At 41.3% G+C, this 235522-nt stretch overlaps 1 protein-coding gene and 6 pseudogenes across 4 annotated transcripts; 4 read left to right on the top strand and 3 right to left on the bottom strand.

Moving 5' to 3' along the window:
* Positions 1-1371: 1371 nt before the first annotated feature.
* On the bottom strand, positions 1372-229358 carry ZFYVE9 (zinc finger FYVE-type containing 9). Of its 4 annotated transcripts, none has more exons than XR_012512411.1 (20): positions 229044-229358; positions 142334-142439; positions 131940-132045; positions 123428-125532; positions 95680-95779; positions 93061-93237; positions 91271-91440; positions 84742-84862; positions 80306-80428; positions 77134-77289; positions 65064-65288; positions 62161-62243; positions 50610-50714; positions 19286-19436; positions 15738-15818; positions 11502-11664; positions 8773-8878; positions 5209-5385; positions 2366-3836; positions 1372-1568 (listed from the first exon to the last, which is right to left on the bottom strand). XR_012512411.1 is itself a non-coding variant. In XM_039473682.2 (19 exons), exons 3-19 carry the CDS (start codon positions 132007-132009, stop codon positions 3675-3677), a joined length of 4275 nt encoding a protein of 1424 aa, XP_039329616.1. In that variant the 5' UTR covers positions 132010-132045; positions 142334-142439; positions 229044-229358; the 3' UTR covers positions 1372-3674. The 4 variants fall into 4 exon arrangements, 2 of the variants coding, with proteins under 2 accessions (XP_039329616.1, XP_039329617.1); XR_012512412.1 differs by having other exon boundaries at positions 3006-3836; XM_039473682.2 differs by having other exon boundaries at positions 1372-3836.
* Positions 98618-123421, bottom strand: LOC141580255 (anaphase-promoting complex subunit 10 pseudogene; annotated as a pseudogene).
* Positions 112181-112503, top strand: LOC101038800 (mitochondrial import inner membrane translocase subunit TIM14 pseudogene; annotated as a pseudogene).
* Positions 143388-143441, top strand: LOC120366207 (U7 small nuclear RNA; annotated as a pseudogene).
* LOC101038589 (phosducin-like protein 3 pseudogene) lies at positions 163146-192085 on the bottom strand (annotated as a pseudogene).
* On the top strand, positions 188319-188374 carry LOC120366189 (U6 spliceosomal RNA; annotated as a pseudogene).
* LOC101039104 (transformer-2 protein homolog alpha pseudogene) lies at positions 206776-207270 on the top strand (annotated as a pseudogene).
* Positions 229359-235522: the final 6164 nt, after the last annotated feature.

The raw sequence follows: 235522 nt of genomic DNA, 5'->3' as shown, positions 1-235522 counted from the left end.
TGTAGCCCAAGAGTCCAGTAGTTCCTCAGAAGATGTTGATAAAAAGGCTGGGAACAGTGGCTCATGCCTGTAATCCCAGCACTTTGGGAGGCGGAGACGGGCAGATGACCTGAGGTCGAGAGTTCATGACCAGCCTGACCAACAGGGAGAAAGCCCATCTCTACTAAACCCCATCTCTACTAAAAATACAAAAAAAATTAGCCAGGTGTAGTGGTGCATGCCTATAATCCCAGCTACTCGGAAGGCTGAGACAAGAGAATTGCTTGAACCCAGGAGGCAAAGGTTGTGAGCTGAGACTGTGCCATTGCACTCCAGCATGGGCAACAAGAGCAAAACTCTGTCTCAAAAAAATAATAAGATGTTGATAAACATACATTGCCTAGCATTTGGTAAGCATTTAATAATTTTTTAAAATTTAATAAATTACCAGAATGGCAATTCTATTCCTCTTCAGTATAGAAGAATCGCTGTACTGTATCTCAGTCCTTAAGTTTAAAATCCAGAAAATTTGCCTGTTTCAAAATGTGATGGTTCCGCCTCTTGCTTTATATAATAATTCCTACAATATACACTGTAGAAAAGCAAACATAAACAAGGAAGACAGTTAACTAGTATTGGCTGGCTTATGCCCAATTTCACAAATGATTTTACGCAACAGAGGACATTTGATGCAGGAGAGAAAGGATTTGAGGGCCAGAGTTTGTCCTTAGTCGGAGAATTCAAAAGCTTGCACTGATCCAGAAGAAATAAGTACAATGGCAAGCAGGAAGAAAGGTAAACCACAGGAAAACAGGACCAGTCCCTGTAGAAGTTCCAAACTTCTGAGATATGTTCAGACAAAGCCTGCTATTAGGCCAAAAATCACCTGCCCCTGTTAACAAGAGCTTCTTGTTCTTGTCAGGTTTGGAGGTAGCAGTCCCAGGGCTTGGTCCTGACAAGCTGCTGCTCTGTAGGCTAAGCTTTCCCTTAGAAGCTCTGAGTACCTCTGAACCTATGGGAAAGGTCGCAATCAGAGTTCTGTGCAGCCATCATCGGTAAAATCTTTGGAGAGGCAGATGTCAAGTATAAGCTCCCACCTCAGAGCAGGATGAACCTACCCAGACATTTCCCAGGCCAGAGCTGTTTTCTCTAGAAAACAGCTGCTGCCAAAAACAGCTCCACAGCCTGCAGTCGCCTCCTGCTAAACCCACCTCTAGCCACTAGGGAGCAGCCTGTCACTGTCCCAGAGGCCTGTGCTAGTTTCCGGGGAATTCTTGGAGTTGTACTAATACTGCAGAAAAACTCGTTATTTTAGCCTTGGCTTTCAGAAGGTGCCAGTGACAATGGAGTATGTTGCCCTGGAGCAGTATTTTCAAGACATGCGCTGTGGAATTCATTTGGTCTAAGACCAAAATAAATATTTAATAAAGCAGAAAAAGGTCAGAGTACATCACACATATCATGGATAAACCAGATTTTGGTTTCTAATACCACTCCCATTAAAAGAAAGCCAGGGTTCCTTGCAGAAATGGCTGATTCCGGGGCTAGAGCAGGCTAAGCACAAGATAAGCCTGAAGCATCTTGTTAGGCTAGAAAAAAAAAAAAAGAAGTGCTCAGAAAAATAATAATAGCATGTCACCAGGATAGAGGAGCCAGCTTAACGGGTTTCTTGCCTGACTAAAGCTAAGACAATTTGTGCACCAAAATAATCAACTGGAACCACTGAAAAAGGCCAGGCTTGGTGGCTCGTGCCTGTAATCCCAGCACTTTGGGAGGTCAAGGCAGGCAGACTGCTTGAGCCCACAAGTTTGAGGCTACAGTGAGCTCTGATTGTGCCACTGCACTCTAGCATGGGTGACAAAGACTGTCTGAAAAAAAAAAAATCCATGTATGTATAATGAAAATTAAATGAATATTGCTTATAGCCATTACTGGGGAAAAAAATAAATTGGGAAGGAGGGGGCTTTTGCTTATAGTATATTACCAAATGCAAACTGTAAAGCTGGAGAAAGCGCTAGAATTGCAAAATCATTTTGCAAACATCAGAGTTAAAGATCAGTGCAGGGACATTTTCATGGGCAAGATTATTTGCATGGTCTGAAAGTGTACCTATACTGGTTTTACATTCCAGGTGGGGAGAAATACAGAGACACTGGACAATACCTTGACCAAGTGATCAAAATTTACCACTGTCAATGAGGGGGCAAATGGATATCAAGTCATTCTGGCAAAAATGCATACACTAATTCTAAATATGAGGAAACATCAAACTCAAAATGAGTTTTCTGTTAAAAAACAGAGGGCGGAACACTTGAGGTCAGGAGTTTGAAACCAGCCTGGCCAACATGGTGAAATCCTGTCTCTATTTAAAATACAAGATAATTACCTGGGGGTGGGGGTAGCACCTGTAATCCCAGCTACTCAGGAGGCTGAGGCAGCAGAATCACCTGAACCTGGGAGCCGGAGGTTGCAGTGAGCAGAGATCACACCACTGCATTCCAGCCTGGGCGACAGAGCAAGACTCCACCTCAAAAAAAAAAAAAATTAATTACATAAAAGATCAAAATGAGTTATGACAGCCATAGCCATGTCTGATTCTATACTAGGTTTACTGGAGGGAAAAAATGCTACAAAGGACATCATTGGGCAGATGCCAGGTTAAAGTATCAAATGAATGTTTCGAGAAAGTAGAGAACCGTCCTGCAGTTATGTAAGAGAATGTCCTTATTTTTAGGAAATAAGCATTAAAGTATTTAGGAGTAAAGGCCTATGATATGTGCAATTTACTCTCAAAATGCCTCAATTTTTTCTGAAGAAAGAGAAAGGGAGAGAAACCCTGACAAACGGGGCAAAATGTTAAGTGAACAACAGAGGAATTTGGGTAAAGTGTGCATGGGTTTTTTTTGTACTTGCAACTTTCCTAGAAGTTTATTTCTCAATAAAATATATTTTAAAATTCCTCCCATATAACTAAAAATGTCCTGGGAGTATTCTGTCAGCATTCACAGAAATACCCAGTTGAATACCTGCCATCCACACGGGTAGATCTCCAGCAATCCTGAACTCAACTCTGCTCTCCAATCGACATTTACACTCACTGAGTTGCCCTTCCGAAACTAGAAGAGTAGATTAAGCCCTTGAGTCTTGGATTCACTTCAATGAATAATCTGGTAAAAACAAAAAATCTAAGTGTGACTTCTACTTGACAGACAGCTGTGATGTAACTGGGACAAGGTGTGTGGAATTCTTTTTATACCAATTCTGTACAGAGAGTGCAAGAAGTGATGCTTCATATTTTATTTCCCCTCTGCCCTCCCATCCCACCCTTGGTGATGGTTGTACCCATTTGAGCATTTCTGAGCACATGACCATAAGTAAATCTTGAGAGAGGAGTGGAATTCTTGTCTAAAGAGTAACAGAAGGGGATTAGCTGCAAGGATAGCATAACTGTTGTGCAGGAACAGAAGCTGCCCATATCTTCTTGGTGGACAATGCATAGAAGACTTAGAATTATGGAACATCTGTCCCCCTAACCACCCTTTCCCACCCGTCTCCCAAACCCTCACTCCCACCCTATACCCCACACCATTAATAGTGTTAACAAAAGCTTAATCTTCCAGTTTTAAAGTGCAAATGATTTGGGTATGACTGCTGTTGCAACAGGTCTGAACAGAAAAAAATGAAGTCTTCTCTGTTTATGCGATGTTTTCCAGAATATAAAAGATGAGTTCCATGACGACAGGGCCCTCACTGAGCTGGCAGGCCCCTCCATGGATCACCGGCACCAAGGCGCTGTCCAGATCATTCATATACTGCGAGGGAAGGGGCTGGCCATTGCTCCCTGCTTGATAGCCAACCTACACCACAGAGAGAAAAGGAAGAGAGGTTACTCAACAGAGAAGGCTCTCCGGGGCTGAGGGCAAGGAGGCTGAGCAGGAAAGGAGATATCTTTTAGCCACAGGCTAGACACATGATAGTGAATACAAATTTATCCTCTTTTCTGGATTGTCACTTACCCTGTTGTTTACTCTTCCTGACCACTTGACAGCCATGAGGCAACCTGTTATGGTCTTAGTTTTCTGGGGAAGGGGAGAGGTGCATAAAAAGGTATGGAGTATCAGAAATAACACCTTAACCTTTGGTTGTGAAAATTAAAATGAGAAATATATAATGTACAACTCCCTAACATACTAGGAACGGAATATTTGTTCATGCATCAGTCTGTTCATCCATGCACCATCTTCTGAGCACCTACAAACCCAGAGATCCAAAGATGAATGTAACAGGGCCCTGTCCTCAAGAGGTTCACATATTAAGCAGAAAAATGCCTGTTCTTTGTTTTACATGAGGTAATTCTCTCCAGCTGGATTATCAGTGTCATTTGAGATAGGACCACACAATACTTCATTAGTATAGCATTGGGCAAGCCATTAAATAGAAAATAAATATTTGTTGATTGATGACTAGTCAGGAACTGGGGGCAGACACAGAACCTTTCATCATTCCCTGATAATGGAACAACACTGTGCTCAGGAACCAGTTTCTCCCCATAAGCGCTCAGGCTGGGAGCGGCTTGCTGCGAAGAATTAACACTTGGTGGGGAAGGGTAATCAAGATGAGCCTACACCCAAGTTCTAAGTGCCTCAAAGCTAAAGCGTTGAGGGAACAGAGAGGTTTGGCAATTTATAAGCAACAAGGCAGGACGTGGAAGGTCCTACCACATGCTCCCCTCTTTGCCCTACACTAAGAAGGAAATCAACTCCTTGGCATACAGGCGAAGAAGCCATAGTTCAGAAAAATACAAAAATACAAAAAAAAAAAAAGCATAAAAAGGCCGGGTGCTGTGGCTCACACCTGTAATCCCAGCTCTTAGGGAGGCAGAGGTGGGAGGATAGCTTGAGTCCAGCAGTTCGAGACCTGCCTGGGCAATATAGTGAGACGCCGTTCTCCACAAAAAGGAAAAAAACAAAAAGACAAAAAAAAAAGCGTAGACGCCACAGTTCAAATGCTTCTGACCAAAGCATCACATGTGGGTATCTGACCAAGCATCACATATGAGATGGTATCTGAACAAGCATCACATGTGGGTATAGTACTATTAAAGGGAGGGCTAGAATACTACATCCGGTCAGGCCACAAAGTCTCTGGGTTGATGCAGGAAAACTCCCATGTCAAAAACACAGACACTGCCCAAGGCCAGCTTTAAAAGCTACGGAAGACACGTCGTACCTGATCTGAGTCAAGTGTCACACGTAGTCCCAGTTTGGTCATTCCATCTTCTTTCAGAAGCTTCAGGTGAGGACAGAGAGCAAGGCAAAAAGCCTTGGCAACGTGCTCAGTCAGTCGACTGTGATCTGCAGGATCACTGAGGCAATTGTGCTGGTCATCATTTTCTAGGAAAAACACCTGTTCCCCAAACAGAAGAGATTTTTAAATTTGTTCCTGTATTTTGGGAAAAATAAATAGACTAGCTCACTGTATATGAGCACCCTGATTCTCCAAGATGTGCAAGAAGACCTGACAGGAACAGGACACCATAAGGTCCCTTGGCCAGGAAAAGTCAGGCACTGATGTCTTCCACCTAAAAAAAAAGCCAATCCCTGTCTCTCTGTCTCTGCATCCACAAAATGGCAGCAGTGGCCTGCCTATCTCCCTGAAAGCCTCCATGGTTGCAATGGCACATTCTTCTCAGAACTAGAAAAGGTCTCCATTTGGCATTGTGTGCCACTAACAGGTAATCCCTATATGTGGACCATTTTCCTAGAAAATGATCTTAAGTCTAAGAGAATGACTCTTATAGATGATGTAACCCAGCAGCTTTATTTTACAGTTACTCTTAGAAGGGAATTGACTGGCTCAAGTGCACAGAAGAACTTAAGAGACAGAGGCTGAGCCGAGCTGAGCCTAGCATCTGAGCCTTTTATTGCAGAGCTTTTTCCACCACACAGCCCTGCCACTGCAGAGGTGGAAGCTGTGTCAGCATGCTCACAGAGTCATGCACTGCACTGTGCACAGGCAGAAGCAGAGCACACTTGGAACTGATGACCCAAGTCCTAGTGGCATAGAGGAAGGGTCACGAGCAAGTCCCTTAGTCAAAGGACTAAAGAAAGTCAAAGGACTTTTTTTTTTTGTTTTTTTGAAACGAAGTCTCGCTCTGTCACCCAGGCTGGAGCACAGTGCTGTGATCTGTTTCTCCCCATAAGCACTCAGGCCAGGAGCGGCTTGCTGGGAAGCTCACTGCAACCTCCGCTTCTTGGGTTCAAGTGATTCTCCTGCTTCCGTCTCCCAGGTAGCTGGGATTACAGGCACATGCCACCATGCCCGGCTAATTTTTGTATTTTTAGTAGAGATTGGGGTTCACCATGTTACCCAAGCTGATCTCGAACTCCTATCCTCAGGTGATCTGTCTGCCTCAGCCTCCCAAAGTGCTGGGATTACAGGCATGAACTACCACACCTGGCCCAAAAGACTTATTTTATTTTTAAGATGCAAATATACGATGTTTCTATATAGCGACCCCTAGCTTACTGCTCCATAAGGGGCTTACACTGAGAGGACTACCAAGGAGGCAGCTCTGAAGCTTTGTGCCTGGATGCACTCGAGAGTGGCGGCATGAAGTGAGAGTGGGAGTCAGAAGACCTGGGCTCTGGCCCCTGCTCTGCCATTAATGAGCCAATATCAATTACAACGTTAGTCACATAACCTCTCTGAGGCCTGTTTTCTCATTTGCATCATAGGATGGACAGCTTACCTACCTCACTGCTACTGGGGAGCAAAAAGGAAGGAACAGAGGACAAACTGCTTTATAAGCCATAAAGTGTCTTCACGTTCCAGACTGTGTATTGCTCAATATGTGTCAAAGGGACGAATCATTACATGGCAAGTAACTAAAATCTCTTGGCTGCATATGAAAACATGGAGTCTGTTATGCAGGATGAATCCTTTAGGACAACTGCTCAGAACTGGAGAATCAGGTGAAATCTCTGCTATCAGGAACTAGCAATATGAACTTGAATAAGAGATTTAACTGTTTCCTTTTGTGTAAAACGGAAAAGCTTGAAGTCACAGAATTTTTTTTAATTAAGACTCTCAAAGCTGAAAAGAATCCTAGAGATTTTATAATTTAATCCTTTATTTTACAAATAAGTATACATGAAGTTCAAAAGTAATTAAGGGATCTAATATCTACCTGTTTACTCACTGAGAATAAACTTAAAAAATTTTTTTTGGCCGGGCACGGTGGCTCAAGCCTGTAATCCCAGCACTTTGGGAGGCCGAGGCGGGTGGATCACGAGGTCAAGAGATCGAGACCATCCTGGTCAACATGGTGAAACCCTGTCTCTACTAAAAATACAAAAAATTAGCTGGGCATGGTAGCGCGTGCCTGTAATCCCAGCTACTCAGGGGGCTGAGGCAGGAGAATTGCCTTAACCCAGGAGGCGGAGGTTGCGGTGAGCCGAGATCGCGCCATTGCACTCCAGCCTGGGTAACAAGAGCGAAACTCCGTCTCAAAAAAAAAAAAAAAAAAAAAAATTTTAAATTTTATTTTTCCTCCAACCTCTTGGGGATGAAGAGAATAAACTTTCTCATCTATATGATACCTATATACCTTTTTATAAAAAGGGTCACTGCCCTGCTCCTCTCATTCCCAGGTAAGCCTCTAATACAGCTTTCAAGTTAAGGAGCAAATTAATACAGTGGGAAAGAGCTTAGGAGTTGGCCAGATCTGGGTTTGAATCAGGATTTTGTCATTATTTATTTGCTTTGTAATCTTGAGCAAGTTAATGAGTCTCTGAGCTTTAGTTTTGTTTTTTTTTTAGGTAGAGTCTCGTTCTGTTGCCCAGGCTGGAGTGCAATGGTGCGATCTCAGCTCACTGCAACCTCCACCTCCCAGGTTTAAGTAATTCTCTGCCTCAGCCTCCCAAGTAGCTGGGATGACAGGTGCGTGCCACTATACCCAGCTAATTTTTTGTATTTTTAGTAGAGACAGGGTTTCATCATCTTGGCCAGGCTGGTCTTGAACTCCTGACCTTGTGATCCACCCACCTTGGACTCCCAAGATCTGGGATTACAGACATGAGCCACAACACCCAGCTGTTTTTTTTGTTGTTGTGATGGAGTCTTGCTCTGTCTCCCAGGCTGCATGGAGTACAGTAGTGTGATCCTGACTCACTGTAACCTCTGCCTCCTGGATTCTAGTGATTCTTCTGCTTCACCCTCCCAAGTAGCTGGGACTACAGGTGTGCACCACCATGCCTCAGCTAATTTTTGTATTTTCAGTAGAGACGGGGTTTCACTATGTTGCCCAGGATAGTCTGGAATTCCTGACTTCAAATGATCTGCCCACCTCAGCCTCCCAAAGTGCTGGGATTACAAGCATGTAATCCCACTGTGCCTGGCCTAGTTTTCTTATTGGTGACATAAATCTATGTTTTAAAGACCATGTTATCTAAGAGAGTTTAAATACAGAGTAACTGACCCAGCTTTCTGAAGAATACTACAAAGATGGTATGTACGACTCAGAGATGTACTCTTCTTGAGTTCCAATGCAAATAAATCTCTAAAAGCTAGTTCACAGGAAGGAGGATACATCAGATGGGTACAGGCTGCAACTGGTACCATTTCTTCCTGGTGATCTCAGATAGACCCGGGGAATTAGAGTACAAAAGGGAAACATTTTTCTCAGAGATTTTTTTTTTCCTTATCCTCCAGAGTCAAGCCAGAATGTGGCTCCTGGCCTAGCAAAAAGTTGTGCTCAAAGTGGGTCAAAGATGCCAAGTTTCATTTCCTTACCTCTGTCCATCTGATGACTTTTCCATTTGCTTTATATTCTGATCCATGGAATATCTTCACATTTGTTATAGTCTCCATGGACTTCCCATCTATAGGACTTACGACACTAAAATAGAGGCAAAGAAAAGATAGAAGCAGCTCTTAAAGTTAGAAAAGCCATTTTTCCTATCACATTTTCCTGCAGAAGTGTTCCTACTAATTACACTGGGTACCTTGCTAAACACACCTTTGCAGTACATCATAGCAAGAAGCAGCCATTGTATAAAAATGTACATGAACTGAGCTCTTGGGAAAGGATCTGTGCACTGAAATAATTCAAAGAACACACATGTGAAAAAGGAATCATTTTTCCAGGAGCCAGTTCTCTTTAATGTTTTTTTTTGTTGTTGTTGTTGTTTTTTGTTTTAAGAGATGGAGTTTTGCTCTGTTGCCCAAGCTAAAGTGCAATGGTGCGATCTCAGCTGACTGCCACCTCTCCTTCCTGGGTTCTAGCAATTCTCCTGCCTCAGCCTCCCAAGTAGTTGGGATCATAGGCGCACGCTGCCATGCCCGGCTAATTTTTTGTATTTTTAGTAGAGACAGGGTTTCACTGTGTTGCCCATGCTGGTCTTGAACTCCTGAGTCCAGGCAATCTACCCGCCTCAGCCTCCCAGAGTGTTAGGATTACAGGTGTGAGCCACCACGACTGGCCTAGTTCTCTTTAATGTAAAAAAACTGATTAATTAAACCTGCTCTTCTTCCAGGATTCCTTTTCAGTGAATGCATGGTTACCCGCTCAATCTTGTTTTCACTCGGCTCCTGACTCTGTAATAACAGTCATCATGATATATTATTCATGTTTGCATACCTGACTTACAAATGAACTTTGGAAGGGGAGGAAATATATTTTCACCTCGATGTGCCTGCTATATTCCCATTACTGACCCACTGCTTGGAATTTAGGAGTCTAATAAATATTTATTAAAAATTATTTGCTGGGCACAGTGGCTCATGCCTGTAATACCAGCACTTTGGGAGGCCAAGGTGGGTGGACTGTCTGAGCTCATGAGTTCAAGACCAGCCTCGGCAACATGGCGAAACTCCACCTCTACTAAAAATACAAAAAGATTAGCCAGGCGCGGTGGCTCACATCTGTAATCCCAGCACTCTGGGAGGCTAAGGTGGGTGGATCACCTGAGGTCAGGAGTTTGAGACCACCCTGACCAACATGCAGAAACCCCATCTCTACTAAAAATACAAAAATCAACTGGCCGTGGTGGCACATGCCTGTAATCTCAGCTACTCGGGAGGCTGAGGCAGGAGATTCACTTGAACTTGGGAGGCGGAGGTTGCAGTGAGCCGAGATCACACCACTGCACTCCAGCTGTCTCCAAAATAAAAGGATTATTTGACCAAGTTGCTAATTATGACAGCGCGAGTGAAAACAAGTATCTATGTTTCTGTCATAACACATTCCCCTTAGTGCTAAATTATCACTACTAGATTCCTGAATTGAAAGGCCACCTCTGATAGGCATTTCCTCCCTGAAATACAAGAAGTGTAAACATGTGGAAATTCACATTCATTCTGATGAGAATTCAAAATGATTGGTACAAAGATTCTAAACTTTCCCCCAAGAATTTTCAAGCCTGTTTGTGTTCCTGAATCTCTATGTATTAAAAGTCAAATCTTAAACTTCAATATCAGGCATTCACGTCATTTACTCAAAATTAGTTGAATTAAGATTAATTTCCAACTCACGAAATAACAATGCTAAAAAAAAAAAAAAAGCACCTTGGTTGTTTAGAATCCTTAAAAAAGGATACAAAGTTGGTTTGTAGTGTATAAATGCAATGTTTTCCAGCCTGTCCCTCAATGTCTGCATATGAGAGAAAGAAAGGGATGTGGGGGAAAGGAAATTGTCAAAGATGTCTCCAAGGTTTTGGCTTGAACCATTATTAGATCAGAGTTGCCAAAACACTGAGGAAAAATATAGGATTTGAAACCCAAGAAGGTGGTTTCAAGAGCTAGTCTTATCACTTCCTAGCTTTGTAGACGTGACAAGTTATTTAGCCTTTTGGTACTTGTTTACTCATTTAGAGAATGGAAATGTCAACACCTGTTATTATATCAAACAAAACAATGTTGGCAAAAAAGTATTGGTAAATCATAAAAGGCTCAGGTATTGTTATCTCAATAACTAAAGAGGGATTTTTTTTTTTTTTTTTTGAGACGGAGTTTCACTCTTGTTACCCAGGCTGGAGTGCAATGGCACAATCTCGGCTCACCGCAACCTCCGCCTCCTGGGTTCAGGCAATTCTCCTGCCTCAGCCTCCTGAGTAGCTGGGATTACAGGCACGCGCCACCATGCCCAGCTACTTTTTTGTATTTTTAGTAGAGACGGGGTTTCACCATGTTGACCAGGATGGTCTCGATCTCTTGACCTCGTGATCCACCCGCCTCCACCTCCCAAAGTGCTGGGATTACAGGCTTGAGCCACCGTGCCCGGCCCTAAAGACGGATTTTTTTGTTTCATCAACACTGCTACTCATACTCCTCTCAAAAATATGTATAGAAACTCCAGAAACTTACAAAACCAGGAATTTAAAATTCTATGTTAAGCATTTAAAGCAGTCTTTCTCTTAGGCAGGGCTTTCAGTAAAACTATAAAATACCAGTGTAGACAGCAGACAAAACCCAGAGCTTAGCCTACAATTAAAAGCCACAACAGGGACATGTGCTGCATTTACCCCTTGCTAACGTTCTTGTCATCATCCACCCACTGGATGTGGATGTGCTCCTGGGGATCCTCCGCATCCACCTTCCCACAGGTGATGGTGAAGTCTTTCATCTCTCTCAGTGCCTGCCTCAAGGAATCCATGTTCTCTGCAGTGATCTGGACCATAACGCCATCTAAGAATCAGTACAAAGCCAAAGGAGAGGCATATGAAACACAGCACCTGGCATCTAGCAAATCCCTCTGAGTTAAATGTAAACCTTTTCTCTGCTTTCCAAAGCTGACACAGAGGTTTTGCTTTTTGAGCTGAACCTCTTACTGAAAGTGTTTTGAGAAGCAATGCCAAGATGGGTTCTGCTTAAAACACTTGTTGATTTCACTTCAGACATGACTAAGAATTTCTCCTGAGACTACTTAAGGGGAAAACTTAAACACAGTCAAATTCTTCTATTGGACACACGAAACATCGTGTTCCTATTTTTGCTCCTGAATTTATCATCCTCTGATCATACTTATTTGTTTGCATCTCCAACTCTCTCGCCTTACTATGACTGCCTGGCTTAGAGTGAACACCTAGTAAATGTTTGCTAAATAAATCACTGAATAAATTATAGTAGTGGGCTTGGAGATATATCCATTTATTGACTAGCAGTAAGGCAAACCTACCACAGAGTTTCATATGGGCTACAATATAGCCAACAGATGGCAACTGTTTTTCAGCTGCTACCTGCCTGAGTTGAAGGCAAACACTCAAATTGAGAGTAAAAGTTGTCACATGCTGAAAAATTACTCTGCTTCATTGACACACAATGAAATAATTTCTAAACAGTCTCAATAAAAATTTCATAAATAGGCAGCCAGCTGCTGCACTGAAACACACAAGCGAAATGCAAGACCCAAGAAATTCCCAACCCAGACAATAAACACATAATTTTGAAACAGACTGCTTTGAATTGGTAAGGATCTATGTCTATCTTGTCTGTCTGTCTGTCTGTCTGTCTGTCTGTATCTATCTATCCATCTATCTATAGACGGTTGTCCAGATTGGAACGTAGTACTATTCACAGGAATGATCATGCACTCTCCCGGCCTCACAGGGTCCTCCCACATCAGTCTCTGAAGTAGCTGGTACTATAGGTGCATGCCACCATACCTGGCTCATTTTATCACTTTTTTTTTTTGGAGATGGAGTTTCGCTCTTGTTACCCAGGCTGGAGTGCAATGGCGCGATCTCGGCTCACCGCAACCTCCGCCTCCTGGGTTCAGGCAATTCTCTTGCCTCAGCCTCCTTAGTAGCTGGGATTACAGGCACACGCCACCATGCCCAGCTAATTTTTTTGTATTTTTAGTAGAGACTGGGTTTCACCATGTTGACCAGGATGGTCTCGATCTCTTGACCTCGTGATCCACCCGCCTCGGCCTCCCAAAGTGCTGGGATTACAGGCATGAGCCATCGTGCCTGGCTCATTTTATCACTTTAACAGCATTTAAGGGGTGTTTTAAAATCACTTTGTGAAGTCACAATTTCAACTATAGTCAACACTTGATCATACAGGCTTTAATTAGTTGCTTTTGACCAAATGACAGTTCAACTCCTAGATTTTCTGGGTGTGGTGGTTCACACCTGAAATCCCAGCACTTTGGGAGGCCAAGGCTGGTGGAACATTTGAGGTCAGGCATTTGAGACCAGCCTGACCAACATGGTAAACCCTATCCCTATTAAAAATACCAAAAAAGGCCAGACGAGGTGGCTCGCCCTGTAATCTCAGCACTTTGGGAGACTGAGACAGGCAGATCACAAGGTCAGGAATTCAACACCAGCCAGGCCAACATGGAGAAACCCCATCTCTACTAAAAAAAAATACAAAAATTAGCCAGGCTTGGTAGCATGCACCTATAATCCCAGCTATTCGGGAGGCTGAGGCAGAATTGCCTGAACCTGAGGGGTGGAGGTTGCAGTGAGCTGAGGTGGTGCCACTGCACTCCAGCCAGGGAGACAGAGCAAAAGACTCAGTCTCAAAAAAAAAAAAAAAAATTAGCTGGATGTATTGGCACACAACTGTAATCTCAGCTACTCAGGAGGCTGAGGCAGGAGAATCGCTTGAGGTGGAGGTTGCAGTGAGCTAAGATAGTGCCACTGTACTCCAGCCTGGGCTACGCAGTGAGACTCCATCTCAAAAACAAAAACAAAAACAAAAACCCTTTTAGATTTCCTAACAATTTCTTAATGGCATGTTTCTGTTATATAGTCAGAGTTGTAAATTTTAGTTGTAAAATATTAGTGCACTCTATGTTTCACTCACTGTTTGATTAAATTTACCAAAAGAAGACCAAAGCCAGTATCTATAAATATATGTAAGAATATCTGGGCCGGGCGCGGTGGCTCAAGCCTATAATCCCAGCACTTTGGGAGGCCGAGGCGAGTGGATCACAAGGTCAAGAGATTGAGACCATCCTGATCAACATGGTGAAACCCCGTCTCTACTGAAAATACAAAAAAATCAGCTGGGCATGGTGGTGTGCGCCTGTAATCCCAGCTACTCAGGAGGCTGAGGCAGGAGAATTGCCTGAACCCAGGAGGCGGAGGCTGCCGTGAGCCGATATCGCGCCATTGCACTCCAGCCTGGGTAACAAGAGTGAAACTCTGTCTCAAAAAAAAAAAAAAAAGATTATCTATGTATTTCTTTCTTTTTTGGTTTTTTTTTAGACAGAGTCTTGCTCTGTCACCCAGGTTGGAGTGGAATGGCGCTATCTCGGCTCACTGCAACCTCCACCTCCCGGGTTTAAGCAACTCTCCTGCCTCAGCCTCCTAAGTAGCTAGGATTACAGGCGCGTTCCACCATGCCCGGCTAATTTTTTGTATATTTAGTAGAGACAGGGTCTCACCATGTTGGTCAGGGTAGTCTCAAACTCCTGACCTTGTAATCTGCCCACCACAGCCTCTCAAAGTGCTGGGACTACAGGCATGAGCCACCACGCCCAGCATTATCTATGTATTTCTTCTTTTTTTTTTAAGATGGGGTTTCACCATGTTGGTCAGGCTGGTCTTGAACTCCCAACCTCAGGTGATCCACCCGCCTGGGCCTCCAAAGTGCTTGGATTACAGGCCTGAGCCACCACGCCCGGCCCTATCTATGTATTTCAATTAGCACACTGGAATCCAGCCCTAAGAAAGAACTGTTTTTACACAGGGCTTTGGAGTGAGCTACTGTAAAAATGAAAACCTGTCGTCATGTGAGGTAGAGTATATTTTCCATAGATGGCCATATCTCCCATCTCATTTTTCTACAATGCTGTCTTCCCATTTTCTCATGCAGAAGTGAAGTCTAATTCCTCTCCCTTTTCTAACACCAAAGTATGATGGAAATGACACAATATGACTTTTAAGGATGGGTCACAAAAGGCAATGCAGCTTCTACCTTGTTGCTGAACATTCATGTTTGGAGTCTTGAACCGCCACGTCAGAAGTCCGGCTATCCCAATACTACCAAGCTATGTTAAGGATTCCCCATGTAAGTACTCCAGTCACCACTCCTAGTCTTTAAATCATCCCAAGCCAGGCCTCAGTTGTGTGTGTGAACAAACCTTCATATAATTCTAGCTCCCAGTCATCAAATAACTTCAAGTCATCCCAACTAAGACTCCAAATATCATGAAACAGGGTTCAGCCATCCCTGCATTGCCCTATCAATATTCCTGATCCAGAGGATTAGTAAGCATGATAAAATGGTTGTTTTAAGCCATCTGTTATGAAATAAGAGTAACCAGATCAAAACACAATGAATAATCAACAAAGAAAATAAACAGTGTGCCAATTAGCCTTTAGTTTAATTAACTTTTGTCAACATATGTATCATGTGTAATTATAGCAAATTAGCAGCAAGCACATCCCATTTTGTACCCTAAATGATGACCACAACATTCTTGTGGACAGGAGAGACTGACTTTCATATATACACTTACATATTAATATTTGCATCCAATGATATATTTGAACTTAGTCTACATGCCCTCAGGTACCTTATCCTAGAGCTCTGAAAGGCCATCTCCTAGTGTTAATGTCACTTGTCACATGGTATCCCTACCACTTACTCCTTTCTTTAGAGAACTAAGCATTCCCATGGTAGTTTTAATTTGCTGAAGAGATGCTACTGAATAAATAGTAGGAGTCAGACATCTACAGCAGAAATGTCAAGGATTCCCTTTATGTTCAGTCGTTATTATGAGGACTGAATACTTCATTCTTTACCTTCCACAATACTGGACTTGGCAAGGTATCCAGAAGAGGATTTCAGAGCGCCACTGAACACAAAGAAACTGGCACCAGTCACTAAAACAGCAATAGAAACAGTTTAGTGAAGACAGACCCTCTACTGGAGGGACTGAAAACAATAGCAAAGTATTCAGAAGTTGAGAATTCCAACCATCATCATATAGAAAATTTAAAAAATCAAATCTATATTCCACAATAAACATGTAGCCAATAATTCTGATGCTTACAATAGCTTTGGGAATAAGGTTTTAAGATATGCTCCTCCATTTTGTTTTGTTCTTCCTCTAATTAAGAATCCAAGTGGCCAGGCCCGGTGGCTCACGCCTGTAATACCAGCATTTTGGGAGGCCGAGGCGAGTGGATCACAAGGTCAGGAGTTCAAGACCAGCCTAACCAGCATGGTGAAAAACGCATCTCCACTAAAAATACAAAAATTAGCTGAACATGGTGGCGTGTGCTTGTAATCCCAGCTACTTGGGAAGCTGAGGCAGGAGAATCACTTGAATCTAGGAGGCAGAGGTTGCAATGAGCTGAGATTGCGCCACTGCATTCCAGCCTGGGCAACAGAGCAAGACTCCGTCTCAAAAAAAAAAAAAAAAAGAAAAAAAAAAAGAATCCAAGTATCTCACAAGAAAAGGAATCTTAATGGTTGAGGCCAGGGGTTGGCAAGCTATAGCCTGCTTGGCCTCCAGCCTATTTTTATAAATAAAATTTTATTGGAACATAGCCATGTCCATTTATTTACTTATTATCTATGGTAGTTTTTGCACTAAAATGCTAAAGTTGAATAGTTGTTGACAAAAACCACAGGCTTGCAAAACCTAAAATATTTATCACCTGGCCCTTTGCAAAAAAAGTTTGCCACCCTCAATCTATCCATTGATTTTCAGATTTTTTTAAGATCAAATATATTCTGAAGATAGAAATATGGTTGCCAACTATTTTATCTGCCAAGTAGAGTTTTTTTTAAGTATCCATTTAAAAGACAAACTCTTTTACCACTCTCTCTTCATAAAAGAAAAAAAAAAGTTACATTTAGCTTTATAGAAACTTCACTGCACTACTGTCCTTATTTTTCCACATCTTACTTAAACTGAACTGGACTAATCCAACTTCCTACTCACTGGCCCTGCAATACTTTTAAGATGTGGTCATCCAGACTTTGTTAGACTCCTAGTGACAGGAGCCAACAATCCACAAGGCAACCCATACTACCTCTGGATAACTTCCAGGTTATACACTGTGCTCTCAAATTGAGCTCAAATCTGGCTCCCTGTAACTTTCACCCACTGGTGCTGGTTCTGGCACCAGTTTTGAACCTATAGAGAAAAAATTCAGCCTTATTTCCACATAATCAAACACTGTAAGAATAGATATGGCTATTTTTCCATCCTCTTCTAATATCTACCTTTCCAGGTTAAACATTCATACTTTATTCAAGAAGGCTTCCTTTAAACTAGGTTCCAGATTTCTCACAGGTCTTGAATCATCCTCTGGAGACCCTCTAAGTTTTATGACTATACTTAATGATATATAGAACTTATTTGAATATTCTAGATACAATATGACTAATAGGGAGCATTGTATCCTTAACACCTTATTTTGGATGCTGCATTTGAATATACATTTGCTAAATACCTTTTATACCTTTACTAAACAATTGATTTAAAAATACATTGGCCAGTTACGGTGGCTAACACATATAATACCAGCATTGACGCCAAGGCAGGTGGATTCACTTGAGGCCAAGAGCTCGAGACCAGCCGGGCCAACATGGTAAAACCCTGTCTCTACTAAAAATCTAAAAATTAGCCAGGCGTGGTGGTGTACGCCTGTAATCCCAGTCGAGGCAGGAGAATTGCTTCAACCTAGGAGGCAGAGGTTTCAGTGAGTTGAGATCATACTACTGCACTGCAGCCTGGGCAACAGAGCAAGACTTTCTCAAAATATCTATCTATCTACCTACCTACCTACCTACCTACCTTGAATAGTGACCTACTGTATGCCTACTAGACAAATGTTTCACAAAACATATGAAGGAATGCTAGTTTTGGAGAAACTCTGAGGAAAAAAAAGACTTGTGGTCAAATAAATTTGGGAATAGCTAGATGCTATCTTCCTTTTGAAAAATTAAATTACATATCACCTTGTTGGGTCTAAAAAGTCCCACAGTACAGGAGCCTGTTTAAACTTGTTTAGTACATTTTTTTTTTTTCTTTGAGACGGAGTTTTGCTCTTGTTGCCCAAGCTGAAGTGCAATGGTGTGAGCTTGGCTCACTGCGACCTCCACCTCCCAAGTTCAAGTGATTCTCCTGCCTCAGCCTCCCAAGTCGCTGGGATTAGAGGCATGTGCCACCAAACCCAGCTTATTTTTTTTTGTATTTTTGGTAGAGATGGGGTTTCATTGGTCAGGCTGGTCTCGAACTCCTGATCTCAGGTGATCTGCTTCGGCCTTCGAAAATGGTGAGATCACAGGTGTGAGCCACCATGCCTGGCTCTTTTTTTTTTTTTTTTTTTTAAGAGACAGGATCTTGCTGTGTTTCCCAGGCTTGTCTTGAACTCCTTAGCTCAAATGATGCTCCTGCCTCAGCCTCCCAAAGTTCTGGGATTACAGGCGTGAGCCACAGAGGCTGGCCAAACACGGGGTTTCTTTGATTAAATGTATTAAACAAGACTTATTTTTTCATGTGAATGGTTTTTTTTTTTTTTTTTTTTTTTTTTTTTTTAGACGGAGTTTCGCTCTTGTTACCCAGGCTGGAGTGCAATGGCGCAATCTCGGCTCACCGCAACCTCCGCCTCCTGGGTTCAGGCAATTCTCCTGCCTCAGCCTCCTGAGGAGCTGGGATTACAGGCGTGTGCCACCATGCCCAGCTAATGTTTTATATTTTTAGTAGAGACGGGGTTTCACCGTGTTGACCGGGATGGTCTCAATCTCCTGACCTCGTGATCCACCCGCCTCAGCCTCCCAAAGTGCTGGGATTACAGGCTTGAGCCACCGCGCCAATGTGAACAGTTTTTAACAGCATAGAGCCTGAGAAAACACTTTGGGTAATGCCCCTTAAGCAATGCAAAGTCGAATGTGCATTTGAATCACACAGACATCTTGTTAAAATGCAAATATTGATTAGCAAATCTGGGGTGTGGAGACCACATTCTGAATAGCACTGAACCTTCCTTCAGAATCCTATCAACATATTAATTAGCATTCTGTGGAAATACCATCCAACAAGCTTCAAATTTACCTAAACATACTCTCATTATGGGGCCTATTCTTACCTTCAAATGCCAGTGCTGGCCCTGTCAATATCCTAAGGGCATATTTTCAAAATATTTCCCTCAATAACAGATATCCCATTTGCAATTCTGAGTCTGGCCACTTGGGGAGTCAACACAATCCTGAAGAATATGGTTGGAAAGGTTAATTAATTTGTTTGTGGTCACCTATCTAGAAAGTGAGTGTTACAGGACTGAGGTATCTAACTGTCCAAGTCCAATATAATCTTCCATTATCCTCAAATGCTCACCTTTTCTGGGCTGATTGTGAATACTGATAGCCTGGGTCTGATAGTTTCCGTCATCATTCTGCACGCACACAAGATGAGAATCTGCCTTTTCATTGAAGCAGGCACCTCCTGCCAGAACATGCTCATTGGACTTGTTCATGGCTTTCATCATCTGCAATTGAAGAGGGACAACCTTACTCTAACAAGAATGAGCATTCTTCTGTCTGACATGGTGCAACTCCATCTTCTCAAAAACAAAACTAACAGAATAATATTACATATTAAAGTGACAAAGGGGCTACCAAATAATGAAAACAAAGTAAAAAATCAGTCACCATTAACAAATCAACATATATAAAAATTCTCTGTATATTTTATAACTGATTTGTACTATGACCTAATAAGCACATGACACATTTTGCATTCATTTTTTTGTCCTTTTATTGCTGCACTGAACTCAAGTAACTAAAATTAGTTTAGCTAATTGTAGTTTCTCCTATATACTGGATTCTCTGAGGATAATCTGAAATTCTAAGTTCAAAAGAATGTCCCATATTTAAGTGCATCTGCTCTCTTTATCAACTTCCAAAGGAGTGAACCTTCCTATATTTCATATATTCTAAAAATATATGAAATTCATTGTTTCTTAATTTTAATATTTATGTTTGAGATCTTCAATGAAATTAGTTACTAATATTTTGATTTATTCTTCTCAAAAGATTTAACATAATAATTCTGAACCTAATAAAAAAAAAATACATAGGCCACTTCTTTGCATGTAATAAGAACTCACCTTTGATGTTAAACTCCAGCCCCTGGCTGAAACAGACTAATGCTAATTTTTTGTCATTGTTATTTTATTTCCATAAAGAGTTTGACACCATTTTTTTTTTTAAGAGATGGGAGTCTCACTATGTTGTCCAGGCTGGATTCAAGCTCCTGGGCTCAGGTGATCCTCCCACTTCAGCCTCTTGAGTAGCTGGGATTACAGGTACATGCCACCTAGCCCAGCTCTGGGTTAATGATAATTTGTTTTTATTTCCCTTTTTTTCCTTCATGTCATCCCATTTGTCCAACTTTCTGATCTAATCCTTTAAATCGAGGCTTTAAAAATCTAATTGGAAACTTATTTTGTTTTACTCCCCTCTTCCTCCTATAAGTTGTAGTGCTGCGGTCCAGGCGCAGTAGCTCACATCTGTAATCCCAGCACTTTAGGAGGCTGAGGTGGGTGGATCACTTTAGGTCAGGACTTTAAGACCAGCCTGGCCAACATGGTGAAAACCCATCTCTACTAAAAGTACAAAAAAATCGGCCGGGCGCGGTGGCTCAAGCCTGTAATCCCAGCACTTTGGGAGGCCGAAGCGGGTGGATCACGAGGTCAAGATATCGAGACCAACCTGGTCAACATGGTGAAACCCCGTCTCTACTAAAAATACAAAAAATTAGCTGGGCATAGTGGCGCGTGCCTGTAATCCCAGCTACTCAGGAGGCTGAGGCAGGAGAATTGCCTGAACCCAGGAGGCGGAGGTTGCGGTGAGCCGAGATCGCGCCATTGCACTCCAGCCTGGGTAACAAGAGCGAAACTCCGTCTCAAAAAAAAAAAAAAAGTACAAAAAAATCACCAGGGCATGATGGCAAGCACCTATAATTCCAGCTACTCGGGAGGCTGAGGCAGGACAATTACTTGAACCCAAGAGGTGTAGGTTGCAGTGAGCCAAGATTGAGCTTCTGCACTCTAGCCTGGGAAACACAAAGAGCCTCCATCTTGGAAAAAAAAAAAGTTGTGGTGCTGTCAGAGTTGTTCGACTCCATCTTCAACAGGGGTTGGGTAAAATGAGGCTGAGACCTGCTAGGCTACATCCAAGGAGGTTGGACATTCTTAGTTGGGATGAGATAGGTCAGCACAAGATACAGGTCACAAAGACCCCACTGATAAAAACAGAGTGCCATAAAGAAGCTGGCCAAAACCCGTCAAAACCAAGATGGTGATGAAAATGACCACCGGTGGTCCTCACTGCTCATTACCTGCTAATTATAATATATTAGCATGCTAAAAAACACTCCCACTCACACATGACAGTTTACAAATGCCATGAAAATGTCAGGAAGTTACCCTACATGGTCTAAAAAGGGGAGGAACCCTCAGTTCCAGGAATTCCCCATCCCTTTCCCAGAAAACCCTTTGTTCGGCATATAATCAAGAAATACCAGGCTGGGCACTGTAGCTTACACCTGTAATCCCAGCACTTTGGGAGGCCGAGGCAGGTAGATCACCTGAGGTCAGGAGTTTGAGACCAGCCTAACCAACATGGAGAAACCCTATCTCTACTAAAAATACAAAATTAGCTGGGGGTGGTGGTTTATGCCTGTAATCCCAGCTACTCGGGAGGGTGAGGCAGGAGAATTGGTTGAACTCAGAAGGCGGAAGTTGCAGCAGAAGAATCGCTTGAACCTGGGAGGCGGAGGTTGCAGTGAACCAAGATGGTGCCATTGCACTCCAGCCTAGGCAACAAGAGTGAAACTCCATCTCAAAAAAAAAAAAAAAGAAAGAAAGACTGCAATACCTTAAATATACTCAGACAAGCAGCCCATGACATTGCTTTGCCTTAGGAGCAGTCATTCTTTTATTCCTTTACTTTTTTGTGTGCAGGTGGAACTTCACTCTTGTTGCCCAGGCTGGAGTGCAATGGTGTGATCTCGGCTCACTACCTTTGCCTCCTAGGTTCAATCGACTCTCCTGCCTCAGCTTCCCAAGTAGCTGGAATTACAGGGGGCCACAACCACAACCAGTTAATTTTTTTTGTATTTTTAGTAAAGATGGGGTTTCATCATGCTGGCCAGGCTGGTTTCAAACTCCTGACCTCCAGTGATCCGCCCACCTCAGCCTCTCAAAGTAGTAGGATTACAAGCATGAGCCACTGTACTCAGCCTATTCCTCTACTTTCTTAATAAACTTGCTTTCCCTTTATGGACTCAGCTGCGTGAGATCCAAGAATCCTCTCTTGGGGTCTAAACCTGAATACCTTTCCAGTAACAGTACCAAAGTGCTCCATTTGCCCGCTACCACCATCTGCATTGTCTCTATATATTTATCTGTTCTGAATATTTCATATAAATAGAACTATATTACATGTGACAATTGTGTCTGGCTTCTTTCACTTGGCATAAAGTTTTAAAAGCTCACCCACAATGTAGCACTTATTAATACTTGATTCTGTTTTATGGTGGAAAAACATTCCATTGTATGTATAGACCTCAATTTGTTTATCCATTCATCCACTGATAGACATTGGAGCTGTTTCCACCTTTCACCTATTTTTAATAGTACTATTATGAACATGTGTATACATGTACTTGTTGGAGTACCTTGTTTTCGATTCTTTTGGGCATATACTTGGGGGCAGAATTGTAGGGTCATATGGTAATCTATGTTGAACTTTTGGAGAAGGTGCCAAACTGGTTTCTTTTTTATAGTGGCAGAAACATTTTACATTTCTAACCAGCCATGTACAAGGGTTCCAATTTTTCTACATCCTCACCAACACTCATTATTTTCCTTTAAAAAAAAATTCTAGTTGGTATAAAGTGGTATCTCATTGTGGTTTTGATTTGCATTCCCATAATGACTAATGATGTTGAGCATCTTTTCATGTGATTCTTTTGTGAAATGTCTATTCAAGTCCTTTACCCATTTTTTAAAAACTGCCTGTCTTTTCTTGTTTTTAGAGACAGGGTTTTACTACGTTACCCAGACCGGCCTTGATCCTCCCACCGTAACCTCCGGAGTAGCTGGAACTACAGGTGCATACCCACTTTGCCTCACTGTCTTTGCTGTTGACATGTACGAGCTCTTTATATATTCTGGATACTAGACCCTTATCAGAGATATGATCTGAAAATATTTTCTCCCATTTTGTAGGTTGTCTTTTCATTTTGATAATGTCCTTGGATGCACAAAAGTTGTTAATTTTTATTAAATCCAATTCACCTATTTTTTTATTTTGTTGCTTATGCTTTTGGTGTCAGATATGACACCAAATCCAATACCAAATCCAACATCATGAAGAATTACTCGTTTTTGTCTAATAGCTTTATGGTTTTAGCTCTTATATTTAGTTTGTTGGTTGTTCTAACTTAGTTTTTATATATAGTGTGAGGTAAGCGTAAGTTTTAAAATTGAGAAGTATAAATCCTCCAATTTTGTTCTTTTTCAAGAACATCCATAAGGGGCTATTCAGGGCCCCTTGCAATTCCAGATGAATTTGAATACTGACTTTTCCATTTCTGCAAAAACGTCATTGAAATTTTGATAAGGCTTGCAATGAATTCGTAGATCACTTTTAGGATTGGCATCTTAACAATATTAAGTCTTCCAATCCATGAAATGTCTTTCCATTTATATAGGTCTTTAATTACTTTCAGCAATGTTTGTAGTTTTCAGGGTACAAGTCTTTTACTTCTTTGGATAAATTTATTCCTAGGTATTCTATCAATGCAACTCCAAGGCATCATCATCTCTTGGCTTTACTTTATTATAACTCTTGCAAAGCACCAGGGGTATCCAAACTATAATTGAATACTACTCTTACACTGACATTTATCAATCTCACTAATCCAAACCACTTCTACCAGGGTTTTCCAAAGGTTACTTTGAAATAATTCTTCTGCAAACAGGATGAGTCAGCTAGAAGATTTCTGCTTAGCAAAGCCAACTGACAGACACATTTAGGTTCTCATTTGCAATTTACATTTGTATCACATGAAAGAAACTAAGATGATCACAGTTTTAAAGAAATCATTTCTTCCGAATCATTAGGCTAAAGTGGTTTCTAATTTTGTCTACACTAAGCAGACTAAGAAACATTTTCAATCCAGACATTCTGAATAAATTAGCTGGCCTCAAAGGAAATAATCTCCTTGGATGTAAATTACAAGTCCAATGAAAGAAATTTCTTATTTCTTTAGAGATAAATGAATATATTTTATTTATCTTAAAATAATGCTCAGTTATGACAAGAGCAGAGTTTCCAAGATAATCAAAGGACCTTACTGACCATAAAATAAATTTACACTTGTCATATAATGATATAAACACTTGTCTATCCATTTTGGTTGTGCTATTCCACTGTCAATTCAAATTCTCAAATGTTTCTTGTATCTATACCTATCTTCACCACAGTTCATGGCTTAATTGCCTCTTTTCTGGACATAATGATCTTATAACTGGTTTTCCTACAGTCAATCCCTATCAGTTCTGATTCATCACATACAATGTTTCCATATTTATCAAAGCACAGCTCTACATCACATTTTCTCCAGCTTGTCCTCCATTCAGAATCTCAAGTTCCTATGCTCTAACCCCAAATCAGCTGTCCTGTCTTGCCTCCCTCCTACAGTAAACTTACATGCTGCTTACATGCAGGACTACTTCCTGAGGGACTACCATTTCCCATCCCTGAGGCTTTACATTACTATTTTCTTTTTGTTGTTGTTGTTTGGTTTTTCTTTTTTTTCTTTTCTTTTGTTTTTTTGAGACAGAGTCTTGCTCTGTTGCCCAGGCTGGGGTGCAGTGGTGTGGTCCTGGCTCACTGCTATCTCTGCCTCCCACGTTGACGTGATTCTCCTCAGCCTCCCAAGTAGCTGGACTACAGGCACCCACCATCACACCCATCTAATTCTTTGTATTTTCAGTAGAGATGGAGTTTGACCATGTTGGCCAGGCTGGTCTCAAACTCCTGATCTCAAGTGGTCTCTGTTGCCCAGGTTGGAGTACAGAGGCTCGATCTCGACTCACTGTAACCTCTGCCTCCCGGGTTCAAGCACTTCTTCTGCCTCAGCCTCCTGAGTAGCTGAGACTACAGGTATGCGCCACCACGCCCAGCTTATTTTTGTATTTTTAGTAGAGATGGGGTTTTACCATATTGGCCAGGCTGGTCTCGAACTCCTAACCTTGTGATCCACCTGCCTTGGCCTCCCAAAGTGCTGGGATTATAGGCATGAGCCACTGCGCCTGGCCAGTATGAAGACTTCTTTAACCCTTCAGTGAGACATTAATGTGATCATTCCCTTCTTTGAAATGCCATAGCACACTCTCTGTATTTTTCATATGCCATTATCCACATTCAATCTTGAATAATGCTTAATTGCAAGACTAACAATATTTTTGTTTTGTTTTGTTTTGAGATGGAGTTTCACTCTTGTTGCCCAGGCTGGAGTGCAATGGCACAATCTTGGCTCACTGCAACCTCTGCCTCCTGGGTTCAAGCGATTCTCCTGCCTTAGCCTCCCAAGTAGCTGGGGTTACAAGCATGTGCCACCACACCTGGCTAATTTTTTTAATTATTATTATTTAGTAGAGAAGGGGTTTCACCATGTTGGTCAGGGGGGTCTTGAACTCCTGACCTCAAGTGATCTACCCACCTTGGCCTCCCAAAGTGCTGGGATTACAGGCATAAGCCACCACGCCTGACCTTCGACCGACAGTATTTGAATACTGGCTTTGCTAGTAACTATCCACGTGCCTTCAGTAAACTTACTCCCAGGAACCTCTTCTATAAAATGGGATAATAAAAGTAACTATTTCACAGAGTTATGAGAGTTAGATAAATTAATGTTTACAAAGTGCTTAGGACAGCACCAAACATATAATAAGTACTGATTGTTAACTGAAATTTGTATGCTCATCTTCCCTACCCTGCCTACTGAACCTTAAAGCAACCTTAAAATCAGCAGCAAATAATTCAACCAAGTACCTCTTATACCTCTTATAAGACAATGAAATTAAGAACCTTTCCTAAAAGTTTACAAATTGCTGAGAATGACATACCAGTAAAAGGCAGAGAAACAACTGCTGTAACAACAGGATGTGCAAAGTAGGTAACATCTGTAGAGCACCAACCATGAGCCAGGCACTGAGCAGGCTGAGCTAAATGCCACAGGAGTACTATCTCAAAAGAACCATTTTAACACATCAAGCGCAACAGCATGAGCTTTACCTTCCTGTGTTTCCCACCCTTGGAGTCACTGAAAATCACAGGAGCCAATTAAAAGAATATAGTTCTATGAATGATTGTGCTGCAGAAATGGGTGAGGAGGTGTAATATCTAATCCATCTTCGAGTTAACACACCACGTACTTCAACTTCCTGAGATCTCATGTTTAAAAAATGACAGTTTTTTTAGTCTTTCTATTTGAAATGGAAAGGATTTCTACAGGAATTTAAGCAGGGCCTTGAGGAACAGCTACAATTTGTGTATGTGTTAGGCTTAGCATAGGGCCTTTGTCATGGTAGGCACTCCATAAATACTTGCCGAATATACTGATTAGTAAACTAAATAAGTAAGAATACATTTGGATGGTTTGTAATAGTCATAAAACTATATTAAGAGTTAATGTGGTTAGCATGATATTTTTAACAAGATCTTGGTTCACTTGTAATTAGTGTCATATGGATTGGGTATTTAATAAAATAAGTTTCTGTTTTTGTTTTCATTTCTGAGACAGAGTCTTGCTTTCTCGCCCAGGCTGAAGTGCAGTGATATGATCACCGCTCACTGCAGCCTTGACCTCTGGGGCTCAGGTGATCCTCCCACCTCAGCCTCCCAAATAGTCAGTACTATAGCTATGTGCCACCACACCTGGCTAATTCTTTCATTTTAAATTTTGTATGGATGGGGTCTTTCTTACTATGTTGCCAAGGCTGGTCTCAAATCTTGGGGCTAAAGTGATCCTTCCTCTTGGCTTCCCAAAGTGCTGGAATGATAGGCATGAGCCACTGGACTCAGCCAAATAAAGTAAGTTTTAGTGATTCAATTCTATAAACATATCAGGTGATTAAGAGAGGCTTTAGGTAGGAAGATCCAGTGCAAAGGTGTGGAAAATCTATGAAAGTGAACAACTACAACAAGGATACAGGAAAGCATGAAAGATACTCTCTGCCTTCAAGGGGCTCACAATTCAGAGGAGGACAGGATTCATATCCATCACTCTGTGCATGTTAGAGAAATAAAAAACAGCAAGAAAATGGAGGAGAAAAACCGTGACACCGTCTGGGGGATGGATAATTCCAGGGAGGTTTCCTAAAGGCTATCAGGTATACAAAAAGAATATTCTGGATAAAGGAAACAGCATGAGTGAAGGAACAGAACTGAGAAAGAAACACCAAGCTGAAGAATGATGGAAAAGGTGGAAGAATATCCTTTCTTGGAGTAATTTCAGGAAAAAAATGTAAATATGTACTCTTCCAGTTAGCTGAAATTCACTGGTGTCCAGAGGACAGACCCCATCTTCAAGTCCTATGAGTCTATATATTGACAACTATGAGCCTTCATTCATTCTGTTTTGGTTGGTTTTTTTTTTTTTTTTTTTGAGACAGGGTCTTGATCTGTTGCCCAGACTGGAGTACAGAGGCATAATTATAGCTCACTGCAGCCTCCAACTCTTTGGCTCAAGTGATCTCCCCATCTCAGCCTCCCAGGTACATGGACTATAGGTATGTACCACTACGCCCAGCTATTTTTTTTTTTTTTTTTTTTTTTTTTTGAGAGGGAGTCTTGCTCTGTCACCCAGGCTGGGGTTGGAATGCAGTGGCACAATCTTGGCTCATTGCAACCTCTGCCTTCTGGGTTCAAGCCATTCTCCTGCCTCAGCCTCCTGAGCAGCTGGGATTACAGGTACCCACCACCATGCCTGGCTAATTTTTGTATTTTTTTTTTTTTAAGACCGACTCTTGCTCTGTCGTCTAGGCTGGAGTGCAATGGCATGATCCTGGCTCAGTGTAACCTCTACCTCCCAGGTTCAAGTGATTCTCCTGCCTCAGCCTCCCAAGTAGCTGGGATTATAGGTGACCGCCAATAGGCCCAGTTAAGTTTTTCTATTTTCAGTAGAGTCGGTGTTTTACCCAGTTGGCCTGGCTGATCTCGAACTCCTGATCTCAGGTGATCCACCTGCTTTGGCCTCCCAATATGCTAGAATTACAGGTGTGAACCACTGTGCCCGGCCCTGATTTTTGTATTTTAGTAGAGACAGGGTTTCACTTTGTACGTCAAGCTGGTCTTGAACTCCTGACCTCAAATGATCTGCCCACCTTGATTTCCCAAAGTGCTGGGACTACAGACATGGCCCACCCAGCTATTTTTATTTATTTACTTTGGAGACAGAGTCTCATTCTGTTGCCCAGGCTGGAGTGCAGTGGCAGGATTTCAGCTCACTGCAACCTCTGCCTCCTAGGTTTAAGGGAGTCTTGTGCCTCAGCCTCCCAAACAGCTGGGACTATAGGCATGCACTACCATGCCCCACAAATTTTTGTATTTTCAATAGAGACAGGGTTTTGCCATGTTATCCAGGCTGATTTCAAACTCCTGGCCTCAACTGATCCACCAACCTCCCACTTCAGCCTCTCAAAGTGCTGGGATTACAGGTGTGAGCCACCACACCGGGTCTATTTTTTTTTTTTTTTTTTTTTTTTTTTTTGAGACAGGGTCTCACTCTGTTGCCCAGGCTGAAGTGTAGTGGCGCAGCCTTGGCTCATTGCAACCTCTGCCTCCTGGGTTAAAGCGATTCTCCTGCCTCAGCCTCCCAAGTAACTGGGATTACAGGCATGTGCCACCACGCCTGCCTAATTTTTTATTTTTTGGTAGAGACAGGGTTTCGCCATGTTGGTCAGGCTGCTCTCAAACTCCTGACCTCAAGTGACCCTCCCTCCTGGGCCTCCCAAAGTGCTGGGATTATAGGCGTGAGTCACCACACCTGGCCCTCTGGCCTATTTTCTATTTTGTAGAGCTGAGGTCTCACGCTATGCTGCCCAGGCTGCCTTCACTCATTCACTTAGCAAATACTTATTCATTTAGCCAATGGGCACTGACTTTCTAATATGTGCTAGGCACTGTTTTAGTGCTTGGTTTATTCAGCAGTAGACAAGCAAACAAATTCCTGCCCTCACAGAGCTTATATTCTTGTGTGTATAGGAGGAGGAGGAGAGAAAAACAATAAACAAGTAAAACACAGAAAACCATTATACAATGAAAAGTGCTATAGAGAAAAATTAGACATGGAAGGAGGACTGGGAGTTTTGGTGGGTACAATTTTAAATAAGAGAATCAGAGGATGTCTTACTAAAACAAGTGAGGGAAAAGCCACAGGCTCTTATCCCACTGCACAGGGATATGTGCAGTGCCCTGGAGGGTAGTATGTTAGCATGCCCTGTAATTTCAAGAAATATCAAGAACAGTGTGAACAGAGCTGAGTGACAGAAAAGGAAGAGGTATAAAAAATGAGGTCACAGAGATAATGAGTCAAGAAATACAAATGGTGTAGAGGACTTGTGTTTTTTCTGACTGGGATCAAAAATCTGTGGAAGGTTTTAAGCAGGGGAGTGACATGATATGACTTAGTTTTTAAAGGACCACTTAGGCTACTACATTGAGAACAGACTGAGGTAAGAGTACTAACAAGAGGACCAGTTAAGAGGCCACTGCAGATATCCAGATCGGAGACCAGATTGGTCCCAGGATTGAGAGGCAGCTGGATTATATTTACATTTAGAAGGTAGAGGCAGCAGAATTTCCTGATAGATTTGTCTTAATCAGGGAATGAGGGAAAGAAGGTTCGTAGATGACTCTAAAGTTTTGGGCCTGGGTAACTGAAAAGATGACAGCAATGTCATTAATTTAGATAGAGGAGACTGTAAGACCACCTCAAAGTTGAACTTACTAAGCTTGAAATGTGTATGCAAGTAGAGATGTCAAGTAGGGAACAGGACACTCAAGTCTACAAAACAGTAGAGAGATTCATTCAGGCTAAAAACAAACATTTGGAAGATGTCAGCATAGAAATAGTATTTAAGTCCATAGAACTGGATAAGATTACCAAGGAAATGGATAGAGGCAAATAAGACTTACAAGAACTAATCCCTTGGGTTCTCCAAAATGAATAAGAAATAGGGTCAGAAAGGAGGGTGTACAGAGATAGAGATTAAACTGTGATAAACAAGGGATGCCCTAGGTGTCCAGGACTTCTTGTGGTGCTGCACATAAACACAATGAGATTAGAGCTGATGGTCTCAAGGCCAAATATGGCAGCAAGGTTCTGAGTTCTGGGAGGTATGGAAAGCCAGGAATTTGACTGGCAGTCCAGTGTAGTAGAGTCACTCCTATCAATGGGCATGCATATAAGAGAGAAGACAGTACTATCCTGGGCATGCAGAGTTCAGCAGTAGTCTCCTCTTGCAATCAGTGGAGGTACAGCATCATGGGCTCCTTCTTGAGGATTCTTTTATTTGAACATATCTACTGTTAAATACTGTCTTTTATGTAAACACTAGGAAAAGCTATACCAATAATCAATGGAACACCATCTCTCTCCTCTGCACTATTCTCCAGAGGACCTTTGACCAACTCCTTTCATTCCTTTGATAAGAGAACTATCAGCTCTTAATTCACTAAAAGAAATGTATTCCTTGAAGGCCAGAGAATCAAACATTCCTCAAACAGATTTTAGCGCCATCTGTTCTCGCTAGTGCTACAAAGAACCTATGAAATTATGCTTTTGTAATTTCACACTTCTCTGAAGAATATGTGTAGTTTCAAATTAAAATAACCCAAATCTCCTATTTTAGAAGCTTAGAGTGGGAAAGAATCTCAAGAGGCCATTCAGCCTATTTTTCAGCCTGCCTTATACAAGATGTAGAATTATACAAATAAACGATTTCACAGATTCTTGTATCACAACCAACATAAACTTCTCTATTCCTGTCTTTATGGTGTTGAGTAAAGAGTTAATAAAACTTTGTTCCTTTTTGTGAAAGACTTCAACAGGTTAACTCTTAATGTCCACTACATTAGTAGGAAAAAACTTTTTTTACAGTTATATTTAAAATAATTGACAAATTACACATAAAGTGTATAATTTGATGAATTCTCTCATGTACATACACCCATAAAAAGGCACTTGCAATCACCCCCCCAAAATTTCATAGAGCCCTTTTGTAATATATTGTTTCCTCACACTCCTTCAAGCCAAAAACTTTTTTTTTTTTGAGACAGAGTTTTGCTTTTGTGCCCAGGCTAGAGTGTAATGGCCTGATCTCGGCTCACTGCAACCTCCACTTCCCAGGCTCAAGCAATTCTCCTGCTTCAGCCTTCCAAGTAGCTGGAATACAAGCATGCACCACCATGCCTGGCTAATTTTGTATGTTTAGTAGAGATGGGCTTTCTCCATGTTGGTCAGGCTGGTCTCAAACTCCCGACCTCAGGTGATCCACCTGTCTCAGCCTCCCAAAGTGCTATTACAGGCATGAGCCACCACTGCGCCTGGCCACTAAGATTTTTATATAATGTTTTCTTTCAGAAGCTTTAGTTTTCTCTCTGAATAAGTCTATGAATCATTTCAAATTAATTTTTGTACATGGTATGTAAAGGTTGAGGTTCATCTTCTTTTTCGAACAGCTGGCTAGCTATACAATTATAAATACCATTTTTGTTCAAAAGATTATCCTTTTCCAAATGAAGTGCTTGGCATCTTTAGGGAAAAGCAATTGACCATCTGTGAGCATCTATTTTTTGCCTCTCTATTCTATTCCATTGGTTTATTCATATATATTTACACCCAAACAGTACTGCTTTGATCACTCTATTTCCCGCCTCCCCCCCCCCAACCCCGATATGGAGTCTCACTCTGTTGCCCAGGCTGGAGTGCAGTGGCATGGTCTCAGCATACTGCAACCTCCATCTCCCAGGCTCAAGCGATTCTCCTGCATCATCCTCCTGAGTAGCTGGAATCACAGGCACCCGCAACCGCGCCCAGCTAATTTTTGTATTTTTCTTAGAGACAGGGCCAGGAGCAGTGGCTTATGCCTGAAATCCCAGCACTTTGGGAGGCTGAGGCGGGCGGATCACGAGGTCAAGAGATCAAGAGGCCAACATGGTGAAACCGACTCTCTAATAAAAAATACAAAAATTAGCTGGGTGTGGTGGCACACGCCTGTAATCCCAGCTACTTGGGAGGCCGAGGAGGCAGAATTGCTTGAACCCAGGAGGCGGAGGTTGCAGTGAGCCGAGATTGCACCACTGCACTCTAGCCTGGCGCCTGGCAACAGAGCAAGACTCTGTCTCAAAAAAAAAAAAAAAAAAAAAAAGATTAGAGGTTCTTCCAATAGGGAGCCAAAAAAAAAAAAAAAAAAAAAAAAAAAGGGAGAGACAGACAGGGCTTCACCTATGTTGGCCAGACTGGTCTTGACTCCTGATCTCAGGTGATCTGCCTGCTGCAGCCTCCCAAAGTGCTGGGATGCAGGTGTGAGCCACTGCACCGAGCCGATCACTCTACTTTTAAAATACGTCTTAACATCAGGTAATCTAAGTCCTGGAATTATGTTCTTTTTCAAATTCATTGTGGCTTTTCTAAGTTCCTTGCATCCTCTCACAAATTTCAGGATCAGCACCTCAATTTTTATTTTTTAAAAAGCCTACAAGTATTTTGATTGGGACTGTGTTGAAGTTACAACTGACATCTTAACAGTAGAGTCTATCAATCCATGAATATTATATATGTCTATTTATTTAGGTCTTTAAATTCTCATAACAATATTTTGTAGTTTTCAGTGTTATGTACTACAAATCATTTATCAAATTTATCCCAAATTATGTCATATTTGTGATTTTTTTTTCATTTTTTGAGATTACAGGTGTGAGCCACCATGCCCAGCCTTTTTTTCTAATATAAGGGTTTAGTGCTATAAATTTATCTCTAATCATTATTTTAGCTGTATCCCCCAAATTTTTATGTCTCATGTTTTCATTTTCAAGCAGTTCAAAATATTTTATAATTTTCCTTTTGGTTTCTTCTTTGACCCATGGATTATTAAGAAAGATATACTTTATTTCCAGATATTTGGGAATTTTCTAGAGATCTTTCTGGTATTGGTTTCTTATTTAATGCTGTGTGGTCACAGACCACACTCTGTAGGATTTGAATCATTTTGAGACTTCTTTTATACCACAGAAAATGGTCTATTTTGTAAACGTTCCATGTGCAAAGGAAAAGAATGTGCATTCTGATGCTGTTGGGTGGAGTATTCTATAAAAGTCAATTAAGTCAAATTGGCTGTGTTTTTCAAGTTTTCCATAGTCCTGCTGATTTTCTATTCAGTACTTCCCTCAATTAGTGAGATAGGGTTACTGAAATCTCCAAATATTATTGTGGATTTCTCCAATTAACCTTGTAGTTTTACCAGTTCTTGCATTGTGCATTTTGAAGCTCTGCTCTTAGATACATGTTTTGAAACTGTTGTACCATTTTGAAAAAATGATCCCTTTATAAATATGGTACGTATTTCTTTAATCCCTGGTAATATGTTCTGAAATAATCCGGATGTTAATATAGCCATTTCTGCTTTCTTTGAATATTACTATGGTATCTTCTCTACCCATTTACTTTATTTTTATTTTGAGCCAGAGTCTTGCTCTGTTGCCCAGGCTGGAGTGCAGTGGTGTGATCTCTGCTAGTGCAACCTCCCCCTCCTGGGTTCAAGCAATTCTCCTGCCTCACCCTCCCGAGTAGAATTACAGGTGTGCACCACCATGCCAAGCTAGTTTTTGTATTTTAGTAAAGATGGGGTTTCACCATGGTGGCCAGACTGGTCTAGAACACCTGACCTCAGATGATCTGCCCACCTTGACTTCCCAAAGTGCTGGGATTACAGGCATGAGCCACCATGCCTGGCCTCTACCCAATTACTTTAAAACTATTTGTGTGCCTATATTTCTTTTTCTTTTTCTATTGAGACAGAGTCTCGCTCTGTTGCCCAGACTGGAGTGCAGGGGCACAATCTTGACTCACTGCAACCTCTGCTTCCCAGGTTCAAGCAATTCTCCTGCCTAAGCCTCCTGAGTAGCTGGGATTACTGGTGCCCACCACCATGCACCAGTAATCAAAATACAAAAATACCCTAATTTTTGAATTTTTAGGGTTTCACCATGTTGGCCAGGATGATCTCGATTTCTCGATCTTGTAATCCACCCTCCTCAACCTCCCAAAGTGCTGGAATTAGGTATGAGACACTGTGCCCGGCCACAAGTGGTTTTCTTACATGTTTCTTACATAATATTTCTTACACAAACATATCTTGCCTATCCAATCTGACAATCTCTGCCTTTTACTTGAAGGTATTTAGATCATTTATATTTGAGTGATTTTTTAAAATATGGCTGGATTTAAATTTTCTATCTTGCTATTTATTTTGTTTTCCAGTCTCTTCGTTTTTTCAGCCTTCTTTTATGATTGCATTTTATCATTTTTTTGGATTATTAGCTATACCTACTCACTTTGATTTTTGTAGTTGTTGCTTTTGGGTTTATATTATGTATCTTTAACTTACCAATAAACTTTTAAGTAATATTATACCACAGCATATGTCATATACTTCCATATCCCCTTCCCTGGCCTTTGTGCTACTGTGCTACATTTTGTCTCTACATATGGTATAAATTCCACAATACATTACTATTCAATATATGTTATTTTATTTTAGAGACAGGGACTCATTCTGCTGCCCAAGCTGGAATGCAATGGTGTGATCATAGCTCACTGCAACCTCAAATTCCTGGGCTCAAGCAATCCTCCTGCCTCAGCCTGGCAAGTAGCTAGGGCTACTGGCATGTGCCACTATGCCCAGCTAAATTTTGTATTTTTTGTAAAGATGGTGTTTCACTTTGCTGACTAGGCTGGTCTTGAACTCCTGGCTTCAAGCAATCCTTCCACCTCGGCCTCTTAAAGTGCAGGGATTATAGGCATGAGCCACTGTACCCAGCAAAACATTTAATTTGAAACAGTTAATTGTCTTTTAAAGATATGTTACCTTTACCTATAAATTTATCATTTCTGTCACTTTTCATTTCTTTGCGTAGATTCAGATTTCCAACATTTGGTATTCTCCTTGATGGACTTTAACATTTCTTGTGGAACAGGTCTGTTGGTGACAAATTCCATGTATTTGAGAAAATGCTTTGCCGCTTTTTTTTTTTTTTTTTTTGAGGCAGAATCCCCCTCTGTCTCCCAGGCTGGAGTGCAGTGGCACAATCTCAGCTCACTGCAAACTCTGCCTCCCAGATTCAAGTGATTCTCATGCCTCAGCCTCCTGAGTAGCTGGGACTACAGGCACCCACCACCACGCCTGGCTAGTTTTTAGATTTTTAGTAGAGATGGGGTTTCACCATGTTGGCCAGGTTGGTCTTGAACTCTTGGCCTCAAATGATCTACCCACCTTGGCCTCCCAAAGGGCTAGAATTACAGGCGTGAGCCACTGCGCCTGGCCTGCCTTCATTTTTGAAACATATTTTCACTGGGTATAAAATATAGCCTTATTTTTTCAGTGCTTTAAAGATTTTGCTGCGCTGTCTTGCAACTTGCATTGTTTTCATGAGAAATATGCTGTCATTCTCATATTTGTATAATACCTAAGTATATAAAGTAGATTTCTTCTCTTAAGTTGCTTTTAAGGTTCTTCTCTTTATGTGAAGTTTTATACAATTTGATTATAACATTTCTTCTTTTTTTTTTTTTTTGAGAAAGAAAAAAGAGTAAGAAAAAGAATAAAAAAAGAGGAAGAAAGAGAAAGAGGAAGAGGGAGAGAATGGGGGTATTGCTTTATTGCCCAGGCTAGAATGCAGTCTAAATATGGGTATGCCTATAACTGTCCTTAATAATGGAGACATAAAAGAAAATGAGGGAAGAGAATAATAAACAAGGAGCCAACCAACATTTCGTTTAAACTTCTAAGTTGATATGATGCGGTACTGATAAGAGCGTATATTTTGTGTATTTAAAGTGGAGAGTTCTATAAATGTTAATTACGTTTACTTGTTCCAGATCTGAGTTCAAGTCCTGGATATCGTTGTTAATTTTCTGTCTCATTGATCTAATATTAATATTAAAGTCTCCCACTATTATTGTGTGGGAGTCTAAGTCTCTTTATTAGTCTTGTATGTCTGGGTATTCCTGTATTGGGTGCGTATATATTTAGGATCTTTAGCTCTTCTTGTTGTTGCATTGATCCTTTTATTATTATATAATGTCCTTCTTTGCTTCTTTTAATCTTTGTTGCTTTAATGACTATTTTATCAGAGGCAAAAATTGTAACTTCTGCTTTTTATTTATTTATTTTAGCTCTGTTTGGTTGGTTCTTTCTCCATCCCTTGTGTGTATCCTTGAATGTGAGATGGGTCTGGATGCAGCATACTGATGGGTTTTAGTTTTTTATCCAAATTGCCTGTCTGTCTTTGGATTGGGGGATTTAGTCAATTTAAATTTAGAATTAATAATGATATATGTGAGTTTAATACTGCCATTTAATATTAGCTGGCTATTTTGCCCATTAATTGATGTAAATTCTTCATTATATTGATGCTCTTTACTTTTTGGTATTTTTTAGAAAGGCTGATACTGTTTGTTCCTTTCTATGTGTAGTGGTTCTTTCAGAAGCTCTTGTAAAGCAGGCCTGGTGGTGATGAAATCTCTGAGTGCTTGCTTGTTCACAAAAAACTTTATTTTTCCTTCACTTATGAAGCTTAGTTTGGCTGGATGTGAAATTCTTGGTTGAAAGTTCTTTTCTTTAAGGATGTTGAATATTGGCCCCCACTCTCTTCTGGCTTGTAGGGTTTCTGCTAAGAGATCTGCTGTAAGTCTGATAGGCTTCCCTTTGTGGGTAACCTGACCTTTCTCTCTGGCTGCTCTTAGTATTTTCTCCTTCATTTCAACCCTGGTGAATCTGACGATTATGTGCCTTGGAGTTGTTCTTCTTGAGGAATATCTTTGTGGTGGTCTCTGTATTACCTGGAGTTGAATATTATCCTGCCTTACTAGGTTGGGAAAATTTTCCTGAATAATATTCTGAAGCATATTTTCCAGCTTGGATTCATTCTCTTCGTCACATTCAGTGCACCTATCAAGCGTAGATTAGGTCTTTTCACATAGTCTCATATTTCTTGAAGACTTTGTTTGTTCCTTTTTATCCTTTTTTCTCTAATCTTGTCTTCTTGTTTTATTTCATTGAGTTGGTCTCCGACCTCTGATATCCTTTCTTCTGCTTGATCAATTCGGCTGTTAAAACTTGTGCATACTTCACGTAGTTCTCGTATTGTGTTTTTCAGGTCCACCGATTCACTTTTTTTCCTCTCTAAATTGTGTATTCTTGTTAACATTTTGTCAAACCTTTTTTCAAAGTTCTTAGTTTCTTTGGATTGGGTTAGAACAAGTTCTTTTAATTCACAGAAGTTTCTTATTATCCACATTTTGAAGCCTGCTTCTGTAATTGGAACACACTCGTTCTCCATCAAGCCTTGTTTCGTTGCTGATGAGGGACTGTGATCCCCTGCTGAGGGAGAGGCGTTCTGATCTCGGGTATTCTCAGCCTTTTTTGGCTGTTTTCTTCACTTCGTTGTAGATTTATACATCTGTGGTCTTTATAATTACTGTCTTTGTAATTGGGTTTCTGAGTGGACGACCAACTTATTGATTCTCAGCGCCGAAATCTGAGCAACCCACTGCGCTAAATCAGCGCTGTTAAGATTGATGGTGCTTTTCTGACTCTGCACCAAGAACCGACGCTCCGAGGCGCTGGCAAAACCGCCTCGCCGGTCACAAGAGTCGCGCTGGTGACCCATGGTGCTCCTCCACTGAGAATCTCCTGGTGCGTGAGCAACAAGAATTCACGTGAAGGTGTGGCGTCCTCTCGTTCTTTGCACTTTTCACTGAGAGCTACAATCCCAAGCTGCTAGCGATCAGCCATCTTGGATCTCTCTCTATAACATTTCTTAATGTAGTTTTCACCATGTTTCTTGCAATTGGGGTTTTTTGATCTATAAGTTTATAATTTTCATTAAATTTGGAAACTTTTTGATCATTCTTTCTTCAAATATTTTTTAGGTCCACCTTCTCTCTCCTTTGGGTACTTCAACTACAGAATTTGGCTGCCTGACATTTCCCACAACTGGATGATGTGCTGTTCATTTAATTTAGTCTTTTCTCTTTGTGCTTCATTTTGGATCATTTCTGTTATGTTTTTATGATCATGAATTTTTTTTTCAGCATTGTCTAATCTGCATTTAATTTCACCCAACATACTTTTCATCCCATTGTCACCTTCATTTCTTAAAGTTTGATTTGGGCCTTTTTTATATCTTCCACAGCTCTCCTTAACATGCTCATTCTTTCAACCTTTTCAAGCTTTCTTTAAAGTTTATTAGGTAGGATTTGAGCAGCCTGAATCTATAAATAATATGAGTCATTACAGATAATGTGCCCCATGTAGTACAAGAACCTTTGTCACTCTGGCTGGTAGAATACAAACTATTCCTGGTCCTATGAAAATTGTTCTACCCATTTATTTCCAGTGATTTCTTTGTATAGACACACCGACTAGTATGTAATCAGCTAAGACTCCAGAAATCCTTACAGATCTCCTGAATTTAAAAAAAATTTCTGGCAACCGGTCCTGCAAATTCTAACAATCATGGGCTGTCTATACTGTCAACTTTGTCTCAAGTCAGGGAGCTAAGTCAGTTTGGGTTTCCCCTGCCTGCACCATGGCCTGAAAACTGTAGGCAGTGAGACAGGGTAAGCAGAAGACTCACCTTCTCTGCCCCATTATCTTTTGTTTTTCATATACTTTGTCTTGAAATTCAGTTGTTTAAGGTGGACTGGTGTGTTAGCATGCTTGCACAACTATATCAAAGTACCACAAGCTGGATGGCTTAAATAACAGAAATGCATTGTCTTAGAGTTCTGGAGGCTACAAGTCCAAAATCAACATCAGCAGAGATAGTTTCTTCTGAGAGCTGTGAGGGAAGGATCTATTTCCAGGCCTCTACCCTTGGCTTGTAGCTGGACATCTTCTCCTTATGTCTCTTTATATAATCTTCCCTATATGTGTGCCTGTTTCCATATTTCCCCTTCTTAAAAGGATACCAGTCATACTGGATTTGGGCCTCCTCTAATGACCTCATTTAAACTTGATTAACTTGGTAAAGACCCTCTCTCCAAATAAAGCCATATTCTGAGATACTGGGGGGTTAAAATTTCAATATATGAACTTTAGAGGAACACAATTCAATCCATAAAAGTCAATCCCTACTAGTCCAACATGGGCAAAAGTGAAAGATGATAAATTATATTTGAAAAGGGAGAACCATAAACTCCTGATAGCCATAACTTTGGTCTTACTTCAACAGTCACTCTTGTAACACAGCGTGTCCCCTAGAGACACCCAAGAATCTATGCTTATAAAGTTTTTACAAGAGATAATTGGCTGCCATCAGGAATAAGACTTCTAAGCCAGGATAGCTCCTACACCTGTCTGATGTGAATCCTGACATTTGAGCAGTTATCTAGGGCTGGAGGAAGGTCCAAAGAGATGCTCCCAATTAGCTATGTCAAATGCTACATGGGCTGTTGCAAAGACTGATGCCGGCTGGGCACGGTGGCTCACTCTTTTAATCCCAGCACTTTGGGAGGCTGAGGCGGGCAGATCACCTGAGGTCAGGAGTTTGAGACCAGACTGGCCAACATGGTGAAACCACGTCTTTACTAAAAATAAAAAATTAGCTGGGTATGGTGGTACACACCTGTAGTCCCAGCTACTTGGAAGGCTGAGGTAGGAGAATCACTTGAAGACGGGAGGTGGAGGTTGCAATGAGCTGAGATCACGCCACTGCACTTTAGCTTGGGTGACAAGAGTGAGACTCTGTTTAAAAAAAAAAAAAAAAGATGACAAATGCCTAACACTGTACTACTATCAAGCTATGATTCATATTCTACATCCTTACGGGAACCCTAGGGTTAAGCAGATCCTATAACCAAATAAATTCATGAGTCTCAAGGTGTAACAGAGTCTATGCATATTCATGAAAGATGCTGTGCTGTTTCTTTATAGTCTTCCCTATATTAAATACCTACAGTTAGCTTTAACATTTTAAAAATCATTTCTTGAGTCTTCACCACTCTAGTTACCTTCTTGTAGGTTTACTCAGATGCCCTGTACTTCCTAAGGAAATTTAGCTATATTGGAAAGTTAGATATATGCTACAACCACTTGAAACTGAGAAATTTGTAACACAAGTTCAATCAAAATTAACCAAATGAAGCTGGGCGCAATGGCTCATGCCTGTATTCCCAGCTCTTTGGGAAGCTGACGCAGATGGATCACCTAAGGTCAGGAGTTTGGGACCAGCCTGGCCAACATGTCAAAACTCTGTCTCTACTAAAAATACAAAAATTAGCTAGGAATGGTGGTGTGCACCTGTAACTCCAGCTACTCAGGAGGCTGAGGCAGGAGAATTGCTTGAATCCAGGAGGCCAAGGCTGAAATGAGCCAAAATCGCACCACTGCACTCCAGCCTGGGCAATAGAGTGAGATTTCATCTCAAAAAACAAACAAATAAAAATAAAAATTACCCAAATGAACAATCTGAATGGTAAAAATGAAAACAATAGCCTAAAATTTATGTACAATTATAGTATACCAGACTAATATACTACACTAGCTATTTGACACATGATTGAAATGTCACAAAACTTCATAATATGAGCATACTCAGATTCCAGAAGATAGATTAACTCACTAAGGTAATATAGCTAGTAATTAAAAAATCAATCCAGCTGGGTGCAGTGGCTCACACCTATAATCCCAGCACTTTGGGAGGCTAAGGCAGGCATATCACCTAAGGTCAGGAGTTCGAGACCAGCCTGGCCAACATGGTAAAACCTGTCTCTACTAAAAATACAAAAACTAGCTGGGCATGGTGGTACATACTTGTAATCCCAGCTACTCAGGAGGCTGAGAGAGGGGAATTGCTTGAACCTGGGAGGCAGAGGTTGCAGTGAGCTGAGATCAGGCCATTGCACTCTAGCCTGGGCAACAGGGCAAGACTCCATCTCAAAAAAAAAAACAACAACAAAAAAAAACAAAATTAGCCAGGCATGGTGGTGCATGCATGTAATCCCAGCTACCCAGAAGGTTGAGGCAAAAGAATCGCTTGAACCTGGGAGGCAGATGTTGTAGTGAGCCAGTATCACGCCACTGCACTCCAGGGTGAGTGACAAGGGTGAAACTCCATCTCAAAAAAAGAAAAATCAATCCAAGGTCTATTTGATTCCAGCATCTCTTTTTCTTTCACTATGGCTCATCATTTTTCTGATCTTAAACAAACCCATGGCTGGGCAGTGACTCAGGCTTGTAATATCAGCACTCTAAGGAGGCCAAAGCAGGAGGACTGCTTTAGCTCAGGAGTTCGAGACCAACCTGGGCAACATACTGAGACCTCATCTCCACAAAAAATTTCAAAATTAGCTGGGTGTAGTGGTGTGCACCTGTAGTCCCAGCTACTTCAGGGGCTGAAGTGGGAGAATCCCTTGATCCCAGGAGGTGGAGGCCACCATTGAGCTAGCTACAACTGCATCACTGCACTCCAGCCTGGGCAAGACAGCGAGACTGTATCTCAAAAAAGAAACAATGACAACAACAACAAAAAACTAGTCACATATTAGGAAATGCCACGGAGATAATTTTAGTTTTACTGTTCCATGAGACTTCAGTATTTAAGTACATGTACCAGCTATGCCAGTGATCTGGTTACATACACAATGTAAACAGAAACACATACAATTACTTTAACTCATCAGCCATAAAACAAATTAGCAACTGTTAAAGTCTACAGAGCAGTGGTTAAGAGTAGGGACACCAGAATCAGACCACCTGGGTTTGATGGCAGCTCCACCACTTGCTAGCTGTGTGATCATGGGCAAGTTACTTAAGTTCTCTGTGTCTGTGTCTGTTTTTGTTTTTAAGAGATAGGGTCTTGCTATGTTGCCTAGGCTGGCCTCAAACTCCTGGGTTTAAGTAATCCTCTCACCTCAGCCTGTAGCTAGGACTACAGACATACACTATGGCACCCGGCTAAGTTCTCTGTATCTTAATTTCCTCATCTGTAAAAAGATACTTAGCATACTCATGTCATAGAGTTAGTGTAAAGATACATATATGCTTAGAATAGTGCCTGGTACATACTAAATAATATTTGTTTATATAAGCTAATACAAAGGGGAAAATAATCTCATTATAAGAACATTAGGCCCGGCACACTGGTGCATGCCTATAATATGAGCACTTTGGGATACTGAGGCGAGCAGATCACTTGAACCCAGGAGTTCAACACCAGCCTGGACAACATGGGGAAATCCCATCTCTTTTTATTTATTTTTAATTTTTTTTTCCATTGATAAAGCTTATAATATCCCATCTCTACTAATAGAAAACTTGGCTTGGCATGGTGGTGTGTGCCTGCCTGTAATCCCAGCTATTCAGGAGGCTGGGAAGATCACCTGAGCCTGAGTTGCAAAGGTTGCAGCAAGCTTAGATCCCGCCACCACTACACTCCAGCCTGGGCACAGAGCGAGAGCAAGACTCTGCCTCAAAGAAATTACATATATATATATATATATATATGTATATATATATATATATACACACACACACATACACACACACATAATATATATATAAAGATATAAAATATATATGAAAATTAAAAAAAAAAATATATATATATATATAAATATATATATATATTTGAGTCAGGAGACCTTAACCAACAAGGATCTTTAATGGCCTTGACAACAGATTAGAAATTTTATATACAATGCCTATTTCATTTATTGAAATTTCCATGCTGTCAGAAGTACTATCTTCTAGCTTTCTAAGCTTAAAGTCTTTCCTTAGTCCCTCCTTCATTTTCCATATAGCCACCAAACTCAGTTTTCTGAAATTCTGTTTCCATTAAGTCACTTTTTCTGCTTACAAACCTATAAAAGCTCTTTACAAATTATCATACTAAAATCTAAATTCCTCTAAGTAGATTTGAAAGCCAGCAGTCTTAGTATAACCTCACATCCCACAAAGCCATCAGTCTGCTTTAATCTCCTCTTTGCTAGGCCGTTTGTTGTCTCCCATTTCCCTACGAGATATGCTCCTTCCCTTCCTTTGTGTCAGGCTGGTATCTATCCCCCTTTTCACTTAAGGTCTTTTCTGCCTTTTTTTTTTTTTTTTTTTTTTTTAAGACGGAGTTTCGCTCTTGTTACCCAGGCTGGAGTGCAATGGCGCGATCTCGGCTCACCGCAACCTCCGCCTCCTGGGCTCAGGCAATTCTCCTGCCTCAGCCTCCTGAGTAGCTGGGATTACAGGCACGTGCCACCATGCCCAGCTAATTTTTTGTATCTTTAGTAGAGACGGGGTTTCACCATGTTGACCAGGATGGTCTCGATCTCTCGACCTCGTGATCCACCCGCCTCAGCCTCCCAAAGTGCTGGGATTACAGGCTTGAGCCACCGCGCCCGGCTTTTTTTTTTTTTTGAGACAGGGTCTCACTCTGTCACCCAGACTGGAGTGCAGTGGAGAAATCTCGGCTCATTGCAGTCTCTACCTCCTGGGCTCAGGTGATCCTCCCACCTTAGCCTCCCAACTAGCTGGGACTACAGGTGTATACCAGGATTCCAGGCTAGTTTTTTTTTATTTTTTCTAGAGATGGGGTCTTGCCATGTGCTTATCTCAAACTCCTAGGCTCAAGCAATCTGCCCACCGTGACCTCCCAAAGTGCTGGGATTAGAAGCGTGAGCCACCACACCCAGTATGCCCTTATCTTTCTAATGCCTATGATAATGAATAATCAGTCATTATCCATTTCAAATCTTTCATTTACCTAGTTATTTGGTGAATATTTACAAATATTTCTACATACAACATGTTGCTCTGTTAGGGATTCAGGGTCAATAAGAAATTAAGAAACATTCTTGTCTATTCTATTCATCAGAGATCTACTTTCTCTATACCTTTACTATATGTACAATAAATTCACCATTTGTTTTCATATTGTTTTATCTATATTAGTTCTGTTTCATGTCTTCATTCAACAGATATTTCTTGCTCACTCATACCGTACTAGGGTGGTTGCTAATGATACCTGTGGTATAAAAGACAGACATAGTCCCTCATGGAACTCACAGTACAGTAGAGAAAATAGACAGTCAACAAGGAATTACAAATGTCCTGATTATTAAAAATAGTATGCATAGAATTCTAGGAATCCATATAATAGAGACTGTTACCCCATTTGAGAGTTAAATGAAAGTACATTTGAAAAAACTGTCATTTAATGACATCTGAAAAAGGAGTGTGTCAGGTGGGGGTTAGGCAGGTTAAGTTTAGGGGAAATATGCATCAGTAAGGAACTAGCTCTGCAAAACCCATGAAGCAAAAGAGCACACAATATGGGCAATAATAAGAAAGACTATCAGTATAAATATAAAAAATGAATGACAGGAAAAGAATAATATTGTGATTAAATAAAATGTATAAGAAAATTATGGCTGGGTGTAGTGACGCCTGTAATTCCAGCACTTAGGGAAGCCAAGGTGGGAGTATCACTTGAGCCCAGGAGTTCAGGATCAGCCTAGGCAACATGAAGAAATCCTGTCTCTACAAAACAAAAATATACAAAAATTAGCTGGGTGTGGTGGTGCATGCCTGTAGTCCCAGGTACTTGGGAGGCTGAAGCGGGAAGATCACTTGAGCCCAGGAGGTTGAGACTACAGTAATCCATGATTGTGCCACTGCACTCCAGCAGCCTGGGCAACAGAGTGAGATCTGTTTAAAAAAAAAAACAAAAAGAAGAAAGAAAGAAAAAATAAATTACTTTTTTAACTATAAGGTGGAGTTATTAGACACAACACAATTTAGCTGTATGAGACTGTGAGAGAGAAAATTATGTGGAGGTAAAATAAAAATTTAACTAGAAAGAAAATTCAGTTTGCTAAATCAGGTAAGAAAAATAATTGAGCTGGGCGCGGTGGCTCAAGCCTGTAATCCCAGCACTTTGGGAGGCCGAGGCGGGTGGATCATGAGGTCGAGAGATCGAGACCATCCTGGTCAACATGGTGAAACCCCGTCTCTACTAAAAACACAAAAAATTAGCTGGGCATGGTGGCGTGTGCCTGTAATCCCAGCTACTCAGGAGGCTGAGGCAGGAGAATTGCCTGAACCCAGGAGGCGGAGGTTGCGGTGAGCCGAGATCGCGCCATTGCACTCCAGCCTGGGTAACGAGCGAAACTCCGCCTCAAAAAAAAAAAAAAAAAAAGAAAAAAAAAGAAAAATAATTGATACATAATCCATAAAACAAAATCTAAGGCCGGGCACGGTGGCTCAAGCCTGTAATCCCAGCACTTTGGGAGGCTGAGGCGGGTGGATCACGAGGTCAAGAGATCGAGACCATCCTGGTCAACATGGTGAAACCCCGTCTCTACTAAAAATACAAAAAGTTAGCTGGGCATGGTGGTGCGTGCCTGTAATCCCAGCTACTCAGTAGGCTGATGCAGGAGAATTGCCTGAACCCACGAGGCGGAGGTTGCGGTCAGCTGAGATCGTGCCATTGCACTCTAGCCTGGGTAACAAAAGTGAAACTCCGTCTCAAAAACAAACAAACAAAAAAAAAACCCAAAATCTAATAAATGACAAGAAACACAGTTATTCTTTTAGAACAAAGGATTCTGAACCTGTACACCATAAATGGAGGCAGCAGAGTTCAGATAAAAACAGGTAATATGAATAAGACCTGTTGTTGTAAAAGTGTCCAGTCAGTACTGAAATAACTATGGGGACTAGGCGCAGTGGCTCATGCCTGTAATTCCAGCACTTTGGGAGGCCAAGGTAGGTAGATGACCTGTGGTTAGGAGTTTGAGACCAGCCTGTCCAACATGGTGAAATCCCACCTCTATTAAAAATACAAATATGCCGGGCGCGGTGGCTCAAGCCTGTAATCCCAGCACTTTGGGAGGCCGAGGCGGGTGGATCACGAGGTTGAGAGATTGAGACCATCCTGGTCAACATGGTGAAACCCCGTCTCTACTAAAAGTGCAAAAAATTAGCTGGGCATGGTGGTACGTGCCTGTAATCCCAGCTACTCAGGAGGCTGAGGCAGGAGAATTGCCTGAGCCCAGGAGGCGGAGGTTGTGGTGAGCCGAGATCGCGCCATTGCACTCCAGCCTGGGTAACAAGGGCGAAACTCCGTCTCAAAAAAAAAAACAAAAACAAATATTAGCTGGGTGTGGTGGTGTGTGCCTGTAGCCCCAGCTACTCAGGAGGCTGAGGTGGGAGAATTACTTGAACCCTGGAGGCGCAGGCTGCAGTGAGCCAAGATTGTGCCACTGCACTCCAGCCTGGGTGACAGAGCAGGACTCTGTCCCCTCAAAAAAAAAAAAAAAAAAAAAAAAAAGGGCCGGGCACGGTGGCTCAAGCCTGTAATCCCAGCACTTTGGGAGGCCGAGGTGGGTGGATCACAAGATCGAGACCATCCTGGTCAACATGGTGAAACCCCGTCTCTACTAAAAATACAAAAAATTAGCTGGGCATGGTGGCGCGTGCCTGTAATCCCAGCTACTCAGGAGGCTGAGGCAGGAGAATTGCCTTTACCCAGGAGGCGGAGGTTGCGGTGAGCCGAGATCACGCCATTGCACTCCAGCCTGGGTAACAAGAGTGAAACTCCGCCTCAAAAAAAAAAAGAAAAAAAGAAGAAGAAGAAGTAAATAACAGGGCCTCATAGCTTTTACAGATATACTTGTACAAACAAAATTTCTAAACACATAGCACCACCTCGCAAACATCAAGAACAGCAACATATGTTATTTGCTTGGGAATGACATCTGATCATCTAACTGTTGCAGGATCCTTGGAGTGTTGCTTTTCTGGCTACAAAGCTCTGTGGCCAGTGATGCCTTTGCCCGAGTTTTGCTCAGGCCTGCTGGCTTCTTCTGTCCACTCAACCTGGCAGGCTGCACTAGGCTTACACTACCAGCCTGGATCCCATGCCTGCCAATGGTGAACCGGGAGTGCAGCAGCAAGGAGCGTGTGAGCAAGCAACCATGGAGTCCAGCCACTGCACACAGTCAGACATGCTGGCTGCTGCAGTGGGGCAGGTAGCTCCAGGTGCTAGCACAGGCACTGGCTCTCTGCAAGGCTGCAGCTGAACCAGGTACACGGCAAGCAGCTTCCACAGCTGCCACCAGGAAATGTGGTGGCATCTGGATGCTTGGAGACTCCAGGAACTGCAGGGCCCCAAACAGGGAATCACAGCCCTGGCTTGGGGAGCTCCCAAGTCTGGACTCCCCAAAGGGCTGCAGCTTTTCTCTCCTTCTCTTCACTTCCAATGTGGCAAGCAAGGGGCATGTTTCAGCCTTGTTTGTGTCACAGCTCTTTCAGTTCTGCCATTTAGCAGGTCCCGAGTTCTTGTCCTGCATCCAGGAATAATGAGGTATGCAGACAGGTGGAGGGTAAGCAAAGTGAAGAGGAGCTTTATGAGTGACAGGCTAGCTCAGAGGAGGCTCTGGGGTGGGTGGCCCCTCTCTACAGGCAGGTCGTCACATTGAGTGTTCAGTGCTCAGCAGAGAGGAGGCCCTGGAATGGGAAGCTTCTCTCTACAGCTGGTTGTCCCAACATTTACAGGTCTCAGCAGATAGGAGGCCCTGGAGTGGGTAGCTCCTCTCTGCAGCTGGTCATCCCGACATCTGCTCAGCTCTGGCTAACCCCGAGGCTTTTATAGTCCTCAGAGGAGAGGAAGTGTGCACTAATTGTCCATGGGTGGCCATGGGCAGACCCAGAAAAGGCACAACATGTTCCCGCTACCGACCATGGGACTGGCAGCCTGGTCCCCCAGCCTTCAGGCCCTTCCATTGGTGTGTCAGCATTGCCCCAACTTTGCTCTGAGACTGGAGTGAGTGCTGATGGCAGGAAAAGGCCAGGCAGCAGGAGTAGGCATTTCCGAGCCTGTGAGGGAAGGGGGCCTTCCTAAGCCCCCAAGAATGCAAGGATGCCTGGGCCCACAGCCACAACTTGGGTAGCTATGGCTGAGCCTGGGAGGGTGGGACTCCTGCCTGCTCCATGGAGGAGAAGGCCCAGGTCTGCAGCCACAACTTGGGTGGCTGCACCTAGGGAGCTCCCACCCCACCGACTTGGAAGGGGTGGGGTCCCACCTGTCCCCAGCTCCTGTGGGATCCAGACTGTGCAGCCCTGGCAGCACCTCCCTGCTGCAGCCACCATGATGGCAGAAGCTGCTCCAGATGGGCTACTGATGCCATAATTTTACTAGACAGCAAATTCTCAGAAAGCAGGCATAATTTTTTTTTTATTTTTTTTTAGACAGGGTTTCGCTCTTTTCGCCTAGGCTAGAGAGAAATGGCAAGATCTCGGCTCACTGAACCTCCGCCTCCTACATTCAAGCAGTTCTCCTGCCTCAGCCTCCTGAGTAGCTGGGATTGCAAGCACCCACCACTATGCCCAGCTCATTTTTGTGTTTTTAGTAGAGATGGGGTTTCACCATGTTGGCCAGGATGGCCTTCAACTCCTGACCTCAGGTGATCTGCCTGCCTCAGCTTCTCAAAGTGCTGGGATTACAGCCATGAGCCACCATGCCCAGCCAGCAGGCATAATGTTCTTACTCTCATCCTTTTATTTCAAGTCATAGAATATATTTAAAATTTGAGAAATAAAATAGGTTTTCAAAGCACAATCTCTAAGATTGCACTACTGCACTCCAGCCTGGGCAACAGACCAAGATCTGTGAATTATACATAGTTCACTTTAAGGATTTGGCTCTACCTACTCTAATCTATTACTCCTTGCTTGATACTCCAAGGCAGGATTATCTAAATGCTGAAGACTGCTAATTGTATCCCAGAAAAAAGTAAGCACACATTCTAGCTACCATTTTCTAATATCCTAAAAGAAAAAAAACATATAGGTAAAAGCTTTGATGCGGGTCATTCTCATAATAATGCTGAGAACTGAACTCAAAAATCCAATAAAACATCTGTGTGATTCTAAGTGCATACCAAGTATATAATGTTTATTCAATGCATGAATTATTTAGTGGCTGAATGAAGAAAAAAGAAAAGTAAAAAGAAAGAAAAGGAAGGAAAAATTATTTTATACATAGAAATCTGGCTGGACGCAGTGGCTCATGCCTGTAATCCCAGTACTTTGGGAGGCCAAGATGGGTGGATCACCCGAGGTCAGGAGTTCAAGAACAGCCTGGCCAACATGGTGAAACCTCATCTCTACTAAAAACACAAAAAACAGCAAGAGCTTGGTGGTGGGTGCCTGCAATCCCAGCTACTCAGGAGGCCAAGGCAGGAGAATCACTTAAACCCAGGAGGTGGAGGTTTAGGTGAGCCAAAACTCCGCCACTGCATTCCAACTTGGACAACAGAGTGAGATTCCAAAGAAAGAGAAAAGAAAGAAAGAAATCTAAGAAATAGTGGAAGAAGTAGAATTCTCACCCTAGTAAAACAACAAATTTTAATCATTATTATATCAAACTAAGTTTCAAAATAAAATCTCTTTAAAAGCCCAATAATTATCATGAGATATTTTAGAACAGATTTCTTAAATATTTAAATTCAAAAAAGACTTCACATGCAAATAAGCAAAGAATATTTATGTAATTCTGTTAATATGTGTATAGTATGTACAATTTAACTTTAGTTACAAAATACATCTTAATTCAAAATGAATCATTCACTTTTGGAACCTTATTTAAAGCCATTTTGAGACTTATGCTAAACTGTGCTGAAATATTAAGAACAGTTAAAAATAATAAATATTTGGCCAGGTGCGGTGGCTTATGCCTGTAATCCTAGCACTTTGGGAGGCCGAGGTGGGGGAGATCACTTAAGGTCTGGAGTTCAAGACTAGCCTCACAAACATGGTGAAATCCCATCTCTACTAAAAATACAAAAAATGAGCCAGGCGTGGTGGCAGGTGCCTATAATCCCAGCTACTCAGGAGGCTGAGGCAGGAGAATTGCTTGAACCCAGGAGGCAAGATTGCAGTGAGCCATGATCGCACCACTGTACTCCAGCCTGGGTGACAGACTGATACTCTATCTCAATTAAAAAAAAATTTTTTTAATAAAAAATAAGTAAATAAATAAATATTTATAGAAGGGGGGACATTTTTAAAATCTCACCACTAATATTACAGATACAAGAGTAATTTCATGCCCTAATCAAAATGTAAATCTAACACTAATTATCATAACATCAAAAGGTAAAATAACACAACTGATGACCAAATAAGTTAAAATTTGACATCTTGTCTTTCTGTAATGAAATACCCCATAACTGAACTAAGCCATATAATATTATGAACTGATTTCATTGTTAATTAATTATAAATAAAATTTATACATAACCATGCAGTTTTCACCTTCACTCATGTTTTCAACTATGAAAAATACACCTTCATGGTATATCTTACCTCATTGTATCTGTTGCTGGGAATTTTGATGCTGGTTTTCCGAACTTCCATATCAATCACCAAACCTTGAACTACTGGCAAGGTATACTGGTAATTTCTAAAGTCCTGGAACAAAGCAGATTGAAGCAGAATAAATTAATTCATCAATGGTAGGGTTTTATTTATAGTAATAAAATTAACACAAATGGAAGGAAAAAAAGAAAGATCCTATTTATTTAAATAATAAGAGAAAGTATAATGAAAGCCCCACTGTATGTATTTTAGCTCTTTAATTACTCTTTAAATTCTTTTTTTTTTTTTTTTTTTTTTGAGACGGAGTTTCGCTCTCGTTACCCAGGCTGGAGTGCAATGGCGCGATCTCGGCTCACCGCAACCTCCGCCTCCTGGGCTCAGGCAATTCTCCTGCCTCAGCCTCCTAAGTAGCTGGGATTACAGGCACGCGCCACCACGCCCAGCTAGTTTTTTGTATTTTTAGTAGAGACGGGGTTTCACCATGTTGACCAGGATGGTCTCGATCTCTCGACCTCGTGATCCACCCACCTCGGCCTCCCAAAGTGCTGGGATTACAGGCTTGAGCCACTGCGCCCGGCTTTTTAAATTCTTATAAGTAAATCAAACATTATCATATACCTCTTACATACAACATTAAAAAATATTTTTGAATGTTTATCCTGCTTTACCAGCACTTAATATTTTCTACATTTATTTGTTAACTATCTGTCTCCTCTCTCTAAGAGGAAGCTCCAAGAGAGTATAAACTCTCAGATGTTTTGTTCTTGCTATATCCTTAAAGCCTGGAACATCTTAGGCACTCAATGAATATTTGTAAGGAAACACATAAACCCTAACACACCATCTATCCAGTATGAGTGAAACAAAATGAGCAAGAGTGATGGAGTCAAGGTCAAAGTAATGGCAAATGGCTAGATTTCATAGGTTCTTTTTATTTTTTTTTAGAAACGGGGTCTCGCTATGTTGCCCAGGCTGGAGTGCAGTGGCTATTCACAGGCGTGATCTCACTACTGATCAGCACGGGAGTTTTGACCTGCTCTATTTCCAACCTGGGCCAGTTCACCCCTCCTTAGGCAACCTGGTGGTCCCCCTCTCCCAGGAGGTCACCATATTGATGTCGAACTTAGTGTGGACACCCGATCGACATAGTGCACTGCAGCCCAGAATTCCTGGGCTCAAGCGATCCTCCCACCTCAGCCTCCCGAGTAGCTGGGACTACAGGCACGTGCCACCATGCCCAGTGATTTCATAGGTTCTTATAGGTCACCATGAGTACTTTTGTCTTTAGGAGGCTTTTGACCTGTTTTAACAGATCTGACTTCTTGGTAATGAATAGGTGGTAAGGAAGGAAGAATAGAAGAAAAGAGATCAGATTAATACAATAAAAGCAATCCAGGTAGGAGATAATGAGAGCTTGGACCAGGATGTTAACAGTTTATTTATTTATTTATTTATTATAAAAATTTATTTATTTATTATAAAAATTTATTTATTTATTATAAAAATTTTATTTTTTTCTAAAAAAAAGATGGGGTTTCACCATGTTGGTCAGGCTGGTCTTGAACTCCTGACCTGAGGTGATCCGCCCATCTTGGCCTCCAAAGTGCTTGGATTACAGGCATGAGCCACCACACCCAGCCTATTTATTTATTTTGAGACGGACTCTCCCTCTATCTCCCAGGCTAGAGGGCAATGGTACAATCTTGGCTCATTACAACCTCCCTCCAGGATTCAAGTTTTTCTCATGCCTCAGCCTCCCAAGTAGCTGGGATTACAGATGTGTGCCACCACGCCAGGCCAATTTTTGTAATTTTAGTAGAGACAGGGTTTCACCGTGTTGGCCAGGCTGGTCTTGAACTTCCGACCTCAGGTGTCCACCTGTCTCAGCCTCTCAAAGTGTTCGGATTACAGGTGTGAGCCACTATATCTAGCCAGGATGTTAAGTTTAAAAAGTGATGAGTTGTCAGTTTCTAGATGTATGTATATATAAATATGCACACACACACACACACACACACACACACACACACACACACACACTTTTCTGAGATGGAGTCTCTCTCTGTTACCCCACTGTAGTACAGTGGTACAATCTTGGCTCACTGCATCCTCCGCCTCCCGGGTTCAAGTGATTCTCCTGCCTCAGCCTCCCAAGTAGCTGGAATTACAGGCATGTACCACCAGACCCAGCTAATTTTTGTATTTTTAGTAGAGATGGGGTTTTGCCATATTGGCCAGGCTGGTCTCCAACTCCTGATCTCAGGTGATCCGCCCACTTCAGCCTCCCAAAGTGCTAGGATTACAGCATGAGATACTGCACTCGGCCTGTTTCTAGATATATTTTAAAGGAAAAACAGATAATATTTGCCACCATGGATATGGAATGTGAACAAACGGTAAGAATTAAAAGTGATTCTAAATTTTATAGCCAAGGCTACTAGAAGACTGGAACTGCCATTTACTGAAATGTAGGATATGATGTGAGATGGAGGGTACTTCTAAGTAACTTGACTTCATTACTTGCAGAAAAACCTCAAGAATATTGATATCCAGCACCCAACAGGTAAAATCACAATGTCTGGCAACCAATAAAAAAGAAGCATGAAAACACAACTCAAAATAAGGGGGGAAAAAAAATCAACCCACGAAAACTGAGCCAGAACTTATACACGATGTTAGAATTACCAAAACAATAGCATTATAATAGTTATTATAAATAATTTGTCTTCTACATGTACAAAATGTTAAGCAGAGACATAAAAGATCTTAAAAGAGGCCGGGTGCGGTGGCTCAAGCCTGTAATCCCAGCACTTTGGGAGGCCGAGGCGGGTGGATCACAAGGTCAAGAGATCGAGACCTTCCTGGTCAACATGGTGAAACCCCGTCTCTACTAAAAATACAAAAAAAAATTAGCTGGGCATGGTGGCACGTGCCTGTAATCCCAGCTACTCGGGAGGCTGAGGCAGGAGAATTGCCTGAACCCAGGAGGTGGAGGTTGCGGTGAGCCGAGATCGCGCCATTGCACTCCAGCCTGGGTAACAAGAGCGAAACTCCATCTCAAAAAAATAAATAAATATATAAAAAAGATCTTAAAAGATCCAAGTATAACTTCTAGAGATGAAAATTACAGGGCCGGGCGTGGTGGCTCAAGCCTGTAATCCCAGCACTTTGGGAGGCCGAGGTGGGTGGATCACGAGGTCAAGAGATCAAGACCATCCTGGTCAACATGGTAAAACCCCGTCTCTACTAAAAATACAAAACATTAGCTGGGCATGGTGGCGCGTGCCTGTAATCTCAGCTGCTCAGGAGGCTGAGGCAGGAGAATTGCCTGAAACCAGGAGGCAGAGGTTGCGGTGAGCCGAGATCGCGCCATTGCACTCCAGCCAGGGTAACAAGAGCGAAACTCCGTCTCAAAAAAAAAAAAAAAAGAATATTACAGCATTTAAGATTTTTTAAAAGATTGATAAGGCCGGGCGTGGTGGCTCATGCCTATAACCCCAGCACTTCGGGAGGCCTAGGAGGGCAGATCACCTGAGGTCAGGAGTTCAAGACCGGCCTGGCCAACATGGTGAAACCCCATCCCTACTAAAAATACAAAAAATCAGCCAGGTGTGGTGATGTGTGCCTGTAATCCCAGCTACTCGGGAGGCTGAGGCAGGAGAATCACTTCAACCTGGGAGGCAGAGATTGCGATGAGCCAAGACTGTGCCATTGCACTCCAGCCTGAATGACAAAAGCAAGACTCTGTTTCAAGAAGAAGAAAAAAAAAAGATAGCAGCTTAAACATTGCAAAATAAAAGATTAGTGAAATTGAGAACACAGCAATAAAACCTATCCTAAATAAAATAGAGAAAAAAGATTGAAAAAGAAATAAAAGGAACATTAGAGAGCTGTGAAACAATTTCAAGCAGCCTGATACATACAGAATTGGAGTAATCTTCAGGGAGAGAAGGGGATGAACAGAAAAAATATCAGATGAAAACTATAAACCCACTGATCTAAAAAAAAAACTCTCAATGAACCCCAAGTATGGGAAACATGAAAACTAGACTACAGCACATTATAATCAATTTGCTCCAAACCTGTGATTTCAAAAAGCTTTTGAAACCAACCAGAGAAAATCAGGTACAGTGGCTCATGCAAACAATCCCAATACTTCGGGAGGCTGAGGTGGAAGGATGGCTTGATCCCAGGAATTGGAGACCAGCCTGGGAAACATAATGAGACCCCGTGTGCATAAAAAATAAACAAAATTAGCTGGTTGTGGTGGCATGCACCTATAGTCCCAGCTACCTGGTAGGCCAAGGTGGGGAGATCACTTGAGCTCTGCAGGTCAAGGGTGCAGTGAGCCGTAATTGTGCCACTGCACTCCAGCCTGAGCAACATAGTGTGACACTACTTTTTTTTTCTTTTGATATGGAGTCTTGCTCTGTAGCCTAGGCTGGAGTGCAGTGGCACAATCTCGGCTCACTGCAACCTCCGCCTCCCAGGTCCTGGTTCAAGCAATTCTTCTGTCTCAGCCTCCTGAGTAGCTGGGATTACAGGCATGTGCCACCATGCCCAGCTAATTTTTGTATTTTTTTAGTAGAGACAGGGTTTCACCATGTTGGCCAGGCTGGTCTTGAACTCCTGACGTCATGATCTGCCTGCCTTGGCCTCCCAAAGTGCTGGGATTACAGGTGTGAGCCACCAGGCCCAGCCGAGACCCTATTTCAAAAAAATAAGAAAAGACAACAACAAGAAAAGAAAAAATTTTTATGCAGAGAGGAACAAAGATGAGAGGGAAAACAATGCAAATCAGAAGACACTGGAGCAATATCTTAAAAATACTCAAAGAACAAAACTTGGGCTGGGCACGGTGGCTCACGCCTGTAATCCCAACACTTTGGGAGGTCGAGGCAGGTGGATCCCTTGAGGTCAGGAGTTCATGACCAGCCTGGGCAACATAGTGAAACCCTGTCTCTACTAAAAATACAAAAACTAGCTGCGCGTGGTGGTGCACACCTGTAGTCCCAGCTACTCGGGAGGCTGAGGTGGGAGAATCACTTGAGCCCAGGAGGTGGAGGTTGCAGTGAGCCATGATCGTGCCACTGCACTCCAATCTGGGTGAAAGAGTGAAAACTCTGTCTCAAAATAAACAAACAACTCAACCTAGACTTCTCCATTCAGCAAAACTATCTTTCAAATATGAAGATCAAATAAAGATGTTAGAAATACAAAAGCTAAAAGAATTCAGCAGCAGCAAAACTAAATTGTAAGAAATACTACAGGCAATCATTTTGGCAGAGGAAAATGACACCAGATGAAAATACAGTTAGACAAAGGAATGAAAAACACTGGAAATGGCAACTAGATGGGTAAATCTACAAGATTTTTTTTCTTATTGTTTTCTCTCTAAAAGACAGTTTCATCACTAAATGTCATATCTAGTGACATCAGCAAGATGGTTGACTGGAGTTGCCTGGCTCTTGCTCCCCACTAGTCAACAAAAGGGACCAAAACAACTAATAAACAACAATATTTCAACTGGAGTGGCTGTGGAAGTATGCTGCAGGGAACCAGGGGAGTGCTGAAATCCCTGTGGAGGAGCAGATGCCCTAGACAGCACTATAGAGAAGGGGAGTGAAGCACTCTGCCTCTGCCGCACTGTCTCCCTGCAAGAAGTGGCCTGGAGTCAGGAAGGACTACTTCTAATGCGGAAAGGGTAATCTGGGGGCCCATGGTCCCCATGACCACTGCAGCCGCCTGCATTCCTTGCTATAGGAGAGTCCCGCAGTCCTCACAAGCCCTGAATCCAGTTTGTAGTTGCCTGCAGTTCACAGTACTACACTGCCCCAGAGTTGGAGCCCATGTCATACACCTCCCAGTCCCCATTCCCAGTCACAGCATGGTACTATCTTGAAACTGGATCCACTGCTAGAGTTCATCCTACCTGAGGGGCCACTCCATCTCTCCATCTCTGAAGCCTCACTGTCAGTCCACCACACACACCTATCTATAGCACCACCATCTATCTGCTGAGAGCTCAGGCCCAACAGAATGAGGGCATTGAACTCACATGGGACCTCCCTGCCCCAGGGAACAGGCAGACCTGCAAAGTGGAGAAACCAACACATAGCTGACTGGCCTGCTGTGCCAAGCCAGACAAGCAGCCCCAGCACAATAAAGGCCGTATGTGACAAATCCACAGCTAACATCATACTGACTGGGAACAGTGGAAAGCTTTTCCTCCAAGATCAGAAACAAGACATGGATACCCATTTTAATCACTTCTATTCAACATAGTCCTAGCAGGAGCAATTAGACAAGAGAAAGAAATAAAAGGCATCCAAATTGGAAAGGAGAAAGTCAAATTGTGCTTGTTTGCAAATGACATGACCTTATACATAGAAAACCCTAAAGATACCACCAAAAATCTGTTAGAGCTAATAAATTCAGTAAAGATGTAGGATACAAAATCAGTATGTAGAAATCAGTAGTGTTTTTATATGCTAATAAAAAAAAACAATTTCATTTACAGTAGCTACAAAAAAAGGATACCTAGGAATATACTTAATTAAGAGGTAAATGATCTTTACAATGAAACCTATAAAACACTGACAAAGGAAACTAAAGACAATATAACTAATGGAAAGATATTCTATGTTCATGGTTTAGAAGAATTAATACTGTGAAAATGGCCATACTACCCAAAGCAATCTACAGATTTAATGCAATCTCTATCAAAATGCCAATGACATTCTTCACAGAGACAAAAAAAAAACCCTAAAATTTTTATAAAACCACAAAAGGCCTCAAATGGCCAAAACAGTCCTGAGCAAAAAGAACAAAGCTAGAGATATCATACTACCTGACCAAATATAGTACAAAACTGTAGTAGCCAAAACAGCATAGCAGTGACCAAAATAAACACATAGACCAAGAGTACAGAATAGAAGGTCTACAAATGAATTTGCACACTTACGGCCAACTGATTTTCGACAAATGTGCCAAGAACACACACTGGGGAAAGGACTCTCTTTAATAAATAATCCTTGGAAAAGTGGATATCCACATGCAGAAGAATGAAACTAGACTCCTTCCTCTCCCCATATACAAAAATCAACTAAAAATGGATTGAAGACTTATATATAAAACCAAAAACTATGAAACTATTAGAACGGGGGAAATGCTTCATAATATTGGTGTAGGCAAGGAATTTTTAGATAAGATCTCAAAAGCACAGGCAGTAAAAGCAAAACTAGACAAATGGAATTACATTAAACTAAAAAGATTTTGCACAGAAAGGAAACTATTAGCAGAGTGAAGAGAGAACCTACGGGAGAAAATATCTGCAAACCATACATCTGAAAAGGAGTTAAAATCCAGAACAAACTTAACCTAACAGCAAAAAGACAATTAACCAAATTTAAAAATAGGCAAGGCTGGGCATGGTGGCTCCTGTAATCCTAGCACTTTGGGAGGCCAAGGCGGGTGGATCACCCAAGGTCAGACCAGCCTGGCCAATGTGGCGAAACCCCATCTCTACTAAAAATACAAAAATTAGCAGCCATGTTGGTGCATGCCTGTAATCCCAGCTACTCAGGAAATAAAGGGAGAATAATCACTTAAACCTGGGGTGGCTGGGGGACAGAGGTGGCAGTGAGCTGAGATCGCACCATTGTACTCTAGCCTGGGCAACAAGAGTAAAACTCTGTATCAAAAAAAAAAAAAAAAAAAAAAAAGGCCAGGCGCGGTGGCTCAAGCCTGTAATCCCAGCACTTTGGGAGGCCGAGGCGGGTGGATCACAAGGTCGAGAGATCGAGACCATCCTGGTCAACATGTGAAACCCCGTCTCTACTAAAAATACAAAAAAACTAGCTGGGCGTGGTGGCGCATGCCTGTAATCCCAGCTACTTAGGAGGCTGAGGCAGGAGAATTGCCTGAGCCCAGGAGGCGGAGGTTGCGGTGAGCCGAGATTGCGCCATTGCACTCCAGCCTGGGTAACAAGAGCGAAACTCCGTCTCAAAAAAAAAAAAAAAAAAAAAAAAAAAAAAGGCAAAAGGCACTTTGGGAGGCTGAGGTGAGCAGATCACTTGAGGCCATGAGTTTGAGACCAGCCTGGCTAACATGCATCTCTACTAAAAATACAAAAATTAGCTGGGCATAGTGTTGTATGCCTATAATCCCAGTGGCTGGGGACTGGGGAGGCTGAGGCACAAGAATCACTTGAATCCAAGAGACGGAGGTTACAGTGGGCCGAGATTGTGCCACTGCACTTCAGCCTCAGCAACAGAGCAAGACTCCATCTCAAAAAAATTCATAAAAATAGATCCAGCTCAGTGGCTCATGCTTGTAATCCCAGCACTTTGGGAAGCCAATGCGGGCAGATCACCTCAAGTCGGGAGTTCGAGACTGGCCTGACCAACATGGAGAAACCCCGTTTCCACTAAAAATACAAAATTAGCTGGGCATGGTGGCACATGCCTGTAATCCTAGCTACTCGGGAGACTGAGGCAGGAGAATCACTTGAACCCAGGAGCGGAGGTTGCGGTGAGCTGAGATGGCGCCATTGCACTACAGCCTGGGCAACAAAAATGACATCCTGTCTCAAAAAAGATATATAAATAAGCCGGGCGTGGTGGCTCAAGCCTGTAATCCCAGCACTTTGGGAAGCCGAAGTGGGTGGATCACGAGGTCAAGAGATCAAGACCATCCTGGTCAACATGGTGAAACTTCGTCTCTACTAAAAATACAAAAAATTAGCTGGGCATCGTGGCGCATGCCTGTAATCCCAGCTACTCAGGAGGCTGAGGCAGGAGAATTGCCTGAACCTAGGAGGCAGAGGTTGCGGTGAGCCGAGATCGTGCCATTGCACTCCAACCTGGGTAACAAGAGTGAAACTCCGTCTCAAAAAAATATATATATATAAATAAATTTAAAAAATAAAAATCAATAAATTAATTATTAGTAATTTCTGATTCCACAGTCAGGAGTTATCAGTAGCTCACCCATGAGGTTTTGGAGCCATCGCATGAAGAAAATTTTCCACGTTTACTCAGAATTCTTGCAGCCTATGTTAAATATCAGATACTCCCTCTCTAACCTGGAGGCATAAGTGCCTAAAGAAATCAAAACTAGGGGCCAGGTGCAGTGGTTCATCCCTATAATCCCAGCATTTTGGGAGCCTGAGGTGGGCGGAAATCTTGAGTCCAGGAGTTCAACACCAGCCTGGGCAACATGGCAAAACCCTGAAAATACAAATATTAGCAGGCTGTGGTGGCAGGCCTCTGTAGTCCCAGCTACTCAGGATGCTGAGGTGGGAGGATACACTATATTATAATGTGTCTATTGAAAAATAACAATTTTTGGCTAGGCGTGGTGGCTCATGACTGTAATCCCAGAAATATGGGAGGCTGGGGCAAACTAATCATGAGGTCAGGAGTTCAAGATCAGCCTGGCCAACTTGGTGAAACCCCATCTCTACAAAAAAAATACAAAAAATTAGCTGGGCATGCTGGCAGGTGCCTGTAATCCCAGCTACTGGGGAGGCTGAGGCAGGAGAATCACCTGAACCCGGGAGGCAGAGGTTGCAGTGAGCCAAGATCATGCTGTTGCACTCCAGGCTGGGCAACAAGAGTGAAACTCCGTCTCAAGGTCGGAGAGGGAAGCATTTGGCTGGGTGAGGTGGCTCACACCAGTAATCTCAGCACTCGGGGAGGCCAAGGTGGGCAGATCACCTGAGGTAAGAAGTCAAGACCAGTCTGGCCAACATGGTGAAGCCCTGTCTCTACGAAAAATACAAAAAATTAGCCAGGAGTGGTGGAAGACACTTGCAATTCCAGCTGTTTCAGAGGCTGAAACAGGAGAACTGCTTGAACCCAGGAGGCAGAGGTTGCAGTGATTAAAGATTGAGCCACTGTACTCCAGCCTGGGCGACAAAGTGAGACTCCATCTCAAAAAAAAAAGAGAAGTATTTTTTCATGAAAACTACTAACTTTGAACTGAGTCTGTGACCTTCTTGCCTAGGGATGCCCCCTAATCCCATTAGGTAGTTAGGCAGTTCAACCAGGGCAAGGTAGTTTACTAAAAACAATCAGCCAAGCCGGGCGCGGTGGCTCAATCCTGTAATCCCAGCACTTTGGGAGAAAGAGGTAGGTGGATCACAAGGTCAAGAGATCGAGACCGTCCTGGTCAACATGGTGAAACCCCGTCTCTACTAAAAATACAAAAAATTAGCTGGGCATGGTGGCGCATGCCTGTAATCCCAGCTACTCAGGAGGCTGAGACAGGAGAATTGCCTGAACCCAAGAGGCGGAGGTTGTGGTGAGCCGAGATCATGCCATTGCACTCCAGCCTGGGTAGCAAGAGCGAAACTCCATCTCAAAAAAAAAAAAAAAAAAAAAAAAACAATGAGCTTTGCGACCGGGTGCAGTGGCTCACACCTGTAATACTAGCACTTTGGGAGGCTGAGGCGGGTAACTCATTGAGGCCAGGGGTTTGAGGCTAGCCAACATGTCAAAACTCTCCCTACATAAAACACAAAAATTAGCTGGGTGTTTTAGTGCACTCCTATAGTCCCAACTACTCGGAGGCTGAGGCACAAGAATTGCTTGAGCTTAGGAGGTAGAGGTTGCAATGAACTGAAATCAAGCCACTGCATTCCAGCTTGGGTGATAGAGACTGTGTCTCAAACAAAATAAAACAAATAAACCAAAAAAATGAGCTTTGCTACATGAAGGAGTTTACTTACTATGGAATACTGTCAAAGTAGTAACCTGGTGATTATCAAAAAGGGAGGCCAAGTAGCTTGATTAGCTTGAGTTCACCAAACCTGTTTGGGGCAAGTTCTGGGAGGTTAGACAACCACAGGGAGCTTCATAAACTGTCCAGATATCCAGGATTGATCTTAGTCTGTGCACACATGCAGCAGAGGCCTTAGTGGACTCAAGCCAACCCATGTTCTTGGCCAACAGAGTCAGAACCTGTGCATGTGTGTAGGAGACATGAGAGAGCCCAGGAGAAAGAAAAACAATGAAGTTGAAATTCCAATCCAAATTCAGATCTATCAGCAGAGAGCAGTAGCCCTACTGGCTTAGGGTATCTAAGTACAATCTCTGACCAATCTTTGCTTGGACAGGAACCTATATAGACACAAGAGAAATTCATACAATGCCAGTCTTAAAATAAAAATAAGACAGAATGCTAGGTGATTTATTTATATATTACTTCTAGTCCTCACAATAATTCTGCAAGATCAGTTAGACAGTAAGTATATAATCAGGTGCTGGAATCCTGTACCATCTCACTTCCTGTTTGCAAAAGAGAGAGAGAGAGAGAGAGAGAGAGAGAGAGAGTGTGTATGTGTGTGTGTGTGTGTGTGTGTGTGTGTGTGTGTGTGTGTGTGTTTTCTATTCTTTTTCTTCAGCATAAATCTTAACCTGCCTAAAGTAGTAGCTTGGGCACAGCTATCAAGAAAATAATAAAATTGCTTTCTTCCTTCCTTCCTTCTCCCATATAAACTCCGGTAAGGAAAAAGGAAAAAAAAATCCCAACTTACTGCAAGAAGATTCATGATGGTATGCCCCGTCTCTCCAAACAATGGCTTCCGAAATCTGACACTGAACAGTGGGCATGGATAAACTATGGAAATTAGAAATGATCAAACTTAAGTTTGGAAACTTAAAACTTTGGTAAAAGAGATTTCATGACTAATACAATTTTCAAAATATAATTGTAATGGCTCACTAGAACACATCCAATGTAGGGCTCAAAAAGTATTTGGTATGGTAGCAGACAAATCCTGAGCCATATTAAGTCTTTTAATAACCAGAATAAGCCTCTTGATGTAAAAGTTTCAAAAATGACCCACAATAGCCAGGCACAGTGGCTCATGCTTGTAATCCCAGAACTTTGGGAGGCTGAGTCAGAAGGATCACCTGAGCCTAGGAGTTTGAGACCACCCTGTATAACACAGGGAGACCCTGTCTCTATTAAAAAAACAAACCAAAAAATTAGCTGGGTATGGTAGCACGCACCTGTAGTCCCACCTACTTGGGAGGCTGAGAGGTAGGAGGATGGCTTGAGCCCAGGAGGTCAAGGCTACAATGAGCCATGACTATGCCACTGCACTCCAGCCTTAGTGACAGAGTGAGACCCTGTCTCCAAAAAAAAAAAAAAAAGGAGCATTGTTCTTCTAACTGAATTGACATGATCCAGGAAACAGATATCTCCTGATTCCTCTGTGCTCAAGAAGTTTAGGTGTTCATGTTTTTTTTTTTTTTTTTCTCAAGAAGTTTAACAATTCACTCTTTTTTTTTTTTTTAAATACAGAGTCGCACTCTGTCATCCAGGCTGGAGTGCAGTGGTGTGATCTCCTGCCTCAGGAGAGTTCAAGTGATTCTCCTGCCTCAGCTTCCCCAGTAGCTGTGATTACAGACATGCATCACCATGCCCAGCTAATTTTTTTGTATTTTCAGTAGAGACAAGGTTCACCATGTTGGCCAGGCTGGTTTCGAACTCTTGACCTCAAATGATCCGCCTGCCTCAGCTGCTTTCCAAAAGTGCTAGGATTCGAGGCATGAGCCACCACACCCAGCCAAGAGTTCACTCTTCTATACCTCCTACCCAGGATCCTCCTAAGGAGAGGCAAATCACAGGAGATCCTAACAGGCTGGCTCATCTCTTAAACTTTATGGTGTGAAATGCCTGTATAAAATAGGAAGATACACATGTTGCTTCTAAGGCACATAATCCTTCCCTTCCCCTTATTCATTTAGCTGATTCATATGCATCCTTCAGAGTTAATCCAGAGGTACTTTGGTCCAAGAAAAACGGTCCAACTACTCCTTCGTTCCTGGTCAAGTTAGGGCCTGTCTTGGGGCTCCCAATAAACTTAACTTTGAGCACAGGGTTCTTTTTTTTTGTTTTTTAAGAAGGAGTTTTGCTCTGTCACCCAGGCTGAAGTGCAATGGCACATTCTTGGCTCACTGCAACCTCCGCCTCCCAGGTTCAAGGGATTCTCCTGCCTCAGTCTCCCGAGTAGCTGGGATTATAGGAGTGCGGCACCACACCTGGCTAATTGTTGTATTTTTAGTAAAGACGGGATTTCACTATATTGGTCAGGCTGGTCACGACCTCCTGACCTTGTGATCCACCTGCCTTGGCCTCCCAAGGTGCTGGGATTATAGATGTGAGCCACTGTGCCCGGCCTGAGCACATGTTTTAACAGAGTATACCACTATAATCATGATTTCTGTATGTATTCCTTATAAAAGTTCCCAAGAACATATAATCATGTCTTCACTATTTCAGAATTCCCAGGATTCAGGATATATGGGAGGCCTTCATTAAATTCTTACTGAATGAATAAACAATTGGTGAAAGAGTGAAGTTGACCTGCTGAGAACATATACTGTTTTATGGTTTATAAAATAATGTTTGTTTTTTTTTTGAGACGGAGTTTCGCTCTTGTTACCCAGGCTGGAGTGCAATGGCGCGATCTCGGCTCACCGCAACCTCCGCCTCCTGGGCTCAGGCAATTCTCCTGCCTCAGCCTCCTAAGTAGCTGGGATTACAGGCACGCGCCACCACGCCCAGCTAGTTTTTTTGTATTTTTAGTAGAGACGGGGTTTCACATGTTGACCAGGATGGTCTCGATCTCTTGACCTCATGATCCACCCGCCTCGGCCTCCCAAAGTGCTGGGATTACAGGCTTGAGCCACCGTGCCCGGCTAAAATAATGTTTTTATTTATTCTCTCATTTGATCCTGTTAACAATCCAATATAAAATAAAAGTCAAGCATTATTATTTCCAGTTTACAAAAGAAACACAATCAGAGAACTCGAGTGACTTGCCCAAAGTTACAGAGCTCACAAGTGGCAGAGCTGAGAACCTTACTCAAGTGATCTGATTCCTAGCACAGGGTACAGAAACATAAAGTTTAAAATAAAGCTTGCATTTAACTGTTAACGTCTATTTAAAAATCACATCTTAGTTGCACTGCTACAGCCATGGGCAAGGAAGCTCTACTTCTGTAGCCTACCTTACCAACTCAGAGTGGTCTCCATTCTACTAGTTTCCAGTATGTAAAGTAAAATATAATTTATCTTAACTGACTTCCAACCAAGTGACAAAGAATATGCTCATCATATACAGATACCATTAAAAAAAAAGTTATATCTTAAGTTCAGATTCACTTTTCTGAAGATGATCATGTTTTTTATCAATGAACTATAAAAGCAGTACATTTACAAGGTAATAATCAACTTCCTCATTCGTTATTTTCGGTCCTTCCCATTACGCCCAATATACACAGACACGGACCAAATTTAGCTTAGCTATTTCAAAGGACTGTTTATGCTGAATTATATCACCAAACAGAGGGCTTTGAATATTTCAGGTATTATTTAATCATCATGCCTTTGTCATGTGGCTTGGAAGAACATGTTTTTACTACTTACGTCGATATTCAGCTCCAAGTCTCAACATCAGACGAATAGGAAACACTTTGGCCCAAGGAGTTTCCCATTTCTGGATAAGAATCCCAAACAAGTATGGTGGGGTTGGGAGTACTAGGTCTTGCAGTGACTGGTAGGTAGATGTCACATATAAGAATCCACCATGTTCTTTACTGCCAAGGAAACTCTGACTGAAGAAGGAGTGTCCTAAGTTGCCCACCACATTCCCTAAAAACAAAAAAGTTCATTAGTTACTTTGTATTAGTAAATTAATATTTTTAATAAACATTTTTATGCAACACTGGGCTGGATGACAGTACCAAACAGTAATTCCCAATCTTTCACCATAAAAGACTTACATTTAAAAAGCTGATTTTAAAATAAATGGTATTTATTAAATGAAAATTTGGTTTCCAATTTTATCAGGGCTTCTAATGAGCATAAAGTAAATTATATTATCAACTGCTGAAGTTTGTCTAGGTAAAAGTAAAATATATTGACACCTTTCTTGCTTGTACAGCTTTACTGTATGAGTTGCTTTAGAGGTCTTAAGAACTATCGCCTAAAAGTTCATAAAGAAATATTCATATTAGGAAGCTGCTATACCAAGCTTATGATTTCACTGGGTGAACAAAAGTCAATTCATGAACATAATGAATTACAATAATAAGTACAGTTACAAGACATTAAGGAAAGATGAGGATTTATGGAGTTAGTACCACAGACAAGATTTTTTTTTTTTTTTTTTTTTTTTTTGAGATGGAGTTGCTCTGTCACCCAGGCTGGAGTGCACTGGTATGATCTCAGTTCAATGCAACCTCTGTCTCCCAGGTTCAAGGGATACTCTCACCTCAGCCTCCTGAATAGCTATGATTACAAACATGCACAACCACGCTCAGCTAATTTTTTTTTTCTATTTTTAGTATAAACAGAGTTTCACCAAGTTGGCCAGGCTGGTCTCAAATTCCTGACCTCAAATGATCCACTGCCTTGGCCTCCCAAAGTGCTGGGATTACAGGTGTGAGCCACTGCGCCTGACCTCAAATGATCCACTGCCTTGGCCTGTAATCCCTCCCAAAGTGCTGGGATTACAAGTGTGAGCCAGTGCATCTGGGCAGAAGTTTTGTTTTGAGAGACAGTCTCACTCTGTCACCCAGGCTGGAGTGCAGTAGCACCATGTTGGCTCACTGCAACCTCCGTCTCCTGGGTTCAAGCAATTCTCCTGCCTCAGCCTCCTAAGTAGCTGGGATTACAGGTGCCCACTACCACAATCGACTGATTTTTATATTTTTAGTAGAGATGGGGTTTTACCATGTTGACCAGGCTGGTCTCGAACTCCTGACCTCAGGTGATCTGCCCACCTCGGCCTCATAGAGTGCTGGGATTACAGGCGTAAGCCACTGCACTAAGCCAGGATTCACTGTATATAGTTTTTTGAGACAAATACGAAACATAGATCTATAATTTAGGGCTTATTTAAATTCACATTAGGCAGGTTTCTCTCTTTTAACTGAAGATGCATTTTACCAGGCTTTTTCTTTTTTCTTTTTCTTTTTCTTTGAGACAGTCTCGCTCTGTCACCTAGGCTGGAGTGCAGTCATGTGATCTCGGCTGCAAGCTCTGCCTCCTGGGCTCAAGTGATTCTCCCTCCTCAGCCTCCTGAGTAGCTGGGACTATAGGCGCTCACCACCATGCCTGGCTAATTTTTGTATTTTTAGTAGAGATGGGGTTTCACCATGTTGGCCAGGCTGGTCTCAAAACTCCTGACCTCAAGTAATCCACCCACCTTGGCCTCCCAAAGCCCATTACAGGCATGAGCCACCATGCCCAGCCAAAGCATTTTATGATTCAAAACACTTTTGTGAATGAAACAGTAACAAATATATCTAACCCTTCATTAAGGAGACATTTTCCTCAGTTTAGAATTGCAAAAGGACTTCCTGACAAGAGCTGCTCAATGATGGAACAACAGATGTTCACTAGCGATGTACAAGCTTCCTTTGACAGCTTTGAAAGCAATAACACCAAATGAAGCAATCTCCATCAGATAAATTAATGCTTATGTTCCCTGAAAACTAGAGTTTATTTTTATAATGGTTATGGGTCTTTGCATCCTTGATTTCAGAGGATAGGTATCCTGACAGTAGGATCCACAAGTGAAGGGAATACCTCTCCATTAAACTCAGAGAAGCTTTGTGGCTGAAAGCCATGTTCATCTAAACATTATCATCTACATTTTACCGTTAAGGTAGTACATTTAGTAATTTAGAGGTAGTACTCTTGCTCCAGGAATACCCAAGTCTGGCTGCACAATTAAGCTGCTGGGCCAGATCTATAAAAATGAGACAATCGTTCTATCAGTGTAGTCGTATGGCATTTTGGAAAAAAAAAAATTGCAGATTGTGGAGTCCCAGAGATATGGATTTAAATGCTAGTTTGATCATTCACTATTGTGGGATTTGGGGCAAGTTACTTCTGTGAGCCTCAACATCCATGCAAAATAGGAGGAGAAACTATATTAAATTCCAGAGGCATCATAAAGAGTAAATGATAGGAAATCTATAAAATGCCTAACAGGACCAGCAACAGCGTATTCTCAAAAAATTATAACTATTATTATTCTTTTTTTTTTTTTTTGAGACGGAGTTTCGCTCTCGTTACCCAGGCTGGAGTGCAACAGCGCGATCTCGGCTCACCGCAACCTCCGCCTCCTGGGTTCAGGCAATTCTCCTGCCTCAGCCTCCTAAGTATCTGGGATTACAGGCATGTGCCACCACGCCCAGCTAATTTTTTGTATTTTTAGTAGAGACAGGGTTTCACCATGTTGACCAGGGTGGTCTCGATCTCTTGACCTCGTGATCCACCCGCCTCGGCCTCCCAAAGTGCTGGGATTACAGGCTTGAGCCACCACGCCCGGCCAACTATTATTATTATTCTAATGCAAATATACATATATTGATCAGCCAAATATAAGATTTCAGAGATATTAGAGTAAGATTTAGATAAATTTAAAACTTTTTCTGGCAGCCACTGCAGAATCAGGCATAGAGTGTCAGGAACTTAAGGGAGATCAGATCCCCAAATTCACCACTACCACTTTACCACCCGCCTAGATCTTGGAATTCTAGAATACAATATAAAACACTTCATACAAAATTGAACACATAGTCTGTCAAAGAGAAAAACATTTTTTTCATCTTTTTATCTAGCTTTGCTGAAGAAGGAGGAGCATAGGGAATTAAAGAAAGAGATGCTTTCCCTCCACAATGTAGAATGCACGACAGCATTTCTCTAAAGCTCTAGCAATGGCATGTTATGGTTTGCATATGTCCCTCAAAAGCATATGTTGGAAACTTGGTGCTAGGAGGTAAGGCCTCATGAGAGGTGACTGGATTAATGCTGTTATCCTGGGAGTGGGTTTGTCATGAAAAGACAAGTTCAGCCTCCCTTGTGCACATGGCCTCATGCACATGCAATTCTTTCTCTCTCTCTTCCCCATCCCATTTGCCTTTCTGCCATGGGATGATGCAGCAAAAAAGTCCTCATCAGATGCCTAACCCTCAATCTTGGACTTGCCACCATGAGAACTGTAGGAAATACATTTTTGTTCATTATACATTATGCATTCTGTGGTATTCCACTATAGCAGCAAAAATAGACTAATAAATGTAAACAGTGCTACATTTATGTTTCAAAGATTGTCCTAGTAAATATAGCTTAGAGGTGAAAAATATGTTGACTTAGTACTCAACACATTCATTATTCTTTTGTGATTTCCCTATTAGAGCCTAGAATCTATTTCTAGTTGTTTTCCACAGATATTGATTTCCTTTCTGCCTCTTCCATTTAACACTCTCTTCATCCCAATCACACTCAGATTATTCCAAGTCCCCTCTCATTATAAAATATATCTTTTATCCTTTAAGTATTTATTTTCTTTAAAAAAAATGCAGATTACCAATACTGACTGATTTACCATCTCATCTACAAACAAGTAACACCGCACAAGGGGAGATACTGGAAAAAATAAAACAGTGGGTATAAGAACATGACAAAGAAAGAAAAGCTTTCATCTGAAGACCTAATCTGAGGCTATTGAACTCATAATGTCTGTTATGTACTAATTTATATAGGTACTTTTTGATGACTGCATTCAATGCAGTGAATCCACAGAACTAATTATATATATATCCCAAGACTAGTGAAGACTCGATATAACTAAAATAGACACCAAATCTTGCTTTTGAGTTTAAATAACCTGGCAAAGATGTTAAATGCTTTATATCAGTGGTTTAAAAAGTAATTTTACATGACATTTATCAGGTAATTATCAGCTCAGTGCTAGTAAGTAAGCAGGACAGGTACCATTTTCCTGAAATTTGGGGTTTTATTTGACAAATGAAGAAACTGAGGCTTAGAGGTAGGGATGAAGTGACTCTGAAAAGACATGAGATAAGTGGCAAAGCGAAACTTAGAAAACAGATCTTTCCATTTCCTAGTCTTTGTATGTCACATAGTTTTTCAAAAAATCAACAGGTACAGGCCAGGCATGGTGACTCATGCCTGTAATCCCAGCCCTTTGGGAGGCCAAGGTGGGCAGATCACCTAAAGTTGGGAGTTTGAGACCAACCTCACCAACATGGGGAAACCCCATCTCTACTAAAAATACAAAATCAGACAGGTGTGATGGCACATGCCTGTAATCCCAGATACTCGGGAGGCTGAAGCAGGAGAATCACTTGAACCCAGGAGACAGAGGTTGTGGTGAACTGAGATCACTCCATTGCACTCCAGCCTGGGCAACAAGAGCGAAACTCCATCTCAAAAAAAAAAAAAAATACACACACACACAGAGTAATTTACAACTTTCCACCTTTAATTTGGAATTTAAACTGCTTTTCAAATGCTTACAAGTAGCCAGCCATCTTTAAATTCAATTCAAATAGAACATAAATATCTATGTGACAGTAGCTTCTTTTTGTTTCAAAGCATATTTATTAATCCTCACATCAATTCAGATGGAACAATTTCCAAGCAAATGGTTCATTTATTTCAAGAAATACTAATATTTCTTTTTTTTTTTTTTTTGAGACAGAGTCTCACTCTGTGGCCCAGGCTGGAGTGCAGCGATGCAATCACAGCTCACTGAAACCTCTGCCTCCTTGGTTCAAGTGATTCTCCTTCCTGAGCTTCCCGAGTAGCTGGGACTATAGGCGCACACCATGCCACACGGATAATTTTTGTATTTTTAGCAGAGTCCGGGTTTAGCCATTGTTGGCCAGGCTGGTCTCGGACTCATGTGATCTGTCCGCCTCAGTTTACCAAAGTGTTGGGATTACAGGAGTGAGAGTCACTGCACCTGGCCAAGAAATACTAATATTTCTAAGTGCTAATATGGCTAAAACTCAAGCCATCAAAAGAACTTAGAAAGTTTCTTAGAGTTCTTTGTAATGCAATAAACTGCAGTTAAGTATGAGTACTTTGTAAAAGGTCGTGTCATCAGTTTAGCATATCTGTGAGACTGACCACGAAAGCTTAAGAGGAGCCAGGTCAGGTGGCTCAGGCCTATAATCCCAGCATCTTGGGAGGTTGAGGAGGAAGGATCACTTGGGCCCAGGAGATCAAGGCTGCAGTGAGTGAGCTATGATGACACCATTGCTACCCAGCCCTGATCACAGAGCAAGACCCTATCTCTTAAAAAAACAAACAAACAAACAAACAAAAAACAGCTCAAGAGACACTACAGTACTTCTTATGGTTCAAAACTTGAGATTTACAGAAGACACAGTTGAGTTTAAACCTGGATTCAGCCACTTGCCACCTAACTGTGTGATCTTAAGTTACTTAGGCTTTAGTGTCTTTCATTTTCCTCAGATGTCAATACAAACAGTAACAGTATGAATCTGAATTGTATTTAAGAATAAATAAAACAGTGTTCATAAGCAATAACACTGCTTAGCATATATTAAGTGCTCAAAAAAGTTAGATATTTGTCTTAAATCACTTCTTCATAAATAGTTCTATATAACTTTATCATCAGTTGAAAAATTACTTTGCAAAGCTACAATACCGTAATTCCAATAAATTTAATTTACCAAAAGGTTCAGAATTAATTTGAAAAATAAAATAAAAACATGAACTATGACATGACGTTATTATTATTATTTTTAAAGATAGGGTCTCACTGTGTTGCTCAAGCTGGAATGCAGTGGTGCAATCAGAGCTCACTATAGCCTCAAAATCCTCAGCTCAAGGACTCCTCCCACCTCAGTCTCCCAAGTAGCTGGGATTACAGGGATGTGCCATCAGGCCTAGTTAATTTTTTTTTTTTTTTTTTTTTTTGGTAGAGATGGGGTCTCATTATGTTGACCAGGCTAGTTGCAAAGTCCTGGCCTCAAGCAATCCTCCTGCCTCAGCTTTCTAAAGAGACCAAGAGGGGCATGAACCCCTCCTTTTATAACAGTACTAATCCCATCCATGAGGGTGAAGCCCTCATGGCCTAATCAGCTCTTAAAGGGCCCACCTACTAATACTGTTATAATGGCAATTAAATTTTAACATGAGTTTTAGAGTGGACAAACATTGAAACCATAACAATACCAAGTACTTTCTTAACAATGTAAGATTAGACCGAGCGCGGTGGCTCACACCTGTAATCTCAGCACCTTGGGAGGCTGAGGCGAGTGGATCACCTGATGCTGGGAGTTCAAGACCAGACTACCTGACATGGTGAAACCCTGTCTCTATTAAAATACAAAACTTAGCCAGGTATGGTGGCATGTGCCTGTAGTCCCAGCTACTTGGGAGGCTGAGGCAGGAGAATCACTTGAGCCTGGGAGGCAGAGGTTGCATGGAGCCAAGATCACACCACTGCACTCCAGCCTAGGCGATAGAGCAAGACTGTCTCAAAATACATAATTAATTAACTATTTAAAATAAAATATTAAGGGAGATCAGAAGAGATTACTTCCGTCTGGGAAGATCATCAAGGAAGAACTTACGAAGAAAGTGGTCTTTAAGGTTTAGAACAACTGATAGGATTGAGACAGTTGGGGTATTAGGAAATAGCATGGTTGGGAGTAGCATAATCATGGGTCATGAAGTGGGAAATCATCAGAATATATAAAAAATAAACCAAGAAATGTTCCATTTGGCTACAATGGAAGTATGGAGAGATGACTAGAGGGAAATGAGACTAAAAATATAGGAATGGATCATGCAGAATATTGAATGTTGCAGCACACAGTTTATTCTAAAGGCAACACAAAGCCAAAGTAGCTTTTGAGTAAGAGAGGGAAACAACCAGAGGTTAACTCCAGAAATAACAATCTGATAAATGCAAGTCCAATTTCATTCAAATCTATTATGTACTGAATAGACTGTTTACAAAAAACAGGTACAAAATATGGAAGAATGAATAGGAGCCAGGGAGAAATTATCTAGAACCTCCAATGGCACTGTCTTAACCAGAATGTCATAATTACATTCTGAAACTCTCAGAACGTAATTTCACACAAATTACTATGTCTCCCTTCACTGTAGAATGCAAAAACAACTGTGTATGACACATATATTGAATAACAATACATGTGTCATATATCTAGATATATCTATATTAAGTGCTCAAAAAAGTTAGATATTTGTCTTAAATCACTTCTTCATAGTTTTATATAACTTTATCATCAGTTGAAAAATTACTTTGCAAAGCTACAATACCATAATTCTAATAAATTTATCAAAAGGTTCAGAATTTGAAAAATAAATATATCTAGATATATCTAGATATATGACACACATATTGTTATTCAATACATGTAGTTTAGATTTTAAAATTCACAGGAAATTACAAAGAAAGTCCATTCAACAGCTCCTAAGGCTTTTCTAGTGATTTAGGGCAGACTAACCCTAAGCTAGTGATACAGTATTCAAGGTTTCACACTCAAGAGAAATTTAAGATACAATTTGTCAGTTTTACACAATGTGCTACACAGAAGAGAAAAATAATGAATTGGGATTTTTTTTTTTTTTTTTTTGAGACAGAGCCTCGCTCTTGTTGCCCAGAATGGAGTGCAATAGTGCGATCTGGGCTCACTGCAACCTCCACTTCCTGGGTTCAAGAGATTCTCCTGCCTTAGCCTCCTGGGTAGCTGGGATAACAGGTGCCCACCACCACACCCAGCTAATTTTTTGCATTTTTAGAAGAGGCAGGGTTTCACCATGTTGGCCAGGCTGGTCTTGAACTCTTGACCTCAGGTGATCCTGCCTCGGCCTCCCTAAGTGCTGGGATTACAGGCGTAAGCCACCGCACCCAGCCTGGGATCATTTTAGAACACCAGCCTCCAACCTTTTTGGCAGCAGGGACTGGTTTTATGGAAGACAATTTTTCCACAGACTAGGGGGTGAAGGGTGATGGTTTCTGGATGATTCAAGCACATTAAATTTATTGTGCACCTTATTTCTATTATTATTACATTGTAATATATAATGAAATAATTATACAACTCACCATAATGTAGAATCAGTGGGAGCCCTGAGCTTGTTTTCCTGCTACTAGACTGTCCCATCTGGGGGTGATGGGAGACAGTGACAGGTTACCAGGCATTAGATTCTCATAAGGAGCACACAACCTAGATCCCTCACATGCGCAGTTCACAACAGGGTTCACACTTCTATGAGAATCTAATACCACCGCTGATCTGACAGGAAGCAGAGCTCAGACTGGTAACAGGAGCGATGGGGAGCAACTATACATACAATGAAGCCTCATGTGCTTGTCTGCCACTCACCTCTTGCTGTGTGGCCTGATTCCTAACAGGCCACAGACCAATACCAGTCTATGGTCTGTGGGATGGGGACCCCTGTTTTAGAACACCCAAAATATGTTTTTACTTATTAAAAAATTTATAGTGAAATTTATTGAGCTACTACATTGATTATCTAAAAATAGGATTCTTAATATGTATAGTATACAGATAATATATCTGTGTTTTTAAGAATTGATATATTATTACACAGAGGCAACCGACATAATGTAAAGAATACTGATCTGGGAGCTACAGTCCTAATTCTGCCACCAACTTGGTCTGTAATTTGGGCAAGCCATTAACACCTCTAGGTCTGATTTTGCTTATCTAAAAAGTAAAGAGTTTATATTAAATTATCTAAAATAACCTTCTAGTCCCAGTATTGGATGAGCTGTGAAGTGATTCCTATTCAAGGAAAAACTCTTTCATCTCATTTATGCTTTTGAAATGTTATTTCCTTAGATATATAAATATATGTTCATGTCCCTATCCTACATTATAAAAAATATTTTTAACTTGGCTCAGATGTACTTTAGTCTGACCTTAGAGTATCATTATCTTGTAATCAGTTCCAAGTATTTTATTGTTTCAAAATTTTTGCAATTTAATAGTTCAAAATGGACTCAACTGACATATAAGTATCCTTTGAAAAAACATATAACCATTTATGCTAAACATATTTAGTAATTCATGCAATAATTCACATCCTCTCTTTGCGGAGAGAGGATGTCTATCTCCCAGGATTTCACCTACGGTCCTAGTCTCTTCACACTGGCCTATCCCATTTAAAACCATATTCTCAACTAGCATATAAAAGCTGTGTCTCCCAAATATGTATTTTAACTCAGACCTATCTTCTGGGATCCATACCCATATATTCATCTGCCATTTTCATGTTACATCTGACATCATTATTTCAAATTCAGCACACTGAACAAAGAACTCCCTTTCCTCTGCCAAATCTGTTCTTCGTCTATTCACCATCTCAATGAATAATACCAACACACACTCAGGTTGCTCAAATGAGAAATCTAAGGCCAACCTTGACTTGTCCCCTCTAACCCTTCATATCCATTTAGTTACCAAATCCTACTGAATTGAAGCACCACATCTTTCATATCTCTCCAATACTCTTTATTTCCACTGCAATTATTTAAGTTAAATCCCGATAATTTCTTAATTTCTGGCTGGATTCCTGCAATAGCTTTTTAAAAAATAAATTTTACTGAGGTATAAACTATATATTATGAAAGTGATAGATTTTAAGTGTACATTTCAATGAGTTTTGGTAAACACCCATGTAACCACTATCCTAATCCAGATATAGCTTTCATCCCAGAAAGTTTTCTGGGACTCCCTCTCCATAGTCAATTCCAGCACCTGCACCCCACCTCACTTAAGGTAAACACTGACCTAATTACTAGCACCACAGATTCATTTTGTCTGTTTCAGAGAATCATATAAAAGGAATCATCCAATATGTACTTTTTTGTGCCTGGCTTTTGCTCAGCATAACGTCTGTGAGATTCATGCATGCTGTTATTGCGTACATCAGCAGTTAGTTTATTTTTACTGTTGAACAATACTCTACTGTATGAATATACATTTCCTTATCCTGAAATTGCTTCTTAACTGCCACCAGACTCACGAACTTTGATCCATTTTTCACATTGCTTCCAGAGTCATCTTTCTAAAATGCAAATCTGATTATGTCACTCATCATCTCAAAATCTTTCAATGGTTCTTCATTGCCTACAGAATAAAGGATGGGCTCCTAAATAAGACATTCATGAACCTCCCATGCCCTAGTCTCTGACATCCTCTCAAAACCCACACAAACCTACAATTACTTGAACCTCCAATGCCATTTTTCTAGAATTTTTAAATGTGAATACATTCAGATTGACGAGAAAAGTAAAAGTTTCTGGTTATTTCCAGAACTAAATTCAGCTCCAGGGTATTATGTGGCCTGGAGGACCTGGATGATTTCAGATTAACCCTATTCATTTTGGAACAAATAGGGTAAACACTAAAAGGTACTTCACAGGTATTATGGGGTCAGTTTCCAGTGTATTACTTTGCCCTATGTAATGCTACACCTAAATTATTGTAGAGACTAATTAAGACATAAAGGCACAATCTTTTATACATAATCTGTATCACATAAAAAATATAATATACATCCTACTTCTGTACTTATTTAAAGAGCATTTTCCATATTATTACATTACTTTAATAAATAGTTTTAATGGCCAAAAAAAGTTCTCAAAAAGATGCACACATCTAATAAGTACCACATAAGTTAAACTTTTCACCTACAGCTAAGGCATTTAGGTTGCATCTGAATTTTTGTGTTAAATTTAGGTAATGTTGCAATAAACACTTTCATTCACAAAAGTGCATTTTATATTCTAGATACTGTCTTTCGCACAGCATCTCACAATGGAAATTACTGCATGAACAAAGTCTGAATAATTTATGGTTTTAATATATGTATGAAATATTATCAAATAATACATGAAAATAGTTTTAATACCCCAGCCATCCCCACACCCCCTCCAAGCTTTGTTCTTTAAAGATAATCCTTATTTATCAAGTACAGATATTATATAATGACTTCCTGTTACAATAAATGAGAATAGCTCAATTATACCATTTTTCACCTCATTTGTTAAATCAAAGGGAGGCTGACTTTGTAATGTCAAATAATACAATGTCATAATAAATAACTATAATGTCAAATAATGTTTCTTTTCTCTCAATCTTAGTTTCTTTTTATGTTAATATCCTTAGTCTTTCCAAAATTCTAACCTCTATGCCTTTACTTTTAAATTGCTACAGTTAATATTTACAATTTATTTTGAAGCCATAATAAAGTCACCTATGCTGTTTTTGAAATTTGAATATTTATTAGCATTTACACTATGATTAAACATTATTAACTGAAGAAACAAGAAAGGGTTACAAATATGCTTCCTTCTACCAGGTACCAATATCCTGACTCCTCCACTGAAAAGAAAATATTCTTACATTTAGGTCACCAGATTCTCTTACAGCTTTGATTCCAGCCTCTGTAAAATAATAATAACCACACCAGGTACAATACTAAAATTTATCATTTCCTTACACCATGGAAATTTCTAACTTGCCACTAATATCAAAGTCCCCTGCCATGCTTAAGTTCAAAGTTAAGACTATTATTTTGTATTTGAATTCAAAATTTTTTGTCATCGACAAAGGGAGCAGACTAAGTCACAAAGCATTCCCACCTGCCAGAGCATCCCGATAAAGCTGCACAAAGTGATTAAAGATATCCTTTGGCAAACACTTTTCATCCGGTAGACACTGTAGAAGAATGACTATCTCTGACTGACCCACTGCATGCATTCCCTTGGTTGTGAAACACCAGCACTTCCTGTTCACATCTACAGATGGAATAAAAATATAAAAATAAAGACATTCCTATCAATCCTATTCTTAAAAAAAGATGCATAGAAATCTATATTATAATACAGCAAAGATTAAAATAGATCATAGTCTGTATAATTCAACTGTGAACTGTCACTGGATTGAGCCAGAAAACTATTGTAGAAAATAAAACATGCTAGTGCCTCTGGCTCTTTTCTAAACACTTAGAAAAATTATTGAAAAGGAAGTAAAAGAAATAATAATAAAATGCACTTAAAACTTTTAACTCCTATTATTTAAAAAAAGCAACATTCTATTAATACTAAAATAAAACCAAACTATGTATTGTAAGTCATAGAGATTGAAGACCATAGTCCTCCATCTTATATTTTTAAAAATCACATCATGAAAGGAAGTAATTACCTATGTAAGGCTAGAAATAATCACAATAGAGCCAATAGTATAGCTTTGCCTTCAGGTTAGACCTAAAGAAAATACATTTTTATGTATATGGATTAAATTTAATATATTACCAAAAGATTCTATCTATTTTAACTATAGTCCTTTCTGGGATAAACTTCTAGATAATCGGCAACATGACTTTACTTGGCTTCTTGCTGTAAAAATTAGTGAAAAGGATGGGTTTTCTGAAATACTTAGTTCCACTCCTTCACTTTAAGGCTATATGGAGAATATGAACAGCATTAACCATATGTAGTCAAAAACAATGCTTAATGCTTGACACTTTTACTCTTCGTACCCCAACACAATGGGATCCCCAAAAGAACTGAAAAAGGATTCAAATATAACTATGAATACCACCAGGCACGGTGGTTCAAGCCTGTAATCCCAGCACTTTGGGAGGCCAAGGCAGGTAGATCACAAGGTCAAGAGATCGAGACCATCCTGGTCAACATGGCAAAACCCCGTCTCTACTAAAAATACAAAACATTAGCTGGGCATGGTGGTGCATGCCTGTAATCCCAGCTACTCAGGAGGTTGAGGCAAGAGAATTGCCTGAACCCAAGAGGCTGAGGTTTCAGTGAGCCGAGATCGCGCCATTGCACTCCAGCCTGGGTAACAAGAGTGAAACTCCGTCTAAAAAATAAATAAAATAAAATAAAATAAAAATAAAAAATAAAACTATGAATACCACCATGTAAACCAAAACAAATGTAAATCAAAAAAGAGAAAGACATCTTTATTTCACTTTGGGTACCTAAACAGGACATTCCTAATGATGGTCTAAACTTCAAGAATCTAGGTTAGATATTTTTTTCCTTTTCTTTTTTCTTTTTTGAGACAGGGTCTTGCTCTGTCATCCAGGTTGTAGTGCAGTGGCATGATCTTGGCTCACTGCAACCTCCGTCTCCTGGGCTCAAGAACTCCTCCCTCGAGAGTAGCTGGGACTACAAGAGCATGTAACCATGACCAGTTTTTTGTGGGTTTTTTTTTTTTAAGTAGAGATGGGGTTTCACCATGTTGCCCAGGCTGGTCTTGAACTCCTGGGCTCAAGTGATTCATTTGCCTTGGCCTCCTGAACTACTGGGACTATAGGTGTGTATCATGGTGCCTGGCCTTAGTTAGCTAATTTCTTTCTTTCTTTCTTTTTTTAAGAGACAGGGTCTCACTATGTTGCCCAGGCTGGAGTGCAGTGGCTATTCACAGGCGTGATCCCACTACTGATCAGCACGGGAGTTTTGACCTGCTCTGTTTCCAACCTGAGCTGGTGGTTGGAACCTGGTGGTCCCCTGCTCCGGGGAGGTCACCACATTGACGCCAAACTTAGTGTGGACACCCGATCGGCATAGCACACTACAGCCCAGAACTCCTGGGCTCGAGCGATCCTCCCACCTCAGCCACTCGAGTAGCTAGGACTACAGGCACGTGCCACCGTGCCCGGCAGGTTAGCTAATTTCTAAGCCTAATTTATAAACTGGATATGGCAAATTGAAATTTCAAGCAAATTAATTTTAAATCTGATCCTAAAGGTAACAAGTATTAGTAACTGGCCAAACATATAAAAGCGTGATTAGCAAGTAAGCCAGAAACCACATTTCATCAATATAGAACATCTAAGGAATTAGTATATGTTTCTGGTTTCCAAAATCAACTTAAGTACACATGGAGAGCTGGAGGACAATTCCCCAGAGGTTCCTTCCTTCAAAACTACCTATTAACACTCACTCAGGATAAATGCATTCTCTGAATAATTCTCAAAATTATTAGCCAGCACGGTAGCTCACATCTGCAATCCCAGCACTTTGGGAGACCAAGGCAGGTGGGTCACTTGAGCCCAGGAGTTCAAGAACAGCCTGGGCAACATGGTGAGACTCCCATCTCTACAAAAAATACAAAAAAGTTAGCCAGGTATGGTGGCACGCACCTATAGTCTCAGCTACTTGGGAGACTGATGTGGAAGGAATGCTTGAACTCAGGAGGTGGAGGCTGCAGTGAACAGAGAGTATGCCACTGCACTCCAGTCTGGGTAGCAAAATGACTCTGTCTCAAAAAATTCTGAGTTACTGTCATCTTTCTCATTTATGATGCTAGTACCAAGAATTCAGAAGTTTCTTCTGAATCTCAGTTTATGATGTATTGAAGCTTCACTACGTGTTAGTTAACACTTTTCCTAATAAAGTCTGATGCCATGATTGAGGTCTCTGGGATTAAAACCTAGCATGTAAATTATTTGAGTAGCCTGTATACTTTATCTACCACCAGTTCTGGTGATAAGTTGTGGTTTAACATACTCATCTCAAGAACTTAATTCAGTTAAGTTCAAGATTTGTTTGGCTTTCCTCCATGGAGAATTCACCTACCTCACCCCTTTAACTAAATGTGAAAGTTTCAGTTAGTACCACAGCTGTCCTCTGGGATATATTATTTAATACAAACCAAGTTTTTCAGAACTCAGTGTTCAAAGATGTGGCTATATTAAAAATACTTGTGTGTAATAAATCTGAAAGTTTTATTTACTATCTATGAGTCAGTAAAGCATCTGATTTTAATTTTTAGGAATTTATAACTTACAATTTACAATTTTAACCATTGACAACAAATTTGCATTTAAAACAAATACAAGTGGGTCAGGACCACCATCCTCCAACTGCTGCATTACTGAAATCTGTGATGGTTTCTCTTCCACAGCATAGTCTGTAAGGGGAAAAAAGAATGTAATAGATTGGTTAAAAGGACAAACCAAGAAAGAGATCAGATGGAGAAATGAGCTAATTATTCACAGAAAAGACACATGCATTTGATTTATCAATAGGTGCATATAGAGCATGGTTTGTACCTGCTGACCCAGTATCATGTTAATAGTGCCCCCTTTTACTCTCAAAAGTGACCCTTTGAGTGGTACCAAAGTCCACTTTGGACGATAATGTGGTTATCCTGTGTTTGTGCCCCAGTCTACCGTTCTTCCTTTTTTTTATTTTTAAGATGGAGTTTTGTTCTTCCTGCCCAGGCTGGAGTGTAATGGCACAATATTGGCTCACCGCAAACTCTGCTTCCTAAGTTCAAGCGATTGTCCTGCCTCAGCCTCCTGAATAGCTGGGATTACAGGCATATGCCACCACGCCTGGCTAATTTTGTATTTTTAGTAGAGACAGGGTTTCTCCATGTTGGTCAGGCTGATCTCAAACTCCTGACCTCAGGTGATCCACCCATCTCATCCTCCCAAAGTGCTGGGATTGCAAGCGTAAGCCACCATGCCTGGCCCTATCTTTCTATTTAGTAAAAATTTTCTGACTATTGTAACAAGAATTTCACATACTAGATGTTCAAGAACAGCATTTAAAATAACTCATGATATACAAGGAAGTAATAATATACTAGTTACCTCTGGAAAGGATATCAAAGAGTTAGGGTAGAAAGAGAGCCCTTCTACTGTATGACCTTTTTACTGCATGATCTTTTGTACTGTTTGAGACTTTTGACAATTAAAAACTTCAACTTTAAAAAATAAACCCACAAATGAAAGTATCATATGCGACTGGCTTCATAAAACAATTCCTTTAAGTATAATTCAAGAGTTTAGTACATATATCACTAAAATCTCCAGTAAATCACATGTAAGATTCTGAACATGACATGTTAATACTGAATGTAACTCTTCCCATTTAATCTCTGGAAGCACAGTATGTGCTTCAGCACCTCATTTTGAATGACAGTGATCCTTTGAGCTTGAAGTCAAATCATGTGTAATAATCACTGTAGAATGTAGAGATATGGGAAAGGAATTGAAAACCTAAAAGGTGAATGTTGCTTAGTTGGTCTTATACAACATGCATCTTTGAGGAACAGTCAGGTAGAACAAAGTAACATCATTTGCCATTTTCTAATGGAAATTTTTTGGCTGCAGTGGGAAATATCTACCCCATTAATAAAAGTATTTAGGCCGGGCATAGTGGCTCATGCCTGTAATCCCAGCACTTTGGGAGGCCAAGGTCGGCGGAAGGTCAGGAGTTTGAGACCAGCCTGGTCAACATGGTGAAACTCTGTCTCTACTAAAAATACAAAAATTAGCCGGGCATGGGCAGGCCTGTTATCCCAGCTACTTAAGAGGCTGAGGCAGGAAAATTCCTTGAACCCAGGAAGTGGAGGTTGCAGCCAGCCCAGATTGTGCCACTGCACTCCAGCCAGGTCAACAGAGCAAGACTCTGTCTCAAAAAAAAAAAAAAAAAAAAAAAATTATTGGAAAGAGAAATCCTGAGTTTAACATTTTTTAAATAAAGTCATCCCACTGGAATAAAAAACTGCAAAATTTTGGTGAAGAGACCGTAATACAGTTTAATTAAGTAATATAGATAATTAACCGTTCTTTCTTGGTAGAAGAAGTTTTGACAATTAGATTTAATGAACGTAACTTTTTATGAAAATAGAATCCTGCAATCTGACATTTTTTAACAACAGAATAGGCCAATTTATTTCCTTGTTAATCTAAGATTTATTAAAATAAAAATCGGAACCCAAAGCAGCAATTTTACTAACAATAGATATTTTTACAGGGTCCTGGTAAACGAGGAAAGGCATTATGCAATCAAAAGAATGCTTAACTGTATGTGAAAGTTCACTGCTAACTATCTGGGACATGGCTGCATCTGATAGTACAATATAGACAGTTAGCATTTGCTGAGAGCCTACTATGGGTCTAGCACCATGCAAGGAGCAGTATACACAGTATGAAATAAGATAAATAATTCAAAGTATAAGTGAAAGAATAACATCTGAAAATATAATATTGAAACTGCAATGAGAAAAGTGTTAATGCAGCCAACAGTCTATAGGAACTGCTATTAGAACAGAGATAAAGAAGCAAAACACTATTTTCTAAGCAGCCCAGGTAAGGATTCAGGGAAGACATAACCATTAAGCTGGATTTTAAAAGGCTGAGGAATTCTTCGGAAGTCTACAGTAGAGAGGGGTCTTCTAGGCAGAAGAAAGAAAGAAATGGAAAATATTAATTACATGCCTACTTTATGCTAAATACTTTCTTGGTATGTTCTTACAGGTATAATAACTAACTTAATACCCACGATGACTCTTAAGTAGGTGTAGTTATGTAATTAAAAAAAAAAAAAGACTAAGAAACAAATTCAGAGAGGATGAATGACTTGCCAATTGGATCACACTGCTAGAATAGAATGGTACTGGCATTAAAAATCAGGTTTGTTCAATTCTCAAGTCCATTCTTTCCCATTATTCCACAGCACAAGAAAATGTACAAAACAATGAAAAGTAAATATTCAAAAAATAGCAAATAATCTGCAGTATATATGTAAGGTGCTAGGGAATGGCTGGAAATAAAGTTGATAATAAATGGCTGGAAAGACAAGCTGAGATAAGGTTGTAAGAAACTGTCAGGCTGGGCGTGGTGGCTCACCTCTGTAATTCCAGCACTTTGTGAGGCCAAGTCCCGTGGATCACAAGGTCCAGAGTTCAAGATCAGCCTGCTCAACACAGTGAAACCTTTCTCTACTAAAAATACAAAAATTAGCCAGGCATGGTGGTGCAAAGTCCCAGCTACCTGGGAGGCTGAGGCAGGAGACTCCCTTGAACCCGAAAGGTGGGGGCTGCCATGAGACAAGATCGCATCATTGTACTCCAGCATGGGCAACAGAGTCTCAAAAAAATAAAAAGAAAAAACAAAAAGAAACAGTGTCTGCTAAGTAATTTACACTAAAGGCATTGGGAATCCATTAAATATTACTAAATAAAGGGAACATAAGATAATATCTATGTTTAAAAACATAACTAGCAACAGTGTGGAAGATAAAATGAAGGAGAGGAAGACTGAAGGCAAGGAGACCAGGTAAAAGCCTAGGATAAAGTTCAGGAGAGGTTATTAATAAGCCATCTACTGAAAATGTTGTAACTGTATACTGATCCATATATGTCAGCAATAAAATTTTACCCTAATCATCAGAGAAATGCAAATCAAAACCACAATGATATACCATCTCATATCACTCAGAACTGCTATTATTAAAAAGTCAAAAAACAATAGATGCTGGTGAGGCTGTGAAGAAAAGGGGACATGTATACACTGTAAGAAATGTAAGTTAGTTTAGCCACTGCAGAAAGCAGTTTGGAGATTTTTCAAATAACTTAAAAGAGAACTACCATTCGACCCAGCAATCCCATTACTGAGTATATATCCAAAAGAAGATAAATTGTTCTACCAAAAAGACACATGTTCACTGCAGCACTATTCAAAATAACAAAGACATGCAATCAACCTAAGTGCCCATCAGTGGCAGACTGAATAGAGACTGTCTAAAAAAACCAAACCAAACCAAACCAAAACAAAACAAAAAACTACCCATTGGGTACTATGCTCACTACCTGGGTGACAGGATCAATCACATATCCAAAACCTCAGCATCATGCAATATATCCATGTAAGAGACCTGCACATGTACCCTTTGAATCTAAAATAAAAGTTAAAAACATAAAAATCAATTTTCACATAGTATTAAGCATTATTTTGATTAGATAACAACTTTACTTCTTACCAGGATTCCCTACAAATATTTTCAACAGTAAAATTACCGTTTAAATTCAGTGCTCTTCACACTTACTCTATGTTCTTTCTGAATGTATATCTTACTTCAAAACAAAAAGCTAAAATAATGACTTTATCAGGGTGGGTTCATCCTGAATCACAAGCAATCCTTCAGAATATTATGTGCTTTGAAATAGTTTTTAAAAGTGCTAGTAAACTACATTTATATTATAACAATATTATAGCCATTCAAAAAATGAAAACAATATTATAATAGTAAAACATAAACATCTGTTCTAAAATAATAACAGCAACAACTGTTTTCATAGTATTGGGGTAGTTGTTTGTTTTGTTGGATAGGAGAAAGGTGAATGTTACTCAAATTCTGTCTCTTACCCTTAATTAGAAGGTAACATTTGGCAGATAGAACTATTCCTGTTTAAATATGTAGTCCACATACCTCCTTTTACACCAGTGGAGATGAGAATAGGAGGAAGGCCATCTTCAGGAATAAGGTTCATTGCACTTCCAACAGGACTTCCAACCTGAGTTATATTCCCAGAGAATAGAGAAATATCCATCTAGGAAAAGCAAAACAAAGTGTGTACTACAGAGAATTCAAGATTTTGGCAGAACATAATTAGAAATATAAATAGGAATGTAAGTGAAAATTTGAAATTCATACTTTTTGAAAGGCAGCACAAAATGTTCATTAACCTGCAGTTTAAAAAAACAAACAAACTAGGCCTATACTACAAAAATGTTTTCAAATGTACAGATTTCTCCTTTTAGTATCACCAAATCATGGTAATGAGAGAAGAGGTCTTATAAACTGCATTAAAGCTTCCTTTACCCAGGTTTCTTTTGCCATAAGAGAAAACTATTTTTAAAAACTGTAGTGGCAAAAGAAACAAAATTTCAGTATTACTTCATAATTTCTTAATATTCATTATCTTGGGATCTACTTAAAGTCTAATTTATACTGCTTTTAAAAATTAACTTTGGGCGAGGCGCGGTGGCTCACCCCTGTAATCCCAGTACTCTGGGAGGCCGAAGTGGGTGGATCATGAGGTCAGGAGATCAAGACCATCCTGGCTAACACAGTGAAACCCTGTCTCCACTAAAAATACAAAAACTTAGCAAGCATCTGTAGTCCCAGCTACTCAGGAGGCTGAGGCAGGAGAACCGCTTGAACCCAGGAAGCAGAGGTTGCAGTGAGCCAAGATCTCGCCACTGCACTCCAGCCTGGTGACAGAGCAAGACTTTGTCTCCAAAAAAAAAAAAAAAATTAACTTTGTAAATGGTGGTGATGGTTGCACAACAATGTAAATGTGCTTGATGCCAATGAATAGTTCACTTAAAAATTGTTAAAATTGTAAATTGTATGTTATATGTATTAATACTTTATCTTAATAAAAAGGGAAGGCCGGGCGCGGTGGCTCAAGCTCGTAATCCCAGCACTTTGGGAGGCCGAGGCGGGTGGATCACGAGGTCAAGAGATCGAGACCATCCTGGTCAACATGGTGAAACCCCGTCTCTACTAAAAATACAAAAAATTAGCTGGGCATGGTGGTGCGTGCCTGTAATCCCAGCTACTCAGGAGGCTGAGGCAGGAGAATTGCCTGAACCCAGGAGGCGGAGGTTGCGGTGAGCCGAGATCGTGCCATTGCACTCCAGCCTGGGTAACAAGAGTGAAACTCAGTCTCAAAAAAATAAATAAATAAATAAATAAAAATAAAATAAAAAGGGAAAAACATATAGATTAAAATATGTCATTTCCATTTACTATGTAATAAAATAAAAATTGAAGTTCATTTTTCTTTGCATTCATAGGCAAATCACATTAGTTACATTTAACGAAGTATACAGTTGTAAAACATGTTTGTTGGTGTTAAATACACTTAATTATTAAATAGAACATGTTCAAATATCTATTAAAACAGTGCTTTCCTTTTTATATTATCTGTAACTTTTTTTTTTTTTTTTTGAGACGGAGTTTCGCTCTTGTTACCCAGGCTGGAGTGCAATGGCATGATCTCGGCTCACCGCAACCTCCGCCTCCTGGGTTCAGGCAATTCTCCTGCCTCAGCCTCCTGAGTAGCTGGGATTACAGGCACGCGCCACCATGCCCAGCTAATTTTTTGTATTTTTTAGTAGAGACGGGGTTTCACCATGTTGACCAGGATGGTCTCGATCTCGACCTCATGATCCACCCGCCTCGGCCTCCCAAAGTGCTGGGATTACAGGCTTGAGCCACCGCGCCCGGCATTATCTGTAACTTTTTTTCTTTATTTCCCACACTACACAGATGTATATTATCTGTAACATGAACATGAAATAGAAGCTTTTAAAGAGCTAAAAGAGGCTGGGCATGGTGGCTCACACCTGTAATCCCAGCACTTTGAGAGATCAAGGCAGGTGGATCACTTCAGGTCAGGTGCTCAAGATCAGCCCGGCCACCATGGTGAAACCCCATCTCTACTAATAATACAAAAGTTAGTTGAATGTGGTGGTGTAAGCCCGTAATCTCAGCTACTTGGGAGGTTGAGGCAGGAGAATCATTTGAACCCAGGAGGTGGAGGTTGCAGTGAGCTAAGATTGCACCACGGCACTCCAGCCTGGGCAACAAGAGCAAAACTCCATCTCCAAAATAATAATAATAAGTTTAAAGAAAAATATTTAAAACTTGTTTTAAATATGTATAAGGGTATTCATACAGCCAGTTGCAGTGGCTCATGCCTGTAACCTCAGCTCTTTGAGAGGCCAAGGCAGGCAGATTACTTAAGGTCAGGAGTTTGAGATCAGCCTGGCCAACATAGTGAAACCCTGTCTCTACAAAAAAACATAAAAATTAGCTGGCATGAGTCTGTAACCCCAGCTACTTGGGAGGCTGAGGCAGGAGAACTGGTTGAACCTGGGTGGTGGACGTTGCAGTGAGCCGAGATCATGCCACTGCATTCCAGCCTGGGCAACAGAGTGAGACTCAAAAAAAAAAAAAAAAAAGAATATTCCTAACAGCTTCCTTCATAATAGTCAAAAACTGGAAACAATTCAAGTGACCACTAACAGGAGAACATAACATAAATTATGGCATATCTATACAATGGAATACTACTCAGCAATAAGAAATTAACTTTGGATGCATACGACAATATGCACAAATCCCATACATATTAGGTTGAGCCTAAAAAGCTAAACACAAAACATTACATATTATTGTTTCCATTTATGTGAATTCTAGAATAAGCAAAACTAATCTGTAGGGACAGAAGTGAGAACAATGGTTACCTTGAAGAAACAGGAAAGTACTGACAGAAAAAGTGCATAAGGAAATCTTATGGAGTGCTGGAGATGTTCTGTATCTTTACCTGGATGGTGGTTACATATTTTGTGTGTGTGTGTGTGTGTGTGTGTGTGTGTGTGTGTGTGTAAAATATATAAAAAACTGTTATAGATAACATGTATACATTCATCAAGTTGCTTCCTAAGGATTAGTGCTCCTTAGTTAAGCATTTTGCTGTATGTATTTTATACCTGAACAAACATTAAAACTATTTCTTCAAAATATGGCTGAACACGGTGGCTCACACCTGTAATCAAAGCACAAGGCAGGCAGATCACCTGAGGTCAGGAATTCGAGACCAGCCTTGTCAACATGGTGAAATGCTGTCTCTACTAAAAGTACAAAATTAGCTAGGTATAGTAGTAGGCACTTCTAAGGCCAGCTACTCAGGAGGCTGAGGCAGGAGAATCATTCAAGCTAGGGAGGCAGAAGTTGCAGTGAGCTGAAATGGTGCCACTGCACTCCAGCCTGGGCAACAAGAGCAAAACTGTCTCAAAAAAAGAATAAAATAAAACATAATAAATATGCCCATGTTTTGCCATTCTTTTGTCCCTACTTAGGACAAAGGTTTTTTTAGGACTATATGTTTTTAGTGGGATTTCTAAAATTTTCAGTATGGCAGAGGTTGCAGTGAGCTGAGACAACGCCACTGCGCCCCAACCTGGCGACAGAGCGAGACTCTGTCTCCAAAAAAAAAAAAAAAGGGCATTTACTTCATTTATTGGGCACTTATTAAGTGCCAGGCACTCTACTAGACCATAAAAATAAGAAAAATATTAATATTTTCTAGCCTGGCATAGAAGAGTTTGTCTTCTCTCATTTACCACATAAATATTAGAGTGTTGCACAATGTAAGAGCACAAAATAATGTGGCTTAGCTTGCATATAATGAGCAGAAAATTGTTTCTCTATAGCATTCACTCACTAGATCTTCCTCATTTTTTCAAAAAAAATTTACAGTTTAAGAACCCATCATACAAACTAAGAGGCAGGAAATTTAATAGAAAGAAAAAATCGTCACCCTCCCGCCTGAATCTTCTGAGTAGCTGGACTACAGGCATGTTATCATGGCCAGCTAATTTTTAAATTTTTTGTAGAGACAGAGTCTCACTATGTTGCCCAAGCTGGTCTCAAATTCCTAGGCTCAGGCAATCCTCCTACATTGGCCTCCCTCAAAGTGCTGAAATTACAGACGTGAGCCACTGTGCCCAACCTAAACTAATACTTCTTGATGTGATTCTCTAAGAAATCACCCTCACTTATATGTAGGATTATCATTACTGCCAAAAAATGTTTAATCTGAAACTAATCATGGGGAAAAAAAATCAAATACAAATTGAGAGTATCATGTAAAACATGGCCCAAATACTTCAACATCAATTATATAAAAACTAAAAAAGAGAACTGTTCAAGATTAAAGCAAACCAAAGAGATATGACAACTAAATGCAACTGTGATCCTTAATGAGATTTTGATTTTAAAAAATAAATTTTATTTTAAAAAATATTTAAGGCCGGGCACGGTGGCTCAAGCCTGTAATCCCAGCACTTTGGGAGGCCGAGGCGGGTGGATCACAAGGTCGAGAGATCGAGACTAACCTGGTCAACATGGTGAAACCCCGTCTCTACTAAAAATACAAAAAATTAGCTGGGCATGGTGGCGCGTGCCTATAATCCCAGCTACTCAGGAGGCTGAGGCAGGAGAATTGCCTGAACCCAGGAGGCGGAGGTTGCGGTGAGCCGAGATCGCGCCATTGCACTCCAGCCTGGGTAACAAGAGCGAAACTCCGTCTCAAAAAAAAAAAAAAAAAAAAAAAAAATTTAATATATCTGCACACACACACACACACACACACACACACTCTATATATATAAATGAAGGCTATAAAGAACATTATTGGGACAATTGGGGAAATCTGAATATAGACTATAGATAACAGAATTATATGTTAAGTTTCCTTCTCATGTGATAATTGTATGTTAAGTTTCCTTCTCATGTGATAATTGTATTGTGGTTATACAAGGAAATGACTTTTCTTAGGGTGTACAAGCTGAACTATTAAGTGGTGAAGTGCAACCAATCTTTAAATAGGTCATTAGAAAAAGTGTGTGTAATATGAAGTGGCACAGTAAATGTGGCAAAATGGTATAGTTGATGAAGACAGGTGAAGAGTATATGGGTATTCAGTATTCACTGTACTATTTATGCAACTTTTCTGTAAGTTGAATTTTTTTCCAAATAAACAGTTGTGGCCAGGCTTGTCTATAGTCCCAGCTATTTGGGGAAGAACTATTTGTGGCGGGAGAATCCCTTGAGCCTGGGATGTTAAGGCTACAGTGACCCATGTTTGCGGCACTATACTGCAGCCTGGCCGACCGAGTGATGCCTTGTGTCAAAAAAAACGAAACCAAACAAACAAAAAAACATTTAGGGGAAATAAAGAAAAAACTTCCTTGGCAATGTCACTGTGGAGATTCAAAGAAGGATAAGACATAGTTCTCACTGTCACCCTCTGTAGCCAAAGTAAAATTCAAAAAATAGAAATATTTGAAGATAGATATTACATGGTTGAATAACTCACTAAACAGGTAATTTAGCTCTGCATGTCAAAAAATGTAATCTTAACAACATGCAATTTAACCCACAAATTATTATTATTATTAATTTTCTGCCACGGTAATGGCAGAAAACCCACAAATTTTATAGGATGTAAATGTCTGAAAAATACATTACTTATTAATATGATTGGTAACTTATCATTAATATAAACAATTAGTAACTAACAATTCTATGAAAACACCTGGAGTAAAAGTTTTATCCAATCTTGGTAGGGTGTGGTGGCTCACACTTGTAATCCCAGCACTTTGGGAGGCTGAGGTAGGTAGATCACCATGTTGCCCAGGAGTTTGAGACCCAGCCTGGGCAATGTGGTGAAACCCTGTCTCTATTAAAAATACAAAAATTAGCCAGGCATGGTCATCCCACCTACTTGGCACCTGTAATCCCACCTACTTGAAAGCCTGAGACAGAAGAATTACTTGAACTCAGAAGGTAGAGATTGCAGGGAGCCAAGATCATACCACTGCTTGGGCAACTGAGTGAGATTCTGTCTCAAAAAAAAAAGAAAAAAAGTATCTAATCCTAATGTAAAAGGTGGACTTGGGTTAATTACAATATGTCAGTGTAGGTTCAACAAGTGTAACAACTATACCACTCTGGTAGGGGATGCTGATAAGTCAGGATTTTCAACTCAGCTCCTCAGCCCCATTCATGCTGCCTGCTTTTCCTTGCCATGGCACTCCTGAGAGGCTGCCCCAGAACCTGGGGAACACGCTTTAAAAATCAGCATAGCAAGGGGACAGAATTCCCTACAGCCTGACTGCCAGCCACAGTGGAGCACCTGAGCTCATCTGAGAACAATCTTTATTAAGAACCTTTCTCATGAAAAACTTCTAAATATAGAGCAAAGAAGAACAGCTGACTTTTGTCACATTTACTTTATCCATAAATGTGCACATATACACTAAGTTGTATCCAAAACCTATAGGATTTCACACAAAAGTAACTCAACATAGAAAAAGGCAAGACTCAGCACAATGCTGAGTAAAGTAGCTATGCAATTTTAATTGCTGTTTTGTTTCCTTACCTCTGTTGGTAGAGGACCGGTAGTTACTGGCTTTACTGGGTCATGTGACACAGCCAGGTTTCCTGCAGAGGAAGTTCCATTCATCGTTAATTTGGCTGCATCAGCAACTTCTCCATTGGGCAAGATCCCATCAGCAAACCAAACTCGCCTCTGCTCTCTGGGCTGAGCCACTTGAGGGGCCAGAAAAATAAAACAGGCATCAATGTGACATTGGAAGGTTTTCTAACATCAAAGATGAGAGGGTCACCAATTCCAGATGTACAAAGAAATCACTACTTAGCAACTTACAATCAGAAACATCAGAAATGTAACTGTATAAAAGTGGTTATAAATGAATTTAAAATATAAATTTAAATATATACTTCTTTAACTCATATGCAAAGATATAAAATACTTTGCTTTGAAATATTAAGAGTTATTAAACACATCTATGATTATGTCACATACTCAGTCCTGTATCACTGACAGAGAAACTAAGGAACGTGTTCAAGTGCCTCAGAAATAAATTAATAGCAGGGGGAAAAAAGAAATAGACATTCATATTTTCTAAAGGTATGAGGTTTCCAAAGAAATTAAACATCTGGTAAAGTGATATGGTACTTTTAAAGGGCAAAAGATGCCCTGAAGAATGTTAAAGAATAATTAATTTATAATGGAAGAGCTGGCACAGATATGTAAGAATTGGGAAGCAAACTGACCAGATCTTGCCTGAAGTGTAACTGAAGAAGAAAAAGACTGATCTGGCAGTGCAAAAGTAATTTGTGTTTTAGTAAAAGGACAGGGAAAAGGCTGGAAAACTAAGTCTGATGAAATGATCCCTTTAAGTCCAGTTTTGGAAATCAAACAGCCAAAATACACAGAGACTAGGGAAGAACAACAAAAACAACAAATGAAGAGAATAAAGATTTAAGAAAGCCTAAATTCATAAAAATACAAGGAGTATAACTAAGGGATGATCTGAAAAGAGAAAAAATGGGGAAGAGTATGATAATGTCAATAGAAGTCTATGATCTTCAAAAGGGGAGGTGGGTTATTTGACAAGGGGAAGGGAATATTAATAGATGAAAAGATAAAATTAATGAAGGAAGACTGATTTTAATTATCAAGGGAAACTTGACAAGATCATTTTAAGAAAATAAATTTTACTTTTACTATTCATAATCCCCTGAACTTACACAGTGTCTTTCATCTGACAATATCATAATCATAAAGATATAAACCAATGTAAGTTGAGCCTGTAATTTTCTACCTATCATATGATATAATCAGAATTAAAGTTCCAGATTTAAAGTCTATGTGCCTAACACAAAAATGTTCATATTTTTATATGGACAGATTAAAAATGAAAAGAGAAAATGGCAATGTATACTCCAAAAAGCAATACTTGAATGAGCTGGTCAGAAAGAAGAACTCTCATTTTTATCACTTACTAAACTCCTACAAAGAACATTAAGGTAGCATGAGGTAGGCTAGGAATTTACAGACTGACTTCAAATTCGGCACCTCTTTTTAAGGACAAGCAGTGTAATTACTCCGTTCGTAAGTTGGAGAGGAGACTGACACATATTCTGAGGTACCTCTAAAATACCAAGTAACACAATATTACTCTCTACTTGCCCAGAAATAGTCTTGAATAGTCTTGACACATTTCTCACCTTGTTGCATTTTAATAACCACCCAAAGAGACTTATCTGCAGTGTTTTTTAAGACTTGTGCTGTAAAGTCATATCAGCACCTTTTCAGAGGAACTTCGTGAGGAAAGAGAGACAGAATAGCACATGATCCCCTACCTTCTGCTCCAGGGTGCTTTAAAACTCCCACAGGTACCATCACAGTGGGAGGTGGAGAGCTCAGAGCTCCTGAGGCCTGAGCTTGCTGCAAGGGAGGGATAGTAGAACAGTATTCAGCAGGATTGTTAGGGTTAGGGCTCTGGCTTGAGGCACTCATCATGTTCTCCCAGGCTTGAGCTAAAGCAAATACAGACACAATCAATGTGAATGGATTGCAAAATATGGACATCAAGACCTCCACAATATTGGATAAATAATGCAGCTTCTCCTAATTAATACTCATAGTATGTCTCTTTTCCAGCTAGTGAAGGTATTAAAGAGATAGGTGATTTTATGTAATAAAGGAGACCATTTAGCCAAGTAAACTATTTGGTTGGAGCAAGTAAGAATAACGTGATTTAAAAAAGAAGAATTATAGGATACTTCTGAGAGACTGATAAGAGATCAGTCTGAGTTAAAGCTTAGAGCCTGGCTTCTTTATAGGAGACCAAACATTTCCTTAAGAGGGAGTGAAACAACCTCAAACTTTAAGAATTTGAAACTGGGATAGCATTTAGACATTTTTTCATTTGTTTTAATATTTAATGCATTTTATAAAGTTCTATCAAAAAGCAAAATTGGGACTACAATAGCATAAATCTACTGTACAATTTTAAGTTTCATTTCTAAACTTTTAAGGTTCTTCTTACTTAAAATAAAATCTCATTAAAAATTTCTAAAGCCTAAAGCTCAGGAGAACACATCTCAATATTTTTCTGAATTCTGCTTTTATGTAATCATCACCCTGTATAAAAGTATCCATCAGTAACAACCATTTCACATCTTTGGTGTGTCTCAAAAGCACAGGATCTATTTGAACATGAAAATGTGCCAATATCATATAAGTGTGATCAACCAATATAAATGATCACAAATATATTAAGGTTCTGTGTACCCTATAATTATACTAAATACTGAAACATCACCTATTGCCTTTAAAGCAAATAGGATGAAAGGTGTGTCAGAAATAAAAGGTATCAAATTTTATCTTCTAGGTTCAGGTAATATCACACGTCCAGAAACAGAAGTCACCCACTTTTTAAGCATCCTTTCAAAAATCTCATTCAACATAAAAGAATGATCCATAAGATTCTGAATACTTATCGCCTCCAAACTGCAAGACAAGGCTAGTAACAAAAGCTATGTTTCTTTGGAAGCACTGGCAGGAAGAGGGGAGGAAGAGAAAAGGAGAAAGGGAAAAAGGGATAGGGAACACTGAAAAGCATCAAATTAAATATTCAGAAAAAGACCAGGCTAAGCCATGCGAGAGGAAAGACGCTGGAAAAACCAGAAAAAGTGGATTACCTTAGGATCCCCTGTTAAGGGCCTCCTTGGCTTAATAAAAAGTAAGTATTCCATGTGAATCCTCTGCCATTTCCTTCATCTTTAGCTATGCCAAGTTAAAAAAAAATTAGCTATCAAGTTGGAAGATCTCATCAAATAAAAGAGCTATTAGGTACTATAATTAAGCAGCATGCTCTTCTCTGTGAATATGTGCCCGAAAATGAAAGCAGGAGAATAAAAATCATCATTTGAGCAACCAAGTGAAATAACTACTATTTAAAAAGTAACCCTTAAAAGTGGAAAGAATGATTCATATTTGATCAAAATTATAAGAATTCAGAAATGGGAGGAAACTGGGTAGATCATAGGAAATTAGAACAGATCAGATTAACTGTCATGCAATAGGTTAATAAGCCAGCAACAGGAAAACATCACTATGAGCAATGCAGACAGACAGAGCAGGAGGGGTCTCAGAGCAGATAAGTTCCAGCCTCCAGGAGGCATGCTACCCTGGTACACGTTTTATGTCTAATTAGTAATTGTTCCAGCAACTGTACAAAGATGCATTCAAAGAGAAATACTATAAACTGAACAATTTTAGTATATCTTTTTACAAGAATACTCAGGGTTTTTAACTAACATGCCCTTAAAATCATTTCCAGTCCAGCAAAAGATGAACACTGGATAAGTTTTATATACTTTCCCCTGGCCATATTATTTTACCACATAACAACTAGATTCTAAACCTTTATTCTCATAGCAAATCTAAGTAGCATTAAGGAGATAAATGAACTTTTAAAATGCAATTTTTTACTTGGTCCTAGATGCTAAAATAGTTATTTTCAACAAAATGAATGAAATAAGGTGCTGATAAGAATGCATAAGCTATTAAGTTCCTCCTTAGAAAGAGATAGCTTCTCTTAAAAGAGAAACTATCTTTTAAGATAGCCCAATTTTAACATCTTATCATCTGGTGATCAAAAGCTCCCCTTTCCCACCTCACCCTGGTTATTTTATAGGAATGCAAATAACTACCTGCACAGATTGCCAGAGAACTTCCATTATTCCTGGAAAACTTACCTGGCTTTAGCATTCATTCATTAAATTAGGCACAGGAATTCTGAAATGCTAAGATACTTTCAAAACATGGAAATTTAACTAAATATTTTCAGTTAAAGTTGTTAACATTTGAGAAGATGAGCAACTTGTAAAGAAAAGCAGAGGGAAAAAGTCTTTTCACAGGAATTCCCTTGTTCTGTCTCAATCACTATGAAATCAACCTGTTTTAATACTTACCATTCATTAGGACTGAATGGCAGATTACACACACTCTAGCTTCCTTTCTGTCCATGTACAACAGTTTACATTTCAGGCTACAGCAGGAAGCACAGAAAACCTGTGGGGGGAAGAACAAACAAAATTTACTTGGGATTACAGTGCAAAGAGAATGAACCAATACTGACAAACACTGATTGTCAGTGAGCCTTATTAGACTACAACATTTAAGTTTCAAAGAAAATGTAGTTCAGGAAGTTGGGTAATTCAAAAGCAGGAGTGAGATTACAAGTCTGTCAACCATAAAGAAATAGAAAACGTTGGCTGAAAATAAAAATCTTAGCTAAGATCACATGGCAAATACACAGCAGGGGTGAAAAACCCACCTGAATTACTCTTAGGTAAGATTTATATGCACACCATTACCTGACATGGGTATTGAAAGATAGTTACATCTGCTACTTCCGTTTGGAAAGGAATTACAGCAGGGTGAAATAAACAAAGATTGGAATTCCTGGGTTTTAACTTCTGTTTGTTACCATCCTTATGTGTGGAATAATAACTATAGCAGCTGTTTTCACTGTTTTTGCTACAAAGGCCAAGGATCAACATATACAACTCAATCATAAAAATAAGCACTGCTTTAGCTACAGGAAATCATAACAGGCAATCAAAATCTGCCATGCCAATTTCCAGCATCTCATTTCCACCTTCTGGGCTTGGTTCCTGACCATCTCACTTCCTTCTCCCTTTTATACCAGGAAACAACAATCCTGTCAAGTTTTTTGTTTTGTTTTTGTTTTTTCAGACACAATTTCACTCTGTGGACCAGGCTGGAGTGCAGTGGTATGATCCTGGTTCACTGCAACCTCTGCCTCCCGGGTTCAAGCGATTCTCCTGCCTCAGCCCCCTGAGTACCTGGGACTTCAAGCCTAAGCCACCACGCCTGGCTAATTTTTTGTTTTGTTTTGTATCATTAGAAGAGATGGGGTTTCTCCATGTTGGCCAGGCTGGTCTCAAACTCCTGACCTCAAGTGATCCACCCACCTCTGCCTCCCAAAGTGCTGGGAATACAGTTATGAGCCACCACACCTGGCCAGATTTATTTTCTTGAGAACTCATAATTTATCACATAGAGCTTTACAGTGGCAAAAATCTGTTCCCAGAAGGATAAATTCTACTTCTTCAATTTTTATGGCCAAGAAGCATCCTATACCTTACAATGTTGAACCAAGAGATGAGGGGTCATATTAAAGTCTAAGCTGGATAGATATCTCCCATCCTATTATGTAAAATTAATATCTAGTTACTATGATTGTTATCAGTCTACAGTTTTTTTTTTGAGATGGAGTTTCACTCTTGTTACCCAGGCTGGAGTGCAATGGCGCGATCTCGGCTCACCGCAACCTCCGCCTCCTGGGTTCAGGCAATTTTCCTGCCTCAGCCTCCTTGAGTAGCTGGGTTTACAGGCATGCACCACCATGCCCAGCTAACTTTTTGTATTTTTAGTAGAGACGGGGTTTCACCTTGTTGACCAGGATGGTCTTGATCTCTTGACCTTGTGATCCACCCGCCTTGGCCTCCCAAAGTGCTGGGATTACAGGCTTGAGCCACCGCGCCCGGCCCAGTTTACAGTTTTTATATGGCTTCACAGTCTTAAAACAACTCTGTGATATACGAAGAAGAAAGAATATACGTATTATCCTTATTTTCTATCAGAAGAAATGAGTTTAAATGGTTAAATGACTTCCTCAAGTTCATAGCAAACTATATGAATATTAGGTGTTTTACATGTGTTACATTTAACTTCAAAGATTCTATGAAGACACTCATTTACAATTAGCAGTTAGGTAAACAGATGAATTTTCCAAAACTCTCAAAAGTGATGGTATTAGTTGGTGGGGCCTAAGTGATTAGTGCCCTATAAAAGAGGCCTGAGAGAGAATCTTCTCCCTTCTGCCCTGTGAAGTTAAGAGTTAGAACACAGCTGTCTATAAGGAAGCAGGCCCTCACCAGATACCCAATCTACAGGTGACTTGATCTTAGACTTCCCGGCCTCCAGAAGTGTAAGAAGTAAATCTCTGTTATTTATAAGCCATCCAGTCTATGGTATTTTGTTACAGCAGCCCAAATGGACTAAGACATTAAGTAGAATTACCAGGGTCATACAGCTAGTAAGTTACATGATTAATCTGTATGACTGCAACGGCTCTGTCGTTAACTACTATGTAATATTACTTCATATTAAATTTTTTTTTTTTTTTTTTTGAGACGGAGTTTCGCTCTTGTTACCCAGGCTGGAATGCAACGGCGCGATCTCGGCTCACCGCAACCTCCGCCTCCTGGGTTCAGGCAATTCTCTTGCCTCAGCCTCCTGAGTAGCTGGGATTACAGGCACGAGCCACCATGCCCAGCTAATTTTTTTTTTGTATTTTTAGTAGAGACGGGGTTTCACCATGTTGACCAGGATGGTCTCGATCTCTCGACCTCTTGATCCACCCGCCTCGGCCTCCCAAAGTGCTGGGATTACAGGCTTGAGCCACTGCGCCCAGCCCTACTTCATATTAAATTATGTATTTCATTTAAATTGAGTCCTAACTTTTCCTTCTCCCTTGCCATGACCACATCCAGTCAGTCATTAAGTCCCGTTGGTTTTCCTCTGAAATTATTCTTCCAAAATCGTATCTTCTCCTATCTATAACATTGCTGCCTCTGTTCAGGCCATTATTATCTGAGGTCTAAATCATCATAATGATAAACTAACTGTTCTCCTAATCTTCATATTTGCCTTTCCAATTCATCTTCCACACAAAGACTAAATGAAGTAAGTTTCTAAAAAATAAAGTAAATCTAATCATGTTAAATTTCTTAAAATCCTTCAGGCCGGGCGCGGTGGCTCAAGCCTGTAATCCCAGCACTTTGGGAGGCCGAGGCGGGTGGATCACGAGGTTGAGAGATCGAGACCATCCTGGTCAACATGGTGAAACCCCGTCTCTGCTAAAAATACAAAAAAATTAGCTGGGCATGGTGGTGCATGCCTGTAATCCCAGCCACTCAGGAGGCCGAGGCAGGAGAATTGCCTGAACCCGGGAGGCGGAGGTTGCGGTGAGCCGAGATCGCGCCATTGCACTCCAGCCTGGGTAACAAGAGCGAAACTCCGTCTCAAAAAAAAAAAAAATACAAAAAAATACAAAAAAAATTAGCTGGGCATGGTGGCGCGTGCCTGTAATCCCAGCTACTCAGGAGGCCGAGGCAGGAGAATTGCCTGATCCCAGGAGGCGGAGGTTGTGGTGAGCCGAGATCGCGCCATTGCACTCCAGCCTGGGTAACAAGAGCAAAACTCCGTCTCAAAAAAAAAAAAAAAAAAAAAAAAAAATCCTTCAATAAACTTTCCAGTAAGAGACAAAACCAATAATCCATTACTCACTCATTTATCCCACAAATACATGAACTCTTCTTGTGTACTGGGCAACAAGCCACCCAATGGGGATGTGGCAGGATACAAAACAGACATGGTCCTTGCCTTCATGCAACACAATTTAGTCTAAGAGTTTCAGGTTATAACCTAAAATCAAATAATCACACAAGGCTGGGCACAGAGGAGTATGCCTATTGTCCCAGCTACTTGGGAGGCTGAGGGAGGAGGATGGCTTGAAGCCACGAGTTTGAAGCCACAGTACACTATGACTGCACCTGTGAATAGCCATTGCACTCCTGTCTGGATAACACAGCAAGACCCTATATCTTAAAAATAAATGGCCGGGCGCGGTGGCTCAAGCCTGTAATCCCAGCACTTTGGGAGGCCAAGGCGGGTGGATCACGAGGTCAAGAGATCGAGACCATCCTGGTCAACATGGTGAAACCCTGTCTCTACTAAAAATACAAAAAATTAGCTCGGCATGGTGGCGCGTGCCTGTAATTCCAGCTACTCAGGAGGCTGAGGCAGGAGAATTGCCTGAACCCAGGAGGCGGAGGTTGCAGTGAGCCGAGATCGCGCCATTGCACTCCAGCCTGGGTAACGAGAGCGAAACTCCATCTCAATCAATCAATCAATCAATCAATCGATAAAGGGAAAAAAAACCCCACACAAGTGAATATAAAATTATGTGTTTCAAAAGTGGTAAACAGTGAAATAAGATCATTTTAATCTAGGCTCTAGCCTGGATTGGCAGGGTCAGGGAAGGTTTTATTTAGGAAATCGCAAGAGATCAAATCTGGATGATGGTAAGAGTTTTCTGTGCACAAAAAGGTGCCAAGAAGAGACAGTAATAGAGGAAATAGTATGTGCACAGTTTCTATTAGGTGAAGAAGCATGAACCCACCAAAGAACTAAAAAAAGTTAATATGACTTGAGGCCCCAAGAGGTAGGGGATTGCATGGAATAAGCTAAGGCTAGACTAAGCAAAGGCTCTGTAGGATCTGTTTTGACCTTTTTAATAGAGCAATGGGAAAGTCCTTAAGGATTTTTTTTTTTTTTTTTTTTTTTGAGATAGAGTCTTGCTCTGTCATCTAGGCTAGAGTGAAATGGAGTGATCTCGGCTCATTGCAACCTCCACCTCCAGGGTTCAAGCAATTCTCCTGCCTCAGCCTCCCAAGGAGTTGGGATTATAGGCATGTGCCACCATGCTCGGCTAATTTTTATATTTTTAGTAGAGATGGGGTTTCACCATGTTGGCCAGGCTGGTCTGGAACTCCTGATGTCAGGTGATCTGCCCACCTTGGTCTCCTAAAGTGCTGAGATAACAGGTGTGAGCCACCGTTCCTGGCCCCCACTTAAACATTTTAATCACAGAGAAAGACATGATCAGATCTGTATAGCCACAGTTGGGGAGTGGGGGGGGTGGGGGCACACTGAAAACAAGGAAGAGAGCAAGAATGGATCTGGGAAACCTTAATGATCTATTGCAATTATTATAAACAACATTAATTTATTATTAAAACAGTAGCTTCAGTAACCAACAAATACCTCCAAGGAAATAAGGCAGAGAACTCACATTGGTAAATACATAAATAAAATGGCCAATAGAGATAGTATATACCACTCATGACAAAATAAAACATGAGATACTTTTTTTTTATGAGACTAGCAAAGATTTTTTTTTTTTTTTTTTTTTTTTTTTTTTGAGGCGGAGTTTCGCTCGTTACCCAGGCTGGAGTGCAATGGCGCGATCTCGGCTCACCGCAACCTCCACCTCCTGGGTTCAGGCAATTCTCCTGCCTCAGCCTCCCGAGAAGCTGGGACTACAGGCACACACCACCAAGCCCAGCTAATTTTTTTGTATTTTTTTTAGTAGAGACGGGGTTTCACCATGTTGACCAGGAGGGTCTCGATCTCTTGACCTCGTGATCCACCCGCCTCGGCCTCCCAAAGTGCTGGGATTATAGGCGTGAGCCACCGCGCCCAGTGCAAAGATTTTTTTTTAAACACTCGTAATATCTAACAATGGTGAAGATATAGTTCTCATATTCTGCTAGTAGTAATATATATTGGTAGATTAATTTGACAGTATCTTTTAAAATTGTAAGCGTTTATTCAGCATGACTCAGCAGTTTTAAAATGTTCTCTTACTGAAAACATCCACAGATGCAAACAGATGTATACAAGAACTGTTTTGTTTATAATACACAAAACTCTGTATTGTTTATAATAAAAGTTGTAAACAACCCAAGTGCTCATCAGTAGTGTAACAGCTAATTAAACTGCAGTATACCCATAAAATGGAATACTATTCTAGTAAAAAGAACGAGACAGTTCTCTATGTACTGACTGACATAGAAAAGAAAAATATAGCCAAGTTGGAGAATGAGATCAGAATGGAAGTAGGGCCCTTTTATTTTTATTTATTTATTTTTTTTGAGACGGAGTTTCGCTCTTGTTACCCAGGCTGGAGTGCAATGGCGCGATCTCGGCTCACTGCAACCTCCACCTCCTGGGTTCAGGCAATTCTCCTGCCTCAGCCTCCTGAGTAGCTGGGATTACAGGCACGCGCCACTATGCCCAGCTAAGTTTTTGTATTTTTAGTAGAGACGGGGTTTCACCATGTTGACCAGGTTGGTCTCGATCTCTTGACCTCGTGATCCACCCGCCTCGGCCTCCCAAAGTGCTGGGATTACAGGCTTGAGCCACCGCGCCCGGCCCCCTTTTATTTTTTTTAACACACAGTCTTGCTATGTTGCCCAAGTTAAGAGTGTAGTGGCACCATCTCAGCTCACTGCAACCTTCGTGTCCCAGGTTCAAGTGATTCTTGTGCTTCAGCCTCCTGAACAGATGAGATTACAGGTGTGCATCACCATGTCCAGCAATTTTTTTTTTTTTTTTTTTTTTTTTTTTTTGTATTTTTAGTAGAGATAGGGTTTTGCCAGTTGGCCAGACTGGTCTCGAACTCCTGACCTCAAGTGATCTGCCTGCCTCAGCCTCCCAAAGTGCTGGGATTACAGGCATGAGCCACCGTGCTGGCTTTTTCTTTCTCTCCTTTTATTTTATATAATTTTTTAAATGTTGTATTGGGATATTTTTATTTTGATTTTCTGTATTTTTTAAAGTATAAAAAAAAAGAAAAAAAGAATCATTAGTTTTATGGATTGAACTGTATCCCCCAAAAATACTTAAGCTGAAGTCTTTTAACTGCTAATATCTCAGAATGTGACCTTATTTGAAGACAGGGTCTTCACAAAGGTAATCAAAATAAAATGAAGTGATTGGGATAGTCTCCTAATCCAATATGGCTGATACCCTTATATAAAAATGGCAAATTTGGAGACAGGTATGCATACAAGAAGAATACCATATGAACATGAAAAAGTCCATCTATAAATCAAGGAGAGCAACATGGAAGAGATCCTTTCCATACAGCCCTCAGGAGGAACCAACCCTGCTTTCACCTTGATTTCAGACTTCTAATCTTCACAACTGTGAGATAATATATTTCTGCTTAAGCTGGCCAATTTGTGGCATTTTGCTAACTCTAGCAAACTAATATAGTTGAGAACATTTAAAAGTAGTGAGTTAGGCTTTGGGACAATAATTGCAAATTTTTTTAAAAAAAAAGGACAAAGTATCTTTTAAAAAAAAAGCAAGCAAGGGAGCAGCAAACACAGTAAACAGAAGAACCCAAGAATACTCATCCTTCTCAATATCCTGCAGGCTGAAGAACAGTATAGAGAGATCCTTTACATTTCCAATGGGATTAGAGCAAAGCACAGGAGTTAGCTAGAAAAGTAGATGACTCTTCAAAGACAGTCTATGACATAGTGAGATTCATAGGACATAAGAACTAGTATCACAGAGATGGGCATAATCTAAGAGATTTGAACCAGGCTGGGAATAATCTAATAATCCTGAATTTGAAATTGGGTAATAATCAATTTGCCTGAAAAGATCCAGATGAAATTGTCTACCATGAACCAGGTTAGTCAGTGCTTCTCAACAGGGGCACTCTTGGCATTTTAGGTGGGTCAATTCTTCATAGGACAGTACTGTCCTGTGCATAGCAAGATGCTTAGCAGTCTTGGTATGCACAGGTGCTAAATGCCAGTAGCAAGCTCAGTCATTCTGACAACTAAAAATATCCCACCATGTTCCAAATGTCATCTAAGTACCTTCCCCAGTTCTCTAAGTTAGGCTTACCATAAAAAAGTAAAGTCAGTTCTAAAAATTAACAGAATTACATATTTGCACACTTGAATTTAAATTATTATACTGCTGAAATATCTTGCCATATGCCATATATCTTTATTATCACAACACAATCTACTGTACTGATTGAACTTAAGTCTTCATTTCCCCACACTAGAATGTAAACTCCATAGAATAAAGGGCTAAATTATTTTTAATACTGGTATCTTCAATGTTATGTCTGAAACATAATACTCAGTAAACATTTGCTTATTGCTTCCTTGAAAAGTAAAGTTACTGCATAAATAAATGAATGAAAAAATAATAATAAAATAAATGTATGAATGGGGCTGGGCGCAGTAGCTCATGCATGTAATCCCAGCACTTCGGGTGGCCAAGGTGGGTGGATCACCTGAGGTCAAGAGTTTGAGAAAAGCCTGACCAACATGATGAACCCCATCTCCACTAAAAATTAGCCAGGCATGATGGCAGGTGCCTGTAATCCCAGATACTCAAGAAGCTGAGGCAGGAGAATTGCTTGAACCTAAGAGGCAGATGTTGCAGTGAGCAGAGATTGCACCACTGCACTCCAGCCTGGGCGACAAGAGCGAAACTGTATCTCAAAAAATAAATACATAAATACATAAATGTATGAAGGGAAAAACAAACATTAATGTATACTTTTCTGGGAAGGACTTTATCATTCATATGCAAATTCAGAAAATTGAGCCACTCAACTTTTGCAACAACAGCCAAACACATTTTAATCTGTTTATAAAGAGTGATCTCAAGGTTTATATGCCTAATGGTTACGACTGACATCATATGGCAGAATCTGTATGACCTGCCTAACTATAAAGAGACAAAGTAAGGTGATTTATAATATATATTCTATATAATGTTCCAGCTAAATACTGGTTAAAAGGTTCCATTTGTGTATTTACATGTAATTTTCTTTAATGTGGCACTTCCATGTTCCTATTTCAACTTGATTATTCTCTAGTCAGATGACCTTAGGGGAATAATTTAAACTCTCTAGGCCTTAGTTTTTCTCATATGTAAAATAGAAATGCTAATCCAGTATTCCCTTCATAAAGCTTTTATGAAGATTAAAGGAGATAATATGTGTAAAATGTAGCACATATAGGTTCTAAATGTATGTTAGTACCTTTCTTATTTCCCTTTCCTTTCCTTTTAAAATTTCCCACTGCAGGCTTTCCACATAACAAATCCTATTGCTAAACTTGTGAAGATGCTTTATATTCAAAGTACCACTTTGTGCCTATTTATACCCTCTTACAGTGTGAATAACACTTATTCCTTTGCAATTCTTGAAAATTCAAATCATCAAACGCTCACTTCTTTCTTTCCAAATTAGAAAATGCAAAAAATGATGTCTCAGGTCTTCAAAAGCCCTATAATTATGATAAAAATAACTGTGATGTGAAAAAAAAAAAACAAAAAAGCAGGAGAATGCATATGACTGACCAACACCCAGCTGTTCACAAAGACCGTAACAACTTATAAAAATTGTCAAATGTAGGCCGGGCGCTGTGGCTGTCTGTAATCCCAGCACTTTGGAAGGCTGAGGCAGGTGATCACCTAGGTCCGGAGTTCACAACCAGCCTAGCAAACATGGTGAAACCCCGACTCTACTAAAAATACAAAAAAATTAGTTAGGCATGGTGGTGAGTGCCTGTAATGCCAGCTACTTGGTAGGCTGAGGCAGGAGAAACACTTGAACCTGGGAGGCAGAGGTTCCAGTGAGATGAGATCATGCTATTGCACTCCAGCTTGGGTGACAGAGTGAGACTCCGTCTCAAAAAAAAAAAAAAAATTTGTCAAATACAAGAGAGTACTTTATACCTCCACTTATTAGCACATAGCAAAAATCAGTAGCATAAGATCTAAAGAAGTTCAAACAAACCCAGACCCTGCCTCTGTCTAAGCACCTGTTTAAACTTCACTGTTATTAATGGAAAACAGTAATAATAACCAGAGTCACTTTAAGTGTCCATTACGGAAAGGGGTAAACAAGTCTCTAATTCAGACTTTCAATATCATATCCAAGTGAGGCTATATAAACAAAAAGGTATAACACCAGAACTGGAAGAAAACAAAACTCATCATAGAACTTTAAAACTGTTTGCAATTCATGTAATCAGAAATCACTCCCTTCAATGTACTATGAATTAATTTTTATGTATTCTCTATCTTGTAAATACACACAAATATTGCATTAAACATTTTATGTGTGGGTTAAAAAGTATAAATTTAAAATAGAAAGCAATTAAAATATATCCCTATATTTTGTAACCATGTTCTGATCATTTTTAAAACTTATTATACATATTTTCAACCATACCAAAGTACACATAACAGTATAACCCCAAGTGCCCATTACATAGCTTCAACACTTAAAACCAATTCCCACCCACTTCTCCCCACCTGATCATTCTAAAGTAAACCTCAGATATCATTTCATCTTTAAATACTTCAGTATATATGTTTGAAACATAAGAAATATTTTTTAAACATAACAATGCCACTTCCATACCTTAACCAAATAACAATTCCTTTATTTTTTTTTTGAGACAGAGTTTCGCTCGTTACCCAGGCTGGAGTGCAATGGCGCGATCTCGGCTCACCGCAACCTCTGCCTCCTGGGTTCAGGCAATTCTCTTGCCTCAGCCTCCTGAGAAGCTGGGATTACAGGCACGCGCCACCATGCCCAGCTAATGTTTTGTATTTTTAATAGAGACGGGGTTTCACCATGTTGACCAGGATGGTCTCGATCTCTTGACCTTGTGATCCACCCGCCTCGGCCTCCCAAAGTGCTGGGATTACAGGCTTGAGCCACGGCGCCTGGCCCCAAATAACAATTCTTGATATTTTTTTTTTTTTTTTTTTTTTTTTGAGACGAAGTCTTGCTCTATCACCTAGGCTAGAATGCAGTGGCATGATCTCAACTCAATGCAATCTCTGCCTCCCAGGTTCAAGTGATTCTCTTGCCCCACCCTCCCAAGTAGCTGGGACTATAGTCACCTGCCACCATGCCAGGGTAATTTTTTTTTTTTTTTTTTTGTATTTTTAGTAGAGATGGGGTTTCACTGTGTTAGCCAGGATGGACCTGACCTCGTGATCCGCCCACCTCGACCTCCCCAAGTGCTGGGTTTATAGGCATGAGCCACTGCACTGGCTTTGTTTTTTGTTTGTTTGTTTTGAGGCAGAATCTCAATGTGCTGCCCAGGCTGGAGTGCAGGGGCTGTGGTCTTGGATCACTGAAACCGCTGCCTCCCAGGTTCAAGCAATTCTCCTGTCTCAGCCTCCTGAGCAGCTGAGACCACAGGCGCAGGCCACCACGTCTGGCTTGTATTTGTACTTTTAGTAGAGAGGGGGTTTCACCATGTTGGCCACGCTTGTCTCAAACTCCTGACCTCAAGTGATCCACCCACCTTGGCCTCCCAAACTGCTGGGATTACAGGCATGAGCCACCACACCAGGCACAATTTCTTATAACATGAAATATCCAGTGTTCACATTATCGATAGTGATCTTTTTTGGCAAAATTTTAATGACATTATTTCTTTTTCTTAAGAGTCAGGATCTTGCCCTGTCTTCTAGGCTAGAGTGCAGTGGCACAATTATAGCTCACTGTAGCCTCAAACTCCTGGGCTCAAGCAATCCTCCCATCTCAGCCTCCTGAGTAGCTGGGAGTACAGGCACACGTCACCATACCCAGTTAACTTTTATTTTGTGTTTGTGGGGGGTGGTTCACTGTGTTACCCAGGATGGTCCTGAACTCCCGATCTCAAGCCTCCCAAAGTGCTGGGATTACAGATGTGAGCCACCATGCCTGGCCTTATTTTATAATCCTATGCTTGAACCAGGCTTCAAATAAGGGCCATACACTGTGGTTGATGAATGTGACACAAGTCTGTTTTATTATACAGGTTCTCTTCACAAATATTTTTTTGAAAAAACTGAGCCATTTATCCTGTACTGTCCCACAATCTGGCAATTTTGATTGCCACCTGTGGCATTGTTTAATGTGTTTCTTTAACTATGTAGCTCCTATAAATTGACTGTTAAATCTAAAAAGGTGACCAGATTCTATCTGACATTTTTGGCAAGAGTGCTTCATAGAGCCTACACTGTTTTTAATGGAATCAATGCTAACAACCACTATATTCTATAATGCTAGCACTTTGAAGGCTGAGGTGGGAAGATCACTTGAGGCCAGGAGTTCAAGACCAGCCTAAGCAACACAGCAAAATCCCATCTCTATTATTGTCACAAAATAAAAATTATCCAAGCACAGCTTCAATATAAGAAAAAATAAAAATTAAATTTTAAAAACGAACCACTGTAAGAGTTGAAAAAGAAAGAAAAAAAGGCCAGACATAGTGGCTCACACCTGTAATCCCAGCACTTTGGGAAGCCGAGGCAGTGGATCACCTAAGGTCAGATGTTTGAGACTAGCCTGTCCATCGTGGTGAAATCCCATCTCTACTAAAAATACAAAAATTTGCTGGGTGTAGTGGCACACGCCTGTAATCCTAGCTACTTGGGACGCTGAGGCAGGAGAATTACTTGAACCAGGAAAGTGGAGGTTACAGTGAGTTGAGATTATGCCATTGCACTCCAGCCTGGGTGACAAGAGTGAAACTGCCTGAAAATAAAGAAGAGAAAGAAAAGATAAGTAAGAGAAAGAGCACAATAGTTAAAACTCAACAAATTAAAATCACTTTTTTTTAAGTCAGAGTCTCCTGTTACACAGGCTGGATGATCTTGGCTCAGTGCAACCTCCAAAGTGGCTGGAACTACAGGTACACGTCACAACACCTGGCTAATTTTTCTATTTTTAATAGAGATGGAGTTTTGCCATGTTGCCCAAGCTGGTCTTGAACTCCTGACCTCAGGTGATCCACCTGCCTCAGCCTCCCAAAGTACTGGGATTACAGTCGTGAGCCACCGCGCCTGGCCTAAAATTACTTTTTAGAAATATATTTCCTGGCCGGGCATGATGGCTCATGTCTGTAATCCCAGCACTCTGGGAGGCCAAGGCGGGCGGATCATGAGGTCAAGGGATCAAGACCATCCTGGCCAACAAGGTAAAACCCCGTCTCTACTAAAAAATACAAAAAAAATTAGCCGGGCGTGGTGGCATGCGCCTGTGTCCCAGCTACTCAGGAGGCTGAGGCGGAAAAATCGCTTGAACCCAGAAGGCAGAGGTTGCAGTGAGCCGAGACTGCGCCATTGCACTCCAACCTGGTGACAGAGCAAGACTCCGTCTCGAAAAAAAAAAAAGAAACGAAATCATGAAAAATAAAACAAGAAAGTATCATTACCCCCAAGAAAATGGGGTGGAAATGTTTTTTTTTTGTTTTATAAATTTTAAAAATACTATTAAAAATATATATATATGTATATTTCCTTCAGATGTACCTGTTTTTATGGTCAAAAATAACTTTTTAATTATAAACAAGGCATAAGCTTGCATTCTATTCTATTCATATGCCATCATAAGTATTTTCCATACTGCCTTGTAATAATTATTTTTATGGCTGAAGCAAATGTATGTATTGTATTTAACTTACCATTAACTTTTTTTTTGAGACAGGGTCTCATTTATCACTTAGGTTAAAGTACAGTGACATGATCATGACTCACTACAGCCTTAACCTCCTGGGCTAAGTGATCCTCCCAACTCACCCTCCCAAGTAGCTGGGACTACAGGCATCCACCACCATATCCAGCTATGTTTTAATTTTTAGCAAAGATAAAGTCTCACTATGTTGTCCAGGCTGGTTTCTTTAACTATATAGCTCCTATAAATTGACTGTTTCACCTTGTCTGGAGTGCAATGGTGCAATCTCAACTCACCGCAACCTCGAACTCCTGAGCTCAAGCAATCCTTCCACCTCAGCCTCCCAAGTAGCTAGGACTATAGGCATGTACCACCGAATCCAGCTACTTTTTAATTTTTAGTAGAGATGAGGTCTCACTATGTTACCAGGGCTGTTCTCAAACTCCTGAGCTCAAATGATCCTCCCACCTCAGCCTCCCAAAATGCTGGGATTATAGGAGTGAGCCACCACACCTGGACCAATATCCAATTTTGGATACAAATTACTTTAAATGCATTTGCTATTCTAAGTAACACTAAAATACACATCTTTTTGTTTATTGCACTTGTTAAGAATTATTTACTCAGCTAGGCACTGCGGCTGGCGCCTATATCCCAGTGCTTTGGGAGGCCAAGGTTGGCAGATCACGAAGTCAAGAACTAGAGACTAGCCAGGCCAACATGGTAAAACCCTGCCTCTACTAAAAATTAGCCGCCTGGCCGGGCGCGGTGGCTCAAGCCTGTAATCCCAGCACTTTGGGAGGCCGAGGCGGGTGGATCACGAGGTCGAGAGATCGAGACCATCCTGGTCAACATGGTGAAACCCTGTCTCTACTAAAAATACAAAAAATTAGCTGGGCATGGCGGCGCGTGCCTGTAATCCCAGCTACTCAGGAGGCTGAGGCAGGAGAATTGCCTGAACCCAGGAGGCGGAGGTTGCGGTGAGCCGAGATCGTGCCATTGCACTCCAGCCTGGGTAACAAGAGCGAAACTCTGTCTCAAAAAAAAAAAAAATTAGCCGCCTGTGGTGGCACATGCCTGGAATCCCAGCTTCTTGGGAGGCTGAGGCAGGAGAATTGCTTGAACCCAGGAGGTAGAAGCTGCAGTGAGCTGAGACCGTGCCACTGCACTCCAACCCGGGTAACAGAGAGAGAGGCTGATTAAAAAAAAAAAAAAAAAAGATTTACTCAAAAAAGAAATCATTCAATCAAAAAATGGAATATATGTCCCTTTTTTTTTGGTAGAGATGAGGTCTCCCCATGTTGCCCACATTACTTTTGATTTCCTGGACTCAAGTCCTCTGCCTGCCTCAGCCTCCCAGAGTGCTGGGATTATAGGTGGGAGCCACCACGAGCATCCACATATAGCTTTTTGTTAAAGTAATACAAAACATGTGAGCATTATTACATGTTAAAGAAACTAAAGATAATGTGACCCAAAATTTATTTATCAAAGTTATAATAAAATATTTTACACATATGCAAAATTGCAAGTAACTGATGCTTTTTTCAATAAAGGTATCTGAATTTAAAGACAGGATAAAATGAAGATATATTTAATGACTTCCATCTCATTTTAAAGTCATCTTATTGAACAATACATCATGAAATCTTTAGTTGTACGTCTAGGAAATTTACAATGGAGCTCTCTTCTACCAGTGTGTATATTTTAACTTTTCTCATACAGGTGTCTCTTCCACTTTGATGACTGGCTAGAACAGCAATCTGTATCATGAACGTGTGAGCTGGTGTCCTTTGATTATCAGTTAAGAGAATGTGAATTCAGCCACTTGGTTCTACCAATTCAAGTTGTCAAATTTCTTGAAGGTTCTGAAAATTATTTCTTATACTGGCTGAGATCTTGCTTGGAGTATAGCTTTCATCAGATTTGTAGCTTGCATAAATACATAATGTCTTCACTCTTGTTTTTATTCTGAATTGGATATTCACTAAATGAGGCTGGGAGCCATCTGATTGCCAATAAGTTTCTAGATTGTCAAGTCGTAACTGATCCTCTCTAAATCCTAGTTTGCAAGATGAGAGGAACCAAACAGCTAGTGAACCAGTTTCCTGTACTTTCCAACTGCTTAGGGTCAGCACCAGGAGATGTCTTGTTTGGTGTAGTCATTTTTAAAAATATTCTGGCTGCTTGCTGAAACTCAGGTTCTCAGGATCTCCAGCAGCTCTGTGCCACGCCCATTCAGCTTCCTAGGACTGCCTGGCTTCTCCAGCTACCCACACATGGCTTTTTAAATGTATAAATGGCCGGGCGTGGTGGCTCAAGCCTGTAATCCCAGCTCTTTGGGAGGCCGAGGCGGGTGGATCACGAGGTCAAGAGATCGAGACCATCCTGGTCAACATGGTGAAACCCCATCTCTACTAAAAATACTGAAAATTAGCTGGGCATGGTGGCGTGTGCCTGTCATCCCAGCTACTCGGGAGGCTGAGGCAGGAGAATTGCCTGAACCCAGGAGGCGGAGGTTGCGGTGAGCCGAGATCGCGCCATTGCACTCCAGCCTGGGCAACAAGAGCGAAACTCCGTCTCAAAAAAAAAAAAAAAAAAGAGCATTAAATGTATAAATATGCCAGTGTCAATTTCACCAGCACTGACTGATATCAATATTTTCTATTTTTTGTTATGTAGTCATAAAATTTTAATTTCTACCTCTTAGTATCTAATAAAATATTTCTCCATTGTTTACTAACCCACATAAACATCTTTTTGCCCATTTATATTTTGAAAATGTGATGGTTTTAACAACTTATGTAGATGCTGTAAAACAGACATTTTGCCAGTTGACATTCTATAACCAACTGCTGATTTGTTCCACCAGAGGAAGCATTTATGAAGACTCAATACACAACAACAACATAAACTGTGTTTTTCTTTCTTTTTTGAGATAGGGTCTCACTCTGCCACCCAGGCTGGAGTGCAGTGGCGTGAGCATGGCTCACTGCAGCCTCAACCTCCCTGGGCTCAGGTGATCCTCCTGAGTAGCTGGGACTACAGGCGCATGCCACCATGCCCAGACTGGTCTAGAATTCATAGGCTCAAATGATCTGCCTGCTTTGGCCTCCCCAAGTACTGGGATTACAGGCACGAGCCAAGGTACCCAGACTGTTTTTCAAATAATTCTCTCTTGTTTAAAAAAATTATAATCTGGTGGTTTGTGCTTGCCATCAGTGGATGTGTCACTCTCTGGTAAAAACATGTCATTGTTAGCCGCAACCTCTGGGCTGGGATGATCTATGCTCCTGGTGCAGCAGGGGAGCCGAGCCATGGCCAGTACAGTGATAGCAGTCAGAGTGACCACTGCTGCTGCAGGATTTGCAACCCATGAGGCATGTGGAACCTCAAGTAAAACCAATTTTTCAAAGTCTACCAAAATCTGCCTTCAGTGATGGCTACTACAGAGGTAGGTTTGAACCCAAAATGACAAAATGGAAAGCAGCACTTACAGTACTGTAAGCACTACTGTCAATAAAAAGAAATGAGAGATGTTTATTGACCAATTATGCTCTTAAATCACCCAGATAGATCTTCTATCACAACGAAAATCAGTGAAGCAAAAGATTTACTAGAAAGTCAAGCTAAAAAATGAAGTAAATGTATGAATTTTAAGGTCATATTACTTTGTTTATATGAGTACCAATTTTTTATAATAAAATGGTCAGAGCTACCTAGATTAAATGGATTACTTTCTAGAAACAAAAAATCTACCAACACTGAATCAGGAATAAACAGAAAGTCTGAATAAACCTATAACTAGCAGGGAGATTGAATCAGCAATCAAAAACTTCCACAAAGAAAAGCCCTAGGCCGGGTGCGGTGGCTCAAGCCTGTAATCCCAGCACTTTGGGAGGCCGAGGCGGGTGGATCATGAGGTCAAGAGATCGAGACCATCCTGGTCAACATGGTGAAACCTCGTCTCTACTAAAAATACAAAAAATGAGCTGGGCATGGTGGCACGTGCCTGTAATCCCAGCTACTCAGGAGGCTGAGGCAGGAGAATTGCCTGAACACAGGAGGCGGAGGTTGCGGTGAGCCGAGATCGCGCCATTGCACTCCAGCCTGGGTAACAAGAGCGAAACTCCACCTCGAAAAAAAAGAAAAAGAAAAAGAAAAGCCCTAGATCAGATGACTTTGCTGGGAAATTCTACTAAACATTTAAAGAACACCAACCCTTCTCAAACTCTTCCAAAAAATCAATAGGAAGAGGCCGGCCACAATGGCTCATGCCTGTAATCCCACACTTCGGGAGGCTGAGGTAGGCAGATTACCTGAGGTGAGGAATTCGAGACCAGCCTGACCAACATGGTGAAACTCCATCTCTACTAAAAATACAAAATTAGCCATGCGTGGTGGCAAGTGCCTATAATCCCAGCTACTCGGGAAGCTGTAGCAGAAGAATCGCTTGAACCCCGGAAGCAGAAGATGCAGGGAGCCGAGATCACACCACTGTACTCCAGCCTAACGACAAAGCTAGACTCCTCTCAAAAAAAAAAAAAAAAAATTAAATTAAATTAAATTAAAAAAAAAAATTGGGCCAGGCGTGGTGTATCACATCTGTAATCCCAGCACTTTGGGAGGCCAAGGCGGGTGGATCGCCACATCAAGAGATTGAGACCATCCTGGTCAACATGGTGAAACCCCGTCTCTACTAAAAATACAAAAAAAAATTAGCTGGGCATGGTGGCGCGTGCCTGTAATCCCAGCTACTCAGGAGGCTGAGGCAGGAGAATTGCCTGAAGCCAGGAGGCAGAGGTTGCGGTGAGCCGAGATCTCGCCATTGCACTCCAGGCTGGGTAACAAGAGCGAAACCCTGTCTCAAAAAAAAAAAAAAAAAAAAAAAAAAAAATTCAAGAGGAGGAAATACTTCCTAACTCACGCTATGAAGCCAATACTATCTTGATACCAAAACCAGGCAAACATACTATAAGAAAACTACAGACCAATATTCTATATAAATGTATACTGATACAAAAATACTCAAGAAAATAATAGCAAATTGAATTCAGCAATACATCAACAGAATTATACAACATGACCAAGTGATATTTATTCCTGGAATGCAAGGATAATTCAACATATGAAAATCTTTAATGTAATACATTACCGAACAAAATGAAGCAAAAAACACAAATGATCATCTCAATTCATATAGAAAAAGCATTTAACAAAATTCAACACTCTTTCATGATTTAAAAAAATGAAAAAAAGGCCGAGCGCAATGGCTCAAGCCTGTAATCCCAGCACTTTGGGAGGCTGAGGCAGGTAGTTCAAAAGGTCAGCAGTTCGGGATCAACCTAGCCAAGATAGTGAAACACCATCTCCACCAAAAATAAAAAAAATTTAAAAAAAAAAAAATTAGCCGGGTTTGGTGGTGTGCACCTGTAATCCCAGCTACTTGGGAGGCTGAGGCAGGAAAATCACTTGAAACTGGGAGGTGGAGGTTGGAATGAGCCGAGATCGTGCCACTGCACTCTAACCTGGGCAATGCAGCAGGACTCTGTCTTAAAAACAAACAAACAAAAAGCTGGAAAAAAAAAAAAAAAAAAAAAAACCTGGGCCGGGCGTAGTGGCTCACGCCTGTAATCCAAGCACTTTGGAGGCCAAGGCGGGCAGATCACCTGAGGTTGGGAGTTCAAGACCAGCCTGACCAACATGGTGAAACCCTGTCTTTAAAAAAAAAACCTAGTAACACATAAATTATCTCAGCATAACAAAGGCTATATATTAAAAATCCAGAGCCAACATCATATGCACTGGTAAAAGACTGAAAGCTAGCCTGGCCAACATGGTGAAACCCCATTTCTACCAGAAATACAAAAATTATCCAAGCATGGTGGTATGTGCCTGTCATCCCAGCTACTAGGGAGGCTGATGCAGGAGAATTGCTTGAACTTGGGAGGCGGAGGTTGCAGTGAGCCAAGATGGGGCCACTGTGCTTCAGCCTGGGAGACAGAGTAAGACTCTGTCTCAAAGAAAAAAAAAGAAAAAATAACTGAAAGCCGGCCAAGCATGGTGATCACACCTGTAATCCTAGCACTTTGGGAGGCTAAGACAGGCAAATCACTTGAGCCTAGGAGTTCAGGATCAACCTGGGCAACACAGTAAGACCTCATCTCTACTAAAAATTTTTTAAAATTAGCCAGGTGGTGTGGGGCATGCCTGTGTTCCCAGCTACTTGGGAGGCTGAGGTGGGAGGATATGTTGAGACCAGGAGGTTGAGAATTTGGTGAGTTGAGATTGTGGCAGTGTACTAAGCCTGGGTGACAGAGTGAGACTGTCTCAAAAGAGAGAGAAAAAAAAACAAAGACTGAAAGAACTTTTGTTTTAAAATAGAAACAAGACACAGATATGTACTTTTGCCATGTCTATTCAACATAGTATTGGAAATTTAGCCAGAGTAATTAAAAATAAATAAAAGGCATCCAAACTGGAAAGGAAAAGGTAAAATTAATCTCTGTACACCAACAGCATATGCTACATTTAGAAAACCTTAAAGATTCCCTACAAACTAAAACACAAAAAGTGTTAGAATTAATAAATTCAGCAAAGTTTCAGGATACAAAATTAAAAAAATCCTGTTGCATTTCTACATACTAATAATGAATTATCCAAAAACAAAATTAAGGCAATAATCCCATTTACAAAAGAATAAAATACCTAGAAATCAACTTAACCAAGGAAGTAAAATACTTACACAGTGAAAACTACAAAAGACAAGATTGCTAAAAGAAATTAAAGAACATATAAATAAATAAACATCCCATGTTCATGGACTAGAAAATGTATTAAGATGTCAACAATGTCCAAAGTGATATACAGATTCAATGCAATCTCTAACAAAACCCAACCATATTTTCCGTAGAAATAGAAAAACTCATTCTTAAATTCAGATGGACTCTCGAGGGATCCTGAATAACCAAAATAATCTTAACAAACAACCACCACAAGAGACTCACACTCTGTGGTTTCAAAACTTACTACAAAGCTATGATAATCAAAACAGTGTGGTGTTGACATTAAAGACAGACATAAAGACCAATGGAATACAAAAGAGCCCAGAAGTAAACTCTCACATATACGGTCCAATAATTTTTGACAAGAGTACCAAAACCATTCCATAAAAACAGAACAGTCTTTCCAACAAATGGTACTTGGAAAACCATATATCTACATTCAAAATGATGAAACTAAACTCTGGTTTTAAAAAAGAAACTAAACTAATACTATACACAAAAATTAACTCCAAATGGGTCAAAGACCTAAATGCAACCACTGAAACTGCAAAACACTTAGAAGAAAACATAAGAAAAGACTTCATGACATCAAATTTGAAGATGATTTATTTGACATGACACCCAAAGCACAAGTAACAAAAGAAAATGTAAGTTGGACTTCATTAAAATTAAAAACTTTGGTGCATCAAAGGACAAAAAGACAATGGAGTGAAAAACCCAAGAATGAGAGAAAATATCTACAAATAATGTATGTGATAGGAGACTGATAGCCAGATTTAGATATAAAGACTTCTACAACTCAACAACAGAAAAGACAACCCAATTTAAAAATGGGCAAAGGGCCGGGCGCGGTGGCTCAAGCCTGTAATCCCAGCACTTTGGGAGGCCGAGGCGGGTGGATCACAAGGTCAAGAGATCGAGACCAACCTTGGTCAACAAGGTGAAACCCCGTCTCTACTAAAAATACAAAAAATTAGCTGGGCATGGTGGTGCATGCCTGTAATCCCAGCTACTCAGGAGGCTGAGACAGGAGAATTGCCTGAACCCAGGAGGCGGAGGTTGCAGTGAGCCGAGATCATGCCATTGCACTCCAGCCTGGATAACAAGAGCGAAACTCCGTCTCAAAAAAAAAAAAAAAAAAAAAAAGGGCAAAGGACTTGAATAGACATTTCTTAAAAGATATAATGACCAGTAAGCAAATGAAAAGATGCTCAATATCACTAATCATTAGAGAAATACAAAACAAAAACACAATGAGATACCACTTCATACCTATTAATACAGCTATTATCAAAACAATAGAAAACAAGTGTTGACAAGTGTTATTTGTCCATTTTCACACTATTATAAAGAACTACTGGAGGCTGGGTAATTTATGAAGAAAAGGGATTTCACTGATTCACAGTCCCACAGACTTAACAGGGAGCATGACTGGAAGACCTCAGGAAACTTACAATCACAGCAAAAGGCAAAGGGGAAGCAAATGTATCTTACCGTGGTGGAGCAGGAGAGAGAGAGCATGTGAAGGGGGAAGTGCCACATACTTTCAAACAACCAGATCTCATTATTATGAGAACACTATTATTATGAGAACTCAATATTATGAGAACAGCAATGGGAAAATCTGCCCCAAAATTCAATCACCTCCTACCAGGCCCCTTCCCCAACACACTGGGATTACAATTAGAGATGAGATTTGGGTGGGGACACAGAGCCAATCCACATCAAAGAGGATGTGGAGAAAGTAGAGCTCCTGCGAATTGCTCATGGGAATGAAAAATTGTGCAACTGCAGTGGAAAAGGCATATAGTGCTTCCTCACACAGGACTATCATATAATCCAGCAATTTTACTTCTGGGCATATACACGAAGAACTGAAAGCAGAGACTCAAACAGATATTTTTACACCCATGTTCATAGTAGCATTATTGGTAATAGCCAGGAGGTGGAAACAACTGAAGTATCCATTGATGGATAAAATAATTAACAAAATGTGGCATATACATACAATAATCAGACTTAAAAAGGAATGAAGCTCTGATATATGCTACGTGATGGTTAGTATTAGTGTCAACTTGATCAGACTGAGGGATGCCTAGATGGCTGGTATTGTTTCTGGATGTGTCTGTGAGGTATTGCCAGAGGAGAATGACATTTGAGTCAGTGGACTGAGAGAGAAAGATCCATTCACAATGGGGGTGGGAACCATCCAATTGGCTGCCACTGCACTAAAACAAAGCAGGGAAGCAAAGATAAGCCTGCTTGCTGAATCTTTTGGCTTTCTTTCTCTTTTCCCTTGCCAGAAGCTTCCTCTCCTCCTGCCCATGTACATCAGACTCCAGGTTCTTTGGGCTCTGGATTCTGAGACTTGCACTAGCAGCCTCCTGAGGGCTCTCAGGCCTTGAGGCTCAGATTGAAGGCTGCACTGTCAGTTTTCCTGCTTTTGAGGCTTTCAAACTTAGGCTGAGCCATACTACTAGCTTCTCTTTTCCCAGCTTGCAGATAGTTTATTGTGGGAATGCGCCTTCTAACTGAGCTGATTCTCCCTAATAAACTCTTTTATATATACATATATCCTACTTATTAAAGTCATATATATATCTCCATATCCTATTAGTTCTGTCCTTCCAACTAATATATGCTACAACATGGATGAAATGTGAAGACAGACAAAAAGTACAAACATTGTACAATCCCTCTTACATGAGGTATCTAGAATAGTAAAATTCATACAGACAGAAAGTAGAGGCTGAGTGCAGTGGCTTACACCTATAATCCCAGCACTTTGGGAGGCTGAGGTGGGCAGATCACCGGAGGTCAGAGTTCCAGACTGCCCTGACCGATATGGAGAAACCTGTCTCTACTAAAAATACAAAATTAGCCGGGTGTGGTAACACATGCCTGTAATCCCAGCTACTCGGGAGGCTGAGGCAGGAGAATCACTTGAACCCAGGAGGCAAAAGTTGTGGTCAGCCAAGATCTTGCCATTGCACTCCAGCCTGGGCAACAAAGGCGAAACTCTGTCTCAAAAAAAGAAGGAAAGAAAGTAGATAGCCGGGCATGGTGGCTTACACCTGTAATCCAAGCACTTTGGAGGCTAAGGTGGGCGGATCACTTGAGGTCAGGAGTTCAAGACCAGCCTGACCAACATGGTGAAACCTCGTCTTTATTAAAAAAAAAAAAGAAAGAAAGAAAGTAGAATAGCAGTCACCAGGCATTAAGGGCAAGGAAAAATGGGAAGTTAAGTTTGAGATGATAAAATTGTTCTGGAGATAACTGCTATGGTTGCACAACAATGTGAATGCATTTAATAGCACTGAACCATAAACCGTCAAACCCATATACACTAGTAAACTTTGTTACACATATTTTACCACAATTAAAAATTATGACTAGCATTTAGAATGCATCAGCAGACTAGATATTGAGAGGGAGATGGCTCTCAGGAGAAGAGATGCAAAAAACAAAAAATAGCATGAATTTAGTGCAAACATTTTCTAGCTACATGTTTTTTATCTTACTTTGCACCTAAGTTATCTGTTCATAACATCTGGTACTGAGTGAAGGCCTATTACCTTAATGCTTCCCAAGGAGCCCAATCAGTGGCCATGTTTTAAAAGGAAAGGAAGCCAGGAGCAGTGGCTCACACATATAATACCAACACCTGGGGAGGCTGAGACAAAGAGGATCCCTTGAGCCCAGGATTTCAAGACCAACCTAGGCAACATTAAATTTTTTAAAAAATTAGTGGTCAGGAATGGTGGCTCATGCCTGTAATCCCAGCACTTTGGGAGCCCGAGGCAGCTGGATCACCTGAGTTCAGGAGTTCAAGACCAGCCTGGCCAACATGGTGAAATCCTGTCTCTACTAAAAACACAAAAAATTAGCTGGGCATAGTGGCAGGCGCCTGTAATCCCAGGTACTCGGGAGGCTGACGCAGGAGAATCGCTTGAACCTGGGAGGCAGAGGTCGCAGTCAACTGAGATCATGCTACTGCACTCCAGCCTGGGCAACAAGAGTGTAACCCTGTCTCAGTAAATAAGTAAGTAACTAACAAGTGCTAGCACATGCCTGTAGCCCCAGCTACTCAAGAGGCTGAGGTGGGAGGATTGCTTGACCTTGGAATATCAAGGTTGCAGTGAACAATAGATCAAGAGTTTGTCTCAAAAAAAAAACAGGAAAAAGAAAACAGGATAAAAAAAATCTTTAAGAAAGCTCATCTCTCAAGGTACAAGCCAAAATATTACCTGTCTTAATGTGTAACTAATTCTGATTTTATGAAGGTTATTCTGTATTCACATCTAAATTCTCAAATGTTAAACAAAAATGACTTTTTTTTTTTTGAGACAGAGTTTCGCTCTTGTTGCCCAGGCTGGAGTGCAATGGCACAATCTCGGCTCACTGCAACCTCCGCCTCTTGAGTTCAGGCAATTCTCCTGCCTCAGCCTCCTGAGTAGCTGGGATTACAGGCATGAGCCACCATGCCCAGCTAATTTTTTGTATTTTTAGTAGAGATGGGGTTTCACCATGTTGTCCAGGATGGTCTCGATCTCTTGACCTCGTGATCCATCCGCCTCAGCCTCCCAAAGTGCTGGGATTACAGATGTGAGCCACTGTGCCCAGCCAACAAAAATGACTTTAACTCAAGTTATCTAAAAATAAATTGCAACTAATTTAACCCATAACTATTTGAAATAATAACTTTATATGTAATAAAATAAATACTAGATATTTTTCATCTTTCTTTTTGAAACAGTATTTATGGAATTTGTTTTAAAAATTATGGTTTAAAGGTCAGGCACAGTGGCTCACACCTGTAATCCCAGCACTTTGGAAGGCCAAGGCTGATGTATCACTTGAGCCCAGCAGTTTTGAGACCAGCCCAGGCAATACGGCAAAATCCCATCTCTACAAAAAATACAAAAATTAGCTGGGTGTGGTGGTGTGCACCTGTAGTCCCAGCTACTCAGGAGGCTGAGGTGGGATAATTGTCTGAGCCCAGGAAGTAGAGGCTGCAGTGAGTCAAGATTGCACCCCTGCACTCCAGCCTAGGCAACAGAGTGAGATCCTGTCTCCAAAAAATAAAAATAAAAATTATGGTATAAATGCAGACATTCCTCTCAGAAATGCAAAGAAAATAACATAAAAATCACCATGAAGAAACCTATCTAACTGTTTTATTTTTATACTCTCAATTTCATTTATGGGAAAGAGCATGAGTTATACAGCTAGCAAGACTGTGGTTCAGAGTTCTACCATATCGGTTTCTTCAACTATTAATTAGGGATACCATCAACCATCTCATAAGTTTGCCAGGAAGATTGTTAGATCAGGTGTCCCCAAACTACAGCCCGCGGGACGCATGTGGCCCCCTGAGGCCATTTATCCGGCCCCCTACCGCACTTCAGGAAGGGGCACCTCTTTCACTGGTGGTCAATGAGAGGACCACAGTATGTGGCGGCCCTCCAACGGTCTGAGGGACAGTGAACTGGGCCCCTGTGTAAAAAGTTTGGGGACGCCTGAGTTAGATAATAAATAAAGCCCAGAGTAGGCATTGAACAAATGTTAGCTCTCTTTTGTTTCTCTCTTAGCTGGCTGGCTGCCCAGGAACTCCATGGTCACATTTCAGGGGTCACTAGAAAACTGGCCCTTATTAAGGACAATTTTATCACTCCATAATCTGTTTCTTCTTGAAACCAGGACATATTATGCATAATCCTCATGTTGTAGATTATACCTCCAGACTTATTCATCTTACCTATCGATGCTTCCCCTTCTCCTATGTTACCAGGATCCCACTTTTTTCAGGTAACATTGTGCTCAGCCCCAGGAGATAAATCATGATGGATTAGATAATCCTGATCCCCTTTGCCTGTAATTGGTCATGGTCTAAAACTGGCCTATAGGCCGGGTGCGGTGGCTCACGCCTGTAATCCCAGCACTTTGAGGCGGGTGACTCACGAGGTCAACAGATGGAGACCATCCTGGTCAACGTGGTGAAACCCCGTCTCTACTAAAAATACAAAAAATTAGCTGGGCATGGTGGCACGTGCCTGTAATCCCAGCTACTCAGGAGGCTGAAGCAGGAGAATTGCCTGAACCCAGGAGGCGGAGGTGGTTGCAGTGAGCCGAGATTGAGCCATTGCACTCCAGCCTGGGTAACAAGAGTGAAACTTCGTCTCACAAAAAAAAAAAAAAAAAAAACTGGCCTATAAGTTGAAGGAAGGTGCTGGAGGTCCCTTCCTCCCTGATAAGAGGGTAGCAAGAGTAGAGTAGGTTCTTTTGCCCCCCCAGCCAATTTCTTTGTGCTTACGAAGTTGTCAGGTGGAGACCTGACAGAGCTGAGATACTACCTTCAGACATGAGGGGAAGACCAAGAGAACTTCCATGATCCTTTCTCTGCACTCAGACATAAATCAGTGAGTCTCATAGCTTCTGTTTACATGAAATAAACGTTATTTTCACCTAAGTCACTGAGGGTCAGATACTCTGCACCCTGAAGTTGAAAGCATCCTGATTAATACAGACAGATCAAAAAATCAGGCAAGAAGGGCGGTAGCGATTAATCATTCAGCACTATGACTTCTGAAATTTCATTTAATCTTGACAACAGCCCAATAAAAATTATTAATCTTTTTTTGGCTTGTTTTTACAGATTAGAAAACTAAGGCTTAGTAAGGTTATATAATTAATAGTAACAAAGATGAAATCTGATACCAGACCTGATACCAAATCTCAAAAATATAAAATCTCCTTCCCTCATTATTTACAACTTAAAAACAAACAAACAAACAAACAAACAAAAAAACAAAAAACAAGATGTGTTTTTAGCTAACAAAATTTGGGGAGAACAGGCCAGGAGCGGTGGCTCAAGCCTGTAATCCCAGCACTTTGGGAGGCCGAGGCGGGTGGATCATGAGGTCAAAAGATCAAGACTATCCTGGTCAACATGGTGAAACCCCGTCTCTACTACAAATACAAAAAAACTAGCTGGACATGGTGGCACATGCCTGTAAACCCAGCTACTCAAGACACTGAGGCAGGAGAATCGCCTGAACCCAGGAGGTGGAGGTTGTGGTGAGCCGAGATCGCGCCATTGCACTCCAGCCTGGGTAACGAGCGAAAGTCCGTCTCAAAAAAAAAAAAAAAAAAAAAAAAATTGGGGGAGAGGTAAAGAATATCATTCTTAAAACCTTGTCCTAAGAATCTACAGGCTTCAACTCTATTTTGTATCAAAGTTATATGGGAGAAAAGACAAAAATATGTGTGCATGTGTATAAAGAGTTCCAGAATGTTTCGTACAATGGCAAAAATCTCACAGAAAAAAGTAGAATGGACTCTAAGTGTAATATTTTTCAAGAATTAAATGTAATTTTTATTTTTATTTTATTTATTGTATTTAAACGCAATTATTCAAGAATTAAAAAATTTAAAAGTTAATGACAAGTATTTCCTAAACTAAAAGAATAACTTCCTTATTTCAAACTATTACATTAACCAAGTAGGTATCAATACAGAAACCACAAAGTTTACACTTCCTCAATTCTCATGTCTTTGTGAAAACTGATTCAGCGTAAATCGTGGCAACAAAAAATTTTATAAACTAAAAATCAGTGATGTCATTGTTTTATACAGAAATTTACTAGAATTAGATTTTCAAAAAAGTTATTTACATCAACTCAACCAGACATATATTCACCTTACAATGCCTCTATTACTATCTAATTGAGCATTACAAAATGTGCATGCCAGATTTCTGAGCTTACACATGCAACTTACCTTCCCACATGCTCTGCAATGATGCCTCCTTTTGGTGAATGTAAACCTGGCTTCACATTTCATGCAGTTTGGTGCCTGAGAATCCGGTACCCATACTGGAGCCACCTCACCCAGAGTGGTAAATGGCTTTCTGGCAGAAATTCCAAACTGACCAGCTCTGAGATCATTATCTGGGCTATCTGGAGCTAATGCAAGGCATGGTCTATTGGAGATCTCAGCCTCATAATTTTCTAAATGTTCCCCATTTGTATCAACATTAGAGATGTTTCCCAAAGATGCACTGCATACATTGGTTGCTGAGTTTTCCCCTAATTTTGCTTTCCCAAGGATATCATTTTTATTTTTAGTATTATTTCCACTGTTTGCAGGAAGGTCATTTTGTAAATGGTCTGATAATGGCTTTGGAATTTGAAGTTTAAGATTAGAAGGTTGCTTGGGTCTTGCACCACCAAAAGGAACACTGATAGATGGCAGGCTTGCTACTAGCTTGGGGGATGATTGCCCAAGCACTGATGGAACTTGACTACAGAAATTATGTAAATAATTTTTCTTCATTAGGTCACCAGGGCTGTTTAAAAGCAGTCCACTTCCTTCTGTGGCCTCATTTCCTCTCTGTTCATAAATATTTGAGTAGCATTCTGACTTGCTCTCCTCTATTTCTTTTTCTTCTGTTACTGAATCTTCTTTGGAGGGTAAAGTCTTTGGAACAAAAGAAACACCTGGGCTCTGCATTCCATAGGAATCACAACCATTAGATAGAGAATTTGCTGCTGGTGTATCTATAGTGGAGAAATCACATTCTTCACTTTCATTGATGCAAGTTCCTTTTAAATCTAGACCTGCATTTGCCAATCCAACACACTGTCCTCCACTATCACCATTAGTGTCCTCAGGCTGACTAATCTGTAGAAACTTTTCCTTTTCTTCATTTATTTGGCTATCATTCATCTCATTTAGTTTAGTCAACTTCCAATTAGTCAAGTCCTGAGATTCAGAGAAATGCTCTGTGATGTTAAGGAATTCTGTAGTGCCAAGAATTTCTTCATGTTCATAACCTTCATTTTCAACAGCCCTAACTTCACTAGGCACAAGGAAATCTGAAAATCGTTCACAATCATTATCCCTTCCAGACCCATTAGGCAGGTCTGGTTTGAGAAGCAAAGGTAAACCAGACCGGAGGGATTCTTCAGTTGTGCTCTCCTCTGCTGGCTCTTTATTCATCAAAATCCCCTCACTTGTGTCAGAAAAGGAATTTGGACTCCCTAGATCTGTCCTAGGAGAGCTGATTTTGCCAGTGAGGTCCTCATCTGGTATACAGTTCTCTTGCTTTTTAATAACAGGACCTCCATCTGTTCCCTGGGATGAGATTACTGAATCAACTGTTAAACTTGTAATTGTAGACATGGAGGGATCTCCACCTATACTTCCAACATCCTTTAATTGTGAAGGGGAACAGACACTGGCTAGACTATCAGATGAAGTAGCACACAGATGGTTAACAGAACTCCCCTCTATTTTCGGTCTACTCAATGGATCCATTTGTTTCTCTGAGTTCATATCTTTTTCAGTGGACTCATTTATACTAAAACTAAACTGATCAGTTTGTCTGTTTTCATTATCCAGTGAACAGCTAAAAGCATCCATAAGGGATTGACTATTATAATTATTACAATCCTGTAAATCGTTTTGTAATGTCCTTTTATCACAGTTATGCATGACAGCTACAACAAGAACATTCTTCTCATCTGGCAGACAAGCCAGGTTTCCACATTTCTTCTCTCCTACTTCAACAGCACTGCATTGATCATCCCGACTATAGTTTCTCTTAATTAACTGATCTTCTGTAACAGCATTTTCATCAATCCACATTGTGGCAATCTCTGGATTTAGATTACAGTCTTGTCCATTAGCACAATGACTCTCTTCCTCTGTGGTCAGGGGAGCTGAATCAGCCACAGAGAAGACTTTCAGTTGTGGTTGTGACTCATTAGAAACTGCAGATTCATTCACACTGGCCAAAGCAGCGTTAAATGATAGCCGGTGAGAAGTGGGATCTAGAATCTTATTCCACTTTGTATCCAATAAAGTAGAAGAAACTGTTTCATCTGGAAAAAAATAAGTAATTATAATAAGTTTCCTGGTAACAATGGAAAAGCTACTATGACTAAGTTAATCAATATTTCCAACTATCCTTTGAAAATTAAATATTCCAAGGATATAAGATTTCTAATTTGGGGGGCCAAAAAAATACATATTTCAGACAATTCTCTGCAATTACATGTCACCACATGGTAAAAACTCAGACTATTCCAAACAACAAAAGAATTCTATCTCGGGCCGGGCAAGGTGGCTCACGCTTGTAATCCCAGCACTGCGAGGCCAAGGCGGGTGGATTACCTGAGGTCGGGAGTTTGAGACCAGCCTGACCAACATGGAGAAACCCTGTCTCTACTAATAATACAAAAATTAGCTGGGCGTGGTGGCGCATGCCTGTAATCTCAGCTACCTGGCAGGCTGAGAACAAGAATTGCTTGAACCCGGGAGGTGGAGGTTGCAGTGAGCTGAGATTGCCCCACTGTACTCCTGCCTGGGCAACAAGAGCAAAACTCTGTCTCGAAAAAAAATAAAATTCTACCTCAATCTAGTAACATAATTAAACTGACCCACAGGAGATTGGGACCCAGAAGAGGGGAAAGCACCCTTGGATTGAGCACAAGGCAGGACAGGAGCTAATCCAATGGATTAGATGGAAAAAATATTAGAACAGTGGTTAGGATACAGTAATTAAGAAGGAAGGAAAATGAAGAAATTTTCTGTGAAGACTGAATACTCCATAATCTATATCATAATTGGATGCGGGTTTGTGTTATATACCCATTTGTTAAAACTGCACAATTCCCGGCCAGGCACGGTGGCTCAAGCCTGTAATCCCAGCACTTTGGGAGGCCAAGGGGGGTGGATCACGAAGTCAAGAGATCAAGACCATCCTGGTCAACATGGTGAAATCCCATCTCTACTACAAACACACAAAAAAATTAGCTGGGCATGGTGGTGCATGCCTGTAATCCCAGCTACTCAGGAGGCTGAGGCAGGAGAATTGCCCGAACCCAGGAGGTGGAGGTTGCAGTGAGCTGAGATGGCGCCATTGCACTCCAGCCTGGGTAACAAGAGTGAAACTCCGTCTCCAAAAAAAAAAAAAAAAACCAGCACAATTGAGATCTATGCATTCTAATGTATATAAAGTTTACCTTTAAAAAAGGTGTAAAAAATTAATGAAGTAGGGAGAAAGTGATAAAGGTATAAATGAAACAAAATGGCAGTATATCAAATCCTGTGAAAGCTTTATGATGGGTAGACTGGGGTTTATTATACTTTACATATTTTTTAAATTTGCCCAACACGTTAGAAACGTTGCCACAGTATGCGAAATTCCACTTACAACCATGTCACAATACATTATTAATCAGGTTCATATTTATATTATTATCTGAGGACAATGGGTAAAAAGTACTCGTTTATCATACTATATCGACCTGCTTATAGTCTACCAATAAGCATAATTTCATATAATGTTTCTTTTTTTCTTTTAATTTTGGATTGTAGTTCTCAAGGAATTTTTTTTTTTTTTTTTTTTTTTGAGACAAAGTTTCGCTCTTGTTGCCCAGGCTGGAGTGCAATCGCACGATCTTGACTCACTACAACCTCGGCCTCCCGGGTTCAAGCAATTCTCCTGCCTCAGCCTCTCTAGCAGCTGGGATTATAGGCACCCATTACCACGCCCAGCTAATTTTGTGTATTTTTGGTAGAGACGCAGTTTCACTATGTTGGCCAGGCTGGTCTCAAACTCCGGACCTCAGGTGATCTTCCCTGCCTCAGCCGCCCAAAGTGCAGGGATTACAGGCTTGAGCTACTTCGACAGGCAGCTCTCTGTTTAGTTTTTAACAGATCATAACTACAATGGATTAGCTATTCTCTCAAGTTATAGAGCTATTGATAAGTAAATTGATAAGAGAGATAAGGAACAATGCATTCCATGTCTTTCCTGCTTTTTTTCTCCAGTATCTCTGATAATCATGGGCCTGAAATTATGCAGATACATTTGTAAACTAAATCCTCATCTGTAACATTAATCTTCAATGTGTCCATAGCGCCTTAATCCAAACTCTATAAAGGCATTTACTATGCTAAAATGCAATGGTTTATTCACTCATCTATTTCAATCACTGAATGATTTCTGAATGCAGAAACCATTTCTTTACATCAATATAAGTCCTCACTTTGCATAGTGCCCGACAGATTTTAGATACACAATAAATATGTAAGTGAGTATCTACCATAGTAAATGCATTAGGACTGAGGAACATGAAGATTAAATGATAGCTCTTTCCTCTAAGAAGTATATAATCTCATTGGGAGAATAAGCAATAGATACTAACATCTAATCAGCAGTATGGAATAGCACAGATACAGTTAAGTCCTCACTTAACATTGTTGGTAAGTTCTTAGAAACTGCAATTATAAGCAAAACAACTCAATGTATAAGGAAGCCAATTTTACTATAAGCTAATTGATATAAACAACAGTTAAGGTTCTACGGCATACAGTACATCATTTTGCTTAAAATCAGTTTCCAAGAAATTATCAAAGACATCAAGTGAGGACTTAGTGTATTTGAAAACTATTACGTGGAAATAGAAAATAAATTCAGAGGAGAAGGATATTTTCCAGAATGAGGTAAGCGAGCTTGAATTCATGGAGGCAGGAAGAACTGAGCTACACTTCAGAAACAGTTTGGAAAAGAAAGCATTAGTAAATAGAGGAATAAGAAAAAGCATACCCCTAAATATAAGAATTTAAGGAAGCAATAAGTTAATCTGTTTGAGTTAAGAAAAGAATTGGTGTAAAGAAGCAGTGAAAAGAGCTAAAAAGGGCACAAAAACTCAGATTCAGATTAGTATCCTCTGAAATGTTAAATCCTGAATTTACCAAATTTGGACCAGTAGAGATCTGAAATTTAGTAACACAGACTTCCTTAAAAGGGGAAAAAAAAAAAAAAAAGCAAAGAAGTCATATTTCCAATATCATTCCTGGAAATAAAAGAGTTACAAGAATATTTAGAAACGTTCAATCAGAAATGATCAGGTACTAAAATTTTCATCATTCAACCACCTCCTACCTGGGCATAATGTTAACTGCCTAGTGTCACCATAGTCTGTGGTTTATTTTCTCATTTAAAAGAGAAAGTAAAGTAACATAAAATGAGAAATCATTTTATTTAAAGTATATTCTCTAAGATACCATGAGGCTAGAAGTGATAGTTTTTAATGCAACAGGTAGTGAGATTCAAAACAAGGTTCAAACAAATGAGTTACACAGTTACAAATAAGCTGGTTTCCGAAATCCTTCTTCTAAAGAAGTTATTTTGTAAGCAATTGTTCTATTTTTTATTTTATTTTTTGGGACAGAGTCTTGCTCTGTCACCCAGGTTAGAGTGCAATGGCGCGATCTCCACTCACCGCAACCTCCACCTCGTGGGTTCAAGCGATTCTCCTACCTCAGCCTCCTGAGTAGCTGGAATTACATGCATGGGCCACCACACCTGGCTAATTTTTTTTTTATTTTTTTTTTTTTAGTAAAGATGATGTTTCACCATGTTGGCCAGGGTGGTCTCAAACTCCTGACCTCATGATCCGCCCACCTCGGCCTCTCAAAGTGCTGGGATTACAGGTGTGAGCCACTGCACCAGGTCAGCAATTGCTCTACTTTTATAACTAAAATATTTTTACTGATTCAACAAAAGCGGCCGGGCGCGGAGGCTCACACCTGTAATCCCAGCACTTTGGGAGGCCGAGGCGGGTGGATCACGAGGTCAAGAGATCGAGAACATCTTGGTCAACATGGTGAAACCCCATCTCTACAAAAAATTAGCTGGGCATGGTGGCACGTGCCTGTAGTCCCAGCTACTTGGGAGGCTGAGGCAGGAGAATTGCCTGAACCCAGGAGGCAGAGGTTGCGGTGAGCCGAGATTGCGCCATTGCACTCCAGCCTGGGTAACAAGAGTGAAACTCCTTCTCAAAAAAAAAAAAAAGAAACAAAAATGTATTGAAAAAAAAACTATACACAAAGCACCCTAATATAATCTACAGAAGTCACAAAGACAAATGCAATACTAAGAGTTTTATTAGAGTCAGTGGTATTCTAGAAGCACAGTATTCATATGATTAGGTGTAATACATGTCTAGGTACCTTATGAATTAAAGAACTGTGATACACAGAGGGCTAAATTAAAGAAAGGATTAAGAAAATACTTATACAAATAGTTGAAACTCAGAAAATGATATACCTTCTGGCTTGGTACGTACAAAGCCCACCTGGATGAAGTAAAACCCCAAATGATCAGATTTCACATTTATATGAATCAGGAATGAGCCTAGGAACATAGGTTAGTGTTAGGCCATCAGTGGTAAAATATGAGAAGAAGGCCATTCTGGCAGCCTTCCTCTCTCTTTTCTCTCCTTACTGTCATGATCCCATATTCAATTTAAGGCTGGCTCTGATACCTGAGCTGGAGTACAGTGGCAATGATCACTAGGGCTCAAGTGATTCTCCCTCCTTGACCTCCCAAAGAGCTGGGACCACAGGTGTGCCACCATGCCTGGCTAATTTATATTTGTATTTTTTGTAGAGATGGGGTTTCACCGTGTTGCCCAGATTGGAATCACAGACTTTAGATGGAAATGTATCACTTTGTAAACTTGTTACATGCCATTTCCTCTTAGAAATAGAGAGCACAGGCTGGGTGCAGTGGCTCACACCTGTAGTCCAAGCACTGCATGCCACTGCACTCCAACCTGAGCAACAGAGCAAGACTCTGTCTCAAAAAACAAACAAAAACAGCCAGGTGCAGTGGCTCATGCCTGTAATCCCAGCACTTTGGGTGGACGAGGTGGGTGGATTACCTGAGGTCAGGGGTTTAAGACCAGTCTGATCAATATGGTGAAACCCCATCTCTACTAAAAAATACAAAAAGTAGCTGAGCATGGTGGCAGGCACCTGTAGTCCCAGCTACTCAGGAGGCTGAGACAGAAGAACTGCTTGAACCTGGGAGGCAGAGGCTGCAGCGAGCCAAGATCGTGCCATTGCACTCCGGCCTGGGTAACACAGCAAGACTCCGTTTTGAAAAAAAAGAAAAGAAAATTTCTTAGAAGAGACAGAAGCGGGGGGCGGGGGGGGGGAATAAAAAAAGGAAATAGGGTAAAGAGAACATAGGGGAAGTAGGGTAAAGAGAACACAGGAGGAGTAGGGTAAAGAGAAAGAAATTTAATTATGGCTTACTCATTCAAGTTAAACCAAGAGGGAAATCTAGAGAAAAGTCTTCTCTAAATAGAAGTGAATCTTGGCCAGGCATGGTGGCTCATGCCTATAATCCCAGGACTTTGGGAAGCTGAGGAGGGAAGACTGCTTGACACCAGGAGTTTAAGACCAGGCTGGCTAACATGGTGAAACCCCTTCTCTACTAAAAGTACAAAAATTAGCCAGGTATGGTGGCAGGTGCCTATAATCCCAGCTACTCTGCAAGCTGAGGCACAAGAATCTCAAGCCAGGGAGGTGGAGGTTGCAGTGAGCCAAGACAGCATCACTGCACTCCAGCTTGGGAGACAGAGCAAGACTTTGTCTCAAAAAACAAACAGACAAAAGAAGTGAATCTTAAGTGGACATTTCTACTGAAGCTTGAGAAAGTATAATTAACCATTTAGGCAGTTGTGATGTAAATAGTTTTAAATTTATCTTTACTGGGCAATCAATATGAAATGAGCTATTTTTCTTAGTTTGGGAAATGCAAGCACATTTCTTGACCACACATTCATTGTATAGGGTAGGTAAAGCTCAGGATCTAGTGTTACACTGCCTGGATTCTAATCCTGCCACTTGTTCACAAGATTGCTTTGAGAAAAGTGCTTAACCTCTCTGTCTCTATTCACATCTATAAAATGGCAATGAGAAGGTTTGTGGGATTGTATCTAAATATTCCTTATTTGGTGCTAAAAATATTATTTCTTCCTCTGTATGTTATTAAATAATAATATTATCATTAAGTCATCAGACCTGATTTTATTTTTTAAGTACTGCATCCTCTTTATTTATTTATTTTTTTTTTTTTGAGACGCAGTTTCGCTCTTGTTACCCAGGCTGGAGTGCAATGGCGCGATCTCGGCTCACTGCAACCTCCGCCTTCTGGGTTCCGGCAATTCTCCTGCCTCAGCCTCCTGAGTAGCTGGGATTACAGGCACATGTCACCATGCCCAGCTAATTTTTTTGTATTTTTAGTAGAGACGGGGTTTCACCATGTTGACCAGGATGGTCTTGATCTCTTGACCTCGTGATCCACTCGCCTCGGCCTCCCAAAGTGCTGGGATTACAGGCTTGAGCCACCGCGCCTGGCCTTGCATCCTCTTATATCCCCACATTCTCTATACCACAAATGCAAAGATTCACCAATACAAATTCTCACCTTCGTTTTGTTCAAATTCATCTAACACCTTGTCCAGGTTGTAAGCTTCTGCTTGGAAGTAATTCTCCATCGGTGAGGAAACACCACTTAAGAGACTTGTTTAAACCTAAAAAGTAAATGTGTATTACAATTTGAATAATTAAAATATAATTCATAAATCTTAAGTATATGCACAAGGATAAAATCTCTTATAAATATTTTCAGATAATAGTAAACTATAAAACTTGGCATCCACTGGATATATTGTTAAGATCTTTAAGCTAATGAATTCTAGAAACCTGCAAGCTGACAACCAACAAAATATAACTCAACATAAAAGGAAGACTTGGTGATCATTTCATGCTTCAAAAGACACATTTCAGATGCTAGGAAAGGAATCATTGTTTGGTATAAAATTATGTTTCTATTAAAAAGCAAAGCTTACATAATTTTTTTCAAATAGGAAATGACAGGAAAGTTTAAGTACAGGAGTAAAGAGATACTAGTTCCAAAATGCTAATGATGACTCTGACCTGGTTATTCTTTTTTTTTTTTTAGTTTTTTCAAGAGGAAGTCTCACTCTTGCCACCCAGGCTGGAGTGCAATGGCTTGATCTAAGCTCACTGCAACCTCGACCTCCCAAGTTCAAGCAATTCTCCTGTTTCAGCCTCCTAAGTAGCTGGGATTACAGGCAAGCGCCACCAGGCCTGGCTAATTTTGTATTTTTAGTAGAGACAGGGTTTCATCACGTTATTGAGGCTGGTCTCTAACCTCAAGTGATCTGCCCACCTCAGCCTCCCAAAGTGCTGGGATTATAGGCAGAAGCCACTGCACTTGGCCCTGACCTGGTTATTCTTTTAACCCTCTTCTTTTCAAGTACCATTTCCAAACTTTCTTTAATGTTAATCGATCCAAAAGCATTCTCTGGGCATATACACTAGGTGTGTCAACAATTTAACAGATGGCAAGGGCACATAATAGGTGTTAAATAAATGCTACCTATTATCTCCTTTTTCCATTCATTATCATGATCTCACCATCTATCTATTTACTTAAATGTCTCAAATTTTCCTTTCCAACTGAAAATTCTGCTTGGGGCTGGGCACGGTGTCTCATCCCTGTAATCCTAGCACTTTGAGAGGCCGAGGCGGGCAGATCACCTGAGATCAGGAGTTTGAGACCAGCCTGGCCAACATGGTGAAACCCCGTCTCTACTAAAAATATAAAAATTAGCTAGGCGTGGTGGCAGGCGCCTATAATCCCAGCTACCTGGGAGGCTGAGGCAGGAGAATTGCTTGAACCCGGGAGGTGGGGGTTGCAAAGAGCTGAGATCGCGCCATTGCACTTTAGCCTAGAAGAGAAGAACGAGACTTCGTCTCAAAAAAGAAAAAAAAGAAAATTCTGCTTGGCTTCTTATTGATATATAATATAGGGAAGAGAGGTCAAACTACAAATTTCCCAAAAAGTCTGAGCAAGGAAAACATGAAAAAGAGAGAAAATCAGAAATGTAATAGCCTTCCTTTATAAACTTTAAGTCAAATATAAAAAATGATGAATTTTCTTTCACTTACTAAGGTAGTGTTTCTTCTTCTCTGAGGTATACAAAAGTGTCAATGATAGTTCTCTCACTTTACAAACAAGAAAACAAGCATAGGGAATTTAACTGACTTATTCAAGTATTTCCTGGCCAGGTTCGGTGGCTCATGCCTGTAATTCCAGCACGTTGGGAGGCCAAGGCAGGTGGATGACCTGAAGTCAGGAGTTTGAGACGAGCCTGGCCAATACGGTGAAACCCTGTCTCTAGCAAAAATACACAAAAATTAGCCAGGCGTGGTGGCGTACACCTATAGTCTCAGCTACTCAGGAGGCTGAGGTGAGAAAACTGCGTGAACCCAGGAGATGGAGGTTGCAGTGAGCCAAGATTGCACCACTGCACTCCAGCCCAGGCAACAAGAGTGAAGCTCTTCTCAAAAAAAAAAAGTATTTCCCATGATTATTAATTTGGTTAACATCTATAGACTGACTGGCTCCTACTAGGTTATTTACATTTAGGTAGGCAAATAGGCTGTGTAATCTGTGAATGGTTTTTTTTTTTTTTGGGAGACAGAGTCTCACTATGTCACTCAGGCTGGAGTGCAGTGGCTTGATCTGAGCTCATTGTAACCTACCCCTCCTGAGTTCTGAGTTCAAGCAATTCTCCTGCCTCAGCCTCCCAAGTAGCTGGAACTACAGGCGTGTGCCACCATGTCTGGCTAATTTTTGTATTTTTAGTAGAGATGGGGTTTCACAACAGCCAAGCTGGTCTCAAACTCCTGACCTCAAGTGATCCACCCACCTCAGCCTTACAAAGTGCTGGGATTACAAGCATGAGCCACTGCAGCCAGCCCATAATCTATGAATGGTTTTTGTTTTTGTTTTTTTAAATATCTATCTTTGTTGTCTAATTATTTACAGGTCAAAATCATTTTCATATGCACATTACAGGTCAAAATCATTTTCATATGCACAAATATTTTTGACAGGTTGCACATTTTATCTGTCTACTAATGCTAAGAGCAAATGAAATTTCTCACAGCACACAGTCTGGCACATTTAATATATACCTACAATATTTAACAGCATTTTATGGTCATTATATATAAAATATTAGTAAACAATCAGATCAACGTATTTATCTACTGCATCTACTGTATGAGTCTATACTGTAATCGAGTCTCAGATTTAATCTCTAACATTATGAAGCTTATAAGTTAGTCAACAGTAAACAATGCTAAGAAAATTTAAATAACAATAAATGATTTTAATAACTCAGCACAGGAGATACCAAGTGATTAATCTGTCAGATAAAAGATAAGTGCTATAGAGTAAGTAGTACAGAACGTCAAGAGGTTAAGTTCATTATTCTTCATTTAATCTCTTTGCTCAAATACCACTTTCAAAGGGAAGTATTCTATGAACCCCACAGAAAAGGTGATGGCTCCCCTGTCCTTTAAGTCCCCTCCCCTCACCCCCGACCTCCCAACAGGGCCTGGTATGTGTTGCTCCCCTCCCTGTCCAACTGATTATTTCTGAATAATGCCCACCTGTGCACTGGGAGGATGAGGTGGGGCCTCAGGAAGTTCACCCCATTTGTAAGGGGAAGAAACTTGGCCTCTCCTGTTTCTGTGTGGTAACCTGAGATTCAATCTGTAAGATGGGGGCCTGTTAACAGAAACCCCTCTCAATTTGCTGAGTTTTTTTTTCCTTTTTGCCCAATAAATTCCCTTCCCCCTCACCCTTCAAAGTGTCTACGAGCCTAATCTTTCCTGGTCATGTGATAAGAACTGGTTTTTTCTACAACAATAATCCCTCATGGCAACCCATTCTTGGTCCGTATAACATTTATCACCTTCCTGGGCACGGTGGCTCACGCCTGTAATCCCTGCACTTTGGGAGGCCAAAGCAGGTGGATCACGAGGTCAAGATATTGAGACCATCTGGCCAACATGGTGAAACCCTGTCTCTACTAAAAATATAAAAATTTGCTGTACATGGTGCTGCGCACCTGTAGTCCCAGCTACTTGGGAGGCTGAACCCAGGAGAATCACCTGAACCCAGGAGGCAGAGGTTGCAGTAAGCCGAGATGATGCCACTACATTCCAACCTGGTGACAGACTGAGACTCCATCTCAAAAAACAAACAAAAAATTTATCACCATCTATAAATACACCTCAGTGTGATTATTTGTCAATCTCTCCCACCAGACTGTAGGTACCACAGGGCATCCACCAGACTGTGTTCACCATGTATTCCTGGTGATTCACATAGAGCCTGATGTACTAATGTGGTATCTATTTTAATTAATACCTGTGGAATCAATAAATGAACAGTGTATAAGCAGCTGGTCAAGTTGTTCTGAACTCTAACTACGGTAACTGATTCAAACAAGCATCAAAATGAATGCTAAACTATTACATTAAGTAACTGGTTATTGGGGAAGAAACTATTCACAGTCCCTCAGAGTATTATTCCACAGGTAAATGGCTAATTTCAAAGAAGGAAATGTATGTTTACAATGAGAAGATATGGCAATCATCAACTTAGCCAAATGATTTAACTGAGTACCACCAACAGTTTAACAAACTGACATTATGCACTTTCTGATACGATGCAATGAGAAATATAAAACATCACCTATACAGTATTCTTGCCCAAATATGTAGCCTGAATTTAATCCTGAGGAGACAATATGGTAAATCTAGAATGTGAGGCATTCTATATCTGATCTGAACGTTCCAAAATATTAAATGTGGCTGGGTATAGTGACTCACATCTATAATCCCAGTACTTTGGGAAGCCAAGGTGGACGATTGGATTGTTTAAGCCCAGAAGTTCAAGAGCAGCCTGGGCAACATAGCAAGGCCCCATCTCAACAAAAATAAAAATAAAAATTAGCCAGGTGTGGTGGTGCAGTTATGAAAGAGGCTGAGGTGGGAGAATCATTTAAGCCTAGAAGTTCGAGGTTACAGTGAGCTATGACTGCACCATTGCATTCTAGCCTAGGTGACAAAGCAAGACCTCGTCTTAAAAAAAAAAAAAAAAAAAAAAAAAAGAATATGATATTTTTTTAAAAAAAGGAAAAAACAAGATAATTCTCAACTAGAACAGACAAAACATTAAATAACCAAGGGTCGCCTGGTGCGGTGGCTCACGCCTTTAATCCCAGCACTTTGGGAGGCTGAGGCAGGCAGATCACAAGGTCAGTAGTTCGAGACCAGCCTGGCCAACATGGAGAAACCCCATCTCTACTAAAAATGCAAAAAAAGTAGCTGGGTATGATGGCACATGCCTGTAATCCCAGCTACTCAGGAGGCTGAGTCAGGAGAATCACTTGAAACTAGGAGCCTGGACAACAAGAGGGAAACTCTGTCTCAATAATAATAATAATAATAATAATAATAAACCAACCAAGTCAGGCACTGACTTGATTCTAGAACAAGAAAACATACACACAGCATAAAGTAACATTTTGAGAACAATCTCAGAATAAATTTGGATATGGATTATAACACTGAATTATCATTTTCTTAGATGTAATAATGGCATTCTGATTTTGGAGGAGAATGTCTTACTTGTTCTCTTAGGATGCCTGCTGAAGTGTTTAGAGAGGAAGCGTTATGTTGTCTACAACTAACTTTTAAATGATTCAAGGGAAAAAAAGCAACTTTGTGAGAGTGTATGTGTGGGAAGGGGAGAGATGTGTGCAAAAGGGACAAAATGGTAAAAAATTGGTAACTCTAGCTAAAGGATATAGGGGTCTTAATTGTTCTAGTCTTTCAATTTTTCTGCAGGCTTAAAATTTTTGTTTTTTGGTTTTTTTTGAGACGGAGTTTCGCTCTTGTTACCCAGGCTGGAGTGCAATGGCACGATTTCGGCTCACCGCAATCTCCGCCTCCTGAGTTCAGGCAATTCTCCTGCCTCAGCCTCCCGAGTAGCTGGGATTACAGGCACATGCCACCATGCCCAGCTAATTTTTTGTATTTTTAGTAGAGACGGGGTTTCACCATGTTGACCAGGATGGTCTCGATCTCTAGACCTTGTGATCCACCCGCCTCGGCCTCCCAAAGTGCTGGGATTACAGGCTTGAGCCACCGCGCCTGGCAGGCTTAAAATTTTTAAAAAGAAAAAAGGGCACACTGAGCTGATGGGTGGTAAACATTCCTTCCTACTCTAAGTATAAAAATTCTAGACAAAACTAATTAAAGAGTTTAACACTTTGGAAGGCCAAGGTGGGAAGAACACTTGACACACAGAGTTTGAGATCAGTGTGGACAACACAGTGAGACCCCACATCTATAAAAAATTTTAACATTTTGCTGGTTGTAGTGGCACACGCCTGTAATCCTGGCTACTCAAGGGGCTTAGGCAGGAGGACTGCTTGAGCTCAGGAGACAGAGGTTGCAGTGAGCCATGATGGCAGCACTGCAATCCAGCCACAGCAAGAGGGAGACCCTGTCTCTAAAACAGTAAGGAAAAAGAAAAGAAAAGAAAAAAATTGTAAATAAACAAAATATTTAAAAAGAGTTTAAACAGTCAAATTCAAAAGCAAGAAAGGGAAATACACAAATGCCATAAACCTAGAAGAAAAGCAGGAAGTGAAGAGTGGTGATCCATAGGAGTATCAAAATAGACAGCAATCTTTGAGCCTGGGGCTTGAAAGGGAGTAGGAAGAGTAAGAATTACTGGCTGCAAACATAGAAATGTACGCACTGGAAGGGCCAAACTGAGTTTTCTATGTGAAGTCAGGAGCTGGGGAAAAACCTCCCTCAGTGGTCCTAAGACTCAGCAATGGAGAAGGATTGGAATAGAGTGCCAATAAAAATCAACCATGAGAAATTAGAATTCCTACTCTAGTCCTCACTCAGGAATAAGAATGACATTAAGTCTTCTCATCCAGGAACATAATAGGGTTTATCTTTATGCCAACCCAGCTCTTCCTATAATAATGTTTTTAACTTTAAAAAGTCATTAAACATTAGGTAGCCAGGGGAGAGAATACATGCCAACTACAAAGGAGTAGCACAATGAGGATCTCTGTAGTGATAGAATCATGCTGTATCTTAACTGTGATGGTGGTTATACAGCTGCGAAGGCGGCTGGCTGGACTGTGACATCACAGCTGCGCTACTATAGAAGGGAAAAATGGATTTCATTGACTTTGGTGGATAACTGATAGTTTTTGCTACAATGGGTGGAAACTTCCTAAAGAGGCAAAGCCTGAAGGATGAGATTTTGACAAGTGAAGGCAGAAAAGGGCACTCTCTTTTCGCACTCCCATGTGAAAAGGCTAAAGGAGAAATAGCTTGCTAACTGCAGACTCAAAGTTTTGGTGAAGAAGGTACTGCTGCCAAGCGCCTCTGCCCCATCCCCAACTGAAGAGAAAAGGAGTTCAGTTTCCTATCAAACACTGCTGATCCCATGCTTTTCCTTAGAGCTTAACACGGAAAAGTCGGTGAATTTAGCCAGAGTATACAAGGTTCCATTAGTGCGTAGTATAATCAGTTTTCTGCAATCTCTCTCACCTGTATAACCTCCATTTTCTACCCCCTCTGAAAGGAAAATTTTGGGGCCCCAAAATCACTAAGCTAAAGGGAAAAGTCAAGCTGGAAACTGCTTAGGGCAAACCTGCCTCCCATTCTATTCAAAGTCACCCTTATGCTCAGTAAGGTAAAAGCATATCTGATTGCCTCCTTTAAAGAGGCGAATCAGAAACTCAAAAGAATGCAACCATTTGTCTCTAAACTCCCTGTGATCTGGAAGCCTCCTCCCTGCTTCCAGTAGCCCTGCCTTTGCTCGAGTTGTCCCACCTTTCTGGATAGAACCAATATTCATCTTACATATGTTGAATGATGTCTCATGTCTCCCTAAAATGTAGAAAACCAAGCTGTGCTCTGACCACCCAGGGCACATGCTGTTAGTCATACAGGAGTTAAGAAGAAATCACATAGGCATACAGTAGGGGTATGAGAGACTTCGGTAAAGCTTTTCTTTTTAATGAAAAGTAGCCCCCCCCCCGAAGTCACTTTCTTTTTTCTTTTTTTTTGAGAGGAGTCTCACTCTGTCGCCCAGGCTACAGTGTAGTGGCACAATCTCGGCTCACTGCAACCTCCACCTCCCAGGTTGAAGGGATTCTCCTGCCTCAGCCTCTAGAGTAGCTGGTATTACAGGAAAGCACCATCACACCTGGCTAATTTTTGTGTTTTTAGTAGAGACGGGGTTTCACCACATTGGCCAGGCTGGAAATCATTTTCTAACAAAGAGCAGTCTGTGAAGTCACGCTGCAGACAAGACAAGCAAGCTGGGGGCTTGCACAGGTGAATGCCAGCAGAAACTAGGGACTAGACATGTTCAAGATGGAGACTCCATCTTCCCTTCTCTGCCAGCCATGTGTACAGTAAGGAGCAGGTAAGATGGTGCCTGCCAAGGGGAAAGTTTGTTTGCATAGTAAGATTAGGGTGGGGCAACCAGTCTTCCCTGCATGTTATGCAAACTTCATATCTGATGGAACCAATCTGTGAGCCCTAAGTAAATCAGACACCGCCTCCTCATGCTGGAGTATAAAATCCAGGGCATCCACCACATGCCAGTCTTTTCCCTTGGAAGACCCCTCTCTCTCAATAGAGAGCTGTTTTTCTCTTTTCTTCTGTCCATTAATCCTCTGCTCCTGAACTCCTCCTGTGTGTGAGTGTCCTACATTTTTCCGGCATGAGATGATATACCCTGGACAACACAGTTGCTTCATCAAGACCTCTTAAGTGTTCTCAACTCTGGCAAAATAAACTTTCTAAATTAGCTGAGACCTGTCTAAGATACTCGGGGTTCACATCCTTAAATAATGTTTTTGTGGCCGGGCGCGGTGGCTCAAGCCTGTAATCCCAGCACTTTGGGAGGCCGAGGCGGGTGGATCACGAGGTCGAGAGATCGAGACCATCCCGGTCAACATAGTGAAACCCCATCTCTACTAAAAATACAAAAAATTAGCTGGGCATGGTGGCATGTGCCTGTAATCCCAGCTACTCGGGAGGCTGAGGCAGGAGACTTGCCTGAACCCAGGAGGAGGCGGAGGTTGTGGTGAGCCGAGATCGCGCCATTGCACTCCAGCCTGGGTAACAAGAGCGAAACTCTGTCTCAAAAAATAAAAAAATAAAATAATAATAATAATAATAATGTTTTTGTTTTATTTATTTATTTATTTTTGAGACAGTCTTAATGGCCCCATCTCAGCTCACTGCAACCTCCGCCTCCCAGGTTCAAGCTATTCTCTTGCCTCAGCTTCCTGAGTAGTTGGGATTACAGGCGCCCACCACCATGCCCAGCTAATTTTTGTATTTTTAGTAGACACAGAGTTTCGCCATGTTGGTCAGGCTGGTCTCAAACTCCTGACCTCAGGTGATTCGCCCACCTTTGGCCTCCCAAAGTGCTGCGATTACAGGCGTGAGTCACCTCACCCCGCTAAATAATATTAAGACTTGGAAAAAAAAACAACAACATGACTTCTAGTCAGGAAAAAGTCAAGGATTCCTGCTCTACAACAATTAATACTTCAGTTTTCTGCTGGAAATTATTCCCTCTACATAATAGCTTATCTAGAATAAGTGGACAAAAATACAAAATAAAATAAGGAATTAAATTTACATTTCTGGGCTGAGTGCAGTGGCTCACACCTGTAATTCCAACACTTCGGAAGGCCGAGGCGGGCCTTCAATGTGGATCACCAGGTGGAACACGAGGTCAGGAGTTCAGGAGTTCAAGACTAGACTGGTCAATATGGTGAAACCCTGTCTCTACTTAAAAAAATAGAAAAATTAGCTGGGCATGGTGGCTGGTGCCTGTAATCCCAGTTACTTGGGAGGCTGAGGTAGGAGAATTGCTTGAATCAGGATCTGGGAGGCAGAGGTTGCAGTGAGTGGAGATCCTGCCACTGCACTCCAGCCTGGGCTACAGAGTGAGACTCCAGCTCAAGAAAAAAAAAAAAAAAAAAAAAAAAATTTACATTTCTGATTCCCCATCCCCATGTCAGGCCTCCATGTGCAAGAAAGTCTGAAGTCCTGCCTGCCTCAGCTGACCACCACCCCTCAAACCCCATCCCCCCACCCTCTTATCGCAACCCCCACCCCACCCCCACCACCGACCCCCACCCCTACTCCCATCCCCACCCCCACCCCCGACCCTGCTTTCGCCATTATCCCTGATCGCCCAGGAGCTTCCCCCGAACTAAAGCTTCCCCTCACCCCACCCTGCCATCTTAACTACTCTTACCCCACCCGCCATTGTAACTGAACTTATGGTAATACATACTCCTTGCCCCTACCCCTACCAGTGTAACTGATCTTACTCTGTTATATCCCTGCCCCCTCCCAAAAAGATATGCCCCAACCTATAAAACCAACTCCTATCCCACCAACCTTCACTAATGCCCTTTTCGGCCTTAGCCCATCTGCACCCAAGTAAATAAACAGCCATGTTGCTCACACAAAGCCTGTTGGGGGAGGTCTCTCCATTCAAAGGGCGTGTTTTTAACACCCCAAATTAGCTTTAATTGTTTATCTCTTGGATGAGCTAAAATATTGCTCAAATCCATGTTTTTTCTGAAATTACCTTTCTATATTCAACTAACTCAACTAACTAAAAGGGAGGAGCCAGCACTGGTAAGGAAATTAACATTGTGACCATTGTGACATAAAATAAGTGACTTTTAAATACCCTTTTCCTCTGAATTTAAGTCAAATCTTTTTGAAAAAATCATACTCCTGATTTAACAAGAAAAAATGTTTAAATGAAGCAAGTAACATATATGCATCAGCATTATCTTTTATAGATCTAATTTGTTTCTCAAGTTCAGTCTCTAAGAGAAACAAAAACATTGATTTTCTTACCTTTTTCCCCTTAGACATGTGATAAGGAACAGACTTCTCGGTGCTTACTCATGATGCTTGCTGCACCATCAGCCAGTCCTACTGATTCAGTATGCTCTGTTTGATCCTAAAGGAAAAACACATTACTCATTATATATTTGCTGAAAAAATAAGCCCTAATTTTCTTCATATAAATCCATCACAGCCAGACAAATAAAAGCAATGGGGCTTAAACAGTAAATACAATTATCCTTAGGATTCAAAGACCTGGCTTGCATGCAAGGCAGCACCAGACACATTTTACTGTCTGAGAAGACCAAAAGTTAAATGTTTCAAGAAGAGTTAAGAGTCTACACGTTTATTTTCAATGGATAACGCAAAGTAAAACATCAAGAGCAGGCAATTTCTATCTAATGACTTTAATTATATTAATTCATAAGAATCCAAACCAAATAAAACTAATGTTTCACAAGAATGTCCTTTTTTCTGTACACACAGAATTCTTAAGTTGAGTTTCACAAATTTTCTGTTGTTATTTTTATTGTCAAACTTTTTTTCTCCAAATGGAGTCTATTGATTCCAGTCCTCCAACTGCTTAGAAGCAATGATCTATTAACCCAATATTAACCTTTACTATCAAGGGTGTATGCAAAAGACAAAGCCTCTTTAAATATTACTTCCTTCTTGTCAAAATATGACAACATCCATTAAGTTATGGTAGCCCAACTATAACTGCTTAGAGACAATGTAAAATTCTCTAAGGGCCTAATTTAGCCTTGAATAAGAAGGCTGGTGGAAGCTAATCAGAATAAAACTAAGACTGTGAATATTATATATCAGTATAAAATATCTAACATATAATCTTAGTATTTTCAGAACACACAATTATCTTAGAGATAATTTAATAAACACCCTTTGCTAATGCCCTTTTCGGCCTTGGCCCACCCCGACCCAGGTGAATAAACAACCATGTTGCTCATACAAAGCCTGTTTGGGGTGGGGGGGGGGTATCTCTTCATTCAAAGCTCACATTTTCAACAAGAGGAATGAAAGTATAAAAATATAAACCAAGGTCCAGTGTTACAGCTCTTTTACAATTTGTCTATCCAGTTTTTGCCAGAAAGCCCCTTAAAAACATATATATATATGGCCGGGCGTGGTGGCTCACGCCTGTAATCCCAGCACTTTGGGAGGCCAAGGTGGGTGGATCACGAGGTCAAGAGATCGAGACCATCCTGGTCAACATGGTGAAACCCCGTCTCTACTAAAAATACAAAAAATTAGCTGGGCATGATGGCGCGTGCCTGTAATCCCAGCTACTCAGGAGGCTGAGGTAGGAGAATTGCCTGAACCCAGGAGGCGGAGGTTGCAGTGAGCTGAGATTGCACCATTGCACTCCAGCCTGGGTAACAAGAGCGAAATTCCGTCTCAAAAAAAAAAAAAAAAAAAATACACACACACACACACACACACACACACATACATACACAAACACGCACACCCCCACCCCCAAGGTCAAAGTGAGAATGAATAACTACCCATCAAATTCCTAGCTAATTAATTTTTTTTTTTTGGGGGGAGATGCTGTTTTCCTCTTGTTGCCCAGGCTGGAGTGCAATGACGCCATCTCAGCTCACCACAATCTCCACCTCCTGGTTCAAGCAATTCTCCTGCCTCGGCATACTGAGTAGCTGGGATTACAGGCATGGGCCCCCACACCTGGCTAATTTTGTATTTTTAGTGGAGATGGGGTTTCTCCATGTTGGTCAGGCTTATCTCAAACTCCCAACCTCAGGTAATCTGTCCACCTCGGCCTCCCAGAGTGCTGGGATTACAGGCATGAGACACCGCACCCGGCCTAAAGATTTTTTTACACAAAGAAAATTAACTCTATAGCTTCAAGGTCAAATCATATAGTTTTTCAATATGTGAGGCAAGTCCAACAATATAACAGGTAATTTTATGTATCAACTTGACTGACGCATGGGGTACTCAAACACTATTTCTGGGTATATCTGGATAAGATGACCATTTGAATGTGTGGACTAAATAAAACAGAATGCCCTCCCCAATGTGACCAGACATGATCCAATCCATGAAGGGCATGAAAAAAATAAGGCTGAGGAAGAGGGAATTCTCTCTGTCTGATTGGTTGAGCTGGGATATCAGTCTTCTGCCCTCAGCATGGGACTTACACCATTGGCCCTCTAGTCTCAGAATGACACTGTCAGCTTTCCTGGGTCTCCAGCTTGCAGAGAGCAGCCTGTGAAACTTCTCAGGCTCCATAAATGCGTGAGGCAATTCCTCATAATAAATTTACACACACACACAAACACACACACACACACACACACACACACACACACAAGCACACACACCCCTCTATAGACTATTGGTTCTGTTTCTTTGCAGAACCCTGACTAATACAAATAATATTATAGGTTTTTCTACTGGAATTACATTCCAGTCTCAGCTGGCAAAGTCTTAACTCTGGCTAAATCCAACCATCCACCTACTACATACATTCCCCTAAGTAGCTGATATCTGGCTGGAGGAAAATTACACAAGACCACTAGTGGCTAGTCTCAACTTTACATTTATAATTTTATTTTTATTTTATTTTAGATGGAGTCTCACTCAGTCACCCAGGCTAGAGTGCAGTGGCACAATCTTGGCTCACTGCAACCTCTACCTCCCAGGTCCAAGAGGTTCTCCTGCCTCAGCCTCCTGAGCAGCTGGGATTACAGGCATGTGCCACCAGGCCCAGCTAACTTTTGTATTTTTATTAGAGACTGGTTTCACCATGTTGCCCAGGTTGGTCTCAAATTCCTGACCTCAGGTGATCTGCCTGCCTCAGCTTCCCAAAGTGCTGGGGTTACAGGTGTGAGCCACTGCACCCGGCCACATTTACAACTTTATATTACCTTTTCCTCAATCTACTTTCAACCTGCCCCTCATCGCCTTCTGATATGCCTGGTATCCTTCAAGTCAAAGTATTCGCTATTCAATTCTTCCAGAAAATAAATCTCTAGACCTCTGCAGGATGAAGGGGAAAGTTACTTGGCTACATAGGATTCAACAGAACACATGCAAAACTAATCATTCCTTGTATCATATTCCAGCCAATCTATTTTCAGTATCACACCTCACCTAAGCCCTTAGAGATCCTTGGAGTCTCTACATTACAAATCTCTCTAAGGTTCTGTAGGGCTTCTCAACATATCTCCCTCTGCAGGCAAGCAGCTTATTTTGTCTTCAGTTTGAAGACCTTCATTTTCCCTCTTTTCATTTACTGAAATCTTTTTTTTTTTTTTTTTTTTTTTTTTTTTTTTTTTTTTTGAGACAGAGTTTCGCTCTTGTTACCCAGGCTGGAGTGCAATGGCACGATCTCGGCTCACTGCAAACTCTGCCTCCTGGGTTCAGGCAATTCTCCTGCCTCAGCCTCCTGAGTAGCTGGGATTACAGGCATGCGCCACGATGCCCAGCTAATTTTTTGTATTTTTAGTTGAGACGGGGTTTCACCAAGTTGACCAGGATGGTCTCGATCTCTTGACCTCGCGGATCCACCCACCTCGGCCTCCCAAAGTGCTGGGATTACAGGCTTGAGCCACCGCGCCTGGCTTACTGAAATCTTTAATTCACTGTTATCTCCTCTTCTGTTGTTACTTCTTACCATTTTATGAGGGTTTCAAGAAGAAAAGAAAATAAATGGTGTGTGTGGAGAAGGGTCAATCCATCCTGTTTAATTATAAGTCTCCATACTTACCTTTGAGAAGTGACATATAATAAAGTAAAATTACTGCATTCATTCATTCTTTTTTTTTTTTTTGAGACGGAGTTTCGCTCTTGTTACCCAGGCTGGAGTGCAATGGCACGATCTCGGCTCACCGCAACCTCCGCCTCCTGGTCTCAGGCAATTCTCCTGCCTCAGCCTCCTAAGTAGCTGGGATTACAGGCATGCGCCACCACGCCCAGCTAGTTTTATTGTATTTTTAGTAGAGACGGGGTTTCACCATGTTGACCAGGATGGTCTCGATCTTTCGACCTCGTGATCCACCCGCCTCGGCCTCCCAAAGTGCTGGGATTACAGGCTTGAGCCACAGCGTCCGGCTGCATTCATTTTTAAAAGTAAACTTAAAAGTTGCTAATGCCCTACAAAATAAATTAAGAAATAGTTCAGAAAAAATAAAGAGAGGGAAAGGGAGATGGAGAGAGAAACAGAAAGCAATAGATAGTGAAAAGGAGAATTCTATCATCTCCCATGGAGAACATGCTTCTTAGGTAAAGAGACAAATAATACAGTACCTTTTCCCCAGAATAAGCAATTTACAGTAATTACTTCTTCATCACCTTTTGACACTGAATCATTTTTTGGAAGGAACAAAAGAAGTTTAGTAAATGGATAGATGGACAGGTATACAACATAAAACAAGAGTATAAGATGTCTTAAATACAATTGAAGATACGCAAGAGGAAAACAAGGAATTTCACAGAACTCCTCCAATATTCCATTCAAATATTACCTTCCAATGTGAAATTAATAATTAATCACACAGTTCTCCGTGTTCCTATATGTTTATATTTCACATTATTTATAACTTCTCTCTTTACAAAATGACTGTAATAAACTGTAAGTTCACCCAAGATGGGAGACACTTTTTATTTATCCTTTTATTCCAAGGCCCCAGCATAATTCTTTTCACACAGTAGTATTCAAAGTAAGTGGAATGATTTAATTATTTAATTAGGTATAGCATATAACACACTACCACAGCAAGGATTCCAAAGAAGTTCCTAATTTCATCACCCTCATCCCATTTCTACAACTCCCTTAGCTTAGGCCCTCATCAGTTCTCACCTAGAATGGTTCAACATAGTTACCAAACTAGTGATATTGCCTTCATTTATCTATAAAATATATTCTTCATAATCTTTTTTTTTTTTTTTTTTTTTTTTTTTTTTTTTTTTTGAGACAGAGTTTCGCTCTTGTTACCCAGGCTGGAGTGCAATGGCACGATCTCGGCTCACCACAACCTCCGCCTCCTAGGTTCAAGCAATTCTCCCGCCTCAGCCTCCCGAGTAGCTGGGATTACAGGCACGTGCCACCATGCCCAGCTAATTTTTGTATTTTTAGTAGAGACAGGGTTTCACCATGTTCACCAGGATGGTCTCGATCTCTTGACCTCGTGATCCACCCGCCTCGGCCTCCCAAAGTGCTGGGATTACAGGCGTGAGCCACCGCGCCCGGCTTATTCTTCATAATCTTACTGAAATAGCTTTCTAAAATCATAAATCTGGCCAGGCATAGTGACTCACACCTATAATCCCAGAACTTTGGGAGGCCAAGGCGGGTGGATCACCTGAGGTCAGGAGTTCAAAACTAGCCTAGCCAACATGGTAAAACCCCGTCTTTACTAAAAATAAAAAAATTAGCTGGGCATGGTGGCACACACCTGTGTTCCCAGCTACTAGGGAGGTTGAGGCAGGAGAATCGCTGGAACTCAGGAAGTGGAGGTTGCAGTGAGCCAAGATTGCACCACTGCACTCAAGCCTGGACGACAGAGTGAGACTCCATCTTAAAAAAAATTAGCCAGGAGTAGTAGCGCGTGCCTGTAGTCCCAGCTACTTGGGAGGCTAAGACCAGAGGATGGCTTGAGCCTGGGTGGTGGAGGCTGCAGTGAGCTGTGATCATGCCACTGCACTCCAGCCTGGGCAACAGAGTCAGACAGACCCTGTGTCAAAAAAAATAAATAAATAAAAATAAATTTTTTACTCTGAAATATAGAAACTGAAAAACAAAGGGAATGGAAAAGATAAGGATTTTTAAAGATTGTCTCCCTGGGATGTATAACGAAAGACAAAAATTTTAACTGCAATACAAAGTAACGTCAAAGAACAATCACGTAAAATTAAGAAACAAAGATTTTATTTTTTTATATAAACCTGTAAGAAAAGGCGACAGCTATAAAGATGATGTTTAAAATATAAAATGCAAGAAATTCACAGGAATCTCTGATATGAACATGTTTACAACAGCAGAATTATTTACGAGGGTGAAAATTTCCAAAATCCTGGCCATACATTTTAAAAAAGAAAAGAGGTTGTATTAGAAAATATTCTCAGTTAAAGATGTTTCCTATCTTGGCTGTGGTCAATACTGTTCTCTACAAACAAGTTCAGTATCTGACTAGTAATCAAACTTTTAAATTTTATTTCTTAGAGATGCGGTCTTGCAATGTTGACAAGGCTAGACTCAAACTCCTGGTTTCAAGTGATCCTCCAGCCTCAGCCTCCTGAGGTTGAGAGTAGGTAGCCCAGTAACAAAACTTTCTTTTTTTCTTTTTGAAACAGAGTCTTGCTCTGTCACCAGGCTGGAGTATAGTGGCAAAATCTCGGCTTACTGCAACCTCTGCCTCCCGGGTTCAAGCAATTCTCCTGCCTCAGCCTCCTGAGTAGCTGGGACTACAGGCGTGTGCCACCACGCCCAGCTAATTTTTGTATTTTAGTAGAGACGGGGTTTCACCACGTTGGCCAGGTTGGTCTCAATCTCTTGACCTCGTGATCCGCTCACCTCGGCCTCCCAAAGGGCTGGGATTACAGGCGGGAGCCACAGAGTCTGGCCCAAAACTTCTTAACATTTCTGCCAGGAAATCTGACAAAGTGTTCAAACTCAACAGGTACAAAATCACATTCAATCTTCCAAGTTCTCTCTTTTGGTTCCCAATCTTAGTCTAAGCAGCGTTCTCAGGTACGTACAGCAGACTTTATTTTTTTAAATGGTTGCTACCATATCTCTCATCCTACATAATCTTCTTAATGTGATTGTGACATAGCACCCGTGACTCAGGTGTCACAGTCACATTAAGAAGATAGTGTGGGATGGGAGATTTTAACTGAGTAGTGAAATCTATGTCTCCTTCCTCTAAACCCGGGCAGACATTCACAATTACCTCACCTAATGGAACATAACAAAGGGGAAACGATGTAATTTCCAAGGCCAGGTTACAAAAGGTAATAGAGTTCTGCCTGGTCCTTTTGGGACTCTCACTCTTGGAACCCAGTTACCATGCCAGAGAAACCACATGAAGAGCCCACATTTCAGTGATCTGGTCCATGAATCTCTACAGATGTGAATGAGCAAATCCTAAAGATGACTCTAGCCCAGTCATTGCCTGACTACAATTGTATGAAAACCATGAGAGAACCACCTGGCCAGGGGCAGTGGCTCAGCCTGTAACCCCAGCGCTTTGGGAGGCCGAGGCGGGCAGAACACCTGAGATAGGAAATTTGAGAACGAGGCGGGTGGATCACGAGGTCAAGAGATCGAGACCATCCTGGCCAACATGGTGAAACCCCGTGTCTACTAAAAATACAAAAAATTAGCTGGGCATGGTGGCACGTGCCTATAATCCCAGCTACTCAGGAGGCTGAGGCAGGAGAATTGCCTGAACCCAGGAGGCGGAGGTTGTGGTGAGCCGAGATCGCGCTATTGCACTCCAGCCTGGGTAACAAGAGCGAAACTCCATCTCAAAAAAAAAAAAAAAAACCTCAATAGGGACAGGGCAAAAAAAAAAAAAAAGAAAACCCACTGATGGTAGTCACTCAAAACACGCTTTGGGTCTTTTACAGTACAGTTTACGACATAACTAATGTTATTCAAGCAAAAAGCCAGATGAGAGAGGGGTCTTATTCCTTCTACAGTAGCTTATCAAAGCTGTCCCCCAACCCACAAACACTACTAATAAGAGTTCCAGTAAACGCATTTTTTATCACATTAATGTTCCAGTGCCATTTTAGTACTCATATATCGGCATCCCAGGAAATTACCAAGCAGCCAGCTCCTTAATGAGTATACTGTGCATTATCATCCACTTGTCTCATGAACTCAGAAACTTAAGTACCATTCTAGATACTATCCTCTCCTTCTCCCAACTCTACATTCAATCTAACATTAAGTCTTGTCAATCTTACCTCTTAAATCTTTCAAATCCATCCACTTCTCTCCATTTCCACTGCCATATTCCAATAACGCCTCCATCTTTCTGTTGCTCAGATTTTTGCAAGAATTCTAATTAGTCTCCCTGCCTGCTGTTTTGTACCCATCTATTCTCCACACAAATATGAAACCCAAATCTGACTGTATCATTTCCATACTTAACACCATAGAATGTCATCCTATTGCCCTTAGGATAAAGTCCACACCTCCATAACGTAGCCGACTTGTTCTGTTCTGTTTGATTTGGTTTCTGCTTATTTGTCTAGTATGACATCTTACTCTCTGTTCTCAAATTATTACTCTATGCAGTAGTCATATTGATCAACATGAATGCTCAATTCTCAATCTTGCCTATCTCTATTTCCCAAAACACACCTTTATACCAATACATGCTACAACATGAATGGACCTCGAAAACATTATGCTAAGTGAAGGAAGCCAGTCACAAACAACCACATACTGTATGGCTCTATTAATATGAAATGTCCAGAATAGGCACATCCAAAGAGACAGAGAATAGATTAGTGTTGTCAGGGGCTGGGGAGAGGAGGAAATGGCGTATGACTGCTAATGGGTAGGGAATTTCTACCGTGATGAAAATGTTCTGAAATTATAAATGGTGATGGTTACACAACTCTGAATATACTGAAAACCACTGAATGTATGCTTTAAAAGTGAATTTTATGATATATGGATATCTTAAAAAACAATTAAAAAAAAAAAGTCGGCCGGGTGCGGTGGCTCAAGCCTGTAATCCCAGCACTTTGGGAGGCCAAGGCGGGTGGATCACAAGGTCAAGAGATCGAGACCATCCTGGTCAACATGGTGAAACCCCGTCTCTACTAAAAATACAAAACATTAGCTGGGCATGGTGGCACGTGCCTGTAATCCCAGCTACTCAGGAGGCTGAGGCAGGAGAATTGCCTGAACCCAGGAGGTGGAGGTTGCGGTGAGCCGAGATCGCGCCATTGCACTCCAGCCTGGGTAACAAGAGCGAAACTCCGTCTCAAAAAAAAAAAAAAAAAAAAAAGTCTTTATCCATATTATTATTGAGGCCTCGAACACTCTCCAAACTTAGCCCCTGCCATTGTCAGTTGATTCTTACCTGTCCTCCTTATCCTGTCCAAGACACCACTTCTTCCATTAAGTCCTTATGACCTAGGTCTGAGATAGGCGGCCCTTCATTCTTGTGTATATTTTACCCCTTATCAGAGTGCTTATCAACTAATCCATGATTTTTTAAAAACTGTCTGTCTCTGTCTTCTGCACAAAGAAAAAAAACACTGACTCTGACTTCCAGGCTATTAATGTTTCTCAGGATAGAGACTGCTTTTTTGTCATTGTATCCCTGGTGTATGATACCACGTATAATACAGAGTATGTGCCCACTACTTGTGAATCAAATTAAAATAACTAAAGGATTTATTTTGAAAGAACCCTCCACCTAGGAAATGGTCCCATACAAAGGATCCCAAGAGTTGTACTAGGACCAGTAAAATTTCAACGTACTTACTATTTCAAAGTTTATTAATGCCAACATATACTAAAGAACAATTCAGACTTAAACCATGTTTTCTCAAGGTTTTGTGCTCTCTATTCACAATCACAACTTTTCAGAAAGTTCCTATTAGTTCAATGATTTACCTTTAAAGAAAGAAAAAGTACTATTCAAGAGTATAACTACAGCAATGGAATATCTGGCAAAACTGAGTCTGGAATTTTAAATCAATCATTAGCAATATATAATATACCTGGATTGATAATTTAATCCAAATGAACACCTTTTATGAAGAGTCAGTGGAGTTTGGTGGAAGGAACACTGGTGCAAAACTCTGGCAGATCCAGGTTTGAATTAATGTTCTACTATTTATTTATTTTACTTTTATTTTTTTAATAGAGATGGGTTTTTGCTATGTTGCCCAGGCTGGGCTGGAACTGCTTGGGATCAAGCAATCTTCCTGCCAAAGTGCTGGGATTACAGGCATGAACCACCACACTAGCCTATGCTGTATTATTTAATAGTTGCTGCTACTTGGAGCAATATAATCTCTCTTAATCTCAGTTTCTTTATACTTTATATGAAAACTATACTTTGCAAGATATTTTTAAGGATGATGAAGGTGTTTATATAAAGTGCCTTGCACAGACCTGATATGTAAGTGCTCAATAAATGATAGCTATTATTCATCAAAAAGCAATTTGTGTGAAAGAATTAGAAAGGCAAAGATGCTATTTGAACCATGAAACCAACCAGTGGACTAGTTTGTTTATACAATTAATAATCCACTAGGACCATTGGTCTTAAGTGATCAACTCAAGTCTGAACAATGAAACAGAAAAATAGGAACAAAAAGTAACCTGATGTTCAACTTTCTGAAGAGACTAAGTAAATTTGATCCTAAAAAGACACCCTTTGAATATGAACACCCTTACTCACAGTGGCAGAAAAGAAGAAATGAAATAAGCTCTGAAAAGAGCTTTATTCCTGCAGATCAAGAGCAAAATACATTAAGAGAATAGAACCTGACATTGTTGCTTCCCCACATTCACACAGGGCTTCAGTTTCCAGGATATCAATCTGGCATCCTTCACAAACATCAAATTCCCAGTCAACAGCCATAAAGAACAGGTGATTGTTTTCATCTAGTATACACTAAACAAAAAGCAGAGTAGTTTAACAAATATTGAAAAATGTGATAACGGATGTATCAAATATACATAGTCACTAAAATCTCTAGAACAGCAACTGATTTGCAATTGGGACTAAAAGGAAGAGCATGTTTAATTCTCATGTCTAGAGTAATCAGACTCATGGTTACATAAATTTATATATACATGACACAGGGACAGAAACTACTAAGATATACAACATCCCTGTGATGGTTAATTTTACATGTTAACTTGACTGGGACAAGGAATGCCTAGACATTTGATTAAATATTATTTCTGGGTGTGTCTGGGAGAATGATTCCAGAAGAGATTAGCATTTGAACGGAACTGAGTAAACCGGATTGCCCTCCCCATGATATAAATACATACCTACATACATACATGTAATACCCTCTGTGTGTATACACACATATATAATGAGATTATATGAAACAGACTCACAAAATTATGGAGGCTAAGACATCTCATGATTTGCTGCCTGCAAGCTAGAAACCTCCATCTCTGGATCGTGTGTGGTGGCTCACACCTGTAATCCCAACACTTTGGGAGGCCAGGGAAGGCAGATCACCTGCGGTCAGGAGTTCAAGAAGAGCCTAGCCAATATGGCAAAATCCCGTCTCTGCTAAAATTACAAAAATTAGCCAGTTATGGTGGCAGGCACCTGTAGTTCCAGCTACTTGGGAGGCTAAGGCATGAAAATCGCTTGAACTCGGGAGGTGGAGGTTGCAGTGACCCAAGATGGCACCACTGCACACCAGCCTGAGTGACACATCAAGACTGTCTGAAAAAAAAAAGAAAAGGGAAGAAAAGAAAAATGTCTATCTCCTGGTTCTGTTTCTCTACAGAACCTAGAGTAGTATATAGATTGTTTGTCCATGACTGAAACATGAATTAATACCATATTAGCCCAAGTCTGTATCTCCAATTTTGAGACAGTAGACGTCTCTTGGATTATCTTTGCCAACAAAATTATAGAATTGTCTACCACCACCCCATACACACACATGCACTTTCATCACAAAATAAAATGCCATGTTCATAGAAAACCTACCCACCTAACCAGTTTATTAAGCCTGGTGTGAACTCCTGACCTAAGCTGAATGAATTACAGACCCTTCTATGCTGTGCCTGAGAGATACTGCTACAATAGCTGCCTTTGGATTCTGTGAGATATTGTCATTTCCTTATAACTCTTCTTTTTTTCCTAACTTGACTCCAGTGGATTGCCTTAACCTGCAACAAAGAATCTTAACAAATATATCCCAATAGTATGATATAAATTGAGGCAAACAGCATCAAAATCATAGTTCCAACTTAAATAGGACACCTATACTTTCAAAGAACAGATACTAAACTCAGATATTCTATGATCCACAAGTAGATAATAAACAAGAGATAAATTCATGGAGAGAGGGATGGGTCTTATGTTTCAGACCATTCTAGGTGGTAGACTAACAGGGAGATACAATTTGTATACCATAAATTATGTGAACTAAAAGTAATAACAAGACTATACATAGACTACCAGTTTCTAGTTCAGCACTTAAGAAGGTTGGAAGTCACTATTCTGTCCTAACGAGAAACTTAAAAAACTGAAATATCAACAACTCTTCTTAGATACATAAAAGAAGTGAGGTAGCGAGGCATAGTGGTCCACACATGTAACTTAGTGCTTTAGGAGGCTAGGGTAGGAAGACTGCTTGGGGCCAGGAGTTTGAGAATAGCCTGGACAACATAGCAAGACCCAGTCTCTATTTTTTTTTCTTTTTTTTTTTGTGTTTATCATTCACATGGTTTTTTAAAAAATAATAGTTTTACTACCTGTGTATCAATTTCTTTTTCTTTTCTTTTTTTTTTTTTTTTGAGACAGAGTTTTGCTCTTGTCACCCAGGCTGGAGTGCAGTGGCCAATCTCAGCTCACTGCAACCTCTGCCTTCCAGGTTCAAGTGATTCTTCTGCCTCAGCCTCCCGAGTAGCTGGGATTACAGGCACACAACATGCTCAGCTAATTTCTGTATTTTTGGTAGAGATGGGATTTCATCATGTTGGCCAGGCTCTCAAACTCCTGACCTCAGGGGATCCCCGTCTCGGCCTCCCAAAGTGCTAGAATTACAGGCCATGAGCCATCATGCCCAGCCCATATGCATCAATTTCTTTTTTTTTTTTTTTTTTTTTTTTTGAGAAAAAGAATAAAGAAGAGGAAGAAAGAGAAAGAGGAAGAGGGAGAGAGAATGGGGGTATTGCTTTGCTGCCCGGGCTAGAATGCAGTCTAAATATGGGTATGCCTATAATTGTCCTTAGTAATGGAGACATGAAAGAAAATGAGGGAAGAGAGTAACAAACAAGGAGCCAACCAACATTTCGTTTAAACTTCTAAGTTGATATGATGTGGTACTGATAAGAATGTATATTTTGTGTAAAGTGGAGAATTCTATAAATGTTAATTACGTTTACTTGTTCCAGATCTGAGTTCAAGTCCTGGATATCGTTGTTAATTTTCTGTCTCATTGATCTGTCTAATATTAATGTTGAAGTCTCACACTATTATTGTGTGGGAGTCTAAGTCTCTTTATAAGTCTTGTATGTCTGGGTATTCCTGTATTGGGTGCGTGTATATTTAGGACCTTTAGCTCTTCTTGTTGTTGCATTGATTCTTTTATCATTATATAATGTCCTTCTTTGCTTCTTTTGATCTTTGTTGCTTTAAATACTATTTTATCAGAGGCAAAAATTGTAACTTCTGCTTTTTATTTATTTATTTTTGCTCTCTGGTTGGTTGGTAAGTCTCTCTCCATCCTTTGTTTTGAGTCTTTGTGTATCCTTGAATGTGAGATGGGTCTGGATGCAGCATACAGTTTTAGTTTTTTGTCCAAATTGCCTGTCTTTGAATTGAGGAATTTAGTCAATTTAAATTTAGAATTAATAATGATATATGTGAGTTTAATACGTCATTTAATATTAGCTGGCTATTTTGCCCATTAGTTGATGTAAATTCTTCATTGTATTGATGTTCTTTACTTTTTGGTATTTTTTAGAAAGGCTGATACTGTTTGTTCCTTCCTATGTGTAGTGGTTCTTTCAGAAGCTCTTGTAAAGCAGGCCTGGTGATGATGAATTCTCTGAGTGCTTGCTTGTTCGCAAAAAACTTTATTTTACCTTCACTTATGAAGCTTAGTTTGGCTGGATGTGAAATTCTTGGTTGAAAGTTCTTTTCTTTAAGAATGTTGAATATTGGTCCCCACTCTCTTCTGGCTTGCAGGGTTTCTGCTGAGAGATCTGCTGTGAGTCTAATAGGCTTCCCTTTGTGGGTAACCTGACCTTTCTCTCTGGCTGCCCTTAGTATTTTCTCCTTCATTTCAACCCTGGTGAATCTGACGATTATGTGCCTTGGAGTTGCTCTTCTTGAGGAATATCTTTGTGGTGTTCTCTGTATTACCTGGAGTTGAATATTATCCTGCCTTACTAAGTTGGGAAAATTTTCCTGAATAATATTCTGAAGCATATTTTCCAGCTTGGATTCATTCTCTTCGTCACATTCAGGTACACCTATCAAGCGTAGATTAGGTCTTTTCACATAGTCCCATATTTCTTGGAGACTTTGCTCGTTCCTTTTTATCCTTTTTTCTCTAATCTTGTCGTCTTGTTTTATTTCATTGAGTTGGTCTTCGACCTCTGATATCCTTTCTTCTGCTTGATCAATTCGGCTGTTAAAACTTGTGCATACTTCACGTAGTTCTCGTATTGTGTTTTTCAGTTCCATCAATTCACTTATTTTCCTCTCTAAATTTTGTATTCTTGTTGACATTTCGTCAAACATTTTTTCAAAGTTCTTAGTTTCTTTAGATTGTGTTAGAACAAGTTCTTTTAATTCACAGAAGTTTCTTATTATCCACGTTTTGAAGCCTGCTTCTGTAATTGGAACACACTTGTTCTCCATCAAGCCTTGTTTCGTTGCTGATGAGGAACTGGGATCCCCTGCTGAGGGAGAGGCGTTCTGATCTTGGGTATTCTCAGCCTTTTTTGGCTGTTTTCTTCCCTTCGTTGTAGATTTATCCATCTGTGGTCTTTATAATTACCATCTTTGTACTTGGGTTTCTGAGTGGACGTCCAACTTATTGATTCTCAGCGCCGAAATCTGAGCAACCCACTGCGCCGACTAAATCAGTGGCGTTAAGATTGATGGTGCTTTTCTGACTCTGCACCAAGAACCGACGCTCCGAGGCGCCGGCAAAACCGCCTCGCCGGTCACAAGAGTCGCGCTGGCGACCCGTGGGGCTCCTCCGCTGGGAATCTCCTGGTGCGTGAGCAACAAGAATTCATGTGAAGGTGTGGCGTCCTCTCGTTCTTTGCGTTTTCAGTGGGAGCTACAATCCCGAGCTGCTAGTGATCAGCCATCTTGGATCTCTCTCCAGTCTCTATTTTTAAAAATGTTTTCAATTAGCCAGGCATGGTGGTGCACACCTGTAGACCTAGCTACTCAGGAGACTGAGGGAGAAGGATCGCTTCAGTCCAGGAGTTCAAGAGTATAATAGTGAGTTATCACTGCGCTCCAGCCTCGGCAACAGAGTAAGACCCCATCTCTTTAATAATAATAATAATAAGGCCAGGTGTGGTGGCTTACCCTTGTAGTCCCAACACTTTGGGAGGCCAAGGTGGTCAGACTGCTTGGGCTTAGGAGTTCAAGACCAGCCTGGGCCACTCTGTGAAACCCAATCACTACAAAAATTAGCTGGGTGCAGTAGTGTGCCTATAGTCCCAGCTATTTGGGGACTGAGGTGGAAAGACTGCTTGAACCCAGATCATGCCACTGCACTCCAGCCCGAACAACAGAATGAGATTCTGTCTTCCAAAAACCAAAAAGTCACAGCACAAACCACTGACCCAAATTTGAAAAGACAAACAGGTGAATACAAAAAGTCACAAATTACCTGAGCAGAAACTCACAAGCAGAAACCTCTGTGAGAACCAGAGGTCGGGCAGAAAATCTTAAACTATAATTGACAAATTGCTAGAGGCTTAGTGTGGACAACTCTGAGAATTAAAAACTTCAAGGGGACTCCCACACTTTTGTGGGAAGCTTGACCTAGATCTCACAGGATCAAGGGGGAAATCACCTCATTCTTTCAGCAGGCAGAGGAGAAAAGGAACCACGTTGAAATAAGCCGGAACAGTCTATTGTTTTTTTTTTTTTCTTTTTTTTTAGAGACTGGGTCTTGCTATGTTGCCCAGGCTGGAGTGCAGTGGCAAGATCTCAGCTCACTGCAACCTTCACCTCCTAGGTTCAAGTGATCCTCCCACCTCAGCCTCTTGAGTAGCTAGGATTACAGGTACATGCCACCGCACCCAGCTAATTTATATATTTTTAGTAGAGACGAGGTTTTGCCATTTTGGCCAGGCTGGTCTCGGAAGCCTGACCTCAAGTGATCTGCCCACCTCCGCCTCCCAAAATGCTGGGATTACAGGCATGTGCCATCTCAGCCTAAGAGCATTCTATTCTTAATACAGTCTACCCTCAGCAGAAACTATTTGACCAAAGCCTAACCTGTTGGGGCTATTATCAGAGCCTAACTGACCTGGGGAAAGGAAACACTCAACTCCAGTCCATTCTTGATATCCTGTCCCCTCTAAACAGGGGAGAAAAATCAAGAAGCACTTGTGAAGCTCACAGTCCAGGGGCAGAGGTTTGCTAAAAGACTGAGACCTAGGCTGGGCACAGTGGCTCATACCTGTAATCTCAGCACTTTGGGAGGCCAAGGCAGGCGGATCACAAGGTCAGGAGTTCAAAACCAGCCTGGTCAACATAGCGAAATCTCTACTAAAAAGAAAACATAAAAAAAATTAGCCAGGCATGGTGGCGCATACCTGTAACCCAGCTACTTGAGAGGCAGGAGAATGGCTTGAACCCAGGAGGGAGAGGTTGCAGTGAGCAGAGATCACACCACTGCACTCCAGCCTGGGAGTGAGACTCCGTCTCAAAACAAAAAAGACTGAGGTGTAACTGTGTAACTACAGAATGCTCCCCTTCCCCCAACTGCTTATCACATTACTAAAGAACTATTTTCAGCAGTTCCTCTTACCCAACATATTATGTCTAGCTATCAAGAAAAGATTACAAGGTATAAGGTTAAAAGAAAAAAAAAAGTTTGAGGAGATAGAGCAAACATCAAACTAGACTCAGATACAGCAAAGATGCTGGAATTACCAGACCAGGAATTTAAAACAACTATAATTAATATGCTAAGTGCTATAATGGGTAAAGTAGACAGAATGCAAGAACAGATGGGCAATGAAAATACAGAAAAATTCTAAGAAAGAACCAAAAAGAAATGCTAGAGATCAAAAACAATATAACAGAAATGAAGAATGCCTTTGATAGGCTTGTTTAGGAGAGAGGACATGACTGAGGAAAGAACGTCTAAGTTTGAGAATATCTCAATAAAAACCTCCAAACCTGAAAAGCAAAGAGAAAAAAAAAATAATTAAAACAGAAAACTCAAGAACTGTGAAACAACTACAAAGGATGTAACATGTGTAAGAAGAATACCAGAAGGAAAAAAAAGAGATAAAAAAGAAATATTTGTAACTAAAATGACTGAAAATGTCCCCCAAATCAATGTCATGTACCAATCCCCAGTTTCAGAAAGCTCAGAGAACACTAAGCATGATAAATGCCAGGTAAAAAAAATAATAACCTATACGTATATTTAAACTACAGAAAATCAAAGATTAAAAAAATATTGAAAGAAGTCGAATATTTAAAAAATAAAAAAATAAAAACACTATGGTCGGGTGCGGTGGCTCACGTCTGTAATCCCAGTACTTTGGGAGGCCAAGGTGGGTGGATCACTTGAGGTCAGTAGTTCAAGACCAGCATGGCCAACATGATAAAACCCAATCTCTATTAAAAACACAAAAAATTAGCTGGGTGGTGCAGGCCTGTAATCCCAGTTACTTGGGAGGCTAATGCAGGAGGATCATTTGAGCATGGGAGGTAGAGGTTGCGGTGAGTTGAGACTGGGTCACTGCACTCCAATCTGGGAGAGAGAGTGAGACCCTGTCTCAAAAACGACAAAACAAAACAAAAAAACCATTATACCTACAGAGGAATAAGGTTAAGATTTACAACTGATTTATCCTAAGAGACCTAAACAAGAAGAAAGAGGAGTGAAGAACCCATATAAGCCAGGAATAAAGAAGGAAAAAGAAAGACCAACCTAAAAATCTGTACCCCTATAAAATCATCCTTCAAAAGTGGAGATCATATCAGTAATCACTTTGGGCTGGGTGCGGTGGCTCACACCTATAATCCCAACACTTTGGGAGGTCAAGGTGAGCAGATCACCTGAGGTCAGGAGTTAAGAGACCAGCCTCACCAACATGGATAAACCCTGTCTCTATTAAAAATATAAAATTAGCTGGGCGTGGTGGTGCATGCCTGTAATTCCACCTCCGCAGGAGGCTGAGGCAGGAGAATCGCTTGAACCCGGGAGGCAGAGGTTGTGATGGGCCAAGATTGTGCCATTGCACTCCAGCCTGGGCAACAAGAGCGAAACTCTGACTCAACAACAAAAAAAGACATAACAATCCTCAGCACGTATAAGCCTAACAATAGAGGGTCAAAATATATGAAGCAAAAACTGACAAAACTGCAGGGAGAAACAGATAAATAACAGTCTCCACTGTTATAGCCCTACTAGACACCCCTGTGTCAGAAATGAACAGATCCAGCAGGCAGAAAATCAGTTGAACTCAAAACACCATAAATAAAATGGACATTTATAGACTACTTCATCCAACAACAGTAAGACACACATATTTCTTAAGCTCACATGAGACATTCACCAAGACAGACCACATTCTGGGCCATAAAATACATCTTAACAAATTTGAAACAAGTTTAAAAGAAATAACAGAAATCATACAGTGTCTGCTCTCAGAACACAATGGAATCAAACTGGATATCCATAACAGAAAACCAGAAAATCTCAAAACACTTGGAGGTTAAAAAACATACTTCTAAATAATACATGGGTCAAAAAGAAAACTCAAAAGAAACTTGAAAATATTTTGAACTAAATAAAAGTGTAAAGACAACAAAATTTGTAAAATACAGCAAACGCAGCACTTAGAGAGAAATTCATAGCATTAAATCCGAGTATTCAAAAAGATCTAAAATCGATTACCTCAGCATCTACCTTAGGAAATAAGAAAAATAAGAGCACTGTAAGTACAAATTAAGTGAAGAAATAATAAAAATCAGAGTTGAAATCAGAAGAAAATCAATGGAGAAAAATCAGTGAAAAAGCTGGTTACGTGAAAAGCCAGGCTAACTAGAAAAAGAGAGGACACAAATACTAATGTCAGAAATGAAAGCGGGGACACCACTACAGATCCCATGGGCATTAAAAAGATAAAAAATACTATTTATAACTCTACGGCCACAAATTTGATAACTACATGAAATGGACCAAATCCTTAAAAGACACAATCTGCCAAAGCTTACACAAGAATATAAACAGATATTATGAATAAGACTATATTAAAGAAATTTAATCACTAGTTAATAACCTTTCAAAACAGAAAGCACCAGGCCCAGATGAGTTCACTGACGAATTCTGCCAAAAATTTAAAGAAATTATACCAAGTCTCTACAATAATCTCTTTTAGAAGAGAGAAGTAGAGGAAATACTTCCTAACTCATTCTGAGGCCAGCATTACCCTAATACCAAAACCAGACAAAGATATTACAAGAAAAGAAAACTAAAGACCAATATTTCTCATGAACATCAATGCAAAAATCCTCAGTAAAATATTAGCAAATTAAACCCAACAATGGGCCAGGTACGATGGCTTATGCCTGTAACCCAGCATTCTGGGAGGCCAAGGAGGCAAGCAGATCACCTGAGTTTGAGACCAGCGTAACCAACAGAGTGAAACCCCATCTCTACTAAAAACACAAAAATTAGTCAGGTGTGCTGGCACATGTCTGTAATCCCAGCTACTAAGGGCCTGGGCAACACAGTGAAACTGTGTCTCCAAAAAAACCTGAAAATGTGTAAGAAGAATTATAGACCACAACCAAAAAAGATTTATCTCAGGTATACAGGCTGGTTCAACAACTGAAAATCAGGCTAGGTGTGGTCGCTCAAGCCTGTAATCCCAGCATCGTGGAAGGCCAAGGTGGGCAGATCACTTGAGGCCAGGAATTCAAGACCAGCCTGGCTAACAAAGCAAAACCCTGCCTCTACTCAAAACACAAAAAAGTAGGGCATGGTGGCATATGCCTGTAATCCCAGCTACTCGGGAGGCTGAGGCACAAGAATCACTTGAACCTAAGGGGCAGAGGTTGCAGTGAGCCAAGATTGTGCCACTGCACTCGAGCCTGGGCAACAGAGCTCAACTCTGTCTCGAAAGAAAGAAAAGAAAGAGAAAGAAGGAAAGAAGGAGACAGAGAGAGATGGATCGATGGAAGGAAGGAAGGAAAGAAGGAAGAAAGGAAGGAAGGAATGAACTTTTTAAAAAATTTGAAAATAAATGTAATCCATCATATTTAACAGGCTAAGCAAGAAAAATCACATTATCATATCAACAGATGCAGAATAAACTAATGGCAAATTCCAACCAATTCATTAACAAAAACTCTCAGTATAGTAGGAATAGAGGGGGATTTCCTCAATTTGACTAAAAATACCTATAAAAAACCTATAGCTGGCCAGCCGTGGTGGCTCACACCTACAATCCCAGCACTTTGGGAGTCCAAGGGGGGTGGATCACCTGAGGTCAGGAGTTCAAGACCAGCCTGACCAACATGGTGAAACCTTGTCTCTATTAAAAATAAAAAAATTAAGCCGGGCGCAGTGGCTCACGCCTGTAACCCCAGCACTTTGGGAGGCCAAGGCGGGTGGATCACAAGGTCAAGAGATCAAGACCATCTTGGTCAACACGGTGAAACCCCGTCTCTACTAAAAATACAAAAATTAGCTGGGCATGGTGGCGCACACCTGTAGTCCTAGCTACTCGGGAGGCTGAGGCAGGAGAACTGCTTGAACCCAGGAGGCGGAGGTTGCGGTGAGCCGAGATCGTGCCATTGCACTCCAGCCTGGGTAACAAGAGCAAAACTCCTTCTCAAAAAAAAAAAAAAAAAAAAAAATACAAAAATTAGCCAGGTATGGTGGCACATGCCTGTAATCCCAGCTACTTGAGAGGCTGAGACACAAGAATCACTTGAACCCAGGAGGCAGAGGTTGCAGTGAGCCAAGACGGAGTCACTGCACTCCAGCCTGAGCAACAAGAGCAAGACTCCGTCTAAAAAGGAAAAAAAAGGCCAGGCACGGTGGCTCACACCTGCAATCCCAACACTTTGGGAGGCCGAGGTGGGCGAATCACAAGGTCAAGAGATCGAGACCATGGTGAAACCCCATCTCTACTAAAAAATACAAAAATTAGCTGGGCATGGTCACACGCCTGTGGTCCTAGCTACTCGGGTGGCTGAGGCAGGAGAATTGCTTGAACCTGGGAGGCGGAGGTTGCAGTGAGCTGAGATCATGCCACTGCACTCCAGCCAGGCACCTCGCAACAGAGCAAGACTCTGCCTCAAAAAAAAAAAAAAAAAAGAAAAGAAAAGAAAAAAAGAAAAAAAAAAGGAAAAAAAAAACCCTACAGCTAACATCTCACTTAACTGCGAGAAACTCAACGCTTTCTAAGACCAGGAAGAAGACAAGGATGTTCCCTCTCACCACTGCTTTTTAACATCATACTGAAAGTCCCCAGCAAATGCAATAAAGAAAAGAAAAGAAAAGAAAAGAGAAGAGAAGAGAAGAGAAGAGAAAAAAGAAAAGAAAAGGTATACAGACTGGGAAGGAAGAAATAAAACTATTGTTCACATATGACATAACCATCTATGTAGAAAATCTGAAAGAATTGACCAAAAAAAACTCCAGGTATTAATAAGTGATTACAGCAGGGTTACAGGATACAAGATTAATATATAAAAGTTAATCACTTTCGTGTTATACCACCAATGAAGAAGTTGAAGTTAAAATTAGAAACACAGTATGTATTTTGTTTATTTTGGTGCCAATGTAAATTGGGAGCAAGTGGCTCATGCCTGTAATCCCAGCACTTTGGAAGGCCAAAACGGGCAGATCGCCTGAGGTCAGGACCAGCCTGTTCAACATAGAGAAACCCCATCTCTACTAAAAATACAAAAAATTAGCCAGACATGGGTGCTAATTACAGGCGCCTGTAATCTCAGCTACTTAGGAGGGTGAGGCAGGAGAATCACTTGAACCCAGGAGGCAGAGGTGGCGGTGAGCTGAGAACAAGAGCGAAACTCCATCTCAAAAAACATATATATATGCATATATTTACATACACAATACAATTTACATTGGCACCAAAATAAACAAAATACTTCTGTATAAAGATCTAATATAATATGTACAAGATCTATACACACACACAAAACAAAACTCTGATAAACACTATCAAAGAACTAAATAAATGGGAAGATATTCCATGATCATAAACAGAAAGACTTAATATTGCCAAGATGTCATTTCTTCCTGACCTGATCTATAGATACAACACAATCCCAACCAAAATCCCAGAAGGTTATTTTATAAATATTGACAAATTAATTCTAAAATTTATATGGAGAGGCAAAAGACCCAGAATAGCCAACACATTATTGACAGAGAAGAACAAAGGTGGAAGCCTAACACCACCCTATTTCAAAACATACTATAATTAAGGCAGTGTCAAATCAGTGAAAGAATAGACAAATAAATCTATAAAACAGAATAGAGGCCAGAAATACACAAACACATATTTAGTCAGCTGATCTTTGACAAAAAAGCAAAAGTAATACAATGTACCAAAGACAGTATTTTTACAAATGGTACTGTACAACTAGACATCCACATACAAAAAAAGATAAATCTAGGCCAGGCGTGGTGGCTCACGCCTGTAATCCAAGCACTTTGGAGCCCAAGGCGGGAAGATCACCTGAGGTCAGGAGTTCAAGACCAGCCTGACTAACATGGTGAAATCCCATCTTTATTTTAAAATAAAAATTAAAAAATAAAAAATAAAAATAAATCTAGACACGGACTTATATACCTTTCACAAGAGTTAACTCAAAATCAATCAGAAAACTAAACATAAAACACAAAACTACTAAACTACTGGAACAGGAGAAACTCGAGATGACTCTTGATTTGGCAATGACTTTTTAGATAAAATACCAAAGGCATGATCTATGAAAGAAAGAACTGATAAATTGGACTTAACTAAAATTAAAAATTTCTGCTCTGTGGTCAGGCACAGTGGCTCACACCTGTAATCCCAGCACTTTGGGAGGCCAAAGTGGGCAGATTGCTTGAGCTCAGGAGTTCAACACCAGCCTGGGCAACATGACAAAACTCTGTCTCTACAAAAAAATATAAAAATTAACCAGGCATGGTGGTGAGTAGCCTCCCAGCTACTCAGGAGGCTAAGGAGGAAGAATGGTTTGAGTCTGGGAGGTTGAGGCTGCAGTGAGCGGTGATCACACCACTGCACTCCAGCCTGGGTGACAGAGTGAGAGCCTGCCTCAAAAAAAAAAAAAAAAAAAAAAAATGCCGAGCACAATGGCTCACACCTGTAATCCCAGTGGCCGAGGTGGGCAGAGATTGAGACTATCCTGGCTAACAGTGAAACCCTGGCTCTACTAAAAATACAAAAAATAGCCAAGCATGGTGGCACATGCCTGTAATCCCAGCTACTCGTGAGGCTGAGACAGGAGAATCGCTTGAACCTGGGAGGCAGAGGTTGCAGTGAGCCAAGACTGTGTTACTGTACTCCAGCCTGGGTGACAGAAAAGACTCCATCTCAAAAAAATAATAATAAATAAAAATTCTGCTCTGTAAATGACACTGTTAAGAGGATGAAAAGAAAAGCACTTGAAAAAGATATATCTGATAAAGGTCTATTATCCAAAATATACAAAGAACTTTTAAAACGCAACAATAAAAAACAAACAATCAGATCAAAAAACAGGCCAAAGACCTGTACAGACACTTCACCAAAGAAGGTATACAGATGGCAAACAGGCACATGGTAAGATACTCTACATTATATGTTATCAGGAAAATACAAATCAAAACTATGAGATTCCACCACACACCTATTAGAATGGCCAAAATTTAGAACACTGACAATGCCAAATGCTGGAGAGGATGTGGGTGCAAAAAGGACTCTCATTCATTGTTGTGAGGATGCAAAATGGTACAGCCATTTTGTAAGACAGTTTGCCTGTTTCTTACAAAACTAAATATACTCTTACTATAAAAGCCAGCAATTGTGTTCCTCGGTATTTACACAAAGAAGCTGAAAACTTAACGTCTACACAAAAACCTGCACATAGATGTTTATAGCAGCTTTATTCATAATTGCCAAACTTAGAAGCAACTAAGATGTCCTTCATTCAGTAGGTGAATGGGTAAATAAAAATTGTGGTACATCCATACAAAAGATTCCACTAGAAAGAAATGAGCTATCAAGCCATAAAAAGATATGGAAGAACCTTAAAGGCATATTTCTATGTGAAAGAAACCAATATGAAAAGGCTACATACTGTATGATTCCAAGTATGTGACATTCTGAAAAACTCAAAACTAGGGAAATAGTAAAAAGATCCGTGACTGTCAAAGACTATGGGAGAGGAATGAATCAGCAGAGCACAAAGATTTTTTTTTTTTTTTTTTTTTTTGAGATGGAGTTTCGCTCTTGTTACCCAGGCTGGAGTGCAATGGCGCGATCTCGGCTCACCGCAACCTCCGCCTCCCGGGTTCAGGCAATTCTCCTGCCTCAGCCTCCTGAGTAGCTGGGATTACAGGCATGCGCCACCATGCCCAGCTAAAAAGCACAAAGATTTTTAAGGTGGTGACACCACTCTGTATTATATCACTATGGTAAATGACAACATTAAATATTTGTCCAAACTCATAAAATATACAACACCAATCAGTAAATCTCAATGAAAACAATAATCTTTGCATGATAATGATGTGTTCATGTAGGTTCTTCAACTGAAACAACTGTGGAGGATACTGACAATGGGGGAGGCTATACGTGTGAGGGGAGGAGATATACAGGAAATCTCTACTTTCCTCTCAATTTTACTGTGAACTTAAAGTTGCTCTAAAAAACAAAGTCTAGGCCGGGCGCGGTGGCTCACGCCCTATAATCCCAGCACTTTGGAAGGCCAAGGTGGGTGGATCACAAGGTCAAGAGATTGAGACCATCCTGGTCAACATGTTGAAACCCCATCTCTACCAAAAACACAAAAATCAGCTGGGCATGGTGGTGCGTGCCTGTAGGCCCCGCTACTCGGGAGGCTGAAGCAGGAGAACTGCTTGAACCCAGGAGGCAGAGGTTGCGGTGAGCTGAGATCGTGCCACTGCACTCCAGCCTGGGTAACAAAAGCGAAACTGAGTCTCAAAAAAAAAAAAAAGTCTAATAAAAAAAGAGAGTATATATAAAGCAGTATTGAGTCACTACTAATCCAGTCAATGCAAGTGATATATTTCACTTACAAAGTACCAATTGGAAAACTAGCCAAACTGGTAGGCTCACAAAATCATATAGCTTAATACTTGTTGTAAAATTAGATACCATGTATGTTCCTATCTTGACAACTCTTTGTGAGCATTTAGGGCATTGTTTCTAACTTTTCACCATATCAAATTTGAAAATTTGAAAAGAACATAACCTGAACTGTCTCAGCCAAACCGTAGGATAACAATTAGATGAAACAAATCCATGCTCAAATTACTTGTATTAAAGAACACTACAAGCCAGGCGCGGTGGCTCAAGCCTGTAATCCCAGCACTTTGGGAGGCCGAGGCGAGTGGATCACGAGGTCAAGAGATCGAGACCATCCTGGTCAACATGGTGAAACCCCGTCTCTACTAAAAATACAGAAAAATTAGCTGGGCATGGTGGCACGTGCCTGTAATCCCAGCTACTCAGGAGGCTGAGGCAGGAAAACTGCCTGAACCCAGGAGGCGGAGGTTGCAGTGAGCCGAGATCGCGCCATTGCACTCCAGCCTGGATAACACGAGCGAAACTCCGTCTCAAAAAAACAAAACAAAACAAAACAAAACAAAAACACTACAGGCCGAGAACAGTGGCTCACGCCTGTAATCCCAGCACTTTGGGAGGCCAACGCAGATGGATCACCTCAGGTAAGGAGTTCGAGACCAGACCAGCTTGGCCAACATGGTGAAACCCCATCTCTACTAAAAATACCAAAATTTTCTGAGCGTGGGTGGTGGGCTCCTGTAATCCCAGCTACTTGGGAGGCTGAGGCAGAAGAATCACCTGAACCCAGGGTGCAGAGGTTGTAGTGAGCTGCGATCACATCACTGAACTCCAGTGTGGGGTGACAGACTGAGACTCTGTCTCAAGAAAAAAAAAAAAAAAAAAAAAAAGCACTACATTAGTTAATGACAACCCAAAGAAAATCTCTGCCTGTAGGTGCTCTTCCAGTTTGGCTCCCTTTTCTCCTGAAGTCTTTAACTACCACCTCCATTCAAACGACTCATATTTCTCTAAACATCACTTCTCACTCAAATTCCAAGGCCACAGCTTCACAGCTGCACAACTTCACCTATCTGATATAAAATACTTCTCCATCTGGTTGTTCCACTATACTTCAAATTTCAAACAGTAAACCCTTCACATTCAAGAGGAATATTTTTTCAAGAGAGTTAGTCTGCTTTTGATGCATCCTCTCCACCTTCTACTTATGTTCCCACTCTTCTCTGGCTTCCCCACGATTGTTTCAAGTCATTGATAACTTCCATATTGTCAAAACCAATGGACACTTTTTGATCCTAATTTCATCTGACCTCTTAGCAACATTCAATTATATTAGATCACATCCTCCTCCTTTATGGAACTCTTCCATGACTTGTGTGATACTACAAATTCTTATTTTATCCTATTTCGTTGACATCTACCTCTCACCTTCATCCCTGACTCCTCCTCTTCTACTGAATCTCAAATGCCAAAATTCCTCAGAGTCCTCTTCTTTTCTCAATTTATAGTATTTTCCAAGAGAATTATATCTACTACCATTGCTTCAAACACCATCTGTTAAGAAATTCCAATTTAAAAGAGTGACCTCTTTTCTGGGATCTAAATCTATGTATCTAAGTGCCTACTCAATGTCTCCCTGTCCCATACACATCTCAACTCAACACGTACATCTATTTTCATACTAATCAATGTTTTTTTCTCTATTCTCTATATCATCTACCCAGTTGTTCATGCTATAGTCATTCTCTATCACTCCCTCTCCCTATAATGCTCACAATCAACATTCGATCATGTCCTCATTTAATGAAAACCCATTTACTTTTCTGTCTACAACTACTAGGTTGGTCCAGGCCACTATTATCTCACATCTGGATTACTGAAGCATCTTCAATAATATTCTTACATCTATTTCTGCCACCTCCTCCTCCAATCCATTCTCCATTCAGCTGTTAAACTGATATTTTGAAAGACCTATTCTTCTACTTGAAACTCTTCAGTTAATATTAAATATGATATCTTGATATTAAATAATACTTAAATATAATACCAAGACTCCATACTAAGATTTTATGAGGTCCTGCATAATTTTAACACTTGCCTACCTCTCCAGTTTACACTTTTGCCACTTTGTATTTTGCTTACTTCTCTACATACATCCTAACATCTTATTCTTCAAGAGTATCATGCTCTTTCCAACCTCTGATCCTTTATCCATGTAAACAGATGCTGAGATTTTATAAATTTATGAGTTAATAAATACCACTAAAAAATTTCTCCTATTAAATGGTACACAATTAATAATCCTTCTAGGCCATATTGATGTTTATGATGACCTCCAATTCACCAATTTTTTTTTTTTTTTTTGAAATGGGGTCTTGCTCTGTCACTCAGGCTAGGGTGTAGTGGTGCAATCATGGCTCACTGTAACCTCTGCCTGGGTTCAAGCAATTTTCCTGCCTCAGTCTCCCGAGTAGCTGGGACTATAGACACCCGCCACCATGCCCAGCTAATTTTTGTATTTTCAGTAGAGATGGGGTTTCACCATGTTGGCCAGGATGGTCTCGAACTCCTAGTCTCAAGTGATCCACCTGCCTTGGCTTCCCAAAGTGCTGGGATTACAGGCATGAGCCCAGCCAACTTACCAATTTTTATAATGTGTTGATCTTTATATTTGACTTCTCTATCATTTCCGTCAGGACTCCTTAAAAGAACCACTGTAAAAATGTACATTTCAACAGTTAGCACACTCTAAATATGTGGCAGAGCACTCAATGCTTGAGAGCTTTTGTAACATGGCATATGCTAAGATTTAGTGGCCAGTAGTGTACAAGTCTACCAAGTTAGGGCTCAATGACAAAGAGTGTATGGGAGGATCCAGATTGTGGACAAATGAGATTACACTGGCCAGGCACGATGGCTCATGCCCGTATTTCCAGCACTTTGGGAGGCTGAGGCAGGTGGATCATGAGGTCAGGAGTTCAAGACCAGCCTGGCCAACATGGTGAAACCCAGTTTCTTAACAAAAAATACAAAAATTAGCAGGACATGGTGGCATGCGCCTGTAAGTCCCAGCTACTTGGGAGGCTGAGGCAGGAGAACTGCTTGAACCCTGGAAGCAAAGGTTGCAGTGAGCTGAGACTGGGCCACTGTACTCCAGCCTAGGTAACACAGTGAGACTCTGTCTCGGGGCGGGGGGGAAAGACTATATTGAAACAGGCTTCATATATCTTTTAATGCCATTGCATTTATCAAAAACTTTCATAGACTAGTTAATACATTAATACTCTGTCCAAAATAAAAATAAAAAACACTGTGTCTACTTTGTGGCAAAGAAGAAAGGGAATAATAATATTTAATGACCACTTACTATGTACCAGACAGTCTTCCAAGTGCTTTTCAGGTATTAAACTTTTACTCTTCTTAATAATCCTAAACAGTGGGTGTAGAACTAGGCCCTCCAAGATACATACTATCAGAGAACAGAGATTTTCTGTAATGCTCATTGTTGTACTGCTGGCATCCGGAAAAGTATTTGGCATAGAGTAAGCATTCAAGTATTTATTGAATGGATAATGAAGAAATGGAGGCAAAAAGAATGTAAGTGGCTTGCACAAAGTCACACACAGTGACACAGCCAGAATTTGAATCCAGGCAATCTAGTTTCATGTCCCAGATTCTTAACCACTAGGTATGTATATATTTGGAAACATTCCTCTTTTACCTCTTTTCACCCTTTAGAAATATTTGCAGCGTAAAAATGCTTCCATGAGCTAGAAGTTGTGTTCACTGTTTTGCAAAGAAAAAGAACAAGGAAAAGAAAAATATATGGTTTAATAACATATAAACACTACGGTATGTCTGAATTTATTTATTTATTTATTTATTTATTTATTTATTGAGACGGAGTTTCACTCTTGTTACCCAGGCTGGAGTGCAATGGCGCAATCTCAGCTCACCGCAACCTCCGCCTCCTGGGTTCAGGCAATTCTCCTGCCTCAGCCTCCTGAGTAGCTGGGATTACAGGCACGCACCACCATGCCCAACTAATTTTTTGTATTTTTAGTAGAGACAGGGTTTCACCATGTTGACCAAGATGGTCTGGATCTCTTTTTTTTTTTTTTTTTGAGACGGAGTTTCGCCCTTGTTACCCAGGCTGGAGTGCAATGGCGCGATCTCGGCTCACCGCAACCTCCGCCTCCTGGGGTCAGGCTGTTCTCCTGCCTCAGCCTCCTGAGTAGCTGGGATTACAGGCACGTGCCACCATGCCCAGCTAATTTTTTACACTTTTAGTAGAGACGGGGTTTCACCATGTTGACCAGGATGGTCTCAATCTCTCGACCTCGTGATCCACCCGCCTCGGCCTCCCAAAGTGCTGGGATTACAGGCTTGAGCCACCGCGCCCGGCCTGGTCTGGATCTCTTGACCTCATGATCCACCTGCCTCCACCTCCCAAAGTGCTGGGATTACAGGCATGAGCCACCGCGCCCGGCCCTGTCTGAATTTATTAATACTCCCACTACAGATGGCAGTAAACACTGCAGAGCAGGGAGAGAAGTATAGGTTAATAGGTTATTACCACGGACTTAAAAAATATACACGTCTATTGTTATATAATATATTCATACATGCTATTTAGCATAGCATTATAATCAACATAATGCTATATGCTGATGCACTACACAGTGCAGTATTAAATAAGTCATGCATGTACATCTAAATTTGCTATCTTTTTTTCCTTTTTTTCTTTTTTTAAAGATGGAGTTTCACCAAGATGGCCAGGCTAGTCTTGAACTCCTGACCTCAGGTGATCCACCCACCTCGGCCTCCCAAAGTGCTAGGATTACACGCATGTGCCACCACGCCCAGCCTAAATTTGCTATCTTTTTAAATAGCTGAATAGCATTCCATTAAATAGACATATAGTACTACAATTTAGTTCTTATCCCTATCCATAAGCAATTAGATTGCTTCCATGCTTTTATGCATATCAACAATATAATGAATATCCTTGTACCTGTATCTTTACCCTTTAACGTGCAATAATCTCTAAAAGCAACGTTTGAGAGAGCGGTAGTGCACATTTTAAATTTTAATAAATATTGCCAAGTTTTCCACCAAACATGTTGTTTATTTCCTCAAAGGGGCATATACAAGAATTTTTTTTTCCATGCTCTTATCATTACTGAATAAAATCAATTTTCTTCCAATCTCACAGGTAGTAAATGGAACTTGATTTTCTAATTCATAGTTTTCATTATGAATAAAAGCTAAACATCTACTTTATATCTTTCATATGTTTATTGACCTTTCTGCAAATTACCTACAAATATTCTTTATATGTATCATGTTTAAAATCTAAGTCTCAGTTTAATGTTTGAGTGAGTGTTTTTTTGATATGAAGGTCTTCAATTCTATGTAGTCAAATTCATGAATCTTCATTTTTGGCTTCTACATTTCATATCATGCTTAGAAAAAGCCTTTTTATACCAATATTATGAACATATTCGCCCATATTTTCTATGCTATTTTCATGGTTACTTTTGTTTGCTTCACTCTTTCATCATCTAGAATCTATTTTGGAAGGAAAGGCTCTATAACTTGTTTTTCTCTCTCAGTAATATAACCTAGATATCTTTCCAGATAAACTACTTTGTTTGTTTGTTTTAAGATGGAGTCTGGCTCCATCGCCCAGGCTGGAGTGCAGCGGCACAATCTCAGTTCACTGCAACCTCTGCCTCCCAAGCTCAAGCAATTCTTGTCCCTCAGCCTCCCGAGAAGCTGGGATTACAACTACTTTGTATTAATTTTACATATAGAATTCTATAATATGATCATATCATAGTTTTCCTGTTTATCAGTTATACAAAGCACTAATAGGCATTTACATTTTCCCCCATTTTTCCACAATTACAAAGAAAGTTCCCATTAACACCCTTGTACATACCTCCTTAGACATGTATATATATGCATGTGTGTGTATGTTTGAAGATAAATATTAAGATGCAGAATTACTGAGTCATTAATCTGTATCTTTTTGGATACTGACAAATTATGCTCCAAAATGATGTGCCTAATATGCTTTCATTTTAAAAATTAATTACCTGTATCCATTCATTCAACAAATATTTAAATGTTTTCTTTCTGCTAGACACTGTTCTAGAGGTTGGGTACACAGCATAATAACAGCCAACCCAGACAAGGACATTGCTCTCATGATTAAGAGTGTAGGCTCAGGTTGGGCACGGTGGCTCACGCCTATAATCCCAGCACTTTGGGAGGCCGAGGCGGGTGGATCACGAGGTCAAGAGATCGAGACTATCCTGGTCAACATGGTGAAACCCCGTCTCTACTAAAAATACAAAAAATTAACTGGGCATGGTGGCGCATGGCTGTAGTCTCAGCTACTCGGGAGGCTGAGGCAGGAGAACTGCTTGAACCCAGGAGGAGGAGGTTGCAGTGAGCCGAGATTGCGCCATTGCACTCCAGCTTGGGTAACAAGAACGCAACTCTGTCTTAAAAAAAAAAAAAAAAAAAAAAAAGAGTGCAGGCTCTAAACTGTGCAGGGTAGTCCCAGGTACTCAGGAGGCTGAAGTCGGGGGACTGTTTGAGCCCAGGAGTTTGAGTATAGCCTAGGCAACAACAAAAAGGAGTGTAGGCTGTAGAGAATGACTGCCTGAGTTCAAATGGGAGTTCAACAAGCACGAGATGTCTGACTTTGGACAAGTTACTCTACTGTTGTGCCTCAAGTCCCTTATCAACAAAACAGTAATAATAATAATAATAATAATAATAATAATAATAATAATAGTAGTCCCTATCTCATAGGATTGCTGTGGATTGTTTTGTCTACGGTTCAGAAAGTACTCAAAGATTTCTTATTACTTAAATTTGCTATTACTTTTATTTTTGTCAATGAGAAGCAGAAGTAATATTTCATTATGGAATCATTTTCCTGATAAACAGTAAGATTGAACATATATTTTTACTGTTTTAGCCTTTTGAATTTCCCATTCTATGACCTCCTGTTTAAATTCTTTGTCCATTTTCTTCTGTTAGATGTTTGCATTTTTCCTTAATGACTTGTCAGTCTTTACACATCCTAGGCGTTAATCCTTGGACTATTAAATATGATGCAAGTATTTTCTAATATGACACCTACACTCTGACCCATAGGCTGTCAGGTTTTGTTTGTGGCCAAATCACAAGGGTGGCAGTACTGACTACTGTTTTGCCAAAAGAATTTCAAGTCCTACAAATTTTAAAAGGTTTGTAACTACTTAGATTTAAGGGAAGGAAGTAACATATACCCTCTAAGCAATCAATGGAGAGTATAAGCCAAAGGCTTAGGAGCAATTTCTGACTTATGTACTCGTTTCCTAAAATAGTTGGTACAGGGTCTTGTACACAATAGACTCTGGATGAACAAGCGTATTTGAATGTAGCAAAATCTCCTTACTAGATTACGCACTTATGGGTAATGATGGTGTCAAACTTACCTTGAATCACTCCCACAATGCCTAAAAGTGCTTTTTACACAGAAAAAGCACTCAACTGTTTTTATAGATTGCCATCTCTGAAAATGCATGAAAGTAGCTAAAGTAATCAATGTAAAACAAAGCATTCCCCTCCTCTAAAATTACACCCTGATTTGCAGCAGCATGTAGCTCTGTGCAGAGTCTGATGTTGTTTGGGTATCTTCATCTTAAATTCACCATGTTTCAGGTGTTTGTTCTAGAAAAAAAAAAAAATGTGGGCCGGGTGCGGTGGCTCAAGCCTGTAATCCCAGCACTTTGGGAGGCTGAGGTGGGTGGATCAGGAGGTCAAGAGATCAAGACCATCCTGGTCAACACGGTGAAACCCCGTCTCTACTAAAAATACAAAAAATTAGCTGGGCATGGTGGCACGTGCCTGTAATCCCAGCTACTCAGGGGGCTGAGGCAGGAGAATTGCCTGAACCCAGGAGGCGGAGGTTGTGGTGAGCCGAGATCGCGCCATTGCACTCCAGCCTGGGTAACAAGAGTGAAACTCTGTCTCAAAAAAAAAAAAAAAAAAAAAAATGCCCCGGCAATTACTGTGTCCTAAGCCTGTCAACATGCTGCTAAGGCATGTCCACTTAATATTCTTCATGTTTTAGTCTCTCTCCAAATCATTTCTTCTCACTACCATTATTTAACAATAAGTCCATTTCCCCACACTGGATACAGCTTTTCGGTCTCCGGATTTTAAATCTTTTCCCATACACCCTGCCTGGTTGAGCTCTCCTTTGCTAAGTGCCACTCCTTTGCTAAGTGCCACTAGACTGGTTACTTTCCAGGATATCACTCTTGGTGATCTAAGCTTATAGTTTTATGTGAGATCATGAGACAATGTGGTGTAATGGAAAAAGTGCAGGATTGCCAGAGCCAGATGATCTGGGTTTGCGTACTGGTTCAGCCATTTACTAACTATACGACTTTGATAACCCTAAGTACCAGTTTACCTACTTTCAAATGGGGATAATATCAATAATATCTAACCCATCTGGGTCACAGGACTGCAATAAGGATTAGAAAAGTAGATGATAATGCAGAAATATTTCATAAAGAATTATAAAAACATACGTCACTACTACATGAAATATAGTTCAAAGAAGTATCAGTAAAAGGACTCTACCAGACAAGTCACTTCATGAGGGCAAGTGTCTAACTGGGTCATGGCTGCATCTTCAAAGCCTGGTATATTTGTCAAAAGAATGACAGAGAACAAAAAGATAATTTATCAGTGACCTTAGCCAAATTAATAAATCTCTGGAGTCTGGGTTTCAATCTCCTCATTTGTAAAGTAAGAACACCACCTCCCATCTCAAATTGTCATTTGTGAAGATTAAAAGGAAATAATATTCACTGGCCAAGTATGGTGGCTCAGGACTGTAATTTCAGCACTTTGGGAGGTCAAAGAGGGCAGAATGCTTGAGTCTAGGAGTTCAAGACCAGCCTGGGCAAAACGGTGAAACCCCGACTGTACAAAAAACACAAAAATTAGCCAGGCATGGTGGTGTGCATTTATAGTCCACCTACTGGAGAGGTTAAGAGGCTGAGGCAGTAGTATCACTTGAGCCATAAAGGTTGAAGCTGCAGTGAGCTGATATCGTGCCACTACATGATCCAACTGCCTGTGTAGGGAGGGAGGGAGGCACAGAAAAATAATATCCATAAAATGTAATAGATATTTATTTATTTGCTCCTTCCTGTCAAGCCAGATACAGTTTAATAGTTGGTTGTATAAAAGGTAGACTCTGTTAACAGAGTCTACTGACACAAATTCTTCTAGGGACAGTCAAGAAATATTACACTATCATCTACCCTTTACGCTCAATAAAAATATACCGACAAAGTGATTAAGTACTTTATCTCAGCCATGTTTAAAGAGCTGCAGTTCACTGTGCCTCACATACACACAGACACTTATTATGAACCATAGTACCACTGAAGTCAAGAGCCTTCTCAAAGACAAGGCTTCTTTATGTAATCCAGACATGACAATTTACTATCGATAGAACTGAAAATCTTTTAAGCATCTAAGTCATATCAAAACAAATTCTACTTTTTGGTCACAGCACATGAGACAGCCACATGGTTTTATTTAGTTATCAACAGTATTCACATACTGAGAATGCAATCTATACTGTGCAACTAAATTAAAACTAGAGCACCTAACAGAGCCCCGAAGGACATTAAGCAAAAACTGACAGAACTGAAGTGAGAAACAGACAATTCAACAATAACAATTGAAGCTTTGCCAAATCTACTGCAAGAACGAAACAATTCTCAGCAATCAGACTGTTGAAATTCCAGAAAATGTCAACACCATTCTAAAGAAACACACAGGTATTGTGAAGGAACCCAGAGGTACCCTGCAGAGGGACTTCAATCACATCAATGTAAAACACAATCTTGTTGGAATGAAAATGCAGCAGCTCCAAGTTGACAAGTGGTAGGAAAATAGGAACTGGTTATGGTTTACACCATTTGTAGTCATGTACAGAACATAATCACGGGCGTTATACTGGGCTTCCATTACAAAATGAGGTCAATATATGCTCACTTCTCATCAACATAGTTATCCAATAGAATGGGTCTCGAAATCCAAATTTTCTTGGGTGAAAAACATATCTGCAGGGTTCAGAAGAGGCCAAGGGTTGCCTGTTTAGTATCTGAAGCCCAGGATATTAACACAATTCCATAAGAAAAGAACATTTTTCAACAAACGGTATTGGATGTTCACATGCACAAGAATGAAGTCGGACCTACCTCACACCATATACAAAAATTAACTCAAAATGAATAATAGATCCAAATTTAAGAGCTAAAACTCTTCAAAGAAAACATAGGAGAAATCTTTGTGGTCTTGCCCTAAGCAATATGCACCAAAAGCACAAGTTTAAAAAAAAAAAACAAAAAAAAAAAACCTGGCCAGGCGCAATGGCTCACGCCTGTAATCCCTAGCACTTTGGGAGGCTGAGGCGGGTTGAATCACAAAGTCATCAGTTCCAGACCAGCCTAGCCAACATGGTGAAACCCTGTCTCTACCAAAAACACAAAAAATTAACAGGGCATAGTGGTGGGCGCCTGTAATCCCAGCTACTCAGGAAGCTGAGGCAGGAGAATCGCTTGAACCCGGCAGGCAGAGGTTGCAGTGAGTTGAGATCATGCCACTGCACTCCAGCCTGGATGACAGAGTAAGAGTCTGTCTCCAAAAAAAAAAAAAAAAAAGAAACAAACAAAAAAGCCTAAGTCCAGGTGTGGAGGCTCACACCGGTAATTCCAGCACTTCGGGAAGCTGGGTGGGGGGTGGGCAAGTCATTCAAGGCCAGAAATTTGAGACCAGCCTTGCCAACATCGTGAAACCCCATCTCTACCAAAAATACAAAAAATTAGGCGGGGCATAGTGGCTCGCGCCCATAATTCCAGCACTTTAAGAGGCCAAGGTGGGTGGATCACTTGAGGTCAGGAGTTCGAGACCAGCCTGGTCAACATGACAAAACCCCATCTCTGCTAAGAATACAAACATTAGCTGGGCATGGTGGCGCACACCGATAATCCCAGCTACTCGGGAGGCTGAGGCAGGAGAATCATTTGAACCCAGAAGGCGGAGGTTGCAGTGATCCAAGATCATGCCACTGCATTCCAGCCTGGGTGACAGAGTGAGACTCCGTTTCAATTAAAAAAAAAAAAAAAGAAAAAAAAAGAAAACCCCACTGAGTTATCACTTTACAATAGCTAGGACAGCCAGAATAAAAATGACAGACAAGAACAGGTATTGGTAAAGATGTGAAGAAACTGAAATTCTCATATATTGTTGATAGGAATGTAAAATGGTACAACTGCTTTATAAAACAGTCTGGCAGTTCATCAAAAAGGTAAACAGAGTTATAATATGGCCCAAATAATTCCACTCCTTGGTAAATATCCAAGAGACAGGAGTCTATGTCCACAAAAAAATCTGTACACAACTGTTCACAGCAGCAACATTCATGAAACCCCAATGTAGAAACGACCCAAATGTCCATTAACTGACAAAGGAATAAACTATGGTATACACAACGTAATATTATTTGGTATAAATAATATTATAAAAAATAAAATGGGCCAGGCACGGTGGCTCACACCTGTAATCCTAGCACTTTGGGAGGCCAAGGTAGGTGGATCACAAGGTCAGGAGATTGAGACCATCCAGGCCAACATGGTGAAACTGAGTCTCTACTAAAAATACAAAAATTAGCTGGGCGTGGTGGCACACACCTGTAGTCCTGGCTACTCGGGAGGCTGAGGCAGGAAAACCACTTGAACTTGGGAGGCAGAGGTTGCAACGAGCTGAGGTCACACCACTGCACTCCAGCCTACGCGATAGAGCAAGGCTTCATCTAAAAAATAAGTAAGTAAATAATTTTAAGAAGGAAGTACAAATACATGCTACAACATGGATGAACCTTGAAAAGATGCTAAGTGAAAGAAGCCTGATGCAGATACCACTTATATGACATGTCTAGAATAGGCAAACTCATAAAGACATAAAGTCGATTTGTGGTTGTCAGGGGCTGAAAAGAAGTGAGAGAGGGAATGACTGTAAATGGGTAGAAAGCTTCTTTCTGGGGTAACTTAAGTATTCTAAAATTATGGGACCAGGTATAGCGGATCACGCTTGTAATCCCAGCATTTTGGAAGGCCAAGGCAGGTAGATCACTTTAGGTCAGGAGTTCCAGACCAGCCTGACCAACAACAACTAGTGTTAATGTCTTCATATCTCTATAAAATATATCATCCATAATCTTCCTGAAATAGCTTTTTAAAAAGAAAATCATAAATCTGGCTAGGTGCAGTGGCTCACACCTATAATCCCAGCACTTTGGGATGCCAAGGCAGGTCGCTCATTTGAGGTCAAGAGTTCAAGACCGGCCTGGTCAACATGGCAAAGCCCCATCTCTACTGAAAATACAACAATTGGTCGGGCACAGTGGCTCATGCCTGTAAACCCAGCACTTTGGGAGGCCGAGGCGGGCAGATCTTGAGGTCAAGAGATCGAGACCATCCTGGCCAACATGATGAAACCCCGTCTCTACTAAAAATACAAAAATTAGCTGGGTGTGGTGGCATGCACCTGTAGTCCCAGCTACTTGGGAGGTTGAGGCAGGAGAATCACTTGAACTGGGAGGCAAAGGTTGCAGTGAGCCGAGATCAAGTCACTGCACTCCAACCTAGTGACAGTGCGAGACTCCATCTCAAAATAACAAGAACAAAAGCAAAAATTACCCAGCCGTGGTGGCGCACACCTGTAATCCCAGCTACTTGGGAGGCTGAGGCAGGAAAATCATTTAAACCAGGGAGGCAGAGGTTCCAGTGAGCCAGGATCACACCACTGCACTCCAGCCTGGGTGACAGAACAAGACTGTCTCAAAATAAATAAATAAAAATAAAACAAAATAAAATTAGACAGTGGTGATTATTGCACAACTCTGAAAACTACTGAATTCTATATTTTGAACAGGTGAATTTTATGTTATCTGTGTATCTCAATAAAGCTATTTTAAAAACAGGAATTAAAACTAGAAATAACTGTAATTCTAATCGGCCTGACCTTAACATGCCTATTCTGCCATGTCCATCAGCCTACTATATAAGCCACTGCAATACATATAAAATTAGCCAACAGTCCTCTCACAGCTATAAATTCATTTTACAGGCTACGAAACTATTTTTTGTACAAAATTACAAAACTATTATTATTATTATTTTTTTTTTTTTTTTTGAGACGGAGTTTCGCTCTTGTTACCCAGGCTGGAGTGCAATGGCACGATCTCGGCTCACTGCAACCTCCGCCTCCCGGGTTCAGGCAATTCTCCTGCCTCAGCCTCCTGAGTAGCTGGGATTACAGGCACGTGCCACCATGCCCAGCTAATTTTTGTATTTTTAGTAGAGACGGGGTTTCACCATGTTGACCAGGATGGTCTCGATCTCTCGACCTCGTGATCCACCCGCCTCGGCCTCCCAAAGTGCTGGGATTACAGGCTTGAGCCACCGCACCCGGCCCAAAACTATTTTTTTTTTTTTTTTTTTGAGAGGGAGTTTCGCTCTTGTTACCCAGGCTGGAGTGCAATGGCGCGATCTCCGCTCACCGCAACCTCTGCCTCCTGGGTTCAGGCAATTCTCCTGCCTCAGCCTCCTGAGTAGCTGGGATTACAGGCACGCGCCACCATGCCCAGCTAATTTTTTGTAATTTTGGTAGAGACGGGGTTTCACCATGTTGACCAGGATGGTCTTGATCTCTTGACCTTGTGATCCACCCGCCTCGGCCTCCCAAAGTGCTGGGATTACAGGCTTGAGCCACCGCGCCCGGCCCAAAACTATTATTTTTAATAAAATCGTATTAATCAAAATATTCATCAAATGCCAACTATAACTGTTGGAATAAACTAGGCAATTTTATTTTTCAAAAAATTTAACTTATATTTTAGGTTCAGGGGTACAAGTGCAAGTTTGTTATATAGGTAAACTCATGTCACAGGGATTTGTTGTACAAATTATTTTGTCACCCAGGTATAGGCCTAGTACCTAGTAGTTATTTTTTCTGAACTTCTCCCTCCTCCCAGCCTCCACACTCAAGTAGGCCCCAGTGTCTGTCATTCCCCTCTTCATGTCCATGTGTTCTCATCATTTAGCTCTCACTTATAAAGAACATGTGGTATTTGGTTTTCTGTTTCTACATTAGTTTCCTAAGTATAATGGCCTCCAGCTCCAACTATGTTCCTGCAAAGCACATGGTCTTGTTCTTTTTTATGGCTGCATAGTATTCCATGGTTTGTATGTACTGCATTTTCTTCATCCAATCTGCCACTGATGGGCATTTAGGTTGATTCCATGTCTTTGCTACTGTGAATAGTGCTGCAATGAACATATGCATGCATGTGTCTTTACAGTAGAACAATTTATTTTCCTTTGGGTATGTACACAGTAATGGGATTGCTTGGTCAAATGGTAGTTCTGTTTTTAGCTCTGCGAGGAATCACAACACAATGGAATCACTGTGTAAAGGAATCATTTTCCATAATTGTTAAACTAATTTACACTCCCACCAACAATGTATAAACATTCCCCTTTCTCCACAACCTGCTAGCATCTGTTATTTTTTTACTTTTTAACAATAGCTATTCTGACTGGTGTGAGATGGTATCTCATTGTTGTTTTGGTTTGCATTTCTCTAATGATCAGTGATGGTGAGCTTTCCTTCATATGCTTGTTGGTCACATGTATGTCTTCTTTTGAAAAGTGTTCATGTCCTTTGCCTACTTTTCAATGGGATTGTTTTTCTCTTGTAAATTCGTTTAAGTTTCTTTTAGGTGCTGGATATCAGATCTTTGTCTTGCATAGTTTGCAAAACTTTTCTCCCATTCTGTAGGCTGTCTGATTACTCTGTTAGTAGTTTGCTGTACAGAAGCTCTTAAGTTTAATTTGATGCCATTTGTCAATTTTTGCTTTTCTTGAAACTGCTTTCAGGTCTTCATTATGAAATCTTTGCCAGTTCTTACATCCAAAATGTATTGCCTAGGCTCTCTTCTGGGGTTTTTATACTTTTGGGTTTTACATTTAAGTCTTTAATCCATCTTGAGTTGATTTTGGGGCATAATATAAGGAAGGGGTCCAGCTTCAATCTTCTGCATATGGCTAGCCAGTTATCTCAGTACCATTTATTGAATAAGAAGTCCTTTCCCCATTGCTAGTTTCTATCAGCTTTGCTGAAGATTAGATGGTTGTAGATGTGAGCCTTATTTCTGGGCTCTCTATTCTGTTTCATTGGTCTAAGTGCCTGTTTTGTGCTAGCACCATGCTGTTTTGGTTACTGTAGCACTGTAGTATAGTTTGAGTGGGGTAACATGATGCCTCCAGCTTTGTTCTTTTTGCTTAGGATTATCTTGATTTGGGGGCTCTTTTTTGTTTCCATATGAATTTTAAAATTCTGTGTAGATAGAATGCAATTGATAGTTTGATAGGAATAGCATTGAATCTGTAAATTGCTCTAGGCAGTATGGCCATTTTAATGATATTTATTCTTCCTATCCATAAGCATGGAATGTTTTTCCATTTGTTTGTGTCATTTCTAATTCCTTCGAGCAATATTTTGTAATTCTCATTGTAGAGATCTTTTACCTCCCTGGTTAACTATATTCCTAGGTATTAATATTTTATTCTTTTTGCGGCAATTGTGAATGGGATTGTGTTTCTAATTTGGCTCTCAGCTTGGCTGTTGTTGGTATCTAGGAATGCTAGTGATTTCTGTGTTGATTCTGTATCCTGAAACTTTGCTGAAGTTATCAGCTGAAAGAGCTTTCGGGTCAAGACTATGAGGTTTTCTAAATAGAGAATCATGTCATCTGCCAACATGAATAGTTTTACTTCCTCTCTTCCTGTCTGGAATCCCTTTCTTTCTCTTGCCTTACCTCGACAGGACTTCCAATACTATGTTGAATAGGAGTAGTGGAAAAGGGCATCCTTGTCTTGTGCCAGTTTTCAAGGGAATGTTTCCAGCTTCTGCCCATTCAGTATGAAGTTGGCTGTGGGTTGGCCATAGATGGTTATTACTATTTTGAGGTACGTTCCTTTAATACCTAGTTTACTGAGAGGTTTTTGTTTGTTTTTTTGTTTTTTTGAGACAGAGTCTCACTCTGTTGCTCAGACTGAAGTACAATGGCATGATTTTGGCTCACTGAAACCTCCGCCTCACAGGTTCAAGCGATTCTCCTGCTCAGCCCCCCTAGTAGCTGGGATTACAGGCACCTGCCACCATGCCCAGCTGATTTTGTATTTTTAGTAGAGATGAGGTTTCATCATGTTGGCCAGGCTGGTCTTGAACTCCTGACCTCAAGTAATCCACCCACCTCAGCCTCCCCAAAGTGCTGGGATTACACGCATGAGCCACTGTGCCTGGTCAGTAGGTTGAATTTTATCAAAAGTCTTTTCTGCATCTAGGCAATTTTATTTTTAATAAAGGACTTAAAAGTACTTAGCAATGCTCTATATTAAAACTTCCAACTCAATAAATAGCATATTTTACTTGTTTGGTTTATTAATTAGGGAATAATACTCTACAACTACTAAACAGAGCTAAGCAACAGAATTTTAGACATTCCTCAATAACATTTCCCAGGCTTATAATTTCATTTTTAATTTTATAAAAATACCTATACTAAGCATTGATAATTTTGTCAGAATAAGTCTCTTCATGGGAATTTACAATCTTTTAGCATGGTATGACATTAGAAAAGTTGCTTAGCTTCTTTCTGTTTTTTTCTCCTCTTAAATGAGGATGATAAAAATATCTGCTCCAACCCTTTGATTGTTAAGAAAATCAAAAGTGAAAGCACTCTGTAAGGTGTAATAATTATCCCCTCTTAAATGAAATAGCTGAACTAGTAGGTATTAAATTACTGAACACCTCTGGGCCAGGCGCGGTGGCTCACACCTGTAATTACAGCACTTTGGGAGGCAGGTCAACCACCTGAGGTCGGGAATTAGAGATCTGCCTGGCCAACATGGAGAAACCCCGTCTCTACTAAAAATACAAAATTAGCCAGGCAAGGCAGAAGAATTGCTTGAACCCAGGAAGTGGAGGTTGCAGTAAGCTGAGATCGCGCCATTGCACTCCAGCCTGGGCAACAAGAGCGAAACTCTGTCTCAAAAATAAAGTAAAATAAAATAAATCACTGAACACCTCTTAAGAAGAGTATAAACCTGGGATGAGTGTTGGCAAGTGGGGAGATAGTACTTCAATGGGGAGGCAGACCCAACGGTTCCACTCCCAAACAAAGAAACAAAAAATGTTGTAGGTCATTGGATTTGCAAAATATTTTATCAATTATTTTTTTTGTTTTGTTTTGTTTTGCTTAGAGACAGGGTCTCAGTATGCTACCCAGGCTGGTCTCGAACTCCTGAGTTCAAGCAATCCTCCCCCTTGTCCTCCCAGAGGGCTGGGATTACAGGCATAAGCCACAGTCTTTGTGTGCCCAGATGTTTCGATTTTGAGATGGGGTCTCACTATGTTGTCCAGACTGGTCTCTAACTCCTGGCCTCAAGTAATCCGGCCTCCTCAACCTCCCAAGTAGCTAGAATTATAGGCCACCACACCCAGTTTGTCAATTCTTTTACACTGAACATTAGTAACTGTTCAATCTAAAGGATGGTCCTCTGGAATAATCATCCTGAACAGTCAAGGAAGAATTTGTTTCTTTGCTATTGCATTAAGTATCTGATTCAGGACCCCCCACCCACCCCCACAAAAAAATGGAAAACGCTGACTTCAAAATTATTTTCCTGGCCAGGCATGGTGGCTCACCCCTGTAATCCCAGCACTCTGGGAGGCCGGGGCAGGTGGATCACCTGAGGTCAGGAGTTCAAGACTAGCCTGGCCAATGTGATATAACCCCATCTCTACTAAAACATATACCAAAAAATTAGCCAGATGTGGTGGCAGGCGCCAGTAATCCCAGCTACTTGGAGACTGAGGCAGAAGAATTGCTTGAACCCGGGAAGCAGAGGTTGCAGTGAGCTGAGATCGTGCCATTGCACTCCAGCCTGGGCAACAAGAGTGAAACTCTGTCTGAAAAAAAAAATTTTTTTCTTGAAAGCTTTTTTAAGTGTAGGTCACAAAAACATCATACTGATCTGGTAATTTTAAAACTACCACAAATAATATTTGGGCAAAAGTAACACTTTCTCCAACACCACCTAAGCAAAGTATAAAAAGAACACCATGCCAGGGAGGCACCTACACTTGTCATTAAAGAAATGCCAAAAAGACAAATAGAACCATGAAATGACCTAATTCAAAGCTGTAAGCTAAAAAGGTAAACTATATTGAATCACCTGACAGCTGTGTGAGTTTATGACATAACTCCATGATGTTCCTCTCTGCAGCCCTACTCTACCTTACCATGTCTTTTAAAAATCATTTTTATAAAAAGAAAAGCTCTGACAAGCTTATATATTAAAGATACAGCTGAGGCCAGGTGCAGTGGCTCACACCTGTAATCCCAGCACTTTGGGAGGCCAAGGCAGGTAGATTGCCTGAGCTCAGGAGTTTGAGACCAGCCTGGGCAACATGGTGAAACCCCATCTCTACTAAAATACAAAGAAAATTAACCAGACATGGTGGCACGTGTCTGTAATCCCAGCTACTTGGGAAGCTGAGACAGGAAAATTATTTGAACCTGGGAGGCGGAGATTGCAGTGAGCCGAGATCGTACCACTGCACTCCAGCCTGGGTGACAGAGTGAGATTCCAGCTCAAAAACAAGCAAACAAACAAATAATTTTGAATAAAATTAATAACTTAAATGGCAAAAGTACAAACACAGGTCTCAATTTCCTCATATGTTCAATGAAGGAACTGGTCTAGAAAATCTTAGTTTCCTATGACTTCTAAAATTGAGTTTAAGTATTCTATGTGTTGGTGGTTGCTGTTTTAATAAGTTACAACAAACGTGTATCCCAAACATGCATAGTCTATTTAACTGATTAATTTATGTCCCACAATATACATTAATTAATTTTGAAATAACCTACTTTACAATATACTCTAAGTGCCTGTGTCCTATCTTTTCAACCTTTCCCTTTTATGACGGTCTATAAACATCCTCAATATCTTTTGATAACAAACATTAAAACCTCTCCTTCAACCCTATATTTCCCTCTAATTACTGTCCTTTCACCTTCATTTCACAGCCACATTCTTTAAAAAAAAAATTACTAACCCATCTTCTTACTTTCAATCTCCTAAAACTGCTCTACCTAAGGTCATCAATGACTTTCTCACTGCCAATCCTAATGGACATTGTTTTTAAAAATTCATTCACATTTATTTAAAACTAAATATTACGCTTTTTTTTTCTTTTTTCCTTTGAGACAGAGTTTCGCTCTTGTTACCCAGGCTGGAGTGCAATGGCACAATCTCGGCTCACCGCAACCTCCGCCTCCTGGGTTCAGGCAATTCTCCTGCCTCAGCCTCCTGAGTAGCTGGGATTACAGGCACACAACACCATGCCCAGCTAATGTTTTGTATTTTTAGTAGAGACGGGGTTTCACCATGTGGACCAGGATGGTCTCGATCTCTTGACCTCGTGATCTACCTGCCTCGGCCTCCCAAAGTGCTGGGATTACAGGCTTGAGCCACCGCGCCCGGCCTTTTTTTTTTTTTTTTTTTTTTCTTTAGATGGCGTTTGCTCTTGTTGCTCAGTCTGGAGTGCCATGGCGCAATCTCGGCTCACTGCAACCTCCACCTTCCAGGTTCAAGTGATTCTCCTGCCTCAGCCTCCTGAGTAGCTGGGATTACAGGCATGCACCACCACACCCAGCTAATTTTTTGTATTTTTAGTAGAGATGAGGTTTCTCCACGTTGGTCAGGCTGGTCTCAAACTCCCAACCTCAGGTGATCCACACACCTTGGCCTCCCAAAGTGCTGGGATTACAGGCATGAGCCACTGCACTCAGCCAAAACTAAGTATTTCCTTTTATAGTTATATGCCAAAAAATAGTGTCTAGGTTTTATGGCTTACTTAAAATATATTTGAGGAAAACAGACATTTGCCATACCAATAGCTGGTTTTAATTTTTTTTTTTGGAGGAAATACTGTAATTTTTTAAAAGTTCTAAAATATTTAACAGAATTTCCAGCAATGATTATTTCTAAAATGTAAAGATTTGAAACATAATTTATACAAAACTAAAACCAGAAGGATTCATTCTTGCTTTTTCCTTTTTATAAAAAATGCAGACAATTTGTCGCAAGAAAGTTTGGCATGTGATAGCAGCTGCAGCCTCAGTCACCCTTGGAAACGCTGTCCCTCCTTACCGGGAGAGAGTACTGCACTGAGGATAGCAACACATCTTCAATCAGCTTCTTAGGGTTTTCCTCCAGGTCTGTCTTAATTACTTCAGATTCACATAGTTTTCACATCAACTCATCTCCTCTCAGGTTCATGGTGCCCAACACCAGAGGACTGATAAACTGAGCCTTGATATCTCCTTCCAGGTCAACAAATATTGTGGGCAGATTCCTACCAGGATAGTTGGTCGTGCAGGTTGTTGAAATGGCTTGGCCAGACACAGTGGCTCAAGCCTGTAAAACCAGCACTGTGGGAGGCTGAGGTGGGTGGATCATGAGGTCAGGAGTTCAAGACCGGCATGACCAACATGGTAAAACCCCGTCTCTACTTTAAAAAAATACAAAAATTGTGCTCACTTTGGCAGCACATATATTAAAATTGGAACGATACAGAGAAGATTAGCAAAAAACAAAATAAATACAAAAATTAGCTGGGCATGGTGGTGCATACCTGTAATCCCAGCTACATGGGAGGCTGAGGCAGGAGAATCACTTGAACCCAGGAGGCGGAGGTTATGGTGACCCGACAGTGCACCATTGCACTCCAGCCTAGGCGACAGAGCAAGACTCCATCTCAAAAAAAAAAAGAAATGGCTTGGAAAAATTTGACATCAGGAAACTTTCCGGCAAGTCCACTGAGGTGCTGGTTCATCAGGGCACAGAAGGGAATTACTTGTTTATAAAGGTGCAAGATGACCCACAAACCCTCACTGGCTTTGGTAACTTCTTGGACATAATGCTTCCCTGAGATCTCCAAAACTTCTCCAAATTTATTCTTCAGTTTAGTTGCTTTCCACTCAGCCAGTCTCTGCCTTCTGTACATTTTAATAGCACAGTCATCCTCCTCATTAAACTCATCTTCATGATCCACCAGCTATTCCAAAGTCATATCTTCAAACGTTGTCACCACTGACTGCTGGAGAATGCGCTTTCTCCTCTTCTGTCTCTTCTGCCGATTCTTTCAGACTTTCCTTGGGGGCTAAGATGCCCTTTTTGCATGTCATTCCACTTGGTGTCTGTGTGGGGTCCTGCATCTTGTTTCCAATCACTCAAGCCAGTTGTGCCCTCTGGTAGACCCCTTAAATCCTTCTTATTTAGTCTTTCCACAGGAACACTCTTTATTTTTTTTTTTTGAGACGGAGTTTCGCCCTTGTTACCCAGGCTGGAGTGCAATGGCGTGATCTCGGCTCACTGCAACCTCCGCCTCCTGAGTTAAAGCAATTCTCTTGCCTCAGCCTCCTGAGTAGCTGGGATTACCGGCACGCACCACCATGCCCAGCTAATCTTTTGTATTTTTAGTAGAGACGGGGTTTCACCATGTTGACCAGGATGGTCTCGATCTCTCGACCTCATGATCCACCCACCTCGGCCTCCCAAAGTGCTGGGATTACAGGCTTGAGCCACCGCGCCCGGCCGGAACACTCTTTAAAACTCCTCCTCTGCTCCTATAAAACTTGATACTGCCGAGCGCAGTGGCTCACGCCTGTAATCCCAGCACTTTGGGAGGCCGAGGCGGGTGGATCACGAGGTCAGGAGATCAAGACCATTCTGGTCAACATGGTGAAACCCCGTCTCTAGTAAAAATACAAAAAAAAAAAAAAAAAATTAGCTGGGCATGGTGGCGCGTGCCTGTAATCCCAGCTACTCAGGAGGCTGAGGCAGGAGAATTGCCTGAACCCAGGAGGTGGAGGTTGCGGTGAGCCGAGATCGCGCCACTGCACTCCAGCCTGGGTAACAAGAGCGAAACTCCATCTCAAAAAAACAAAACAAAACAAAAAAACAAAACAAAAAAAAAAAACTTGATACTGTCTACTGATTTTCCTCTTTTCTGTCTCCTTTTGTGGACTTTATTCCACTGTATTACTTAAATGTGACTTTTTGTGTGTGTGTTGCACAGAGCAGAGTGCAGTGGTGCGATCTCAGCTCACACTGGTGCAACCTCCACTTCCCGGGTTCAAGCAATTCTCCTGCCTCAGTCTCCCAAGTAGGTGGAACTACAGGCATGCACCACCACACCCACCTAATTTTTGTATTTTTAGTAGAGACCAGGTTTTGTCATATTAGCCAGGCTGGTCTCAAACTCCTGACCTCAGGCAATCCACCCACCTCAACCTCCCAAAGTGCTGGGATTACAGGCATGACTCACAGTACCCGGCCTTAAATGTGACTTTTATCTAGTCTCATATTCTCTCACGAGACCTCTTCTCTCTTCAATGTAAATGTTCTCACCAGATGATCTCATCCACCCTTGTGGCTTTAACTACTTCTCCCTAAAACCTAGTATGTCTTCTGCATTCCATCTCCTCATCTGAGTCTGAATGATAGACTCAATCAGCCAAACCCAGACATCTAAGGATCACTCTACTCAGCAATGAATCCTAACAATTCAAACCCTAACTATCTCTTTTAGCCAGGCACAGTAGCTCACATCTGTAATTTCAGCACTTTGGGAGGCTAAGGCAGGAGGACTGCTTGAGTTCAAGACCAGCCTGGGCAACATATGGAGACCCTGTCTCTATAAAAAACAAAAAAATTAGGCTGGGCGCAGTGGCTCAAGCCTGTAATCCCAGCACTTTGGGAGGCCGAGGCGGGTGGATCATGAGGTCAAGAGATCAAGACCAACCTGGTCAACATGGTGAAACCCCGTCTCTACTAAAAATACAAAAAAATTAGCTGGGCATGGTGGCACAGGCCCGTAATCCCAGCTACTCAGGAGGCTAAGGCAGGAGAATTGCCTGAACCCAGGAGGCAGAGGTTGCGGTGAGCCAAGATCACGCTATTGCACTCCAGCCTGGGTAACAAGAGTGAAACTCTGTCTCAAAAAAAAAAAAAAAAAAAAAAATTAGCCAGGCATGGTGTGGTCCCAGCTACTCAGGAGGCTGAGGTAGGAAGATTGCTTGGACAAGGTCGAGGCTGCAGTAAACCATGATTATACCACTGCACTCCAGCCTGGGTAACAGAGCAAGACTCTGTCTCATAAATAAGTAATTATCTCTTGAATCCATCCCTTCCTATCCATTCTAGATGTTACTGCTCTAATTTATAGTATCGTCCCTGGCTTTCTTTTCTTCAGTAGTTTCCTCAGTGGTAGCCCTGTATCCATTCTGGCCCTCCTCCAACACATCTGCTACACAGACAACAAAATAATCTCCCAGCACTTTTGGAGACCAAGGTGGGCAGATCACAAGGTCAGGGGTTCGAGATCAGCCTGGCCAATATGGCAAAACCCCATCTCTACTAAAAATACAAAAATTAGCTGGACATGGTGGCGGTCACCTATAGTCCCAGCTACTTGGGATGCTAAAGCACGAGAATCACTTGAACCAAGGAGGTGGAGGTTGCAGTGAGTTGAGATCGTGCCACTGTACTCCAGCCTGGGCAACAAAGCGAGACTCCATATCAGAAAAAAAAAAAAAGCCCAAATAGCCTAGTATTATAAATTCTTCATTGGTTCCCCATGCCCCACGTAAAAAAAAATAATTTTTTTTGATAGTATATGAGGTCTTTCATAATCTAGCTCCTATGTCTAAGTCTCTACTTCACCTCTTGCCCTCAATTCCTTTCCACCTACAAAACCACCATAACACACTATTTGCAGTTCCCCAAATTAGATAACATATGTTGCTCCACATACTGCCATACGTTTGTACCCAGGCTTTCCTCTGCTTGAAACGCCCCTCTCATTTTTACCAATTGGGAAAACTCCTGTTAACTTTTCTTTTCTTTTTTTCTTTCTTTTTTTTTTTTTTTAGACGGAGTTTCGCTCTTGTTACCCAGGCTGGAGTGCAATGGCGCAATCTCGGCTCACCGCAACCTCCGCCTCCTGGGTTCAGGCAATTCTCCTGCCTCAGCCTCCTGAGTAGCTGGGATTACAGGCACGTGCCACCATACCCAGCTAATTTTTTTTTTTTTTTGTATTTTTAGTAGAGACGGGGTTTCACCATGTTGACCAGGATGGTCTTGATCTCTTGACCTCATGATCCACCCACCTCAGCCTCCCAAAGTGCTGGGATTACAGGCTTGAGCCACCGCTCCTGGTCTCCTGTTAATTTTTCTAAACAAAAGAATCACCATTTCAGTTAAGTCTTCCTTGATCTCTCCAGATGGATTGATCATCTTCACAGAATTCTGTGTATTTACTTATTTACATATTTGCCTTCCCATCTAGCCCTTTAATTCCCTGATGGCATGGATGTCTTATTCCTTTTTCTATTATCTAGCACGTAAGCATCGTCTTTACAGAGTACATGGGTCAGATACTGGACAGACCTCCCAGACAGAAAATCAACAAACATCGATCTTAACCTGCACTATAGGATACATGGACCTAGTATTTATAGAACCTTTTATCCAATAACTGCAGAATATACCTTTTTTATCCTCAGCACATGGATCATTCTCAAGCAGATACCATATGTTAGGTCACAAAAGAAGTTTAAAACATTCAAAAACATGGAAATAATATCAAGCATCTTCTCTCACCACAGGGAATAAAATTACAAATCAATAACAAGAGGAATTTTGGAAACTATATAAACACATGGAAATTAAATAATAGACTCCTGAATGGCCAGTAAGGAAACTGAAAATTTTATTGAAACAAATCATAATGGAAACACAACATGTCAAAATCTATGGGATACAGCAAAAAGCAGTACTAAGAGGGAAATTTATACCTATAAGTGCCTACAGCAAAAAAGAAAAACCTTGAAATAAATAACCTAATGCTGCATCTTAAAGAACTAGCAAAGCAAGAGTAAACCAAACCCAAAATTAGAAGAAGTAATAAAGATCAGAGACTAAACGAATTTGAAAATAAAAAAAGGCCGGGCGCGGTGGTTCATGCCTGTAATCTCAGCACTTTGGGAGGCCAAGGCAGGCGGATCATGAGGTCAAGAGATCGAGACCATCCTGGCCAACACGGTGAAACCCCGTCTCTACTAAAAATACAGAAAAACTAGCTGGGCGTGGTGGCGCGTGCCTGTAATCCCAGCTACTCAGGAGGCTGAGGCAGGAGAATTGCCTGAACCCAGGAGGCGGAGGTTGCGGTGAGCCGAGATCGCGCCATTGCACTCCAGCCTGGGTAACAAGAGTGAAACTCCATCTCAAAAAAAAAAGGAGACATTATTACTGATGCCACGAAATTCAAAGGATCATTAGTGGCTACTATGAGCAACTATATTCCTACAAATTAAAGTAAATGGGTCCATAAGTGTTGTTAAACGAATAAATGATGCAATGGATTTACAAATATTAGTATGTTAATATATTAATGTTATAAAAACTAAAAGGAAACAATTATTACAGCTTAGCATTATCTGACAAGACTTCATGAAATGCTTTGAACTGAGTATTAAATGATCATAAGAAGAATTCAAAAAAAAGAGCAATAAAAATTTTCAAAATCTTCTTAAGTGAGATCTATAAAAAGTCAAAACTAATTCTTGGCTGTTTCAATGTATATAATTGTTACATCATATAACAAAAATGTATTTCTACAGGAAAAAAATTGAGCTTTACCGGTTGACAAATCCATTCAACAAATATATTAGCTTACTATAGGCCAAGATCAAGTTGAAAATAAGAGGACAGCAAGGAGTTAGGGTACAAATACTTCATTAGCAAGTTTTTGGGCCAAATCTCATTACAACATTACAATAAAAAACCTCCACATAGCTCGACACAGTGGCTCACTTCTGTAATCCCAGCACTTTGGGAGGCTGAGGTGGGTGGATCACCTGAGGTCAGGAGTTTGAGACCAGCTGAGACAACACAGTGAAACCCCATCTCTACTAAAATACAAAAAATTAGCTGTGCATGGTGGTGGGCTCCTGTAATCCCAGCTACTAGGGAGGCTGATGCAGGAGAATCGCTTGAACCCAGGAGGCAGAGGTTGCAGTGAGCCGAGATCATGCCATTGCACTCCAGCCTGGGCAACAAGAGCAAAACTCCATCTCAAAAAAAAAAAAAAAAAGGAAGTCTCCACAAAATCCAGATTTATATAAGTATTATTCACTCAACCAGTACTTGAGCACCTTGTTAATGTGTTCCTTCAACAATCAAGGGTAAAGATTAAGCCCTCTATTACTAAAACATTTTAAATGTCATCTGAGTATAAAATGAAATAAATGAGGGAAAAACTAATTTTTTCTATCAAAAAAAAAAAAAAAAACAAGGAATACAACTAACAAAAGATGTAAAAGATCTCTTCAAGAACTACAAACCACTGATCAAGGAAATAAGAGAGGCCACAAACAGAGGCTCAATGGTTAGAAAGAATCAATATTGTGAAAATGGCCATACTGCCCAAAGTAATTTATAGATTCAAAGCTATCCCCATCAAACTACCATTGACCTTCTTCACAGAACTGGGAAAAATCACTTTAAACTTCATATGAAACCAAAAGAGAACCCACATAGCCAAGACAATCCGAAGCAAAAAGAATAAAGCTGGAGGCATCACACTACCTGACTTCAAACTATACTACAAGGCTACAGTAATCAAAACAGCACGGTACTGGTACCAAAACAGAGATATAGACCAATGGAGCAGAATAGAGGACTCAGAAACACCACCACACATCTACAACCATCTGATCTTTGACAAACCTGACAAAAACAAGCAATGGGGAAAGGGTTCCCTATTTAATAAATGGTGTTGGGAAAACTGGCTAGTCATATGCAGGAAGCTGAAACTGGACCCCTTCCTTACACCTTATACAAAAATTAACTCCAGATGGATTAAAGATTTAAACATAAGAACTAACATCATAAAAATCCTAGAAGAGGTCAGGCGCGGTGGCTCAAGCCTGTAATCCCAGCACTTTGGGAGGCTGAGGCGGGTGGATCACGAGGTCAAGAGATTGAGACCATCCTGGTCAACATGGTGAAACCGCGTCTCTACTAAAAATACAAAACATTAGCTGGGCATGGTGGAGCGTGCCTGTAATCCCGGCTACTCAGGAGGCTGAGGCAGGAGAATTGCCTGAACCCAGAAGGCGGAGGTTGCAGTGAGCCGAGATCGCGCCATTGCACTCCAGTCTGGGTAACAAGAGCGAAACTCTGTCTCAAAAAAAAAAAAAAAAAAAAAAAAATCCTAGAAGAAAACCTAGGCAACAGGACACAGGCACAGGCAAGGACTTCATGACTAAAACGCCAAAAGCAAGAGCAACAAAAGCCAAAATAGACAGATGGAATCTAATTAAACTTAAGAACTTCTTTACAGCAAAAGCAACAATCATTAGAGTAAACTGGCAACCAAAAGAATGGGAAATAATTTTTGCAATCTACCCATCTAACAAAGGGCTAATATCCAAAATCTACAAAGAACTAAAGCAGATTTACAAGAAGAAAACAAACAAACCCATTCAAAAGTGGGCAAAGGATACGAACAGACACTTTTCAAAAGAAGACATTATGTAGCCAACAAACATGAAAAAATGCTCATCATCATCGGTCATTAGAGAAATGCAAATCAAAACCACATTAAGATACCATTTCATGACAGTTAGAATGGCAATCATTAAAAATCTGGAGACAACAGATGCTGGAGAGGATATGGAGAAAAAGGAACACTGTTGGTGGGAGTGTAAATTAGTTCAACCACTGTGGAAGACAGTGTGGCGATTTCTCAAGGATCTAGAAATAGAAATTCCATTTGACCCAGCAATCCCATTACTGGGTATATACTCAAAGGATTATAAATTGTTCTATTAGAAAGACACATGCACACGTATGTTTGTTGTGGTACTGTGTACAATAGTAAAGACCTTGAACCAACCCAAATGCCCATCAATGATAGACTAGACAAAGTAAATGTGGCACATATACACCATGGAATACTATGTAGCCATAAAAAACGAGTTCATGTCCTTTGTAGAGACATGGATAAATCTAGAAACCATCATTCTCAGCAAACTGACACAAGAACAGAAAACCAAACACCACATATTTTCACTTATAGGCAGGTAATGAACAATGACAACACTTGGGCACAGGAAAGAGAACACTAACTGGGCTAGGTGGCGGGGGAGGAGGGGGAGGGACAGAGCGGGGGAGAGGAGGATGGGAAGGGGTAACACCAGAAAAAATGCCTGATGTAAGCAACGGGGGCGGGGAGGTGGGGGTGGAGATGGGAAACCACCATGGCATGTATGTACCTATGCAACAATCCTGCAGAATGCAGGACATGCACATGTATCCCAGAGCCCAAAGCACAATTTAAAAAAATATATATTTTAAGGGCCGGGCATGGTGGCTCACGCCTGTAATCCCAGCACTTTGGGAAGCCGAGGTGGGTGGATCACGAGGTCAAGAGATCGAGACCATCCTGGTAAACACAGTGAAACCCCGCCTCTACTAAAAATACAAAAAATTAGCTGGACATGGTGGCGCGTGCCTGTAATCCCAGCTACTCAGGAGGCTGAGGCAGGAGAATTGCCTGAACCCAGGAGGCGGAGGTTGCGGTGAGCCGATATCGCGCCATTGCACTCCAGCCTGGGTAACAAGAGCAAAACTCCGTCTCAAAAAAAAAAAAAATATATATATATATGTATATATATATATATAATAATTAATCCAATTAAAGTACAATTTTAAAATATATATTTTTAAAAATAATTAAGTCAAATACTCAGTGAAGTTTATCTAACAAGGTTGTTGAATTTGAATATAAGCACTGTTTCATCTCGAAACAGCAAGTAAACAGGCAAAACCCGAGTTCTCACAGAGATTACATGCTAATGGATGGAAATGAATGACAAACAAGATTAACATGTAAAATATATGATAAGCTAGATGACGTGTTAAGGAGAAAAAGAAAGGGAGAGGAAAATTTGAGGGTTATAAATTTATTTTATTTTATTGAGACAGTATCTTGTTCTGTCACCCAGGCTGGAGTGCAGTGGCACAATCATGGCTCAAAGCAGCTTGACCCCCTGGGCTTAGGTGAACTTCACATCGTGGCCTCCCAAGCTGGGAGCACAGGTGAGCACCACCACGCCTGGCTTGTTGTATTTTTTGTAGCAATTGAGTTTTACCATGTTCCCCATGCTGGTCTCAAAGTCCTGGGCTCAAGTAATCTCTGCCCACTTCTGCCTCCCAAACTGATAGGATTGTAGGCATGAGGCACTACACTCGACTGGAGGTTATAATTTTAAATAGGGCAGCCAAAGAAAGTCTCACTGAGTCACATCATATCTGGATGTCAGAGAGCAATCCTGTGAATATTCAGAGGAAGATAGTTAAAAACAGAGGAATGGCAAGAACAAAGCACAGATTAAGGGGGAGAAATAGTAGCAGATGAGAGGGAGGAGTTTATCGTAGGGTCAGATTAGGGTTGGCCAGCTGCCACTTATTTCCAGCAAAAATCAATACAGTAAAATTTCAATACACTAAAAGAAACCTGATACCTCATCTAGAATTTGCTTTTAAAGAATCTAATCTGGCTAGGTGTGGTGGCTCATATCTGTAATCCTAGCACCCTGGGAAGCTGAGGCAGGAGGATTCCTTGATCCCAGGAGTTCAAGATCAACCTGGACAACATAGGGAGACCTTGTCTCTACAAAATAGTAAAAAAAAAATTGCCCAGACATGGTGATGTGTCCCTGAGATCCTAGCTACTCAGGAGGCTTAGGTGGGAGGCTTGCTTGAGCCTGAGGTTGAGACCACAATGAGCCACAGTTGAGCCACTGCACTCCAGCCTAGGCTACAGAGCAAAACTCTGGTGTTTTTAAAAAAGAGGAGGAGGAGGAAGAGAGAAGAACAAAGAAAAAGAAAGAAGAGGATTCCTCTAAGCTGTAACACAAACTTAATTTGTTTCTATTTTCAAATCTGCTTTATGAGAAATTTTAATGTTTCCTTAACTAAGGACTATACTAAATTAAAGTGGTACCTCCTCACTCCTCAGGAAGCCCCAAATTTCACACAGAAACTACTCTATGATCTACATGATGACAAAATACATGTAATACTACAATGCAACTTATACTTCTAACTCCTTTAAAGAGCCTGCTGAAAATATTTCACTAATCCTAAATTTATTTGCTTTTTCTCCAAAAAGCTACAGAAACAAAGATTTTTGCTGCAAGCATCTCACAGGATCTGAATGTTCCGAAAATCAACTGCAATTCTGCTGTCTATATGCTGAGAGGTCACTGCTTTGGATCTGCTATCATGAAGGCTCTCTCGAAGTTATCTTTAGTTCACATGTTTGTTGCTGTGACTTTGTTTGGGTATGCAGAATCAAGAGTATTACTGAGGCTGGGCGTGGTGGCTCATGCTAGTAATCCAAACATTTTGGGAGGCTAAGATGGGTGGATCACCTGAGGTGGGGAGTTTGAGACCAGCCTGACCAACATACTGAAACCCTGTCTCTTTAAAAAAAAAAAAAAAAGTATTACTGTACTCTTGATTGGTTTCACATTAAAATGAAAAGCACTGACAGTTGATGATTCGTATGTGCTTTCTGATGAGGTGTTTCTGAGAAGTGGGTGTCCTATAACCAATGTGTGGAAAGATTTTTATACATGTTTGTACTCTACAAGTGACTGTGGCATCATATCTCAGGTTTTAAAAGGGTAGTTTATTTTTAGATCTATGCTAATATTTACCTCTAGAACATTACCAAGGCAAGGATTCATATGTATCTCATGTGCTGTTGAGATGGGTCTTCATAACAACCTGCAGTTTCATTTACCCACCCAAGGTAGGCCAAATCACTGGCTTCTCCCACTTACCAAGACTACTGCTGAAACACTATCAAGTGCTTGAAATCACACTTCAAAGATTAAAACATATTTTCCTTATTTATCCACCAAGATTGATGAAGTCAAGGAAGTACCTAACATTAGATCACTGCACATCCTATGCCTCATTTTCTCTTCCATGGGAGACAGAAGGTGAGCTATGTAATGTGATACACGGAGCAATTGCAGCTGCCTGAGGACTGAGAAACAAGGTGCCTAAACTATAGCAATTCTGACAATGGCAGAGCTCTTACTGATACCATGTGTTTGTATTAAACTGCAACTTTAATAAAGCAGACATTTCTTTGTATGACTCCTTTTGAGAAATGTTTTTAATTATATTAGCATCATATTCAATACATAATTTTTCTTCTGCTAATGGGAATTATTTTCTTTTTTTTTTTTTTTTTTTTGAGACGGAGTTTCGCTCTTGTTACCCAGGCTGGAGTGCAATGGCGCGATATCGGCTCACTCACCGCAACCTCCGCCTCCTGGGTTCAGGCAATTCTCCTGCCTCAGCCTCCTGAGTAGCTGGGATTACAGGCACGCGCCACCATGCCCAGCTAATTTTTTGTATTTTCAGTAGAGACAGGGTTTCACCATGTTGACCAGGTTGGTATCGATCTCTCGACCTCGTGATCCACCCGCCTCGGCCTCCCAAAGTGCTGGGATTACAGGCTTGAGCCACCGCCCCCGGCCGGGAATTATTTTCTATAAAGATTAAGTGCTACAAGTGCTACATTTTTTTTTTTTTCCTTGAGAGAGAGTTTTGCTCTGGTTACCCAGGCTGGAGTGCAATGGCACAATCTCGGCTCACCGCAACCTCCGCCTCCTGGGTTCAGGCAATTTTCCTGCCTCAGCCTCCTGAGTAGCTGGGATTACAGGCACGCATCACCATGCCCAGCTAATTTTTTTTGTATTTTTAGTAGAGATGGGGTTTCACCATGTTGACCAGGATGTTCATGATCTCTTGACCTCGTGATCCACCCACCTCGGCCTCCCAAAGTACTGGGATTACAGGCGTGAGCCACCGCGCCCAGCCTCAAGTGCTACATTTTTTAAAAAGATGTGTTCAGAGTAAGTATGAAATGCAAGCCTTAAAACTTTTTTTTTTTTCTTTTTTTAAGACCTGGCGTAGGCCGGGCGCGGTGGCTCAAGCCTGTAATCCCAGCACTTCGGGAGGCCGAGGCAGGTGGATCACGAGGTCAAGAGATCGAGACCATCCTGGTCAACATGGTGAAACCCCGTCTCTACTAAAAATACAAAACATTAGCTGGGCATGGTGGAGCATGCCTGCAATCCCAGCTACTCAGGAGGCTGAGGCAGGAGAATTGCCTGAACCCAGGAGGCGGAGGTTGCGGTGAGCCGAGATCGCGCCATTGCACTCCAGCCTGGGTAACAAGAGCAAAACTCCGTCTCAAAAAAAAAAAAAAAAAAAAAAAAAAGAACTGGCGTCACCCAGGCTAGAGTGCAGTGGCATTATCACAGCTACTGCAGTCTTAACCTCCTTAGTCTCGGGTGATCCTCCCATCTCAGCCTCCAGCTGGGACTACAGGTGCATGTCACCATGCCTGACTAATTTTTTTTTTTTTTTTTTTTTTTTGTAGAGATGGAACCAGAAGTTGTCCAGACTGGTCTCAAACCCCTGGGCTCAAGCAATGCTCCCACCTTGGCCTCCTAATGCTGGGATTGCAGGCGTGAGCTACCACACCCAGCCTAAAACTTTATTTTTTTAATCATCAAGGTGGAGTTAGAATGTATAAGCAAACAATAAAGTATTCATATGAAAAATCATGAAGGGTACAGATTAAGCACTGTATTAGTAAAACATTTTAAAATAAGATTAAGTCAGTTAAACACTTGATAGAGTTTATCTAACCAGGTTGCTGAATTTATAAAAACCTTTTTTATTTTTTTGAGATGAAGTCTCATTCTTGTTCCCCAGACCGAGTGCAATGGCACAATCTCAGCTCACTGCAACCTCCACCTCCCAGGTTCAAGCAATTCTCCTATCTCAGCCTTCTGAGTAGCTGGGATTACAGGCGTCTGCCATCACATCCAGCTCATTTTTGTATTTTTAGTAGAGACAGGGTTTCACCGTGTTAGCCAGGCTGGTCTCAAACTCCTGACCTCAGGTGATTGTCCGCCTCGGTCTCCCAAAGTGCTGTGATTACAGGAGTGAGCCACCGCAGCCAGCCAAAAACTTTTAAACAGGCTAAGTAATCTTATGAGGTAAAGTTCAGGTTGGAACATTCGAACAAAAAATGGGATGAGTTCAGATTACTCCAGTGGTTCTCAAAGTGTAGTCCACAGACTCATGGGAATCCACATCTTAGTATGTATGCCCTTTTCACCATGTTGACAACTGCAATGAAAGTAATACGCCGGGCGCAGTGGCACGTGCCTGTAGTCCCAGCTACTCGGGAGGCTGAGGTGGGAGGACCGATTGAGCCCAGGAGTTCTGGGCTGTAGGGCACTATGTCGATCGGGTGTCCACACTAAATTTGGCATTGATTTGGTGACCTCCCGGGAGTGGGGGACCACCAGGTTGCCTAAGGAGGGGTGAACTGACCCAGGTCAGAAATGGAGCAGGTCAAAATTCCCCTGCTGATCCATAGTGGGATCGTGCCTGTGAATAGCCAGCCACTGCACCAGCCTGGGCAACATAAGGAGACGTTGTCTCTTTAAATAAACAAACAAACAACAAATAAATAAATAAAAGAAAGTGCAATAGCAATGATGGGTAGAACTGCTTGCATCTTAGCACCAATCAAGGCAGCAATACCAAACTAAACTAGGAGTCTTATTCTTCACTGACATGCGCTTTCAGTTATTCTAAAATGTCAGTTTCACTTGACTGATGAAGCAATAAAAATCATTAACTTTGTTAAATCGCGACTATTAAGTCTTTTTGATATTCTGCGTGACAAAATGGGGAGTATGAAGAAGGCACTTCTACTGCATACCAAAGTGTGACAGTATGCAAACTCATCCCTTTTAACTACTGTTACTTCAAAGAAAAGAGGGCATTAAAATGGAGCAGGAATAGCAGAAGGGGATTCAAAGAAGAGGAGCTAAGTAGGATACAAGATATGCTTCCAATCCTCTAAAAATTGATGACACAATCTAGAAGAAAAAGTCTGCTATTATTATTTATATGTCCATCTCTTCAATGACTGTTCTGACAATTTGCTATGTTCTAGGAACTATGCTGACCACTACCTATTGAATTGAACCTGAAATAGCAAACTTTTCTGTCAGAAGAACCCAGAGTTCTACGCCAATGGTTCTAAACTCTTAACAGCAAAACCTCTATTAACAGCAGAATCCCAATAGCAGCTCACGGATAAGTGCTCTGATTGACGTATCATCTAGAAAAGTTCAAATACACACATCCCAGGAACTTGCCTTCTATCTCCCATTTACCTATTCTCAACAGTGATTCTGTGGACTATCTAATTCAATCATATTTTTCCACAGGTCTCAACTGATTTATTCTGTTCCCTTCTATACATACACATGCATGTACACATACAAGTACACACGTAACACTCCCTCACAGACTGTTCAGGGGTCCCATTGTCCTTCCCTTTCCTTTTATTTCTCTAATTCATATTGAAAGATCTCAGTGAGGCCCTTCCACCAAACCACATGCTTTTTTCTGATGATCTCTTTTATTTCTTTCTTGTCTAATTACACTAATAGTTCCTCCAAAAATGGTGAAGGTAGACATTTTGTTTCTGACTTTAATAAAAATTGTTGCAGTCACCATTAAGCCTGATATATGTTATTATATTTATATAATTAAAAACAACAAAGGTAGTGGTTCCTCAACATTATTGTTATTATTGTTTAATACTAGTCTACTTCTTATTTTCTGAATTTTTTTTAATTGTGGTAAAATACACATATATACCATTTTAGATTTTTTTTTTCTTTTTTGAGACGGAGTTTTGCTCTTGTTACCCAGACTGGAGTGCAATGGCACGATCTCGGCTCACCGCAACCTCCGCCTCCTGGGTTCAGGCAATTCTCCTGCCTCAGCCTCCTGAGTAGCTGGGATTACAGGCACGCGCCACCATGCCCAGCTAGTTTTTTGTATTTTTAGTAGAGACGGGGTTTCACCTTGTTGACCAGGACGGTCTCGATCTCTTGACCTCATGATCCACCCGCCTCGGCCTCCCAAAGTGCTGGGATTACAGGCTTGAGCCACCGCGCCCGGCTAGATATTTTTTAAAGTGTACAATTTGAGCCGGGCACAGTGGCTCACACCTGTAATCCCAGCACTTTGGGAAGCTGAGGCAAACGGATCACCTGAGGTCAAAAGTTCGAGACCAGCCTGACCAATATGGGGAAACCCCGTCTTTAAAAAAAAAAAAAAAAAGGAGGCGGGCGCAGTGGCTCAAGCCTGTAATCCCAGCACTTTGGGAGGCCGAGGTGGGTGGATCATGAGGTCGAGAGATCGAGACCATCCTGGTCAACACGGTGAAACCCCGTCTCTACTAAAAATACAAAAAAAAAACTAGCTGGGCGTGGTGGCGCGTGCCTGTAATCCCAGCTACTTAGGAGGCTGAGGCAGGAGAATTGCCTGAGCCCAGGAGGCGGAGGTTGCAGTGAGCCGAGATCGCGCCATTGCACTCCAGCCTGGGTAACTAGAGTGAAACTCCATCTCAGAAAAAAGAAAAAAAAAAAAAAAATACAAAAAATTAGCTGGGCATGGTGGCGCATGCCTGTAATCCCAGCTACTCAGGAGGCTGAGGCAAGAGAATTGCCTGAACCCAGGAGGTGGAGGTTGCGGTAAGCTGAGATCACGCCATTGCACTCCAGCCTGGGTAACAAGAGCGAAACTCCGTCTCAAAAAAAAAAAAAAAATGTACAATTTGGTGGCATTAAATATATCCACACAGTTGTGCAACCATCACTTCCATCCATCATCAGAACTTTTTCAACTTTCCAAAGTGAAACTCTGTACATATGAAACTCCCCATTTCCCCTTCCCCACAGCTTCTGACAGTCACCATTCTGCTTTGTCTCTACAAACTTGCCAATTGTATTATTTTACTAGTAAGAATCTCAAATCCTGAAAGACTGGGTCACTTTTCCAAGATCATCCAGATAAAAGTCAAAAGCAAGCACTTAGTTAGAAAGGAAAGCAGCAATCATCTACAGCCAAATAGATTCACTAAGTCAGACCAAATAACTTCATTTCCTTTTCTGCCTCAATGCCTTTATAGCCTTGGTTTGGTGGGTGTCTGCAAAGGATGGTGGACGGATGGATGGACGGACAGATGTATAAAGATACATACTCATTGTCGGCCAGGTGCAGTGGCTCACACCTGTAATCCCAACACTTTGGGAGACTGAGGCAGGCGGCTCACTTGAGGTTAGGAGTTCAAGACCAGCCTGGCCAACGTGGTGAAAGCCCGTCTCTAGCGCCGGGCATGGTGGCTCACACCTGTAATCCCAGCATTTTGGGAGGTCAAGGCAGGCAGATCACCTGAGGTTAGGAGTTTAAGACAAGCCTAACCAACATGGAGAAACCTCAGCTCTACCAAAAATAAAAAAATTAAAAATTAGCCAGGCATGGTGGTGCATACCTGAAATCCCAGCTACTCTGGAGACTGAGGCAGAAGAATCACTTGAACCCAGGAGGGAGAGGCTGAGGTGAGCCGAGATCGTGCCATTGCACTGTCGCCGGGGCAACAAAAGGGAAACTATGTCTTAAAAAAAAAAAAAGGAAAGAAAGCCCGTCTCTACTAAAAATACAAAAATTAGCTGGACATGGTGGTGCGTGCCTGTAACCCCAGCTACTGAGGAGGCTGAGGAAGGAGAATCACTTGAACCCGGGAGGCAGAGGTTGCAGTGGGCCAAGGTGGTGCCATTGCACTCCAGCCTGGGCTATAGAGTAAGACTCTGTCTCAAAAGAAAAAAAAAAAAAAAGATATATACTCATTGTCTTTTAAGCAATAAATGTAGAAATTCAGTCTGGGCAACATGGTAAAAACCTGTCTCTCCAAAAAAAAAAAAAAAAAAACCAAAAAAAATTAGTTAGGTATAGTGGCATGCACCTACAGTCCCAGCTACTGGGGAGGCTGAGGTGGGAAGACAGCCTGAGCCTGGGAGGTAGAGGTTGCAGTGAGCAGTGATTGAGCACCACACTCCAGACTGCGTGACAGGAGACCCTGTTTAAAAAAAAAAAAAAGAAAAGAAAGTAGAAATTTGGATCATATTTTAGTATGGTCAATTTCTAACAGGCTGAATAGTGTTGACCATAAATACCTATCCATCTGAAGGCAGATTGCCAATGGCATAGCCTATAGCTTGATTCTCAGTCTTATCCTATTTAACATTTAAAAAATAATAATTTAGATGGGGTCTCACTATGTTGCCCACACTGGTCTTTAACTCCTGGGCTCAAGTGATCCTCCCAAAGTGCTGGGATTACATATGTAAGCTACCATGCCTGGCCCTGTTTAACATTTTTATTAATGATTTGGATGTGACCATTTATGGCACAGCAATGAAATATGTGATGGATATAAAGAAAAGTATGAGCCAGGTACAGTGGCTAACACCCGTAATCCCAGCACTTTAGGAGGCTGAGGCAGGTGGATCATGAGGTCAGGAGTTCGAGACCGGCCTGACGGTAAAACCCCGTCTCTATTCTTTAAAAAAAAAAAAAAAAAAAAAAAAACGAAAAGTATGACAGTTCAATCTGCTGGATTGAATAATCAGTATTCCAAAGATGTAACCAAATTATAATACTAGAATACTCAACTAAGTAATCTCTAACAGACCTAAACTAAAAAAAAATTTAATAAAAACAGAGTAGGTTGGCACCATTTTGCTGTAGTCTGCAACCAAGTGGGAGTGGAGCAGAGAGGCCATTGTTGCCAATTCTTTCCTCTTCCCCATGGTCCAGTCAGTAGATTGATTAGGCCGTTGGCCCTCAAGCCAAGACTTGTCTCTTAATCAGTTTTGGGGAGCACCTCATCAACATGAGTGATGTAGAGAACAACTTCAAGGGCACAATTAATGTTCATGAAGAAATTGAAGTTTTTTCCAAAGAATGTGGAAGATAAATCAAGATAAAAGAAGGCTAATGGAATGTATTAAGGATCAGAAAGTTAAAATTGAATGGTGGAAAAATTGATCAGAAGATTGGTAAGATAAAAGCACTTCAATTTTTTTTTCTTTTTTAATAAAGATGGGGTTTCACCGTGATGGCCAGGCTGGTCTTGAACTCCTGACCTCAGGTGATCCACCCACCTCGGCCTCCCAAAGTGCTAGGATTACAGGCGTGAGCCACCGTGCCCAGCCAGCACTTGAATTTTTTTTTTTTTTTTTTTTTTTTTGAGACGGAGTTTCGCTCTTGTTACCCAGGCTGGAGTGCAATGGCGCGATATCAGCTCACCGCAACCTCTGCCTCCTGGCTTCAGGCAATTCTCCTGCCTCAGCCTCCTGAGTAGCTGGGATTACAGGCACACGCCACCATGCCCAGCTAATTTTTTGTATTTTTAGTAGAGACGGGGTTTCACCATGTTGGCCAGGATGGTCTCAATCTCTTGACCTCGTGATCCACCCACCTCGGCCTCCCAAAGTGCTGGGATTACAGGCTTGAGCCACCGCGCCCGGCAGCACTTGAATTTTTTTAAGGCTATTTTGAATTGTTTGAATTGGGGAAGAATATACAAAATATAAAACATGAAAAACTCAATCAAGAGAAGTAGAAAGCAAGAATAAAGGAGAATTAAAAGAATATGGAAGAATGAATTGATCCTAGGTTACATAAATGAGTCGCACTCTCACTCAAAATCTCCAACAGGAACTCCTGCTCGTATAAAATAGGAGAGAAAGTTAGGATCTTGTAGTCCTTGCAAGGGTTTCCAAACACTCTGAGTCCCATTCTCAATCAAAATCAAAATCAAGGTTGAAGTCAAGGAGGCATTCTCATCAACGTTAACAGACTCGATCCAGATCCCTCTCTCTCTTTCAGGAGACGATCTCGAAGTAGATCACATACACCAGAATACTGGCAGAGAAGTAGCTGAAGTCATTCTCCAATGTCTAACCAGGGAAGACATACTAGCAGAAGGGCAAATCCAGAGCCCAGTACTTGCCTTGGAGTATTTGGCCTGTCTGTACACAACAGAGAGAAATCATTGTGAAGTATGTTCTCAATATGGACTGCTGAATGGTGCCAATGAGTCTCAAGGATTCGCTTTTGTGTATTTTGAGAGAATAGATGACTCTAAGGAGGCTATGGCAAGGGCAAATGGAATGGAGCTGGATAGTAGAAGAATTCAGGTGGATGATTCTATTACCAAGAGAACACACACACCCATACCAGGCATCTACATGGGCAGAACAACTCATAGTGGTGGTGGTGAAGGTGGTGGCAGATGTCGAGATTCTTACTATGATGGAGGATATGATCATGGATATGACACATATGAAGACTATGATTACCAGTACAGAAGATGATCACCTTCTCCTTATTATAGTAGATATAGATCACAATCAAGATCTCATTCCTATAGCCCAAGACGCTATTGATAATGAAATGGTTACAATGAAGGACATTTTTTCCTCTTTATCTTCTTTTTTCTCTTTCTTTTAATTCTGGATTTCCTCAAGCTTCTGATTCTTCCTACTCTTTAAGAAGAAAAAAAAAATCTTTGGTTTATTTAGTATCTTCATTATACTCCTAAAGATGTTAACTGTTGTCATTTTGAGTAGTTAAAAATCTTGAAGGCCGGGCGCGGTGGCTCAAGCCTGTAATCCCAGCACTTTGGGAGGCCGAGGCGGGTGGATCACGAGGTCTAGAGATCAAGACCATCCTGGTCAACATGGTGAAACCCCGTCTCTACTAAAAATACAAAAAATTAGCTGGGCATGGTGGTGCGTGCCTGTAATCCCAGCTACTCAGGAGGCTGAGGCAGGAGAATTGCCTGAACCCAGGAGGCGGAGGTTGCGGTGAGCCGAGATCGCGCCATTGCACTCCAGCCTGGGTAACAAGAGCGAAACTCCGTCTCAAAAAAAAAAAAAAAAAAAAAATCTTGAGCATGCCGGGCGCGGTGGCTCATGCCTGTAATCTTAGCACTTTGGGAGGCCGAGGTGGGTGGATCGCCTGAGGTCAGGAGTTCAAGACCAGCCTGGCCAACATGGTGAAACCCAAAAACAAAAGAAAGAAAGAAAGAAAAAAAATCTTGAGTATAAAAGGAACCCTAGTGTTATGCTTCATAAATTTTCTTTTTTTGCTTTTACTAAGATAAACTCCTAGCTAATCAAATAAGAAATTATCTTTTTAAAGTTTCTTTTGTGTTAGATATTGCATTAGAGATGTGCATTTATGAAGAACTCCTTTTTACACTTTCTTTTGGGGAAGACAGTAATACATCAAGTAGTTCAGTCATGTCATGTTTGTCTGGGGTAGCATGGAACAGTTAAGTGGTTAAGTGCAGAAAGTCTGAAGCTATAAAAGAAAACACATGGACATTTCTTTTGAAGAATGGAATTTTTGAGCCCTAAAAATTAAGTCATTTTTTTAGAGGTGAAAAGCTTGCAGACTCCTATAAAACATGTTTTATTTAAAATACATCTGTTAAAGCTTTGGCTGGGCACAGTGGCTCTTTCATGTAATCCTAGCACTTTGGGAGTTGGAGGCAGGTGGATTGCCTGAGCTCAGGAGTTCGAGACCAGCCTGGGCAACACGGCAAAACCCTGTCTCTACTAAAAATACAAAAAATTATCTAGGCATGGTAGTGCATGCCTGTACTCCCAGCTACTCGGGAGGCTGACCCAGGAGAATCACTTGAACCCAGGAGGCAGAGGTTGCAGTGAGCTAAGATTGAGCCACCGTACTCTAGTCTGGGTGACAGAGCAAGAGTCTGCCTCAAAATAAAATATATCAGTTAAAACTTAAAAACTGGACTCCAGCGTCGACCGCGCCTCTGGCCAGCTGTATCTGAGGTCGACCAGCAGGCCACCAGGGGCAGTCCCACTAGGACCGCGATGAGGGGTTGGACGCGGCGGCGCCTCTTTCCCCTAGGCCCACCTCCTCCTTTGGTCGTAGCTGGGACTGCCCACGACCGACTTCTTCTATTTGCTTTTCAGCCCTACTTTCAGTTTGCACTCACAGGTCTGAGAGGCCGGTCTCAAACTTCCGACCTCGTGATCCGCCCTGACCTCATGATCATGGCTCACGCCAGCGTCGACCACCCCTCCCACGGACTCAGGTGATCTCAGCCTCCAAGTAGCTGAGAGTAAGCCCAGGAGGTGGAGGTGATGTCGACTGACAGCTCGAAATGATCTCAAACTTGCGCTCCAGCCATCCCCCCACGTCGGCCTTCCAGACTGCTGCGATGACAGGCGTGAACACTGAAAGGGCCTGGCCATATTTGTCTTATGTATTTCTTTCCAGTCCTTGTTTCCAGTCCAGATGCATAGTTGATAGTACTGGCGTTGCAAACAAAGACGATTTTCACACACATCTCACAATCCTGCCTTTTCTTTCCAGTGCCACAAGCCCCATCGAGAGTCCGTGCCTGATCTCTGATCGTTTTATATAGTGTAGAAAGCGTTGGCGTTGGCCGTGTGCACCCGCCTTTTTTTTTTTTTTTTTTTTTTGACAGAGTCTCTCTCTCTGTTGCCCAGGCGCAACCCCAGCCTCTCAGTTTCAAGCGATTCTCCTGCCTCAGCCTCCACAGCAGCTGGGACTACAGGCGCCTGACACCACGCCTGGCTAGTTTTCCTATATTTAGTAGAGACGGGGTTTCACCACGTGGACCACGATGGTCTTCACCTCTTAACCTTGTGATCCTTCCGCCTCGGCCTCCCGAGGCTTTGCCAGTGGGATTGCCATGGAACAGGCATGCATGCTGCAAACTGACAGGGCTTTCCAGATCCATGTCCTGGCAGATGTCTCTGGCTCAGCGTCCCCCATTGGCTGCCTGACTTTTATTATTATTATTTTTTTTTTTTTCCTCTCTTTTAAGCCAGGCTCACCTTCCCACCCATGTTGCTCAGTTGCTCAGGCTGGCCTCAAACTTATGGCCTATTTCAACTTTAGTATTATTATTGTTGATGTTGTTCCTATTATTTTTGCGAGGTATGTGGCGGAAGCTACTGCTACTTAGCTGTGTAGGGAAACTCTGTTCTTAGGACAAATTTTCATACTCCGTGAAAATTTCCCCTTCAAACGAGCATCTCTTGAAAGATGGAAACGATTTTAAAAATAAAGAGAAAGGAAAAAAACCTTAAAAACTAAAGTATGATTTTTTTTGTTAAATTTATTGAAGTTTAGGTATTCCTTTAATCAATGAAGGACAATCCTTATTTACTACCTAGAACAACCATATATATATATATATATATATATATATATATATATATATATATGGTGTGTTCTTAGAAATTTTGGTATTGGAACAATAGGTAAGGAGTTTATCATATAGTATAGAATCCTTAGAAGAAACATGTGGGGAAAAGAAGTCTCCTTTCAAATAAAAGTTAATTTATTTTGAAAAAATAAAATAAAAAGACCCAAACTACTGAATTGTCCATTATAGGAAAAAAGTCATCAGGAAACAGACTAATGCAATCTCAAGCTGCACTAGAAATGTCCAGAATAAGGAGAGTGGAGATTATCATGTTCTGTACTATACTGATGAACTGCATGGTCCATTTCAACCAACCTTCCCTGGGCACCTACTATTTGCCAGACCACAGTGAAATACTGTTTTCAGTTTCAGTTCATAACACATATTAACAAACAAAAACATATTCAAGAGGAAAAAAAACGCCAGGCACGGTGGCTCACGCCTATAATCCCAGCACTTTAGGAAGCCAAGATGGGTGGATTACTTAAGGTCCAGAGTTCAAGACCAGCCTGGCCAACATGGTGAAACCCCAACTCTACTAAAAATACAAAAATTAGCCAAGTGTGGTGGCAGGCATCTGTTATCCCAGCTACTCAGAGGGCTAAGGCAGGAGAATCACTTGAACCCAGAAGATGGAGGTTGCAGTGAGCCGAGATTGCACCATTGCACTCCAGCCTGGGCAACAAAGACTCAAAAAAAAAAAAAAAAAAAAAAAAAAAAAAAATATATATATATATATATATATATATATATATAGTGCCATAAGGAAAAAAACAGGTAGTCAAAATCAATGCTGCTTAATATATACAATCAAAACAAGACAAGAATTGGATAAGAAGGCGGCTGAGGGTGACTGCACCAATAAAAACCTCCCTTTCCCAGTTCCTGGACCTGAGCCAGTTTTCAGGTCTAGACTCATACATATATACACACACACACACACATATATATATATATGTGTGTGTGTGTGTGTGTGTGTGTAAAATGATTCCCAAGTCCATCCCCAAAGGAACCTATGGCCATTTACTCAGACAACTATAAAGTAGGGAAAGGAAAATACCCAGACATTTCAAAGACTATGGGTTACAGAGTCTGATTTGATATTGGTATACAGAAACATGGAGCATCACTGTGGCCCTATTACAGGAGTAGGAATACAGGAACCAAGTAATAAATGGAATTCTGGGCAAAGTCTAGCTTATACTGGGTCCACTGGTCCACAGACCTACCCAGCAGTCCTTTCTCTAATCCTTTAATGTATAAATGGGTTGGCATACTTGGCAGTTGGGTAACTCCCACCCTGGATCTTTGACCTGTGGAGTAAGAATTATCACACAGGAAATGGCCAAGTGAAACCTTCTGAAAATATCTCTCCATCCCCTGTGTGTAAATCAAAACCAAAATTGTGTAGGGGGCAGAGGTAAAGGGAATGGCAATGATTAGTGTCACCTTTAAGGATCTCAAAGATTCAAGGGTAGTAGTCCCTAAATATATCAATTTAATTCAAAAGTCTGGCCCCTGCAGGAACCAGCTGGATCTACCACAAGCTCAAACAAGTAGCAGCCATGACCACACTGCCATGCTAGATGTAGTATGTTTTTTTACAGCAGATAAATATAGCCTTGGGGTCATGGCATGCAGCCATTTATATGGCAAATAAGTGCCTTTCTATCCTAATCAGAAAAGAGAATCAGAAACAGTTCACTTTCACATAGAACAAACAAGATAATGCATTTATGGTTTTGCCTCGGGGCTATGTTAACTCCACTCTATCATAATATAGTCTGCAGAGATCTGGACTCAGAACAGCACATAGATCCATTACATCAATAATATATGTTGATCATGCAAGATGAGCAAGAGGTGGCTAGCATGCTGAAGGACTTGGTGAGGTATATGTGTTCCTGAAGGGGTAAAGAAAAACCCTACAAATATTCAGGGATCTGCCATTTCAATGAATTTTGAAGAGTCCAGTGGTCACAATCACACCAACACATCCCCTCCAAAGCAAAGGACAAATAGCTGCATCTTGCATCCCTGACTATGATGCAAGGAAGCACAATGTCTGGTAGGCTCCTTCAGATTCTAGAAATAACACATTCTATACACAGGAATACTGCTGTGGCCCATATACTGGTAGACATGAAAGGCTGCCAGTTTTGAGTGGGGGCAACAACTCTGCAGCAAGTCCACACTGTAGTGCAAGCAATCCCTATGTGGTTGGAAGTACAAATGGTGGGAAAAGATGCAGTGTAGAGTTTATAGAAAGGAAGAGAATAAAAATGCAGGCCCCGGCCGGGTGCGGTGGCTCAAGCCTGTAATCCCAGCACTTTGGGAGGCCGAGGCAGGTGGATCACGAGGTCAAGAGATCGAGACCATCCTGGTCAACATGGTGAAACCCTGTCTCTACTAAAAATACTAAAAATTAGCTGGGCATGGTGGCGTGTGCCTGTAATCCCAGCTACTCAGGAGGCTGAGGCAGGAGAATTGCCTGAACCCAGGAGGCGGAGGTTGCGGTGAGCCGAGATCGCGCCATTGCACTCCAGCCTGGGTAACAAGAGCGAAACTCCGTCTCAAAAAAAAAAAAAAAAGAAAAGAAAAAGAAAAACAGCTCCTGGTGTGCAACTATATCCTAATAAGAGATGGAATGCTTCATCACTAGGCACCATGTGTCCAGATTTTCCATAATGAGCTGCATTCACTAGGACTCACAAGGTCATAAAGCCAGGTGAGCTCAGCAGCAATCCATTATAAGATAGAAATGGCACATCAAGGATGAAAATGAAACAGAACTAAAGGGCACAAGGAAACTGTTATAAGTGGGCAGCCAAGACTTCCCTGGCACCCACCGCACCAGCACCCCTTTCTCAGCTCACATCTATAGCTGTTTGGGGTATCCCACATGACCAACTTAAGGAGAAAAAAGCCAAAGCTTTGCTTATAAGTAGGTCAACTCAGTGTGCAAATGAAAGCTGTAAAAAACAAGTTCATTATAGCCACACTTAAGGGTGACCTTGACAATGAAAAGGGAAAATCTTAACAGAGCTTTGAGTGGTGCACCTGGTTATGAATTTTATGCAGAAAGAAAAACAGCCTGGGGTGAGAATATATAGATTTATGGGCAATGGCAAATAGACTGGCCAACTGTTCAGAGACCTTTAAGGAGAAGGACAAAGGCAAGAGGTATGGGTAGAGGCAAATGAATGAACATACGGGAGTGGATGTGAAGTATGAAAATCTTTGTTTCATGTGTTAATGTCCACCAGAAAGTATCCAACACGGAAGAGCCACTCAACAGCCAAGTGGACAAACTGACTCAACTAGCTGACATAGGTCACCCAGAAGGGGCATGATGGGGACATGAATGGAGAGGTCACTGTGGCAGAAATAGAGACGGAAGCAGAGAAGGAGATACGGACTCCCATTTACCAAGGCCAACTCTGAACACCCAACCTATGAGTAACAAAGACCAACACCAAGCCCCGATATAGCATTATGCCTCAGGCAAATCAACAGGCTATTAAGTGGCAAGCTGACTCCACTGTGCCTCTTCCATCTTGGATGGGCCAGTGATTGGTCTTCACAGAAAGACACTCATTCCAGGTGTGAGTTTGCCTTTCCTGTCCACAGAGACCTAGCCAGTACCACTAAATATGGACTTACACAGTATTTAATCAGCAGACATGGAATCCAGCCAAAGGAATCACTTCATAGTGAAAGATCTGTGGCAGTAGGCTCATAACCATGAGCCCCAGCAGTCATGTCCACAACAGCTCCATACAAAAGCACCCAGTCTTACAGAGTATTAGAATAGCCTGCTGAAGGCACAGCTAATGTACTAGCTCAGAGACAAAAATGGTGTGTTCTCCTCTTGTATGCAGTACGTGTGCTGATTCAGAGCTGGGTCCCCAGTAAGAATACATGGATCTGAGAGCCAAAAAATGGAAAGAGAAAATAACCCCTACTTGTCATCATTCCCAATAATCTAGTTTGTGCTTTCCAACTCTGCAATGTGGGGCTCTATGAAGTTAGAGGTTCTGGTACCCAAAGTGGGCACACTTTTGCCAGGAGACACATCAAAGGTCACAATAAACTACAAGTTACAGCTGCAGCCTGAATATTGAGTACTCCTTGTGTCCAAGGACCAGAAAGTAGTAAAGAGAATGCCCATCTTGGCAAGATTAACCTTCATGCTCAGGAGAAACCAGGACTGCTATAACGCAATGGGAACAAGGAGTATATGTGGGACTCAGATGATTCCCTAGGATAAGACACCACTTAGTACTCTTTGCCCAGTTGTGACTATAAATGGACAAATGCAATCACTCCAGTCTGAGAAGAGTATGGTTCTCAGACTCGTCAGAAATGAGGATTTGGGTCATACCACTAGGTAAACAACCAACACCAGCAGAAATGACAGCTGAGGGCAAGGGCAATTTAGATAGTATAGTGGAGATGGCTCTAGAACCTTGTGGCTTAGAGACCAGCTACAGTGATGAGCCTGAGACCTGTCTCACTAATCTCTGTCTACATTTCTTCCCTTGGAGGAGATGTTCTCAGAAACTGAAGACATGGATCTGCGCATCACAAGAAATGAACTGTGTCAGTCACTGGATCTTCCTTCAAAAAGGAATTGCCATTCAGGTCCAAGGAGTATGGTTAGCTAACAGCCTCTAGCTGCAGCATGTCCAGAATTCATCTCAGCTTCCCAGTCATCATAATACCATCCTTGGGCAGCTCTAGCCAGTGACTAAACATGGTGGGTGTACCAGAATCTGGCCATTTCTGCCCATGCAGGACTCCTCTAGCAGGCAATATGTGCTCTGAAGTTCCCTGTTAGGTTGACTGAGATTTTTCAGATCCACATCACAGACTGAGGCTCTCCATAACCAATTCTGCTTTCTCCTCAGTTCCTTTCACAAGCATTCCACCCCATAAAACCTCTTTCACTTCTACACCCATTTCAATGACTGTTTCCCAGGGGACCTGAACCAATACGCCATTTAATTAGTTCTTTACATCTATCAATTCATTTAACCCACTGATGTTATAATTGTTAGTCCCATTTTACAGGTGAGAAAACTGAGGCACAAAGAAGTTATTAACTTGCCCAAGATCACGAAGTGAAAGTGGAACTAAAATTTGAACCCAGACAGTTTGACTCTAGAGCTTCTAATTTAATCACTATGCTAGGGGAGACAGGATACTGTCTTGTCATCTTTCGATATTAAGATAAGAGTGATTATTTATTCTGTGTAATTTTATTTTATTTTATTTTATTTTTTGAGACGGAGTTTCGCTCTTGTTACCCAGGCTGGGGTGCAATGGCGCGATCTCGGCTCACCGCAACCTCCGCCTCCTGGGTTCAGGCAATTCTCCTGCCTCAGCCTCCTGAGTAGCTGGGATTACAGGCACACGCCACCATGCCCAGCTAATTTTTTTGTTTTTAGTATAGACGGGGTTTCACCATGTTGACCAGGATGGTCTCGATCTCTTGACCTTGTGATCCACCCGCCTCGGCCTCCCAAAGTGCTGGGATTACAGGCTTGAGCCACCGCGCCCGGCCTTGCTCTTTTACTCTTTAAAATAACACAGAATAAGCCGGGCGCGGTGGCTCAAGCCTGTAATCCCAGCACTTTGGGAGGCCGAGGCGGGTGGATCACAAGGTCAAGAGATCGAGACCATCCTGGTCAACATGGTGAAACCCCGTCTATACTAAAAACAAAAAAATTAGCTGGGCATGGTGGCGCGTGCCTGTAATCCCAGCTACTCAGGAGGCTGAGACAGAAGAATTGCCTGAACCCAGGAGGCAGAGGTTGCGGTGAGCTGAGATCGCGCCATTGCACTCCAGCCTGGGTAACAAGAGCAAAACTCTGTCTCGGAAAAAAAAAAAAAAAAAAAGAGCAAAAGGACATATACTAGAGGAAAAGGTAGATTTTTGGCTAAATATAAAAGAAATAATACTGCTAATATTCTAATAATGAGTGGAATGAGCTCCTTAAGGACATAATCAGGGCCTATCATCTGAGAGTTCAAATAGTCTTGGATATGGTGAGGATGAGACTTTAAAAAAACAGATAAACGTTGAATTACATCAGTAAAAGGTGTATTACTAAGTTCTATGTGGAAAAAATGGGTTCCACAACCAAATAAGTTTGGATAATATAGCTAGGCACAATAACTCACACTTGTAATCCCAGCACTTTGGGAGGCCGAGGTCAGGAGTTCGAGATCAGCCTGGCCAACATGATGAAATCCCATCTCTACTAAAAATACAAAAATTAGCTGGGCATGGTGGTGCATGTCTGTAGTCCCAGCAACTCAGGAGGCTGAGGCAGGAGAACTGTTTGAACCTGGGAGGCAGAGGTTGCAGTGAGCCAAGATGGTACCACTGCACTCCAGCCTGGGCAACAAGAGCAAAACTCCATTTCAAAAAAAAAAAAAAAAAAAAAAAGGCCGGGCACGGTGGCTCAAGCCTGTAATCCCAGCACTTTGGGAGGCCGAGGCGGGTGGATCACAAGGTCAAGAGATCGAGACCATCATGGTCAACATGGTGAAACCCCGTCTCTACTAAAAATACAAAAAATTAGCTGGGCATGGTGGTGCGTGCCTGTAATCCCAGCTACTCAGGAGGCTGAGGCAGGAGAATTGCCTGAACCCAGGAGGTGGAGGTTGCGGTGAGCCGAGATTGCACCATTGCACTACAGCCTGGGTAACAAGAGCGAAACTCCGTCTCAAAAAAAAAAAAAAAAAAAAAAAATGGGGGTAATACATAGCTGAAGAAAGTTAAAGAAGTTTCTTTTACTCCTCAGTCTTTAGAATACCAATGTGCATTTGCAAACTCCTACTTGAGGGATACAGTAAGCTGAAAACCCAAACTTATTTGACTAAAGAACATTTCCTCACTCCTAGGGAACACACTTTAGAAATCCTGGATGGGCAGGGAGCAGTGGCTCATGCCTCTAATCCCAGCACTTTGGGAGGCTGAGGCGGGCAGATCATTTGAAGTCAGGAGTTCAGAACCAGCCTGACCAACATGGTGAAACTCTGTCTCTACCAATACAAAAAATTAGCCAGGCATCGTGGCAAGATACGTGTAATCCCAGCTACTCAGGAGGCTGAGGCAGGAGAACTGCCCCGAAAGATGCAGGTTGCAGTGAGCTGCGACCGCACCACTGCACTCCAGCACTCCAGCCTGGGTGACAGAACAAGACTCTATCTCAAAAAATAACAAAACAAAAAAACACACTGACAAGTGACAAGATTCACAGGATGAAAAAAGAGTGTGGACTTTCTAGTCAGAGATACTTGAGTTTGAATCATGAATGTGAGCTTAAGCTTAGGAAAATCAGTAAAACTCTCCAAGCCTTAGTTCCCTCAGCTGTAAAACATGCAGCAATACAATGATCTTATAGTATCCCTAATAAGAGTTAGACATAACATATGTGAAACACTTACCAGAAAGATGACACACAGTACAGGGAAAGTTTTTATTACACAAATAAGTAATACAAGGTAAAAGAATCAAAGAACACACCATAAACCTGGAATCTTGGAAGAAGTGGATGCAAAAACAGGAGTGAGGAATGATCACGCTGGAACTAAATCATGAAGGGCTGAATGCCAAATTAAAGAATCTCAACCTTGCTTTTTAAACATTGAGCAGAAATTTCCAAGAGTGACCTCACAATAACTTCAAAAAGAATTTACCTCAGCTACTACTAAAAAAAAGGACAATTATCACCAGAATCACAAAAAGGCCTACATGATGTACTGTGAAGTTCAAGTTTCAAAATGGCAGTGTTTTATTTCAATTACCTTTTAGGGATTGTTTCTCCTGCTCAACTGAAAATTAAAAATGGAGACTGAAGTTTATATAAATCCTGATAGAATGTCTTTACAAAATTTTGACATTGCTTAGTCTATCTTTTTTTTTTTTTGAGATGGAGTCTCGCCCTGTAGCCCAAGCTAGAATGCAGTGGTGCAACCTCGGTAACTGCAACCTTCGCCTCCTGGATCCTGGTTCAAGCAATTCTCCTGCCTCAGCCTCCCAAGTAGCTGCGTTTACAGGCACATGCCACCACACCCAGCTAATACAGACGGGGTTTCACCATGTTGGCCAGGCTGGTCTCAAATTGCTGACCTCATGATCTGCCCGACTTGGCCTCCCAAAGTGCTGGGATTACAGGTGTGAGTCACTGTGCCTGGCCTATCTTCTTTTTTTTTTTTTTTTTTTTTGAGACAGGGTCTCCCCCTGTTGCCCAGGCTGGAGAACAGTGGCATGATCTCGGCTCACTGCAGCCTCCCCTTCCAGGTCACTGGTTTCAAGCAATTCTCCCACCTCAGCCTCCTGAGTAGCTGGGACTACAGGCGCCCACCATCATGCCCAGTTAATTTTTGTATTTTTACAAAAATTTAGCCACACACCCAGCTAATACAGATGGGGTTTCACCATGTTGGCCAGGCTGCTCTCAAACTCTTGACCTCAAGTGATCCACCCACCTAGGCCTCCCAAAGTGCTGGGATTATAGGTATGAGCCACTGTGCCAAGCCCTATCTATCTATCGATTGATCGATTTATTTAGAGATGAGGTTTCACTATGTTGCCCAGACTGGAGTGCAGTGGCTATTCACAGGCATGATCCCACTACTGATCAGCATGGGAGTTTTGACCTGCTCCATTCCCATCCTGGCACAGTTCACCCCTCCTTAGGCAACCTGATGCTCTCCCACTTCCAGGAGGTCACCCCCTTCCAGGAGGTCACCATACTGATGTCAAACTTAGTGTGGACACCAGATCGGCGTAGGACACTACAGCCCAGAACTGCTGGGCTCATACAATCTTCCCACCTCGGCCTCCCAAGTAACTGGGACTACAGGCACATGCCACCACACCCAGTCAATTTATTTTAATAAAGAGAATTCTGAGATAGACTCTGTTATGCTATTAAACAAATCATAAAAATATGTACAATTTACTCTTTCTTCATTTTAATAAAATGAAATCTAGCAGATAAACACCAAACCTTAACCACGAAAGGTTAGAAAAGAACCGAACCATATTGCAAACAGAAATGCGTATCTTTTCATTAATCTTACCAAAAAGGCTCCATAACTGCTGTTTTTGTAACTTTTTATGGAAAGTATGCCATCCAAAGGAACTAAAAGATTGTATAATAAACTAGAACAAGACTTTCAGTTCAAAATCACTATAGATTCTAAAAGTGAAGTGGGAAGATACTGTGGGTGATCCACTGTATGTAAAATGAAGGTCTAAAGCTTGTACTTTGTTTCCTCAAACAATGGTTCCCTGCAATATTTCCTAACCGGTTTGAAAAAAACTTTAGAAACATTAGCAAGTCATTAGTGTTGACTTTCAACTATGTCCTAAAAAACCTCATGAGAAGGCTTTAATATCTTGACTTTAATATTACCCAAAACATTGGGTAATATTCTACATATGACAAACAATGACATTTGTATTTACATAAAATTATGTGTCACTGAGAGATAATGGCACACCTGACTGCCTAGAAATGTTAACAAGAAACTGGACTGTAAATGTTTAGAAATGTTTCAGTAGAGTTAAAGAAAAAAAAAAAAAAACTAAACTAAACCTAGGCATTACAATTGCCTTTTCTTAAGAAATATTCATATTGGGGCCGGGCGCGGTGGCTCAAGCCTGTAATCCCAGCACTTTGGGAGGCTGAGGCGGGTGGATCACGAGGTCAAGAGATCGAGACCATCCTGGTCAACATGGTGAAACCCCGTCTCTACTAAAGATACAAAAAAATTAGCTGGGCATGGTGGCACATGCCTGTAATCCCAGCTACTCAGGAGGCTGAGGCAGGAGAATTGCTTGAACCCAGGAGGCGGAGGCTGCGGTGAGCCGAGATCGCGCCATTGCACTCCAGCCTGGGTAACAAGAGCGAAACTCCGTCTCAAAAAACAAAAAGAAATATTCATATTGGGGCCGGGCGCGGTGGCTCAAGCCTGTAATCCCAGCACTTTGGGAGGCCGAGGCGGGTGGATCATCCTGGTAAACGTGGTGAAACCCCATCTCTACTAAAAATCCAAAAAAATTAGCTGGGCATGGTGGCGTGTGCCTGTAATCCCAGCTACTCAGGATGCTGAGGCAGGAGAATTGCCTGAACCCAGGAGGCAGAGGTTACGGTAAGCCGAGATCGCGCCATTGCACTCCAACCTGGGTAACAAGAATGAAACTCCGTCTCAAAAAAAAAAGAAAAAAAAAAAATTCATATTGGCCAGGCGCAGTGGCTCACATCTGTAACGCCAGCACTGTGGGAGTCCGAAGTGGGCTGATCACAGTCTGCTGTTCGAGATCAGTCTGGCCAACATGGTGAAACCCCTTCTCTACTCAAAATACAAAAATCAGCGGTACATAGTGGCAAGCCCCTGTAGTAACAGCTACTTGGGAGGCTGAGTCAGGAGCATTGCTTGAATCCAGGAGGCGGAGGTTGCAGTGAGCCGAGATCATGCCACTACACTCCAGCATGGGTGACAGAGTGAGACTCTATCTCAAAAAAAAAAAAAAAAGAAAAGAAAAAGAAATATTTATATTAAGGCTGGGAACAGTGGCTCACGCCTATAATCACAGCACTCTGGGAGGCCGAGGCAAGCGGATCACTTGTGGTCAGTTCAAGACCAGCCTGGCCAACCTGGTGAAACCCCATCTCTACTAAAAAATATCAAAATTAGCCAGGCCTGTTGGCCCGTGCCTGTAGTCCCCGCTACTCGGGAGGCTAAGGCAGGAGAATCACTTGAACCTGGGAGACAGAGGTTGCAGTGAGCCAATACTGCGCCACTGCACTCCAGCCTGGGTAACAGAGCCAAGACTGCACCACTGCACTCCAGCCTGGGTGACAGAGCGAGGCTCCATCTCAAAAAAGAAAGAAAGAAATATTCATATAAATAGAAAACAGCCTTTTATATAGCTGAAGTCCTCACACCACCATTCCCATCACCACCCAATGTGGTTAATCAGTTCTATCCACCAGAGTTCACTATTTACTCAACAGGAAACTAAGAAAGAATCGCTTTTCTTTCTATTTTTTCAAGATGGGTTTCACTCTTCTAGCCCAAGCTATAGTGCAATCTCTCGGTCTCAGCTCACTGCAACTGCTGCCTCCTGGTTTAAAGCAATTCTCCTGTCTCAGCCTTCCAAGTAGCTGGAATTACAGGCATCCACCACCATGCCCACCTAATTTTTGTCTTTTTACTAGAGACAGGGATTTCACTATATTGGCCAGGCTGGTCTCTAACTCCTGACCTCAGGCAATCCACCCACAGCACCTGGCCTACAGCTTTTATCCTAAAGCCAAAACATTCCTTGTCATCAAAGAATCTGGCAATGTATCTCCAAGTAAAAGTTTCAACAATTTACCTAATGACTGTAAACAAAAGTTATTGAACAGGAGCCTGGTGGCTCACCCCTGTAATCCCAGCACTTTGGGAGGCTGTGGCTGGAGCATTTGAGGTTAGGAGGTCCAAACCAGCCTGTCCAACATGGCGAAACCTGGCCTCTACTGAAAAAATAAAAAGTTACAAACAGCAAATAGAGCCTCACCTTACCACTTCACACTCACTAGGACGGTTATAATCAAAAAAATAAATAGCAAGTGTTGGTGAAGATGTAAAGAAATTGGAACCTTAATACAATGCAGGTGGGAATGTGAAAAAGTGCAGCTGCTTTGTAAAAAGTCTGAGTTTCTGGAAAGCCCCAGCAATTCTACACCTATAAATACCCAAGAGAAACGAAAGCATATTCCCACACAATAATTTGCACATGAATGTTCACAACAGCACTATTTATAGTAGCCAAAAAGTTAGAAACAGCCCCAACTGATGAACAAAATGTGGTATTTCCATACAATGGAATATTATTCAGCAATAAAAAGAAATAAAGTATTGACACTTGCTACTGAACCCGAAAACAATTATGCTAAGTAAAAGAAATCAGTGGACAGAAGGAGGGGGCATATCCAAGGGAGGTTGGAGCCACTGCCCTCGCCATGACCCGCGGTAATCAGTGAGAGCTCACCCGCCAGAATAATAAAAAAAGCAGAGCGACTCGGTTATGGGAAAGTGCCGAGATGACGGGCTTTCTGCTGCCGCCTGCAAGCAGAGGACTCAGAGATCATTCAGCAGAAGCAGAAAAAAGCAAACGAGAAGGAGGAGGAACCCAAGCAGCTTTGTAGCTTCATGTCCAACCGTCTTGCCCTTTGCCTGTGTGCCTGGACCAGTCCCACCATGCTCGCATTTCCTCCTGCATTGCTCACAGGTCCCAGCACCGATGGCATTCCCTTTGCCCTGAGTCTGCAGCGGGTCCCTTTTGTGCTTCCTTCCCCTCAGGTAGCCTCTCTCACCCTAGGCCACTCCCGGGGATGAGGGGGTTACTCCTTCCCAGCGTTTTTTTTTTTTTTTTTGAGACGGAGTTTCGCTGTTGTTATCCAGGCTGGAGTGCAATGGCACGATCTCGGCTCACCGCAACCTCCGCCTCCTGGGTTCAGGCAATTCTCCTGCCTCAGCCTCCTGAGTAGCTGGGATTACAGGCACGGGCCGCCATGCCGAGCTAATTTTTTGTATTTTTTAGTAGAGACAGGGTTTCACCATGTTGACCAGTATGGTCTTGATCTCTTGACCTCATGATCCACCCGCCTCGGCCTCCCAAAGTGCTGGGATTACAGGCTTGAGCCACCGCGCCCGGCCCTCCCAGTGTTTTTATTCCTGTGAGGCTCACCCCAAAGTATTAAAAGGAGCTTTGTAAAAAAAGAAAGAAAGAAAGAAAGAAAGAAAGAAATCAATCAATCAATCACTATCATGTAATTCCACTCACATGAAATGTCCTGAATAGATAGGCAAATCCATAGAGGAAGAAAGTACATTAGTGGTTGCCTAGGGCTGGGAGAATTAGGGAGATCCTGGGAAGTGACTGCTAACGGGTACAAGTTTCTTTCTGGAGTGATTAAAATGTTCTAAAATTAGACAGCAGTGATGTTTGCACAACAGTGTGAATATGTTATACTGCTCTAACTTTTCCAGTTCTGTAAATGGGCTATTTACCATAATTTAAAAGAAAAATGTAGGTACTGCCGGGCGCGGTGGCTCAAGCCTGTAATCCCAGCACTTTGGGAGGCCGAGGCGGGTGGATCACGAGGTCGAGAGATCGAGACCATCCTGGTCAACACGGTGAAACCCCGTCTCTACTAAAAATACAAAAAAAAAATTAGCTGGGCATGGTGGCTCGTGCCTGTAATCCCAGCTACTCAGGAGGCTGAGGCAGGAGAATTGCCTGAACCCAGGAGGCGGAGGTTGCGGTGAGCCGAGATCGCGCCATTGCACTCCAGCCTGGGTAACAAGAGCGAAACTCCGCCTCAAAAAAAAAAAAAAAAAAAGAAAAATGTAGGTACTACTTAATTTATAAAATGGAAAATACTTCAGGCATTGACTATCCCTTATCTAAAATGCTTGCAACCAGAAGCATTTGAGACAGATTAAATTTAGAAGCATTTGGGACAAATTAGGATTGAGACACAAGTCTAAACACGAAATTCATTTGCTTTATATATACCTTATGCACATAGCCTAAAGGTAATTTTATACACTATTTTTAATAATTTTGTACATGAAACAAAGTTTTGGCTGTTTTGATTATGACCCATCACATGAGGTTAGGTGTGGAATTTTCCACTTGTGACATCATGTCAATGCTCAAAAAGTTTTGGACCTACAAGCATTTCAAATTTCAGACTCCTGGATTAGGGATGCTCAACCTGTAAAAACAGCACTTTTCAAATTATTTTATTAAATAAAATTTATCATTATAAAGTACAAGGCATTCTAACTCCATAATTACTTATTCTACTGACACCTTTGTTCCACCTTAATTTATCAATCTCTAATACTTCAAAATTGGATCATGCTGATTTTACTTATTAGTAGAAAATTATATAAATAATTAACAATCTTGAAAGCTCTTTTTTAAAAACTCAGAAATATATTTTCCACTTCCAGAGTCCGGTTTTACCAGGACTCATGGGACTGAACTATAGCTTTGATTTACACATTATATCATTTGATACTTATGATAATCCTGTAAGGTGGGTATTATCAGTTCCATTTTATAGAAAAGTAAATTGAGGCTTAATGGAGGTAAGAAACTTGTCCAAGTTATGTAGGTTATAATCAAAGACTGACAGGCTATAAAATCTAGTTCTAATCTACTGTAGTTTATGAGGAAAAGTCTATGTTCTGAAAACAGTTCTTAAGTGAATTTAATAAATTGAGTGTTTTTTGAAAACTAACTATATGAACTATTTCAATTCATTGCCTGCAACTATGTAATTTCCAATATTATTCTATACTGTTGTCTCTCTATCTGTGGGGGATTGGTTTGAGGAACCCATAGGATACCAAAATGTGTGGATGCTCCAATCTCATATAAATTGGCACAGTATTTGCATATAAACTATACGCATCCTCCTGTATACTTTAAATCAGGTCTAGATTACCTATAATGCCAAATACAATGTAAGTGCTATGCAAATCAACTGCTATACGGTATTGGGTTTTTATCTGTATTATTTTTATTATTGTATGATTACTTTATACACTATTTTGTGGATTTTTTGAGCCTTGGTTGATGTGACCCACAGATACAGAGGTCTGACTGTACTAATAATGTTGCTCTATATAATGCAGGTCAAGTGTTAAAGATCAATGTAAAACTCTGAAAATTAATTTGCAACAAGTGTATCCTATACACAGGGAATACTAATTTACTGGCTAAAAATGAAATGGAAAATATACTAAGATCAAAATTGTTTTCCATAAAAAAACCCAAACAATTCCAAAAGTAGATTTAGTCTTTAAAAAAAAAAAGCAACAAAGTTTTAAGTCACACAGAAATTTCAATGTCTGATTTTTGTTTTTTGCAAAAAGAGGAAAGAAATGTACATTTATTGAGCACCTTCTGTATGACAAACACTGAGCTAATTGCTTTTGGTTACTTTTTTCTCATGGAACCTGTTCTTCACAACAGCACTAATTTCAATGTCTGACTTTTGCTGGGAGGGGTACTGTTATTCCAGTAGTACATAAGAAATTCAGAATCTAAATGTCACATTGCTTTAAGAGGCGTAGTAAGGATTCCTGCTCACATCTGACTCTATACTCTACACCACATTATGCAATTAACAACCATAAAACCACATATATACACCATCCCTTTAGGAACATAAGAACTTAAGCTAAAATTCAGGCAATTATCTTTTTTTTTTTTTTTTTTTTTGAGACGGAGTTTCGCCCTTGTTACCCAGGCTGGAGTGCAATGGCGCGATCTCGGCTCACCGCAACCTCCGCCTCCTGGGTTCAGGCAATTCTCCTGCCTCAGCCTCCTGAGTAGCTGGGATTACAGGCACGTGCCACCATGCCCAGCTAATGTTTTGTATTTTTAGTAGAGACGGGGTTTCACCATGTTGACCAGGATGGTCTTGATCTCTCGACCTCGTGATCCACCCGCCTCAGCCTCCCAAAGTGCTAGGATTACAGGCTTGAGCCACCGCGCCCGGCCGCAATTATCTTTTTAACAGGCTTTGTGCCTTGCAACCAGTCTAAGGCTAGCACGTTTACAAGGTGCCAAATAAGTTTACTGAATGGAATGAAAAGTGGTAGCTTAGCAACAGAGGAAGGAATGGTATTATCTCTACTCACTCTGCCTTTCTAAATGAGTTAATATGAAACTATCACCAGGCAATATAAACAATTATTTCCTTAAAGAAAACTCTGAATCAGGAATTGGAAGAGAAAGGAATAATATATAAAAATCATTATCAATGTTCTTAAAGGGCAAGATGAGACACAGAAGACTTAAACAGAGATTTAGCACATTCCACTCAATTACAACAGTTGTCCTGTCTGACTCTGCCTTGTAACAGTTAATTATAGGTATCCTGCTTCCACAGGACAAGTTTAGCAGAGCCCTTGGTCATTTTTGTGTTTCCCAGAATACCTACAACAGGACCTGGCACTTAACAGTCAAAATTGCATAAAAATCTTTAAAAGACAGTTATACCTTTTCAGATGTATTTATCCTAAAAGCCTTGCAAGGTAAGCATAATAACTGACATATATGCATTTTAACAATGACATTGGCGTCATTAAATGCCAAGGTAAATGGCCAGGTACTCTACTATAACACCACAGCTATCACAGGAGGCTCCCAATAAATGGTTGCTGATTAGATAAGCCATCCCTCAAAATACCATTTTTCTTTCTAACATTATAACACTATTATCTGTTACTACCAGAAATGAGGTCCTTTAAGGTGGAGCTGCAAGGAAGAAAAAAAAATGAGCCGGGCGCGGTGGCCCAAGCCTGTAATCCCAGCACTTTGGGAGGCCAAGGCGGGTGGATTACGAGGTCAAGAGATCGACACCATCCTGGTCAACATGGCGAAACCCTGTCTCTACTAAAAATACAAAAAAAAAATTAGCTGGGCATGGTGGCGCTTGCCTGTAATCCTAGCTACTCAGGAAGCTGAGGCAGGAGAATTGCCTGAACCCAGGATGTGGAGGTTGCGGTGAGCCAATGCACTCCAGCCTGGGTAACAAGAGCGAAACTCCGTCTCAAAAAAAGAAAAAAAGAAAAAAAAATGCATTGCCACTTAAGATTTACAGTTTTTCTAGAAAATAAATACCTTCCTTCGGCTCAGCAAGATTAAACTTACTGTAGGAGTGATTCTCAAACTTTAGTAGGTCTAAGACTGAGGGGAGATTAATAAAAATAAAGTTATTTGGGCCATCATCATCCCCAGAATTTCTATTCAAGGGACCAAGAATCTGCATATCTTTATATATTACATATAATACCTATGTTTTATATATATATATATATATATATACACCATATATATATACCTATTTTACACACACACACACACACACACACACCCCCAAGCACTCTCAACTGATTCTAATGTTGGTGGTCTTTAGTGACACACTGAGAACTGTATTCAATCTTTTTTTTTTTTTTTTTGAGATGGAGTCTTGCCCTGTCGCCCAAGCTAGAGTCAGTGGCTCAATCTTGGCTCACTGCAACCACCACCTCCCAGGTTCAAGCAATTCTCCTGCCTCAGCCACCTGGAACTACAGGTGTGCACCACTAGCCTCAGCTAATTTTTGTATTTTCAGTAGAGACAGGGTTTCACCATACTGGCCAGGCTGGCCTCGTGATCCATCTGCCTTGGAGAGGGGCATCTTGCTTACGTTGCCCAGGCTGGACTGGAACTCCTAGGCTCAAGAGGTCCTCCCCATTCAGCCTCCTCAGTAGGCCTAGCCGCCACACCTTGCCTGAATTAGACTTTTAAAAACCTAAATTAACCTACCAAAATAACTGGTAATCAAGTCAATTTTTAACAGAAATACTTAAAATCTGACAAAAACAATGCAAGACTACAGCATCAAACACAGTAGATCTTAAAAACAAAAACGTACCATGACCAACTTTCTCCCTAGATGGAGCCCCATGCTGCATAGTCTAAGTCAGGGATCTTTTAAGTAGGTACCCATATTTTTCTGTTTTAATTGATGAATTCAACTACGGTTCCAATGCAATTTAGTAATACATTTTTATAAGTCTTATACAAATGACCGTGTAAAATGGAACAGTCAGATAATTTTAAATCTAATATACCGAAATAACTTTTTAAATCATTGTACAAGCTCATTATAAGCCTGTACCATTTACAATCTGTGAGAGTATGGGTGATTTCTCCTATTACTATTAAGACCCAACACGGTACGTTTCTATACTTCGCAAAATTTCCACAATAAGCACATTTTTTTCATGATTATAAAAGTTTTGCAAGTACCTATAAGTCTTCTAACTTTCACACACACAAGAAAACAAGAATAATCTGTAATTGCATTTCTCAAAAACGTAAATATCTGACTTACCGTATCAAACTGTAATCACTAACATTTTCAACACTAATATCAGAAGAAATCTTTTTTTTCTAAAATTTAGTATGTATCCCATTTCCTTCCGGTATTAAGGTAGCTGGCACTTAAAGAGGACTTAAAATCCTCTTGCCAACCATTCTCTGGATCTCTTTAAGTGGAACATCTTTGTACCGAACACTGAAGCATTAAAATATTTCCTCTGGCGTGTGTGTGTGTGTGTGTGTGTGTGTGTGTGTGTGTGTGTGTTGGGGTGGCGGTGGCAGACCTGTGTAAAAGACGTTTTTATAACTATGAGTGTTTATCTAGAAAACAGCATGGCAAAGATGCAATGGGGCTTTCAAGGCAGACCACGCTTAGAGGAAAGATAAAATATAAGGAGACAGGGATGAGCCACCAGCAGGTGATGAAATTTCACCTCAAGACGCAAAAGGTTGTTTTCGAGCAAGTCAGATCCACGAATGACACTCCAGGAGTACCAGGGGCTCTCTAGGTCCCGCACTCTCTGCACCCCAATTCTCACCCTGGCCTTCCTCCCCTCCCCCTCCCCCCCCCCCCACCGGGATTCTGCGGGACTCGGAATGGGACGCGGGGAAGCCAAAGCTGTTTGCAAACAGGCGTCATCTGCCTCCCTCCGGGATGTACGTACAGGGCCCGGGCTGAGAGGCTGCTTCGCTCGGCCCCGGCCCGTGCAAATCTGAAAGGCGGCCGTGCTCCTGCCGGCCCCCAGCTCCACACACCGGGCCGCGCCGGAACCGGGGCCGGAGCGAGGGCTTCCCAGCGGCGCGGGGCCTAGTTGCCCCCACGGCCTTCAGCCTCCCGGGGGACGCGGGGAGGAAGGGCTGAGGCCCCAGGACCGCGGGGTGGGGGAGGCGGCCGCAGTGGTAGAACGCCCCGTCCGCCCGGCCCGAGGGCTGCCGCCAGGGCCCCAAGAGGCGGCGAGCCCCGTACCGCGACGCGCCACACTCACCTCGAGCAGCAGCCGCCTCCGCTTCAGCATGGCCAGGGGGGTCGTCCCTGAGCCGAAAGCCTCCTCCGGAGGGCACCGGCGCGGCCCCAGGCGCCACCGCGAAACCTCCCACTACTGTAGGAGCTGCGGTCGCTGCGGCTTCGGCTGCTACTGCTGCTGAGGCCCGGCGCCCACCCAGCCGCATCGGCGCCCGGGCCGCGGCAGCCACGCGGATCCCGGAGGAGCGCCGCCGAGCCGGGCCGGGGGCGCAAGGCTGCGGCGGGACGACCGAGGTGCGGCAGGCGGGGATCCTCGGCGAAGCCTCCAGCGTCGGGGTGGCCGCTCCTGCTGCCAGCGCCGCTGGGCCACAGCGCCCCCTGGACTCCACGTCCGGCTACGGCGTCGGGACTGCGGCGGCCGCGCCGGTCACGAGCGGCAGGGAACGCTAGGGAGCGCGGCCTGGGGGCGGCTAGGGCCCGCGCTCCGTGCGCGGCGGCCCGCGGCCGGCCCGGGACTCCGCTTCCCGGGAACCGGAAGCCCCTCACTTCCCACCAACCCCTGGCGTTTCCCGCCCCCTGCAAGACCCGAGCACCTTTTCCTTCTCTCCCGAAGGTACGTGAACGTTCTCGTCACTCGGACCGGCACCTGAGAGCAGGAATGTAAGGGAATCTCTTTTGTCTCTCACGGTTTCGGGGGTGGCCGGGAGACCCCCTTCTAATCCATTTATTATGTGTCTGGATTAAAGAAGAGTGACCCAGAACAAACCTTTTTTTCAAACATACACATTCCTCTCCCAAAACAGACGAAGGAATTGTCTTTGACCTTAACTTTTTATCTACTGTGCAGGTCATTACAGAAATTTTCTACAAATACCAACCAAACCCTTAACACCTAAACCACCACTCTCACAAAACGAAAATGAAAAACTATATATATATATACACAAAGCCAGAGAAGAGAATAGCCACGGGTTGTCCTGAAATTCATAAACAACTTAAAGGTAAGCAAAGAATCACCCATCTTTTCCTAACACCCTCCTCGTCCTAACCTCTTGCCTCCCACTTCTCCACCCCTCGTCCCAGCCAAATCCTAGTAAGGCTCTGAAGGAAGGAAATTCTTACACAGTGGGGGCTATGGAATCACTCTGTTTACAGATGCCGCATATTTCATCACACTCAGCCTCCAGGGTGCAAACGTCAGAACCAAAAACAAAGAAGACTGTCAGAGGGGCAGTAGGGAAAGAAAATTCTCCAAATTTTCTGATAACCAAATTTTCCAAATACGCTTTTTTTAACAGAGTGGTGTACTAGAATAGGTAGTGACTTTGGTTTCAGACACATACCGACACTCTCAGTTCCAGTTCTGTCATGTATACAGCTTTATGACCCTGGGCAAATTATATAACATTTTTCAACCTCAGTTTTCTCCTGCCTGCCTTGCTGGTTGTTGTGAAGACTGGAGATAAAGGGGCTGGCCCATAGAAGATAAATGTTAGTTCCAATTTTTATTGCTTCCAGTACACCCTCACACCCTCTCTTATGCTCAATTTTGTACTCATCTGTTTTTGCTTCTCATTCATTCTCTCTCTCTCTGTGTGTGTGTGTGTGTGTGTGTGTAAGTGTGTTTCTATCAAAGACAGATGCTCCATTCTTCATCATCCCTACTCTGAGTGAAACTTCTCTAAATTTCACTAATGGGTTTATGTAACACCCCTCCATGGAAAAGTAGAGCTTCATACACTGGATCCTATGACATTCTGTTGCACAGCAGGTATCAGCATACAACCAATATTTTTTTATGTATAAAAATATTATAAGGGCCAGGCGCAGTGGCTCAAGCCTGTAATCCCAGCACTTTGGGAGGCCGAGGCTGGTGGATCACGAGGTCGAGAGATCGAGACCATCCTGGTCAACATGGTGAAACCCCGTCTCTACTAAAAATACAAAAAAATTAGCTGGGCATGGTGGCACGTGCCTGTAATCCCAGCTACTCAGGAGGCTGAGGCAGGAGAATTGCCTGAACCCGGGAGGCAGAGGTTGCGGTGAGCTGAGATCGCGCCATTGCACTCCAGCCTGGGTAACAAGAGCGAAACTCCGTCTCAAAAAAAAAAAAAAAAAAAAATATATATATATATATATATATATATATAAAAATAAGGCAATCTCACCTTACCTTAGGTCATGGCCTATTGATGATAAATAATAATGAGATATTACAAAAGGTCTCCAGAATCATTCATTTAATAATTGAGCAGCCACCATGGAGAAGATGTCACCTAGCAGCTCTCTTAATGAAAGCTATTCCTATATAATCCTAAGTGTGCTTTTGCCACATACTCCTGAGTCACAAAAAAAATCACTATCTCCTTTCCATAACAAGAGAAACGGGCTCAAAGGGAAACCATGATTTATCCTCACAACCATTCTACGAGTTAGGTGCTATGCTACCATCATTTTACATGTGAAATACATCCAACCTAAGGAAAAGCTGGAAGTAGACACTGAGATTCCCTTCAGTCCCCTATCTGATGCCCCAGCAGTTCTTTCAGCAGTGTCAACAAAATGCTGGGCCAGATTACGCCTGTAATCTCAGCACTTTGGGAGGATCACCTGAGGTCAGGAGTTACCAGCCCGGCCAGCATGGTGAGACCCCTTCTCTATAAAAAATATATATATGAAAAAAAAATGCTGTAAGGATCATTTGTTGCTAAAAAATTTTCAGTCAAGAGAAATGGGTCCTTCAACTGATTGAGATCATTAGTGTCGTAACCTAACATTAGCACCGTATTTTCCATGCCTAGATCACTGCCACCGCAGGAAACCTGCATTTGTTTATGAATATTCATGCAACCCAGGGCAGAGCTACTACATGAAGATGATTCATTTGTTCCCAAGACCAGTTTCCTCTTGCTTCACACTTTCTCTCCTTGTATTCAAATTCTGTTGCTGAAAGCAGCTGCCTTTATCATCACCACCTCCTCCCTGATCAGACTAGTCTACTTTAAATCTTTTCATTCTCTGTAATTTCATTTCATCGTTTTGACTCTTCCTACTCAGTTTGCCCTCTGCTCCTAAAATGCCTCTCATCTGTTTTCCTCTCTTCTACTGTAAATCTCTTGTTCATTTTAATCTACCTTGGCCTGCTGTCAATTGATTTGACTACCTGACACTCAATTTTGCATTGATTTCTACTATTAGCTAGTGACTCTGACATGTCTCTCTATTCCCAATGTGGTAGACCTCCCCACTTTGATTTTTATACTGTCTACATTATATAGAAAGCCAGTATTCCAAGAATGTTTTTTTCAACTGAGTTTAAGGTCTAGCACCCCAAGCAAAATATTCTTTGCTCTTTAAAATTCGTTTTTAAAATTCAGGCCAAAAAGATACCCATTTCCTGACTTGGTGAATGACACTATCATCCACCCAGGTGCCCAAGCCAAAAATCAGATTTATTAACTCTTGCGTCTTTTTCCTGGGCAAGTAGTTACAAAGCCTGATAAATTTTACTTTTTTGATTTTTAAATTTCTCTCCTGTCCAACTCCACTGCCACTCACTTTGGTCTAAGATATATGCTCAATAAATTGTAGGTGAACTGAATGAAGAAAAGGAAGAATGAATGAATGTATATTCTATTTGTATATAAGAATAAATACTAGGCCGGGCGCGGTGGCTCAAGCCTGTAATCCCAGCACTTTGGGAGGCCGAGGCGGGTGGATCACAAGGTCGAGAGATCGAGACCAACCTGGTCAACATGGTGAAACCCCGTCTCTACTAAAAATACAAAAGATTAGCTGGGCATGGTGGCGCGTGCCTATAATCCCAGCTACTCAGGAGGCTGAGGCAGGAGAATTGGCTGAACCCGGGAGGCGGAGGTTGCGGTGAGCCGAGATCGCGCCATTGCACTCCAGCCTGGGTAACAAGAGTAAAACTCCATCTCAAAAAAAAAAAAAAAAAAAAAAAAGAATAAATACTGGCTGGATGCAGTGGCTTATGTCCGTAATCCCAGCAGGGGCACAGTGGCTCATGTCTGTAATCCCAGCACTTTTGGCGGCCAAGGTGGGTAGACCACCTTAGATCAAGAGTTCAAGACCAGGCTGGCCAACATGGTGAAACCGCATCTCTACAAAATACAAAAATTAGCCAGGCATAATGGCGACTGCCTGTAATCCCAGCTTCTCAGGAGGCTGACGCAGGAGAATTGCTTGCACCCGGGAGGCAGAAGTTGAAGTAAGCCGAGAGCATACCACTGCACTCCAGCCTGGGTGACAGAGCAAGACTCGGTCTCAGGAAAAAAAAAAAAAAAAAGTAGATTATAAAAGGGAGGCACAAGGATGACACGGTGGCTCACACCTGTAATCCCAGCACTTTGGGAGGCCAAGGTGGGTGGATCACCTGAGGTCGGGAGTTTGAGACCAGCCTGACCAACATGGAGAAACCCTAAAAATACAAAATGAGCTGGGCATGGTGGCTCATGCCTATAATCCCAGCTACTCAGGAGGGTGAGGCAGGAGAATCACTTGAACCCAGGAGGTGGAGGTTGCAGTAAGCTGAGATCATTCCATTGCACTCCAGCCTGGGCAACAAGAGCCAAACTCCATCTCAAAAAAAAAAGGGAGGCACAAAACCCCTTCCATGCTCCCATTAACCCTTGTGCTTCCCAATTTGTAGCTACTCATCACTGCAGAGTCAGTATCTATTTACTTATATGTCTCCCCTACCAAATTGTAAGCCCTGTGGGACAGGTTCAGTGTTTGATTCATCTCTGTGTCCCTAGAACCAGTCTCAGCACAAGGTACACCCCAGAGAATGTTAAACTGAACTGAACCTCTATCAACAGACTGTAGTTAGCCCGCATCCCACCTACTCAGTGACTTTTTAGGACTTTTCCCTTAACTTTCAGGGCCCACAAAAAATAAGACTCCTAGCCAGTCATGGTGCCTCACACCTGTAATCCTAGCACTTTGGGAGGCTGAGGTGGGTGGATCACAAGGTCAGGAGATCGAGACCATCCTGGCCAACATGGTGAAACCCCATCTCTACTAAAACTATAAAAATTAGCTGGGCATGGTGGTATGTGCCTGTAATCCTAGCTACTTGGGAGGCTGACACAGGAGAATTGTTTGAACCCGGGAGGCAGAGGTTGCAGTGAACTAAGGTCAAGTCACTGCACTCCAGCCTGGGTGACAGAGCAAGATTCCATCTCAAAAAAATAAAATAAAAAATAAGACTCCCCAAAAAATAAAAAGGCCAGGCATGGTGGCTCATACCTGTAATCCAAGCACTTTGGAGGCCAAGGCGGGCGGATCACCTGAGGTTGGGAGTTCAAGACCAGCCTGACTAACATGGTGAAACCCCGTCTTAAAATATATATATATATATATGGCCAGGTGCAGTGGCTCATCCCTGTAATCCCAGCACTTTGGGAAGCCAAGGTGGGCAGATCACCTGAGGTCAGGAGTTCAAGACCAGCCTGGCCAAACCCCATCTCTACTAAAAATACACATATCAGGCCAGCGTGGCGGGTCACGCCTGTAATCCCAGCACTTTGGGAGGCTGAGGTGGGTGGATCGTGAGGTCAGGAGTTTGAGACCAGCCTGGCAAACATGGTGAAACCCCATCTCTACTAAAATATAAAAATTAGCCATGTGGTATGGGACATGCCTATAATCCCAGCAACTCAGGAGGCTGAGGCAGGAGAATTGCTTGAACACAAACGGCGGAGGTTGCAGTGAGCCAAGATCGTACCATTGCAGTCCAGCCTGGGCAATAGAGTGAGACTCCATCTAAACACACACACACACACACACACACACACACACACACACACCCCACACACACAAATTAGGCGGGTGTGGTAGCACCCAGCTGAGACATAAGAATTGCTTGAACCCAGGAGGTAGAGGTTGTAGTGAGCCGAGATTGTACCACTTGCACTCCATCCTGGGTGACAAAGTGAGACTATCTCAAAAGAAAAGAAAAGAAAAATGGGGACATTTCAGAGCTTTTTAGGTCACTTCAGTCACCTAAAAAAGAGCAAAGTGGCTGGGCGCGATGGTTCATGCCTGTAATCCCAATGCTGTGGCAGGCCCAGGCGGGAGGATTGCTTAAGGCCAGGAGTTCAGAACCAGCCTGGGCAACATAATGAAACCCTGTGTTTACAAAAATATTTAAAAATTACCAGGCATAGGCCGGGCGCGGTGGCTCAAGCCTGTAATCCCAGCACTTTGGGAGGCCGAGGCGGGTGGATCACAAGGTCGAGAGATCAAGACCATCCTGGTCAACATGGTGAAACCCCGTCTCTACTAAAAATACAAAAAATTAGCCGGGCATGGTGGCACGTGCCTGTAATCCCAGCTACTCAGGAGGCTGAGGCAGGAGAATTGCCTGAACCCAGGAGGCGGAGGTTGCGGTGAGCCGAGATCACGCCGTTGCACTCCAGCCTGGGTAACAAGAGCAAAACTCCGTCTCAAAAAAAAAAAAAAAAAAATTACCAGGCA

This window comes from Saimiri boliviensis, chromosome 11, assembly GCF_048565385.1.
Source record: "Saimiri boliviensis isolate mSaiBol1 chromosome 11, mSaiBol1.pri, whole genome shotgun sequence".
NCBI lineage: Eukaryota > Metazoa > Chordata > Mammalia > Primates > Cebidae > Saimiri > Saimiri boliviensis.
Note: the sequence above shows the minus strand (reverse complement) of the source record. Positions and strands in the feature narration are given on the sequence as shown.

Bases quoted from the DNA above. Each gene is read 5' to 3' on its own strand.
- ZFYVE9 (XM_039473682.2), bottom strand. From the start codon at position 132,009: ATGGAGAATTACTTCCAAGCAGAAGCTTACAACCTGGACAAGGTGTTA. The intron at 62,244-65,063 runs GTAAGTAGTAAA...TAATTTCCATAG, and splicing joins ACTTGGAGCTGAATATCGAC to TTTATCCATGCCCACTGTTC. The intron at 15,819-19,285 runs GTGAGCATTTGA...TTGCTGTTTTAG, and splicing joins TCACAATCAGCCCAGAAAAG to TGACTGGTGCCAGTTTCTTT.